This window comes from Pelodiscus sinensis, chromosome 14 (genome assembly GCF_052426305.1).
Source record: "Pelodiscus sinensis isolate ZL-2025 chromosome 14, ASM5242630v1, whole genome shotgun sequence".
Classification (NCBI taxonomy): domain Eukaryota; kingdom Metazoa; phylum Chordata; order Testudines; family Trionychidae; genus Pelodiscus; species Pelodiscus sinensis.
Genome location: NC_143065.1, coordinates 4850846 through 5139203, shown reverse-complemented (window position 1 = coordinate 5139203; position 288358 = coordinate 4850846). Strand labels below are relative to the sequence as shown.

The 288358-nt window shown below is 42.5% G+C and overlaps 1 protein-coding gene, 2 long non-coding RNA genes and 1 pseudogene across 8 annotated transcripts; 2 read left to right on the top strand and 2 right to left on the bottom strand.

Moving 5' to 3' along the window:
* Positions 1–20185: 20185 nt before the first annotated feature.
* On the top strand, positions 20186–43867 carry LOC149523570 (uncharacterized). The gene is made up of 3 exons (XR_016350638.1): positions 20186–20320; positions 22041–22088; positions 43738–43867. It is a non-coding gene; the product is annotated as an uncharacterized LOC149523570 (long non-coding RNA).
* A 9886-nt stretch (positions 43868–53753) lies between these two features.
* LOC112546468 (C2 calcium-dependent domain-containing protein 4C-like) lies at positions 53754–56861 on the bottom strand (annotated as a pseudogene).
* Positions 56862–62743: 5882 nt separating this feature from the next.
* VPS13C (vacuolar protein sorting 13 homolog C) lies at positions 62744–287635 on the top strand. Of its 6 annotated transcripts, XM_089781897.1 has the most exons (85): positions 62744–62945; positions 75528–75571; positions 78544–78586; positions 80751–80846; positions 83013–83114; positions 87732–87794; positions 93248–93313; positions 96016–96125; positions 97110–97169; positions 97913–97972; positions 98594–98674; positions 114191–114248; positions 127698–127825; positions 129629–129735; positions 132160–132331; positions 135326–135388; positions 137697–137832; positions 138563–138657; positions 141259–141401; positions 142944–143136; positions 143357–143471; positions 144240–144376; positions 145415–145541; positions 146178–146295; positions 152351–152480; positions 152895–152973; positions 153954–154087; positions 156142–156295; positions 158601–158677; positions 158847–158906; positions 160726–160885; positions 163648–163767; positions 164815–164918; positions 165651–165818; positions 169186–169490; positions 170299–170446; positions 171090–171198; positions 171389–171522; positions 172872–173028; positions 175606–175685; positions 177977–178036; positions 183347–183509; positions 185151–185267; positions 185864–185967; positions 187180–187347; positions 192649–192953; positions 197246–197390; positions 199490–199643; positions 201449–201579; positions 204462–204631; positions 205173–205408; positions 207072–207301; positions 208665–208757; positions 210056–210421; positions 213207–213296; positions 214872–215027; positions 215581–215845; positions 216725–216885; positions 217528–217649; positions 218094–218388; positions 221508–221897; positions 223184–223288; positions 224542–224706; positions 225631–225759; positions 231011–231144; positions 231353–231479; positions 232660–232895; positions 233920–234070; positions 234329–234469; positions 239215–239296; positions 239402–239471; positions 240796–240907; positions 243463–243576; positions 245405–245544; positions 246650–246731; positions 247236–247349; positions 248171–248246; positions 251000–251163; positions 253841–253886; positions 255574–255697; positions 257625–257739; positions 273680–273771; positions 275279–275399; positions 277030–277119; positions 285625–287635. In XM_089781897.1, the coding sequence occupies exons 1-85, from the start codon at positions 62846–62848 to the stop codon at positions 285724–285726; spliced, it is 11289 nt and encodes a 3762-aa protein (XP_089638023.1). In that variant the 5' UTR covers positions 62744–62845; the 3' UTR covers positions 285727–287635. The 6 variants fall into 6 exon arrangements, with proteins under 6 accessions (XP_089638023.1, XP_075753793.2, XP_089638021.1 ...); XM_075897678.2 differs by lacking the exons at positions 87732–87794; positions 93248–93313 and having other exon boundaries at positions 163651–163767; XM_089781895.1 differs by lacking the exons at positions 87732–87794; positions 93248–93313 and having other exon boundaries at positions 163651–163767; positions 277027–277119.
* Positions 65261–71186, bottom strand: LOC149523569 (uncharacterized). The gene is made up of 2 exons (XR_016350637.1): positions 69246–71186; positions 65261–69057 (listed from the first exon to the last, which is right to left on the bottom strand). It is a non-coding gene; the product is annotated as an uncharacterized LOC149523569 (long non-coding RNA).
* Positions 287636–288358: the final 723 nt, after the last annotated feature.

The window sequence follows — 288358 nt, the reverse complement described above, 5'->3', positions numbered from 1 at the left end:
AAAGAAAGAAAGGACAGCTGTGTGTTCACTCTGTTGCCAGGTGTCGCATGGTGTGTGTGTGTGTGTGTGTGTGTGTGTGCGCAGGGGGCTTTGGCCATCTCCAGAGTTGGCAGAACGTCCATGAGTTTTATAAACTCCCCTCAAGTTCTAAGGCAAGGACATGTGTCCATCCCTGCTCATCACAGAGGAAGAAAATAGTCCTTGTGAAGAGAGCCAGTTGAAAAAGGGAAAAACTCAATGAAAACTTGAAAGGCTTCAGGGTTAGTGAATTAGCTGTTCATTTCATTCCGTGCTGATCAAATCCCATTCTAACATTATGCTGGAGTCCAAAGGCTGACCCCAATACTGAGGAGCCCCTCATCAAGACCTCTGTAACCCTTGTAGGCTGAAATCAGCTGGCTGAATGAGGAGGAATCTTAACAAAGATTATTCTGTTTGGCTGATATAGAATCATAGAATAATAGGACTGGAAGGGACCTCAAGAGGTCATCGAGTCCAGCCCCCCGCCCTCAAGGCAGGACCAAGCTCCACCTACACCATCCCTGACAGATGTCTATCTAACCTATGTGTTTTCTTATACCACCAATGACAGATGTAACACTGCCAAAGGAAGAGGGTCAGTTGAAATATACCAGGGACTTAATGTTCACTGAGTTAGATCAAGTGTAGCATTTGTCTATTAGCTGATTAAGTTTTATATTCCACACAAAGGGAGTCATTAAATTGTCTAAATAAATGGGGAATTGCACAGAGGAGAGCAGTGGATGGAAAAATCTGTAGCACATGCATGAGTGTGTTTGTATATAAATTGTACAGCAGGAAACGAGTCAGATCAACAAACGTAATTCTTTGTCTCCGCTTACTGCAGTGAGGTCATAGAAAGGAGTACCATTGTGGTGCTGATCAGGGGCCAGGCACTAGTTTTTGATAAGGAAGGAGAGTTACGTTGGTGCTAATGTACAACAGGAAGGTCATTAGCTTATTTTAGTGTCATTCATCTGATTTATAATAGAATGAATGATGGCAGCCACAGTGATGTGAGGGAATTGGGGAATAAGAGCCACACAGAGTCACCTGTCCAGGCATTTCATGTAATGTGAACGTGAAGACACTGCAGTGTTATACTTAGTAAAGGACTTCCAGAAGCTGCCTGTAAAAACAATGACATTCTCTGCTTTGAGAAAACATTCCATACTACTATCTCTGTGGAGAAATTGGAAAGGGTACAGAGAAGAGCGACAACAATGATTAAAGGTCTAGAGAACATGACCTATGAAGCCAGGCTTCATGAACTGGGCTTGTTTAGTTTGGAAAAAAGAAGATTAAGGGGGGACATGATAGCGGTTTTCAAATATCTAAAAGGGTGTCACAAGGAGGAAGGAGAAAATTTGTTCCTCTTGGTTTCTGAGGACAGGGCAAGGAGTAATGGGCTTAAAGTGCAGCAGGGGAGGTTTAGATTGGACATTAGGAAAAAATTCCTAACTGTCAGGGTGGTCAAATATTGGAATACATTGCCAAGAGAGGTGGTGGAATCTCCCTCTCTGGAGATATTTAAGAACAGGTTAGATAGACATCTGTCAGGGATGGTGTAGACGGAGCTTGGTCCTGCCTTGAGGGCGGGGGACTGGACTCGATGACCTCTCGAGGTCCCTTCCAGTCCTATTATTCTATGATTCTATGATCTCCGTAAAAGCAAAGGTATGCCTAATGTCTCCAGTTAAAATTTTGCTTTCCTCACTGTTAGATCAGTTGTCCACCAACTGGCTTCTACCCTTCCTTCAGATACTGCTTTTCAATCTTGGTGTGCATGTGACGGTTACAGCAATAGAGTATTGTTTGGAATGAAAGTAGCTGTACTATAAACTACTCAAAAAACAGAGGAAAGTATTATAAAACCAGTAAAGAGGAAAGTAGTGGTTTGAAGAACTTCGGTCCATCCATTTCATTTCTATCCGGTTAATATGCATTAACAGTAAAATCTGGAATGCATTCTCCCCCACGCTTTAGCACTGGCTCAAAAATATTCACTCAGTACTACCTTGCTGCATGTCCTATTCCCCTGCAGATCTGTGCCAGAGATTATTAATCCAGGCAAAGCTGTTCTAAAATACAGGTGACCTCATCCCAGCTGCTAGCAGTTTTAGCTAGCTGCTTGCTTCAGGAACCAAAGAAATTTCAACACAAAAGCTTTCCAGATGAAACACCTTTAGAGTGTCACAAATAAAGCAGTGCAAAGCGTGGCTTTTTTGGGTTTACTGGCAATTATGAACAAGTGTGTGGAAGGGAATTTTTTTCAGATTGAATCAAAAAAGCTTTTTTCCAAAATTTTTGGTGAATCTGCTAATTAAAAAAACTTTGGTTTGGGGTTCAATGAAACACTTAGGCTATGTCTACACTGGCATGATTTTCCAGAAATGCTTTTAACGGAAAAGTTTTCCGTTAAAAGCATTTTCGGAAAAGCACGTCTAGATTGGCAGGATGCTTTTCCTCAAAAGCACTTTTTGCGGAAAAGCGTCCGTGGCCAATCTAGACGCGGTTTTCCACAAAAAAGCCCCGATCGCTATTTTTGCCATCGGGGCTTTTTTGCTGAAAACACTACTGTGCTGTCTACACTGGCCCTTTGCGCAAAAGTCTTTCAGAAAAAGACTTTTGCCCAAACGGGAGCAGCATAGTATTTCCGGAAAAGCACTGACGATCTTACATGAGATCGTCAGTGCTTTTCCGGAAATTCAAGCGGCCAGTGTAGACAGCTGGCAAGTTTTTCTGCAAAATCAGATGATTTTGCGGAAAAACTTGCCAGTCTAGACACAGCCTTAGATTAGCTGGCATTTTTCTTTTTGACCATTTAAAAACTTCGTTTAATAAATTTAAAGGAAACTTTGAAGAGAAAAGTTGTTTTGAACCAAAAAATCAAAACAAAATGTTTCAACAATGTCAAATGACAAGCTTCACATTTTTCAGAATTCTTACAGGGCTTTTTGGTTGAAACAATTCAGGGAAACTTGGACACATTTTATGAAATGCTTTTGTTTTGGTCTTGCTAACTCTTTGTTTCTCACTCTTTGTACATCTCTAGTCATCAAGATTTTCAGTTACAGACAGATAAAATGCTAAAATATTGCACAACTTACATTAATTAGTGTGTCAAACCAAAACCAAGGCTGAGCAGGTGGCTTCTGCACTTGGGACTCTTTGAAGCCCAAACATAGTGAAATTTCCTTAAAAAGCCAACACCCTTTTGCTCCCCCCAAAACAACCCCCGCTTCTGAGTTCTATGTAGCAGCAGCATTGTGCGTTGCTCCTCATATGAGACAAAATGCAACTTTATGAATGCAGCAAGTTTGATTCACTTTCAACATTAGCTAATTGAAAGTAATTGATGCTTGAAAGCTGCTCTGTTAACACTCATTGTTGAAAAAGACTAGCTAAAGCATGATCATTTAATTATAGGATACCTCTGACCCCACTAAAGATTAAAACTTGCTTCACTCAACCAGTTTGAAGGTGATCCAAACTGGCAATTATATTAAGATAGGCATTATTCAGATTGCTTAGTTTGGCGTCAGTGAGCATGAATCAAACCACTGCCAAACACTTTTTTAATCTAAAAATTGGACCCAAGCATATTTGGAATTCTTCAAACATTCTTCAGTTTGGCTAAGGACAAAACATACCCATACAGTCTCATGAGGTACAACACACAGAGCTGCTGCTATTATAGAACTCACAAACAGGTCAATCGGTAAGGCAAAGACCTTTGTTGATAGCACATGTTTCCTTTTTATTGTTTTTTTTTTAAACAAAACGATGATTCAAATAGTTTCAAAAGACTAAGTTACTAAAAGGGGGTTGAATTAAGCCAGGTCAATGACTCTGCCCTTACTTTGAGGTTGTCGTCTTGTTCTCACATCTTGGATTCTTTTAAATGAGTCCCTAGCCCTCAAAGAGAGCAGGGTTACTGAGGCCTGGTCTCCACTAGGAGTTTAGGGCAAACTTAGTTGCATTAGGTTAATTTTCTAAAAGATGAGACCACGCCACCAAGTCCGTTCTGTCAACTTTCTGGGCCATTAAAGTTGATTTTGGTACTCCTGCTTTTCACAAGAAGTAACGCTAAACTCAACCTTGCATGCTTGACTTTAGGGTAGTGCAGATGCAGCACTGTGAAAGTCATTGTTCTTGGCTTCTGGAAGGTTTCCCATAATGCCCTGCCATGACTACTCTGGCCAGGACTTTCAACCCTGCAGCTCTCCAGATGCATAAAGGAAAGCCCCAGGGAAATTTGAATTTATGCTGAGCAAATCTCAGAGCAGCCAGCAGACTTGACTATGAGTTCCCAGGGTCACAGACAAGCATCAGACAAGAATCAGCCGCTTTTCCGGAATAAGCTGTGAGCTGTCTACACTGGCCCTTGAATTTCCGGAAAAGCAACGACGCTCTACTGTACACAATCAGCCTCTATTCTGGAAAAACTATTCTGCTCCCGCTCGGGCATAAGTCCTTATTCCGGAACACTGTTCTGGAAAAGGGCCAGTGTAGACAGCCCAATGGCGATTGGGGATCTTTTTCGGAAAAGCGCGTCTACATTGGCCACAGACGCTTTTCCGGAAAAGCAGCCTGCCAATGTAGACGCGCTTTTCCGGAAAAACTGAAAATGGAATAGTATTCCGTTTTAAGCATTTCTGGAAATTCATGCCAGTGTAGACACAGCCCCGGAGCGTGCAGGAGATCCTGGACCTCATTGCTGAGTGTGGAGAGAGGAATCTGTTCAGGCAGAACTACAAAGCAGCCAAAGAAACGCAGCTATCTGTGCAAGATTACACACATCAGGGAGGAAAAAGGATATGCCAGGGACTCCTAGCAGCGTCACGTAAAAATAAAGGCGCTCAGGCAGTCGTGCTAGAAGACAAAGGAGGCAAAGAGATGCTCGGGGTCATTGCTGCACCCATGCTGCTTCTATGAGCAAGTGCATGGAATTTTAGGGAGGAACCCAAATAGTTTCCCAAGCTAATCCATGGATTCCTCCCAAGTCACTCCTCAGGCAGCAGGGTGGGGGACAGTGTGGATGAGGAAGAGGAGGAGAATGATCAGCAAGCGAGTGGACCATCCAATTGCACCGACAGCCAGAATCTTTTTCTAACTTTGGAGACAATCCTCTCCTCCCGGGACATCTGGCTCAGGGTGGGGTGGGCACTTCTGGTGAGTTCCATAGAGGAACGCCGTCATCCTTCGCACAAGGCGGGGGAGGCCTGCCTTCTTCTGTCCTCAGGACACCTTCCCTGCCAAGCCAGCAGTAAGTGGTCTGGTGCCATTGCAGCATAGAGCATTGCCACACGAAGTCCAGGTTTCTGGCCACATTCAGTCAGCATTGATCTGTGTGATTTGGAGAAGGCGGCTATCTCACATGGCAATCTGGATGAAGCCGGGGAAGCTTTGTAACTGATACCACAGTGGTTCTCCTCCATTTCCTCAACCCCAACAAAACATGGCTTGAGCCCCTGCCATGCCATCACCCCCAATCTTCCTCCCCCGGAGGCTCTGTGTGAACCAAGGGCTGGCTCCCGTCCCCTGCCACCCACAGGCTCCAATGGGAAGGGGAAGTTGCACTCTCTTTGCAAACAGGGATGCCGAATACATGGGCACCACATGAGGCCCTGCTCTGCCCTGCCTCTACCTCCGTGGCCCCCCCTGTGCAAAGGCAGAAGCTTGCCTAGCTGTGGGAGCTGATATTTGCAAGCACCGTGCCACACATGCTTTCAAAGTGGAAGCACAAGACTGAACCCCATCCTCTCTTTTACCAGGCCTGCCAGCAAACCATGTCTGGCCACTCCCAGTTCTCGGTGGTGTACTTGCTGCATAGTGGCTTCTTAAAACCTAACTGTGGCCTTGTACATAACACATCCCTATTGTCGGGAACAGACGTCCCTATCTGCTAAAGAGATTAGGTTCTATGCTTCACAAGGTCTCTTCTGTAAAGTCTTTTTGTGACAGTGGGTGTAGCAGAGAGCCTGCTGCTGCACACTCCCCCGGGCTTGGCTTCTCCAGCTGTGCACAGATCCAAAGGCAAAAACATAGTAGGAATAATGTGTGCAATGAGCAAAAGCAAACCGCCCACTTATACAGGGAGCAACTGAGTAGAGGAAAATGCTGCCTCAGGAGATACGAGTGGCGCATGAGGTCAGAAAAGTGAAGAGGCAAACAAAGTGAAGACGCAGGAGAAAGTCATGATGGCTATGGCAGATCTGATGACACGCATGCGGACTCACGTGACAGCCAGATGCACAAGTATCCTTTCTGGCTCAGGCTAACTCACATTCCCTCCTCACCTAGTTCCTCTTCTCCCAGGGATCCTAGAACATTGGGGTGGGGCAAGTCGAGGGCCGCCTTACACAGAGCCCCCAGAGACCTGTCCCAGAACAAAAGGCCGTATTTCTCACACCTACGAGAGTACGGAACAGGAGGATTGTCATCCACTGCTTTCTCTCCCTCTCCCCAGGCTCCCAGCCTGAACTCCTTTTCTGCCCCTTCTTCCTTGTGTTCACTAATTAAAAACACATGATGTCTCAACAACTGTATCTTTATTACTTGTGTTGCATGCGGGGGAGGGGAGCGTTATATGATTTACAGGCAAGCACACCTCATGCGGGGCACCTTGTTAAAAGCAGCATGCCTGCCTGTCGTCTGGCCGCCTGGGCATTCATAAAGCTGTCTTTCAAGCCTCTCTGATTTGCAGTGCTACTCAATGTGCTCTCCTTATTGCCCTAGTGTCTGGCTGCTCTGCCTTGGCCTTCCACCCTGGCCTAAAACTTTCCCCCTCACTTTCACAGATACCGTGGAGCACAAGCCGGCTGCCACGACAATGGGAATGTTGCTTTTGCTGAGATCTAACCTAGTCAAATAGACCATGAAACCTCCCCTATAGATGACCAAAAGCACATTCTAGCACCCTTCTGCACTTGCTCAGCCTGTCGTTGAACTGCTTCTTACTGCCATCCAGGCTGCTTGTGTACAGCTTCCTGAGCCACAGCACCAAGGGATAGGCTGGTTCTCCAAGGATCGCTATTTGGCATTTTCATGCCTCTGAGGGAATTTTCTGGTATGAGAAGGAAGTTCCATCTTGAAACTCTCTGAAGAGAAGCGACTGTAGTATGAATAGCAGCAGACTTCTGTGAGTGATGGCTTATTTTGGGGCTGCAAATGGATGGCACCCGATTTTTCTTGACTCTAGGGGTTGGGGATTGTGACGGGGTGAGGCAGCCCCACACTGAACCTACAGGGCCCAGCCAGGGTTACCTGGCTGCAGAGGCCCCTCCCCCACAGCCCTACTGAGCATGCCCAGGCTGCAGCGGGGCTATAAAAGCCTGGGGAAGGACTCAGTCTGGAGAGACAGCCGGAGGAGAAGGACCAGGGCAGGGAGCTCCCACTCAGCTGTTGCTGGTGACTCCAGGAGAGGCCAAAAGGGATGCGGAGGCGAGTTGGGGTAACCCCAGGACTACCTACGGAGGGGGTGCTGGCACGGAGGTCGCAGCCAGCTGGGCAGGTACAGGGGAAGGCACCCCCGGGGACTGGGTAGGAAGTGGCCCAGGGCAGGAGCGGGAGCCGCCTCTCCCGCCCAGAGAACCTCGGTGCGTTTCGGCCGGATTGCCCCGCCGAGGGAGTGACCCGTTACCCGGTCACTCACAGGGCCCTGGGCTGGGACCCGGTGGAGTAGGGTGGGCCCGGATCCCCCTACCTGGGGGTGTGCCCCGCTACAACCCCTGAACTACATTGTGGACTTGGGCCAGAGGGCCTAGGCCTTGCTTAAAGGGCCAGCTACAAACCGTGGTGGGGACTCGGGCCAGTGGCCTTGGACTTATGAGGGCAGGCGGGTGGGGCCCGGCCACAGGGATATTGGTAAAACCTCCTCTTACATGGCTTGCCCTACCACGGGGAGAGGAAGGCTCCTTTCTTCCCCAGGGGACTGGAAAATGCAGCATCGGCAGCTAGCCCCACAGGTTTTGGCCCTACAAATTATTTCCGATATAAGACCTGTCTAATTTCTAAGAAAATCAAGGTTAAAGCTAAATATGATCTGCATCTATGGTACCTATACCAGACTGATGAAGTAAGATTGGCTAACGTCTGTGTTTAAAGTAAATATAAAAACGATGCCTTATTGTAACCTTGTAGGAAATAAAGTTTCTTCCGTTTCTGAACACTATCAAATAATGGGGCCAAAATTTGGTTTCTGTGGAGAAAGTTCACTGAGGAGATGTGGAGGAACTATGCAATGGGGCATGGAATTGTAGGTCGTACCTTCTCCAAATTCCTTGGCCACATCCTGTTAAAGCTCTGTAAGGAGGTGCTCCTTAGGGTGCATTAGAAGGAGCATTGCCAGCAGATCTAGAGAAGTGATTATTCCCCTTTATTCAGCTCTGGTGAGGCCACTTCTGGAGTACTGTCTAGTTCTGGGCCCCCCACTTTAGAAAGGATGTGGACATATTGGAGAGGGTCCAGCGGAGGGCGACCAAAATGAGTAGGGGGCTGGAGAGCATGACCTATGAGGAGAGACTGAGGGATTTGAGTTTGTTTAGTCTGCAAAAGAGAAGCGTGAGGGGGGGAGTTGATAGCAGCCTTCAATTTCCTGAAAGGAGGTTCCAAAGAGGATGGAGAGAGGCTGTTCTCAGTAGTGGTGGATGGCAGAACAAGGAGCAATGGTCTCAAGTTACAGTGGGAGAGGTCTAGGTTGGATATTAGGAAAAACTATTTCACTGGAGGGCGGTGAAACACTGGAATGGGTTACCTAGGGAGGTGGTGGAATCTCCATCCCTAGAGGTTTTTAAGTCTCGGCTTGACAAAGCCCTGGCTGGGTTGATTTAGTTGGGATTGGTCCTGCCTTGGGCAGAGGGCTGGACTTGATATCTCCTGAGGTCTCTTCCAGCTCTATGATTCTATGAACTTCCTCATGCTCCCTCCTTACCATGTGGTAACCAGGCTTTGTGTACTTAGGAAAGTAGTGAACCTCCAGTGGGTGATTGATGTTCCTTTCTTCAAATGAAAAAGCAAAATAATTAACTGAACCAAGAAAGGGGGTAGCCCCATTTCTGTTACTTAAGTGCATTCACCCGCAATACTCACCGTTCCTGAAAACAGCACTGCACCTTATGCAACAGTATCTATCAGTTTAATTTGTAATGTGGCAGGCTTGTAGGGTACAGGAATTTTCTGTTCGTGGGATGTGCTTGGGACCATCTTGAATCAGGCTCAGCCTGGTGATTGAGAGATACTTTTATGAAGTTTGGAGAAGTCCTCTCAGGCAGGGCTTTCTTACCAATACTGTGAGAGGGGATGAAATCCATCAGACACAGGGAAATAATTGCACATTTAGTTGGGAGATAAAACTTAACAGGGTCTCCTGTGACTCTTGCTGAGAACTTGAGTCATTGCATTGATCTGCTGAGTTACCTTTCAGGTTCCCAGGATAATCATGTCTTGGACAGAAGACTACCAAATATTAGATGAGTTCTATGGCTAGAATGCTACTTTACTAAGGGTGCGTCTAGAAGGCACCCTTTTGTTGGAATAAGCAATGCAATTTGCGCTATGCAAATTGTGTCACTTATTCTGAGTCTAGGTCAAAATAAGGCACTATTCTAACACATCCCTTAACCTTCATGCAACAAGGGTTACAGGGAGACCATAACAGCGCTCCCACTATTTCGGGAAATAGCGGGAGCATTTAAAGATACTTCCAGTATCCCAAAATAGTGCCACAGTCTAGACATACCCTAAGTGAACACAACCAGCTGGAATCTGGGAGAATACCGTATAATACATGCAATAGAAACGGTTTTTAGTTTTCATCTCCCTCAGTGCCTTGGCCAATACATGAGGCTATCTGAAAAGTTGACTACAAAATGAAGTCAGTGCTGAGAAACAAGAAACATTAAGATTTGTCATAAATATTTTTGTCAAAAAAACCCAAACAAACCCTCACACCAACAATATGAAGGAATGCAGCGCAAAGAAGGTCAAAGCTAAGAAAGGAGAAAACTAATCATGAAGAATTAAGGGCGTCAAAGCTGTGGCTAATCTAAGTTATTTATATTTCCACTCAATGTTCATATTATGAACAAATATTATTTTAAGATGACTACTAATCAACACATGCTTCAGGTAAGTTTAGTTCTCAATGCCCTTGATATGCATATTTGAGCCAAGGGCTATTAGCAGGTTAAACTGTAAGATGTAAAGGAAAATAGCTGCTCTAGTGATTTTGATCTTCTTATCTGGCTTCCTTGTGTTAGTTTTCACCTTCCAAACACAGAAGAGGACTCTGTAGGGTGTGTTTTGCTCACTTCTCCCACAATACTTCTAGGAAGTCTGATGTAATTATGGTAAAACAGTCTTGGATTTCTAAAAATTGCTACAGATCTAGTTAAGGTCTGATCATGTTCGTGTTTAAACGTAATTGTAGCCTGAGAAGAACAAGGTCATAAGTGGTAAGTAGAAATTTAATTGTATATTCAAGCATATGATATATTGCTATTATTACAAAATTGAGAAGGGAAAGCTAAGTGCAAAGACGAGGCAGTTAATACTTGAAAAATATGCATTTCTCACTTAAACCTCAGTCAATATTTCTCCTAGTCTTATTAAGCTGGGAAAATTATTTGATAGCTGTGTAATTGTTGCACCAATATGTCAACTTTTGATTTTCTTTTTACAACTGAAATTGAAGATTAAAAACATGGCTTGTTTAATAGGATTGTAATGTAATTACCTTATCTTCACTAAGAACAAAAAATACCGATGCAAGTGTGCGGTATTCTTACACTACCAAAAAAAGTACATCTGTGTGATATGGTTTACAGACGATGCAGAGTATAAAAATATTAAACTAATTTCATAAGTCACGCACAGAACTGGCTATATGTCATACAGAAGAATTATTACCAAAATGTGGCCTGGTTGAACTGAAAGTAGTTTGTGTGGGGATGAATTTAAATACTATATTGAGTATTTTAAAATATGTCTGTCAAACTCAGGACACGAGAAAATTATGTAAAACTAACTAAAATGCCTATTTGGCACAAAGGTCTCATTAAAGGAAGTTCTGAGACCTAAGCATATCTACAGGGCTGTTCTTGAGCTCTATGCAAATTGCCATAACCTATTAATTTTGCAGTAGGTGTAAGGAAATGATATGCTTCTTCAGAAGGCTTTAACAGCAATTTCTCTCCCCTTCCTCCAAAAAAGGGTTCAGGTACTTGAGGATTGATGGGGAGATGTAGAATCTTAAACGAACAGCAATAATTCAGCTTATGCTTCTAGTCAGTGGTAATTATGAAGTTTAACACAGTGGACAATCATCGACTAGCATTGAAGGAATTGGTCACTGGGACATAATTACTAGTGGGTGCTGAAAAGGTCTTTACCCTCTTCTATGAGGAGAGTAGGTCTAAACTGAGACAGCAAGTTGTTCAAAAATGAGTTCCCTAGATAATCACCAGTACTCACCTCTAACTAATCAACAGGTATGCTATACGCCTGAGGTTTCTGCAGTTAATTTGTCCATTAACTCATTTTTCCAATGGGTTTTTTGATACAACCACAACTTTAAATACAGTTTATGAAGAAATGATAAAGGAACAACATACCTTGCATGTTGCCTAGATATTTATTTATAGCAATTGCCATCATGGATCAAGTAAATTATCCTTCCAGACAAATATCCTGTCATCATTAGTGGCTAGTAGGAGATGAAAAGACTGTAAGAAATCCTATAAGCGATAACAAGGAAATAACCTTCACATGCAGGAAGCTTCTTGTTAACATTTACTTTGGTCTCTAAGGTAGCTGAGGATGCTACTATCATAAATGTCTCTCTTCATCAACATGGCACTGCAGTGTTGGGTATATAGTATAAACTCTTTGCTTTTATCAGTGTTGCTGCTTTATGACTTCTTTCTCTTTGTAAAGGAAAAGCAACTCTTACACCATGCTGGCAGTCTGTGGCAGGAGGGTTAGAGTTAGGGGCACTCTATTCCCGCATAATAAAACTATCAATTATAGCTTTATGTAGAATAAAGAAGGCAACATTTGATTCCCCCCCCCCCCGCCCGCTGGATGACAGAGTGACATCATCATATTTATATTGCTTACACCAGGGCTGGGGAACCTGGGACCCAGATGCGACCCCCTGGCTGGTCTGGATCTGGCCCCCAAAGCTCAAGGCATTTGGGGAGCCCAAGCTGGTGCTCCAGCCTCACTGCTGCCCCACTATGGGGCTGGAGCACACAATCTACTAGCTAGGGCTCCCCCTAGACTCTGCTGTGCAAGGGGAATGTGGGGAGTGTCTATCTCTTCTCAGTAAGTGGCCATGTCACTGAGGGTTTTTTAGTTTTGCATTTTTGTTTTTTGCTTCTCACATGTGTGCAGCCCCCAACTGATTTTTCTGTGGGTCAGCGTCCCCCCGCCCCCATCCAGAAACGGTTCCTCACCCCAGCTTACAGGATTTCTTTCCAGCCTCCATTTTGTTCTCAGCTGCTTGTTGTGGCCAGCCTCAGCACCGCTCCCTCTGGGCATGGGCTGCTCCAGCTCCAGTTCCCACTTCACTTCCTGGGGGGCTGCACTGCTAGGGGGGAGCTGCTGGGGCTGGGTTCCCTCTGCCATTTGAGCCTGACCACCCCCCAGACCATGCCAGGTCCCTTTCACCATCCAAGCCCATCCCCACCCCCAGCCTCTTCACCCCTTCCACTGAGACCCCGCACCTCCAGCTTGCTCTTGCTCCCTCCCTCCTGGCCAGACATGTACCCCTAGCCTGCTCCTAATTAATGCTATTTCAAAATAACAATTTCAGAATAAGCATTATTACCCAAGGAAACCAGGAGTACAGATTTCAAAATAACCAGCCCATTATTTCGAAACAGGCTTGGTAGTGTGGATGCTTCTTATTTTGAAAGAAGGGGGGTTAATTTCACAACAATTCCCTAGTAGAGACCAGGGCTTAGCCCGAGAAGGAAATAAATGTATTGCTTGAGAGGAAGTTTGCTACTTGAGTGGTCTCTCTTGCAGAGAAGAGAATGCAGAATCTAGGCACTAACGAAAATGCTGTCCAATCAGGATCCTAATGTGTGTTTAGCACCGAGAGAAGTACATATAATATAGGTGGCCTATTTTTGCAATGCCTGTAAAATCAGATAAAACTGCCATACAGAGGATTTAAATTTAGGGGAATCATTTGGGCAAATAGCATCTGCGTCGCTTATAATCACCTGATGCAGAAGCACTAGAAGAAATTTATCTGTGTGTTTTGCTCCAGTGATATAACCTGCAGACATTTGTCTCTCTCTTAGCTCCCAGTTAGACACAGACAATCTGGTATAATCTGAATCTGGGTAAACAAATGGTGTCATTGGACAGTAAGTACATGTTAAAATGTGCTCAGGACACAGAGCAGCAGTGTGGCACACTAAACCTCCTGTCTTTTCACGTCCCCAAAAATCAAACAAAGGGCATCCATACAAAATTCTTTATTTAGCAGCAGCTCCAGGAAGCTGTCATATCGAAAGGACTGCATGAAATCGTCCTCATACACTTATCAGTAAAATAGAACATTTCTGAAAAGAGGCCCCACTCAGAATCTTTGTTTTAGTTAAAGAGAAAAGGAGAATTCCCTGACCATTAAAACTGCTGTGGGACCCCTGCAGAGGACTTTCTATTAAAATGCATTTCTGAATATTTTGAAAACATGTTCCGTGTTCCATACAGACAGAAGCATGATGTAGACAAGTGATAAAATCTAGCACCGAGGCTAACTTCAAAACTCTTAGCATGCAAACTATTTTAGTAGTGGAAGTTATGCAAGGCAAGACTCTAGCATCTAATCATTTTGCTCTTCACTTGCTGTGAGATCCTGAGGGCACCTTTGCACATATCTCTACTTATACTAGTTGCTATGAGGTATTACCAACCTCCACTGTCAAGAAAAAGTAAATGAAAAACAAAATTCCTCAACAGATGCAAAGCAGGTGGAAGCAGCTGAAGTGTCCATGCCTGCAGATGCTCAGGTAAACAAAGCGTCTTGTGGCCAGCTAGCTGCCTACCCTTACAAGCTGCGACCCAAAGTCTGAAAACCCCTGATATAGGCTAATATAGCAAAATGTCCTCCTAACAGAGGAGATTATACATTACTTTAGGGGAAGTCCAAATTATTTTCTCTCACAAAGCCAGTGGCATGGGAGTTCATGATAGGGGAAAGACACAAACTGAAGTTGTAGTTTTCCCTGGTAGTGACTCTGGAATTCATACTATATTAGTACTAGAAACGTAGCCATATCCAAACTCACTTCATATTCAACAATGTGAGTAAAACGTGAAGGGACATTCACTGTGAACACTTTGGGGGAATCTATAGGCTGTCATGTGTTCAGACAACAAACTCAAACTCGTATGTTCGAATTTGAACTGTCTGTTCAGAGTAGCTGTAAGCAGAAAACAGGGATAAATTAATAAGTCTCTTGCTAAGAGCTTTCCCAGCTCTTCATGAGATTCACAAAGGGACTGCTAGCCAGGGTGCTGAACCATGGAAGACAGTGAGGTATGGTACCTGAATTTCAATTACATATTTTGGACAATAAGACAGACAGTGACACTTGTATTTCTTCAATGTGTAGCCTGACAAACTCGTCAGTAAAAGTTTATTGAAGTGTCAATGGATGGGCTGGCTTGCATTGAACCAACAAACGCATTCAATTACTTCATTAAAGGCACAAACTATTGAAGCAGAACTGAAAATAATTCAAGGGTAACATCAGTCCTGACTTCCAGGAAAGTGTGCGGCTTGATATTAAATATTATCTTGGGTTTAAAAAAAAATTTTTTCGGGGTGCGCATAAATAAACAGCGGAGGGGAAAAGTGCAGCGAGAACTTCAGTAAGAGGTTCTGGTGGAGCCAGAAGAGGGGCCGTAACCTGGTGCACTCAAGATAGACATGCGCCAGGGTCTCCCTCACGCCACAGAAGGATGGCGCTAACTGATGTCTCCCGTCTAACTGCAGATGCTGGGCACTTCCCTCTTCCTGACAATTCTCTTTATGCCATCTTAATACAGGCGGTCCCACCTGTCGATGCTGGGCTGGCGGCGGCAACGTCAGCCGGTCCCGTCTCTGGGGCAGCAGCGCAAGGGTTGCCCACTGCAGTAGGGCGGGCCGTCCCCCGGAGTCGGCGTTGGGGCCGTGCTCGGCCCAGGTATGGTAGTAGCCGTAGTGGCGGTCCCCCCGGCTCTAAATCGGGCAGCAGGTCCAGCTGCAGGCTTGCAGCTGGGGCCGGAGCCCCTTCCTCCCCGGCGGTCTACCCCAACTGAGCAGCCCGGCAGCCTTTTATAGTGAGGCTGCACTTCGAGCATGCCCGGTAGGGCTGTGGGGGAGGGGCACGCTCTACCCAATAAATGGGCTCCTCTCCCTCCTGCTCAGTGCGGGGCAGGCTAGCCCCGTCACACCCTTCCACAAATGCTTCTTTGGAAAAAGGCTTCTTCCTTGTAGAAAGAGGTTTATCACTCTCAGAAAAACTCCTCCATTCTTCTGACTTTCGGTCAAAAGAACGCAATTGCAGTGTGAATGTAAGTGTAGTTTTTCTGGAAAAATGGCAGTGTAGATATCCCCTCAGTGACCCCTAGCTATCCAAATCTAGCCCCTTCCCACAGGGGCAAATTGTAAGAGTTGGCACCCTCATCATTGGCAAGAGGGGGCGGGACCTACTGCCTATTCTTACCTTTGGTTGCCCCTGTGCATGAGGTGCCAGTTAACTCTAGCTTCTGTTTTATTTTCTTGGATACTGTATACCTCTTACCTAAGTGATGGCTTTGAAAGATGAACGAGGGTTTCTATGATTACTTATTGGATGGATCGCTGCCCACAGAAACAGAAGAGAATGGGTCATAGAAAATGTTCCAATCATCATCAAAGCTAAAATCTTTCCCATCTATTGATGAGAACAGTGCTTGCTTTGATCAACTTGGCTTTCAGATGTGTGAATTACACGGTACTATATTAAAATAAGAGCTGGTCACAATATAAGGGAAAGAGCATGGGTGAGGGAGAAGTTAATTATCAGGTCATGTTCATTTTAAACGAGTTCATGGACAAGATTAATGTAGTCAGGGCATGCAATGCAAGGCAGTATTAAAAGCTATCTGGGAAATTGAAGATTACATTGGAATAAATGTTAAATAACCTCAATCCTGTAACGTCCCCCTGCATGGAATGTGTACAAGTGATGCGTAGCATGACCATATTTCCTTGTGCTGAATATGGGACACCAGGAGCGGTCCGAGGCCGACTGCGACAGCTGGCGCCCCAGGAGGGCAGCTCAATTGGTGCCCCCCCCGCATGGCCGTCAATGGCTGTGATGTCATCACAGGGCGCCCCAGCACCCCATGATGTCATCATCAGGTGTCCAGGCCAGCAGCGCTCTAGGGAACTGCCTAGTTCACCTAGGCTCACGGGCCACCCCTGTGGGACACCTGGTAAAATTACTCGTATTCAAATGAGTTCAATAGCAGTCAATCAGAACTATGCAATACAAATGTCCAAATTAACATCCAGGTGACTGAGCCCCTGTTGAGAAGAAACACTGAGTAGCTGATGTCATTTTATTTATCTTCTTTAGGTTTTGCATGGGGAGAGGTCACACACACACACACGCACACACACCTGACCCTCCTGTCCCTACCTCCAGCCTCTATGCCTGGCTGAACCCCTGGGATGGACCTGCCTCTCCTGATACTTCTCAAGGCGTCATGTGGGGGGGTACACAGTGTCACATGACCCTGTCCCAGATTTGTATTGAGAAAGTAGCAAGCAGCAGCCTTTTGGCATGTGTGGGAGGGAAGGGATGGGAGTTGCTACCAGTGGAACTGAGATGGGGGTGGAGGAAGAGAAGACTGGCCTGTGTTTTTCCAGAGGTCATCTCTTCCCTCCCATCCCCTGCTCTCCTATTGCTAGAAGGTATATCATGTTCACCACCTTCCCCATGTCCACAGAGCCAGTTATCTCATCACAGAAGGCAATCAGGTTGGTCAGGCATGACTTGCCCTTGGTGAACATGTTGATTATTCCTGATCACTTTCCCCTCTGCCATACAGACAGTTACAGAGCTCAAGTTCTGTTGCTCCAGGTTTTCTGTCCACCTGCCCGTCACTGCTGCTCAGATCATCCTTGTACTCTTTAACAAGGCCCTAGCTCTGGCACAGACAGGTGGCAGGTGGACGATGGCTCACAGGAGCTCATGTCGAAGGGAGCTGACCAGTGGGTTCCTCCAAGGATCTGACTGGGTAGGGCCATCCTCCTCTCCACCTTAGACTCTGCTCCCCATCCCACAGTGCCTCTGCTCCACCCTGGTGCACTCCCACATCCCCCTTCCCTCAAATCCTGCCCCTGCTCCATCCCAGTTCATCCGCATGCCACCCTTCCCCCAAGCCTGTGCTGCACCTCTTCCCACCCCTTTGTCCTCTTCTGTCCCCATTGCACCCCTTCTCCAAAGCCCCCTCCCCCAAGTAACATGACCCAGGGAATTACCAGGGGGCCTGACACAGGGCAGTAGCAGAGGTCGGGTCCCTGCACTCACTGTGGTGGGAGCTGGAGTGACCCAGCAGCCCTCTGCGCTCTCCTCCCCAGAGCCTAGGTCACTCAAGGGAGTGGAGCAGCTTGGGGCTGCATTATTCTCCTTCCCGCTGCCACTACAAAGTGGAGCGACCCACCTGGGAGATGGTGGTGGAGTGGAGCAGACTGCTGCATATCACTCCAGTTCCTGCAGCTCCCACCGCTGTGGTGCATGCACAGGGGCCCAATCCCTGCTGCCAGCTCCAGCCCCCCCAGATCACCCTGCCCTCACCTAACCTCCATTTGGGGACCATCCCATCTGGGGTGGCCACTGTGGGGACCCCCAAAGCACGGGGCCCGGAGTGGCCACCCTGAATTGTCCTATGGACAGGACAGCTCTGGTACTGGGACTTGCACGCTTCAACGTACTCACTGACGATCTAGAAAAGGAGGAGAACAGGGAAGTGACAAACGATACAAAGATATTCACGAATGTTAAGTCCAAAGCAGACTGTGAAGAGCACAAAGGGATCTCACAAACCTGGGGGGCCAGGCAACAAAATGGCAGATGAAATTCAAGATTGACAAGTTTATGGGAAAAGCTAATCTGAGCTATACCTATACAAGGCTGGGTTGTAAACTAGCTGTCGCCATGCCAGGAGTCACCAGGGGTAATTCTCCGAAAGCTTCTGCTCCTTGTGCAGCAACAATCACAAAGGCTATTGGTGTGTTAGGGATTATTAGGAAAGGGATAGAAAATAAGACAGAAAATCCCATAGTGCCACTATATAAATCCACGGAACGCCTGCCCCCAGAATACTGTCCAGTTTTGGGTGGCACATCTCAAAAAGCACAGTGGGACTGGAAAGGCAGGTACTTGGTACTAGGAGTTTAAAGTGGCTCTTTAAACTGTTTCAGTAATTATTATCAGTGAACTGGAAGAAAACATGGAATCACTGTTGATTACATGCGCCGGTGACAAAATACGAGCAGAGTGGTAAATAAGGCTGATGCCTAGCAGTGATATGGAGTGATCTAGATCCCTTGGGGAGCTAGATCCTTGTGAACAAAGCAGGTTTTCATAGAGCCAAATGCAAGGTCCTACTCTAGCCCCAAAGCAAGGTAGGCCTCCCCCGCCTGCAATGGGGAACTGCACCCAGGCAAGCAGTGACTTTGAGAAGTATTTAGGAATCATGCTGGGCATGAGATCCCAGGGCAATGCTGTGGTGAATATGGCTACAGTCAGCATTAGACACATGAGCAGAGAAGTGAGTAGGGCAGGGAGGTGCCGTGGCATGAGTGAGAATGAGACTGGACACTGCAGCCTGTTTCAGGGGGCCACATTTTAAAAAGATGTTGAAAAATTGGAGATGGTCCAGCAAAGAGCCCAATGTTTTGAGGGCTGAAGAAAAACGCCTTCCTGTGAATTATTGAAAGGAGCTCAATCTAATTAGCTTCTACAAAGGAAGGCAGAGAGGTGTCTAAGTGCTTTGCAGGAGAGAAAATGTCAGGTATTAAAGGGCTGTTTAATGTTGCAGAAAAAGGTAGAGCAAGACCAATGGCTGGAAGGTGAAAACAGACAAATTCATATAAAAAATAAGGCACAAATATTTTACAGTGAGGATGATTCTTCTTTGAAACAACCTACCAAAGCAATTGACAGATTTTCCATTTCTTGATGTCTTCTAATGAAGAATAGATTCCTTTCTGGTGGGTGGGTGTGTGTGTGTGTGTGTGTGTGTGTGTGTGTGTGGATCAATACTTAGTCACTATGGCTGTGTCTAGACTACATGGCTCCATCGATGGAGCCATGTAGATTAGACAGATAGGCAAAGGCAAATGAAGCTGCGATTTAAATGATCGCGGCTTCATTTAAATTTACATGGCTGCCGCGCTGAGCCGACAAACAGCTGATCAGCTGTTTGCCGGCTCAGCGTGCTAGTCTGGACGCTCCCGCACCGACATCAAAGCCCTTTGTCGGCAGCCCCGTTATTCCTCGTGGGATGAGGTTTACCGGGGCTGCCGACAAAGGGCTTTGATGTCGGCAAGGGAGCATCCAGACTAGCGCGCTGAGCGGACAAACAGCTGATCAGCTGTTTGTCGGCTCAGCGCGGCAGCCATGTAAATTTAAATGAAGCCGCGATCATTTAAATCGCAGCTTCATTTGCCTTTGCCAAAAAAACAAATCTACATGGCTCTGTCGACGGAGCCATGTAGTTTAGATGTACCCTATGATATACAAGAGGCCTGGGATATAGAGGGGTCAGAGTTCATGGACCATTCTGACCTTAAAGTCTAATTAATGAAAAAATAAGTGTTGTATAAGGAGCAACCTGTGGGGTTTTACAGTGCAGCCTGCTTGATCCCAGGAGTCAGCTGTCATTTAGTGGGATGATCCAAAAAAGTCACTCAAACATGCAAAGAGGCTGACCAGGGTCAGGACACCAGCTATGCAGGGGAGCGGTGGGTGTGCAGTGACATCACAAAGGCTTGTTGCAGGACCTCAGGCTATTGGGGGACAGTGGTGGGGAGGTGGTGACCTCATAGAGCGACTCCGACATCAGCCAGGCAGGAGAGATGCAAGGTGGAGCAGCCTCAGAGAGTCCTGTGGCTTTTCAGCGGCAAGGCTCCTTCTCAAGGTCTCTTTCTGGGGACCGAGAGAGAATTAGGATTAATGTACGTGAGCGTGGGAAACCTCCTCAGAGTTTTCCTCCTTCTGATGTTATGGTCCCCGATTAGAAGGTAAGAGCCTCAGAGAGGTTTGGAATCTGTTCAGTCTGATCCACCTGGTATCAGCTGAATTCTGGGCATAGAAATCACTAGGTTAAGCTGGTTTGATTTCCTGCCAAAGTCTTGATGCTGTAGAATCACCGGGGGCCTTGGGGGGCTTCTCTTTTGAGATTTCCCTTTTGCTCCTTCCCTTTCTCTTTCTCCTCTTCTCTTGCTTCTTCTCCCTTCTTCATTTTCTATTCCTCCCTGCTCCACCAAGGAGGGATGTGTGTGCAGCAGGGGGCTGTGAGGGCTGCCACAAAGAAGTGGGGCTGAAAGAGTGCTTGGAGACTGATTCCCTCCAGTGGTGATCTGGGCCATCCTTTTGGACTTCTGCTGAGACCCCTCCACCTCCCAGCTCTCAGAGTCTTCATGCTGATTGGAGAAGCAGATGGCTATTCACAGGGAAAACCTAGGTCAGGGGTGGCCAACTTTTGGCTCCAAAGTCAGACGTGCCTCTTCAGAAGTTAACCTGTGGCTACTTGCACAGGTACCAAAATCTAGGGGTGGAGCTACAGGTGCCAACTTTCCACTGGACCGGAGGGTGCTCACTGTTCAACCCCCAGCTCTGCCCTAGACCCTTTCCCCCTAGGATCCTGCCACTTCCCGCCTGCTCCACTGAGCCTGTCACACCCATACTTCCCCCCTCCAGTGTCTCCCACTGAGAAAGAGCTGATCCTTGTGGGTAGAAGGAAAAGGAGAAGGTGGCACTGACCAGTGGCGCTGCCAGTGTGCGGGATGTGCTGAGAGCGGTGGTTGGGGAGATGATCAGGGCTGGTGACATAGAACTGTTGCTCTTTGGCAATGTGCATTGGTCAATTCTGGCTCCTTCTCAGGTTAGGTTGGCCACTCCTGGCCTAGGTACGTTTATTCTCTTTAAGACCAAACAAATAAGTCACAAGCAATCATGTATTTGATCGATTGTGCTGTTCCTCTGCAATTGTTGTCTCTGCGCTGTTCCTGACTCTCTCTAATGTGCTTGTTCTTTTCAAATACCTGCTAAATAATGACCATCAGCAATTGTTGGTCTATAGAGCATTTTAGAGAACTTTATTCTGAACTGTCAATGGCTGTGTCTAGACTGCATCCCTCTGCCAACAGAGGGATGCAAATCAAGCACTTCGGAAGTGCAAATGAGCCCGGGATTTAAATATCCTGGGCTTCATTTGCATACTCATGTTCCGACGGGGAGCTTTTTCGGCAGATTCTGTACTCCTAAACTTTACTTTCACTTTTGACACTGAGCCTGATCATCTAGATGTAGCCAATGAGTCCCAAGCGACTAGTTAGGGGCAGGACATCAGCTTTGCATGGGAGGGGGTGAATGTGGAAGTGACATCACAAAGGCCTGTTGCAGGACCTCAGCCTACTGGGGAAAGGTAGTGAGGCAGTGGTGACCTCACAGAGACACCCTGACACCAGCTAGGCAGGATGGAGGTGCAAGGCAGGGGCACCCCCCTGATGGCTTTGTGGGAGGCTATTCCAAAGAGGTGGGGCTGGAATTGCTCTGAGACTGCTCCCTGTGGTGGTGACTGGGGGGCTGGGGCCATCCCTCAGGACATCTTGCTGAGACCTCTCAGCCTCCCACTTCTCAGAGTCTCGATGCCGATTGGCCAAGCAGGGGGCTATTGACAGGGAGGAGACGTTTTCCCAGGTTTCCCAATGTCACACATGGCTGTCCTTTCCTTTGCAGGCGCTGCACAAGAGCACGTCTGTCCTCAGCTTCCAATACATCTTGGAGGTGAGCATAGTCAGGAGGAGTAGGGGGCAGTTTTGTATTAGCACCGCGGGGGACTGGAAAGGGGAGACTAGAAATCCATTTTCCAGTCTGTCCTCCTATCCTGCATACCAGTGGGCCATCCTTGGTCAGGGCAGTCAAAAGCTGGAGCCCAGGCTCCTGTGTATCGCCGGGTCTCCAGGCATTTGCCCCTTTTATCTCCTACCTTGGTAATAGCCTTTCAGTCACCTGCACAAAGCATCTAAACTCTTAAATTCCTGCTTCATAATAGGTACCATTTGAATGAGAAATTACCATTTTTATAATCACATTATACATTAGAGAAAGCTTCAGTTTGGCTACGTCTACACTGGCATGATTTTCCGCAAATGCTTTTAACGGAAAAGTTTTCTGTTCAAAGCATTTTCGAAACAGAGCGTCTAGATTGGCACGGATGCTTTTCCACAAAGCATCTGTGGCCAATCTAGATGCGCTTTTCTGCAAAAAAGCCCCGATTGCCATTTTCGCGATCTGGGCTTTTTTGCGGAAAACAAATCTGAGCTGTCTACACTGGCCCTTTTGAAAGGGACTTTTGCCCGAACAGGAGCAGCATAGTATTTCCACAAAAAGCACTGATTTCTTACAGTAGGAAGTCAGTACTTTTGCAGAAATTCAAGCGACCAGTGTAGACAGCTGGCAAGTTTTTCCGGAAAAGCGGCTGATTTTCCGGAAAAACTGGCCAGTCTAGACACAGCCTTTGTGTCTAACTGCAGCTGATTTCACCATCTGTTCTTGAAACTGCATTTTTTTTAGTTTTATTTTTAAATCTTTATTTTGGAAGTTAATTTTAACAGCTTACAAATCCTGCAAATGTGAGAGACAATACAATACGAACCTTATAGCTTTTATTTAGAGAAACATTATGTAGTAATATAATAATTAGAACTGTCTGTTTAACAGACCCAAATAAATAGACAGATCCAAGTATTATATTACTGCATAATATTTCGCATGTGTCCCAAGCTCACCCCACATTGCCCATGAGAAGAAGGCAAGCCTTCTTTATTGGACCTGCTGACCCTTGATTGGTCAGTGTCTTCTCCTGACCTGCCTACATCTCAGATGACCAGAGTCTTGTTGATAACCTGGACCAAGTACTTTGTTTTGAGTATAGGAGTATCAGGGAGCTGACACCTCCAGAAGTGGACAGAGAAGGCCTGATAGTCCCTGTCACATGCCCCAAGTTCCTTAAATGACTGTTCTTTGCATCAGTCCAAAAGCAGACATGAGTTGATGGAGTAGCGTTCATGGAGAGGGAGTAGGCAGCGATGTCAACTGAATCCGTCATTTTTTTGCATTGTCCTTGAGCTTTGTGCAGAGAGGATGAGGAACAATGTCATGGGAATAAAATGTTCGGGAACACACAAGAAAATAGCTTTATATATGATGTAATATGATTTTTATCAAAACTGTGTTTTCTATATAGACTTGCAATCCCTCTCCTAGGATTCACACAGTTGTCTGTTAATAGCTTTTTGCTGTTGCAGAAAGATCTATATGATGTTTGATATTAACTATGCCCTATATTAAGTGTCATAACTATTCAAGCTATAGTAGAGCATGTGCTCTAACATTAAACAAAAATATAATTCTCTGTAAGTAGGAAAATTTTTCCTTGGGGTAAAATGACCTTCTTTGGGGATATGACAGACAATGAATTGTACTTACATATCTAAGCAGTGGAACATTTGTGCTAGTCTTTGTCGTAATTCATAGTTTTACCTTCAAATTTAAATTTACAATTAAAAAAAACTGGGACTTAAGTAAAACAACAACTTCTTGTTTTACAAAGGGATCGACTTAACCCAGCATGACGTAGAAACTTTCAACACAGGATTAAAGACTTCTTTCATAATTGTCATGTTGACACTACTTTTTTGAATACCCCAATCTCTATAGTTTAAGATACGACAAACAAAGTATTTTGGAGGTGAATGAAACTTAAAAAAATAAGCTATTCAAGTAATTTCTTCATATAATGTTTAACTAACTTCTCACAATGTGGGATTTAGCTTCATTGACCAGGTTTAGACCAACAGTAATAGCTCTGTCTGCTTCAGCCTACGGGGCTCAAAGACCAGTAGAAGAGCTACAGTATCTGATAAAAAACATCTGCTTATTAAGGTAGACTGCATCATCAGATAATTCATGTCCTGTCTGCACTTAGTAACCATTACTATCTAAACAGGATAGAATGGATGTCATAACAAAAGAGGATATAAAAATGCTGACGTGTGCATAACAGGAAATATTTTATTTTTTGTAACTGACTGGAACAGCAGTTAAAAAACCTCCACTAAGATTGTACTTCATGTCCTTGTTTTCATTTTCTCTTGTTTACCTTCTTGATTTAGTAGGGTGGCAAGTTTATCTTTGTACCTATGGTTCTGTTTATGCACCTGCCTATCACTTATAATCTGAATTAATGCCTGGAAAAACCGCTTTTCTAAAGAATCTCCTTTTGATCTAGAATTCCTTCTGGATCTGAAATTAGAATTTGTTAAATGGCTACAGTTTCAATGGAGATGGCTGTAATTAAGTTCTTGTAGGACAGAGGAAAAGGGTTGCTTTTTTCAACACTTGACCAGACTCAATTCCTGCCGTCACTACTAAACCAAAAATGATAGCAGCCCACAAGGACATTAAGAAGTTCAAAAACTTGTATACAGGGGAGATTCAGGGAAACCTTAGTTTAAAACAGCTTACTGTGTATACAGCCGTAATACCATGTAGCGCAAGCGAAGACTAGAAAGACTTGCACTCGTTCCCTCTCTCACCGGAAGATGTGAAGCTTTTGCTCATACAGAACAGTAAAATACCCTGGTTTTGATTTCCTCATTAGTGGCATGGTACATTGTTGGAACAAATCATTTACTAACAAGGTTTAGAAAATGAGAGGCAGAGTCCATTCATGGTATAACAACTGCACATAAATACAAGAGATGGCCTCATCACCCCACTCAACTGAGTGAGGAAATGTGACTTCCTTCCTGGATTGGCAATCGGGATTTAATGAAGCATATGGTGTTTTCCACAATTCCTGAACGTTTTGTTTACAAGCACTGGCAAATGTCGTCCTGCATATTAGATCCTGACAAATAGCACAAAAATCTATTTAGCACACACAAGTGGGAAATGTACAGCAGAGCTGTACGCAAACTCCCCCTGGATACTTTCTTATTCATGTTACTGCTCAATAAACATTAGGAGTTCAGACATTGTCAGTTTAATAATATTTAGATTATTTAGAAATTGCACAGGAAAAATTAAAAACGAATAGTCCTGTGGCACCTTAGAGACTAACAAAATCCTATAGAATCATGAGCTTTCATGGGTAAAATCCACTTTGCCAGATACATTGGAGTGGAAATACAGAAACCAAAATATAAACAGCAGAAGAACCTGTCAATTGTAGGAGCCATGTTAACAAGGCTAATTAAGTGGGCAGGATGTGTCACATTCACAGCTTTTGATGTGAAAATGCCGATCCCCCAATCTGAAGCAAACCCTTTCCAGCAGCCGCAGAAACACTCAGGGTATGTCTACACTACAACGTTAATTCGAACGAACAGCCGTTAGTTCGAATTAACTGTCTTAGGGGCTACACATGCAAGTTAAATTCGAACTAGCGGAGCGCTTCATTCAAACTAGGTAAACCTCATTCTACGAGGAGTAACGCCTAGTTCGAATTAAGTAATTTGACTTAAGGGCTGTGTAGCCACTTAATTCGAATTAGTTGGAGGCTAACCCTTCCCAGGTTGTCCTGGTGGCCACTCTGGGCCAAACCAGGGAAACTCTTCTGCCCCGCTCCTGGCCCTGGAGCCCTTAAAGGGTCACGGGCTGGCTACAGTGCTTGGGCCAGTAGCAAGCCAGCCAACACCCAGCCAGCAGACCCTACACCTGGCACGGCATGAGCCAGCCACCCGCTGCCACCCAGCCCTCCGCCTCTTCCTGGGACCAGGCTGGCGGCTCCCAGGAGCCTGCCCGGGGCCACAAAAGGTGGGCACCTCCCTGGTCTACTGCGGAGATCGTGGACCTCATCGAAGTTTGGGGGGAGGCCTCCAACGTCCATGATCTCCGCACTAGCCACAGGAACACGGCCATCTACAGCCATATGGCTGCCAGCCTGGCCACCAGAGGCCACATGCGGACCCGGGAGCAGGTCCGCTGAAAAATAAAGGACCTGTGGCAGGCCCACTCCAGGGCCTCCCAGCCAGGGGCTGACCCGGAGGCATGCCCTCATTACAAGGCCTTGGGCCTCATCCTGGGGGCTCACGCAGTCCATGTCCCCCCGGTGGTGATCGACCCCAGGGCAGAGGGCCCCGTCCCTGACACGGAGGAGGAAGAAGAGGATGCTGAGAGCCAGGAGCTTGCAAGGAGCCTGCCCAGGAGCCAGGACCCCCGAGACATCCCACAGAGCACATCGGCTGTGTCGTCCGAGGCCGGGGAGGGCTCCACATGTGAGTGCCATCATGCTCGCCTTATGTTTATGGGGTGGGGTGGGGTGGGGGAAGAGAGAGCCCAGGGACTGTGCACCTGGGCCTTGCCCACCATGGAGCAGCAGCTGGGTGTCATGCAGGGGCCCTGGCCCGTTCCCCACATGCTGACCTTGCCTTGCAGAGTGGGGCTGGGTTTCATCCAGTGTTCCCAGGGAGAACTGACCACCGCTCTTGTTTCACCACAACCACAGCACCTGGGATTGCAGGGCGCACCACCCCGCCTGCAACAGCCACCCGCACTTATTTAATTCGAAATAAGTTAGTTTGAATTAGCGCTGTAGTGTAGACATACCTTCACACAGGAACCTGCCCCCTGTAACAAAACCCATTGCCAACTCTATCTACAAATGTGACACTGTTACCCAGGGCTTGAATAAAGACATGAAGTGGTTGGTGAATTACAAAGCCAATTTCTCCTGCCTTTAACATCCGCATTTTCACATCAAAAGCTATGAATGCAATGTAACTCATTGTAAAAGCGCTGGTCTATGGCTCAACACCAGACTGATTACTAGCTTTCCTGACCTTGTGGTAAGTCTGTGGTCATTCCTTTGCTTTCTTGGAGCACTGCTGATGATCCCCGTAGTACCACTTGGATTACATGCCCCGTGTAATCTTTTTGGAAATGTCTGTTTCCATGGCAGAAATGGCAGTGGTCAGAGCTGTAGGCCATTTAAAACACTGCTGGTGGCCCAGGCAACACAGGCTAGGCAGAGCTAAGGGACTTGCTGGGGGAGACTAACTCTCAGCCCCACCCCTTCCACCTGAGGCCCCCATCTTACCCAGGAACCCATCAATTCTGTCAGCAGCATTGGCTCTTGTCTACTCCAGGCACAACTGAGTCTAGTGTGACGAGCCAGCATGTTTGGTTGGTGAGCACACCTAGGGTGTGTCTAGACTACAGGGTTTTGTCGACAAAAGTGGACTTTTGTTGACAAAACTATACTTGCGTCCACACTACCTTTGAGTTATGTCGACATAACGTCGACAAAACTCAGCAGTTTTGTCGACGTATGTAAACCTCATTCTACGAGGAATAACGCCTTTTGTCGACAGAGTTCTGTCAATAGAAGGCATTATTGCATCTACACTGTCCTTTGCGTCCACACTGTTATGTCGACAAAGCGGCTTGCTTTGTCGACAGAACTGGATGTAGTCTAGACGCTCTATGTCGACATAAGTTTTGTCAACAGATTCTGTTGACAAAACTTATGTCGACGTAAGCCTGTAGTCTTGACATACCCTCTAGAAACTTTATCTTCTGTCATGTGACTGCTCCATCAGGAAAAAGCATTTCAGGGTCATTGATAAGCAGGAGATAACTAGACCTCTATGACTGCCAGGCAGTGCAGTTAACAATCGTGAGCAGAGTGGTCAGGGTTGTGCATTATAGGTCAACTCTGGTCACACCAAGTCTACCCTCACATTGAGTTGATCTCAGTCATGGCTCCATGCTGTTTAGAGAGGTGGTTTTGCTACACCACCATACAAAGCATTTACCTTGCCCAGAGACAAATTTGAGTGTAGACACAGGCACTAGTAGGTCAATGCAATGAGTCACATTGATCTAATTTAATCGTGTTGACCAGACTTCAATCTGTAATTCAATGTGTTTGTGAGGTGAGCTGCAGAGCTCTCATTTCACAAAAACCCATTTCTGAGTCGTTACAGTGCATGCTGAGCATGTTCATTATATGTGGCAATCCCTTTCAAAATACACGTTTAAACAGATGGCTCATGTTGACTATTTAATACAATCCTACAATTAAGTTAAATCTCAGTGAAGTAGACAATGACTGATATTCTATTGACATCAAAGCTGGTATTTTGCATCTTCATCTTATGAATTTTCATATTCAAAGCTGCCACTCCAACCTTATTGAAATGTCAACGAAGATAAACCGAGGTGTAACTGAAGAGGCTAGATAAGGTGTCTGGCATTTCAATCATTTGTTTTTTACTACGTTTTACTAGCAATCACACATCCATGCGGTTTTAATGGCGAAAGAAAAGGACAGGTGCTAATGTGTTTGAGCTAATTTCTATAAATAAACATAGTGAATGGGTGAAACCTTGCCCTCCCTCTCTCGTAGATGGAGAACTCTAAGCTGGTTTCCATGGCAGAGAGGGCACGTTGTGGCAACATGCTCTGTGCACTGGTAGCAGAGAGGTACCATGTTCTCTGCACTGTATAGGAGTCTCTGCTGCCTTAGCAGGTGTCTTTAGAGGATGGGGGCAGGGCTACTGAATACTTCACCACACAGATGGCCTAATTTATTCATTTGGTTTTAAAAATCAAAGACCTGGGCTCTACAAATTTAACTTTTTACTTGCTATTCCAGCAACTTTACCTTTAATTTCTCAGGCAACTTTTAAATCACTGTAGTGTACAATTGCTTAAGTGAATAGTAATCAGTCTAGTTTTATTTTTTTAATTACTGTACAACTTACTCTGGGAAGGTGTTCAAAGATCATAGGCCACATGAACAGAAAAAAACCGCAACTCTCTAAGGCTATGTCTAGACTGCAGGCCTCTTTCGAAAGATCGCGTCTAGACTGCAGGCGGATCTTTCGAAAGAGAAATCCGCTTTTTCGAAAGAGAGCACCCAGCGAGTCTGCATGCTCTCTTTCAAAGACGGCCTCTTTACATTGAAGAACGCCTTCTTTCGAAAGAGGAGCTTTCGAAAGAAGGCGTTCTTCCTCGTGAAATGAGGTTTACCGCCATCGAAAGAAAAGCCGCGTTCTTTCGAAATAATTTCGAAAGAACGCGGCTTGAGTCTGGACGCAGGGGAAGTTTTTTCGGGAAAAGGCTACTTTTCCCGAAAAAACCCCTGAGTCTGGACACGGCCTAAATCACACTCTAAAACAAGGTGTCTCTCAGGGTACATGTACAGTCCAACATTATTCCAAAATAACTTAGTCCGCATCTACACAGCAGGCAGTTATTTTGAAATAGTGTCAAAATACTGTCAAGCTGGAGGACTTCTTTCTCGGACTCCTGTACCCCTCATTGTATGAGGAATAAGGGAAGTCAGAGGAAGAGTGCTCTATTTCAAAATAAGTGCTGTGTAGACACTCCCTATTTTGAAATAAGCTATGCACGTGATATAGCTCAATTTGCGTAGCTTATTTCGAGTTAATCCCTGAAGTATAGACACACCCTTAGGGCACATCTAGACTACGTTTTTCTTTCGAAAGAAGATATGTGAATTTGGCACAAATTTGCATATCTTCTTCCAATCGCCTTTTTGAAAGAGGTTTTTTCGAAAAAGAAAGCAGTCTAGATGGAGTTCATTCAAAAAAAAAACCCCTTTTTCAAAAGAACGCTGTAAACCTCATTTTTTGAGGAAGAAGGGTTCTTTTGAAAAAGGGTTCTTTTTTTCTCCAAAAGAATCCCATCTAGATTGCTTTCTTTTTTGAAAAAACCTCTTTCAAAAAAGTGATCGGAAGAAGATATGCAAATTCATACCGAATTTGCATATTGTCTTTTGAAAGAAAAATGTAGCCTAGACAGAGTCTAATACCAACAATCCAGGAAATAGTAAAGCCATTTGAATGTGCAAGGCACAGAATTTATGAACATTCATTCAAACACCAAATAGTTATATGATTTTATTATGACTTCTTGTTATTCATGAACATTAATGTAAGTTTTCGTTATTGCGTGAATATTTACAGAATGGTTGTTAATTGTGTTTGCATGTGAATAAAAACTTTCCAGCAAAAAAAAAAAAAAGGCTATTTACTATATAAAATGTGTCATTCTCTCTATCACTTGCTATAATTTATAATTTCATAAATTTGTTATGCAGTTAGGAAGCAGAATCAATTCAACGACTTAGGTAAATAGGTATTTAAATAGATTCCCTCACTTGGAAATTTTAGGCCAGTAATTAGCATATTCAGATGCCCTCTGTAAGACTTCCCCTTTTTAGATCACTGTCTAGATGAGGGAGATAAGGGATTTCCACAAGAATCAGCTACAACATATAAGCTGGTGAAAACCTGGCTAAATGTCTTGGACCCTCTGTGTTTCTCTTGGGGGTTCGGGACCTAGAATGTCTCAGTATTCTGTCCAAGAACCCAGTGTTTTAGGTTGTGGCTTTTTTATTTCTTCCCAGTTTCTCTGAGAACTTACAAAGTGAAAAGGCACTTTCCATCTACAGTTGACATATGTATTTTTCAAATGTGCTTCCTTGTTGAGGACACAATCGCTAACCTAGGTATGTCTACTGGGGTGGGGAATCAGTTTTCTATGTAACAAAGCTTGTGGAATAGTTAGGAGGATTTATGTCCAACGTGGCAGGAAGTGTGACAACAGTTCTTGGATGATTTCCAACCATTATCATATGATGATGTTATCCTGCACCTGAAACAAAAGCAGAAAGAGACTCCTTCTGGTTCTGATCCAGGACTAGAATTAAAAGATCATATGAGGGTGTTTATATTAGAGCTTCCAGTTTGAGTGACAATAGTACAGACGCCCAAATAGCAATGTACAAAAGATGAACAAGGAGAGAAAGCTGATGCATGTGAACTGCAAAACATCTAATTACCGTGTTCTATCTAGTGGCTGCTGGAAGTGACACCTGCAAAAACACAGCATTTCTGGGAAATCCCTTGGCAAACTAGCTCTGGAACGATACATGGTACATACATTTCTTTTGACTGGCCTTTGGCAGTTGTAACTCAGTAACAAAATAACTTTATCCAGACTGATCCAGATTAATGTTATCATTAATTGCAACAAAAGTGCTGGCTATCATTGGGCTATGACATGTTTAAACTTCTTGACTGTGTCTACATTGGCACCCTTTTCCGGAAAAGGGATGCTAATGAGACCAGTCGGAATTGCAAATGCCACGGGGGATTTAAATATCCCGTGTGGCATTTGCATGAACATGGCTGCCGCTTTTTTCCGGCTCGGGGTTTTGCCGGAGAAAAGCGCCAGTCTAGACGGGATCTTGCGGAAAATAAACCCTTTCAAGTAGGAATAAGGGATCTTCTGGAAAAGGGTTTATTTTCTGCAAGATCCCGTCTAGACTGGCGCTTTTCTCCGGCAAAACCCCGAGCCGGAAAAAAGCGGCAGCCATGTTCATGCAAATGCCGCGGGGGATATTTAAGCATTTGCAATTCCGACTGGCCTCATTAGCATCCCTTTTCTGGAAAAGGGTGCCAATGTAGACACAGCCCTCATGTCAAAGCATCCTCATTTGGGGGTTATAAAATAATTTGGTGTCTTTGGCAAAGCCAATAACATAAGTTATAACCAGACTACCTATTTCCTGAAAAAATAAAGATGGCAACTGAAATGAAGTTCTAGGAATCAAGTCTAGTACCAAAAAACAGTAGTGCAGATACTTCTGAGATGAAGCATAATGATAGCAACTTCTCATGTGGCTACTAATTCTATACATGAAGAGGGGCAAACTTAAAATCATGCTGCATGCACAACTGATTAAATACTTGTAAAGCTCACAAATGTTCTTTCACTACATAAAGGTATAATGCCCTAAACAGCTGTAATTATGGTTCTCCAAAATCACATGGCAAAGCTGCTTCTTTTTATGGCTTACTCGGTGTCTGCCATAGGATGAATTTGTTTCAGAAAACTTCAGCCAAATATACAGCCATTACTAATGGCAAGGGCGGAGGAAATGTATTGGTTTGGTCACAGGGTGAAAAGCACTTCAGTTTTTTATACTGTCCTATCACAACCCGGGTCCCTGCCAGGTCTTTAAATAGCTCCTTGCTGGCTCTTGCCACAGCTGCATCCCGAGGTGCACCCGCTTACTTTCACCTCTGTTTGGTCACATTAAAAACAAAACATTGTGAACCTTTTTCTTTAAAAGCTCTCACATACCCATGCTTTGGAGCAGGGACCTGAAGTTTGGCATGGACTTGTTGTCATCTCTGTGGAAATCTCCCCCAAATTTGACCAAGTTATAAATCAGTGCTAAGCCTGTCTGTCCTCTTAGGTATTTCATACAGCACCGCAGCAGAGTGTCCATCCTGACTTAAGCATGACTGATATACAAAATATTTCCTATGTGTGGTTTGTTATCATGAAACCTAATAGCTATTGCTAAAAAGCTTTAAAATTTGGACAACCAGCATTTGTGGTCAGCATGTGATAGTACGAGCTGATGGGTTTTCAGCATAACTGCTAAATTACATGATGAGAAATCAATTGGTTGATGCACTTCTTATCATTATGCAAAGGGAAGGGCAATGTCTTATGGAATTGACTCCTCTCTCTAGAGATCGAAATCTAAGATGACTTCCCGCTGTTTTTTGGAGGTTAGACTCGCTGTTGCAGAGCATTTTAGCATTGCTGTCAAATAGGAATATTTTGGGGGTTAAAAATTCAAGTGTGGGTCTACTTTGACAGGTGACATTGTGAAAATGATGCAGAAAGTCAGGTCCATTTTCTCCATTTTTATTATTATAGGACTTCCACATGGACCACAACTGAGAGTAATCTGAATTCTCATAGTAGGGCCTTTCTACTGTACTGGAAATGGGTAGTAGCCACTTAAATAGTTTTGAAGCCCAGGCTTCTTTGTCTTCTATTGCAATTTGGAAGGACAGAGTGGCTAGATCTAGACTGGCATGATTTTCCAGAAATGCTTTTAACGGAAAAGTTTTCCGTTAAAAGCATTTTCGGAAAAGAGCATCTAGATTGGCACGGACGCTTTTCCGCAAAAGCACTTTTTGCAGAAAAGTGTCCGTGGCCAATCTAGACGCGCTTTTCCGCAAAAAAGCCCCGATCGTTATTTTCGCGATCGGGGCTTTTTTGCACAAAACAAATCTCAGCTGTCTACACTGGCCCTTTTGCGCAAAAGTTTTGTTCAAAAGGGAGTTTTGCCCGAACGGGAACAGCATAGTATTTCCACAAGAAGCACTGATTTCTTACAGTAGGAAGTCAGTGCTTTTGTGGAAATTCAAGCGGCCGATGTAGACAGCAGGCAAGTTTTTCCGGAAAAGCGGCTGATTTTCCGGAAAAACTGGCCAGTCTAGACACAGCCGACAGCTATTGCTAAGCTGAGAGGTACTGATGATTGCTTTGATTCCACACCTCTTTGAGACTGGTGTGAATGTATCATTCTATTAACGTAACTATCAGGATGAGTCCTGTAGATACGTGAGGGGGACAAAAGGAACAATTGCTCTGGGGCCCAGTGATTCAAAAGAACCAGGGCTATTGGCCACTGCTGACGATACCGCAGCAGTGGTAGTGGCAGGAGCCTTGGTCTGTTTAAATGGGCAGCAGAGAGCTGCACAGCGTGTTCTGGGTGACTCTGAGGGGCGTGGGGAGGCCTGTGCCAGATCTGCACCTTCCACCTTAAGGCTCTGTCCCTTTTGGAACTGTGGAATCACCTCCCACACCTTACCCAGTGGCCTGGCTAAAGACTGAAGGGGCTTGTGAACCTACCTAGGAGTGTGAATTGTGCGGTGCAGGGGTTCTGCTGGGGATTATTAGCTATTTTCATGAGTGTATGCATATGAGAAGTCAGAACACATACACACAGAGTTGGAAGCGAAAAGCAAGGATGCCAAGCAGTATGTGAGTGCAGCATGACCCTGGAAAAACCTAAAGCAAGGACTTTCATGTCTGGTGTTGGCTAACAGGGCGTGAGGTGCAAGCTAAGAAACTGCAAGAGGAACCAAGAGTTAAAAGAAGCAAGGAAGTAAAACAATGCAGATTCTTTGTCAATAAACAAGATTGCATTAAATATCAGACTCTATCAATTTGCATTTCCAATGGGAAGATCCCCTGCACTTGAAAATTTGAAAAACCTTTGAAAAGCCATGGATGTCAGTTGATAGTTAAATACTGTTATCTGGAACCAAGCTGTGTCTATTTGGTGTCCTTACTCATTCATAAGGAGAAGTCACCTTTGATCTCTACACTCCATTAACAGAATTTTGTGTAAACAGCAAGTTATACTTGTGAAAACGCAGTGAAGATGACCAGGAGGTTGCTCAAATATAAGCGAGCATGTGAAGGGGGTTGAGGAACCTTAATTGGTGTAGGTGTTGCAGAAGGAGAGATCTTAGCTTAACTCTGATCAGAAATTGAGTTTTACATGGCTAAAAGCAGAAAAGCTACACTGCATTTTGGGGTCTCCTTTAAGAGACAGACAACACAGCCCCACTTTCATTGCTGACAGCCCCAAGGACATATCTAAATTTCTGCTGCTGTTTCAACTTTAGCTTTTAAAACCAACCTTTCCGCATTTTTAATTTCTTCTTAAGATTTGTGGGTCATGGTGGATAATCAGCTGAAGAGGAGCTCCAGCGCAAGGCTGTTGTAGCCAAAAGGATAAATGAGAAAATCTTGAGTAGGAGATAGGGGTTTTAATCAATGTATTTGGCTTTGGTGCAAGAGCTGCTGGAATACTGTTTTCACTTCTGGCGCCCGTAACTGAAGTAAGTTAAAGTTGTGGTGGATTTTCCATCACTGATGATTTATAAATTATGATTGGATGTTTTTCTAAAGGATATACTCTATGGATTATTTTGGGGAAGTTCTGTGGTCTCTGTTACACTGGATATACACGTGGTTTACAGAAAGAGCTCACTCACTGATCTTCCTTTCATTAGTAGCCTTCTCCTCCATAATGGGATAGCAGGCTAAATTCAGCATGCTAAAGGCAAGAATGTTCCCAGGATCCAATAAAGGCTTGTGCCACATCTGTTCCAAGCCTGCAAACTTTCACTTGTATGGAACAATGTGCCAGTATGGATGACCTCTCTCATCCAATACGAGCTGTGACTATCAGACTGGGACATTAATATTTGCATAATGTAAACCATTAAGGTATACAATTAACATTGACCAGGGATCCTTTTATGAATAAATCTCTAAGTCCTGTACGTGAGGCTATGCCCCCTTATTTTTAATGGAAAGACGTTTTTTAATATTAATGCATAACTTGAATATGCTTAATGCAAAACAGAACAAGTAACCTGTCCTTCAAGAACTTGTGATCCCCTGAATGTGTATATTCTATTTGTGTGCATAGAATCATTCTTGTATGTGAAATTAGAAATATGAAGTTTGAATCCTGTTTTGTTAATCTAAGTCTTCCAGGGAAAGCCATTAGTGGTACTTAAGGAACTTAATGGCCCAGTTCCCAAAACAATAATCTGCAAATGATTAACTGATAGAGGAATTGTATCTTAATGCTGAATATGTCCTTCAACTGCTAAATGCTGATCATGTGATGTGCTGAAAAGAGCAAGCAATGTTATTTTGTTGGAATACTAAAAAATAATAGAATTTTGGTAGCATGGAAAGCAGTGATCCAAACCAAGCAGCAACCATTTTGTATATGAAATCAGAGATCTTTGCCAAATGTATAAGTAAAATTTAAATCTGACATCCATTCCAAAACTACCATTGATATCAATGGAAGCAGGCATTGAGCCAACACTGAATGACAGGTAAGCAAGTAAAAACCATTCAAATAGAAAGTAATGGAATAGATACAATTTCAAGTGCAGGTTACTTGTGATGAGATTTGCAAACATATTTAAGAATTAACCAAAAGCAAAACTTAATATATCAAATTACTCATTGACAACACAGAGGAAAGATTGACAGAATTAAGATAGCAATGATTTCCCAAAGCTTAACCCTTACTACAAAGGTTATATGAAATAAATCTGCTGATCCTCTAATATTTACAAGGATATTTTTTTAGACTCCTGTGTCAAAGCTTATTGCTATTGCTCATGACTATGCAAAGGTAAGACCAGTGTACTAATACTTGATATATAATAGTTCATTAATGTTGGGCAATGAGTCAGCAGCTGTCTGACATTAAATGTCATTTTCTACTTCCTTTCTTCACCAGCATAAATATGTCAGGTTTCCCAGCCATACAGGCAAGTAAAGGAAACTCATAGATAAGCCAAATAAATAAGATTGCTAGGACCTAAAAAGCTGAATCATGTATGGACCAAATGCGACTAGGTTAACCTTTTAACTGCTGAACATGAGTTCAAGTCCTATGCTTTAATTCCATTTTCAGACTGTCACAAGAGCTTCTGGCCATTTCATGGGGACCTACCAGATGCAACCTGGACTCCAGTGATTAAGACAAGGCAGGGTTATCTGATACAGGGCACAGTTCTTGGATAGTCCATAGTGGATTGAAATTCAGCACAGACAAGCAGAGACAGCTTCATGTAATTCATGTTCACTGTGAACTATTTTGACATTCTGTATTCAGTTAGCCCTGATAATTTGTCCATAGGAAGCAAATTGCAACAAAATTGACCTTCTCCCTTATTCGGTCTTTGCAGAAATGCTGGTTTTCACTGTTCTGGTGGCATAGCTCTGAGTTCTGCAGGCAGTCCTTCCAAGTTTGGCTGTAGCATGCTGACGGGCTGCTCTGATGAACCATGCATCTCCACTCTGCTGTTCTGAGTATATTGACTGCTCGAATGTGACACATTTACCTAAATGCTAAGTTGACATTATCACTAACAAACAAAACAAAGTGATTATGAATGCAGGCTTGGAGAAACCTAGAGGCCACTACGTCAGGCACAAATTTAACACCGAAATTTAAAAATTAAGAGGATTAAATGTAGTCCCACTTGTCAAAAATTGGAAGTGTTGGAGAGTCTCTATTAAAACAGGCAATATACAGCTACTATAAGTGCATTAAGTGCAGAGGTGGGCAAAAGGGCCTTTCCGGGCCAGATCTGGTCCGCTAAGCAGGTTGATTTGGCCCATGGACACCCTGCTGCTCCCCCGCTCCCCCAGGCCAATCAGAGCCTGGGGACAAGGGAGTGCATGATGTATATGTAATGTGGCCATTAAACAATTGATCTGTGGTGGGATGGTGTTTACATTTAGAATTAGATAGAGAACCATTTATATGCACTCTAGAAGCAATGCCCCTTAATCATAACTCATTGTGCTGTTAAATTAAACCAAGTAGGAAGAGTGTTAGTTGCTGAATCACCATACCTTTTCTAGTAGTTCTGTGGTTTACTTCTAACCTCTCCCATCCAAACAGTGGCTAGTCGGAATCCTACTTTTCTTTTCTTTGGTATGCCTAGATACAATCAGTAGCAACTTCTTAGTTGTTTGTGTGTAAGGAACACAATTTATCGTGCTCCAAGCCATCTATCTGAGGACACGTTAATAACAGGTATAGCTCATTCTTTATATGTACCTAGTATTAACCCAGTGAAAAATAAAGGAAAAAACCTCCGTTTAAAAAGTATATTTTATACTTTATAACTATACATATGATCTTGACCTATATTTTATCTATATATTTTAACATAGACCTTGTGTTTTACTACCAGTAATAAAACAAAGTGAAATTTATTTGAGAAAAGACTATTTTTTTTCATTGATCATCAGACCAAGTCAGTTATGAGCGAGCTGTCTGATGCAGTTATTCATTGCAATAAGCTTTTATCTTTTTCTGGCTACACTAGTTCCCAGAAATGTGGCAATGGTGCTTCTGCATACAATTCAGATCACTAGTAAACATGCCCATCTGTTCAATATTTTCCTTCCTGCATAATTTTGACTCTGTGGGTAAAAGCAGTTGACTGAGGGCAGCACACAAGAGATATATGCTTATACAGACTCCATCCTATTACTGTACAACTTAATTGGAAATCAGCTGTAATTTGTAGTATCAGAATACACGATTAAGAACTATACTGCCCATGATATAGCTTTATAAATTAGAGGTACCTCTTTCAACCCCAAACTCCGATTGCTCAAGTGAGCTAGTCACTAGTTCAGTTGGGTATTTTGGTAAGGAGAGTCCAATTCTTAGAAGGATCTGAAGCCAGGAATTTGTAGCCTCTCAGCTGTTATAACAAACCAAATGCTACTAAAATAATTTCATTAATACATTATTTGTCTGATAAAATTATGTCTAAGATGAAAACACCCTTTGTATATGTTTATAGCTCTAAAACCTGTTGAAATAAGCAATTTTTAGAAATTATATTGTGTAAGCCAATTATAAATTGCACACCTAGACAAAACAAAAATCAGAGAACATATTTGAAGTTAATTTGCCATAATGGAATCAAAAGAGGATGAAATCAATAACTAATTATACACATTGAAAGATTTTGTCTTTTTCAAGAGATCCAAGAAGGCAATTAGACATGATTTACAAAAGCATCCAGAATTCTATGTTACACTGCATAATATCACTCCCCCTAATCATTCCTGGGGGAGATTGGGGGAGGGGCAATCCCTTAATCAAGCTGTTATACCCTTTCTGCAGGGGGCATATAACAGTTTTCAGATTTAGGCAGACTTTTCCATTTAGGCCCCCAGACTATCATTCTTGATTTTCTTTAATATAAAGTAATTCAAAGGGAAGATGTTGTTTGTGTATGTGTGTAATAAGGATTCTGTCCTGTGTGAACACGTAAATCTAATGGGTATAAAAGCTGAATGGCTCTGTTGCCTCAAGAAGTTTAATATGGACTCAAGTAAATTGAATAGACTTTGGTGATCAGACGCAGTACCTGGACCAAATTCTCGGACAGGGGAAATGGATGCAGTTCCATTGACTCATTTACGGAGACAGTCCTGGTCTACACTAGGACCTTATTCTGAAATACCTGTGCCTGAAAGTTTGAATTTTTCAGTTATTTTGAAATAATGGGCCATGGAATTTGATTCTGTACTCCTGCTTTTCATCAGGAGTAATGCTAATTTCAAAATAATTATTTCAAAATAATGTTAGTGTGGATGCGCCGGTGTTGCTATTTCGAAATAATTACTCCCAAGAGTAATACAAACGAACTACTCCCCAGTGATTCCTGGGGCTCTAAGATGAGGCAGTGTGTCCACTTTAACGGAGCCTGCCTCGGACTAATTTCCCTGTAGTGTGGACATGCTAGTTCAAATTTGTTAAATTGCGAGTTATTTAGTCGAATTTAGTAATCATATATATAGTAGCCCAATGTCTGAGAGTCTGTAACGCTGAAACGCTGGCTGTTCCCTCTGGGTGGCGCTGTTGCCTGAAACGCTGGCTGTTCCCTCTTGGCGGCGCTGTTGCCTGAAATGCTGGCTGTTCCCTCTGGGTGGCGCTGTTGCTGAAACGCTGGCTGTTCCCTCTGGGTGGCGCTGTTGCTGAAACGCTGGCTGTTCCCTCTTGGTGGCGCTGTTGCTGAAATGCTGGCTGTTCCCTCTGGGTGGCGCTGTTGCTGAAACGCTGGCTGTTCCCTCTTGGTGGCGCTGTTGCTGAAATGCTGGCTGTTCCCTCTTGGTGGCGCTGTTGCTGAAATGCTGGCTGTTCCCTCTGGGTGGTGCTGTTGCCTGAAATGCTGGCTGTTCCCTCCGGGCAGCCTGTGCTGCATGGGGAGTCCGGGGCCCAAACGGCTGCTGCACTGCTTGCTCCCCCACAGCAGCCCGTCTGAGTGGCACAGAAGTCAGCCGAGCACCACGGCAGGAGGGGAAGGGGGCGGGGCGGTGACACGTGGCATGACAGCAGCTCCAGGCCCTGCCTGTGGCTGTGAACTTCACTGCCCCGCCTCCCTTTACCGCCCGCCGTGACGCTCAGCTGACTTCTGCGCCACTCAGCCGGGCCACTGTGCAGAAGCAAGTGGCGCAAGCGACCGTTTGGGCTCTACGCTCCCCATCCAGCACGGACCATTTGGGCTCTGTGGTCCACCGAGTGAGAGGCAGGAGGGGGAGGAGAAGAGATAGAGAGAGGCAGGAGGTGGAGGAGAGCTGAGAGGGGGGGGGAGGCAGTAGGAAGAGAAGAGAGCGTGAGAGAGAGAGATGGAGCGAGAGACCAGAGGCTCAGGAGAGAAGACCGACATGGAGGAGAGACCTGAAAATCCCATCTTATGACGGGCTAATTGGCAAGTCATATATACAATAGCCCAATGTCTGTGACTCTGTAATGCTGAAATGCTGTCTGTTCACTCTGGGGGGGCTCTGTTGCCTCCCACCGTGGTGCTCAGCTGACTTCTGACTTCTGTTTGGGGTCCGCGCTCCCCATGCAGCACCCTCATGGGGCAAATGGCCACTTGAGCCACTTGCTCCCACGTGGCGGCCGGGCTGAGCGGTGCAGAAGTCAGCCGAGCACCACAGCAGGAGGCGAAGAGGGGGCAGGGCAGTGACATGTGGTGTGACAGTGGTTCCAGGCCCCACCCCCTGGCTGTGAATGTCACCGCCCCGCCCCCTTTCACCTTCCGCCGTAGCACTCAGCTTACTTCTGCGCTGCTCAGCTGGGCCGCGGCAAGGGAGCCCAAACGGCCGCTTGCTTCGCTTGCTCCCCCGCGATGGTCTGGCTGAGCAGCGCAGAAGTCGGCCGAGCGCCACAGCGGGAGGCGAAAGGTGGCAGGGCAGTGACGTGCGGTGTGACAGCGGCTCCAGGCCCTGCCCCCTGGCCATGAACAGACCCTGGTCGGGGGAAGGGCAGGGGAACGAAGGGGGAGGAGGTGGAGGACAATTGGGAGGCTGTAGGATCAGCGCTGGGGTGCAGGGAAATGGTTCAGGGGGGCAGCTGGAGCTCATAGGCAGCCACTCAGCTGGGCTTCCATGCGGGAGCAAGTGGTGCAAGTGGCCGTTTGGGCTCCATGGTCTCCGTGCATGAGGAGGAGGAGAAGAGAAAGAGAGAGACGGAGAGAGAGGCAGGAGGTGGAGGAGAGCTGAAAGAGAGAGGGGGTGAGGCAGTAGGAGGAGGAGAGAGAGAGACAGAACAAGAGACCGGAGGCTCAGGAGAGAAGTGTGCGATAGAAAGGGAATAGGATATGGAGGAGAGACCCGTAAATCCTGTCTTATGATGGGCTATTGGCTAGTTTCACAATACTTTCCTGGTGTAGACATGGCCACAGTGACTCAATTTCATCTGAGGCTTTTTTAGTATAAAAGAGTATGTGGATCTCTCTCTCTGTAGTTTTTTTATTTCGCTAGGGACCAAATACTGGGGAATGCGTTTGATCTACCAAATGTAATGGAGAAAAAACATCTTCCCAAGTTCTGTCAGTTGCTTGAAGGAAGGCCAATCTGTTGTTTCTTGCCAGTTTCAGAAGAAGCATGCCAGTACAGCTGACCTCTCCAAACTGTACACTAAGACCAAGGATGTAAGGAAAAGAGTTGGTTTTAATACCATTGATCCTAAGCATCTTTTTTATATCTTCCCACTTCAAAGGGTAATGTTCCCATTGCTTGATGCGCTGACTATTCTTTAATTTAAATCCACTTCAGATTATTAGTCTGGCAATCTGAAAGAGAGCTTGATTGAAGTTTCAGGATTCCTTAAAATACAAATAAATGTGTGATAGAGTGTTATCACAGAAAACCCTTGGGGGTTGCTTCCCAGTATGCTGATAAAGCCACTAAGACTTGCCTTCTTGCTCTTTGGCTGGGGCTTCTCACCAATCTGTCCTGAAGGGCCAGATCTCCTGGTCTCCCCAGACAAGGAACAGAGCTGAGATCACCCCCTACTGCCCTGAAGAGAAATGCAGATACAGCATCCAGGAAACCAACCCCCAAATGGGATCAAAACCCCAAATTGTTTTTCACTGTGCGAGAGTTTCATATGTTGAAAGCACATTCAAGTAAGCCCACTTTAACAATGAAAGGAGGATATACACACTGCTTGCTCCCCCAGGTAACAATTATTTACACTGGGCTTGATAGAAAATAAAAATGATTTTATTAAGTAGAAACAATATGATTTAAGTGGTTGCAAGTGAAAATGGACGGAGCAAAGTAAATTACAAATTTAAAATAAAAGAAGTGCATAGCTTGTTCTAACACACTAAAGCTTATTGCAAACTCACCTTAAAACTGTTCTTATTTTAGGAAAACCTTCAAGCCAGGGAAGATCTTTTATCTCTGGGATCTCTGGGTGTGTTATGACAGCCAAAGGCAAAAAGACTGATAGTTTTGCAGCTTAAACAGACTTTGTGCTCCATCTCCCGTTCCCTGGAAAATTACCTGGTTAAACTAGTATACAGTAATTACTCGTTTAAAACGTGCCCACTTTACACGTTTTTGCAATAGCACATTTTTTTTTTAGGGAATATTTTTCGAATAACACAACCATCCCCAAAATAACATGAAAATAATCAAGTGGTGGACTACTTTGCACGGCGGTATAAGTTGGTGAAAACAATGGTAATACACGTGAGCAGATGAATACATGTGGTCACAGCGCTCTTCCGCTCACTCATGTGTTTATCTTTGTGTTTTAACAAACCATGGCGACTTGTGTTGCTAGATATCTAATGTTGACGTTGATGATTCAGCACTAACAAAAAATTGACTTTGCCACCACTGCTTGAAATGCAACCCACACCTTTTACATTATTGTAATGGGAAAATTGACCCCGCATAGCACATTTTCGCTTAGCACGAACATTTTCAGAAACATATTTATAGTGTTAAATACAACAAAATAAGATATACAGGTCCAGCAGATTGAGACAGTAAAATTGTTAGGTTACATGAGGTATTTAGTCCAAAGTTATGCATATTGGTATCCCTAAAACAATTTCAAAAAGCATGGGAGTGTGGGTCCTTCACAAAGTCCTCAATGCTTATGCCCCCCCACAGCCTGCTCAAGGCATCCTACTATATTGTCATACTCAAAATCTTGACAGGGACAAATTCTTAAATCTGAAGAGTAAAATACGAAGAGTTTCTGCCTATCCCTGTGGAAAATAGGACACAAGGGCTGTGTCCAGACTCAGGGGTTTTTTCGGGAAAAGTAGCCTTTTTCCGAAAAAACTTCACCTGTGTCTAGACTGCAGCCGCGTTCTTTCGAAATTAAATCGAAAGAACGCGGCTTTTCTTTCTACGGTGGTAAACCTCATTGCACGAGGAAGAACGCCTTCTTTCAAAAGTGCTTCTTTTGAAAGAAGGCGTTCTTGAATGTAAATAGGGCTTCTTCGAAAGAGAGCATCCAGACTCACTGGGTGCTTTCTTTCGAAAAAGCGGCTTGCTCTTTCGAAAGTTCCGCATGCAGTCTAGACGCTCTCTTTCGAAAGAGGCTTGCAGTCTAGACATAGCCAAGGAGAAAAATGGGTGCGGCTCCAAAACAATAGAATATCTAACTGTGCCATAATATTATATTTATTTCTGGTTCTATATGTAGGATCGTCAGCCTTGAAGACTTATGCTTTTTGACTACATGCAAGGACACAATGGGCAAAAGCACCGCACAGATTTTTTCCTATGCTGCCTTGAACCTCAACCTTGTCTCATAGAAGCCTCCTCAAGGGTAAAAAGCAATTCAATTCTATAGAACATAAACAGATGTTTCTGTCATTACTAACCTTGGTAGGGATGTTAAATAGTGGTTAGGAAGCTAATCGAGTAATCGGAATTTCCATTGACTACTTGATTCATCGATAAAGGGGTTTGCTGCAGCTCTGTTTTTTAAATGTACTAAGAGCTACCAGGTAGCAGTGTGTGGGACCCGGTGCAAGCTGGGACTGCTCAGTCCTGGCTCATGCCATATCCCCCTCTAAACCTTTGCCTCTTCTGCCTCCCATGGAGACCGCACTGAGAGGACCGGCTTTTAAGCTGGCTCCCCCCAGCACTGGATCCTGCTCTGCCTCCCCCACCCTCGCCTCTGATACAGAGGCTTATCGGGTAGTCGACTAGTTGACTAGTCACTTAGATCTCTAAACCTAGGGTTGATTTAAACCAGTGACATAGACCATCTGAAAGTCTATGTCCCCCTACCAGTACACTGAATCTTCCAGTTCCTCTTGTTTAGGTAACAAATTATTGAGGGGTGATGAAAGTAGTAGCAAGGTGGTGACTTTCTCATATGATAGTGTCCCATAGCATCATTAAAATTTAGCTAGAGAACAGAATTTCAATGACAAAACTTGTCTTTTAAGCTTGATATAAACCAGAGGTTATAGTTAAAAACAGCACAGTTCTCAAGCATCACAAGACAAACAGTGTGCCCTTGTAGCCAAGAAGGCTAATGGCATATTAGGGTGCATTAAGAGGAGCATTGCCAGCAGATCCAGAGATGTCATTATTTGGCTTTGCTGAAGCCACATCTGGAGTATTGTGTCCAGTTCTGGGCCCCCCACTACTAAAAGGATGTGGACGCATTGGAGAGGGTCCAGCGGAGGGCAACCAAAATGATTAGGGGGCTGGAGCATATGACTGATGAGGAGAGGCTGAGGGAGTTGGGTCTGTTTAGTCTGCAGAAGCGAAGAGTGAGGGGGGATTTGAGAGCAGCCTTCAACTTCCTGAAGGGAGGTTCCAAAGAGGATGGAGAGAGGCTGTTCTCAATAGTGACAGGTGGCAGAACAAGGAGCAATGGTCTCAAGTTGTGGCGGGAGAGGTCCAGGTTGGATATTAGGAAAAACTATTTAACTAGGAGGGTGGTGAAGCACTGGAATGGGTTCCCTAGGGAAGTAGTGGAGTCTCCATCCCTAGAGGTGTTTAAGTCTCGGCTTGACAAAGCCCTGGCCGGGTTGATTTAGTTGGGACTGGTCCTGCCTAGAGCAGGGGGCTGGACTCGATGACCTTCTGAGGTCACTTCCAGCTCTATGGTTCTATGATTCTATGAAACCTTCTTTGGGGTAGACAGCAATAATAAAGACCAACAATTTGAAGTTTTCATTTCCCCTCTGCTACATTAAACAAGATTTTTTATCAGCTCTATCAAGTGTAATGATGTGAACCCGCACTCTACTACCTTAGGTAATAACTATATTAAAAATATTTGGGCCTTGATGATATGGATGAACCCTTGCACTACTGCACAGTCGCACTTCTATGAATAGGCCTCATCATAGCATATAGATATTGCTCAGATGCAGGGGTAGGCAGCCCAGGATCATGGCCTGGAATTATTGGTGAACCTTTAAAAAAAAAACTATAAAAAAACCTGTATTTTAAATGGCCTAGACTATTAAATGTGCTTGCATGGACTCTTGCACTGGACCATGTGTGCCCTTTCTTCATGTGCGGTTTTTAGTTTAATATTTAAGAGAGTACTTTCTTGTCATAGCAACAGCAGCACTATTTGCTTTTGGTACATATGCTTCACTGCTGTCAGTAATAAAGAACTGACTGTACAGGAACCAGAGGCTCTTCATTCGTAGTTTCTCAACTGCCTAATTCAATCCTCTACTGAGTAACCACTTTTATTTAATAGATCTTTTATTTTTTTCTCTGTCATTACTTTTATGCAGTATCATTAAATAGCTTTTCCTTACTTCATTTAAGTGACTGGGCTATACCTGGAGACCCTTTTCTGCCTTTCCAGGCTACCCAGTTTGACTGTGCAATAGGTTGATGGTTTTGAGACAAAGGCAGGCCAATGGCATAAACCAGTCTTTCATTTAGAGAAGGAAATAGCCTTTGAGGCCAAAATGTTAATGAGAACCTGTAGGTGGAGAGAGTGGTAGGGTAGTTTTTGATCCACTATTGCTATAGTAACTTAACGCCTTCAAGTAATTGTAGGTGAGGCTCTGAGTCTAAGCTAGAAAGAATCAAGGATTCTATACTCTCTTGACCTAAAGGCAACAGGGAAGGTGATACCTTTAGTTAAATGGGGATCTCCCAGCTGAGTACTCAGACATACTTGTAACTAGCTTCAAACTCTGGAACAATAAAATGCAGTGAGAACAAGAATATTATTTTCAATAAACGTGCACAGCAAAAGGGTAACCATCAACTTCACGAAAGGTTTCGATCTTGAACATAAGAACGGCCATACTAGGTCAGACCAAGGCCTATCTAGCCCAGCATCCTGTCTGCTGACAGTGGCCAATGCCAGATGTCCCAGAGGGAGTAACTACAACGGGTAATCATCACACGATCCCTCTCCTGTCATCCATTTCCAGAAGAACCGAGGCTAAGGACTACCTATCCTGGCTAATAGCCATTGATGGACCTAACCTCCATGAAACTATCTTTCTCTTTTTTGAACCCTGTTAAAGTCCCGGTCTTCACAACATCCTCTGGCCAGGAGTTCCACAGGTTGACTGTGCGTTGTGTGAAGGAGTACTTCCTTTGGTTTGTTTTAAACATATTACTTATTAATTTCATTTGGTGACCTCTAGTCCTTATATTATGGGAACAAGTAAACTTTTCCTTATTTACTTTTTCCACACCACTCATGATTTTATAGACCTCTAACATATCCCCCCTTAATCTCCTCTTTTCTAAGATAAAAATCCAAGTCTTTTTAATCTCTCTTCATTTGGGACCCATTCCAAACCCCTAATCATTTTTGTTGCCCTCTTCTGAACCACTTTCAATGCCAATATATCTTTTTTGAGATGAAGTGACCACATCTGTACACAGTCACTGTACACAATGGTAGTGGGCATACCATTGTTTATATAATGGCAATAATATAAATGAGAAGTAATGGTAGTTCAAATTAAGAGTGTTAATTCGAACTATCTAGCCCGTGCCACGAGTAGCCGCGGGCAGGTAGTTTGAGCTACTGGGCATTTAAAAATGGTGGCGCCCAAGAACATGCAAATGAAGCCCGGGATCTTTAAATTGCAAGTTCGAATGACTACATTAGCCACCCTAGTTCAAACCAGGGTGGCTAGTGTAGCCATACCCCATCATACTGTATGTTTAGTTGGGATTATTTTTCCAATGTGCATTACTCTACATTTATCAACATTAAATTCCATTTGCCTTTTTGTTGACCTATCACTTAGCTTGGTGAGATCTTTTTGAAGCTCTCCATAGTCTGCTTTGGTCTTAACTATCTTGAGCAGTTTAGTATCATCTGCAAATGTTGCCGCATCACTGAAACAGTTCAGACCACAATGTAGGGCTGTCCCTTTACACATGGAATGTTCACAGTAAAGATTTCTGGCCAAAAAAGCAGCTTTCCTAATCCAGTCACATTGACCAAGGCCATAGTCTGGTCACGTAGCCACAGACCAAGGTAAGATGTTATAAATATAGATTCAAAAGGTCACAGAGTTGAGTTAACATATTTGCAGAGGGATGTGAAATTCCAGATGTTGTAAGGGGAAATAACATGGCTAATGTCTTGCCAATGCGTTCCACGTGTTATCTGGCAACTTCCCATGGGAGCCCTGTAGATAGGGACAAACATGCAATTATGTCTATTTATATAGCATTCCTGTCCTCTGCTGCAATAACATGCTCCAAAGAATAGCGGATTGGCATCTGTCTCCCAGTTTGTAGTATGTAGTGTAATATAGCCATGCCAGTCCTAGACATTAGAGACACAAGCTGGGTAAATTAATATATTTTATGGACCATCTTCTGTTGTTGAGACAAGCTTTTGAGCCACACTGAGGTCTTCTTCAGAGCTGGGACCCAAATTTTTAAAGCAGTTCTGGGTTTCGTGGCTCTGCCTTATTTTCTGCAAGCTTGTTGGACATAATGCTAAAATAGCCAAAGGAGACTGGTGATTCTGGGTGCCTCTCTTTCTGACTGCAGAACATGAGACCTGTAAAAAGGGTCAGACTTGCAGAGGGTCAATCCTTAGCACTTTCTGAAAACCAGACTCCTTTGAAGTATCTAATTTGAGCATCAGAAGCATTTAAAATATTTGAAAATGTAGGTCCAAGAGTCCAGAGGATGAGATGACTATTTCAAATCTGGCATAAAATGCTCTTGAAAGAATTACAGTGATGCTAACTGCCATGTAATACTAAGAGGGAAAAGTTTACCTCAATAATATCTGGGCTACGTCTAGACTGGCCCCTTCTCCAGAAGAGGCATGCAAAGCAGGCAAGTCAGAACAGGGAAATTAAATCCCCCGCGGGATTTAAATAAACATGGCCGCTGCTTTTTTTCCGGCTTGGGGAAAAGCTGGAAAAGAGCGTCTAGACTGGCGCGATCCTCCAGAATAAAGCCCTTTTCCGGAGGATCTCTTATTCCTACTTGCAAGCCGGAATTTTTCACTTGAAGTGCTCAATCCTAGAAACTGCTCTCAGTAGATATAGTAAATGAGTTGAATGCAGATGTTTCAGATCAGCACTGAAGCATTCAGTCAAAGCAAAGGTGATGTTTGATGTCTAGCTCTAATGTTCTCATGCCTTATTGGTGTCATAACTGTTGCTTATGTTCACACATATTAATCTTCCCCCCGCTGAGAATCCTAGTAAGACCTACACCTAGGATCAGCATCACAGCCACAACATGTTCAGTGATAAAACTATTTGTCCCTTGTGGAAACTGAAATAAGTTAAACTTTAAAATATGATAAACTTTGAAGAGAAGTTGGAGACCTATTACTACATGAATGGAAACATTCTTGGCTGATTGTGAACTGGAAAAATAAATAAAACCAGTAGGCTGCTACCATGATAACCTTTTCATTGAGCTCAGGAAGGAACTTCCTGGGCTATTACAAATTATACCTTCAAACTCTTGGAACTTCTGTTCAACAAATGGACGAGGGATTTGCTATGTAAGATCACATGATGTTAAACTCACATTACCCGCACAGTTACAGGCTTATTCCAGGTGTTGATTTAAAGTGTGATCAAAATGAAAGTGAAAACTTAAAAAACAACAAATAGTGGTGAGATCTTTAAATCCATAACTTACTTTGGTTTTTTTTTAAACACATTGGCTAAGTCTAGACTACATCCCTTTTTCGGAAAAAGGGATGTAAATTAGATGTATCGCAATTGCTAATGAAGCAGGGATTTAAATCTCCCGCGCTTCATTAGCATAAAAATGGCTGCCGCTTTTTTTCGGCTCGGAGCTTTGTCGGAGAAAAGCGCCAGTCTAGACGCTGATCTTTCGAAAAATAAAGCCTTTTCTGAAAGATCCCTTATCCCTTATTTCCCTGGTCTGCAGGGAGACAGGGAGCAAAGCCTTGGAGCACGCCCACAGTGGGACAGCCTGGGCGCGCTTGGGCTGTCCCGCTGCGGGCGTGCTCCGTGGCTTTGCTCTCCGTCTCCCTGGTCTGCAGGGAGATGGGGAGCAAAGCCTTGGAGCATGCCCGCAGCGGGCGTGCTCCACGGCTTTGCTCTGGTGTCCCTGGTCTGCTGGGGGGGGGTCCAGCGGCTTTGCTGGACCCCTCCCAGCAGACCAGGGAGACCGGGAGAAGCTTTTCTCGCCCTGGAGGTCACGGGTGGCGACCCGCCGCCCGTGAGCTCCGGGGCAAGAAAAGCCCCATTTGTAAGTGCGGATCCGACGTAAGTCGGATCCGCGAAAGTCGGGGACTGCCTGTACAACTTAACACGGGTGTTTCCTTTTATCTTGAAACGGCAGATGCAGGAACAATTTGAGAGGGAAAGCTTTTGTGGAACAATTTGAGTAAAAATACGTGATATTGCTGAGGACCTGAAATTAGTGAAATGAAGATAAATATTTGCCTTTACTTTTGTGCTGATTCCCCTCCTCCCCCATTCATCTATATAGTTTCATTTATATGAATTTAAGGATTGACTTTCAAATGGAACTCAGTAAGCTTCGTTCTTTGTAGATATTGGCTTATTTTCAAAAGTGTTAGCAGCTTGCTTTCTGATAACTAATATTTTGTGGCATGTAATTAGTATGTCAAAGAGGTAGAGAAACATAATATGTACCCTTAAGCTGTGTACAGTCACCAGTTTATGCCATAATACAGCCAAAAGTAGTGACAGAAAAAGATAGCAAATCTGGGCCGAAGGATAGTACTCCTTTGGCTCATGCATTACACTAGCCACGTTGTTTTGCCTCATTGACACAATGTCTAACTTCAGCCAAAAAAAAAAAAAAAAAAACCCAGCAAGCAAATGGTCTGGTAGCACTTTATAGACTAACAAAACATGTAGATGGTATCATGAGCTTTCATGGGCACAGCCCACTTCTTCAGATGACCCCATCTACATGTTTTGTTAGTCTATAAAGTGCTACCAGACTATTTGCTTGCTGTTTTTTTCTGTAACAGACTAACTCGGCTACCCCTTGTAACTTCAGCCAGTCATCTCTCTCACTATCATGTACATTGAACATGCTAGCTAGGCAGAGTATAACTATGTTATCTTCATAAGTCAGCAGCACACACTGTTTATCCACACATGTTTCTGGGGTTTGAAGATACGATATTAATGTTCTGCCTAGCTGGAATGTTTGAAATGAGTGGTGATAAAAGCTGTGTGCAGAAGGCTACGATAATGCTGAGAATCACTGCTTTTTATTATAATTTATTACAAAATGATTATAATATGAATGGGAGGGAATAAAGAGATTCCAGAACAAAACTAAATCTGCTCTCAGATCTTCTTGACAGAGCATGGATAGGATGTTTCTTTCTCCCCACGGGAGTCTATCACAGAATAAACATTAGAATAAAATTACATACAAGAGCAACATTTTCTTTTTAATGATAGCATGGGGTTCTCTTAGTTATCTGTAGTGAGAAAAGAAACAGAAAGACAAAAAGGTAGCTCAAAACTATTCATCAGTAAAATCATGTGCACTACACCCCCCATACAACAGCGAAAGGACCAGCAGGGGGCTAAGGTGCTGCAGTTTGGAACTGATCAGAGGAGGCCATGCTAGACATCTTCCTCTGTTCTTCCTGGTGCACTTTTGAGGTGTCGACGCGCTTTTGCGTAAGAACTTTTTGTGGAAGATCTCTTCTACAAAAAGCTGCTTGCACAAAAAGCCTGCAGTGTAGACATAGCCGTAGATCCCTTTCTGTCCCTTCGACAGTCACTTCCCATTCTGTGTTCAACTGATTATTCTTTCCTAAGTACTTTGCATTTGTCCTTATTGAAGTTCATACTATTTACCTCAGACCATTTCACCAGTTTGTCTAGATAATTTGAATTACAATCCTATCCTCCAAAGCACTTGCCACCCTCCCAACTAGGTATTATCTGCAAATTTTATAAGAGTACTTTTTATGCCATTATCTAAATCATTAATGAAGATATTGAACAATACTGGACCCAGAACTGATCCCTGCAGGAACTCACTTATTATGCCCTTCCAGAATGACTGTGAACAGTTAATAACTACTCCCTGAGAATGGTTATCTAGCCAGTTATGCACCCACCTTACACTAGTTCCCTCTATGTTGTATTTACCTAGTTTATTAATGAGGTCACACGAGACCGTATCAAATGCCTTACTAAAGTCTAGATACCACATCTATTGCTTTCCCCTCATCCACAAGGCTTGTTACCCTGTTAAAGAAAGCTATCAGGTTGGTTTGACATGATTTGTTCTTGACAAATCCATGCTGCCTGTTACTTATCGTCTTACAATCCTCTAGATCAGGGGTCTCAGACTCATGGCTCATGAGCCATCTATGGGCCGGAGCATATTCATAATCTAGCCAAGGAAACCCAGCAGCTTGGAATGAGGGGTGTTTTGTCTGAACTGGTCCTGCAAGTTGTGCCATTTCCCATCCCTGCCCCATCCTCTCCCCTCCCCCCATGTACCCAGTTTCCCACGGCACCTTACCTCAAGGATTATGGGAGGAGCGAGGGTGGGACTTGGTGTGGGGCAGTAGAAGTAGTCCAGCCCCTCTGTCCTCAACACACGTACTCACTCTTCTTCCCTGTGGCTCCTGCTGCTGTGGCATCCAATGCCAGACCCCCTGGTAATCTCCAAGGCTGTGTTCCTTGGGGGATGGGAGGAAATGGGGGGTACAGAGTGGGGTGGAAGGAAGAAGACAGTCTTGGGGGCTGATTTCAGAAACCCCTTTACACTGAGCTGCCAGGTCTCCTGGGTCAGATTGCAAATATGCTCCTGCCTGTAAAATGGCCCACGGGCCGTGAGTTTGAGACCCATGCTCTACATCAGTGGTCCCCCAACCTTTTGGGGCTGCTGGGCACCCAGAGATGGGGCCACCCACGCGCCTGGAGGCAGAGCCCCTTATATGCTGCATGCCTGGAGCTGGCGCCACCCATGTGCCACACTCCCAGGGCTGCATGCCCAGGGGTGGGGCCACCCATACACCACGTTCCCGGGGCCGGAAGAGCCCATGTCCCATGTGCCCTGGGGCAGGGCCACCACCGCCCATGCACTGCGTGCCCAGAGCCGGCGCTTGTGCCACGTACCCAGGAGCCGGCAGCACCCATGCGCCGTGCACCCGGGGCCAGCACCGCCCATGCGCCGTGCACCCGGGGGCGGGGCCGGCCCCCATCACTCAGCAGGTGCACAGAAACGGGCACTGCATTGGGGACTGCTGCTCTACGGGTTTGCAAATGGATTCCTTAATTATTTTCTTCCTTATCCTGGTACAGAAGCTAATCTGACTGGTCTATAATTCCCTGGATTGTCATTTCCCTTTTGTACAGATGGGTATGATCTGCGCTTTTCCCAGTCTTCTCGAATCTCTCCCTTCTTCCATGATTTGTCAAAGATAATAGCTAATGGCTCATTATCTCCTTAGTCAGCAACAGCCTTCAAGTGCCATCCCTTTTAGTATATTTCTTCTCAGTTCATTTAAATTATTAATAGCTGAAATCCTAGTATAATAACTGCAAGTATTAATTGGTGTGTCTATCTGTGTGTGTATATATGTTATGAAACAGCAAATTATTGTTGTTGTAAGTAATGTTATAGATTAAACAACACGCTTATTCTATAAACTAGCAATTAAAATTTTCCTGAGCCAAGTTAGCATCTTTCAAATATAAGACGTCTCTTGGGCAGATGAAATATAGAGTAAGCTGTCACTGATACGAGTAAGAGAAATTGCCTCTAAAATCACACATGTAAATGGCTATTGCTGCAAATTCCCAAACTATGTCTAAGGTCATGTCAATAATTGGATGTACAGCTATTTAAACAGGCAGTGTCTTCCCTCTTTTGAAATACAGGGTTGGCAAATACACACCAGAGATTTCCATATCAGCAGCATGGGTAACAAATCTATCAATCAGTGGTCTGACGTGCTATCAAAAACTCCAATTTTCTGTTAGTGACTGTAAACTTCATGCACAACAGTGGGGATTTCACAGGGGCCTGCAATTGCTTTAAATTAACAGAAACAGATAACTGAAGTCCTCCTTATTGTAGGATTTAAATACTGATGTGTGGGGAAAAAATTGCTTAATAGCACTCACGTACAAACAATGTACCTGAAAATAAAACTTTGCTTGCCAATTATGATTATAAATAATTGGTGTTATTTTAAAAACTAAAAAGAGATAAGATAAGCAAGGAAAGTAACAGCCACATAAAATACACATTTTATTCCTAAGTAAATTTACTTTGCTGAAAACAGTCTAGACTTAAATTGCTTTCCTGCCCCATCCTATAGGCAGCATACTCCATAAGTAAAGTTGAATTTTAGCTAACATATAATCTCTCTTCATAATAGATGTTTTATTCACAGCTTTTATTTTGATTGTCTGTGAATACCATTTTTAGAAATACCATCAAAGTTCTCATGAAGGACGGGATTTCTGCTTCTCTTTATAACAATGCTGCTTTGTTTTTGAACTTTCCCTGGCAAAAGACAGAAGGTGATGCAACACTTAATCCTTTTAGGTTCCATATTCGTTCCACATCATATAAGCCTTCAGCACTTATCAGATGGCGTCGACACCTTCTGTTTTCAGGACAGTCTCAAGATTCCTCTTCTATCAAGAAATACTATCTGTGCACTTTTAAGTCTCTCTTGGCCATTAGCAAAATTCTGAGGAAAGATGGGTGAATGTGACCCATAAAACCTCTGTGTGCACTTGCTTAAATTTGCCACAGATTGCCTATTGGGATTAGGGTTGTTATCTGTTGAGCTATCTTCATCTGTGGACAAGGAGTTCTCCCTTGCCATGCTGGATTTGCTTTATGCTTTTAAAGCCCTGAAAAGCAGTCCCTTTGGATTCTGAATTGTAAATAAAGAGCAAGATCTAGGCCGGGATCTTTTAATAAGAGGGAAAGTAAACGGGTAAGAGGCAGTGGAGGAATGGGTATTGCAGTCACAAGAACCGTGTCTTGGCAGGTATGGATGCCTGGAAGTGAGTCTGGTAACTGCACAGTTGATGCTACTGGAACCTTTGTAGTAAATTCTGGAACTCAGCTGCAAGAATAGACAGGACACAGAAGAGCTGCATGGGTCACTGTGGAAAATACTCTCATTTCTTCTGGTATGGGGGCTCCCTAGCAAAGTACAGAATCCATAAGATGTTTTCACCTTAAGAAAATGTGTCAGGGAAAGTACTGTCTGTGATTGTGGGTATGTGATGGTGCTTTTTCCTATTGAAATTAAGTTATTAGCAATTTCGGTTGAGAGGATATGTGGCAGCTGTGTGCGGGGGTTGTGAACAGCTTCACAGTGAGGGTAGCGATTGGCCTTTGCATTAGGTTGGATGCTGGAGCTGAGATCCCTGACAGAGTGAAGCTAATCAATCTGGATGGGATACAAATCCTGGAATCCTGTCTGGAGTTAAGATGTTGGGAAAAGTAGCCATTGATCCTTGGGCTTTCTTCCAGCAGCAAACCCCTTCTCTTTCCAACACAACTAGCTCCAAAGCTTTTCTGAGTTTCTCCAGGCAACACATCAATAACAATTTGTGATACACATAGCTGCCATACAGCAGGAGAGTTCTGTCCCAGGGGAAAGGCCAGTGACTGTAACCTGCAACACAGGAAAAGCAAGATGAGGATCACTTTTCATAAAAGTTAGCAGCCAGTAATAGACCAATGGGGACAGAATTAATGAGCGCATCAGAAGGAATCAGCTACAGATTTCATAGTTAGGGATGGAAACTTAAAAAAAAAAAATCAATCAATCCTTTATGCAATTTTTAAACGAATTCAAGCAAAATCACAAATGTAAAGAATTAATGAGGGAGTTTTGGTGAGACATCAGGTATCTTTAGGAGTTTACATCAATTTTCCTGAATCACTAACTTGGTTGAAGGACTTCTCTTTGTGCAAAATGGGCAGCAGTCACTTGGCTGGTCTTAAACGGCATTTAACAAATAACACTTAAAAGCTTTCGGCTTTTTAATTTATAAGGTGGCCAACACCTCACTTGACTTCCAAAGCTGTGCAAATTAAATCTAAAAGGGTACTGGTTTGATGACATTTCTGACATGCTGTTATAACTGGATGTATACTGTACAATGTAAGACCTCTAATTTTTGAAATACAGTGGGACATTCCCTGCTAAGGTCATTTAGATGGGACACTACAGTAGATGTTCAAATTGTAGGTCTCTTATAGTTGTCATTCTGTTCAGTTAGAGAAGTGGTTTACAAAGGTTGACCCAAGTGCTCACAATCAGATACTACAGGCCATCCTCACTATAAGTCTAAGAAATGTTCCAAAAAATTTGGACTTATAGCAAAACAACTTCAAGTGGGGAATTTCTTCCCTATGGCTGACTTCCTTGTGCGCAAACAGTGGCAGCCTGTCAATACAGGTGAACTAGGCGGTCGCCTAGGGCACCAAGATAAACGGCCATTTGAGGGCTTTGCAACATAATGCCATAGCAACATAATGCAAGCCCATCCTCCGACAGGCTTCCGGTGAGTTTACGTGCTGATCAGTTCATCTACTGCTGCAGCCATGCAACATAAAAGCCTCCAACAGAGCCAGTGCACACCACCTCCTTGTAGCTTGTTTAGGTTTGTTACTTGCTCACATTAAAAAAAAAAAAAGACAGCATGACAACGTCTACATCAAATATAAAAGGAAGTATGATAGAAAGGAGTGGATGTAGACGTTTTCATGATGCTTCCTGAAAAGAATGGTAATTAGATTATCTAAGTATTTAGGGAAGGTAGGAGAAGAGAAATGGCAAGATGACCAGTACTGATGGAACTAGTATCAGAGGGAGGGCAAAATTGCAATAGAGCACAGAATTTCATAGCGCAAAAGAATTAAACTATAAACTTCATAAAAACAGAAAAGACACTGATACTCAAAGATCCAGAATTTAGCACAGTAGTTTCTAAATTGTGATCCACAACACCACTTTGCTAATGACACAAGGAAAGAAGGTTGCTTCCATTGTGTTGGATTTTCACTTAATATTCTACTGTATTTTCTATCTAAGCAGCTACTTTCAGCATAGGCCCAGGCGGCAATTGCCAAAAGCAGTGTTGGGATTGCAATGCAAAGAACACATGCAGTGGAACATTTTCACAACTTTGCTCCTGCTTACTCTGAACCACACTCTTCTGTGAAAAGTCCCTCTATTGTCCAAGGCTGCTCAGTGTATCGGGCAGTTGCTACATAAAGTAACATACTTACTTTTCGGTCATGCCAAATGCTGAGTTCAGATGGTCCAAACAGCTCCACCACCTTATCAGTATGCTTCATAGTAAGGATGTTAACAATCATGTAATAACTGTCTAACCACTCAAACTGTCTAACCACTCAAATTCTCAGCGGTTACATGTGCTGGGAGCACTGCAGCATAAAACCTTGCAGCGAAGCCACCTCCCTGGGAGCAGGGCCACCAGTCCCTGCTGGCCTGGCTCCCGGGGAGGTAACTTCGCTGTGGCAATGAAGCCTCTCTGAGAACACAGCAGGCAACTCTTGCACGCCCAGTGCCCAGGGAGGAGGCTTTGCTGCCCTCCCACAGTGAAGCTTTCTCCTCGGGAGGCTGAGCGTAAGCAACACCATTAACTGATAAGCATCTGCTTATTGGTTAAGCGGTTAGTCATGTACTGTACACTGCAACATCCCTATTTCCTAGCACAGTGGTCTAGGCCATGGGAAAGCCCCTGACAGAGAAGGCAGATGTTTCAGGAGTGGCTAAAAACTCCCCAGACAAATCCTAAATAGCAGACATTATTCCAGAGAGCTAAGCCAAGTTTGTGTCAACAAGGCAATCACTCTAACACAGGAGCACATGGGTTGCCAGACCCATTCTGGGCAAAAAGCCAAGATATCAGTAGATCCAGTGTGAAGAGCCGGGGCAAATTTGTTGAAGGGGAAAAAAAGAAAAAAAATGTGTTTAGAGGCTTTTTGGCCCACCAGGCTCCCGCCGGCAGATGCCTTCTTTAACTCTCCTTCTTTAATGGCTGCACCGGACGGCTCCCCTACCCATGTCAGCACAGAGAGCCGGGAGGAGAGGGCTGTTTTGGGGGCGACTTTACGAACAATGGGGAGGGGAGCTTTGCAAGGGGTGGGTGGGTGGAAGAGAGAGCTGCATGCAGCTTGCGAGTTGTGGGTTGGCCATGGCTGCTCTAACATATAGTATATGCCTTAGGAAAAACTGATATCCCCCTGAATTAGGCCATGGGATACTCCCCAAAAGTACTTGTGATTTCACCTGCCATACTTCTACTTGAACTAACAAGTGATAGGCATCAGAATCTGAATGAGAACGGTTAGCTGTGAAAGGTAAGACTACTGAAATGTTAGTTAGTGCTGTTGGAAACCCTGAACATGCTGCACAGATCAGGTGGTGCTGGAGCCTTCAGAAACCCTCAAAATAGGAAGCCAAAAAAGTGAAAGTTGCCCAGTGGTCTGATCTAAAGTTCCCAATCAGCATCAACTTTGGTCCCAGACTTGATGATGAGCTCTGAACATAAAGTGCTGGGAGAGTTGCCAATCTGGGCATGATTCTTCTCTCATATTGATTTTACATACAAAGGAGGATCCTTGATGGAGAGAGACAGAAATCTTTCACCTTTTCACTTTAGGATGGGTGATGCGTGGGACACATGGAATCTTGCCACCCTTTGTTGGACTAATTAGAAGGACTTAGGTTCATCAGGTAATTAATTTTCTTCACTAATCAAGAATGGAGGCTGTAATTGTGCCATATCTTAATTCTTTTATTTAAAAGCTTTTAACTGTCTCTATAGTAAATTTTAGCCCTTGACAAATAAGTGATCCTTCAAGGAAAAAAAAGCACTGCCAGAGCCTGAACGAAACTCACACGCCTGAACCTGCCCTGAAAGTGTCCATGCAGCAGCTTTTCTTATTCAATCAATTGTTGGCCACAAAACACAGTTTTATCAGTCCCTCTCATTTCTAATCTAGAAAACTTCACCCGAGGAACTCTGGTCACATAAGCATTCATGTCCACCATGCAAGTGATTACAAGTGAACATTTTGTGATGAGAGGTAGAGTCTGGACTTAGGCTAACAGATGTAGATGACCATACGTTTCATTGTCTGCTCAAATTAATGCTCATATTCTCGTTCTCTGATGACTGTTTCATTCATTATGGAAACAACGCTTAATACAGTCATCTCTGAAACTATCTTTTTAGAATTTCTCTGTTAATTGTTTCCTTCATATCAGTACCCTTAACAGTAATTATTAATTCTTCACCAGCTTCTGAGGTTTTTCTTTCTGTTTTCACAGGCGATGGTTATCTCTGTACTATCACAATCGCTGTTCCCAAATATTAATTTCTAGTTGACTTCATTATGTTAATTTATACCAGAGCACATGTGCTTTTTCCGATAGGGGTTTCTTGCACAAGAAACCCCTGTTGTCCGTCCACACACGCCTTTTTGCGCAAGAGCTCTTGCACAAAAAGGCTTATTTCTTGTAGAAAAAGGAATAGCTCTTGCGCAAAAAGCCCCACCTTCTGATGATCTACTGTACTTTTTCTTGCGCAAAAATGCGCTTGTGGTGCGGACGCTCTGCGAGTTTTGTGTTTGTGCAAAAACTCTGCAGTGTAGACGTAGCCTTAGATGCTACACAAACATATAAGATCTGGTACAGAAGAAGTGGGTTAGACTGTAGACTTCATGTATTCCTGTCACACAGCAGAATTCAGTATCTGCTTAGTCTAGTAGCAGTAAAAGGAATTTATATAGGTGAAGATGAAATATGGTTATCATTTGTTTTTAAGTATTTGTAAATTAACCAATGAAAATAAAAAGGCAGATGTTTATTTGTCCTGTGCAGAATTTATGAGGGTAAGAGAAAGAGGCATGATGTTTTCCCCATTACCTGTTATATGAAGTAATCGTGGCAGCTCATTTCCCTAGATAAACATTTAGGATAATTGCATATTCTTTCCCAGTGTAGTTTGCTGTGAAACTCAGTCCACTATTACTTTTTTGTGGTTTTCTGATGTTGGCAGCCTGAGGCAGAGAGAGTGGGGCTCCCACTGTCAGCCAGCTGAGGCTGCACATGGCAGCAAGAGCCCCCATGGTCAAAATAATCTCGGGTGAACTGCGTCTGGGCCACTTATTACCCACCCCGAGATAGAGAATGACACCCCACTACAGCTGTTAGTTATTCCATAGCTCAAGAGTCGTTAGTTTGTGTGACAGATCAAAAGCTTCTGGCCGTGTTGATAAATCAGATGGTGTCAATATAAATCCATGTGATGAACTTTGTTTTTTGAGGTTTGCTTTTTAAATCTAGCAAATTACCCACAAAAAACTCCACCTCGAGCAGCTTTGTAATGCTCACATTTATTCATAACTCTCACCTCCAGAAGGCTCATCTCTACCTTAAGTTTACAAGTAAATCAACTAATAATGATATACAAAGATGTAACTGAGATGTATATTTTGTAAAAAAAAAAATCAAATGTAAGTAATACATCCAATCTGCAATCTGACCATTTGCCTAGTGCATTGTATCTTTCTCCCACCCTTTATCTTTTCTCTTATTTTTAAAACCGTTAGTGAGTTGGGGCAGGGCTGGTTTTCTTCTGTATGCCTCAACACACATATTACTTTAACTCCCTGCAAGCGATAGCTAAGGGATAAGAGAGTAATGGGTTTTTGGAGTATCTAACGTGCAGCTCATGGCTGGCCTGCTATATGAACAAGGAGCAGATACACCACCTGCACTCATAAAATCTGCCACTTTGTGTCCCTGTAATATTCAGTTAAAATGGGTGTAGATTTCATGATAGAAGGTGAATTCTCATTATTTCCACAAACACTTTTTCAGTGCTTCTAGATCACTGGTTCTCAAAGTGTGGTCCGTGGCAGGAGTTCACTTCCCCTTTCTTCTCCCATGCAGTTGGGAGCCCTCGCTGCTGCTGCAGCCTTGTGGTTGGTGTGCAGCCATAAGGCTGCACCACCAGCTCTGGCCAGCAGGCAGGGAGGTGAAGAAAACAAACCTCCACCCCCGGCACAGGCCATGGAGCTACATATGGAGGAGTGCCACCACAATGGGAAGACCCTACTTCCAGCCTGCTTCTGCTCCCAATCCCTATCCTACTCACTCTCAACCCTGTCCCACACACAGAACCCCTCATTTTTGTCCCCACCCCAGATTCTAAGGGGGTCCATAAAATCCACTAATTCCAGAACCCCAGAAAAGTAAATCTGGCCAATGGGAAGCCCAGAACCTCAGTCCTCCCTCTCCCTTCTCTTACCCTCGCCCCATGGGGCCGGAATGCCAGAGGACTGAGGTATCTCAGTCAGGGACCACATCCATGAGGGCTGGGGATTTTTGTTTTTTGTTTTGCTTCTCACTTGTGTGAGAAGTCCCCAACTTACTTTTCTGTGGGCCAGTGGCCCCAGACACAAAAAAGTTCCCCACACCTACCATAAGTAAAGAGGTCGGATTGCTGCCTGCGAGCTCCGGGGCGAGAAAGCCCCGTTCGTAAGCTGCTTCCGGTGCCCCTGGTCTGCTGGAGACCGTCTCCAGCAGACCAGGGGCACCAGGACTGAAGCCGCAGCCGTGGCGGGGTCCCGCGCCTCTGAGACTTTGCCAGAGCAAAGCCTCAGAGGCGCGGCACCCCGCTGCCGCTGCGGCTCTGCTCCCCGTGTCCCTGGTCTGCTGGGGGGGGGGGCGCAGCTAGTGTGCCCCCCCCCAGCAGACCAGGCTTTTGTTGTGGACCCTGGGGCAGAGCAGCTGGGGCGCTGCCGATTGGTCCTGCAGCGCCGCTCTGGGCACTACTGGACCAACCCGGCAGCACCCCAGCTGCTCTGCCCCAGGCGTCCTGATTCAGTCGCTGCTGGTCAGTTTCAGCAGTGGCTGAATCAGGACGCCTGGGGCAGAGCAGCTGGGGTGCTGCTGGGTTGGTCCAGTAGCGCCAAGGAGCAAGGAGCGGTGCTACTGGAGCAACCCAGCAGCACCCCAGCTGCTCTGCCCCAGGCGTCCCCAAGTCAGCCGCTGCTGAAACTGACCAGCGCTGACTACAGGAAGCCTGAGGCAGAGTTGCTCTGCCCCAGGCTTCCTGGAATCAGCCGCTGATCAGTTTCAGCAGCAGCTGACTTGGGGAGGCTTGGGGTTCTTAAGTTGAATCTGTATGTAAGTCAGAACTGGCGGTCAGTTTCAGCAGCAGCGGCTGAATCTGGATGCCAGTTCCGACTTACATACAGATTCAACTTAAGAACAAACCTACAGTCCCTATCTTGTACGTAACCCGGGGACTGCGTGTAGTGACCATGTGTCCATTTTAAGGAATGTTGCTTATTTGGTGCCTAATCTGGGCTCACCAGTTAATCAGTTGGTTACAGGCAAGAACCATGCAGGCATGATATGTAACCATATATGAAGATCTGTGACATGGTTTGTCTGAAATACTTTTGTCCTTTTTTCCCCATAAAATATACAATCAAATCTGTTCGATATAGTAGGCATTAGAGGGGACAGCAAGTAAGGTGCCCATCCTTTGTCCCCGCAGAAGGGACTTTGTTTACAGAGTCTGACTCTTGGTTTGACAATGCCACTAAGCCTCACCAGCATTAAGCTGCTGGAACTAACACAGGCTGCCTTAAAACATGTACACTAGGGATGTAATAGTGTAACCGATTAACTGGTTAACCGATAGGAAAAACACTTATAGGTTAATGCTATAGACGACTCCCATTTCTCCCTCCCTCTCCCTGACCAAGAAATTTGTTAGCAGCCTGGCTCAGTCCTGGCTTGTACCAGGTCCCGGCCCTGCTCCTGCTGTGGCTCTTTATGTCAAGTGTATTCACAGCCAGATGGGCAGCAGCCGGCTCGGTCCCGCCTTGCGCTGGACCCAGGGACTCAGCCCTGCCTCAGACAAGGGCTTCTGCCCCCCCCCCCCCCCCGCTGCTGCCTCTGCACCAGGGGGTGACAAGCAGCCGGATCATGACGGGGCTGGTTTTTAAACTGGATCCTCTTGCAAAGCGACTCCAGGCAGAGGCTCCTCGGAGCGGGGTGGGAGCGCACTGGCTGCCAGCTGCCCAGGGTGGGCGGGGCTACACCCTGCCCTCCGGCGCGTGGAGGGGGAGGGGCCTTGCCGTGCTCCCACCAACCAGGCAGGCGCGACGCGGTGAGTGACAGGGCCGCCGGTTCCGCGGCGCCGTCGCGCTGCGGGGGCTGGGGCGAGGACCCGCCCCCTCCGGCGCCAGGCACGTGACATCAAGGCGCTGCCGGGCGCGCGCCTGGCGTTGGCAGGCTCCCAGCGCCCGCCGCCATGGTGCTGGAGTCGGTGGTGGCGGACCTGCTCAACCGCTTCCTCGGCGACTACGTGGAGAACCTCGACAAGTCTCAGCTCAAGCTGGGCATCTGGGGGGGTAAGCGCGGGGCGGCGCCCGCGAGCCCCCCGCCCCCCCCGCGGGCGTGGCCTGCCGTTAGCCCCCCGCCCCCCCGCGGGCGTGGCCTGCCGTTAGCCCCCTGCCGTTAGCCCCCCGCGCCGGCCGTTAGCCCCCTGCCGTTAGCCCCCCGCGCCGGCCGTTAGCCCCCCTCCCCCTTGGCAGCACGGGCTGGGCCTGTGGCCGCGCTGCCTGCTCCAGCGTTGGACAGCGCCCGAGGCGGGCTCTGCCCTGTCGCCTGGCTCGTGGCAGGGGGCAGCCAGCGACTGCCTGGGCGCCTCGGGGCAGCGAGCGCCTGGCTCGGGCTTTGCCAGGGGCAGGACTGATAGAGACGGGCGGGACTTGGGGTGCCTGGTTCTGCCTGCCCCTCGGGTGGGGGCTCGGTGCGGGGTCCACAATGACCTCCCCCCCCCCCCCCCGTTGCGAGAGGGACTTGATATTGCAAGTCAGTCACAAGCGGCCAGATACCGGAAGCCTCCCAAAAAGCAGCTTCTGGCTTTGGTGGCTTTCCCAGTGAGTTGTTTGATCTGTGGGGCTGGGCTGAAGCAAGGCGCTGAGTGAGAGGAGGGGCAGTGAGATCAGCTCTAAGGGGAGCATTAGCAGAGCTGTGCATGTGTGGAAATGGCCTGGGAGATGGCGGAAGTCTCCGTTGCTGGCTGGTGCAGTTGAAGAATTTGGTGGTTAGAAGAACTGAACACAAACGTTACTGTAATAACGCCTGAAATGACTTACCGCAGTGTCTGGAGTGGCTTAGGACAGTGCAGACTTTGGTAGATGAATGATATGTTCCCTCATTAGAGTTCACCAATCTAATACAATCTAAGTACTACTGTAGTGTTATATAGTAATGGCGTTACAGAGGAAGACACTCCTGTCTGTCTTACTGCCCAGGTCAATTACACCAGAAATCACAAAAATTTCAAGTGACCCTGCCTCCCACCGCCCTTTCCCACCAAAAGAGCACTCCCTTGTCCAGGCTGACTTGCATCCTAGGTCTCTCTCAGTATTGTGTAGCCAATATTCTAGGAATTTCCTAAATTAATTTAGGAAATACAGGCTGAACCTCTGTAATCTGGATTTCCCTCGTCTGGCAACAACCCTGGTCTGGCATCTTTGGTGCCCCAGGGGGACTCCAATGCTGGAGAAGTCAATTGGTGGGTTAGGGCCAGGAGCGTTGCTGGACTAGGAAAGAGTGGCTCCCAGGAGCCAGTAGTGGGGGACTGGCACCCTGGGATACTGGAGGGGCTAGCATTGATTTTTGTCTGGTCTGGCAAATTCCCTGGCTCAGGGCTGGTCAGGTCCTGAGAGTCCAGGACAAGGGAGATTTAACCTCTAGTACATAATACTTGTTACCTGTGTCACACTACAGATGCATTGGAAGTGGTAAGAACTAAATCTCACATGCAAACACAATAGCTCTTATATTTTATTAAATTAAATCTTAAATGTTACATAAGTTTCATATTTTCAGTTGCAGACAGCTGAGTCAGCTGATGGCTGTCCTTAAACTTTTTTAAATATTCAAATTTTATTATTTTTAGCAGACAAATCAGCAAAACACTAAATGTACGTTGCCCTCAAAAGGTATACAACTAGCTCTCATCTTATACGACTAGTTCTCATCTTCCTTCCACCTACTGCCAAATGGACTGAAACATTTAAATTTCCTTGCTTTTTCAACTCCCAGTTGATTTCTTAGCTGTGAGTGAATAATATCATACAATGAAAATATTCTCTCTCTGCCTGCAGAGTAGGGATGTCAACGTGTATACTACACAATTAACTGATAAGTTTGGGCTTATCAGTTAAGCTTGTGGATTACTTGCAGTCCCCCCTTAAAGCTCCCCTCAAGCACTGGATCTGACTTCTCCCTGCCCCCTGCACTGCTCTGATAGAGAGGCAGCAGCACAGAGGGTGAGGAGAGCAGGCGGGAGCTGATACGTGCATGTCAGCCGACGGTCAGGGCAGTGTGTGTGTGTATGTTTCCGAGAAAAGGTTTAACGTCCGTGCCTTTACTGCTAGGACCAGGGTCCCATCGCAGAGGGTGGCCAGCAGGCCAACAGACGCCCCATTATATAGGAAGAGCTTATTACATCTTAGATTTCAGCTGCTAGAATTTCATAATTCCTTCGCAGCGGGCAGCCTTGAGGAAAGACTGAAAGATGCCCCAGTGGGTCTTGTCACCTGGGAGTGACACAGATCCAAACGCCCAAGCTCTTCCTATAACTGTCCCTTTAGACCGGCTGAAGTTCTTTTAAATTGTGCTTGGTTCTGTTACAGCAACTGAAGGAGTCAGGTTAAAGCTTAAACAGTTACAGGTTTATTGAGGAAGCTTATAAATCATATGGTTACAATGGCTATTGCTCTATTTCTTAACTATTAGCAAAATATAGGTCTTAAAAATGGTTACAAAGAAGATAAAGATAGAAAAATAGAAATAATGGTACCAAGTAACAGCTTACTCTTTCTATGTGTACACTTAAGACAGAGGACCACATCCAGGTACCATTTTTACCCCCTTCTGTGCCTCTCGACTCCAGCATGTCAGGCCAGGGCCGGTCCCTCAATTCCTAGGAAAGACGAAAATACGAGGTGGGCGTCCCCATAGAACCTCGGGAGGTCAAACACCTAACCCGACCAGCAGGTAGAGGGTAGAATGACACTCAAAGTGAGTGTGTGCTGGGCCCATCTTTATAATCATGGGGTCACGTATTTCTCTTTCTTATCTTAATTGCCAATTGATGCTGGTCTGTCTGCTGTGAGACCAGTTCTTACAAGGGAGTTGTGAACTTAATTTACACTTGTAAGAGAGATTTGAGATGATTAAATTTTGAAGTACTGGACATTGTTTTCTCAGTGGGAAATTCCTCTTCCTGGGACTGTGTGTTCGAATCAACATAGGTGCCAGCCGGTGGCAGTCTCACATATCCTGATCTCTCCTCATATCTATGTTTCAGCTTCTCAGGATCAGATGAGCCAGCATAGACTATGCTGATATTATTGCTCCTTCTCTGTCCTGTATGCTTCAGAGAGGCAAATAAGATGGATAATATGGAGGCAGGCTGTCTGGCCACATTCCACCCCCTGATACGACACACCACATCCCAGGAATGCAAGATGGTGGCTTGCCAGTGCCTCTTGCCCACCTTGGAGGAATTTCAAAGTACCCAATGGCCTGATTAGAGGGTTTAGGATCTAGGAATTGACTAGGGATCTTTCCTGGTGCTGTGTATCAAATGTGCACACAAGAGATAGCTACATTATCTAGGCATTGCACAATACATAGGGTTATGCAGAAAAGGAGTACAACAGTCAAAATAATTAAAACAGTGGTCATAATAGAGTGTAGGAAAGAAGTTTAAGGAAAGTTCTAGCTGTTCGGCTAACCAATTTAGCCATGAGTCATTTACATTCTTAGTTACAGCATGTCTTATCCCATACCATTCGTTGCCACTTCCCTTGTCTCCCCCCAAAGTTATTTTGAGGACTGCGGTAGTTGCTGTCATCGAACCATACCGGTCCCCATCTGAAGATGTCACTCTTGTTTCACCAGTCATTTGGGCTGAGAGGGACAAACTCGATTCCCAGTCCAGTGGAGGAGTCAAGTAAGGTGTTCTGGTACAGCAGTAGCAGTTCGGATGAGAAAGAAGACCATGGCGAGTTGGAGTGCCATGTCTCATTTCAAATAGTCTGTAACTAACAACAGTGGTTGCAAGCGCTACAACAGCAAGCGATATATATATATATACAAAAGTTCATGGTGGTTTCCCGGATCCACACCAGCATTGGGAGGGATCCATCCCACTGGAGCGCTGTTCAGGGATATTGCCTCAGTTTCCTGTGATAAAACATAAGGTTCGCCGGTCTTGGATACAATCCAAGCCTCAGTAATGGTTATTGGTGTTCCAGACTCCTTTTCCCTTGTAGGAGTGCAGTGAATGGATTTGTGTTCCCAAACTGGGGTGTTGGGACAGGGCTATTAAGCGGTTTAGTCCCATGACTGTAAACAACCCTGTTGCCACTGGGGTTGAGTAAGTAAAACCAATTCCTGAAACAATTTCCACTCCAGTTAAAACATACTTCCACCCTTGCTTACTGGTGGGTAGTGTACCAATATAATCTACTTGCCAGGTTGCCCATAGTGCTTTTCCATCTCTTAGTCTGGCAAACCATTGCCCTTCTGTTATATGTTTCCTTGAGTTCAGCACATAGGGTGCAAGCTTGTACCAGATCTTTGGCTTGTTTGTGGGTGATAGGCCACCCCCTGGCATGTGCCTACCGCACTGGCTCATCGCTTTCTGTGTGTCCCAAGATTTCATGTAGCCAAATGTACAGGCGTTCCCAATCCACCTGGGCAGCAAAAATTTGTATTGCTGCATCTGCTAGGTTATTTAACTGTGCAGCTAGAGTATTATTCTTTTGGACACATGACTTATGCTTAAGGCATGTGGGGTTGCATGCTGGTATATCCATTTCCAATATTCCAATCTATGGTACTGGCCCTTGCCTCACAAGCTAATTGATTGCTGCCAGCTCTGCAAGCTGAGCTGTTCCTTCTATGTTTGTGGTCAGGGGTGCAATGGATGTGTCTGCTGAAACAGCAACAGCCTTCCCTGTCCACTTTCCTTTGAAATAGCCAGGCAGCCTGTATTCACATATAATGTTGAATTTAAAAGCAAGCCAAAAGTGTTATCAACTCAGCCTTGAAAGAGACAGTTAAGTTTCAAAGCTTGAGTTTCTAAACTAATAATTTGGTTTCTAGAAAGTTAAATGTCCTTTGAGTGCCCAACACAAGTACTAACCAATTTGTGCCTTGTCTATTTGCAATTTTAAGCAAGAGGACATTATCCAAAACAAAATAAAACTAGTCAATTTGAAATCCACAAAATAGTTACAATATATAGAGCTCATTCTTTATGCAGTTAACCAATTAAGTTTTAGTAGAATCCTTAATTTTCCTTTTCAGATTTAACAAAGGTGTCCATAGACAAAATGTTTACATTTGATTGTTTCTTTGCATAGATCGTTTGCACAGTGCTTAAGGAAGAGGCTGCAAAGAAACAAGGTGTCATTTTTAAAACAAGATTTCCCTTTACATATTACAACCATCACTTAATTCCTTCCATTCTCCCATGGAGTCCACCTTTTATCTTCACATTCCCTCAAATCACTTGCTTTGTCCTTTCAAAGAAAATGTTTCTCATTCCTAGTAACTTTCCAATGTCTGCTCTACTTTCCTTATTCCTGCTAAATGACTTTTCCCAATGAGACAGGTTTGTCTACTATTAATTTGGTAAGGAGGGTGAGCTTGTTCACTAAACCTCATACCTCCTGGTCCTTTTCTTAAGCATATTCCTGAGGGAAGAAAAACAAAAAAAGTAAATCTGAGAGTTGCTTTAACTCTCAGCACCAATCCTTAAGGGAATCTAGCTTTGTCTGAGTACTGAGGGACATGCATTTCTACCTCTCTATGTCTGCAGCAGATGTATCAGCCAATTTTGAAGAACACCTCTTTACAGGTTTTCCACAGAAGACAAAAGTTGCAGCTGTTTCCCTCTCCTTTGAAGTTGAGGGTTTACATATACACAAGTAAGTTAGTCAATTTGTCTTGTAGGTCTGAAATTGTATGGACAGCAATTAACACTTGATCAGACCAAGGGCTATGCCCCAACCTTTGCAAGATTGTGTTCAAAAGGGGTAACATCTTTTACAACTGCCAATTGTCTCAGTCTTCTCTCTGCCTTCTTAAAAGACTGCCTACATTAAACTTTTCCTAGTATACCCAACCTCTTATTGGGACTAAAATAGCAATACCAGTACCTCCTTTTTCTTTCCTTTCTGGAGGGTTACAATTTGAACTTTCTGATCTCAGCTAGTTTGCTAATCAAACTTAGCTATTACCTGCAAAGCTTCTTTGTGCTGCCAGCTAGGGCATTTACATCACAAAGGAAATCACAACCTGTTGTGGCTCTTGGAGCTTTCACAGCATGTTAGTTTGTTTGCAGATTTTACTCATTCTATAGTTTACAGGAAAATGTGCAATCTTTGTTTACAACACTACTTAGCCACATTAAACTTTGCATATAGTGTAACTCTTTCTTTATGCTTACAGTTTTCCTGTACCTTCATTAAACAACTTGGACTAAAATGGTCTTACCAAACCAATCTGTTTTAAACCTACAAACAAACAAGATTACTGGACCTTGAAAACTTCATACTTACTTAAACTCACTTTCTATATATATATATCTACACACAGATACACATACATTCTCTCTGAACCTTTCTTACACTATTTCTACATAGCTGTACAACAATTACATTCCCTTTTTATTCATTGGGGTAGTTCAGTTCCAATAGAACCCCCTCTCTTTAGAGTTCTTTTAGCAGTCTCTCTAATCAAATGTACAGATTTGAGTCAAATTTGCCTGGATTATTTACAGACATTCCTTTGGAAAAAGGGCCCATTTTTCCTTCAGAATGGCTGCAAAGAAACCACAGTTTTCTATCTACACCATTTTAGCATTTGCACAACTGCATTTGCTCTCCATTCTCTGCAGAGTTTAAATTCTCTGATTCTCTTTTCTTAAAACACTTTCTTATCTCTGAAATAAAACTGGCTTTGTTTCAGATATTACTCTTGTAAGTATGTTTTAAGGGTTTAGATTTCCAGTACTTACAGCCTTTTTCTCAGTTCTACCACAAGGCTTTCAATCTTATCTGTTACCTGCCTGCTTGTCTGGGCCTGATCCTTTTTTCCTTTCTGCCTGCTTGTCTGGGCCTGATCCTGTTTTTCTTTCTGCCTGCTTGTCTGGGCCTGATCCTGTTTTCCTTGCTAAATGGAAAGTGGCTCCTTTCCACAGACTCAGGCTTTGTCCCATTCTTTAGCTTGCAGGCAGTTCTATACTTACAGAACTGCACCCACAAATCCTCAGGATTTCCCCAATCCTTTCCTAACATTTCTCTATCCAATTTTGGGTTGCCCCAACCTTCCTGGGCAAACCCTTTCTCTATACCACTAAAATCCATGTCTATCATGACAGGCTTCATGTTGCTGTATGTGAACCAATAGCACAATCCTGCCGACTACGCCAATTCTGTCAGCCGACGGTCAGGGCAGTGTGTGTGTGTATGTTTCCGAGAAAAGGTTTAACGTCCGTGCCTTTACTGCTAGGACCAGGGTCCCATCGCAGAGGGTGGCCAGCAGGCCAACAGACGCCCCATTATATAGGAAGAGCTTATTACATCTTAGATTTCAGCTGCTAGAATTTCATAATTCCTTCGCAGCGGGCAGCCTTGAGGAAAGACTGAAAGATGCCCCAGTGGGTCTTGTCACCTGGGAGTGACACAGATCCAAACGCCCAAGCTCTTCCTATAACTGTCCCTTTAGACCGGCTGAAGTTCTTTTAAATTGTGCTTGGTTCTGTTACAGCAACTGAAGGAGTCAGGTTAAAGCTTAAACAGTTACAGGTTTATTGAGGAAGCTTATAAATCATATGGTTACAATGGCTATTGCTCTATTTCTTAACTATTAGCAAAATATAGGTCTTAAAAATGGTTACAAAGAAGATAAAGATAGAAAAATAGAAATAATGGTACCAAGTAACAGCTTACTCTTTCTATGTGTACACTTAAGACAGAGGACCACATCCAGGTACCATTTTTACCCCCTTCTGTGCCTCTCGACTCCAGCATGTCAGGCCAGGGCCGGTCCCTCAATTCCTAGGAAAGACGAAAATACGAGGTGGGCGTCCCCATAGAACCTCGGGAGGTCAAACACCTAACCCGACCAGCAGGTAGAGGGTAGAATGACACTCAAAGTGAGTGTGTGCTGGGCCCATCTTTATAATCATGGGGTCACGTATTTCTCTTTCTTATCTTAATTGCCAATTGATGCTGGTCTGTCTGCTGTGAGACCAGTTCTTACAAGGGAGTTGTGAACTTAATTTACACTTGTAAGAGAGATTTGAGATGATTAAATTTTGAAGTACTGGACATTGTTTTCTCAGTGGGAAATTCCTCTTCCTGGGACTGTGTGTTCGAATCAACATAGGTGCCAGCCGGTGGCAGTCTCACATATCCTGATCTCTCCTCATATCTATGTTTCAGCTTCTCAGGATCAGATGAGCCAGCATAGACTATGCTGATATTATTGCTCCTTCTCTGTCCTGTATGCTTCAGAGAGGCAAATAAGATGGATAATATGGAGGCAGGCTGTCTGGCCACAGTGCAGGAATCCAGCTTTCAAGTATGTTCTGTGGACCCACCTGCCCTCCCCTTGCTGCCTCCTGCAGAGGCAGTGGGTAGGGAGAGACAGGCAAGAGCTGGTACTGTGGGGAGCTGGCTTAAAAGTCAGTTCCCCCCAAGACCAGCTCTGCAATGCCTCCTGCCTCGGAGTGCTGATGCCTTGATCAGAGGTAGCAATGTGGGTGGGGGTGGAGGAGAGGCTGCCACAATGCAGCCTCTGTCCTCAACAGCTCGGGCTTGCATTGCAAGCAAGCACCCCTTGTCCATGGGGTGGTGGTGTCTGAGTTCCCTTTGGGCAAAGGCTGCTCTGTGGCAGCAGAGCTTGGACCGCCTCCCCCATCACCACTGACGGGCTGCTGCTATCCGTACTGCTGCCTCTGCATGGAGTGGCAATGGGCTCCTCAGGAGTGGGGCTGAGAGCACACTGGCTGCTGCCTCTGCTGACTATTGAATAGTTGTGTAACTGCTAAAATTCCTGCAGTTAAGTACTATCTAACCTCCCCACTGAAGAGGAAATTATTGATGTGAAAAGTTGGTTTAGCAACTGAAGGAAGGTGCCTGGCTAATGACTTCCACCAATTCAGGGGAGTGACTTTGTTCACAACATCGTCGGTAAACATATACTGATTAAATGATTTCACTCCAGCACTGAAATTTTATTATGACCCTCATAATTGAGAAGTGATTTTTGAGATGTCCATGCCATGGCAACATTACCATTTTCAAAAGTTAGGCATCTACCTTTCTATCTGGGGTTAACAATGTTTGCAAGAAAATGAGGCAAAATTAGTGTTTGATCCATTCACTTCTTTATTGCCTTGCATCAATGTCTCTTGAAATGCCTTGTAAATTTCGACGGTATCAGCAATGCAGTAGTAGTTTCTTTGAAGTTTGTTTAAGGCTATGAATAATAGGTTTCAGTATACTGAACTTAAGGATATTAAATATCAGTTAATGAATAGTCAGGTAACCTCATGAATTCTTATTGCTTAGTCGACTGTTCTGTAGTCCCTGGAGGCGGGGCCGGCAGCAGCATAGGGTGCCAGGTGGGAGCTAGACTGCGAGGAGAGCCAGTTTAAAAACCAGCTTCTCTTACGGACCAACTGCTTGTCACCCTGTGCTGTTGCCTGTGATCAAGAGGCAGCAGTGCAGGGTGGCAGCAGCCTCTGTTTGGAGGGAGGAGCTGAGCTTCCAGACCCCGTGCAAACCAAAACTGAAACAGGCTGCCTGCCTGCCCACCCATTTCCTAATATGCCAGATGCAGGACCTACCTCCGCCTCCCCGCAACTCTGTATTTAAAGCATAAGTCAGAACTGAGCTGGGCTGCTGGTCAGTCTGCTAAAAAATTTACTAGTGTGGGGGGAGGGGAATACATGTAGTCTGTAGCATTAATCTATATGCTTTTGCATATTGGTTAATTGATTACACTATTACATTCCTATACTGAACATATCCTCTGCATTCCTCTTTAATTCAGTGTTAGATATTTTGAATGGGATACTTCTGTCTGTTTAATCATGGCTTTCTTCAGAAAGTTTTATGAGAACAAGCCAATTATTAATAAATTGTTCAAAACTATCAACTAATAGAATTCCATCAAACATTCTGAGGGAGAATAGTTTGGATCCTCCTGCTCTCTTCAGCAAAGCTGAAGCAATACGATTGTAACAAAAGTGTCCAGTATCAGCAGGGTAGCCGTGTTAGTCTGAATCTGCAAAAGCGGCGAGGAGTCCTGTGGCACCTTATAGACTAACTGAAGTGTAGGAGCATAACGAAAGTGGTGACTTAAACACTTTCTTTGATTCCTGGAGAAGCTGTACTTAAGGCTTTGGCTAAAAGATGTATTAAATAGGCCCTGCAGCATATGTTATTAAGGAGCATCCTTCTGTTTCTTCTAAGTTTCTTCCCAGTTGAATTTTTGTTTGCAGTTTATTGCAGCTTTCACTGTCACTTTTAAATATTCTATTGTGTGGGCATTTCCTGATGTATCTGTTCCTGGAAGATATGCAATCCCATTTTCTGTTGTCACACTGGAACATATTATTGGATCATTGTTTACATTGCTCCACCTATCAGTGTTTACTGGCAATTTCTCCATAGTATTTCTTGAACACTTAAGTTCCTTCTTGGACACAGTATCTGGCAACTTTCCATGAATGTCTGATTTACAAGGATTATATAGCCTGGTCTTAAAGACTCATGACAATGAAATACTTTTTATTAACTATGCGAAAAGGAAGATTTGTGGCATAAATGAACCAATCAGTCTTTTCGTCTACAGTGTCTTTTGTTATTTGCTGTTAGCGGTTATTGACTTCAAGTCTTTGGTCCTTGATTTTATGCAGTAGCTCATTTGTGTTTAATGACCAGGATTTAACGTCATCTTGACCATCCGTTGAATTACGTAAGGCTTATTTCTGGTTTAATGGGTTACTTAGTTAAAGACATATGTACAACGTAAATGTTGGCTATTGCATTCTAATAGAATACAAATACAGGCAGTCCCCGACTTAGGCGGATCTGACTTATGTCGGATCCGCAGTTACGAACGGGCCTCGCCCCGGAGGACACGGACTGTGGGACCTCGCGGTCCTGCCGCCCGTGTACTCTGGGGCTTTCTCCGCGTCTCCCTGGTCTGCAGACCAGGAAGATGTGGAGCAAAGCCGCGGAGGGGCTCGGGTAGCGGGGCAGCCCAGGTGCGCCTGGGCTGCCCGAGCCCCTCCGCGGCTTTGCAAAGCCTCGGGGAAGCCGGCAGCGGGACAGCCCAGATGCCCCGTGGTTGTCCCGCTGCTGGCGTCCTCAGAGGCTTTGCTCCCCATCTCCCTGGTCTGCTGGTCTCCAGCAGACCAGGGAGACTGGGAGCAAAGCCGCGGAGGACCCAGGCGGCGGGACCGTGGTGCGTCTCGGTCCGCCGCCCTGCGTCTTCCTGGTCTGCTGGGATGGGGGGAGGGGGCGCAGCTAGTACCCGCCCCCCCCCCCATCAGACTAGGCTTTTCTCCGGACCCCTGTGGCAGAGCAGCTGGGGCGCTGCCGGTTGGTCCCGCAGCGCCGCTCTGGGCGCTACTGGACCAACCCGGCAGCACCCCAGCTGCTCTGCCCCAGGCGTCCTGATTCAGCCGCTGCTGGTCAGTTTCAGCAGCGGCTGAATCAGGACGCCTGGGGCAGAGCAGATGGGGTGCTGCTGGGTTGGTCCAGTAGCGCCGAGGAGCGGCGCTACTGGAGCAACCCAGCAGCACCCTGCTGCTCTGCCCCAGGCGTCCCCAAGTCAGCTGCTGGTGAAACTGACCAGTGCTGACTAGAGGAAGCCCGAGGCAGAGTTGCTCTGCCCCGGGCTTCCTGTAGTCAGCCTCTGGTCAGTTTCAGCAGCGGCTGAATCTGGACGCCAGTTCCGACTTACATACAGATTCAACTTACGAACAAACCTACAGTCCCTATCTTGTATGTAACCCGGGGACTGCCTGTAGGTGAAAACCATGCAGTATCCAATTAATTTTCATGAAGTTAAACACCAAATACATTCCTATACATTTAACAGACACTTTGTTCTATACTAATAAGTAAATTGAACTGGCTTCCACTTAGACTTTGTCAGTTCTCATCTGATCCCTATGCCTCGGTAAAATTGGTTTACCAGCATTATGAAACTCATCCTTTCTGTTTATTTCCTTACTTATACTGTGTGTGGTAGGGTAATAAAATGGATGGAACACCTGCTGTAAGGCTTTTAATAGGTTTTGAAAAATGTCTTGGAAACTTAAAAAGGATATTTCCCCTATCCCTTAAAAATGATATTCCTCCCTACCTTTCTTTCTTTAAGACACATTTACCTCCCACCCCCCATTACAGTGGTAAGTTCTGTGTGCCTGCAAACTTACTGATTATTCAAGGCATATTTGTTGTAAGCCATACATATAAATACAGCACAGGGAAGCTAATTATGTTTGTTTCCATCATTACGATGTAATCCTTTGAGCCTCCAAGTCTTTCATTTGGAGCAATACTTTAATTCTGATGCCTAAGGCAAGTGGAGTATGAATAGCAACAAGTGTTTGAAATCCAGTAATTTAAAAACGGTTACAGGTACAAATCTGCCTCAGGATCTCCATGCAAATTTGTATGATTTTTGTAATTCATATTTTTTTGTTAAACTTGTTTCTTTTCCTATTGTTATGACCCAATAAAATGAAGGGCATTGACAGTGTTTTTGATGCTCCCACCCTTATTTTAGAAAAAAATGCCTCTTCCTATTTTAATTAATAATACTGTAGTCTTACTTATTTACAGGACTATTGATCATTTTAATTTTTTGTTTTGTAGGTAATGTGGCACTAGATAACTTGCGGATAAAAGAGAATGCACTAGTAAGTATCTTAATATGATCATTTGCTTTTAGGATTCTTTTTTCATGGGTTGCAATGACCAAGCCATATGGTGTCAAACTAATGACTTAGGAATTTTATTTTTATAATCCTGATTATTCAGATTTGAATTCTGGTGCAACACTAGTACAGGCAGTCCCCGACTTACGCGGATCCGACTTGTGTCGGATCCGCACTTACCAACGGGGCTTTCTCACCCCGGAGCTCGCAGGCAGCGGTATGCTACCTGGACCTCCGGGGCAAGAAAAGCTGCTCCTGGTGCCCCTGGTCTGCTGGGGACCGTCTCCAGCAGACCAGGGACACCGGGAGCAAAGCCGCAGTGGCGGCAGGTCCCGTGCCAGAGCAAAGCCTCAGAGGTGCGGCACCCCGCCGCTGCGGCTTTGCTCCCCGTGTCCCTGGTCTGCTGAGTGGGGGGGGGGCAGCTAGTGTGCCCCCCCCCAGCAGACCAGGCTTTTGTTGTGGACCCTGGGAAAGAGCAGCTGGGGCGCTGCTGGTTAGTCCCGCAGCGCCGCTCTGGGCACTACTGGACCAACCCAGCAGCACCCCAGCTGCTCTGCTCCAGGCGTCCCCAAGTCAGCCGCTGCTGAAACTGACCAGCGCTGACTACAGGAAGCCCGAGGCACGGTTGCTCTGCCCCGGGCTTCCTGGAATCAGCCGCTGATCAGTTTCAGCAGCAGCTGACTTGGGTACTTGGGGTTCTTAAGTTGAATCTGTATGTAAGTCAGAACTGGCGGTCAGTTTCAGCAGTGTCTGAATCTGGACGCCAGTTCCGACTTACATATAGATTCAACTTAAGAACAAACCTACAGTCCCTATCTAGTATGTAACCCGTGGACTGCCTGTACATAGAAGCTTGAAAGTATAAGGAGGGGGGAAAAAAGGCTCCAGTCTTACTGTGCAGCGTTTTGAATGGTACTGACGTCCTTTTTTTGAAGATGATGTAAAACAAATTGCACTTGTAGACTACTCTTTTCACCTTGTTCTAAATATTTATTCCTCCCAATCCATAACAAATTAATATAATGAGCTACTTAATTTTGACTGGTACAATCTTTAAATTTTGAATGAATAAAATCCAATCTTTTATCCTGCATGTAGATCTGCAAGGGTGGTCCTTCTGCCTGTGTTGACACCAAACAGCTTCTATAACTGGGCAAATACTTGGACCAGCTTTATATGGTAGTGTTCTGACAGATATTTAAGTAACACTAAGTGAATCCTACCGCAGGATATACAATATGCCTCTGGTGAAGTTCCACAAAAGTTAACCTACCAAGTATTAAAGAAACCATTCTGATGCCCTTAGGATCACCCCGACAGAGTGCCTAGCTTTTCTTTTATTATATGAATGGGGACTGGCCATTTCATTAGATGCTGCTGAAGTAGCTGGGCTGGAATAATAATTCTCCAGTATTTAATCTGTGTGGAACAGCACTATGATAGATTTAATACTTGAAATTAGAGTTGACACATTTGTTTCAGCATTTGTTTTGTCATATTTAGGTTAGTCATTTCATGTAATAAAATCATCAGTACTATAAAATGTTATTTAACCTTGATTCACTAGAAATCAGATACTCCATTCTACTTGTTTTCAAGAGTTTCAACAGATCCTGCTTGTAATAAAGCTGTTAAGCTATCTGTTGAGGGTTCTTTTTTAGAGTACTTGAAGTACATGATCAAAGTTAGACAGAACTTTAGTTTTACGTTTGAATTATTGATACAAGGGTTTCTAAGGCAAGATATGCCGTTATGTAATTAGTACAGATCTGGCATGATTTTAGTTAGCCAGGTGTTCACTTATCATGGGTATAGCCAAGTTTCCTATGGTCCAATAAAGTTTGTTTACAGTCACCAGTCCTGACTCTCCATGTGTGCTGTTGTTTAGCTTTAATTTACCCCTAACTGTCTTCTAAGAGCCCAGTAAGTGGTGGAAGTGTATGTAATGCTGCTAGACAATATAGACCTCCTGAGATCTGGCAGATTCTTTGGTTTGGCACTGGTCAGGTCCAGTGGCTTTATTGAATAAATACATTTATTTAGAACTGAAATTACTTCTTTATATGATCGTGATCTTGTTAGGTAATCCAAATGGGTACAGGGATCTGCCCTCATAATCAGTTGACAAGATTAGGGCTTTAGTACTTGGAGGTTCTTTGAGTTTCTAACATTTCAGAAAGACTAAATGTTGGTTCTTGTCAACTCTGATTTTAGTAAACTAAAATTTTTGCCACTTTTCAACTCGTGCATCATATGTCTGTAGGGATCTTTCCCTTCACTTGGGCTCGAGATCAAGAAAGCAAATCTATTCATGAAAAAGAATTCTAAGACTCATAGAAGTCAGTGGGATTTAGGGAAATTCTTAACTTAAAGCATGTTTTAGATGTTTTCTTATGTATGTTTTGTCTAACTTATTTAGAGTACATTAAGTTCAAATTCCCCCTCCCCCCAAAAAAAATTTACTACTTGCATTTGATGGCTATTCTTAACCTTTGTACAGAAAAGTAATTTTTTTTAGAGTGACTTGAAAATTAGTTCTGATATATATGTAACAAAGTAATTTATATTCTACCTTTTTAGTGGGATAATGATATATTTATTGGGGGGAAAATCTGATTTTTAAATCTTTATGTGACTGCCATAAAGATGTGTTCTTAGTTGTAACCTCATTTTAACTATTATAATATATAATACTTGATGGAAGCTTCTTTTAAGTTTGTCACACTAATTTTCTAGTTTGTAATTTCACAGTTATTACTGTTACTACATTGTCTCAGTCTGAATAGTAAGGAAAACTTTTGTGTAAGGCCAAATTTCCTTGTCAAATTAAAATAACTGAGACTCCGTTCTGAGATTGCTAGGATAACCTGGTTTCTACGGCAGGATGAGTTGATTTTAAAAGTAGATGATAGCTCTGAAATATAATATGTACACTATTACTTATCTCACTACAGAGTGAACTGGATGTGCCTTTTAGAGTAAAGGTTGGGCAAATAGGTAAGTAAATACTGCTTACTACACAAGTTAGGATAAAATAAATTTCCTCTTCAGATTGAAAATTTAGTGTAAGTCTTAATGCTGAACTATCTTGCTCTGAAGTTTCCTTAAACGGATGTTTCTGTGCTTGATTCCTATGACTGACTTGCTGTGTAGATGTTTTTACATTGTTTCCATATCAAGTTTTGAATAGTTTGCTGAATGACACTAAGATCCTCTTCTAGCACACCGGAGCATGTCGATCCTGAAAAAAACTCTCAATAGGAATCTTCCTAGCAGATATGTTGGGTCAAACCTAGGGATGTAAATTCCCAATTAACCTAATGTTTAACCAGTTAACTGGTTAACCTGAAAGCTAACCAGTTAACCGAGTAAGCAGGATCCCGACTGTGGAACCACCCCTGCCTGGCTGGAGCAGTCCACAGCCTGCAGAGCTTCTGGCCCCGGGGCCAGGGCTGTTGTCACTGGCTGGCTCCTGGCACTGGGCCTGGGGCTGCCTACAGCAGGCTGTGGGCAGGGAGGTGCTCCTGGGCACTAGTTAATTGGTACGCAATAAGCATCACTCTCTTAGAGTGATGCTTACTGGGTAACTGGTTACCTATTCAGTCCCTAGTTGAACCTGAGAACTGGTGTGGATAAGCCAAATTTGAAAATGTTTTCTTTGCATGTACATGAGATATGTTATGCTTGTATTAACACTATACTCAGTGCTTTTTTGGTAAGAAAAAAGGTGCCGGTACTCCAGGGGAAAGTTGTTGTACAAAAAAAAAAAGAAAAAAAAGCCGCACTGAAATGCAGTCACAGCCCCTTTAATACCCATGTAACCCGAGTGGGCTTCCATCAGAAGCCAAGGTGCTGCAGGAAAATAAATGCCAATAGGTGCCAGTACGCCCAAGGGGAATACCATTCATTTACGGTATGCTGGGTTGTACCGTCACAAAAAAAGCACTGCCAGGGCCAAAACCGACCCCTCCCTCAGAGCCAGCCATCCTCACTCCTCTCCCCACCCCCACCACCATTCCAATGCAACCACCACTTCCCTGAGCCTGGCACCCCAGCCCCCCTGTCCCAATGCTCCCAGCCCTTCCCCAGAGCCAGGCACCCCCAGTGCCCCCTGCCTCCCCAACCAAATTCTCCTCCCGCAGAGCCAGGCACTGGAGGGATGGGTAAGGTAACCCGACCTTTAAAGTGGCCGCTCCTGCTGCTAGCCCGGCTGCCTCGGCTCACTGTGTGTACAGGGAGGCAGCACGTTGCCTACTCTCAGCTCACTGCTCTGTGTCATGTGGGCCTGTGTGGCATGCGCTCCGGTCTCACCCCAACTAGCATTGGGCCCAGGGGCAACTACCTCCTCCTCACTACGCATCTAGTGTTGGTTCACTGAGTCGTCCCCCCCCCCCAGCCCAGCTGAGCCGCCTGCTGCTTTTCTGCCCATCCCCAGCCCAGCTGAGCTGTGAACCACTTTTCTACCCCCACAGCCTGCTACTTTTCCGCCCCAACAGTGGAGCTGCATGCTGCTTTTCAGCCCCCTCTGCTGGCCCAGCTAAGCCATGCACCATGGCGCGAGTGCTCCCAGAGCCAGGGGCTGTGCCGGGGAAAACAGCACGTCAAGAGTGCTCACAAGAAAAGGTGCCAGTACGCCATACCGGTGCGTACCGTCACAAAAAAGCCACTGACTATACCACAATATAGAAAGATCACATTCCTATAATATATGTGTTGGTTCTTCTGCTCTCTGATGTGGAGATGTCTGAACTGGAACACAGTTCTTTACTGTTAAATTTAATCTTTTCCATATGCTTTTTTCATTTGAATAGATTTCAAAAGTTGATCCCAGGCTGAAGGTATTACAGTATTGATTATTTCTGAGTAACTTCCTCCCACAAGTCCTTTTTAGTGGTAGCCACTGCTTATGTACTTGAGGCATTTGGGTCTCTGGAAAAGTGAAGGATGGTACTTCGGAGAAGCTGTCAAAACTAGAAATTTTTATGTGCCACTGAGAAAACCAAAAGTGCACATCTGCTAAATGCCTGCTTTACTTACAGTATCAGTAACATTTTTCAGTGTTTGAAATTTAATGCAGACTAAACTAAGCTCTAGAGACTTCTTTAGTTTTTTGTTATGTAGCATAAGATGCTGAATGTGTATTGTATTTTGGTCTATTTAGATAAGCTTACTCTGAAGATTCCTTGGAAAAATCTGTATGGTGAGGCTGTGGTTGCAACTCTCGAAGGCTTGTATCTGCTCATTGTTCCTGGAACGAGTAAGTAACGTCATTAAATTATAGTGAAATGGGATAATTCCTATTACCTATAAATGGTGTGACAGAAGTAAAACTACTGCTATCTGATGTTGCTATGTGGATAAGTAGAAAGTGGAACTGTTAGCTAACTAATGTAAAGCTGTGTCTAGACTACAGAGTTTTTTTCAAAAAAACTTCACTTGCATCTAGACTGCCGTCGTGTTCTTTTGAAATTAATTGAAAGAACGCGGCAGTTTTTTTTGACAGTGGTAAACCTTTTATGAGGAAGAATGCCTTTTATCAAAAGAGCTCTTTCGAAAAAAGGCTTTTTTGAAAGAGAGCATCCAGATTGCTTTTTCGAAAGTCTTGTGGCTGTCTAGATGGTCTCTTTCGAAACAGGCTTGTAGTCTAGATGTATCCTAAGTTGCTTACTTACACAATGTACCCAGAGTGAAACATGATTACAATACTTTATTTCTAGCCAAATATTGGCAAGTGAAGACATGTGTTGCTTTTACAGACTGCCTTGTCCCTACATTTATTTCCTCATCCATTGTCAACTTGTGAGCCAAAACCCTCTTAAGCTTACTTATCCTGTGTTCGATAAGTGTTTTTTCCCCGTCAGAATGGGATAGTTTATCAGGTTGTAGACTTAGGCTACATCTATACTAGAAATATTGCAGAGGTGCAGCTGTCCCTGGCAAATGGAAGCTGTAGGAAGCACTGTCCTGATTTAGGGATGTAAAATCCCATTTAGTTAGGTAACCAGTTAAACATTAAGTTTAACTGATGAACTGACTAAACAAGAGTGGACACCCCTTCTCTGGGTGTGCCCACTGAAACTGCAGCAGATTGCTTCTCATAAAACCAAGCAGAAAAGAGCCAATCCCCAAATCAACTACAGTCCTCAAAAGTTGACATAACTGAGCGAATGTTGGAAGAGGGCTCAGGGCAGACTCAGGGAGTACAGAGTGCCACCTCTGCCCACCGACCCTCACACAGAGCTACTGCAACAACCGTGTTCTGGGCTGGTCAGAGGTTGTGCCTCCCCCCACCCCAGCTGTGGCAACCCTAAACTTCCCCCCCGCCCCGCAGCAATGTCTGCTCTGTGCTGGGGCCAGAGGAGGCGGTGCCTTCCCTCAGCCATGGCACCAAAACTGAAACAGTCCCAGAGCTTCTGCTGGGGGACAGATGGTCCTTCCTGGCCCCTATCCAGCCTAGCTTGGACCCCTCCCGCCAGGTTGTGCCTGCTGGATGTGCAGCATCACCAAACTGCAGCAGTGTGAGAGGGCTGGATTCTCCCCAGGGTAGGCAGCAGGCAGCATGCATCCTTAGCCATACCTCAAAGCACTTATTCTAATGAAGCATGTGCATTTTCATTTTATTTTCCAAAAAACAAAAGTTAATTGAGTTACGGACCCAAGAAAGGCCAGTAAATCTTACAGTAGTAATAGTTAGAAATCTAAAAATAAAGAAAATGTATATACATCAAAGTTATTTAAAAAATGTGTATTCCATCAAGCTTCCTGCTAAGGCCTGAAATGAATTACTTGGTGGTGATGTTAATTCTTGTCTTCTTTGAAGATTTTGCAAAACCGATAAATAAGGTCATGAAAGATTTCTGCTATTATAACACTTGTGCAAGATGCCAAGAGGTCTGCAGCTCAAGACAGGGCGAAATGGGTCTAAAGACCCAACATTGTAAGAGTTCTAAAGGGAGTCTGTCATGTGGCCATCTTACTTTAACATCTAGCTTATGGCTTGTCTACACACACACATCTAGTCCTATTTCAGAGAGGACAGGGTTGGAGTGCATTAACATGTAGCCCATGGCAGACTAGTGTAGAGTGATGACCCAGCTTGCTAAGCCCTAAACATTTGGGTAGTCAAGCCCTTAGGTATCTTGTAAGCTTGATAGTAGTGAGTAATAGATTTTATAAGGTCTGCTGCCTTGATCTGCTGAGATTGTATGAGATGATGGGAACTTATGGTGGTGTTCTTGTCAGCTACTGGTGTGTCTGGTTTAGGAGTCCATAATTAGGCTTAAAACCTATACATTGTATAGTGCTGTAATATCCTTTTGGGTAAAACGTGAGAAACATAATGTCTTAATTTATATTAGTATGCTTTTATTTAATGTGTAGTTGTGCCTTGAACATGAAATCTCTTCTAATTTTTGTCTTCTAGGCATTAAGTATGATGCGGAGAAGGAAGAAAAGTACTTGCAGGATAATAAGCAAAAAGAACTGTCAAGAATTGAAGAAGCTCTGCAAAAAGCAGCAGAGAAAGGTACTGCATATGTACAGAATTAATTAAAAGTTTTGGGGATTTAGACAATACTATAGAAGAGAAATCTTATTTTTCAAAAGTGGCACAACCCAATATTTTTATTAACTGATGAAAATATTTTAAAGCATGAAAATTTCTATAAAACTTAAAATGAGAGATTTAAACCTGCATGTTTGCTCTCCAGTTGCTTATTTAGTAACTTCCATTAGAAATGTGAAGTTGAGTATCTCATATACAATACATGAATTACCATAAACACTGACAAAAATGTTGTCCAAGCTGATTCCCCACTTTGGCACGATGAATGCCGAAGTAGGGGCCCGCAAAAGTACCCTAAAACCTTACCTTTCCAGGCTTTGGTATAAAACTTCCCCCCAAAATCCTAAAAAACCTAGATTTTGGTGATAAAAATCCTCGGCCACCATCAAGCGGTCTTGAACCCACAAACGGGGTGGACATTTGAAACCAATTCTTTTCCCCTAAGAGCTTGAAAAAGAAAAGAGAAAATATAAACTGCTGTCTGTGGCTGATTTCCCCTAGTAAGAGGCATGCAGATCCCACAGACAGATTTTCCAGGAAGTAGAAGTGAACCAATACCAGGTTAATAAAAAAGCGAGAACTTTTATCACAATAATACTCCTGTTACAAGCATAGTTGGATTTGCTAGATGGTAAGAGCCACCAATTAATAAACTCATGGGGAATTTTCCCATGGGAACAGAACTTACTTACAAAAGAGAGGAAAACCCATTTCTAAATACACAGACATCAGATTGCCATTCCCAAACCATAAAGCAATAAAGCCTAACGGATTTATCTAGACTTTGCCCTACTTACAAATGGTGAAGAGTCTTTTCTTGGAGAAGGACATGTTGTCTGTCCCCCTCAGAATCTGGAGAGCCAACTGCTTAGACACAAAGGAGGGAAAACCCCAAAATTCCTTTGTATCAGTTTGAAATCCCTATTTGCATTTCTATTGGCTGACTATTACTTGGCTGGGCACAGTTAACCCCTTAGTCCCCAGGCTACTGCCTAACCCTCATGACCATGACACATGTTGATGCTGATGCAGCTCTAGAATGACAGCTTGTTAGTTATCAGATACATTTATTAGCTGTGGATGTTGGTATATGAATATATATTTTGGAAAATACAGCAAGCTGAATATTTTTAAGGATAAGGAAATATTAACCCTATAGAACACTGGTAACTGAAAAATGCAGTACTTTTGATAATTATAATTATAACTTTGATATTATAATATAATCCATTGTAATAAGTAAACTTGTATACAGGCAGTCCCCGGGTTACGTACAAGATAGGGACTGTAGGTTTGTTCTTAAGTTGAATTTGTATGTAAGTCGGACCTTGTACATATTGTAGGGGAAACTCTAGCCAAACATTTCTCGAGAGCTCAGTTTTATTCTCCCACACCTCACTTCCCTCAGTCCTTTATTCTCAAGCTGAGGTGTCTGCTGAGAAAAGCCGCTCCGCGTCTCCCTGGTCTGCTGGGGGGAAGCAGCTAGTGCGGGGTTGCCTCAACCCATTTGTAAGTAGGGATCTGACGTAAGTCGGATCCATGTAACCCGGGGATTGCCTGTATGGTGTTTTAATATTAAACATGCCTTCAGTTTGTTTTTCGTTTGTGATGTCACATCTGAATGTTCTAGTCAACATTAGAATAATGGTTAATCAATAAAAGGGCAGGTAAATAATTGCAAAGAACTGGAAAAATGAAAGTTAATTTTAATAATTAAAAATAAAAAGTCAGCATTTAATTTTTGGCCCAAATCAATAGGGGCTGTTTTATAGGTAACTATTGGGCTTCATTAATGGATGTTGGTTGCAAAAATCACTAGCTAAATTGGCATTTGTGCCCCCCGGTCCACTGAACAACATGTCGAGGAACAAATTTGGAGTGCTGTCTCTTTGCAAATTAAACACACAATCTTCTTGCTTTGTTTTCTAGATCCTATTTTTTGTGTTACTTTGAAATGTAAGCTAATGCTTTTCTTAAACTGCTCCTGTTTCTCTTTCATTTATAGAGGAGAGAAAAAGACCTTATTCATTGCATGTGTTTAACATTCTAGGAAGTAGAGATTTCTTGGTGAATTCATTGTAATACTGATTGATAATCTTATTGCTTAAGTCCATTTGGCCCAAAGTATAATACGTATGAATAGAAGTGATCAGAGTTGTATCCTTGACAACTACACACATTACAATTGCTGCTCACAGAATCAGCAAAACTATGGTAGAATGGAGAAATATAGCCAGAAAAATGAATAACCAATTTGCTTGCTTTCTGTGTTACCTACTTACTTTGTTGTCATCTCTGTACAAGCATTTATATATGGAACTGTTAATGGGTAGCTTTCTGAGGGAGGCATAGAATCATAGGGCTGGAAGAAACCTCAGAAGATGAAATCTAGCCCCAGGCCTAAAGCAGGACCAATCCCAACTAAATCAACCCAGCCAGGACTTGGTCAAGCTGAGACTTAAAAACCTCTAGGGATGGAGATGCCATCACCTCCATAGGTAACCTATTCCAGTACTTTACCACCCTCATAGTGAAATAGTTTTTTCTAATATCCAACCTACACCTCCCCCAGGCATATACTATTAGAATTGTTGTCTAAGAACTTAGGAAAGATGACACTTTTAAAATGGCTATGGCCTTCAATAAATCTTTTGTACTATTAGAAGAATTTGCTTGGACTACTGAAATAAAAGTGAAGTCTTAAATATTTATTTAGTAGCTTCATTGTCTCATGAAAAGACACTAGCTCTGAGATTTTTATCCTGTGTCTCAGAGGGGCAGTCCTGAATTTGCAGTCTGGAAGGAAAGGCCAATGGGACTTTAAGATGCCATTGTGCCCTTTTTCTTTTCCTGGGCTGTTCTGAGAATTGGAGCAGCTCCAGGAATAACTTAGACAGCACAGGGGCCTGTGTAAGATACTGTGTATCCCAGGAATGGACAATAAACAGCCCAGAGCAGATGCTGAGTACTTTGTTTATCTGTGAATGGCGATCCATGGTTAACAAGAGCTCCGAGAGGCCATACCTGCAGATGTGCAAGTAAATGACACATTTGATAGCCCCTAGTGAACTGCATCCAGCCCTGCAACCTGCTTATTGCCCACCTGGGTGTATCCTATAGAGCCCTGTGAGCAGCATTGGTGTCGGAAATTTCTCCAGTGTTGTGGCCTTGCTGAATTAATGTCCTTAACCCCATCCTGTGTACAAGGCTTTAGGGCTTTATGCCACTCTGGGACCTTTTTACACAGCATGAAAGACTAGAGTGGTGTTGTGAATCTCACAATAATGATCCTTCAGTGCTATACAGTGCACTGCAGATCCAGTGAACATGTAAATAAGAGCCAGTGGGAGTATATCAGGGAGAGAAGTGACTGTTCTGAGAGATGTATGTGGACTCTTGGCTCTAAACATGCTTTTCTTCATTCTTAATTAAGGCATTTTTCTATTGGCCAGTGTATTTAGACTCATACTAGTGACGTAAAATCCCATTTAAAAAGTTAATGAATTAAATGTTAAGGTGAACTCTGATCCTATGGGTGGGAGAGCCACTCTATCCCAGCTGGGCTGGGGCAGGCTTGTGGTGCGGTGTGCCCGAGCTGGGCCAGGCTGCCGGTTAACTGCTTACTGGGTAACTGGTGAACCCTAACCCCTATGGCAAAAGTAATCTGAAGTGGGAAGTCAATATATTAAGAGAAGCTCTTCATTGGCTTAAAAAACACTCTGGTGTTTTTTAGAAGCAGTACTTCAACTACATGGAAACTGGGCATGAGTTTAATAGCTAGAAAACTTTTGCCCAGTTATAACACTTTTGCATGTGGAAATGCCATAATCCTCCCAGTACACTTCAAATGGACATGTGTTCACACGAGTGTATATATATTGGACAAGCTTTACAGGCTGGCTGTCTAAGCCTGACACTTGTGGTTTGTAATCGGAGCTTTCCTTTTCCAAAGGGAGCTGCCTGCCAGGGCTGATGTATCCTACCTGCCATACTTACTTTAAAATGGTCTTTATTTGCCTTGATAACCTTGTTTTAGGGTCTAAGTGGTATTTGACAGAAGCAGCCAACCCACAAGCTTGTCTCACCATGCCCTGTTGAGGTGTTGACTTCAGCTGCTTATTACATATTTGTAGGTGTCTTTCTTACATAGAGAATCTTCCACTATCTGCCACAAAAGGGCATGCCTGATGGAAGCCGGTTGCTCCATCGCAGAGAGTGCCACTTTTCTAGCTAGATAGTGTTTTTTGGTGTTGGGAAGGAGATAGACCATCATTGTAAATAGGTATATTAGGTATTAGATCAAGTACTAAGGAGAATAAGACTTTTGTATATCATGGGCAATGCAAAAAACTGCCACAGTCTTTGACCATTGTATTATCAGTGTGTTAGCTTAAAATTGCATACAAGATAAAAAGTTACGCTTAAACCAGTAATATACATACATAAAAAGTATATCCTTATGTTTAAATGGTATGTAAATATGTTTTTGAAGATTAAAGATTTCATTTGCTATGAAATGTGAAGGTAGATTTCCTTTAAAAATTGTGTTTTTTGGTTATTGCTGCCATGTGGATCAAGGCACTCATTCAGGAAACACCATATATGGCTTGGAGAACTTGGTTTGCAAGGATAACAAGCCTGGTGCGTATGCATGGTTCATTACCATTTTTCCTTTAGAAAAAATAGAAAACAGTGAAGCCTGGTTCTACTCTCAAGTGTTGCTTTTTTGCTCAAGGAATGTTCAAAAACACAGATGGCAGTTGGGCATCCAAATCCCATTGGCTTATAGTGGGAATGTCTCACCTGCTATTGATGCCTTTAAAAGCTTTCCTGTCAGTTATCATTGTACTGTATTCTAACTGTGTTGGTTAAGGTCTGTCTGAGCTGCTATTTCAATGCCAAGTTGCACTACTGCTTTACTGTTGCAGCTGATTTTGTTTAATAGGCCAGGTCCTGAGGTGCTGGAACTATGCCTGTTTACACTGAAGCCAATGAAACTAAATGGATTTGCTAGAACCAAGCAAGGTGTTACAATATTTGCAGATAATTCATGTAGCAAGAATTGCTATATTGGCTCTCATTTGTGATGCCCCTTAGATAGGGATGTAAGGGAGTAGTTAACTACTTGCTTCCCTCCAGACTTGCTGCTTCTGTGTAAAAGGGGGAAGCGGCAACCCTCTTTGCGGGGTGGGGCAGAGCTGCAGCATCCTGGGGCCGGCGCGTGCTGGGACTGTTTAGTCCCAGCTCACACTGCCCTGGGCAGCTAACCCTGCTGTGGTTCTGCAGTTGAAATGTAGTAAGAGCTAGGCTGCTGTGCGCCTGGATCCTTCTACATTAAACTGCAGAGCTGCAGCAGGGGTAGCAGGTGCCCCCCCCAATCAGCTAATCAAGTAGTAGATGGAAATTCCATCCACTACTGGGTTAGCTGATTAACTGCAATTTAACATCCTTGCTCTTAACAACAGTCAGACAGGAGACTGGACAGTAATAGATAACTTTGATGGTATCTTCATTAGCCGCTAATGGCATAGCTTTTGCATTGGTGGAGTTTTTGTAATCTTGTCCAGCAACTGATGTATAATGCACTTGATGTATGACTTAAACCCTAATTTTTCAGGCAATTAATCCCTGTTTTTTTTAATTCCATCTACTTTAATTGTATGCGTGGCATATGTATCTAATATTAATTTAACATTCTGTGTTATCAGATAACACATGGCTATGGCCACAGGCAAACTTGATTTTGTGTTTAAAAAATAAAAGTTGTATGAGAGGGTACCATTAATTAATTTGTACACTTAATGTCTTTTTATTGGCCTCTCTCTTGAAACTAAACAGTCCTTTCATAGAAATCTTTCTGTACCTCTAACCATGATTTCAAGAAATTTCTTTCTTTCTATATTTAGCAATAGGGTGATCAAATCAAAATAGGGTGATCAAATCAAATCAATCCTGTCTTTTTTAATGTAGCCTAGCAATTGTATTTTTTTCCCCACTGTGTATTAAGCAGATAGCTCAATTTATATCTATGCTGTCCATAGCGATGTCCAAATTCTTTCCCCTGTACATGGCTAAAGTTGATGTAGAACCAAGCAAGGTGTTACAATATTTGCAGATAATTGATGTAGCAAGAATTATCTAACTTTAGTCAATACTGAATTTTTCTGTCCTTATGCTATTCTTTCACCTAGCAACTTTGTAAAAGCTGACTGAATTTCCTTATTTTGTAGCCTTGATTAACTTAGATAATTTTTAGTTGCAAAATTGGTAACCACGCTGTTTATCCTTTCCTGGATCATTGATAAATATATCAAGCACCAATCCTAGTACAAAAACATTTGTTTTATTGTGGTTAGTTGAAGTTGTCCATTATTACAGTTGTCTTACCTATTGGCTACTTAGATCATGTTTAGCACTGTTTCCTTGAAATATTTTTCCCCAAAAACATGTACTTCTACATCAAGTTGGAGTTAAGGTTGAGAGAATGCATTCATAATTTAAAGGTGAAAGAATTACAAGAATATACTATCCCCAAAATAATAATAAACTTGGGAAATTTAGAATTGAGGTTAATATTAAAAGCAAATAATTGCAGAAGTCAAGCAGACAGACTTAATTTTGCTGCGTTTTGGTGTCATCAGGCTGATGGAAGGGCAAATTATTTTTTTGAAAAACTAGTTTAATCTGGGACAATAAATAAAGCTGTGTAGGAAAGAATAATATTTATTTTGGATCAGTTCCTTCATTACTTGACCTGGAAAATGGACACATGCACTTTTTGTCTGGAAGTTTGAGGGGGCAAAAATGTCAAGGAATGAATGGAGAATAGTTTGTATAATATATTTGAATTTGCTTTGAGTTGTAAAAACTAGACAGGCTAACCATGACAATTTATTTTTTCTTCATTGAGACTGTTTCTAGTTTTTAGTAAATGACAATTTCCTCTCATGCTTTACTGTTATAACACTTGAAAACTGATTCTTTTACAAGTCAATACCAAATTTGTCATGTCAATTTGAAGGGCACATTTGTGTTGTCAATAGAAGGATATTTGACAGGGTGAGTTTGAAGGGATTTTTACAATAAGGAGGCAATCATGATCCCCTGAGTGCAGATACCATCTTGTCACTTATAGCAGAACAACATACCCTCACCAAACCAGGTCCAAGGAATGGGTTCTGTATGCTCAAAAACATGATTGTAGTGTTCATTAAAAGAGGATCTCCACTAGCTATCAGGTACAGAAGGACCTTTAAGTTCTTTATAGGAGATCTAAGATTGCCCATAGACACAATCATGTTCACACCCAAAGAGCATAGTCTTTCTGCTTCTTAGATGCTATTGGATGGAAAGAGGAAAGAGTAGAAATCCCCAAAATATTTGAAACAAATTAACTAAAAGTTGTGAATCTTTTTTCATATGTGAGCTTACAAAGAAATGTAACTACAGGCAGTCCCCGAGTTACGCGGATCCGACTTAGGTCGGATCCGCACTTACGAACGGGGCTTTCTCGCCCCGGAGCTCGCAGGCAGCGGGACCGCCCAGAGCGCAGCGGTCCCGCCACCTCGACCTCCGGGGCGAGAAAAGCTGCTCCGGGTGCCCCTGGTCTGCTGGGGACCGTCTCCAGCAGACCAGGGACACCTGGAGCAAAGCCGGGGAGGCGCGGGACTCCGCCGCCACTGCAGCTTTGCTCCCGGTGTCCCTGGTCTGCTGGAGACGGTCCCCAGCAGACCAGAGGCACCGGGAGCAAAGCCGCGGAGCACGCGGGCAGCGGACAGCCCAGACGCGCCGCCGCTGTCCTGCTGCCGGCGTGTTCCGCGCCTTTGCTCCCCGTCTCCCTGGTCTGCTGGAGACCAACAGACCAGGGAGACGGGGAGCAAAGCCGGGGAGCACATGGGCAGCGGACAGCCCAGACGCGCTGCAGCTGTCCCGCTGCCGGTGTGCTCTGGGGCTTTGCTCTGCGTCTCCCTGGTCTGCTGGTCTCCAGCAGACCAGGGAGACGCAGAGCAAAGCCGCGGGGGACCCGGGTGGTGGGACCGCGGTGCGTCTCAGTCCCCCGCCTGCGTCTCCCTGGTCTGCTGTGGGGGCGGGGTGCAGCTAGTACGCCCCCCCCCCCAGCAGTCCAGGCTTTTCTCTGGACGCCTGTGGTAGAGCAGCTGGGGCGCTGCCGATTGGCCCCGCAACGCCGCTCTGGACACTACTGGACTAACCTGGCAGCACCCCAGCTGCTCTGCCCCAGGCGTCCCCAAGTCAGCCGCTGCTGAAACTGACCAGCGCTGACTACAGGAAGCCTGAGGCAGAGTTGCTCTGCCCCGGGCTTCCTGTAGTCAGCCGCTGGTCAGTTTCAGCAGCGGCTGAATCTGGATGCCAGTTCCAACTTAAATACAGATTCAACTTAAGAACAAACCTACAGTCCCTATCTTGTACGTAACCTGGGGACTGCCTGTATATGGAAGGTTTTTACAGGTAGTAATAGGGCAGTGTTGAGAAGAAGTGATGGACAAATGGTTAAACTCAATTTAAAATATTGAAATCTTTTAATGATCTGCTACTCCAACAGTTACATTTTACAAAGGATGTGAATATCCTTGATATATATTTAAGGTTGCAACCAGTTTCCGCTATAGCATCCTATGATGCAGTCTTCACTATGAAGATGATGCAACATCCATGTGATGGAGAGAAGTAAACGTAACTAAGAAATACAGTTTTCAAGAGGTGATACTTTTCAGAAGAAATGCAGTATATTAAGTTCTGGTGGTAGAATTTAGAATATACTTATTGACTAATTCATTAGTTTTGAAAAGAGGCTAATGTAAGTCTTTCAAGTCACAAAAATATGGCACCACAAATTATTGTAGAGCTCAAGCAAACTCCTGGGAAATAATCATCTATTGTCATGCACATTGTAGTAATCTAATTCAATGACTTGTGTGGCAAAACTTCTAATTTCAGAAATGTGAGATGATTTATATAGCAGCCATTGCTGTGCACTGCAATAGCATGTTTAAATTTGAATCTAATGATTAATATGTATTCATGGTACCCTGGGTTTGTGCTTATTCTTGCCATTCTTAAAATGATGCTACAAAAACAATTTTTCATGTTTTTGTTCTTCATTTGAGCAGTATAAGAGGAGCAGGGATAAATGCACACAGGTCATATAATAAGTCTCACTGAAACCAACTTAACCTGTGTTTTGAAACCTTGTGAAGCAGGAGTGGACTTGATGGCCTGTCTATTGGTATATGTTGATGTTCTCTACTCAGTGCATTTAATTGCTTGAAGTATTGTATTGTTTCAGCTTTTTGTGTCTTTGTTGATTGGACCAAAAAGCAACTGTCAGAGGCAAGATAAAGGATGACTGTTTTGTGTGCTAACAGGTATACCTTTCACATACAGAATTCTATTACCTTTTTTCAGGGCAAAATCATGGCTTCTTTACTTGTGAACTTTTTGTCTCACAATTTTAATAGCTTCTACAATAAATTAATCACATATGGTGGTAGTGAATGTAGGAGTCACATATGGACCTATATATATTTTTTAAGCATTAAGTTCCTTCTCCCACTCTCCTAGTATAATATTCAAAAAGCTTGAAAACTGATACTAAAGAACAAATAAAGAAAATTCAAACTTGCATTGCCTTGACTACAACTGACATTACTATGTTCGACATGTAACTCATGACTTTTATAAAATGTATAGGTTTGGGGATGATGTAAAGTAGCAGCGAAGAGATGTTAGTTTGAAGTTAAAAGCTAACCATGGTGTAAAAGAGAAGCAAAAATTCTTTCTTGAATAATTCATATAAAAACAATTTTTGTATGTACTGGGCTGCCTGCATATAGAACTTAAAAATGAGAGAGGATAGGAAACAGATGTTAATGAATACAGAATAGCATGTTGCTTCACTGAGTGAATTTGAAATATTTTAAAGGTTTTGAAGAAAGGCAGCTGTTTAAGATGAGCCAGTTTTCTTTTTAGAAAGCCAGTTACCTGCTTTGCTCATTTTCCTCCTTATCTTTATTTGCTTTGTAATGTTACTAACTTGAATTTTATCCTTTTCTCACAAAATTGCCTGCAATGAGAAGGACGTAAACGTAAAAAGCATAAAAAGCATTTTAAGAAACCTTTTAAAAGTCATGGTCACTCAAAAGGTGGGTACAATGTAGCCTTCTACATTGCATATTTTATTTGCTATTTGTTTTTTAATAGCAAAGGGGAAAGACAGACTTCCAGGGCCAAATTCTTCTCCTCTGTTGTACAGCTGGAGTAATGCTATTGATTTCAGTGTTGTGAAAATTTAGATTAGCAGGCTTTATAGCAGAATTTGGTCAATCCTCTGGATATAACTTCATCAAGCATGGAATTTTATTGTTTTAACATTTTGTGCCTTCTTTTTCAAAGTGTTTTTTTTTTACTTTGTGTAAAATTCTTTCATAACATGAAAATAGTTGAAGTCCTAAATCAAGAAGCTTATGATGCCTGCATGATACAACAGGGGGCATTATTTTTTTCAGCTTCACTTTTGTTAGCATTTGTTATAAATAAATTATATGTTAAAATCCAAACAGAGTTATGTCATTAGATAAGCTATTACCAAGCATATAGACGGGTAAAATTCACATCCTGTGAAGTGAATATTAGTGTTGAGGGTTTTTTTTCCTCTTTTCTTTATTGATTGTACATAAAGCAATAAGTATGAAAATTTTCAAAGGCATGGAGGGCAGATAGTTTCCTTGACTCCTTGTTAAAATCAGTGGAAGTTGGGATCTGTTCCAGATGGATTAAGTGGGCAGGGTAGGGAAAATGGAAAGTAAGTTCTTGAATATTTTGGGATGACTGCATATATAGGAGGATTTAGATGCAAATGTGCAAAACATTTTACTGACGATTGGTTTCTTTTTTTTGATTGCTTGCTTTCCGTTGTGTGAACAGTGCCCTCGTGCACATGTGTTTTGCTACTGAAAGTGAATCTTTCCATTTTTAAACAAAACAATTCTGAACTTTGATGTGTGAAGTATTTTGTGGGATACAGGTATCTTCACTTTTCTCTTGAAGTGAGCCATACTTGGCATTTGTATATGTTCAATTATCATATACTTGGCATTTGTATATGTACAATTATCAGTCAATGTATACTCTCTATATAAGGACAAATTATTCATGAAATAGTTGTCTTGAAGATTAAGCATTCAAATATCAGATAGGATTATATGTGCAACCTTAATCGTTACCTTAACCACGTCACTTGTATATGCATTTGGCAGAATTTGATTTAAAAAAAATAATGTATATAGATAATGTCCATATTTCTTCTTAAGCATTTTCCCCTTTTTTGTCTGTTTACATTTTGCACAGTTGTGGGAAATTATAGGGGAATCAGATGGTGGGTGACACACTATTATTTAATGATAGTAGGTATTTAGATTCTGAAAATTAAAGCTTTATTTTCAACATCACGTGTGAAAATACACAAAGTAAATGTCCTTAAATCCAACTTTTAGCCATGCATAGCATTTTCTTTTATAGTGTTAGTCTTTATGCCAGTTAATTGAATTCCAGTTACTTGTAAGGTGTATACGGAATGAGCATGGCTTCAAGAATCCATGTCTAATAGAGTAGGAAAATATAATGATTGTGTAAATGAATCAGTCTAACTCAGCGGTTCCCAACCTTTTCCAGATGGGGACCCATTTTGACAATTCAGTAAGACTTGGTGACCCAAGGCAATTCAAAAATGGGGGGAAGAAAGGAGGCAGAGCCGCCTGGGGAGACACTTGGCGACCCTTTTGAAATGTAATGGCGACCCATATTTGGGTCCCGACCCATAGGTTGGGAAACCCTGGTCTAACTAAAGTCCATGGGTTAGAATCATCTGGCTTGAAGTAGAAATATAAATGTAGCTCACATCATGTTGCTAGTTGTTTTTTGTTATACTCAATGAACTAAAAACATACATTCTGAACATCAGTATAGGCAGAATTATTATGATCCACAGAAAATATAAAAAGAATCCTATGATTGACAAAGGATTAGTGAATTTATCTACTTGAGAGGGATAACTATAGCTGCTGCTTTTGCCTCTTGAAGGTTTGCTGCAATTCTTAATACAGTATATAGTTTAACAACTAACTGTTGTGGAAGAAAACATTGTCCTCACTCTGAGTTCGTAAGCAACAAGTAGCCAGAGGCAGTTTTATTACGAGCTGCAGCAAGGGAAAAACTGGTTCGGACAGGGGGGGAGTCCCCCCCTCACCGAGGCAGATCTTCGAATACAAGCAATTATGAAGCAGTTTATATACTGTCTATTAAATATAATAACAATAACAATTAGTCTCCTTCCCATTACAAACACCAATGGCTAACAGTTATTTAGTTCCACCCAGATGCTCCTTATCTCAAGGTCCCTGCCAGCGTCAGCATTCTATCCTTATCTCCGTATGGAGGCGAGAGGCGAAGGCAGCGTCTAATTACAGATCTCGCGTTGTCAGGCCACAGACTTAGCCTGACTCTTGCTCTCTTGTTAACAAGACCAAGATGGCTGCACACAAATTCCCTTATTCCCTTTTCCTGCCTCCACACTGTCTTCATTCATACCATATTCAAGATGTGTAATTCAAGTCATTTTATAATTCTGTTTTTTGTTGCGATTTTTCTCTTTAAGCTTTAATATTTTAGGGGTTTTTTTGAGCACCAAAGGACTCTAAGTTAGACCAAAACTTAAATGCCAATACCTAACATGAATAAGTGTGTGAAGTTGTTGAAATATGGTGAGTGAAACTTTGTATGTCTTGTTTGGCAAAATGCAATGAACACAATGAAGGCTGACTTTTTTTTTTTTAATCCACCTTTTTAGATAAGCAGAAAGAAGAGAAAAAAGATACATTCTTGGAAAAGCTGGCAACTCAAGTTATAAAAAATGTGCAAGTCAAAATCACAGGCATTCATCTTAAATATGAGGATGATGTGAGTGTCCTAAACTACTTCTGCTTTCTTTTAAACCAAACTGCAACTGTGGGACATGTCATTTTGACAAAAGGCACATTCTGTCTGCACTGTGTACTCAGTAAATTTGAAGTACATTTGAGTTTTCAACCATATTGAAAACGGTTGTGTCTGTAATTCAGAAAGCTCTCCAGCATTCTTGAAATTTAATATATAGTGATATATAGTTAGACTTGACACTCTAATTTGGACAATCAGCTGCATTTCATGCATGAAAATGAAGCTGCTGATGGTTCGGTATATTATGTCAGGAAAATAATAGTAGACATCCAATCTGGAAAAGAGAACATTTTACCATTTTAAAAGGAGTCTTAATACCATTTTGATGAAAAGTGAAGAATTTTCATGTTAAAAACTTGATTTTCTTAGATATTTCCTTTTGGTAAAGAGAGAGGCTAGTAATTAGTTATGAAAGTTATATACCTGAAAAGCAGAAGTTTGTATTGACGCTAAGAAAGGTGTCGTTTTATTTCAAACTGGCCTAACCTCAGGACCTTTTTGAAAGTGAAACTTTAGAGAGAACTTTATAAATCAGAATGATGTAGCCAGGACAACTGTTATTTGGCGACAGTTTCCATATAGCTTGTATAGAAAAGGGGTGCTGGGATAAAGGTTATGGTGAGATTCAACCTATCATCTTCCACCCCATTTAAAAAAGACTTCTCAGTTCAATACTGAAGGCAAGAAAAAGCTAAAAATGATGCTGCTAAACTGAATGAATGGACAGATTAATGGAAGCTTTCTTAGAAGTTTTTTCATGGGCATAGCTAGTGAAATCTTCAGTATAATATACACAGTGAAGTGTATGTTAGGTTGAAGATTTAAATTCCAAAGCTACAAAATGGAGTCACTGTTTTAAGATGTCTTGTGAGAAGATAGATGTTTGCCGCATAAAATAATACAATATTTAAATAAAATTTGCTTTTTATCCTCTTATGTTTGTAGATCACAGATCCCCTTCGGCCACTTTCTTTGGGAGTGACATTGGGTGAACTCAGTTTACTGGTAATGTTTGGATTTTTTTTCAGCTTTTTCATTTAATTTAGTTTGATACATAACACAATTGCAGTATTTAGAATATAATAGTCTGCTGAACAGATTTGGAAACAGAGTAAAAACAATCTCTACAAATATCAAGATGTTTTTGTGGTCAGACGTTGGCCAAGAGTTTGGAAGGGAAAGTCAGTCTGTGACCAGTGCTAGACCAGGGGCTAGAGAGACCTTGTTCTAAGAGCTGGTAATTGTGTGTCAGATTCCATCACTGAATCCTTAATTTTACATATTTAACTCAGTTGTCTAAATGTCATGAACGTTGTAGCTTGACACGAACAAGTTTAGCTTTTCATGAACGTAACACCATTGAATTATTAAAAATGTATTAGTCCTAGAGTGATTCATATTTAAACATACATAATTATATATTACAGTGAAACTGATTTTAAACCTTTTAATTTGTATAAGTGTTAAAATCTGTTTATAGTATCAACACTTTTTTTAAAAAGGAAAGTTATGTCTGAGAGGCTGTTGAGCTTTGTAAATGGGACAAAGCGTTGAAACATGAAATACATATGTGCACATACATGTATATACACACACACGAGCTATTTTTCTTTCATTGTTTAAATACATGTTAGTGTTGTAAATTATCTACACATCCTAGGTTAAAAATACCCTTGAAATAAATGTTGCATAATGAATTGAAGGTGGCTTTATGGAGAATAATTTCGAATATTTTTTTCAACTTCTAGACAGCCAATGAAAACTGGACACCTTCCATTTTAAATGAAGCTGCAAAAATCATATATAAGGTAACATGCCAAAATTCATTATTACTTTCAGGAGTGAAAATTGGACCAAAATGAACTGAATTTAGTAGTAAATAAAGTCTGGGTGGGGGGAACATTCTGGTTTAATGAACCAAAATGCGGAAACAATGGTGCTGTACCTTGTGGGTTTTTTAATGATTTTGTAGCACTACATTCCTTTAGTTGTCTTTTCCTTTTTATAACTAGTGAGAAGTAGAAGCATGGTCACTTCTTAAATACAATGGATTTATTTCAACTCTGGGTAAATGGGGTCCTTATATTAAGTAGAAACAGCAAGCTGTTCATTAAATGGTATCTGAAATATTGCTAACGTCATGCTGCTTCTAGCTTTTTTTCTTCAAGGAATCAAATATTGACGTCAAAAAGCAATTTTAACCAGACACACCTTGCATTCATTCATTTACCCTAACAAATAGACTTCACGTACAGAAACAGGAAAAGAAGGCCAGATTTTTGAGCAATGCATTTAAATCACACTTGGCAAACAAATTCCCATCAACATGAGGCTGTTCACTTATATTGAAAGCTTATTTCATTAATATGCAAGTGGTATTGTCTGCTTTTCTAAATCGTAGAATCAGTTGAGTTTTCTTTACTTTTCAGCTCCTGCGTCTTGATTGTCTCAGTGCCTATTGGAATGTGGATAGTGAGATGTATTATCATGGCTCCCGCGAACAAATTCTGGTAATTTAGAAGGCTACATGCATGCTTTATAGATATATAAGGTTATATAATATAAACATGTTACTAGGATAAGCTCAGAGGGAGATTTCAAATGCAGAATAGAAATTAGATGCCTAACTCCCATTTCTGGCATAAAAATCTCCTTGCTACTATATGTTGTGCTTTGATCATTAAGACAGTTTTAAGTAAAGAAAGTAGAGCTGGGTGACTTCTAGTTTTTATTCCTTCTACTCCCTTCAATCAGCAGTACTATAATGAACTCAGGAACAGATCCTGTTTATACAGTAAAACTCCATTAGTCCGGCATCCAATGCTCCGGGACTCCTGATGATCCGGCACCATCAGGAACCCAGAAGTGCTGGGGCAGCTGGACAGGCTTCCCCCGTTCAGCTGCTACTGAAACTGATCAGCAGCTGAATCGGGGAAGCCAGGAGCAGAGCAGCTGGGGTGCTGCCGGGTTGGTCACATAGCACTGCCCCTCGGGGCTGCGGGACCAACCCGGCAGCACCCCAACTGCTGTTGGGGACGCCTGGGGCAGAGCAGCTGGAGTGCTGCCGGGTTGGTCCCGCAGCCCCGAGGGGCGGTGCTATGTGACCAACCCGGCAGGGCCCCAGCTGCTCTGCCCCAGGGGTCCCCGATTCAGCCGCTGCTGAAACAGATCAGCGGCTGATTCCAGGAAGCCCTGGGCAGAGCAGCTCTGCCCGGGGCTTCCTGGAATCAGCCGCTGATCTGTTAAAGCAGCGGCTGACTCGGGGACCTCTGGGGCAGAGCAGCTGGGGTCCTGCTGGGTGGGTCCCACAGCGCCGAGGGGCGGCGTTACGGGACCAGCCCGGCAGCACCCCAGCTGCTTTGCCCCAGTCGTCGGGATTCAGCTGCTGCTGAAACTGACCAGCAGCGTCAGTTTCACCAGCAGGCTGAATCGGGATGTCTGGGGCAGAGCAGCTGGGGTGCTGTGGGGTTGGTCGTAGGGGCAGCACTACGGCACCAACCCAGCAGCAATCCAGCTGCTCTTGGGGATGCCTGGGACAGAGCAGCTGGGGTACTGCCCAGTTGGTCCCGTAGCGCTGCCCCTCGGCGCTGCGGGACCAACCTGGCAGCACTCCAGCTGCTTTGCCCCAGGCGTCCCCAAGAGCAGCTGGGGTGCTGCCGTGTTGGTCCCGCAGCCCAGAGGGTCAGCGCTACGGGACCAACCGGGCAGTACCCCAGCTGCTCGGTCCCAGGCGTCCCCAAGAGCAGCTGGAGTGCTGCTGGGTTGGTGTTGTAGCGCTGCCCCTAGGCGCTGCGGGACCAACCCGGCAGCACCCCAGCTGCTCTATTGCCGGCATCCCCGATTCAGCTGCTGCTGAAACGGACCAGCAGCGGCTGAATCAGGGATGCCTGGGGCAGAGCTGGACTATTGTAAGGGGGGGCCAGGAGGGGCCTGGGGTGGCATCCCCTCCCACCCCACTCCAGACCCCTCATAGCCCCCCCTTCTGATAGTCCGGCATATCTGATAATCCGGCACTCCGTGGGTCCTAAAGGTGCCGGATTATTGGAAGTTTACTGTATTTGTAAGTTGTTCTTTTAACTGTTGGGGATCACAAGCACTTAAGTATCATGACTGTAGAGTTCACAATGTTGGAGCATTCCTTTTTTCTCATACGGTCAAAAATTGATTGTGGCCTACCTATTTTTTTTTGAGTATCTTAACCTGGGCTTTGTGTTGGTTTCTCCACCCATAGTATTTTTAATTTTATTGTGGTAGCAACTAAATCTCAATCAGGGATCAGTACTACACTACCCTCACAGGGTAAGCTAATCTGTAAAAAGTGTGGGAAAGGGGTTGTGTCCTGAAATCATATGTCAAAGGCATTGTAGAAAGAGACATTTGGAGGAAGCAAGACAGATCAAGGTTACAGAAGCAAACAATCTGGTTGTTTAGGGTTATAATAGCAAAAGGTCTGTGTGTATTCCCTTGTACTGTTACATTGGAAGGGATGTGTGGGATTGTTCATTAAACAATAAAGAGACTTACGCTGCCACCTAGTGAAGTGATATGGTAACACCTGTGAAAAATAGGAATATGAAGACAAAAACTGGCTAAAGCCCTATGGGAAAGGGGCTGCCAAGAATGTACTGTGAAAGACAGGACAGACTCTTGAGGAAAAAAGACTGTGCCCAGCGAGTTTGGGACAGAATATTACTTTGTTCGAACTTCAGATTTCCTTTGGAAGGAGTGGGCTTTTTGGGAGACATCTCAGCCATCTGACCATTTTGAAAGCCAGGGGAATGTTTGGGGGAAACTGAGGCAGTGGATGGAACCAAAGCCAAACTAGAAAGGTTCAGTTACACTGGTGTTGGTAGTCCATCACTGACTATCTTGTACCAGTTCTTATCTGTGGTTACAAATAACAAAGATACTCCCTGGCCCACAGATCTTACTGTTGAGGTGTGGGACAGGATGTGATATAACAACAAAACCTAATAAGGGAGGGTGAATGTGTGACCTGACAAAACTAACTTGACATTGAAATAGAAGCCTGTGTTTGCAGCTTGACTAACAACTGTTAGATGGAAGTGACTTGTAGCCATCACAATAGAAGTAATTTTTGAGGAGAAATTTGAAGGATAAGGTGGTGATTTATGGAATTTGTTGCCTCCGCCTTCTGCATACTCATAGGGATCAACATTAATAAGAAGATGGAGAGACTTGCAGGAAAAATAGAAAACTGTATGAACAAAGCTGCCATTGTTGGCAGAGGAAAGATAAAGGTCAAAAGCTTAATAAATTGGTGTGTGTATATATATGAAAGATCAGGAGGTTTTAAAGACAAACAAAGAGCTTGTGGTGGATGAGAGAGATCCAGTGAAATGATGTGAGGGGAATTTTTATGAGTCAGGAAGACTATTACAGAAACAGTAATTTGTGTGCATTTGGGGAAAATAATGTAGCTGACATGTAAGTCAGGGCAAGACTTGCCAACAGCTAGAACTGTTGGGCGAAGAGAATATCAAATCGAAGTTAGGTGGTCTGTCGAATTCTGTCAAGTTGCTATTTAACAGTAAATCATAGAATTAAGCAATTTTTATATACACAATTTTATCTATATTAACTGGTAAAGAAGACTTACTGTAGCTTGTAACAAAGTTTCTTCGAGTGCTTGCTCATGTCCATTGAATGTGTGCTTGTCACATGCACCAGTGCTGGATGATTTCCCCCCGCAGTATCTGTAGAGGACCAAGTTCAGAGCCCCCTAGAGTGGTGTCCACGTGCCACGCTATATAAGGTGACCCCCAAGATCCTTCCTTCCTCAGTTTCTTCTTGCTGCCAGTGATGGTGCTTGGAACAGTGTGCTCCAACCTTAGCTGTAACTTTAGTTAATCCCTTTATCTAGTTGTAAATAGTCTCTCTCTAGATCAGTATAGATAGTTAAAATTAGCAGTTTGTAAGTACTCTGTAGGGACTTAGCCAGGGGATGAGGCATGCCCCTTACTCATGGAAGTCCAGTATAATAGGTGGGAGAAGGCACTCTGCCCGTGGTCATTTTTCACTTGCCCTGGATATTCAAGTCCCTTGAACACTAGAAGTATTTCAGGAAGTGCAGGAAATGCCCCATTTTGACATTCTCAGAATATATTTCATTTTTTCCTTTTGAAATGACTTCTTGTTTCAAAATTTATTTCTTAAAGGGTTAAAATTGAACCAGAATATTTTAGATTGATCAAGAGGGAATATTTTGATTGTCCCAACAAACATTTTTTAGAAGTTCTTTGTTTGGGGAAAATTTCTAAGTTGTGGCATTTTGTCTTGATAAAGTGACTTTATTTCATCATTGTTTGAGATGCAAAATCCATTTTCCTGCCAGCACTCGTGTTTACAAGTATCCACTTAACCAGCTGTTCTTTGCATTTAAACATATGTTCTTCATCCCATTGCCTCCTTTTGTGTCTAAGCATACACTGCTTATGTGCTTTTCTGCCAGTAATTAATACTATTCAGGTATAGAATCCATAAAGTATATTATCAGGAAATATTTGATGCCTACATGGATTTATAGTGGGATGTCTTGTGCATGGATTTTATAGAAGAGAAGTTGGAAGGTGGCTTATAAAAATAACTGAGGTGATCTATCTGTGTGGAAGTTGATTGTGATGAGGTTCACATATTGACAAGATGGATTTAATTCTCACTCATGAGAATTGTTTAGTGAATACAGAAAAGCATGATAAAATTGATTGAATGACGAAAGCTGACTTGAGGAAACACAAAAGGAGACAAAGGAAGTGTAGAAAAGAGGAAGATAATGAACAGTGGAGAAATTGAAGAACTTAAAAAAAAAAAAAAAAAGTCAGGGGAGAGGACCAAGTAGGATGTCATCTTCCTTACATATAGCAACTCCAGTGATGATTAGAGAACACAAAACTGAACTGCTACAATGTAAATAAACTTTCAAGGTTGGGATGTTAAATTTAGATTAACTAATTGAGTAGTCAATGGGTTTTCCACTGACTATTCAATGTCAGCAAGGGCAAGTCTGTTTTTGAACTGTAACAAGAGCCCTGCTGGGCTCTTGCTACAGTTCAAAAGCGCAAGCCGCGGAGGGAGCGCAGGGCCAGCGGGGGACTGGCCCCGTGTTCCCTGAAATGTTCAAGGCTCTTGTGAGGCTTTGATACGTACAGGGAGTGTGAGTCCAGTCCCTTGCTGGCCCTGCACTCCCTGCGGGGCTTCTGCTTTTGAAATGTACAAGAGTCCTGAAGGAGAGAGAGTCTGAAGCATGGGCCTGGTGCTTGAACCAAAGTAATCAAGAGTTGTACTATGAGATACAGACAGGCTGTGTCAAAAGCAAATGTTTGCCTGCAAGTCAGTGTCTCTCGGCACTAGAACTGCTAGCACTGATAAAGGCACATGAAGTATGTGAATGCATTCCATTGGGACCGTACAGGGACACCCAGCTGAGTACACGATAAAATAATTAGACACAACAAAAGTGTAAGCATAACAATGGGCAGTGATTGCTTTTGAGGAAAGTACAAGGGGAGGTATCAAATGTGTCATTAGTGTGTAAGATGATATGTATGGTGTATATCATAGATTGTTCATTTCTGTTTCTAAATATTGGGGTACCTTTACTAAATTCTTTGGCCGGCTGAGGGGATGATAGTGAAATCCATAGTATCCATTGAGCCGTGTCCATTATTATGGGTAGGGGCTCACAGGCCATTGGGCTACCGACCCCTATTAATGTACTTTTGTTCAACAATAAACCTGACTTGGGTGCCTTTGTATTTATTTGAGTCTGTGGTCTTTTGGGGGCTCTCATGAAATCTTTTATGCTACCTAACTGCGCAGAGAAGCATGATATCCCAAGGAAGAATACGAAAGTGCGTGCAGCCGAAGACCTGTCAGAATGCCACGCCAGTGAATCACGAATTTACTGTATCGCTGTCCTGAACTACTACAAGCCCTGCTGTGGCCCTTGTATATTTCAAAAGCAAAGTCGCAGCAGAACCAGCGGGAGCAGAGACTGCTTTAGTCCCTGCTCGCGTCTTTTTCTGCTGTATGTCTACTTCTCCTGGCCTCTGCAGAGACCGTGCTGGAGGGGAACTGACTTTTAAAGTGGCTCCTCCCTTCACCCCCCACACGGGCTTCTGCACCCCCACTTGCTGCCTCTCACTGATAGAGGCAGCAAGGTGGGAGGAAGCACCTAGTCGCCTCACTAGTCAAGTATCTGATAAACTTATGCTTATTGGATAGTCGACAAGTCGCTTACATCCCTATTTGAAGGTTGGATTCCAGCATGAAATCTGATCTTTGCCAAGACAGAGACTACTTATATAGACTACTTATATATTTATCATAGTCACAAATTCCCCACATAATGACAGTTTCTCTACTTTGTGATACTGGAACTAGGGTGCAAGTGTCTAGTTGAGTCACTACTCAACTACTCGCTTTGCCACTTGCTGCCTCTGTATCAGCAAAGGGCTAGAAGCAGGAGCCGGTGTTGGCGGGAGCTGGCTCAAAAGCTAGTTTCCCCAAGCACCGTCTTCATGGCGGGGGAATAGAGGAGGTAGAGCCCCCTCTGTGACTCTGCTTTTTAAATGTATTAAGAGCCTGGTGGCTCTTAAGACATTTAAAGAGCAGAGCTGCAGTGGTTCCGCAGCTGGCGCAAGCTGGAACTGCTCAATCCCACCTCATGCTGCCCCTGGGAGCTAACCCTCTTAACAGCTAATCAAGTGGTGAACAGAAATTCCATCAACTACTCAATTAGCTTATATAGCTACTTAACGTCCCATGGCAGAACTTTCAACCCTGCTCTCACCACTTTCCATTGTTGGCTTGCTTGCTTGTTTTGGAAACAGGAATCCAGTCCATGAAGAGAGATGGTTTATCATAATGTGGTCAAGACCTTGATTTTGTAACATGATTTCCTACCTCACTGTCAGTATCTTGCTGCACTTAAGGTTTGTCTACACATGTCTCCCGCATCTTTTGAACGCGTCCGCTATTTTGAAATATAGCAGATGTGCTATTTCGCCATCCCTGTAAAGCTCATTGTACAAGGAGTAAGGGATGGCTCGAAATAGTGCTGTATTTCCAAATTTGGCACTGTTGAGATAATGTCAAATGGCGAAATGAGCTATTTCGAAATAGACTTGAAATAAGTTATGCAATTTGCATAGCGTAATTTGCGTATCTTTCTTTGAGTTGCAGGTGCTGTGTAGGCTGTCCAGGTCACTGATCCAGTAAGAACTTACTCTTCACTGGAATGTGTCCACAGTCTACTGACAAGCAGTTAGTAATTTAATGCCCGTCCCCCACACTTTTTGATGACGCGGTGGAAGAATATACTGCCTACGAATTGGTTTTAAGCTTTAAACACTGACAAAGTTTGTTCTTCTACTCTAAACAGGTTTGGAACAAAATAGTTAATTCTGTAATTATGGCAGTTAAATATTTGGCTTCTGCCTATCGTATAATTTTGTTCCCATTTTTGTGTGACTGATTTGGTTATTCATCTTTGCTCCCATTTGTTTGTGCATCCCAAAATATCTTGCTCATATGCTGGTGATGCTAACTGTCTGAGATATTTTTAATCTGTCACAAACTGTGTGGAACTGAATTAAACTAAATCATATTGAAATTGGTTTAATATCTGTGGGGGTCACTATATTAAAATACAGTTGTTTATTGTGATGGCGTGCAGTCGCAGCGGTCCCCTTAAGGCTGTTTCCCTGTGTGCTCATAAAGCCACTGACACTCGCCACCTTGCTCTCTGGGGATCCTCAACCAGCCTGTTCTGTTGAGCCTGATCTCCTTGTCTCCCCAAGACAAGGCATAGAGCTGAGATAACTGCCCCTCCCCCAAAGAGCAGTGTAGACAAAATCATTTTGCCTCTGGGAGAATGCAGTTCAGAGGCACAGCAGCCAAGAAACCAACCCACAAATGGGATCCAATCCCCAATAAATCCATTTTTCACCGTGTGAGAGTATGTTGAAAGCACATTCAGGTAAGCCCCTTCAACAATATGCATGCGGATTGTTCCCTCTAATTATTTCCACTGGGTTTGATAGATAATAAAGTAATTTTACTAAATATAAACTGTAGGATTTAAGTAGGATGCAAGTGAAGACAGAGCAAAATAAATTACATATTTAAACTAAAAAAACACATAGCTAGTTCTAGTACACTACAGCTTACTGCAAACTTACCCTAAAAGGCTAAATATTTCGGGCAACCCTTTAAGTCAGAGAAGATCTTTTATTCATACCTGGGTCCCTGGCTCTCTTATAGTGTGTGTCAAGCCAGCCAAAGACCAAGACAGTAGTAGCTTTACAGCTTAAACGGACTTTCTTTTGGGCAGGAACCCTTTGTTTCTACACCCAGCCTCTCCTTCTATGGAAAATTACTTGATTAAACTGTAAAAACTTAACAAAACATGTAGATGGTATGACACCATCTGTATGTTTCGTTAGTCTTTAAAGTGCTACCAGACTACTTGTTGTGTTCTAAGTTTTTCCTGTTAGACTAACTCAGCTACCCCTCTGATTCTATTGATTAAACTGGTATACTACTATAAGTTTGTTTGGTCACATGTCTTTTTCAGGACTAACCATTGCTGAAACTTAAGAGTCGAAACCAGGCTGTTATCAAGTCATTAAGTTGATCACACCGTTATTGCGGCTCTTGGGAGCACCATTGAGGGCTTTTATTTTGTACATTTAAAACCATAAACAATTTCCTACCTCATATTTCTAACTTTACATACACTAAAATAAGAGATACAGATCTAGCAGTTTGTGACACGAAAATAGATAGGTTACACGAGATATTTTGCCCAAAGCATCTCCAAGTTAGGCATACTTGTATGAAACTGTTTTATGTATACAGCATGGGGAGGGAAGATCCTTCACAATTGTGTTAGAAGATTGTATTCAACTTCTAGGGACAGGATTAATGTAAATATTAGGAACTCCAAAGAAGTGTTTGAGAAAACGTGAAGTGGGTTTCCTGGGAGGTACTTACAGATGCCTGTTGACATTACACCCTGGTAGAGACCCATTACTACTATATATCTATGCCTAGATAAGACAGGGAACTGTTAGTCATGGAGGTACTCTGGTTGTGGAGGGAGGGAGACTTCCACCCATAAAGACAACTAAGAGGGTTGGAAGATTAATAGTGAGTTTCTTTGATAAACCTTTAAGGGATCAAGATGTAGCCGTGTTAGTCTGGTGTAGCTGAAACAAAATACAGGACTATGTAGCACTTTAAAGACTATCAAGATGGTTTATTAGATGATGAGCTTTCGTGGGCCAGACCCACTTCCTCAGATCAAATAATGGAAGAAAATAGTCACAACCATATATACCAAAGGGTACAATTTAAAAAAAATGAACACACATGAAAAGGACAAATCACATTACCCACATCCCCCTTCCGTTCTGTAATGTGATTTGTCCTTTTCATGTGTGTTCATTTTTTTTAAATTGTATCCTTTGGTATATATGGTTGTGACTATTTTCTTCCATTATTTGATCTGAGGAAGTGGGTCTGGCCCACGAAAGCTCATCATCTAATAAACCATCTTGTTAGTCTTTAAAGTGCTACATAGTCCTGCATTTTCTTTAAGGGATCAGTTTCTCGTAACTATGACAACTCTTTGAACATGTCCTCCATGTGCACTCCCACTGAAACAGTGAGGTGTCCAGACCTCCAGAATGGACTGATAGAAAAAAGATTAGGAAACTTTCAGTGTGGATGTAAAAACCACAGCTGTGTGTAAAAATGGAATCATGTTACTTGCAATCGGTAATGTTAACAGTCTCTTTAGTTACATATCCAAGGAGAAGTTTGGGCAGGATTCCCTGGCCTGTGTTAGGGACCCCATGGTTCTTTAGTAGTTGAATTGTGTGGTGGGAATGTGGAATGCCATCTAAGCTTTCCATTTTAGAGTAGAATTTTCTAGCTTTAAGGGGAATAAATGATAGAAATACTTTAAAATGTGAATTAATGCGGAAATGTATTCCCAAACTTGCAGATGAGTTGAACCTATAATTGAGATGTGAACTATCAAATTAATCTTGGTCTCTTAATTATATTATGACAGTGATTCTACATGTTAAAATACTTTTTCTGGGTTATTTTAGCAGAAGCACCCAGTTAGCAGTCTTACTTAGCTACCATTATTGGGTGGAATGGGGGAAAAATACTAAAGGGGACTTGTTTCTGTCAAGGGCTGCTGTGGTGGGAACTGGCCACCTAGAGAACTCTTCAGCTATTCTCCTTCCTCCCTCCCCCCACTGCTCCTAGTTATTCTCATCTCAGACTCTTCCCATAAAGGAAAAGTAAAGACTAATACTACTTAAGCAAATGTAGTTCTCAGTGCCCAAAGCTTCATTGGTTTTCTTTGTGCAAAATAATGTGGCTGCCCTTCTTTTACCCCTCTGACTTCTTGAGAATAAAGCTTAAAATGAATATCAAAACATCCTGTTTAGAAGGAAGAACTAGTCCTCTGAGAAACAGGATTTATTGAAAGTTATATACATTAGATGTCTTTCTCTAAACAACAAAGGAGCACAATTACATGGAGCACTTTTTTTTTGTTTTAGCTGAGCAGCAGCGGCAAACCAGTCTCCATTACAAGTTTGCTATTACAGGTGACGGGGAAGGGAGAGAAGCACTTAGATGCAAAGAGCTCTTTCAGCAGATGAAAATGTAAAGCTAAATTGCTAATCAATGGGCTTTGTTTTTCTGTCCAACTGACTTCAAACCAGTATTAATATAGTTTGTCCCCCCCTCCCAAATCAAGATTTTTAAACATTAACTGATTAAAATACAAACTAAACAGGAATATCAGATTATTAAGCTTATAAATTCAGTTTCCAATGAATGTGCTGGGTTATGTTTTTGGCAACCCTTTTATTCAGTAAAACACATCAATTTTTATGAGCTGTGTTGCTTCTAAATTGGTCTTGTTGTCCAGAAGCAGATTCAGCAATGTCTGACTAAACTTCTTCCATGTGTATCATGATCCGTGGATATGTTCAGTAGGTTTATCTTTGGGCTAAGAGGAGAATTGTGCTCCATGTTGTTCAGAGAAATGTTAATGTACACAACTTTCAGTAAATCCAGTTTCTCAGAGGACTAGTTCTTCCTTCTAAGCAGGATGTCTTTATCTTAATTTTAAGCTTTATTCTCAAGAAGTCAGTTTGATAAATGGCTGATTAGTTTGCTTTACGTTAGTGATAATAAATTGTGTAAGCCTTAGCAATCTGTCACTTTTAGAGCAGTAGGCTTCGTGTTTCTAAGTAACAAAAGTATAAGGTTGTTTGTGAGATTGGTTATTGCATATTAAATATACCTATTTGAATGTTAGCTTTCATCAATATAGTTCAGTGGACAGGATCTATGATGAAATACAAATATTATGAATAGAAAGCTACTTCATATTAAATTACAAATTAGATTTACAGAGGAAGCTGGGGAAGAAAACACTTTGAAGAAATTTGTTGTGTAAAATCCCCTTCTGGTAAAAACATTATTTTTTTAATATCTGGTTATCTTTCCAATAAAGGAACACAAATGCAAGCTATTCATTGTATTCTAGTAACATCTGGTAGGCAAACATTGTTTCATTTCAGCCTGAATTGAAGTTCATTCTTAAACAAGGATATTTGAGATAAAATAGGATGTGTAGTCTGTTACTTACTATATGTAAATGTGCTTTCTATTAGGGATGATAAATATTAGTTATTGAATAGTTGAGTAAACTCATGAATTCTTATTGGTTGGTTTGACTAATCTATAGTCCCTGGGGGCGAGGCCACAGCTAGTGCACTCCAGCTTCACACCTGAGGAGCCCTCTTCCACTCTGGGCTGCTGCTTCTGATACAGAGGCAGCAGTGTGGGGTGCCAGGCAGGAGCTGGTCTGTGAGGGGAGCCAGTTTAAAAACCAGCTCCTCTTGCAGACAGGCTGCCTGTGGTCCAGTGCTGCTACCTTTGATAAAGAAGCCGCAGCATGAGGTGGCAGCAGTTCCTATCTAGGGGACAGCTGAGCTCCCGGACCTGGCATGAGCTGGAACTGAGCTTGGCTGCCTGCTCATGCTGCTCCTAATACACTTCAGATGCAGAGCCACAGCAGGGTAGGTCCTAGACCCGTCACAAGCCAGAAGTGAGCCAAGCTCTGACCAGCCTGGTGGTAAATTTATGGGGAGGGAGGGGAAATGCATATAGTGTATATAGCATTAACCTATAAGCTTTTGCTTATTGGTTAATCAGCTACACCAGTGTTTCCTAAATTATGGGCCACGGCCTGATACCGGGCCGCGGGAAAAGAATACCAGGCTTCAGCATGCCTGGTGGCTGCCGGCAGGGCCGGCCTTAGGCCGATTCAGGCCCCGCGCCCCTGAACCCGGAAGTGCCGGCGAGTTAGAGCCGTGGGCCCTGCTCCACCGATATGTGGTGCTGGGTCTCTCCCCTGGCTCTGCCTGGAGCAGGCCTGGGCCCAGGCCCCGGCCCCCCCGTGCGTCCTCCCACCTCGCCCCCAGAGCATCCCCGCCGTGCGCGGCTCCTCCTCACTGCCTGTTGCTGCCCATGTGCGGTGTTGCACGTGGGCAGGGAGGACGCCCGGGCATGACATGATGTCATGGCCCGGGATTTTAAAAGTCTTCGGAGGCACATGGCGGGGCCTCGCTGGCTCCGGCGGCCTCCGGCCCTGCAACGTAGAAGGCAGAAGTTAGGGAACGGGCTTGGGCGGAGGCGAGGAGGCGGCAGCGGCGGCGGGCTTGCGCAGAGGGGGAGGAGTGGAAGGAGAAGGGGCTTGGGAGGGGAAGGCACCAAGGGACACAGGTGCAGGAGAGACAAATGCCAGGGGGCCAAGTGCAGACAATGAGGGAAAGGGTAGGAGGGGAGGTGTCAGTGGGAGGGGGACAGGGTGATGCTGGGGGAGGAGAGGAGAGAGGAAGGGCATTGGGGGCTGGAGGAGGAGGTGCACGGGAGAAGGCTTGAAAGAAGGGGTGGGCATGAGAGAGGTGGGGATGGAGCAAGTCGTGTGAAGGCACAGAGGGGCTGGAGGGGATGGGGCAGAGAGTGCTGAGGGGGTGGGTATTAGGGAAAAAGAGGGCAAAGGGTGCAGGGGCAGTAAGGGAAGGGGGAGGCACCAGGAGGGTGCAGGGCTAAGGGAAGGTGCAGGTGCCAGGGGATTCTGGGGTGAGGAGGAGGGGAGAGCTGGCCACCGGAAGCAGCACTGGACGTGGGAAACGGGGCAGGTTGGAGAGATTGGGGGGTCGGTGGAAGCAGGGCTGCCGGGGGGTGTGAGGTTGGGGGCAGGGTGCTGGCCGGGGAAGATTGGGGCGGGGAGAAGTGGCCGCCAGAAGGAGGGCTGGATGCGGGCAGCGGGGCTGGCCAAGGGAGATTGGGAGGAGAAGCGGGGGAGAACTGGCTGCCCGGGAGGGGTTTGGGGGAAGTGGGCCTGGCCAGAGGCGCAGCGGGAGGAGCAGGGGGAAGGAATGAATCGGCCTGCGGGGAGTGGGACTGACCCGGCCATATGTAGACCTTGGGACGCTGCCCATTTTCCCCCCCCCCCCCCCCACCGCAAAGTACAAAGCATGAGTTAGTCTGGCCCGGGGACTCTATTGTCCCCCCCACACCAGCCCCCCTCGAGTAGTTGCAAACTGTCTGGCTGGTAGACACACTCATGCAGCCTGAGCACATTTACCAGCCAGGCAATTCGAAACTACAAACTGATACATCTAGTAAGAATACAACTTACCTAATGAGAAAATACCAGACATGTTATATGTCTGGTATTTTCTCAGATTGTTTTTTGTGTGTTTATATTTTTGGGCTGCAAAAAGCAGTATTGGAGGGGAAAAAGGGTTCCAACTAAAGTAAAACGTTTGGGGAACCCTGGTATAACCAGTTGTCTGTCTGTCTCTTACAGTCCATTTATCCAATCCATATTCCTTAACTTGCTGGCAAGAACATTGTGGGTGACCATATCAAAAGCTTTGCTAAAGCTGTCACCGGTGGTTTTGGGAGGACCAGAAACAACTTATTTGAATATTCATCATTTGATTAATGAATATGCAAATGAACATTACCAGTCCTCCAAAAGTTCGTGAATGGATTTACTGGTCCCTGTGTCAAAAAGTTTGGGATCCCCTGAGCTACACTATTACATCCCTACTTCACATGACTATTCTTGAGTAATATAAATGCATGTTTCTTTTTCCAGAATAAAATTGCTGTAACTGTACTTATGCCATGCACCTAATATTGCTTTCCTGTGCTTTTTTTAATGTAAAAGCTGTAATAAAAACAATATGTATTAGTTTTCATGTGTACAGTAATTACATAGGGTATTTGAAGTATAAAGAACATGACCAGGGTAGATACGAAAAGTTTATAGTCTCAGAACATACAGGGAAATTAGTACAGTAAAACTCCAATTGTCCGGCATCCAGTGGTCTGGGACTCCTGATAGTCCAGCACCAACTGGAACCCGGAATTGCTCCAGCTAGCCGGACAATTGGAGCAGCTGTGAGCCCCATGGGCACTCGCGGCTGGGAAGGGGAAGGGGATTATACCCCTGTGACGGGTGTGCTGGGACCCGCACTGCGTCTGGCTGAGGGGTGGGGAGGGGGGGAGGAAATGTCACGGTGAGGGGCAAACCTTCCGCCGTTCTGCAGGAAGGCGGGGGAAGCCCCGCATAGCCGCTGGCAACAGGCCAGCTGGGGAAACCTAGCTGCCGGCCTGCAAGCGGCAGTGGAGGAAAGGGGGCGAGAGCTAAGTCCCCGAACTTGCCCCATGCCGGCTGTGCTCAGCCCTGCGCCGTCGCCGAAAGTTTCCGGGAGAGGAGCGAGCTCCCCACCCCCCAGACTGCAGTAGTTATCGCTGAGCAGGGGGGTGAGGGGTGGCGCTGCAGGACCAACCCGGCAGCACCCCCGCTGCTCTGCTCCGGCATTTCCCTAAGTCCGCCGTTGCTGAGACTGATGAGCAGTGGGTCCCGGCAGACCCGTCACAGCCCGCCGCCCGAGTACCTGCTGTTACTCTGGCATCTCCGATAATCCGGCACCTTTGGGACCTAGGTGGTGCCAGATTATATCGGAAGTCTACTGTATTAGAGTTCTCGGTAGCTACTGAAATGTTCATGTGGGGGGGTCTGTGTAACTCTCAAGGATGACAATTATACTCAGTATAAGGGCCAAAAGCATTTGACCCATCCACTGAAAAGCTTGTCTCCTTCATCTCCTAGTTTTGGAACCTACTCACAACCATACTGCTGCAAAGAAGATAGCAAGTCAGGATTTTGCTGTTTCCTTTAACCTACTGTGGTTTAAGAGTGTATGTTTAGGCTTTCTGTCTGTGTAGTTTTGGTGCTAAATGGATGAGCTGTTTTGCTCACAAGAAAGCAGTTGTAGTGGAGGAGCATTTCACTGTGTAAATAAGATTATTCATAATGCTTGCTGTTTTTTTGTTTTTACTCTCTGATTCTCTGAGGTTAACCATTGACTAGTTACTCACAAGTTATAGGTGGGGGAATTGGTTAATTGTTTCTATGCTGAATATTGTATATGCTTTTTTGGGACCCTGCTGCATCTATGTATGTATAGGTGCATGTTGGATTCTGCAAAAAACTCATGAATATGAAGTCTTATATGCACTGCTTTGGCATAAGAAGTATTACGCTCAAGTTGCGTTTCAGATGGTGCCCAATTTGAGCTTTTTAAACAAGACTCTAAAAGTTTTAGTGTGTCTTATCTCTAGTGTTTGCCTTAGATAGTTTTGGAATTAAGAGAAGCTCAATTGAAATAAGTTCAGTGGTGGAGGAAAAACATAAACAGTAAGGTTGGTTGGAGAACAGCAGTGTAAGAAGTAAGGTGTTCTAAATAAATTGCTGCATTAATCATCTTCCCATCCGATCTGCAAAATATAAGTGGGTGTAATGGTTGGACTGAAGAGCTCACTAAACTTTTTACACAATGGTAATCTACACAACCAAAGCCTCAAACTTAAATTGTTTCCAACTGCAGGATCAGCTAAAGAGAGGAGTTCCTTCTAGCAGCAATCAACCTCAAGACTGCCAGTATAGTAAGTATAGTGAAGAATGTAAACTCATGCAGCACTTGTGAGTACTTTGCCATGCTTAAGCATTTTAAAATGAAAAGTCGGGAGTCTGTTTTGCCAGAAAAATTATCTGTGACTTCTATGAAATGCCTGTGATAGTGGAGGGAAAGGAAGATATGTTGTGCCATATTAATATACGTGCCATATAAAGAAGAAATTACAAATTTTATCAAAAGTGTCCTCTCATTCTCTTCACTTCCCCCTACTTTATTGACATTAGAGGTTACAGGTACTAGTTACCCTGTGTTCATAAATGACTCAGAACTTTTGCAGAGGCAGCATGTTGTAACATCATGGATGCAAGGGGTAACATGAAAACTTTGGACAATTGAAAGCATATCTTTCTTCCACAAACAAACAAACCAGAAGAAATGGTTCTTGTTAACTGTTGGTGTACAAAGGTAAAATATTTAAGTCTTGAAATAGCTGGAGCAAAATTACTTGCTCCATCAAAGACCAACAAAAACAACAAAGTTAGGATTTGCTATTTCTGAAATTTAAACAAAACATAAGCTTTGTAAATAAGTACATGCCTTGTCTATACATCATGCCAATTTTTCTCCTTGAAGAGTAAGCTTTATTAAAGCCAATCTTCGGTTAAATGAACCTTTTTTTAGATTTAAAAGGAAAATGTACATGGTTTTATTTAAATCAGTGGTCACCAGCCAATAGATCGGGATCTACTGGTAGATCTTGGATCCTCTGACAGTCGATCCTGATTGGTTTGGCCAAGAGGCTATCAAGTGTTGGCACTTCCGCTGCCTCTCCCCCCACTGCTGCTCATCTCTTGCCTTTTGCCTTGGAGCTGTCCCTTCCCATGGGGAGCCTCCTACTTTCTGTGCAGGGGAAGGAGAGGAGGGGCGCTGATGTCAAGGTGCCCCCTCCCAAAGGCCCCTCTGTCCTTTCTCCACAGAGCAGAGAGGGGGCACAGGAGGACTTGGGATGCTCCAGTACCAGGGCAGGGGTGAGCCTGCTGTAGCCCCGCTGCACCACCAACCAGGAGCCACCAGTAGTGCCCAGCTGGAGCCCACATCCCAAACTCCTACTCCAGTCATGAACCCCCTCCTGCATCCTGAGCACCCCTGCATCCAAACGCTGTCCCAGAGCCTGCACCTGGAATCTCTCTTACATCCCAACTGCCTGCCCCAAGAGCAGTTAATCCAGGACCTGAGCCAGCACCCCAACCCTCTGCCCCAGCCTGATGAAAGTCATTGAGGATGGAGTGAGGAGAGGTGGGAGGGAAGTGGGGCAAGGGTATTTATATTTGAGGTAGATCTTGGATTGCACTTAAATTCAGAAAGCGATCTTGTGCTTAAAAAGGTTGGAGACCCCTGATTTAAATGATGGGGCTCAGGGCAGGCAGTTGGATGCATGGGGAACTCAGGGCAAGGGGTGGAGGTGTCAGGGCAGGGGGATCTATGGGGGACTCACAGTAGGGGATTAGGGTATAGAGTAAGACCAGGGGTTGGGAGTCTCAGGGCACAGTGTTGGGTGTACAAGCAGGAGCTCAGGGCAGGAGGAAGGGGGTGGGGAGCTAGAGTAAGGGCATGGTGTAGGAGGTGCAAGAATCATGGCGGGGGGTCTGGCTGGGAGAGGGGGAGCTTACCAAGGTGGCAAGGGTGGTGCTGCTGTGGTGACAGTTACTTCTGGGGGGCTGGGACTGTGCTCTCCACTTCTCTTGTGGAGCCAGGGATACAATCTCCAGGTGGTGGCTTCTTCCAGGGGGCTGGGCTGCGTGCGCTGGCCTTAGCCTGCAAGCTGTGGGGGAGGGGGCAAGGCTCTGGGGGCTGGTAATAGCCTTTAGTGGCACCCCCTGAGGCCTGCAATCTGTCCGGGGGAGGGTGTGTGCACGAGGCTCCAGGGGCCAGCCCTAACTTCCAGCGTGTTCCCTACCCCGCCCCCCCCCCCCGGGTCTGCCAGCTCAGCATGGGGCAACAAGCTCCAGGGCTGCCCAACGTACATAGCGTGCCCCCCGTGGCCTTCAGACTTTGCAGGTGCGGGGTAGGTCTGAGGACTGCTCCTGGCCTGAAGTGGCTCCCTTTCTCTTGTGAGCTGCAGGCTCTCTGGGGGGCTAGTGTCAGGCTCTGGGAGCTGCCTGTGGTCTGCAGTGGCTGGTCTCTGAGGGTATGTCTACACTACAAAGTTAGTTCGAACTAACAGACGTTAGTTCGAACTAACTTTCATAGGCGCTACACTAGTGCTCCATTAGTTCGAATTTAATTCGAACTAACGGAGCGCTTAGTTCGAACTAGGAAAACCTCATTTTGCGAGGATTAAGCCTAGTTCGAACTAGCTAGTTCAAATTAAGGGCTGTGTAGCCCCTTAATTCGAACTAGTGGGAGGCTAGCCCTCCCCAGGTTTCCCTGGTGGCCACTCTGGCCAACACCAGGGAAACTCGTCTGCCCTCCTCCTGGCCCCGGACCAATTAAAGGGGCACGGGCTGGCTACGGTGCCCATGCCACGTGCAAGCCTGCCAGCACCCAGCCAGCAGACCCTGCACCTGGCACGGATCGAGCCACCCACCCAATGCCCCCCAGCCCTCCCCCTGTTCCCGGGACCAGGCTGGCGGCTCCCGGGAGCTTGCCCGGGACCGCAAGAGGCGGGCACCCGCCTGGGCTAGTGCAGACATCGTGGACCTTGTCCACGATCTCCGCACTAGGCACAGGAAAGTGGCCGGCTAGGGCAGGAGAGCTGCCAGCCTGGCCACCCAGGAGCAGGTGTGCAAGAGAATCAAGGGGGTCCAGTGAGCTTACAATGGCCGTCCTGGGTCAGACCAAAGGTCCATCTAGCCCAGTAGCCTGTCTGCCGACAGCGGCCAACCCTAGGTACCCTGGAGGGGATGGACCGAAGACAGTGACCAAGCCATTTGTCTCGTGCCATCCCTCTCCAGCCTTCCACAAACCTTGCGCAGGGACACCACTCCTACCCCCTGGCTAACACCACTCCATGGACCCAGCCTCCATCACTTTATCTCACTTCCCTTTAAACTCTGTTCCAGTTCTAGCCTTCACAGCCTCCTGCAGCAAGGAGTTCCACAGGTTGACCCTTTGCTTTGTGAAGAACAACTTTCTATTACTAGTTTGAACCCTGCTACCCATTCCTTTCCTTTGGTGTCCTCTAGTCCTTCTTTATGGGAACTAATGAAGAACTTTTCTCTATGCACCCTCTCCACCCCACTCATGCTTTGAGACCTCTATCCTGTCCCTCCTCCGTCTCCTCTTTTCTAAGCTGAAAAGTCCCAGTCTCTTTAGCCTCTCTTCATATGGGACCTGTTCCCAACCCCTAACCATTTTAGTTGCCCTCCCCTCTCCCAGCCTCTCTCTTCCCCTCTCCCACCTACTTTTCCCAGTCTCCCCCAGTTTTGTTCAATAAAGACAGATTCCGTTTTGGAAGACACGTTATCTTTATTTTGTACATCAGGAAGGGGGGCTAGGGAAGGGTAAGTGGAAGGAGGTGAGGGAGGAATGGGGCACGAGCCTCCGATGGGGAGGACTGGGCTGGCTCTGCGGGCTTCTGGGGGTGGAAGCTCTCCTGCAGCCCCCCAATTTCCCCCTCTCCCCAGATGGCAGCCTGCGGCAAGTGCAGCCGGGCTGATGGCCGAGTGGTGTGATGTGCCCAGTGTGGGTAGTCCGGGCACTCCAAGCCAGGACTGCTTTGCAAGCGGGGCACCCCTTAGAACTGTCTGTCCGGGGTGGGGGTCGGGTCCCTTTAAGCACAGCCCTCGGCTAGCCTGAGAAAGCATCTCCACGCTCTAAGTTCTTCTCTGATGCCCTGCCGGCACTGCTTCCGGCCATCCTTAAGCCCGGTTCAGGGTCCACTTAATGTGGACATGCTAGTTCAAATTAGCAAAACGCTAATTCGAACTAGTTTTTTAGTCTGGATCCGTTAGTTCGAATTAGCTTAGTTCGAATTAACTAATTCAAACTAAGTTAGTTCGGATTAACGTTGTAGTGTAGACGTACCCTGTGGGGCTAGGCTCTGAGGACTCTGTCTGCAGCGTACAGGCTTTCTGTGGGTGAAGAGAGGCCAATGGAGACAGTCTGGGGGTTGTCCTGAGCCTGCACAGATTTCCCCACCCACCCTGCAGAACTGCATGATCTGAGGGGCTAAGCTCTGGGGTTGCCCCTGGCCTACCGAGCCCTCCCTCCCCACCCCTGTGGCCTGCATGCTGTTCAGGGCTGGGTCATGGTTCCTATCTCTGGCCTCTCTTGGGGGTGGTGAGCTCCTGGGCGGGGCTAGGGAGTCCTAGGTGGGGACATCTTGGGATGGCTGTGGCTGGGGAGACTGGGGTCTGGGATGGGTTGGGGTCTTCCCCACTGTCATTGTTTTGAGGCGAGGGACTTCCCTGCTCAGTTGCAGAGCCCTGTCCTCAGCTGGGCAGTTTGTTCCTGGTGTCCCCAGTGGTCCCTCAGCAGTATAGCTGAACTCTGCAGGCTCTCTTTCCCCAGTAGCCATTCTGAGTATCATGTCTCCTCTCTGCCCTTCCCTTTTCAAATTCTGGAAAACAGTGCCATTCCCGGCACTTCCTGTTTTCCTGGCACAACCAAACCCTGGGTTTGTTGCTTTAAATCAGGGTAAGAGGAAGCTGCATACCAAATTTGGTGGCCCTAGCTCTTTAGGACTAGTTCTTGAACAAACTGACTCGCAAACAGACACACACACTCAAAGTGTGTGCGTGTGTTTTATATGTATATAAAATATACACATAGTGTGTAATTGGACATTGATTTTAGAAACTCCATTTAAGCGTGGACTCCTGCTTAGTATAAAATGTCAGTACTGAGATAATAAGGTAATAGGTGCCTTAACATATTAGAAAAATGGATAAGAATTAGGTCAGGTTGAGAACTTGCTGATGGAATATTTAGTTGAAGAGATTCTGAGATAAATTAGCTGTTCTGATTGTTAATCACAATACTATTCAGTTTTAAGGAATAACTGAAATGATAGAAAATCCATTGAAATGTGTGTAGCAAGCTTTCTTAGTCGGATGTCCTCAGAGTGACACTATACAAAGGCTCTAGAAATTGACCAAATATTTTAAGGTTTCTTGATTTAACATAGTAAATGGTGTATGGTATCCTTCAAGGATGTTAGCACATAGTAGTTTAAACAATTAACTGATAAGTTGGGGCTTATCAGTTAATCCAGATGCATGCATCCCCTTTCCCTAGCTGCCTCTTAAGCCCCCTGCGGAAGGGGCTGCAGACAGGAGCTGATCAGTGCAGGGAGCAGATTTTTAAACCTGCTTCCCTCATGGACTGGCTCCACCTGCCCCCCCCCCCACACACACTGCTGCCTCTGATACTGAGGGAGAAGTGCAGGGTGGCAGAGTGTTCCCCGGGAGTGGAGCCAGGAGCATTCTGCCTGCCAGTTCTGCCCTGCACCAAGGAGAGCATTTTAGTAACTGTATGTTCTTTGAGCAGTGTCCTGTGGGTGCTCCACTGTAGATGTCGGGCTTGTCCTGGCGCCGCAGATCCGAGATCTTTTCCAGCAGTAGTCTGCCAGACCGCGTATGCGCGAAATGCAGCTCGTGGCTTTTTGTATCGTTTGAGTCCGCGTGGTCCGGCCCCCGCCAGTTCCTCCTCACTGTCCTCATCTGTGGACAGACTGAACGCTCTCTCCACAACTCCTGTTAGATTGAGAGAGAGAGAGTGAGGCTGTGTCCAGACTCAGGGGTTTTTTCGAAAAAAGTAGCCTTTTTTCGAAAAAACTTAACCTGCGTCTAGACTGCAGCCGCGTTCTTTCGAAATTAAATCGAAAGAATGCGGCTTTTCTTTCGACGGCGGTAAACCTAATTCCACGAGGAAGAACGCCTTCTTTCGAAAGTGCTCTTTCGAAAGAAGGCGTTCTTGACAGCAAACAGGCTTTTTAGAAAGAGAGCATCCAGACTCACTGGGTGCTTTCTTTCGAAAAAGCAGCTTGCTTTTTTGAAATTCCGCGTGCAGTCTAGATGCGCTCTTTCGAAAGAGGCTTGCAGTCTAGACATAGCCTGAGTGAGTTTACTGGTAGTCGTAGTATATAGTTATAGTCAGGGCTTGCCAAGCGGCGGCGAGCCCCACTCGCCAGCTGCGCAGTTCTGTGAGCTGTGCATGAGCAGATTGTGTGGCGCCAGGTGTGCCGACTTGTAATCTACTCGTCACAGGCGACTAGTGACGTGATTATAGTTATAGTTGTTACTCAGTTATAGTTCCAGTCATTTAAAAAAATTTTTTTACTTCTATAGTTACTATAAATAGTTTCAATGCCTGGTTTTAAGAAATGCAACGAATGCCGCAAGGCAATGCCTGCCTCCGATGGCCATTCCCTGTGTATCAGGGGTCTCAGAGAAGGCCACATAACTTCAAAATGTCCCCATTGCTCAAAGCTCACGGCCAGAGCAAGAAGAGATAGGGGCACGCGTTTAAAAATCCTGCTGTTCGACAAAGCCTTGCAGCCCCAAACTCAACAACTTAAGGGGCACGCAGAACAACCCAAGAAAATGGAGAAGAGACTGTCTCCATCACGCTCCCTTCTGCCTTCACGTGTGAGCGTTGGCAATGAGCCAGGGACCTCGGGCACCTGCCGCATGAGGTGCTGGAGAACCAAAAATCAGCCGGAGTAAGTCAGCTCCAAGCCCCTCCATATCGGTCTTGACGGTCTCAGCTGTTCCCTCGGTCTCCAGACCACTCCCAGGGACTTCCACGGCTCCGAGACCCTCTGTCAATGCTAAACGCTCCCGGGCGCTGAGCCGCTCCCCAGCACGGGCTCCGGCAACGAGCCGCTCCTCAGCACAGGAGCACTTGTCGGCACTGACTCATACTCTGGCACGATCACGATCACCAGTTAAGAGTCGCTCTTCACCCTGGGCACATGCGGCACCAAGGCGCCCCTTGCTTTTTAGATGCTCTCCGGTGTCTCAATGCTCACTGGCACTGAGATCACCATTGCAGAAGTGCTCTGCAACACCTGAGCGCCCTGTGTCTCCCATAAGCTTCCTGGCACAGAGTCAATCGCCGACACCGAGGAGTCTTTCGCCTCCTTCATATTCCCCGGCGCCGAGGTACCATTCACCGGCAAGGCGTTCGCCGGCACAGAGGCATTTCTCCCCGTCGAGACGCTTGCCGGCACCAAGCCGCCCTTCTGCATCAGGCCGCTCGCCCGCACACAGGTGCTCCTGTCCATCAAGACGCTCCCGAGGCATCCCTCGCCTTTGAGACGATCCTCTCCCTCTAACCGCCTGCCTGCCCTGACACGATTGCTGGTACTGACACGTTCTCCAGTAACAGTTGTCCCTTCAGCACACCCCTCGGTGCCGGAGGGCACCGCGGCACCGACTTCCTCAGTGCCAGTGCAGCTCTTTCCCCGTACAGCAATCTCCACTCCAACTTCTTCTCCACCGGAGCAGCTGTTGGCATTACCTACCCAACATAAGGCCAAGAAACTGCCATCTCTGTCACCAAGCCCAGAATTCTCACCTGAGCTACCATCTCCCAGATCACCAACTCTTTCAACCCACTCTATTATAGATACCGGTATTCTGCATTGCCGTACCATCGCCATAGGTCACTGTCACGTCGTTGGTCGCCTCATACACTCTCCCACTCCTTTCTCACAAGGGAGCATCCTATTCCTTTCCCATCTTCAAGACCTCTAACTCAGGGTCATACAGCAGCCTCTTTCCACTCGGGAGCCTGAACCCGATAGGTCGCCTACGGACCAATCCTCCTCGTCCCCAGGCGATGCAGTTTTTCAAGGGGACACCTCACTCTCGGACGATCTCCACCAATTTCAGGAGCTTTTTAAGGAGTGGCAGAGAGACAAAAGGTGCAGGTGCGGGAAGTACAACAGAAACATCACCTCCTCCATAACATCAGTGTCACCAGGCCAAAATCTCCCTGCCATTGGATGAAGCTATTCTAGAGATAGCTGATCATATTTGGCAGCTGCCCGCATCCGCCCCACCCACAAATAAAAAGGCAGATAAAAAGTACTTCGTTCCCACCAAAGGGATGGAGTTTTTTTTACTCATCCACAGCCCAATTCATTGGTTTTGGATGCAGTACAGCAAAAAGCGAAGATGCCCCAACATAAGCCTACTATTGCAGACAAGGACAGTAAACACTTTGACTTATTTGGCCGCAAAGTATTTTCCTTGGCGACACTCACTCTACGTATAGCCAACTACTCAGCATTGTTGGCAAACCACAATTTTGACAGTTATGCCAAACTAGTGCTACTACTTGAACACCTACCAGACACCAAACGGGACATCTTAAAGGCAGTGCTACAGAAAGGATACACAGCTTCCAGAATGGCTTTACATATTGCACTGGATACACCCGACATTGCAGCATGCACAACAGCTACATCAGTCATTATGCGCAGGGCGTCCTGGCTGCAGCAGTCGTCTGCCCCGAAGGATATTTTAACAAAAGTCGAAGATCTACCGTTCGATGGGCAGAATCTTTTTCGATACGATGGATCAACTCCTCCACTCGAGAGAAGATTCCAGGACTACTGTAAAAACATTGGGCATGTACACACCACTGTACCGCCGGAAGTGATACACTCCTTACCAAAAGCAAAGACCCTTTCTCGTGCAGCCTCCTCCATATAGAGCACACGAACAGCAAAGGGGCAGACAACACCAACAACGAAGATGCCCACCACCTAAACCATCTACCCAACAGGGTAATAGACAGCAGGTTGATGCCCCCATTGAGGGATTGAGACTCATTCCCACTGTTATCGGTCAGAGTGCTACAAAGGCGATCTTCCACCACTGCTTGAGACCATATCTACATCGATGGGCCTACGTCACCAAAGACAAATGGGTCCTTAAAACAATTCGGCTCAGTTATACCATTCCATTCACATCGTTGCCTCCCCCTCCCCTTCTGCCCTGTCCCTTTTCAGGGACCCATCTCACGAGTCGTTGCTCAGGCAAGAGGTTACTCGTGTACTCACCGTTGGTGCGATAGAGCCTATTCCAAATGAATTCAAGGGCAGAGGGTTTTACTCCCGATATTTCAGAATGGAAAAGAAATGGGGGAGATGGAGACCAATATTGGATCTTCGCGGTCTCAACAGTTACCTGAGAAAATAATGATTTCAAATGGTTACCCTGGCTACAATCATCCCAGCACTTCAGAACGGGGAGTGGTTCATGTCCCTCAATCTCCAGGTGCATATTTTCACATTGCTATTCATCTGGAATACAGAAGATTCTTATGCTTTCAAATCGGCATAGACCATTTCCAGTACAAGGTCCTTCCGTACGGTCTCTCGTCGGCTCCATGGGTTTTCTCCAAGACCCTTGCTGTAGTGACTGCGTATCTTCGTCATCTACACATGATGATTTTTCCGTACCTCAATGACTGCCTAATCAGAGCTCAATCGTTGGAGGAAGCATGCCGCACCACGGGCACCACACTCATAGTCTTCAAAGCGCTGGGTCTCATTCTCAATATCCCCAAGTCATCCTTGGAACTGCACCAATCAGTACAATTCATCGGAGCTCATTTCGACTCTACACGCGAGTGAGCTTTCTTGCTGACAGCAAGGTTCCAGACAATACAGGATTGGATTCAGATTTTACTGATCAGCCCAATGGTTCCCATACTGCGGAGTCTACAACTTATGGGACACATGGCTTCCACAACGTACATCATCAAACACGCAAGGTTACGTTTTTGCTCCCTTCAACATTGGATGGCAACAGTATGCCCCCCAAATGTCCATGGCGTATTACACAGCAGTAACGATTCCCACTCATGTCAAAGCATCACTAGCTTGGTGGACCGTTCCAGACGATCGAATGTCGGGCGTACCCTTTCATCACCCACAGCCGTCAGTGCAGCATACAACCCATGTGTCGCTCATCGGATGGGGTGCTCACCTCGGGGACGAGCAGGTACAAGGCCTATGGACTTCTGATGAATCGTTGATGCACATCAACTTCCTGGAACTCAGGGCAGTGTACGTCGCCTGCCAACATTTCCTTCCCATTATTTGAGGACAAGTCACACGAATCCTCACCGACAATATGACTGTTTATTATATAAACAAACAGGGTGGAGCCAGATCCCACTCCTTGTGTGCAGAGGCGGTACGTCTATGGAATCTGTGCAACCATCACAATGTTTCTGTAATAGCAGAATATCTCCTGGGCCAGCACAACGACACAGCCGATGCCCTGAGCAGACATTTTTCTCTCAACCACGAGTGGGAGTTATATCCCAAAGTGCTTTCTGCGATATTTCAACATTGGGGATTTCTGTCAGTAGACCTATTTGCTACTCACCGCAACGCAAAGTGTCCTCAGTATTGTTCGGGAGCGGCAATTGGACGAGATTTGAAAGGGGACGCTTTCCTCTACAGCTGGGGTCATCACCTATTATACGTGTTTCCCCCCACACCTCTAATACCTAGGGTTGTGGAGAAAATTATCCGGGACGGAGCCACAGTGATCCTAATAGCCCCCTCTTGGCTGCAGCAGATGTGGTATCCTTACCTCCATCGTATGTCGATACATCCTCCATATCCTTTACTGGTACGACATGATCTGCTTTCGCAGGATCACCGCTCCCTACTCCATCCGCAGGTAGACAATCTCGCACTGACAGCACGGTACCTAGTTGGTTCCAACAGTCAGAAATAGCATGTTCATAATCTGTCAAATACATATTACTAAACAGTAGAAAGTCATCTACACGAACTACTTACCTCTGAAAGTGGTCTTGCTTCTCATCACGGGGCTTTCAAATATGCCTGGATCCGACTTGTGCACCCATACAGAGCATCCTAGACTACCTGGTGCATCTCAAAAATTCCGGCCTTACCTGCGTCTCCATTAAAGTACATGTTGCCGCAATAACTGCCTTTCATCAACCTGTCGAGGGATACTCAATATTCTCCCATCCAGTAATGAAAAGGTTCCTGAAAGGAATGACCAACTTGTATCCACACCATATTCAACCTGCAGACCCTTGGGATCTTGAAATGGTCCTCAATGCTTTGATGGGTAAACCTTTCGAACCCATAGCAACGTGTGACCTTAATAATCTATCTATGAAGGTTGTTTTCTTGCTAGAAATTACCTCTGTGAGGAGAGTTGGCGAACTAGCTGCTCTATCAGCCTCACCTCCCTATACGGTATTCACCCACGAAGGGGTGAAATTGCGAATGCAACCGCGTTTTCTACCCAAGGTGAACTCGCGTTTTCACATCAATTAGCCTATAGTTTTGCTTATCTTCCACCCCAAGCCTCACCCTTCGCCCAAGCACGTGCGCCTACACCCTTTGGATGTGAGACAAGCCCTGGCCTTTTATATTGAAAGAACTAGACTCTTCCGAAAGGCGGACTCACTACTAGTATCAATAGTGGAACGTTCTAAGGGCCATCCATTATCCACACAACGCATCTTCTCCATTATTGTGCAATGTATAAGGAGTCGCTATAACCTGTGAAATAAACCACTGCCGTCGACATTGAGAGTCCACTCGACTCGGGCTGTTGCAACATCCATTGCTTTCCTCAAGGGAGTTCCATTAAGAGAGATTTGTAGGGCTGCTTTGTGGTCTTCGAACTTAACCTTCGCTACACATTACGCCATCCCCAATCTCCTAATACCAGATTCAGCGGTGGAGTCAGCAGTGTTATCCATGGTTACGGCACATTAGCTCCGAACACTCCTCCATTTATGAGCTACTGCTGTACATACACCTACAGCGGAGCATCCACGGGACACTGCTCGAAGAAGAAGTTACTCACCTTGTGCAGTAACGATGGTTCTTTGAGATGCGTGTCCCGTGGATGCTCCACGACCCGCCCTTCTCCCCTCTTCGGAGTTTCTCTATTTTTATGTCTTTCAGATCAAGAGGCAGGAGGAACTTGTGGGAGCCGGACCGTGCGCACTCAAAAGGCGTGAAAAGCCATGAGCTGCATTTTGTGCATGCGCGGTCCAGCAGACTACAGCTGGAAAAGATCTCAGATCTGCGGCGCCAGGACAAGCCTGACACCTACAGTGGAGCACCCACGGGACACGCATCTCAAAGAACCATTGTTACTGCACAAGGTGAGTAACTCCTTCGCAGGGCTGTTCCCCACTTTGACACTCCGAATGCAGAAGGTGAGGGCCTGCAAAGCTCAAAAAGAAGACCCCCACCCCAAATCTTTGCCTCTACAGACGCTGGTTGCAAAAAGCTCCCCCCCAGAATCACAATACACAGATTTCTGGGAATCACTGCCACCACCAAGTGATTCTATTCCTAAAACCATGGGTGAACACTTGAACCCACCACCAGGGGTATCCCAAAAGAGCTTGAAAAAATAAAAGAAAAACATGCTGAAGGTTTTTTGTCTGTCAAGATAGACAGACCTTCCAGGACACAAGAATCAGATCGTCACCATAAAAGTTTTTTTTATTACAAAATAAAAGATAAACTTGATAAAGTGTACTTTGTTGCTAGATGTTATAAAGCAACTAAGAAAACAAAACATGGAGAAAAGTCTCTGGGCACAGTGTTAGATGGTAAATGGGGAGGAGAGGCATAAATTCACACAGAGCATTTCAAACCAAACCACAAAATAAAGAAAAATTACCTTCATGTGACTAAACCCACTTTTCCTTTACTTATTTGCAATTTTTTCTTTATTAAGTCCACTTCCATGCCCCAGATTCCTTGGAGGCAGGGTGGTCCTTCCTGGGTTTAAATCATTCTGTGTGTCTCAACTCCTGTTTTTTCTCTCCCTCCACAAAAAAAGCAAGTAAGGAATCTATATTTAATTCAAATTTCAACACTCTATCTCGATTTGTTCTCCCGACCGCCTGGCCAACATCTTTGCAAGCTACCTGAGTTTAACCCCTTAGTTACTGGGTGTTGGTCAGCATTCCTCTTGTCCATTACACGGTGTAACTGCTAAAAATTGTTGAGGCTACATGATTACTAAAATAATCAATATTGAACATCCCTAATATCCGTTGTCTTTGTACTGAATCTCGTCAGTGTTCTTTAAGGAGCTCACAAAGAGCATTGTTGGCTTCAGGTAACTTTTACTTGATTTAAACAGAAAATACCGAGAAATGAGTCCATCTTTGTTTTCTCCTCTTGAACCTCAAGTTTGCTTAGTTGGATTTAAAAACACTAGTTCATCTGCTACTTGCTATTTTGTTGTGTTCTTGCCATTTTGGCATAAATATTCAATTAATGTTTTTCTGTAAATATAAGACTTAATTGATTTAAGTGCTAACTGTGATTCTACATCAGATTTATTACATCATGTTATTTCCTGCTGATTACATGTTATCACAAGATCCTTCAGAATGTATGTAGTAGTAATTTTACCAATTAAAAAAAAATTAAAAAGTAGGTTTTACAAATGTAGTGCCACTCAGAACTATGGTATTATACATATTTTGTATATTGAAGTTTTTAGGCCAATATCAGCCTCTGCAAAAATCTACATCAACCCACATGCAGAAATGGAATTAAAAACTCCAAAGTTTGATTGGAATATAGAAGTACAGAATATTGCTGTTGAACTCACGAAGCCGCAGGTAAATTATCTGGTTATTTTTACTTTCTGTTGAAGGATTATGACCTTGTCTGTAGATATTTAATTAGCTAGGTTTGTTAGTTACATTTGCACTTTAATATCCATTGGCAAGTGTGGTGACTTATTTTAGTCTGTGTTGTGACAGGCATTCACTGGTGCTGGTTCGTGATTAGGGCCCAATCAAATACACTTTCCTTTTTGGTCAATTTCAAGGTCACAGGATTTAAAAAGTCATAAATATCATTTTTCAAGTATTTAAATCTGATATTTTATGGCAATTAGAGAGTAGTGGTTTCTGGCTGAGAGCCCAGCTATGAAGGCAGAGTCACTGCGAGCAGCAGTACAGAAGTAAGTCTGCCATGCTATTGTATGACCCCTGCCCCTTACTTCTGTGCTACTGCTGACAGCACTTTTCCTTCAGAGCTGGGTCACTAACTTATTGATAATGGCCACCCAAATCTGAAGGCAAAGCAGAAGTAAGGTTGGAAATACTGTGCCCCTCTTTCAACTTCATTTTGGGTCAGGAACTCCAATTTAAGGAACCTTAAATTTTCCATGATGTTAAGCAATATTCATTTCTGCCAGATAATCTGTGCTATGATGACATATATAAAGATGTGATGGTGCTCAGTGTTCACATAGGACATAGTTTCTGTATCGGTGATCATGCAAATAGTAGTGTGGTATTAGTGTGACCTTGCGTAATGCTACATAAACAAGAAGAAAGGTGGGGATCATGTACTGGAAGTACTGAATGTGTTTATTTTGCTCAGGAGAGAGCCATGGAGAAGAGCCATACACAGGCTATTTAAAGCTAAATAGCATGTGATTTTTTTTTTTTATTCCTCACTTTGAATGTTATGTGGCTATATGAGTGTCTCATTTGGAAGAAGCTAATTACAATATAAAATAGACTCTAGGACAATTGTGTTCTTCAAGTTGGAGAAGTCTGTGTAATAGAACTTGAAAAACCTTACAAAGCTTAAGGAAATAGAATGGACATCTGAATAAAAATACAAAAATGTAAAATTTGAGAGGTGGGTAATTTATTTTAAATGGCCCATGGTGTATTGTTTGAAATTATCCATGTAAATTAAAGCGAAGAACAGGTAAAAATGAATAACACTGAAATTGTAAATGCTGTTCACAGAAACAGTTATATATGAGGCTTTTGAAGCATCTCCATGAAACATTAAACCAGAGATGAGTAATGTAGAGAATAGCTAGTATCAGGGCTAAGGAGATGGGCTTGATAACATGGGATACTTCACAGCCATGGCTTTGGGGCTGTTGTATGACTGCACTGCAACAAATTGAAATCTGTATATGATTTTCAGTTGCATAGTCCTTTTCAGCTGCTTAGAACTTGGTTAAGGTTGCTGTTTAGACTGAGGTTTTTCTAGGTCTGGTCTAGTCCAAGAGTGTAATCTTGTGGTATCCATGCTATATTACACAGAGCATGAGGAATTCTAATAAATTTGTGTGTGGATTCCTGTAATACAGCTGAGACATATGGATAGTACATTGTCGATCATATGCAAAGTGGAAGTGAGGGGGAGAAACCAATTTGAGAAGCTCTACTGCAGGGAGACAAGCACACTAACCAAAAATACAAATTTATGCCTTTTAACTGTGATATATATACATGCAATTTGATACTTTATTACCCTTAAACCATGCATTTCTATATACTTCAGGAACGCTAGAAGACCATTATATATCTCTAAGTATAACTTGATAATTGCATGTAATTAAACTATGTAAATATGTGGTGGTAAGAAATAATTATGTTTCGTGTATTTAGTACCTCAGTATGATTGACCTTCTGGAGTCCGTAGATTACATGGTTCGAAATGTACCCTACAGAAAATACAGACCAGAAGTACCTTTGCATAAAAATGCTAAACAATGGTAAGATGTATTGCTTTGCAGAAGTGCATTAAATTATCAGCTTCATATTGAATATCCTGCAATTGTTGGGTGACTGAGTAATAAATGCCAGAAGCTTTCATATGAGCCATGATCATTTTTTCTTTTCAGGGTAGAACGGTTTGTTAGCCTCTTGATTTTTCTTTTGTGTTAATATGCCTTAAAAGTAGATGAGATGGCTTAGGTACTACTTGTTCAGTTTTAAGTTCTCTCTTTTAAAGTAATGCCAACAAGGAAAACTGTAGTTAAACAATTGGAGAGACAAGGTGGTGAAGCTAATATCTTTCACTGGGCCAACTTCTGTTGGGGTGAGAGATGAATTTTTGAGCCAGATAGAGCGCCTCTTCAGGATTGTGAAAAGTACTCTGAGCATGTCAGTAAAGTTCTAAGTGAAACAAATAGTTGAGCATAAGGAATCAGTACATATTCTGAAAGAACATTCAAGGTCACAAAAGCTCTTCCCTCCCCCCAAAACTCTCCCACCTTAAAAATGCAAAATTTGAACTAACTGTGTTCAGAACAATTAAACTCCTTCCTTCTGAACATTATTTACTATTAGTTTAAAAATGACACATGGGTTCCTAAGTCATATTTCAGTGCACCTTGAAGATTTGCACGTGAATAAACTTCCCCACTTTCTTCTGTATAACTTCCTTTGAGCTGCTGCCAAAATATTGATATTCTGATCTCCAAATGCTTGCTCTACAGGAGAAATAGTTAAGCCATTGCCATGATCTCACTGGAAGCTAAACAGAAAAATATGGGAATTTGCAAAAGCAACTTGTGAAGTCTTCCTTAGAATGTTTAATAGATGAGCTCTTTTAAGTTGAAGTAAGAGAGAGAAGCAATTCATATAGAATGTAACAGCTAGTCGCTTTCTGCAAGTTGTTCTAAATGAGTATGCTAGTGTATTTCGGCCAAAACATGCAAATGTAGTTCCAGATGACTTTGTTTTGAGCAGTGTGTCTATTGTGCTAAGTTTGGGTGGTGTTAAGTCAAATGGGTTAATTTGCAGTTGGTCCTTGAATGAGACCATGGTTCATGAAAAATTAGTGGTATGATTTGCTGCTGGAACATAAGTCAAGGACAATTAGGTGTTCTGTTTTTTGTCATCCAACTCCATTATACTATCACCAGCATCACCCTATTCACAGTGGAAATGCATTTAAAGTCTATAGGCTAGCTCGGGGTGGGCAATAATTTTTTTAAGGGCAGCCACTTCATAAATTTCGAAAGTGGCAGGTTTGAGAGCTACCCTACTGGAAGTTTTGTTTGGCCTGGGTTCCTATCTCCTGACTTTTGGCCAATGGGAGGGACCTGGAGTAGAGGGGTGGGTGTCGGGGGCTAGCCTCTTGCCAGAGTTGTCTGGGGTGGGAGCTTACATTTCATATAACAGGGCTTGCATCTCATGGCCCCCTCACTGCTAACCTGTTGTCTGGCAGCTGCCTAGCAGGCACAAACCATTTGAGTAGAAGCAGTTGAAAGGGTTTGTGCCTCCGGGCAGCTCCCAGGCAACAGGCCAGTGGGGCAGAGCTGTGAGCTCTTTTTAATTGCTTCTGTTTAAAGGACTTGTGGGTGCCAGGCAATGCAGCCACAGAGCAGATGAGCTCTTTAAATAGAAGCAGTTGAAAGGGCTTGCGTCTCTGGCTCACTAGCAATGTGCTAGAGGTGCCCAGAGCTGCAAGCACTTAGTGTTCCTGTTGAAAGGGCTGGTGCCTTCCTTGTGCCTGTCAGAGAACATGAAAGCCGTTTCAACAGAAACAGCTGAAAGGGCATGCAGCTTCCCATGCCTCTAGCATATTGCTGGAGACACATGACCCCTTTCAGCTGTTTTCATTTAAAGGGCTCTTGTGTTCCCCGGTGCTATTAGGCTATGTTGCCTGTGAGGTGTGGGGAAGGCGCCAGCCCTTTAAATAGAAGCACTTGAAAGGGCTTGCAGCTCGCCACGTCTCTAGCACATTGCTAGGGAGCCAAAGATGCAAACCCTTTCAACTGTTTCTATTTAAAGGGCTTGCGCCTTCCACGCGGCTGCTAGGACGTAAACCCTTTAAACAGAAACTGGTAGAAGGGCTCGCACCCCTCTCCTGCTCCAAGGCAACTTGCTAGGGGGTAGGGTCTGGAACTGCCTCATGGGCTGGATCAAAGCTACAGTGGCAGGCTCCAGCCTGCTGAGAGGCTTTTGCCCTCCCCTTGGCTAGCTGCTAAAGATGAGGTGAATTGGGATGCTGATGTGCAATGTTGTGAAAATTAATCCCAAAACTGGAACTCATAGTGGAAGGTGTTAGGGTTACAATTAATTCAGATACTATGAACAAAATGTTGATTTACTGTTGTTTTTCTTCACAATTTAAGTTGTACATCATAAAATGCAACCAAAAATAATTAATACAAATGAAATGCTTACAGGTGGAAATATGCAACTAACAGTATTCTTGAAGTTCACATTAGAAGATGCACTCGCATGTGGTCATGGGGTAACATGAAACATCATAGACAGCTTTTGAAGAGTTACAAAAATGCGTACAAGAACAAATTAACACAGAGCAAACTATCAGAAGAAGCACAGCGACAAATTAAGGTACTTGCTGTTAATATGATAGCGTATTTGACAGTGGAGTATTGTTCTATATTTTAGTCTACTTTTTGTAACAGCCCTCTGGGCAGCCAGCATATTCAATTAATTCTTCTCTTACAGAAGAACCTTGCTTAATATTCACACTTGATTAAAACTAAGGGACAATCTGGAGTAGGTATTGTTTTATTTATGCAATGTTTTTAAAACAAATATTTTAAAATAACAATCAACCTTTTAGAATAAGAGCCAGACGAATACCTAGAAACGATCTACTACAAGACAGACCCAAGAAAACCAACAATAGAACACCACTGGTCATCACCTACAGCCCCCAACTTAAACCTGTCCAACACATTATCAATAAACTACAGCCTATACTGGAACAGGATACTAAACTCCAAGAAGCTTTGGGAGACAGACCCATAGTCTCCTTTAGACAACCACCTAACCTCAAGATGATTCTTACTGTAAGCGGGGGAATGGTCCCGCTCTTGTGGGGAACTTTCCTGGCTTCTATACACCCCGGTGAAATGAACCAGCGAAAGGATCTGAGTCCCCGCTCCCACTTCCTTTACCCCACGGCTCCCTGATCCTGAGGGCTCCCCCTCCACTCTCCTGAGTAGCAGAGCCCTTGAAACCCCAACAAGGCTGGGCCCAGGTTTCCTGGGGCTTAATCCCTGACCTTGTAGTCACTAGGGGCAGGAGTTAGGGTGTCCCCACTCCGAGGTGCTCTCTTTACACTGCAGCCTTCTTGGCCCAGTGATCACTTCATAATGTTCAAAGCAAATATAATTTATTAAACATCAACTGATTAAAGAGAATAGAATAAGAAACAATGAGAATGGTTAAATGAGAACACACAGCCCTGCTCTGTAGCACAGGGACATCAACACAGCAGTCTGCAGAGTGTAAGGACAGTTCACAGTCTCTTCCTTAGAAGCCCTGGATGTGCTGCAAGGGGCTGCAGGCTGGACACGCTTGCACTGGCAGTGACCACACAGCCTCAGTCTCTAAGTGGCCAGACCCCTCTCCCAGTCCAGAGCCTTTCCCCACACTTTGCAGGTCCCAGTAGCTCACCACATCCAGCTGCAGGCTGTGCTGCTTGGCCAGTTCCAGCTCTTTGTGTTGCTTCTCTGTTCCTTTTGGCTTTCTGAGCACTGCCAGTCTGCTGCTCAACACAGGGTCTGCACTGCTTGGCCTGTCTGTGTCTGGTTCTGTCGCTGCAGGACTTCTTCTTGTACTCCTCTTTCAGCTCTCTGTCTTTGCAGGACCTCTCCTGCACACAGCTCGCTCTGCTCTTTCAGCTCCCTGTTTGCTCAGAGACAGAGCCAGAACAATCCCCACTTACAACCTGTCAGTCAGGCTGAGCTGGAGTGTTGACTGCTTTCCATTGTCTCTGGGGTCTGTCAGTCTCATGAACCCTTCCCCTTCTGAAGCTGGTAAACCAAAAAACTCCCACAGAGTTTTAGTAAGGGGTAACAGTCCCCTTACATTACCAACAACCACAGGACATAACACACTAATACCAACCCTGGTACCTTCCCTTGCAACAAACCCTGTTGCCAGCTTTGTCCACATATTCACTCTGCTGACACCATTATTGGGCCTAACCAAGTGAGTTATAAGATCAAGAATACATATTCCTGCGCATCCAGAAATATAATTTATGCTATCATGTGCCAAAAGTGTCTGTCTGCTATGTACATTGGACAAACGTCTCAGACGCTTCGCCGAAGGATTAATGCCCACAAAACAGATATGAGACAGGATCACAAAGAAAAAACAGTTTCTTGCCATTTCAACCAGAAAGGACGCTGTCTCAATGACTTAATTACCTGCATCCTACTCCAGAAGCCTTTCAAATCTGCACTTGAAAGGGAATTCTCTGAACTGTCATTCATGCTAAGATTCGACACTCTACGTGTGGGGCTCAACAAAGACACCAACTACCTTACCCATTACAAAGATAGCTTCCCCAATTATCACCTCTAATACCATTAGCTCACAGACATTTACCTTTCCCCACCTCTAATATCATTAGCTCACAGAAATTTACCTTCCTTCCTCCCCCCCCCCCCCCGCAACCCCCTTCTGTTCTGAAATGTGATTTGTCCTTTTCATATGTGTTCACTTTTTTTTAATGGTATCCTTTGGTATATATGGTTGTGACTACTCCACTATTTGATCTGAGGAAGTGGGTTTGGCCCACGAAAGCTCATCTAATAAACCATCTTGTTAGTCTTTAAAGTGCTACATAGTCCTGTATTTTTTGTTTAATCAACCTTTTATTGAGAGAGAGTGCCTGATTCTTGCATGCAAAATGTGTATAATGAAGTATAAGGTCAGGAATTGTAAATGTGGTGTTTATTAAAACAGCATGTGTCAGTTTCACAGTTTGGTGTTGAATAACATTTTAGCCATTTCAATAGTGTCATTTTTAAATATTTCAGAAATAGAGCTTTAAATGTGGGGTAGATTTGAAATTTTAGGTTTTTTTAATCCTTAGAATTCTTGACCTCTTGTACAAATAAGAAGATGTAGTTTAAACACACATGGGAAAAGAAAGCCAAGATAATCCTTAAACTTAAGATAAAATTGATGGCTGGTGGCTTTCTATACTACAATTCAGAGCTCCTGTGTATGAGAATACTTCAATTTTCAGCTCCAAAGTATCACAAAAGCTACATTTTATTGTTAACATGTGGGCACTATTAAAAGGATTTGTGATCTTCAGTTATGTTCAATTTCCTGAATTGTAGATGAAATGTACTCCCAACATTTATTGAACTGGAAAACTAGTTTATTAAATATTCTGCGTTAAGACAACTTTCACCTTCCAGTGACCTGTTGTAAAGGGATCAATTCTAAAAGGCAGAGGCTAGAAAGAAGGATTTGTGGAAATGGATGTGTGGAGTAGGTTAATGCAACAATTTTTTTAAGAATCCTTAAATTAATTCATCTTGCTTTAAACAGGGTATTTATTTTTTCCTTTAACAGGATCTAGAAAGATCATTGGATGTTTTCAACATCATTTTAGCAAGACAGCAAGCACAAGTCGAGGTAATAGAATAAATAGAAAAAGTTTCTAATGTCAGTAACAATTATTTATGTACTTGAAGTTAAGGTATGGCTTGTAGAGAATTTCTAGCCCTATATGAAAGAATTTACAGTGTTTTGTTGTCTTGCCTACATTATAGACGTAGATGAGAGGAGCTTCTTGCTGGACTGTTTGCTATACTACATTTTCTCAGTTTGATGTTGAGTCTTAAGTTTGTATCCGTCATTGAGACTTCTAATACTTCTGCTGGCCCAGTATTCCATAGCATGTTATACCTTTGTCATTTTTTCTTGATAATATAGCAAAATACTCCCTTTCTTTTATTCCATTGCAGAACTACTTATATGCCTGCATAGCCTCCTAAATACTTGATCTCCACCCTTAATGATACACTCCCTAAATATGTGGCTGTTTGATATTTCTTTTTATCACCCAGCCAAGCATAATGCCTATTGAGGCAGAGACAGAAACAATGAGATACACACCAGGGTATGGTTAAATGCAGAGCTCACAATTTATTAAGCAATTAATAAATAAGGAAGCACTGCCTGGAAAGTCTGTTACAGTGCAGTAGCCCTGAGTTTTGCAAACCTGAGTGTATGTATATGTAAGCAGTGCCTTTTTAATATCCCCTGGCCTGCTTGGAAATCTTGGCAAGAAGCCAGAGTCTAAATCTTTTCTCTCCAACCAAGAAACACTGAACAGGAATAATTCCTACTTACTCCTTCTACCTGAGAAGCTGTAAGACCATACATGGAATAGCAGCAGAAGTGGGTGGAATGACCTCAAATACTATTGGACACAGCTCTCCTGGGAAGAAAGGGAGGGAAATTAAACATAAACCAGAGTTTACTCTTGCTTTCCTTCTGCTCAAAATGGTGGAAGGTGATTGTTGATGCATGTGTCCTCATGGTTCCCAGTCATATTTTAGGTAGCAAGATGAGCTCTTCAGTAAACTATGAATATAGATGATGCAGCTTTCTCTAGTTTTTGCTCATTTGTAATTGCTCCAGTTTTAAATATATGTTTTAACTTGGTGCCCAGAAAGATGCTGACAAGTCTGACAAAGTAGTGTTCTTTTTGCTGACTATCCTATTGCAAAGTCTTTTGAACTTTGTCTGCTGTGGCACCTCAGATTAAACTGAACAGAGTTTGTGTTTCTAGTGCCAGGAGAGGCAACTATTGTTTTAGTTTAAATTTCTCAAGCATTTATGCTAAAGGTAGCTGAAGAAATAATGTAAGACACATCTTTCAATTGCAAATTCTTTGAGGGTAGAACTGTCACTTAGAATTTGGAGTAGTTTCCATAGGGTAAAGCCTGTGCTTAATACCTAAAGTGGAAGGTCTAAATATAAATGAACAAAAGTAAAATGGTGGAATTATCAAGATGGATTTCTGGCAAACCTGAAAAAGTATCTAACCTTATAGATCCTTCCCTCCCTTTCTCCCCTTGGGTTTTTTGTTGTTGTAGCTTCCACTTGATTTTTTTTTTTTTGTTAGTTAGATTGAAGCCTCTTCGGGGCAAGGGATTATAAGTAGATAGAAGGGCCCAACTCAGAATAAAAGTCATGTTACACAATGAAGCATTTTTGCCCCTTTAAAATACGGAGCCTCATATAATAAATGCTTCCATTTATGTTAGTTCTGTCTTTGGTTAGTCTCATTATAGTAATTCCTCATTTAACACGTGCCCGCTTAACACCTTTTCGTGATGGCATGATTTTTTTTTTTTCCTGGAACGTTTTTTGAATTACACGACCATCCCCGGAATAACACGATTTCCTCAGATGGCCCGTTGCCGGGGGCTGCGCAGGGCTTCCCCCACCTCCCTACAAAGCGGCGGAGAGTTCGCCACTTGCTGTGCCATTCCCCAGCGATCCCCCCCCATTCCCACCCCCTTCGCCAGATGCAGTGCGGGTCCTGGCAGACCCGTCACAGGGGCATACTCCCAACCCAATCACCTTCCCTCTTCTCGCCTTCCCTTCCCCAGAGCCAAACACCTACCCTCCCTGCGGTAACTCAGTCCCCTTTTTCCCCCGACCTTATGTCCTGGGCCCAATAGACACCACAGCTTGAAATGCAACCCCCACCTTTTCCATTATTTTCAATGGGGAAAATTGACCCAGCATAACCTGTTTTTACTTAACACGATCATTTTCTGAAACATATCTATAGTGTTAAATGAGGAATTACTGTACTGAAAATTCCTGTGCACTGTTCGATGTCCATTGCTTAACTTCTGGGAAAACACAAGTTAATATGCAATGGCTCTAACATTTATGTTTTGTTTAACTAATCTTTGGTTTGTAGGTAATAAGGTCAGGACAAAAATTGTTGAGGAAGAAATCTGCTGATGGAGAGAAGAAAGGTGGAGGATGGTTTAGTGGGTTCTGGGGTAAGAAGGAATGTAGAAAGAAGGAAGAGGAAGAATCAACAGTTCCTGAAAGTATGTTTGAATTTAAATAGGTTATTTTCACATGAAGCTTAACAAATTGTACTAATAATTAATTCACTTGTGGATAAGTTGCTGTATGGCGAGAAGAAGGTAGAAGTATGGTGTGTACTGTATTCTTGTGTTTTAATTTTGGATCGCTGCTGTTGTATCACTGAATAGATAGTAATTCAGTGAAAACACAGTAATAAAATAAGTCAGAAAAGCTATGGCCTGTTGCAAATAATGTGTGAAAATTTCAGGATTGCATTGTAAAGAAAAATATTGAATTACTTATGATAGTTGTAAAAGGAAAGTACTAACTAGCAAGTTCATCTAGGGATAGTTGGCTGTTCTGGCCAGAAATCCTTAGGGTATTCATAAAATCATAGGGTTGGAAGAGACCTCAGGAGGCCAGAGTCCAACCCCATGCTAAAATGAGGACCATTCCCAACTATTGCTTGGTGCCTCGCACAAAGGGGTATACTGATGCTACTTGGGGTTTCTCTGAGCTGCTGTAATTTTGGTGACGTTATACTATGTAATTATGTGTGTATATATAACTTACTAACCTGTGTAGGGGGAATATGAATTACATTGCATAATTTAAGATAATTTTAAATACTTGAGTTTCTGCTATGAAGTAAATGCCCTAGTAACATATGGTGCCAAGATACATGAATTAAATTCTTTTCCTTGCACCAGTAATGGTTACTGATGTAAATCTGAATATTTCTTTTTTTAGCCATTGATGACCTCATGACCCCAGAAGAAAAGGCTAAACTCTTTACGGCTATTGGATATAGTGACAGCTCTCATGACTTGACTTTACCTAAGAAGGTAAACTGACCATTTTTAATGAAGGAAGAGCAAAAACTTTGTTGTCCTGATATACATCAATAATACAAGTGATATTAGCAATAACTATATTTTGAGTTCCAATTAGTCACTGATATTGATCTGCCAAAGAATACACACACTGTAAGTTCTTATTTACAGTGTATAGAGACAATTATAAATATCATGTCATGTTGAGATTTTGGTGTCCAGCAGTCAAATGCATCTAGACAGTTTGATCTTTTCAGTGTTATTTCTTGCTGAGTGTTGGAAGGGAAGAACTTAAATTGGTGTTTAAACTTAGGTATTTATTTGTTAGAATTCTATTTAAATCAAATGTTAGTAAAGTATTGGTGATTCCTTGGCTCAGTGAAGAGTCAATGTTCAGGCCTTGCAGGATTGTTTGTCTGAGGATGAGAAGTTGATGATTGAGACAGGTATATTCACAGTGTAGTTGTGTTAGGTTAAAAAATGCACAGTGCTATTTCCTGAAGGCAAAAGAAATAGCAAGAGGCAGTTGAATTGCTCAGAAATTCCGAAGTCTTCCCCTACAGCAAGTTATGTGCACCCAAAGTTCATAAATCTTAGGAAGATCCTTAAGATTTTATTGGGTGGCCAAAAAGTCACAATTGCGCTAGGAAAGGAAAAGGGCAGTTTAGGTGGAAACTGGTTGATTCACTGGTGAAATGCAGGAAACAATTAGAAAGTAATACACAAAAAAGTGAAAATAGTAATAAGATTAAAATAGAAGTTAGCAATTGTAGAACATTGATAAGGGAACAAAGATCTCAGAGAGAAATCCATGGCTTGCAAGGCTAAGGACAGCGATGAGCTCTTTAAATATATTAGGAACAAGAAAAATTCTGACAGTAGTATGGACCTCCATTATTAGATAGACATGTTCCAAAGGGATAGCTCTGCTTGCTGTCAATAAATCCCTTAACTGAATTAAGAACTGGTTAACTGACAGATTTAAAAAACGCAGTTGTCAGTGAGTAGCGTCATTTGTAGTAGAAAATCACTGGAGCACAGCTTTGGTCTTGGGCTAAGGGACTTGGAGTGTGAGAAGTGCTGAGTTGAGCCTGGGGCAAGAAGTTAGGGTGCAGGAGGGGTTCAGAGTATAGGCTCTGTAAGGGAGGCTCAGGGCTAGGACAGAGGCTTGTGATGTAGGAGGGGGTTCATGACTGGGGTAGGGGTTGGGAGCTGGCTCCAACTGGACACTGCTTACCTCAGGTGGTTCCTGGCTGGTGATGCAGAGGGGCTAAGATAGGCTAATCCCTGCCCTGGCCCTGCACCACTTGAAAGCAGCCAGCAAACACCCTCCATCCCAAGCCCTGTTGTGCCCGCCCCCACTGTTCTGTGGTGATAGAATATAGGGTGGGAGATGGGAGCACTGATGTCAGGGTGCCCCCTCCTCTCCCTTCTCTGCTCTGGACAGCAAGCAGGAGGCCCCTAGCGGAGGCAGCTCCAAGGCAAAGGGCAGAAGGTGCGTAGCTGTGGGGGGAGGGGCATCTGAAGTGCTGTGCTTGATAGCCTCTTGGCCAAACCAGTCAGGATCACTTGTCAGAGGCTCCAAGATCTAACAGTAGTTCCTTACCTACTGGCTGGTGACCACTGTTCTAGGACCATGGAGTGTGCACCTCCGCAGAACACAGCTAGTGAGGAAAAAAACATACATTACTTAAGGAGGGCATCTTTGGTGGTAGCAGTACTCTTACCAGTATACTCCTATTTGGTGTACATTGCTACCCTTTTAATTTTTGCTCTATACACTGGTAGTCATGTTCCTTATAGGGATGTGAAAGAGTAACTGTGTACACAGTTAACCGATGAGCCTGGCATCACTGGTTAATCTGCACAGTTACACGCAGGCTTCTGATATGTGCAGGGAGTTGGCTCCCAGGGAGCCACGTGCCCTTCACCCCCACATGTAATCATGCAACTGCTGAAAGTTTCAGTGGTTATATGTTTACTTAAATGCTTAGCTTAGGACTGGTAATCATGTACTCAGAAGAATTTATGGGTTACATAACTTTTTTCCAAGTTCTTATGGGAAGGAAAGTTCCAATCCTCTTTTTTGTTTAAGATAAAAAGAACTCATTTCCTAGTCTCAGAAAGGAAAAGTATGCTCTGCTTTTGTGTGAATGAAAATGTAGGTTCCAGGACAATAATCGAAAAAAGTTTATTTACATAATCTTTCTTGCTGCTGAGACTAATGTATATGTTGTTCAAATCATGAATCAAGGTTAATGACCACACCTAGTAATGGTGCCTTTTGAGTTGTTAGCCATGAGATTAGGAGTTGACTGGATTTCCATCAAAGTAGCATTTGTCTTGAGTAAAAATAATTGCAGTGAGATGGAGTTGATTTCTCCTCTTTCAGAGAAAGGAAATACCTCAGTAATTTTTTTAACTTGATGAGAGGGAATGATTGATGTCAGGGGACTCTACAACAAGTTTCTTGCCTGGGTAACCAGGCCAGTGGATTGACTGTACTAAAACTGTCTAAAACAGTGAAATATGTGGTAAAAATAAAAAACAGGAATTATCATGAAGCATTTGTGCAAAGACTCTTAATAACAATTTCTTTATTTCCCTGACTAGTATGTTGCTCATGTAATGACTCTGAAGCTGCTAAGCACTTCTCTTACAATTAAAGAAGACAAGGATGTGCCGGAGACTCTTAAAGTACAGATAATTGATCTAAGCACGAAAATATCACAGAGACCAGGAGCACAAGCACTTAAGTAATTACATGTTTGCTTTTTCATATTTCTATGAACAGAGATAAGATTTCCAGGGTGCTAATATCCACTCTGCTTATTCCTTACTTAATTATTGATTCTTGAACAATGCAATTTGTTTTGTCTGACTCTCCCGATTACATTATTTCAGGGGTTTTTTTACATTTTAAAATGTTTTTGTAGGTAAACGAAATTATAAATATTGATTTTTAAAATATTTAAGGTAGCCATTCATACATATGTTGCTTGTCTTCAAACCTTATTTTGTTAAAAGTAATACCAAAACAAGCTCTATAGTAAATACCAAATGGTCTGGCAAAAGTGCCCCCTTCTACTGTGCAAGTTGAATAAGTGATTGATAATACTTTGCATATAGTCCTATTGCACTTGAAAATCTCAAAGCACATTTCAAAGGATTAATTCTGCTTAACGGGTAATATAATATGGTACAGAGATTTGAAACAATAAATATGGTGTCCTTTGTCCAATATATGGATCTGTCCTCAAAGCAGAGTTAATTTTCCAGCTCTTAAACAAACAAACGTCACATTGAATCTTCACAAAGGAACTAATACACTCTCTTCCTTAGTTTCTGCATTTGGAAAATGAACTTGTGCACATTTTCTCTAATTCACGATACCATATTGGTGGTGCGAGTAGAAATGACTTCAAAAAAGAAGAAATTTAAAAATATAGTTGGCTATTCCCAAAAATGTGGAAGGAGATATTAGTAAAATCATCATCTCTGTAATATACCATGATTACATCCTTGGTGGTGGTTGTTGTTTTTTTGTTTTTTTTTAAGAGTAACTAACACCCCACATCTCTATGAACCTGCTCTAAGATGACTTCCCTATTCTAAATTCTTAAGTTTTTTATCACTAAAACTGAATGAAGATCTTAATAGTTGTGGAAAAATGATGTATTGTTTTCCCTAAGGTGCAACCAACCAACAAGCTCACATTATTCAGAAACTTGGTTCCTGCTTGCACTGAAGTAAATAAAGACCCCTCCCCCCATTGATATCAAAGGGAGCAAACTGAGTTATAACTTGCATTGAAATCTGCAGGATTAGGCTCCTAATTGGCCTTCCTAAATCATTAATAACTTTTAAAAAGTATAGCGCAGTTTGACTATCTCTGCATAATAGATTCAGTTACAAGAGAAATGCAAATCTGAATGTAAAATGAAATTATGTTGAATGTAGATGGTAAGGATATTAAAATTGCAGTGCTTAATTTAGTCTCCTATTCTTTTTTTTGTGTAGCCAGTGTTGTCAACTTAAACTGTTCAGCTTCATTTAACCTACGAAATTTTGTGATGCCTTTTTATATTTAAGAAACTCCTAAAATCCTTTGGCATGTAGTTATTCCTATGAATTTGGGATATTTCTTGAGTGTTCTGGCTAATGTCTTGTGTTGACTTACATTGTGTTTAAGGCACTGTTGTTTCATGTAGGAGCAAAGTGAAATTGCAGTGCCTATTCCATTGCTATGTTCATATATACTTGTGAATATTTAAAACAATTCTTGTCTTCATTTATAGACTGGAGGCAAAGCTTGAGCACTGGTATGTAACAGGACTGAAACAACAAAGTATTGTACCTTCTCTTGTGGCTTCTATTGGGGATACCAAATCATCTTTGCTTAAGATAGTGTTTGAGATAAATCCAGAGGATAGTACTGCTGACCAGAGCCTGATAGTTGACTCTCAGCCTGTGGAAATCATATATGATGCTGTGAGTAATAGTCACATTTGAAACATATGGGAATAGCTTTCACTCTTTCAACCTCATTGCCTTTCCATCTCCTTTCAAATACTGTTCCAAAATAAGAAAAAATATTTGCCTCAGTTTTTTTTGCCATCCCAGTTTACTAAATATTTAATTTTATATTTTGGAATTGATTCAGTTTGTATTGAATGATTGTATATAAACTTGATTATATTTATTTTTAAAGAGAACAATAAATGCCATGGTGGAATTCTTCCAGACAAGTAAGGGAATGGATCTAGAACGGCTAACGTCAGCCACATTGATGAAGCTGGAAGAAATAAAAGAAAGAACTGCTACAGGTAAATATATAAAAGTATTGATAAGTGAACTGTTAGATATTAGCAAAGAGTGTGGGGACCTTAGCTGCGAGGCAGAATTAGTTTCAATATTGCTGCTTGAAAATCTTTGAATCAGAATTGAGTTCTGCTTCTCTTTGGGCAACCTAAGCTAAGCTGCATGAGCGGCCCTCCTTCTCAGAGGGCTGCAAGATTGTCGTAATCAAGATGGTTTCCTGGAATAGGGTAGTTTTGCTAACTGCACTTCCACATGTAGAATTTGCATGGTGTGCCATTGAATCATAGCAGTGCTTTGACTGGATGCAGAGGGAGGACTCAGTTCCCACAATCAATGTTGTCTGCAATCAGCATGCACTTCGCTTCATGTGTCCTTACTTTACATGCATGTCAATTCAGTAATACCTGTGTGGATGGAAGCCGGTGGAATCTGGCAACCTTGCACTTGAGTAACAGTAAATAAAACGTCTTGTTCACACAGAGAAAACCCCAATGGCCTGGCCACAGGTTGCCCATCATTGCCCTTGAGTCAATACAGATAATTGATTAACCTCCAAAAAGAACACTTCTAACAATCAGTTGAAAAGTTGAATAAAAACTTGATAAGATGTTAACCAAAAGGTGTCTGCATTAATGGCTGATCACATTTTATTTCAACTTACTACAGTGAAAATATGACTTTTTACCTTGGTATAGTATTGTTTGTTCAATGTCCCATACCTGTTGGTTATAAATGTGAATATATTTTCATCTTTTAATCTGTTCTTATTTAAGGACTAGCTCATATTATTGAAACACGGAAAGTCCTTGACTTGAGGGTTAATTTGAAGCCATCCTATCTTGTGGTTCCACAGACTGGTTTCCACCATGATAAGTCAGACCTACTTATTTTGGACTTTGGTACATTTCAGGTATGCAGTTGTTTCTCTAGTTTCTTTTGAGCTCAAGAAAGAGGGTAAAAGTACAATTTCTTTATTCCCAGAAGATGAATTTCTGTTGTGTAATGCTGCCAGTCCTGTTAGCATCATTCACTTTTATTACTAGTAGAGTCTCAATTTAAGACTGACAACAGTGTTGATCTGTGGTCAGAAAGACATCTGTTTGTAAGCCTATTAGTACCATTCGTTGCATGATAATCTTCATCCAGAAAAAAAAAACTATTTCATTTTGTGAAAATTGGTTCTATATATTGGACAAGTTAAATTGTAAGAGCTTTTTTTATTTTTTAAGGCACACACACAACCTTCATTGTGTACCTATGTTTTTCAGTTCAGTAGTCTTTCTTTTATTTAACAAATAAGACTTGAGCAAAGTTGTTGTGCTACTCTGGAGCTGTGAAAGTTGATGCTATAGTGTTACTGTAAATCTGAATCTTGAGATGACTGATGTATTGTCATAGACATTACATGATTTGATTTACAAAAATGAAAGTTTGTGAACTTGCTCTATTTTCAGTTATATCTTTAGAGCCCTATGCAGATACAAAATTTGTATCCACCTCTGCAAATGTGAGCCACGGATGTCTGCATTCACAATTGTGGGTGTAAAGCTGATAGCCACGAATCTGAAGTGGTCCAGATACAAAATTTGTATCCATATTTTCAGCCACAAAAATTAACTGGATATCTGCATCCACATCTACAGATGTGAATACGCACATGGATATAAAGTAGATATCCAGATTTGTAAGGCTCTAGAAGTTTTACCAGCTCCAGGTATACAATAGAAGATAAGTGCCTCTTGAGAAGTTTTTCATGAAGGATAATGATGTTGATGTGATTTTTTTTTTTTTTTTTTTTTTAAATACCTCTTCTGAGGTAGCCAAATAAAAAACTACAGGCTTTAAAAATCTAATAGTTTTGTCTGTATTGAAATTAATATAATGGCATGTGCATAAATACTGTGCTCTTAGTAGACATGCTTTTATTCCTTTTAATTTCTTCAACTAGGTGACCAGTATAAATCAAGGCGGTCATCAAGCTTCCAGTTTTTCATCCTTGGAAGAGATTATGGACAAAGCTTATGACATGTTCGATGTGGAAATAAAAAATGTACAACTTCTCTTTGGCAGAAGAGGTATTAAAACAAAATTTCTACCTCATCAAAGAACAATACAATTTTTTTACATGATATATTAGCCGATAGTGTATAATAATGTAAAGAAAACAAATGGAAATATAAAACTCCTTTTTAAAAAATTTCTAATATTGTGAGTAAAATTATTCTCTGGACATCTGTATTATTGCTATACTCATTCAAGTGTTAGCGAGTAGGTTAGGGTTAGGTAATTTAGTATCACATGCCTATTGATAGGCTCATGGGTTTTTTGCTTCATTTGGATTAATAGACTAGCTTAAAAGTATATGTGAAATTTTATGATGATTTACTGTGGACTTTGGTATGTTCTGGAAAACAAAATATCTGACTTACATAATAGATTTCATAACTCTTCTGGCTTTCAAGGTTGTAAGTGAAAATACTGCTTCTTGGTTTTGGTTCATTCTAGATGTTGTTAAAGGATTGGGTTAGGGTGGTGGTGGTTTTTTGATAGGTTCATGCACTATCTTGCTAATATGAATGCTGCAGCTCATTAGACAGGTTGGCTTTTTCAAAATAATTCTTAATGATTTTTTGATTCTTTTTATACTGTTTCTTAATTGTAAAATAAAGCTCGCGAAGTTTAATTTTTAAGCTAGATAAACACTCTTTCAGGTGAAGATTGGAAGAAAGCTCGATTTCAGCACCCATCAGCTTTGCACATATTACAACCTATGGATATGAACGTGCAATTAGCCAAATCGATGGTGGACAAAGACATCAGAATGGCTAAGTAATGTATCAGTGATATCAGACAGTATTTGCTTGGTTATTTGTTCTTACTGAAAAATAGCATCATAGATGGGACAAGATGGAGTTTGAAGACTTATGTGCCTGGTCTTAATTTTCTTTCTTATAGGCAAAGCTAGCAGATAGACTTACTGTTAAGGCTGTCTAGCAGTTAATGTATTGCTTGTAACTTTGTCAAACTTTAATATTTTTTATCAAAACTTTTTCCTTATTGAGTGTTTGCTGCAGACTAAGATTTTTGTAAAGTTTTAGCTAAAACAACGCAGCCTTTTGTGAGACTCAGATAAAGAAAAAACGCCTTATTTTGCTCATTTTAAATTTCTAAAGTGTCTCCATGCTTTAGAGCAGAAACTTAAGAGAATTCACTCATATCAAGTTGGGCTTTTTATCATTTCTGTGAAAATCTGTCCAAATTTGTAAAGCCATGTGCAGATACAAAATGGGTATCTGTATCCACAAAAATGAGGAACCAATATTTGCATTCACATCTGCGAATGCACACACCCACAGATACAAAGCGGATATCCATAGATTTGCAGGACTCTACAAATTGGCCAGATTTAAGAACCTCTTGAAAAATAACATGGATATGTTTTAGCATTTAGCAGCTAAATTCTGAGAAGATTCCATCTGCACTGACTATGCTTAACACTCACACACTTCTTAGTTGCCAAAGGGCCTGTAATACTCTAGTCTTCTCTGAATACTTGCACATGCACATGATGAGAATGGATCCCAAGCACAGTTATCAGATTTTTTTTCCTCTCAGAAGTTCCCTTCATAGTAATTGAACCACCCTTCACTGTTGCACACTGTTCTGTGTAGTCATAGTGTTCCCTCTGCCCCTCAGTTCTTTCTTACTTCCCAAAACAGTAGTTGGAGTCTATTGGTCTTGCTCTCAGTGCTCTCTCAGCTTATTTTTTCTTGTATGTAGTTAAATATGTATATACTTATTAGGGTTAGTTAATGTTGATTTTACTTTAATGTCTTTTAGTTTTTTCCTAGTTACTCCAATTTAGGGTTACATTATTGATACTGAGGAATATCTTGATTGCCAGGCTACAATCCTTGCTTTTTTACAATGATATGCTTCTGAGGTTAGGTATGAAGCTTCTGGGACATATGATCTGTTGTACTTAACTAGTGTGGTGTGCCAGATTGCATCTCAGAATTCTACATGGTTGGCTGGCCTCAGTAGTTTTACCAACCTATCATTATCTGAACACAGCGCTCAGGCACCAAACCACATTTTAGATTCTCTAGGCTGGACGGGCACAAATGTTGCTAACATTTGCAGAGGAGTTGTCGTCCTCAGCTATCACTCATGCTAGTAACAGATGCATCTGCCTTAGGGTGGGAAACTCATCTGGATTCTCTTGAGTTTAGGGGTTATAAGTCTACAAAAGATGAGACTTATGAGGTGTTGAGAACTATCTGGATGGTGTGTCCAGTTTTGTATTTTTCAGGGAAAATGCTTTCTCACTCTGACAGCACAGTGACAGTATTCTATGTCAGCAGACAAGGAGGTGCCAGCTCATTGCTGCTCTGCCAAGAAGTGCTTCTTATGGAAGTACAGAATGAGCTGGCAGGTGAGCTGAGCAAGTCATTGAGGACTTACCAAAAGTTGACTAGTCAACCTGACAGTGCTTGGTTGATTTGCTAGACCTGTGAGACTTTGTCGATAGATCCATTTACAATGAGATAAAACAGTAAATACCAGTAGTTTAGTTACCTATGAGGTCATTATCTCTGGGCACTTTCAGATAGGCTAGAAGAGCAATCTTTTGTATGCTTTCCCACCAATTCCACTTCTTTACAGTATAATACTAAAATATCAGATTGAACTGTGCCCAAATCATTCTTATCATACCGTTCCATTATGGCCAAGACAACAATGACTCTCCGCTATCCTATACTTTTCAACGAAAAAGCTGATATCCTAGAATCAGAATTGTAAGACTGGAAGGGATCTTGAGGGTTCAGCTACTGGAGTCCCCTACACTCATGGCAAGACCATGGTTATCCGCTCCACCCAAATCTACAGGCAGTCCATTGAACAGCATACGTGCTCCACGGTTCAACTTTGGGGAGCAGTTGTTCAAGATGTGCTCCTGAACAGTAGAAAACAATCTAATACACCCACTTGCTTCTCTGGGTACATCTAAATAGCAAAGACAAACCAGATGGCTTGTGCTTGCAGGGCTTGGGCTGCAAGGCTGTTTGGTCATCATGTAGGCTTCCAGAAATGGACTGGAGTCTGAGCTCTTGGACCTTCCCACCTCACAAAGTGCTGGAGCCTAGACTTCTGCCCATGCCAAGAAGTAAGTACAGCAATTAAACAGTGCCTCGCTTTGAACCCTATGAGCCTAAACTGGCTGACAAGGGTTTATTGCCGGTGTCTAATTGCTGTGTAGACCAACTATCTAAGCTGAAGTATTTTTCTGTCTGGTCTGTTCTGTACTATCTTCTGTACCTAAAACATGAATTGATTGTTCATTCCATCTCCTTAGCTATTACCTCCGCCATCGACTCTTAGGTTGGTAACTGCTTTGTCTTTTCTAGTGGAATAATGTAGTCCTGGGGCAATTCTGCAATTGTTGCATTTTGGCAGCATAATAAAATATCAGGACTGATATCAGTAAGATTTTTGTAAGGCTTGGAAAGATTGTATTCTTAGGTAAAATATGCTGTTGCCCATGGATGTAAACTTGATACTGTCAAAGTTTATATTCTTCCATTTAAGCTTTTAGCTACTTGCTTTTGACTGCCTCTTTCAATAAAAGCAACACTTATTCTTCGAGTGATTGCTCATGTGCATTCCAATATAGACGTGTGCGCACAGCGTGCATGCGCCATCGGAGAGGTTTCTCTAAGCAGTATTCCTGGGGTTAGCAGGGAGCCCCCGGAGTGGTGCCAATATATCGGCCCATATATACCCGTGCTGGCCCCCTCAGTTCCTTCTTACTGCCATGACGGTTGTTGAAACAACCCTCAGCTCATCTTCGAGTTGTTTCTACACTGTTCTTCCCCTTTGTTTCCAATCTTCAGTTAAGTACCTGTTAATTCAGTTCAAGTCTTTCATTTGTTGTTTTCTCCTATCTTGCCGCCGTGTGCCCACGGCAGGGCATGCCCGGCCCACAAGGCTTTAAGCCCTATAAGAAGTGCAACAAGTCTATGCCATGTGGAGATCCACACTCCTCGTGTTAGAAGTGCCTGGGAGAATTGCACATGCAAGATTTGTAAGGTGTTCAAGCCCAGGACTAAACGAGAGCGTGAGTCATGACTCAAGGTGCTCCTGATGGAGGCGGTACTTCGTTGGGCACAGGCACTGGCTCTGGCACTGGCACCGGACTTGGCACCAAGCTCCAACAGCACACCGGCCTCGGTGCATGACAGCTCCATGCAGCATGCTTCCCCGGTACTGCGTAGGGCCAGACGTGGCTCCCAGTCGCCAGTACCAAATCCAGAAGAGGAAGCCTAACGGGTTGGTCCCTGCCCAGGCACACGCCCTCTGTGCGCTCTACAGTGAGGCATGCGGCACCAGCCAGTCCACAGCCCGGGCCTTCTAGTTTGGGTGACTAGTCTTCCCATCGGAGGGATGTGAATCCTTCAGAGGATCTCCCGGACCCATCCACCCCAGGAGCTTTGGAGGCAGCAAGGATCCTTAGACTCTTCTCCCCCACCCCCGCCCACTCCTGCACCCTTAAGACGGCACGGGGATGCCGGGTACTGCTCCCCTCGTAGGGTGCCTGGTGATATGGGACACGAGGTGCGGCAGAGCCATGTGGCACACGTAGCACCTCCCCGGCTACAGGTGCCATTGACACCGGCAATGGATCAGGCACTGGACGTGAGGTGGATTACCCGCTCAGCACCACCATCGGACCACGGCACCTACCATCAGGGATCCTGTCTCATCCATGTGTCGTCCTCCGTCTTGGCACTTTGGCAAGTTGGAAGCCATTTCTCGGTACGTTGCAGGGCAATTAACATTGGTATTGGCACTGCCATGGCCCACCTTGGAGTACTCATCTGACTCGGAGGTGGACTTTGCATGTCTTTATGGGGCTCTCGGCCCCATTCACATCACTGCTCCTGGTACCAGCACTGTACCTCCCCGCACTGGTACCAACAACAGTGGGCTCAGCCAATCTCTGTGCCGATGGTCCAGCAGATGTGGCTGCTCCAGCCACCTGGGCAGGGGCCTGTTTGGACCCCATGGACCTACCATCAGGGCTAGGGTGTGAACCCTAATAGACTGACTTCTGTCATGTCAGGTCCACGCGTCCCTCCATCGGTGACTCCCTTGGTCCGGTCCCCCATGTTGACCCACTCACTATCTCCAGGCCAGTCATCCCCAAGCCCAGGAGAGAGCATGGTTCTGGTGAGCCAACCTCTCCCCCCTCCTTCTGTGGCCACTTCGAATGACCCAGGCTAGAGAGACGCCCCTGTGGGCGATATGGCAAAGAGGTCATCAGACTCCTCCTCGGATGAGGCACTGGCCGACTCTATGCCATCCATGCTCTCCATGGATGACGGGGCCCACCAAGACTTCCTCCGCCTCCTGGCCCAAAATCTGGGAGTCCAGGCAGACAAGGTATTTGAGGACTCGGACCCAACGGTCATCACCCTGCACGCAGATACCCGCTCCAGAGTGGTGGTATTTCCTATTCTTCTTCATCCCATTTGCCATCATCATGGGGCTCCCAATTTATTCTCAGAGAATATCATGTTAGGTAACCTCATGTATCTGCCTGTGTGATGCTTCAGCTAATGTTATCCTGCCAAGTGGAGTGACATCATATAAATAAGATTAGAAAGGGCTTCTCCAGCCTTCATGGCTAAAATTCCTATCTCAGACATTAGTAGGATAGCAAGTTGGTCTTTGGTGCTCATGCTTGCATCCCATCATTCTATCAATCAGCGAGCTCAGGCTGATGCTAGATTGCAGCAAGTTGTCCTTAAGTTCCTGTGCAGATAAGCCTCTGATGCTTTCCCTTGTTTCTATGGCTTGTTAATTAATCGAGAGGCATGCTCATGTGCAATTACTTGAAGGAAAAAAGTTATTAACTTTTTCCATAAGGGTTGTTCTTTGACACATGTTGTACATGTCTTTTCCTGCTGTCCTGTCTTTCTGCGTTAGAATTTTTCCAGCAAAAAGAAACCAAGTGCGATTGGTAGTGATTCTGTCCTTTTATATGTATATGAATGGCATACAAGAGCAGAGGGTTCTTGAGCTGCCGAAATGGGCACTGATAAGGGGAAAGTTCCTGACCACTGTATTCAAAGCATGCAGACACCAACAGTGTCACATGCAATATGCCTCAAACATAGTTGAGGAATGAATTAGTATATATTTTTTCATGATACCTATTGACATTTTAAAGTGTCTGAAGTATTTCTGGTCACAGTCTCATGCTGCAAATAATTTCCTCACATTTTTATCTAAAAGCACAAAATATTCTGCTGTTCGTTGACCAAAAACTTTTGGACATTATAATAGTTGACTGAGGTTTTTAATAAAGCTTGTCCCCATGTCTTAGCTTTTCTTGCCTTTTTTTTTTAAAAGTCAAAGTTAAGAGCAAAACCAGTGGTCTGAATATTGAAGATGTGTATATAAGGCAGTATTTCTGGCGTTTGGGGGAAGTGTGCTAGCCATACTGATGGCTGGAGAACAATAAAGAAGGAGCTAAAAGGAGGACATCAAGACTAATCCCCCTGTGCTTCAATAAGAAGGGGAAATAGGAAGGGAAAGGATCCCTAAAATTCAGTAGGGGAAAAAAGTCTCCCTTCAGATTGGGTGTTCAATATAGTTCCACTGATGGAATTTCTTGTGATGACTGTGTTAACTGCAGGTATACATACTAACAAGCCCGGAATGCAGATGTCTGCTGCATCAGCTTACTGCTACAATAGTTTCACACATTAAAATTAAAATGTAGTGAACATCTTACTGTCGGCTGAAATGCTGGCTCATAAGTAATGTCCTTCCAATATTACACTGTTTGCAATGCTATTTTTTAATTTCCTTCCCCCAGGTTTAAAGTTTCAGGAGGCCTTCCCTTGGTGCATGTGAGACTTTCTGATCAAAAGATCAAGGGGATTTTTGATCTGATTGATAGCATTCCATTTCCTCAGAAATCCACAATGTCAGTTCAAAGAACAAAGGTAAACTGGCTAGAATAATGTTGAACTAAAACATAATAGTATAACTGCATTAACCCTTTTAGTGAACACTATAATGATAGTGCATTCCTTCATTTAGTATTTATAGAAAGCCAGTATTGGCAGATAAAGAGAAGGCTACATGATATCTGAAGAAAAATACAGTAGTATGTTCATGTGTTGCTGTAAATGATGATCATCTTCAAGTCCACCGGAACACAAACAACTAACCTTATTTGACTAGATGGTGTATTATCATATGTTGAGTTCCAAGTTCAAATTAAAATTTGGGTCTTGTTCACAAATGTTATTTCAGAAGCAGGGTGAATTTTCTTGAGACTATAAATAAGCATTCATTCTGAAGTCATAAAAAGTTAAAATAATAGATCAGTTTCTATAATTGGCAATTTATTTTAGGAACCTGCTATCCCCACAATTTCTGATGCAAGAAAAAGACTACTTGACACATCAATATTGCTAGAAGGAGTAGAATCAGGTAAGAAAAAAATACATTTCTAAAACTTAAAAAAAACAAAAACAAAAAAACCCCCAACCCTATAGTCTCTTTGGCAACAAAACTTTACTAGGTGTTGATCATGAAATAAGTCTTCTGTGGAGAATAGATATCTATGCCTATCTATGAATTGCAAGACTTAATGAAGTCTCGCAGATCTTGCTGATAGAATCATAAAACACTAAGATTGCTTTCTAAAAAATGACCAGGGGGCCTGTGTCCCCTGCTCACTGTGCTCACCAACCTCTCCCTCTCTCTCTCTCTGTAAGTACGTGGCTGGGGGGAGGGGGACGGAGTGGGCTAGGAGCAGGGCGTCTGGCCAAGGGGGAGAGTGCAAGAGAAGAGGAGGGTCCAGGAATGGGCTGGGGGTAGGTGTCTGACCTGGGGGGGGGGAGGGTGCAGGAACAGGTTGGGGGTTGTCTGGCCAAGAGGGAGGGGATAGGAACAGACTGGAGGTGTGGGGTCTTGGTGGAAGGTGTGAGTGAGGGGGGATGGCACCGGGGGGAGGCTGCATAGCTCTGGCTCCGTCAGAGTACTAGGGAGGGAAGAGGCAGGGCAGCTAAGGGTGGAGGGAGGGGCTGTAGGACACAGAGTGATGTTATGATGTCACTCTGTTGTCCCACAGGAAAATGTTTTTATTGATAGATATAGATTAGCTTTTTGTTCAGAAGATAGCTTTCATAGTATAAATTAATGTATGCAAGACTTTTCTAATCTGAGGTCAGTCATTCTGTCAAATGTTATCTTGTGATGTCTGGACCCTGGTGTCACAACTACCTTGCATTTGTAATGACTAATTTAGAAAATTCTTATAGGAAGAGGTCTTACACGGTACAGAATAGATAATGACAAACAAATCAGTATATCAAAGGATTAGCCATTACAAATAGGAAAATGTTTTTTTTATATTTGCTTGTCAGTTCCACAGATAGCAAAAAAATTATCATGTCTTTATTTCCTAGAGTCTGATGAATATTTTGATGCTGAAAATGATCTAACTGAAAAGACTCTACCTGAAAGACGTGAACTAAAAAACCAAGCAGATGCTATTAATGAGGAGTACATAGATCTTCATTTGAAGTTTGAAATTAAAGAGGTAGGTGTTTTACTTTTTTTAACTGCAGTAGTCTCGCTTAATGTGAAGGACCATGGTCAAGTTACCATCTGTTCATTACATGTCAAAGTGTACTCCCACTAGTTGTTTGAATAGTGCAATATTGAAAAAGTGTAACCTCAGAAAATAATAGGTTTACTGTAGCAATATAGTTCAGCAGATTTCCCTATGTAGTACAGGCTGTCCCTGGGTTACGTACAAGATAGGGACTGTAGGATTGTTCTTAAGTTGAATCTGTATGTAAGTCGGAACTGGCATCCAGATTCAGCCGCTGCTGAAACTGATCAGCAGCTGACTACAGGAAGCCCAAGGCAGAGTTGCTCTGCCCCGGGCTTCCTGGAATCAGCCGCTGATCAGTTACAACAGGCTGAATCTGGAGGCCAGTTCTTACATACAGATTCAACTTAAGAACCCCAGGCGACCCCAAGTCAGCTGCTGCTGAAACTGACCAGCGGCTGATTCCAGGAAGCCCGGGGCAGAGCAACTCTGCCTTGGGCTTCCTGTAGTCAGCTGCTGATCAGTTTCAGCAGCGGCTGACTTGGGGACCCCTGGAGCAGAGCAGCTTGGGTGCTGCTGGGTTGCTCCAGTAGCTCCGCTCCTCGGCGCTACTGGAGCAACCCAGCAGCACCCAAGCTGCTCTGCCCCAGGCGTCCTGATTCAGCCGCTGCTGAAACTGACCAGCAGTGGCTGAATCAGGACGCCTGGGGCAGAGCAGCTGGGGTGCTGCCGGGTTGGTCCAGTAGCGCCCAGAGCGGCGCTACCGGACCAACCGGCAGCGCCCCAGCTGCTGTACCACAGGCGTCCGGAGCAAAGCCGCGGAGCACAGGGGCAGCAGGACAGCCCAGACGCGCCGTGGCTGTCCTGCTGCCCGCGTGCTCCGCGGCTTTGCTCCAGCAGACGAAGGAGACGGGGAGCAAAGCGGAGCAAAGCCGCGGAGCACGCCGGCAGCGGGACAGCCATGGCGCGTCTGGGCTTGTCCGCTGCCCGCGTGCTCCGCGGCTTTGCTCTGCTTTGCTCCCCGTCTCCCTGGTCTGTTGGTCTCCAGCAGACCAGGGAAACGGGGAGCAAAGCTGCAGAACACGCCGGCAGCGGGACAGCTGCGGCGCGTCTGGGCTGTCCGCTGCCCACATGCTCCCCGGCTTTGCTCCCCGTTTCCCTGGTCTGGGGAGACGTGGAGCAAAGCCGCGGAGCACGCGGGCAGCGGACAGCCCAGACATGCCGCGGCTGTCCCGCTGCCTGCGTCCTCAGAGGCTTTGCTTCCCGTCTCCCTGGTCTGCTTGTCTTCAGCAGACCAGGGAGACGGGCAGCAAACCCTGTTCGTAACTGCGGATCCGACATAAGTCGGATCCGCGTAACTCGGGGACTGCTGGTAGAGGTTGAATCTGTCTAGTCCAGCACTCTCTTGTCTGGCGACATCCATGGTCTGGCATTGTTTTGGTTAGATAGATGTCCAATTATCATGGGTGTAACCAAGTTTACCATGGTCCTGGCTTTCTGTTCTGTGCTTTTATTTAGTTCTAGTTTACCCCTAAATGTCTCCTAAAGAGCCCAGGAAGCCATTGAAGTGCTTTTAAAGCTGCTAGAAAATATTGACCTCCCATGGTCCAGCAAATTATTTTGTTGGGTACCCTGACTCATTGTTGGAGTCTTCATTACCACGTTCCTTTGGACTGGAGGCTTCTCTGGTGGTTCCTCGCTGATTGGCTTCTTTCATTCAGTCCATCTGCAGCTCTTCCTCTGGAGGCCCGATAGCACTTCCTTCCCCAGTGACAGTCAGCCCTGATTGAGCTGCTCCACTGGCCTTTATAGCTGGCTTCCAGCTGGAGCTTGTCCACACTGTGTAGGTGGGGCTTTGTCAGCCAGGTAACCGTTTTCAACTCTTGCTGGCCCAGTGTAGGGTTTGTACATCCCTTCACACAGTAAAGGTAGCAGCAATTTGATTTTCCTCTTTGCTAATAAAAATGGAACATCTGATATGAAAAGAGATGATTTGATGCTGGTCTGTTACTGACATTTTGTAATTTTTATTCATGTAGGTGGTTTTAGAACTCACAAAGAAACAGAAAATAGAGGAAACAATACTTGTATTTAATGTAACTCAGCTTGGAACAGAAGCTACAATGAGAACATACGACTTAACAGCTGTGTCTTATTTAAAGAAAATCAGCTTGGATTACTACAAAATTCAAGGTAATAAAAATAATAAAATAGAGGATATCAGTAATAGTATCTCTGATTAATAGACTTAATAATTAAACCTTTTTGTACCAAGGTTTGACTGCCTACCCTTGCCTTTTAGAGAAGTGCTACAGTATTTTAGTAACATTTAGAATGAGCCCTTTCTTTCTTGAGGCTGCAGTTGTGTGTGCTGAAATAATGATTTGCAGTTTTCCACATGGTACTTATATCCAGGCACAGTCGATGGCACTTAGATCTCAAGCACAAAAATCAGCTAATCTAGTAAATAAGTAATTTAAATATCTCAGGTGTAGCTAGAAAATGGTGAAGTTCAAGTTTTAAAACTGTGCCACTTACGCTTTGACACACATACATTTTTAGGAAAATAATTAGTGTCTAGAAAATCAAAACACTTTCCTTAGTAATAAGAGGCAATGTATATGTTGTACGGTGGGAAGGGACCAATTTAAATCTGGTCCAGAGAAACAAGAAGTGGTGGCCTCGCTCTTACTAAATCAAGGAAAATCAAATAAAAAGTTACAGGTTAATTCATAAATAAACTTAAACAACAAATTGTCTGGTAGCACTTTAAAGACTAACAAAACATATAGATGGTATCATGAGATTGTGTGGGCACTGCCCACTTCTTCAGATGACCAAGAAAGCTCATGATACCATCTACATGTTTTGTTAGCCTTTAAAGTGCTACCAGACTATTAGTCGTTTAAGTTTATCCTGTACAGACTAACTCGGCTACCACCCCTGAAGCAGGTTAATTCATGACACTCTCCTCAGGCATTATGATTCCTACTGTTCACTTTCCAGCTTTTACATACCTTAGGAGACACCACGATTGTAGACAAGTAAAATAGTTAGTTATTAACCATGGCTGTTTTATTAAAGGAAAGAAAACATTAAACACAACAGACAAATGACAGAGCACACTGATAAAGTAGCTGTTTTGCTTGGTTTAGGTGCACACATGCATGCTAGCTCAATTCAGGCTCTATAAGAAGAACTTACTGATACAGGTTGAACCTCTGTAAACTGGGACTCTTGTCTGGCAGGACCACGGATATTCTAAGACCAGAGAGGTAGTGAAGGGCTGGCAGAACAGTGCACTGACAACGGGGCTGGGAGACTGGCTCCCAGCAGCTGAACTGCCGGGCATGATCAAGCTGGCATGACCCAGCAGGGCTAGAAGCCTGGTGCACAGCAGTGGGGCTGCCTGTGGGGGCAGTAGGCCTGCGGGGCTTGTGGTAGTGGGGGAGCTGGCTGGGAGGTCTGGTAGCTGGTCCAAGGCTGGGGGTGGCCAGTAGCAGGGGTGGGCAGGTTGTGACGTAGTGGGGGTATTGGGCTGCTTTCTATGCTGGCTCTGTGGTAACCCCCACTGGCTGCTGCCAGTGCCACAGCCCAGAAGGACAGGGAGTGAGTCGTCATGCAAAGAGGGTCTCTCAACCTGTCTGACTAGCTACCCCCCAAGGAGAGAAACAAAGGAAGGTGGAATGCTGCCCTGGCCCGGGGGGGCAGGGAGAGGGGCAGGGCTGGAGGAGAGTGAGCTAGTTTCTGTCTGGGAGCATGGAGGAAGCAGCCTCAGCAACAGGCTGGAGGGTTTAGAAGCCAAGACCCTTCCCCCCATATCAAGGGGGGCTGAGGCATCCTAGGCCTGCCCTGTAACCTGATGACATCTGTGCTGTGCTGTATCCTGGAGAAACAATAAACTCCCTCTATTCTACTGGCTGGCGGACTCTGTCCGTGCCATTTCGGGGGTGCAGGAGGCGGGAGAACCACAACGCGAACCTCCCATGGTCTGGTCTGGCAAAATCCCTGATCCAGGACTGATGAGGTCCTGAGGGTGCCAGACCACGGAGATCTAACCTGTACTTGTTCATTAATGATGTAGGTGTACGTATAGTTTTTCTCCATGTTGCTATCTTTACAACTTTATAGAGAATTTAGTATTGACATATTTAAGGAGAGGCTATTTCATTTGTCACTTATCTCCTCTCTGCCTTTTTAACAGAATGCTTTTTGTAAAAGATTTTTCAGGGGCACATATGAACATGAGTCACCCAGCACACAGTTTTAATGTGGTACCAAGCTCCAATGTTGACTTAACATTGCCTGCCTAAATGTTCAACTCAAGATGGAAACATGGATTCTAGCTTATTGGTGCAATAATTCAGGCAACATCACATTTTGAAACATTAAATAAAAATGACATTAGAGGAGAAGCGTTTCATAAAATCACTTCTCTACCTGTTTTATTATTGCGGAAGCTAACTTTTTAATAATACTCTCATTTGGTATGTTATAGATAAAAAACGACCTCTTCACTTAATTACCTCTTCAGATAGACCTGGATTAGACCTTTTGAAAGTGGAATATATCAAGGTACATGATTATTACTTCAGTATTTATTTATTAAAATGATCTGTGAAGTGTTTGGTAACAAGTTAAATATGTAACACCTACACAAGGTATAAATGAGTGCAGTCTGTACACTGTAATGGCTCATTTAATTTGTCTGTTTTTAACTTTTTATAATATGTTTCCAATTCAGGCTGACAAAAATGGTCCACAATTTCAGTCGAACTTTGACAACACCGAACAAACACTTAAGGCAAGTAAATTTTTTCAGGTGTTTAGTATTAGCCTGTTTATTTAATAAATACCTGCAAGTCAAAGCTGACACTCACTGAAGAGTGGAATATTAGCCTGATTTGATAAATAGATTGGCATACTCTTATCTCAAGTTAGGCAAGTTAAGGTAAAATGTTGTTAATGACAAGGCAACTTGGAATTTCAGCAGGTCAACTTAAAGCCTCGGCTTTTCTATATCTTATCTTGACTTGCAAACTGTTGTGAAAACTACGATAGTTGAGTTTTTTACTTGACACTAGCTAATTTGAGTTGACAAACTAAAAACAACCTTCGTTCCCTCCCATCCCCATCTTCAGTGGGACAGGACTTTGAAGTCCAGATGGCCACCAGACCACTCCAGCCCTGCCCCCGTTACATTCTTACGCCTTGAGATTCTTAGGAGACTGCTATACCAGCTTCCCATTTATGCAGTTTTAGTGTCCCTGTGTGCCATTCAGGCAGTGCAAAGAAAGCCTAATATTCGCAGTAGCTGTTACATTGGGTATAGTCAGAAGTCTCCATTCATTCCCTACCAAAAACTGAATATGTGCTTGCTTCAGGCACCAAATATTTTCAGATAACTAGATAGCTGTAACAATCTGCAGAGTGAGTGAGCTCTTTATTGATGCTTTTTTCCTCCATAGTACAAGAACAATGAGGTATTACAGTTGTAAAGGTATAAATTTAAGTTTGTGAAAAGGAAATACATAGCTAGCTTGTGGCATTCTCAATATCTGATGTTGGGTGAAACATAAGAAGTGATTTTAAATAACCTTGAAGACTGAGGGGGCTTTAAAAAACCCAGCAACTGTGCTGGAGATGGAAAAACAACAGTGGTAGTCACTTTTCTTACCTCTGGGTATATCACTAATTGGTGTCAGGAAGAAGCTTTTTCCTCTTGTGTAAACTATGACTGGTGTAAGGAGTGCCTTGAGAATGGCGCTTCCTTTAGAATCATCTGTCAGTAACAATCAAACTGAAAATTTGGCTTAGATGGTCAGCTAGAGTGTTCTACGTTGGGTCTATGAATTCTGCTTGTTTCCAGTACAGCTATTTTAAATATTTCTGTGAATTTATATATATTTAATTGAATTCATTGGTATGTTTTAATGTTAATTCTTTACATTCCTTAATATGAAACTGTCAAGATTAGTAGAAAGTGATGATCTAACTAGACTGAGGTTGCATCAGCATAATTTTCATGAGTGAAGTTATTGTTGATTGGTTACCAGATGAATTAATCAAGTTATTATGGCCTAATTGAAGTACATCTGTTGAATCTTGTCTGTTTTTGTGTGTGCCTGGGTCAACTACAATGTAACATAAGCATGATAGCTCTGGTATAGCACAGGAATGTTGGTAACATTCAACCGCAGCATGTTTGAAAGGTTTATTTTGTCTAGCTTAGAATTTAATAATGCAAAGGTTCTTCTGAAGAACTTTCTGGGAAGGTGTTCTCTGCATCTTCTAATAATTAGTATTATGCCTTTTCTCTAACAGGGAAGTTCTTGAGGCAGCAAAGGTGAACCAGAAAACATACTTAAACAGATCAGGAAAAACTACTCAAAGAATATGCTTGAGTCCACTAAAAGAAAAAAAATTAAATTTGATATGTTTTTAGTTGAATTGCATGTCACCCCATTCTTATATTATGGAAAGATGAAACCAAATACTTACTGATGATTACATATCTGTGTCCTGTTCCTGTATAATTGTCACCCTAGAATCCTAAATCAAATTGATCATCTTTGTATCTGTAGCTTTACTTTTTGTAATTTGAATTCCTTTGTTTTAAACAGGTGGCCTTTTCATCATTAAATCTTCTGCTACATACCCAGGCCCTTCTCTCAACTATCAATTTTCTAACATCCGCTGTTCCATCAAGCAGTCCAAGTGCTGGTGATACAGGACGATCCCAAACACAAGAAAAGCAGAAAAAAGATACAAGTGTGAAGAAAGGTATAGTTAATATTTTTGGCAAGCCTAATATTATTCAGTGTGTTTTGTTAATTGAAAGGGTAGATTTAAATTGTTAGATACTAAGTAATTTAGCTCTAAAAATTATTAAAGTATTTACTTGGCAGAAACAAGAAATGGTAGTTCAGTTCTTAGGAATTTTCCCTGCCTGCTAACTCAGAGGCATCCACTGGTTTAATCATGGGAGTTCTTTTGCATAGTTCACAGGACATTATCAAGGCTAAGCAGAATAATGTCCCTTATTAACTATGGCTATTTTTGTTGAAGTAAGGAAAAGAAGACATGAAACCACCCATGTGGTTGAATACAAATAGTAAACTGGTTATTTACATTACAGTCTCTGTTGCATGTCTCTGTGGAGAGCTTTTAACAGAGATTACACACTGACAGTGAGCACCTGTGAGGATTTTTTTTTTCCTCTTGGTAAGTTAAAATCCAAGTGTATTTTCCTCCAAATTATTGTGATTCCTTTTTTATTAGATTCTTAGATAAGCAAGAAGGTTCATAGATGGAGGGAAGAATTCAGTGTAAGAGAAGAGTTTTCCTTTTCTTAATATATAACTAGAGTTCTACCCAGTTCACAAGCCATTTTGGTCAATTTCATGGTCAGAGGCTTTTAAAAATAATAAATTTCATGATGTTAGTTATTTAAATTTGAAATGTCATGGTGGTGTAGTTTTAGGGGTCCTGCCTTAGAAAGGAGTTATGGGAGGATCAGAAGATTGTTTAGGGTGGTTACGGTACTGTTACCCTTAGTTCTGCCCTGCTGCTAGCTGTGGCACTGCTTTCTGAATGGGCTTCCAACTAGCAGTCACCAGTCTCCATCTGCCTATCTCTGACAGCAGAGGTGCTGCCAACAGCAGTGCAGAAGAAGGATGTCATGTTATGGTATTGCGACCCTTGTGTGCTGCTACTTCTGTATTGTCCTGGTATTTTTTAATGTAGGTTGCTTATATAGATGGCCAAGGTAAATTGTGAAGTACTTGCTGTATTCGCAGCAAGATGTGCATGTGGGGAGGTTTTTTTATCCTCTTTATGTTAATGAAATGATAGAAATAGTGATAGCAGTACCTGGGGAATGCCCCCTGCCCACCTCATTTGAATTAGTTAACTGGTTAAATAAGTTTAAATGGTTAACTAATTAAACAGGATTTTATTTCCCCAGATAGAACATACTTTTTCATGTTTGGTTAGCTTGTTTCATGTTTGTTGTTGCTTTCACTTTTTCATTGGTTACATGTGTTTGGGGTTGGCTTAGGTGGAACTTCTAGCTGCTGAAGGAAAAAAGGGCTAATGAGTTTACTAAAGTGAATTTCAAAAAGGATGCTTCAAGTTTTATCTGTGAGCATTTAAATTCAGGTTTTTCTTTGAAAAGAAAAATGGAGGTTTAAGCCCCCTCACTTATTTATGAACTTGTTTATGCTATCATGGGCTGTTGTCCTAAGTTAAAAGCACTTGAGCTGCGTCAACAGGAGAGCAGTTAGTGATCGACTTTATCACGTTTATACTAGATTGCTGCCCATTGAACAAGCCTTTAGTGAAGATATGCCCATATTCCTGCATTCCTTTCACAACTAGGTTGCTTCCAAACAGTGTTTATTTACATGATTTATCTGGTTGTTGCTGTCCTTGGAGAGAGAAGCAGGAATCTTGTATATTGTTTTGGATGAACTTTACAACATTTTCTAACATAATCAGCTAAACATGTGTGTTGGTAAAGTTCCAAGCCTCTTGTCTATTCAGCTTCAATTGGGGTTTTTATTTCTGTATATTTTTGCTTAAAAGTTGCTTCAAATATTGCTCACTCAAACTTTGAGATATGCCAATGGTTTTCTTTCTCTGTGTGTGGAATAAAATGTAAGACAGAATCTTAATCCTCATTTCAGGGTAATACACAGAGAGATGAGTTGCCTATTGCTTTATCCAGGTAGTTATTGGGAGCTTGGTGCTGAGCTAGAGAAGGCAAGAATAAACCTTTTTTGACAAGAGATGTCCTTTTTTTTCCAGCCTAGTGAAAATTCTCCAAGTGCTTCTGGGCACAGGAGCAAAAGATGGAGAAATCTCAGGATTGAGGCAGCAATCTGTACCATGTTTCCAAGAGCTATAAAATGTACCTGGCAAGTGTCACATGAGCCAAGAAATGGACTACTCTGGTAGAAGAGCAGTCTAAAGCAGTTTATCAAGCTAAATGGTTTGTTAATGGGTTATAGGGCTTTCTCCTTTTGCAACCAAGTAACAGTGTCAAACTGTGAACAATGTCAGCACAATGAACACAAATACTTAATCTCAAATGTTAAGAAAATTATTTTCTATCCAAGCAATAAAGTTAATCATGAAAATACATAGATGTACATTGATACTCATGGGTTTTTGTAACTGGAAAATATTTTTTTGTAATGTTTATATACAAATTTGTTTAACACTGCACTTGCACCTAATGTTGCCATACTTGATTACTCTAAAACTGTTGATCTTACAGAGGTAGCAAAAGTTGGTGTGCTATTTTCAGCAGCGCTTCTGCTGGGATTTAAAACATTTCCTGTAGACTAGATCTGAGCATTTTAAAATGCTATTTGTTGTCTGGAACCCTGTCAAGATTAGTGCTGATGGTATGTGCAATTCTTAATGGAAAAGAAAGTAGCCTTGATGCTCTATTTGTGTAGTTGACAAAGGCAGAAGGGCTTTGAAGTATATTTAAAAAACAAACAAACAGCATCATGGTATATATTTTGTTTTTTACTTAGTAGTGACCAAAACTGCCAAGGATAAGGATGTTATTGACTTCAAGCTGTCTGCCAGGTTGGATGCCTTGTGTTTAAATGTGTGTGATGAAAAGAAAAATATTGCTGAAATCAAAATACAAGGTAATGGCTTCTTTTTTTTTTTTTTTTTTTTTAAAGTAATTATTGGACTAGTTAGTAAATTAGTGGTAGTTGCTTCCATTACTTTTTACTACTTTATAAGGTATGTCTTACTATTAAGGTTCTTGAGTTGTTTCACTTTTTTGGGATTTCTTTCTGGTTTACCAAATATGTACGCTGAAGCCATCTGGTGCCTCAGTTTTCTTTTTTTAAATATTCACACATGATGTAAAATATTCCCACTTTATAATATGTAAATGAAGAGCTGGTTATTACTTTAAGTAATCATCTTTAAAACCATTTTGCATCCATAACATTTAAAGGACTTTAGAACGCAGGCCAACATCATTATTCCAATTTAAAGATGAGGAAGTTGGGGTACAGAGCGGGGTTGTGACTTTCTTGAGGTGACCCAGTAACATTAGAACAAAGGCCTCCTGAATCCCAGTCTGTCCTCTAGACCTCACTACACCCAACACTTAACCATGATAGAGATGAGCAAAGGGACACGGGAAAGAAGTTGTGTTAAACTCAGGTGCAAGTGGGTTGTGGTGGTGGTAAATCACAATGGAGTTGATACCTTCTCTTGGCAGACAGGACTGTTGTCCATAGACATTCAGTGGGGGATTGAGCATGAATCTAGAAACTTTGTATCTAGCCTTGAGACTTGTAGTTAACCTATGTGGAATTGCATTTGCCTGGCTATACCTAAAAGCAAGCAGCATGGGATCTAATTTTGAAGTGCAGAGAATACACATCTGTCTTCTCCTGAACCTCTTAACTGGACAAAATGTTGTTGTTAGTGTCAGTAGCAAGACAAAAAATAAGATGCTCTTTTTACTTCTGTGCCTGTAGTCAACATAGGAACAAAAATGGCTAATGTGTTACGTTTTAAGTATAAATGCATTATGTTATAAATATAACTTCTTCAGAGCTTTCAGTGGAATTCATGTACTGTCTATCCTACATAAAACTACTCGGCATATATTGCTGAAACAAATAATGCTATTGGGTAATTTGGAATAGTATTTACCTCTCATTGCCTTGCAGGTATCGATTCATCGCTCTTCCTCCAGCCAAGTCACACTCTGCTCTTTGCCCGTCTTAAAGACATAATTGTCACAGATGTTGATTCAAGGACTATTCATAAAAAGGTATAATTCATAGTAATTCCTGAACAAGGGATTACTGTTTTACTTGATCTCTGATTACTTTATGTATATAAATTATGTGACAGAACAGTTCAGCCCAATATCTTTACATGTTAGATTTGCTAAATTATAACAAATTACAATGTTAGAGACCCAGGGTGGGTAAGGTAATACCTATTATGGGACCAAATTTTACAAGATATTACTTCTGTTTATCGTGCAACCAGCATGGTTACAGAAATGCTGCTTACAGGCTGAATCTCTCTAGTTTTTTTGCCCCAAATCCCTATATGGCCTCCGCAAGGATTGAACTCACAACCCTGGGTTTAGCAGGCCAACGCTCAAACCACTGAGCTATCCCTCCCCTAACTTTGGTTGACTTCAATACTAAATGAGTTGCACTATTTCATGCATATACCGCATTAGAAAAGTTGACTGAAAAAGCTAAAATGCACCCAGGTGAGTGTAAAACAACAATTGTGATTATGAAGATAAATTAGTACTAAAATTTGACACTTGAAAATTGGATGTACAAATTATTTTTAACTTTAAGTAGAATCTTTTGAGTACCATTTGACTAATGTATATGCTTTGTCTGCTGTTCACATATTTAGTTTACTTCATCTATTCAGAAACCTCCAGAAGGTCTCTGATATGAAAAGTTGATTAAATTTTTGTTTTGCTGACTTAACTGGGAATAGTGGTATGAAGATCCTGTTCCTATGTCTTCTCCAGGCTGTCTCTATAGTAGGAGATGAAGTCTTCAGTTTTAACCTGACACTGTATCCAGATGCTACTGAGGGAGATGCCTACACTGATATGTCCAAAGTGGATGGTATTGTGTCTCTAAAAGTGGGCTGCATTCAGATAGTTTATCTTCATAAATTCCTCATATCACTTCTGGTAAGATTGCTGATTGTACTGAGTTACCAGTTCAGTGTTCCTGTGGCACTTTCAGAGACTAACAAACGTATTAGGTCATCTACAAGTGCTTGAAACTCCTTTCACAAAGAGCCAGACATGGTGTTAATCAGAATTCAAACAATATGTTTTTTATCTCTCAGCATCACACGTGGTGACTTTATTCCTCTGATGCTCAGGGAGTGAGGGGGAACTGTGCAACTTCTGGGAAGTCTCCTCTGCTTGTCCCCTAGGCAGCCAGGAGAGACAAGAAGGCACACAATCTGCACACCTTGCCCCTCACTCCGATAGTCAGGGTGTGTGTGGGGGTTGGGTTTGGGACAGCCCCAGATTGGGTGAGGGGGTTGCACTGACTTGCACCTCTGGGTTTGAGCTGCATTGTGGCCATGGGCCCGCATGTGTGAAATGTCCTGTATGCCCCTCATTGAGCTCCTGCCCAGCATTATTAGAAGCGGTCTCCTCTTGCTGTTAATTATCTATGCAGTACCCTACAGCTCATGAGATGTATTTCTATTTGCTTTTCTGCTCTTCATAAAATCAATGAGTGTTAAATGTTTTTGTCTAGTTGACAGTCATTTCATTCCCATAGATCTCTTAAACTTGATCTAAACTGTACCAAATAGAGGAGGAAGTCCCGCTTGCTCCTTATGCAGCTCCAGATATCAAGGAAGAAAAAGACCCTTCTCTCTCAGCTTCTGAATTTTGCATACATGTAGCTTATTACATGAGAGACTTATAAGATAATTCCACCACAAGAGTTGCCACAATGTGGGAAGAAAGAAGATTGGAAGGACTAATTTTTGTGAATTGATATGTGCCTTTGGCACAGGAACTTGGGTGGTAGGTATGAGGCAAGAGGAAGTGATGCCTTCCCTGGGGGTATATCTACACTACAGAGATTTTTTTTTTTTTTTTTTGAAAAATGGAAATTTTTCCAAAAATACTTCAGTTACGTCCACTCTGCAATCATGTTCTTCTGAAAGAAAATTGAAAGAACAGAGGGGTTTTCCGACATTGGTAATCTTCATTCTACAAGGAAGAAGCCTTTTTTTGTAAGAGTTCTTTTGGAACAAGGCGGGTGTGGATGGGGAAGAGGGAGTTCCTTCAAAAGAAGAGGAAAGAGAAAAAAGCGCATAGGTGCCTAGGTGGCCATTCTGTCCATAGTAATCACAGCTGAAATGCGAGATAGTGTCCATTCAGTGTGGACGATATCTTTCCAAAAAGCAGATTGCTCTTTGGATGCGCTTTTGTAGTGTGGACACTCTCTTTTGGAAGAAGTTTTTCCAGAAGATCTCTTTGGGCAAAGCTTCTTCTGAGAGAAGCCTGCAGTCTAGACATAGCCTGGATCTTTGTGTTCAATCTCTTCCTAGTTATATTTTGACCATTCCTGCATGTCCCACAAGAGGCATTTGCGGCTTAGTGACTCTCCACCCCCCGCCCCAGTGGCTCTAGTAACTTAAAAGTGAAAAGATTTTCAGCTTGCAAGGCTTAATAGCATTGAAACTGTGAAAGAGCCATTAAATGGTAATGAAGCTATTTAAAAGTTATATTTCAGTCTCTCAACTTATTGTCAAAAATAGCTGTGCATTACTATAAGAAGTCTACAGAACCTTAGTTGAAATACTTAAAGGAAATTTTCATTAGTTTGTTGTTTAAAATTATAAAATCACATCTCTAAAAATCCTTGCATACATTTGTAGACTGAGTATTCACCTTTTGCATTAAATGATTGGGTCTTCAGACATAGTTTTTTAAATAAATTGTTCAAAAGACCACCCTCATCTAAAATGCACATTTTAATTATTATAGTACAAAAACTTGCTTCCAGAGTCTTCCTCTCCTTTGTCTATCCCTACTCTCCTGTCACTTCTGAGAACCCTCAAAGGGACCATGTCCCATTTCTTCCAGATAGCTGGACAAATGAGTTTCCCTTTTTTTTTTTTTAACTTCTGACTCTTTGAACTAGTTGTAAAAGAACCTCCACCAAAATCAGTTCTTTAGTAAGATATAAAATCTTTAGTTACGCCTAAAATCTTTGGAAACATTTTTAACATTAATATAGGGTGAAATTTAAATAAACATGTCTATTATGGAGATTGCACTATTCCCCTTTTCTTAATGCAATGGACTTTATGAACTCACTAAAAGACTGAGATTAACGTATAAGAACGTCTTTGTTTTAGCGCATTAAATACATAGTAATCAGGGGTGATTACTTTGACAGTTTAGGAGTACACTTGAAATATAGATTAACAAAATGTAAAGCAGGAAGAGCTGCATCATGTATTCCATAATATTTAATGTTGTATTCAACAGGATAGCAAATAAGTCTCTGACAGGGGAGGGGGAGAGGGAAAGAGAAAGGAGGAGAGAGAGAGTTAAAATCCTGTGAGTAACTTTTTTCCTCCATATTTAGTTTTTTAATTAGGTTTCTGCTTGGCCAGTCTTCACAATCTGGCATGCTGTGGAAAACATGGTCCATTTTCTGTAGAAGGAAATTTTAGTAGACCTTGGTTTTCTTCATATGTTACTTGCTATGTTAAGGTTCAGGGATTTGACTGGAAGGGGTGAGCAGAGGGGAGGAGGGAAGGGAAGAGAAGAGCAAGGCAGAGGGAAGGTGATGGGATCTGGGATGAGTTGGCGTATGGGTGGGGCCAAAAGCTGGAGAGCTTGCCTCCCCAAGCCAAGCAGCAGTTGCACCCACCATCCATGTATAGGGGAAACCAGTATCTTACCTGTTATATTGTTCCATGTTGAGGTAACATTGATGTAGTTACCCACTATATAGGTACTGGCTTGAATAGAGAGAATGGTTCCAGGGAGGAGAAGAACCAAATGAAAATACAGCCTCCTCTTCCCTGGTCCCTCGTGGGGGGCAGGTGGCACTGCAGAGCCGGTGCTGGGGGGAGTTTGCTTTCAAGCCAGCTCCTCCTAGCACTAGTACCTGCCTGCCCCCCCATGCTGCCTTATAACGTGGGGCAGGGGGGAGGAGAGAGGAGCCAGCCTAAAGTTGGCTCCCACAGACACCTCCTCCCCTTGCTGTAAGCCCAGGCTTACTGGTTAATCATGTAGTCATCTACATGTTGACATCCTTAGGCAATACATGGCACCAAACTGAAAAGCCTTGTTCTAGGGAATTGATGATGGGTGTGTAGATAAATGCAAGAGTACTTAAATTCTTATTGTACCTTCCTTCCTGATTGACAAATAATGGAACATACCTCATCTTTCATCCCATGTTACCTTTCCATGGAAAAAGATAAGAAACTTGCTTCTACTATTTACAAGATAGGAGAGTTGTTAAGCTGCATGTTGATATTTTCTTTCCATCCTCTTATATTTGATACAGAACTTTCTGAATAACTTTCAAACAGCAGAAGAGGCTCTAAGTGCTGCTACAGTTCAAGCTGCAGAAAAGGCGGCTACCAGTGTGAAGGATCTGGCTCAGAGGAGTTTTCGCCTTTCCATGGATATTCACCTAAAAGCGCCAGTTATAATCATACCTCAGTCTTCAGTGTCCCATAATGCTGTTTTAATAGATCTTGGTTTGATTATGGTACAAAACAAGTTTAGCTTGGTATCTGCTGAAGGCTGCTTACTTCCGCCAGTCATTGATAAAATGGATGTGCAGCTCACAAAGCTAAAGCTGTCGAGGTATAATAGTTTACTTTACCAATTGAATGGAAAATTAAACAGTTAATTTATTAGTAATTTACCTAGTATGAAGTTAATGTAACTCCTCCATAATTTCTAACTGTTAGAATAAAATATCATGTTGTAAATATTGCTTACATTACTTGATGAATTTAGGTTAAAATGGAATTCATATTTCCTCTGTAAGGCTACGTCTACATTGGCCCCTTTTCCGGAAGGGGCATGTTAATTTCACGAGTCGTAATAGGGAAATCCGCGGGGGATTTAAATATCCCCCGCGGCATTTAAATAAAAATGTTCGCCGCTTTTTTCCGGCTTTTAGAAAAGTCGGAAAAGAGCGTCTACACTGGCCCCGATCCTCCGGAAAAAGCACCCTTTTCCGGAGGATCTTATTCCTACTTTGAAGTTTGCTTTGAAGTAGGAATAAGATCCTCCGGAAAAGGGCGCTTTTTCCGGAGGATCGGGGCCAGTGTAGACGCTCTTTTCCGGCTTTTCTAAAAGCCGGAAAAAAGCGGCGGACATTTTTATTTAAATGCCGCGGGGGATATTTAAATCCCCCGCGGATTTCCCTATTACGACTCGTGAAATTAACATGCCCCTTCCGGAAAAGGGGCCAATGTAGACGTAGCCTAAAGGTGTAACTCATTAGATAGTGAGCTGAATGATTATAACAGATAGCATCACCTTAAATAGTGTTCTTGTTATGAAAATGTAAATACAAACATTCTTGAAGTATGTGTGAACTTGTTTTTTGAAATGTCAGACCATATGCTTTGTTTCATTATTTTATTGGTTGTTTCTTTCCTAGGATAGTTGTACAGTCTAGTATTTCACAGCGTGACATTCAGATACTTCATCCTATTAATCTGAATCTGTCTGTGAATCGAAATCTAGCTGCAACTTGGTATAATAAAATTCCTGTGTTGGAAATCAAAGGTTATCTTGACACAATGAATGTAAGTATTAGTTTTTAAATAAAACACTGCTTTCAGATTGTGTTTTGTTGATAGTGACCCTTGACATTGTTAACAATTCTGTAAATATTTGTTTAAAAAAACCCAACAACTAAAATCTCTCTCAGATTGATTGAATCTGTTCAGGTTTATTAGGATCAAGAAGACGACCCATCATTTTGTTAGGTTTCGTAGAAATTTTTTTTAAAAAAGCTCTTTAGAAATATTTAACTGAACAAGAATATTTAACAAAATGGTGGTATTAAACTGTTAAAGAAAACCCCATAATCAAGAATATATATGAATTTGCACAAGGAAAATCAGATCAGTTTAAATCCCATAGTCCTCTTTTAGAAAGAATGTCTTGTAAATAAGACTGCATTAAAGTTTAGACTGTTAGGTTTCTTTTCATAGTCCTAACATGCATTTCCCATTAACGTGTGTGTTTTTTGTTTTATTTTTATTTTTCTTGAATAGTCACATCTAGAGATGCTTTTATGAAAGCCATATTATTGTGCTGGTTGATTGTTTTAATGGTACTGCTAAATGAAACATGATAAAGAAAGAATAATATAATGCTGCCACAGAGAGCTGTTTGCTTATGTATTCAATTCATTCTTAAAATCATTAAGCTGTTATGTCATAGGTTATTCTAACTCAAGAGGATTTGGATGTTCTGCTTAAAGTACTGACAGAAAACCTCAGTGAAGCAGATGAAATGTTAAGTAAAGTGAAACCCATAGTGCAAGAGGAAGGTAAGAGTTACTCTTCTGCAGTCTTAAAATTGAAATGCGTGTCAGTCTTTATTAAAAGCTCAGTTGAAAGAAATTTTGTACGTTGTCACAAACAATTTTTTAATATATAAAATACATAGAATGTGTTTCTTGTGTGAAATGAATTGTAACACATCTTTCAATGACATTAACAAATCATTGAAAATGACAGGAAAAATTAGAGGAATTGAAATACCTCCGTCAACACAAAATGAGAGTACATCAGGAGACAGCTTACCTGGTTCAAGAAAAGTCGCATTATGTGAAGATGTAACCAACTTGCTCCTTAATTTTGAGATCAAAGAGGTATGTATTTAACTACAATATCTTGCTTGTGGCTGACTTGATGGATTGATCTTAATACCCCTCTATGGCTGCTTTGTATGAACCAGGACAAAGTAACCATAAAGCCAATTCAGCAAGGTCAGATTGACCTTGGTTAAGGATATCACTGGTGGGCAGAGCTCACATTAACTCAGTGCCAACTTCCTGGTCCACAGTGTAGCACCCTTTTTTGTCCAGTGATTCTCAGCTACCCATCTGTTACATGCTCAGCCAATGAAGATGTTTTGATAAGAGATGGATGCTGCTATAAAAAATTTCCCTAGGTTGTTTAAAATGTACCCAAATCCAATGTAATTACTAAAAACTTGTGTTTTTGAAGTTTTTCAGTATCAGAATGTTGTCACTTCCCAATAAAATAAAACAACAAAAACTTAAATTGCTTCAAAGAAAGCTTGTGGTATCCAAAATAGCCCCTGGAATCACTGGTTTTTAAGAGGTACAAAATGGAAAATAAAAATTCTCATTATCAAAGTAAAAAGAGCCTCTAAGTTTCTAAGTCAGCCAGACTTAATTATATGCTTTGATTTGTATAGTAGATACTTGCCCAAATACTTGCCTTTTCTGAGAGGGTGAGAACAATTCAGGAGCTGCCTGATCTGTATTATGAATCCAGTTTCTTTCCAGAATAGCTAATAAAGACTGTCTGAATATTAATGTTCTGCCTCTGTCTCCTGTTCTCCTGTAAACCAGATCATGCTAATAATGACTGTATTAACTTGCTCCCTGTGGGTATGTCTACACAGCAGTGTTATTTCGGAATCACTGATGTAATTCCAAAATAAGTTATTTCGACATAATGTTGAAATAATGGTGAGCTGGAGGACATCTTACTCTGACTCCTGTAACCCTTATTGTATGAGGAGTAAGGAAAGTCGGAAGAAGAGTGCTCTAACTCAGACTTCCTGTTGTGTAGACAGTGCCAAAAGCTGAATTCAGCTATTTTGACTTTAGCTATACAATTGACATAATTCAACATTTTTATCAAATTCAATTGAACTAGATAACACAAGGATGTACTGATAAGACCAGAGAACTATTTTCTCTTTTCATGCTGTTGGAATAGACTGAAAGTGAAGGTTTTTCTGGAGGGATTTTACAGATATAGTGGCTTGGGTAAATGGAACAGGGAGAACACTACATGCATGTAGAGAAGTTTGGAAAAAGCACAGATATGGGCGTATGAGGTAAAAACACAAGGTGTCAAGGCTGACAATGCTGATGGAGTAGAACTGAGGATGATATAATTACCTGCTATTACTAGTGAACTATTTTTATTGTAATATTCCTTTAATTTATCTGTCTTCCCACAGGTTGTGGTAACCTTGATGAGACAGGTGGAGAAGGAGTGCTATCCCTTACATACACTAACTGTGCTGCATCTTGGAACTGAAACCAGAATTGGAAACCATGATATGACTGCAATAGCATATCTAAATAAAATTACTTTGAAGTGCCTTGAATTTACGGGTAGGTGCATTGTAAACTTGACAGTTCGTATGTGTTACTCAAACATTATAGCAGTAAGATTGCACGTTTAAAAAATGAAATTGCATCAGAATTCATTTTTGTAGCGCACTTTGTGACATTGTCCTTATGTAATGTTGCTGCAATAAGTCAATCTTCAATGATCTAATCTAAGGGCTGTTGTTGGTGTAAAAGTTAGTTTGAGTTAATATATTTAAGTTCGTTCAGGTGGAGTTTCTCAGCTCCAGTGAGAACTACCAGACTGCAAAACATCACTGGAGATACAGAGTGATTAGATTAGCAGATGATGAGTTTTAACTCACTCTGCTATATATCCCCACTGCATTACTAGCTTGAATGTCAGTAGTGTTGAAGCTTCAACCCTTTCTTTTGGGCCAGCTAGCACAAGCTTAAAGCACCACTTAATTTGAGATGGATTGTTTTTTTTTCTTAACCAAATTATTATTCACAAAACTCAGGTAATCTCTTGAGCTAACAACAAAGTCTAGAGAAACTGTCAATTTAATTGTGAAGTCTCAATATTACATAGTACATCTATCAAATAATTATTACACTGTTCTTCAGTGAAAGTTTAATTTTTTAGCATTTGCTTTTGGAAACAATGTCAGTTGCATGACTTATTACCCAGCTACAACACCATTCATTGATAGATATATGTTAAGATGAAAATACCGGCATTTTTTGTTGTCTTAAAGGAAAAATACATAAGTAAACTTGAGCCCAGAAGGAAGGGCTTTTTGAAGGGTTTGTCTACACTGAAGGGGTTAGGTGGAAAACCCAAGAAACCAGCCAACCAATAAAACATGTGGCAACATATCTTGGACCCTGAGTCGGCTGACTGGGGCTAAACACAGCAGTGTAGATGTTCAAGGTTGGGTTGGACCCTCGTCTCTGGGACCTTCCTCTTACATGAGATTTTTCAGAGACTGGGCACCAGCCAAAGCCTGAAGATCCTCACTGCTGATTTTCGTCCCAGTGCAAGAACTTAAGGCCTAGTCTACACCAGGGATGTAAATGACTAGTCAAATCAATACTCAACTAGCCACTGTCTCTATTAGCAGGACTACAGAGTTTGAGTTCCACAGCCTCTTATTCTGGAATAATGGTTTTGCTAGTGTGGATGCATTGCTTGGAAATTCACCCTTTGCTAACAAGACGGGAGCTAGTTTAAAAGCCGGTTCCCCCCAGCACCATCTTGGCAGGTAGGCAGGGGAGGCAGAGGCACAGTGGGGGACTGGGCATAAGCCGGGAATCAGCTGTCTCAGCTTGCATTGGGTCCCAGATGCTGTGCCTCTGCTTTTTAAATATAGTAAGAGCCACCTGTTACTACATGTAAAAGGCAGTGCTGAAGTGGGGTTAGCTCCCGGGGCAGCGTGAGTGGAGACTGCTTAGTTGTGGCTCACACTGTCCCAGGGAGGTAACGCTGCTGTGGTTCTGCAGTTTAAATGTAGTTGGGGCTGGGCGGTTGAAATTCCATCAACTACTTGATTAGCTGATTATCCGTATTTTAACATCCTTAGTCTACCCTAGAACTTTAGTCTGAAACTAGCCAAGGTCAAATTTCTAAGCAATGCATCCACACTAGCAAGCCCGTTATTCCAGAATATGGGGCCATGGAATTCAAACTCTGTAGTCCTGCTTTTCATGAGAATAACACTATTCGTGAACTTGCAAATCCAAAATAACGTTAGTGTGAACACTCTGGTGCTGCTAATTCAAAAGAATAGGCCTCCCACAGCTTCCTAGAGTGCTTTCTGGGGCTCTGAGTCTGAGGTAGCATGTGCACGTTAACGGAGCCTATCTTGGACTACATTCAATTCTTTCCCGTAGCGAGGGCACAGAACTTCAAATTGGTTAAATCACATGCCCAGAAATCAAATTTAGTAAATTCAAAATAATCTCCTAGCCTGTGTATAGACTACATGGCTCCATTGACGGAGCCATGTAGATGAGGGTTGTAGGGAAATGAAGCGGCGATTTAAATAATCGCCGCTTCATTTACATTTACATGGCTGTTTGTCAGCTGTTTGTCGGCTCAGCGTGGCAGCTATGTAAATTTAAATGAAGCGACAATTATTTAAATCGACACTTCATTTCCCTTTGCCCAATAAACAAATCTACATAGCTCCGTCAACGGAGCCATGTAGTGTAGAGGTACCCCTAGTGTTGACTTGGCCTCTAAAATGCGTTGCTAATGTACTTTTTTTTTGGGGCAGTGTTAGGTGAATATTTGAAATAACTGAGTAGTGATTCTGACCTTTGCTACAAAGAACAGTATACGATGACATAGTGATGATGATGTAAAAATAGCAATGGGGAGATGCACATTTTTGGTAGGTTCAATATAGTATAAAAACAACAAAGGCTTCTAATTAGATAAAATTACATATTTGTTGTCATGAGAGAGCTCTTGATCTTTGGGTTTTGAACTGAAAATGATGCATTCACTTTTACTAGCTGAGTTATTGTTAAAGCATTTGCATAGGGACTTCCTTATAAAATATGTATGAGACAGTGATTTGAAGTAATATAAATGCATATGTGCTCTTTTGTCCACAGACTCAAAAGGAGGTCCTCTCCATATTATTAATTCTTCAAATGAGACTGGTGAACACCTTCTGAAAATGGAATGCATAAAGGTTTTTGTATTGTCTTTATTTAACCCTCCTGATTATCTTAACCAGTTTTAAAGGTCTGATCCTGCAAACAAAATCTGCATTAAACTTCAGTCGTAGGCAGAAATATTTGTAGGATTGGGGTCTAAAGACCAAAGTCCTGTGCCAGTTGTCAATTTTCAGTAATAAAATCAGCATTTTGTTCTAATACTAACCAACGTACTCATTCATGTGAAGAAACACTGTAAAGTAATTCAAAGTAATATCTTCCAAATAACTGTGCCCTCTCCAACAAAATGGCACCTATTGTGATGAGCACCCTTTCCTGGGCCACCCACTAGCATTGGGTCAATCTGAGGGGAATTCAAGCCTCAAGTGCTCTAGTGTCCAGATGTCTAGCCCTCGGGATGTAGAATACTGACCCTTCAGATTCCTTAGGGGTTGAAGATACCCTCTCTCCTAGACTTAACTCCAAAGCTATGAAACTTCTGTCTTACAATTGAACTCTCTTAGGGGTGTGCTGCTGTTATGAAACAGTTAACACACACGTAATATGGTCCGACATCTTGATGCTCTTTATATTTAATCCTGAAGAGCAACAGGAAAGTACAGATCATTCTAAACACGAAGTTCCTCTTGAGGTGGGGATTGTCCGTGTTCTGTCAGGGAGAGTCTTCAGCAACTTCACATACTCTGCAGCAGCCTCTCTCCTTAATCTGATGCAGAATGACTCTCCTTCCCAGTGTCTGCCCATAAGTCCTTTTATAGTTTCCTGCTTGAGGGTGTCTGTCTGTCTGTCTTTTGCTTCTTTTATTTTCCTCGTGGTAACTTTGCACATGCAAACTCAGTTTCCTTTTGCCAAGGGCAGGAAGTGTCTTCTGCCAACTAGAGCAAACCCATTGTCCTAAGGTATTTTACTTGAAATAGATTTTCCTTGAGTGCAGATGACTTACCATAGTCTTTAACTTGACAGAGACATGCTTAGAACCCTGTTAACTAAAGGGGGAGCTATATACAAGTAAATTTTTCACAATACAATAATTTAATAAACATTTCAGATGGGTAGCCAGCCATGTTAGTCTGTACCTACAAAAAGATATGTATCCCTACCTCTGATTTCCACTCCATGCATCTGACAAAGTGGTTTTTACCCACAAAATCTTATGCCAAATGAATCTGTTAGTCTTTAAGGTGCCACAGGACTGCTCATTTTTTTTATAAACATTTCATAAGTTCATAAAATCTCTCACAATTCAAAAGTGGTAGAAACCAAGCCACCAGTTCACCACACACGGAACAATCTTCTTTTCAAGAAAGCTGTGTTAAATTGAATTGAACATTTGCTCTTATCTGTTTGTGTGGCAAGTGCCCCTATTAATAGTGGCATTGACTCAGTAGGGTTCGCTAATTGTGGGGAATGGATTCTGAACAAGACAGCGTCTGAGGAGTAAGCTATGAAATTAGATTAAGTTACGACAAGAGAACCTTCAGCAGGTACTTGGTTATTAGGGAAAGTCCAGGACACCTCTCAGTCCAGTGGTTCTTAATACTAGTGCATTATTTTTTCTTAATCAAATTCTTTGTCTTTTTAATGTGGAAGCACACAATTTTACCTAAGGGGATTGAAGAGAACAAGCTTATTAAGGTATTTTCTGAATGGCTGACAGATGGTTTATAGATGTAGATTTGAATTAATTACTTTAACACACTAATAAGACAGCTATAGAATTTCACCCATTAAATGTGTACATAAATCCTACTACAGTAGACTTCGGATAATCCGGAACCTATGGGTCCTAGGTGGTGCCAGATTATCAAATATGCCGGACTATCAGGAGGTACTATAAAATGGTTATATATATATATATATATACTGTATACATTATATACTGTATATAAAGTGTTCCTAGCCCTTTTTATTGTACATACTGTATACAGTATACTGTAATGTTTTAGTTTTTTAAAGCCTTTTTTACCCTTTTTGCTCAGTTCAGCTGCTGCTGCTGTTACCTTGTGACTCATTTTTTGCCAAAGCTCACTCACTAGGCTCTTGTCATTTTGATGCTGGACTATCAGGAGTCCCGGACTATTGGAGTTTTACTGTAATTTGTTGGCAAAGGAGGTATTGTTTAGTAATGCCTTCTGTCTTCATTTTCAGGCCTGAGTTATGGAGAATTGATTACATCGTTTCATATTCCTTTCCCTTGATTAATTGTTCTCATGGTTAAAAATTGGCATCTTGTTTAACTTTGTACATCATCTATTAAAATACAGATGTAGTTTACTGTGTGCTTTAGTCTTCACTCTTTTTATAGGCTGATGCAGATGGACCAGAGTTCGCCACGATTTACAAAAGTACCAAACAAGTTGTTAAAGTAAGTATAAAAACAGTCTTCAGCAAGCTTTTTAGATCAGCTCCTATTTTAATATGTAAATATTTTGTTAGGTTAACTAAAAATGCACTTGGTTTTAAGGTTCTTTTTTCCTAGATGATTCATTTTTAGATTAGAACTGACAAGTTTTTGATGTTTTTAGGTAAGTGACAATGCCTGTTTCTTGCAGTACTTCTTGTGGGATGTGATTTGCTGAAAGTGAAAAGATCTAGAGTAGTAAACTTGTTAATATACCAAATATGAAGAACTTTGTGGTAGAAAATCAAAAGTTCTTTGAGTGATTGCTCATGTGCATTCCAATGGTGAGTGCATTCCACGTGTATGCGAGTTAGAAAGCTTTTACCCTAGAATCAGCTGTGGAGCCCCTGGAGTGGTGCCTCTGTGGTGGCTCATTTTAGACACTACTGGCCCCATGACTTCTTACTGCCCATGACTACTTGTTGGAACAGCTCCAGTCTCTTGCTTTGCAAATGCCTTGGTTCTCCTCATTGAAGTTCTTGTTATTTGGTCTCTGTTGCTATAGTTTTGTTGGATTAGTTAGTAGTTTAGTTGTTCCTGCTTCAGGGGCTCTCCCCCATTAGCTTCCCATATGTTGTGCTCACAAGGGCTTAAAACCTGCGAGAACTGTGGCAAACATACCCAAGGGCAATCCTCACATTGATTGCCTCAAGTGACTCTGAGGGCCATCAGACTGACAGATGCTCCATTTGTCACAGCTTCCGTTCCTAAATGAAGAACGAGTGGAATCACTGACTCAAGCTGCTCTCGATGGAGATACTACTCTGACCTCAACCACCTCCAAAGTTGTTCTTGGCAAAGATGGTACATAGTGCTCCAGCTTTGATATGGAACACCTCAGTGCCCAAGAAGCACTCCACTCCCAGGCACTGCTCCCCTTCTCACCATACGGAATCAAACACATGGTACCGCTCTCAATCTCTGGTGCTGCACAAGAGGAAGAAACCTGAGAGGAGCAAGTTGCCTACTAAGACACCATGTAAGGACCCAAATGGAGCGTGCCTGGCAGATGGACCCTGTTGGCTCTACTGTTGAGCCCCATCATCCTGGTTTCCCCAGCTAAGGTTTAATTGGAATGCTTCCTCATCTTCATCCCCAGATTAGGCAGTGGTGGACAACTCCACTGCTTCGTTGCTCACCATGGTTAGTGAGGCTCACAGAAATCTCTGATGTCTGGCGCAAAACTTTACACCTTCAAGTGGTGGAGGAATTTGACCCCATGGTGGATATGCCAAACCCAGAGGATATATCTAGAGATGCTTCCCCTCATAAAAGCAATAGATGTAAACGCAAAGGTGCTTTGGCAGACACCAGCCTCCATACCTCCCACAGCAAAAGGGATGGAAAGGAGATATTTCGTATCCCAAAAGGACTATAAGCACCTTTTTACAAACTCCCAACCGGGAGCATTAGGATTGTCCAGGACAGCCAGGGCCTACAACTAAAGCTAAAAAGGGCCAAAAAATGGAGCTTTTGGGCAATAACAATTAGCCATGGGGGTTCAGCTTGTCTGCTGTTGGGAGATGTGACCCAGCTTTCAATGGTGTGTTTGAGGACATTGTACCAGAACCCAGTCTGGATCCTTTCCCTCCTTTCGGGACTCCTCTATCACACTTCCATCGTGCTTCCATTGTAAATTATATCAGACACGGGGTCCTAAGCATGCTGGGTGTGTGATACTCTATATAATTCTGTTCCCTATCACCTACTCACCCCCCTACCTTGTCCCTCTCCAGGAACCACTCTCACTCCCATGTAGGAGGTGCTTCTAGTTCTTGGTGCAATAGAGGAGGTGCCTTGGGAATTCAGGGCAGGGGATTACACTCCCAATACTTACTAATCCGCAGAGGAAAAGGGGAACTCAGGCCTATTCTGAACCTCAGTATGTTTGTCAAGAAAAAGCAATTTCACATGGGCCCACTAGCCATCATCATTCCCTCCCTGGATCGGAGGGGACTGGTATGCTGCTTTTCATATGCAGAACATTTATTTTCTTTATCCCCACAGGCAATTTCTGCGCTTCAGTTAGGAGTACACAAAACGGACAATTTTGTCCCCGATGTCTCACATAGTGTATGTCAAATGTGGCAAGCCTTCCTCTGCAAGTGTCAGGTTCAGGTGTTCCCATATCTGGATGATTAGATCATGAAGGCCAACTCCAGTAACTTTGCCTCCTAATCAAGAAACTCATTCAGTTCTCCACTGTGATGGTGAGGAATATAGGAGCTGAGAGTGATTTGCCTGGATGCCACACGTCAAGGACCACCTCGCAGGCACTTGTCTATGCTCATAGACAACACCACAGCGACGATTTAAATAAACAAATAGGGTGGTGCCCACTCTTTTCCCCCGTGCCACAAAGGCCTAGAACTATGGCAGTTCTGCATCCATAACTCCATAGTTCTACAAACTTCATACCTGCCAAGTGTACAGAATAGGCTAGGGGACGGACTCAGTCGCTTCTTCTCAAGCCATGAACTGTATCTCAGGCTGGATGTTGCACTTTCTATCTTCCAGAGGTAGGCCTTTCCCCACCTAGACCTATTTGCAACAAGAGCTAACCAGAAGTGCCCAAAATTCTGTTCCCTCTTACATGTTCCACCTGATATGGACAGGCCACACACGCTGTATGCCTTTCCACCCTTTCCCTTCACACACAGGGTCCTCAAGATCAGGCAAGACAGATCTTGTATCATAGGCAACATGTGAGGGTGCACATGGGGCCACAAGCACCTCCCCAGAGTGCACCCCTCAAGGCAAGAGGGGCTGGCCAGCAGCCAGAAGGAGGGCTAGCAGCCAGAGGGCTGGCACAGGAAGCCAACTAGAGCAAACCCGTGCCCCCTCCTCCACTCATTGCAGCAGCGGTGAGGGGAGGTGCAAGCCAGGTGGCTCCAACCTGCAGAGCATCACTCCCCAGCTGTACTGCTCCAGGGGAGGGTCAGGACCGCCCCAGCATTCCCTGAAAATAGCACTGCTTCTACTTCTGAGGAGCGCCAGGGAGGCCCCACTCTTCTGGAGTGGTGTGGACGGAGCTGCCGAGCCCATGCGCTCCCTACTGCTGCCGGTGAGGGCAGTGGTCTGGGCACTGTACAGAGACTCACAGGGGGACCAGTGAGGTTGGAGGGCCATGTCGGCACCAGAGTTCCTCCCCCCACTACCTCCTGCAGTGGGCGGCAGGGAACATGTAGGCCAGGTGGCTTCAGCTGGTGCAGCACTGCTCTGTGGTCCCACCCGTACCCTGGAGCAGCGCAGCCAGAGCCACCCTCCCTGGACCCTCTCTGCTGCTGCTGGTGAGTGCAAGGGCAGGAGGTGTAGCACATATTGCCGGTGCCAGTTCCATGGTCCCACCAATCCCCTGGGGGTGGAGCAAGGGGGAAAGACAGGCAGGGACTGTGGTAGAAGGGACTTATCCCCGCCCTTCCCCCTGCTACCAGTTGCCACTGGCTTGCATCATCCTGATAGTGCCAGTGGGGCCTACACAACATTGATTCACCTCACTGTTGAGTCGATCCATTGCCACCCCGCCATAGCTATACACTTGTGGAAGGACCTCATCACGCAAGAGCAGGGAAGACTATACTACCCCAACCTGGAGTCCCTTCACTTCACCTTGTGGATACTCCATCGCTGAATCCCGTAGAGTTACTCTGTTCAGGTTTAGTATGTGAAGCCCTCACGGGCAGCAGAAAACTGTTGTACATGACCACATATTTGGCAATATGGTAACTGTTTCTCCTTCGAGTGGTGTCTCTGTTGGTGCTCTACTCTTGGTGTCGGTGCGCCCCTGCGCTGGGAATCAGAGGTGTGTTCTTCAGCAGTGTCTCCCAAGTATTCCAGCAAGAAGGAACTGAGAGGGCAAGGGCTTAGCAGCAGTGTTCCCTCTAATCACACTTCACAAGTGATTAATCAACCCCACCCAGTCAGTCAGCTCCATGCATGGAGCCTAAGCCTCTGACTGGGTGGGCTTATTAATCACCTGTGAAACTGTGCTGCCATGCAGCTTAGAGGGCATGCTGGTTGGCAGTATCTTATGTGCCGCTGTAGAGCCAAAGGGCTCAACAGCCGATGAGATGGATACCAGTAGGGCCAAGCTTTCTGATGAATATGCACACGGCATGCGCACACACCTTTTGGAATGCACATGAGCAGCACATTTTGAGGAACACAAGTTACCAGAGGTAGATAACTGTGGTGTGTGGGTGTTTTTTTGTTTTTTTGTTGTTTTTTTTTCCAAATCAGAGTGGGATGGAACAGTTCTGAGTGCAAATGTCTGGACTGGATGGCCTTTAAATCTTGGCTTGAGTCAAGCAGGTTCTAACACTATACTATCTCATGTGGAACATGGGATACAGTGTTCTAAGGAGGCCACTCCTTGCTCAGATGAAGAATTCTTGACAATGTTTCTTTGGGGAAAGATTGGTCCGCAAGTGAACTAGGTGTGCTCTATTTTCCTTCTCCCCATGCAAGCAAGCACAACTCAGATGACATGGAATATAGTGAGCTGCTTCAATGTAGCTGTAGTGAAGGAGACTACTTGCTTCTTTTTGGGGGGCAATTCACCTATTGTACCTTAAGTGAAGATGTATGTGCTTCGGAGGTGGATGGGGGAAGGCCAGAGAGACCCTGATATTTAATAAAATAAATATTTGCCGAAAGTTACTATAGTACCAGGTGATACTGTGCTAGCTTACATTGTCATATTTTATCAGTATAGATTTTAGTAAACAACCACTATAGCTCGCTCTCCATTGTATATGTAGAGTTTGAAGCCCTTCATTGTCCCAGAATGTCCTCTGGATGTAATAGGTGTTAGACAGAAACAGCTGTGTCCTAGATTGATTTTTGTTGGCCCCAATTAAACATGCATCACTTTTTTATCTTGAGCAGTGACCTGGAGAATGATTAAGCAGTATGAAATAATATTAATACTGTACTTTATATTCATATAGGTAGTGCTAGTTAAAATGCAGATTGATATTAAATATCAGATTTGATGTTTGGCATGGAATATGGCATAATATTGTCTGTAGGGTAGTCTTGTATCAGTCTAAGCTTTCACATAATAGCATTTGGTTCCTTTCTTTTGTATGTCAGGGCTACATTGATAAAAAATGTAGAGTTACGTGAATAGGGAGTAAGTAATTTTTTTCTATTTTTCAGTAGTAATACACTTGAATTAATCATACAAACATGTAAAATACCAGTATATGTTTTAGGTAATATTACCATTTTTCTCTCTCTCTCTCTCTCTCCCCTCCCCACATATCACGTTAGGTGTCCTTTTCATCTTTGGATCTTGTACTTCACACAGAAGCCTTACTTTCCATCATGAACTTTGTTACATTCAGTGTTCCATCAGGAGGCCTTACCAGCTCTGATAAGGGATTTGACCCAAAATCTCAACGAGAGGAACAAAAAAGTGCTGTTAGCAAAGCAGGTATTGTGATATTGGAAATTCCACGTCTTTTATTTGTGGTTCAGTAGCATGCTCCCTGCTGTAAATCGGCATTGTTTGCAAGCAACACAGAACTCTTGATGCAGTTCATCTGGCAACTCGTTAGTCACACGTCCGTTTGTACATGGAAAAAGAAAATAGCAAATTACAATACTTAACTGTTTTAACACTCACATTAAATGAGTTTCTAAGGATATTCAATTTTTCTTTTGTTATTGTTAAATACTGTGTTCCACAAATACTACTAGCATTAGGTATTTTCCCAATTTGTAAATTCATTTGTATAGACCGTTATCTTAATTGATTAATTTGCCTAACATTCACGAGAAGTCTAAAATAAACAAACCTTGCTTTCTTAGTGCTTAAGGTATTTCATTAGCATTAATGAGTGACATTATGTATGATCGTTTCACACACCCATATTTCCCCAGTTAGCCTCTTGGATAACTTTAATCATCTGACTTAATTAAAGTTGGTTATATGACAAATACATTTCTTTGCTCTTCCTTGTAGGTAAAGTAATATCCTAATGTAATACTATCCTAATGTAATGCTAACAGTGGTTGTGTAATACAGATAGTGGTGATTTTAGATGACAGATGGAGGTAATGACAATTCAGCTGCCACAGTATGTATATCCCTTCATTGCATTTTTCAAACGTGCCCAAGATATTGTTAGTAGCTTTAACACCTCACTGAAGGAAATAGTATGACAAATTGAAAAGGCAAGAGTAACGTCCTGTAAAACTTACTGGAGCTGCAGAGGATGAGGCATTATTGTCAGATTTCTGCACTGAACTACAGCTCATCAAAACTCACTACTCATGACAGTAGCCAGTAATGAAAAATGCCTGAAGTGCAGTGTTTTGTAAATATATATGCTACGCAATCTTCTTGAAGCCTAATATGATACTTCCATATGAATGCTTGCATCTTGTGAAATGGCCAGATTTCACCATGTATCTGCCAACTTTGTGTTTATAGTGTAAAACAGCTTATAAGAGGACTCCTAAACAACATTTCCTATTTGTATTATGATCACATTGGAAATGGCAGCCTGTAACTTTGTGATGAGGGCAGTAAAGAGAGTTTAGTTAGTAACTATTTAAGGAATGGTTAGTTTGGGTTTTTTAGGACTATTTTTAAGTCTGATAGGCTTCAGCTTGAAATTGGCTGTGTCCCCTAATTGGCTTTGACCTGTGTCTTAGGAGCTGCTTTTCTGCCCACTCTTGAAGGTTTCCCTTCCTGTTCAGGATAGACAGTGCTGAGAGTGATTTCTTTCCACATTGTGAAGTGTAGCTTTCTTTCCTGAATGCATAAAGAATACATTACTAACTGTTTGGATTTATATTATCAGATAAAGTTTCAAATGAGGCATAAACATGTAAAAAATAACAAGTTTCTTTTTTTAAAGTGATTGATTGTGCCTGTATTTCAATTGACTATTCTTGACCCAGAACAATTCAGTCTGCAACACAATGTAATCAAATTTCCTAAGTGTTGCAAAAGATAAGTTTTAAGCCCTGTCTCTATATAAACCTTAATTACTGCAGATGATTTGCACCTGTTATGTACAGGGATGAGCGGCACCCTCTTCTGATCATGTTTTTTTCTGCTATATAGTATCGAGTGGTGCCGCCCTTGATGATGTATATGACTTGAAACTCACTGTGAAGCTGAATGCATTCAATGTTTTTGTTTGTGATCAGAAATGTAATATTGCAGACATTAGAATACAAGGTAAGTAAAGTATTTTGACTAGAATTTAAAGGGATGCAGCCCTACTTTGCCCCCTAAGTTTTAAAAAGCTAATATAGAAGTTGTACATCAGTATTTCTACAGAATTTATATACATTTTTAACGGGATGAGACCGCAACTGAGCATTAATTGGAGATTTTAAATAACCAAGATACATGTATAATGGAAGAAAATATATTTGGCAAAGATACATACATGTTTCGTTTCTAATAGGGCGAATTAAAAAACACTTGAGTCACTAACTTACTAGAAAAACTGTACTTGAAATTCTCTTAAGCATTTAGAGAACTCACAAGTGCTAGTAACTGGTACTCAACTCTGTATTTTCAGAGAAATAGAAGTACTTTTGTGTCTTCACCACTAATCTAAGAATATAGTGGTATAGGGCATAAAGAAAATATAGATCAGAAACTCCTGTGGTTGAATAGCTTGTACCATTTTTGCTAAAATTTAAAAAAAGGATGTATAACTTGATTAATGGATTCACGTGAAGGTACTTTTGTATCAAAATCCCTTAGTCGTGTTCTGTACCTGTTGTTGTTAAAACTAAAATTGGGTGCTTTTTTTCCCCCAACAGGAATGGATGCTTCTGTTTCTATGAAAACCAAAAAGATAAAGATTTTTTCCAGACTCGAGGACATCATAATCACAAATGTTGATCCAAAGACCATTCATGAGAAGGTGACATTGCAATGTAGATAAGATTATAAAAAGGTTTTTAAAAGATACTAATCAGTTGCTTAATTGTATTGAGATATGTATGTGGAAGACAAATGTATTGCTTCAGACACTGCAAATTTAAACTCAGGATAGGTAGTTATAAACTACATTTAAACCAGGGAAGCAAAATATCATCTTTTGAATATTTCATTATTTCTTAGTATAGTGTTCTGATATTAACTTTGGCAAAATGACTAAAATCCCCAGTAGGCCACAAATAACTAACTGAGATGACAGAGTTGACTTAATTCACTCAAATTTGTGTCCAATGTATGCTGTATTAAACATGGAATCCTAAAAATGTTTAGTACTTTGCGTTTGTTCTTTTTTAATTGTATGCTATTTATTTCAGACCATTTCTCCTGTTTAAGATAATTTTCAATTCTAATCCTGCTTCCACAGTGTTTTCAGGCACTCCTACCTTGTGTCATGAAACTTTAAGTGTTTTCTCTCGGCCATTTTCCAAATCTTTGAGGGTATTGAATAGAACCAGACTCAGGACAGGACCCCACATGATATGCGTTTCCAGCGTGACTATCTATCAAACTAGCTTTTGATAGATAGCTACTGCTTGCTAGTTCTCAAACATAATCACTGATGGGCTACAGATGTCTTTAGTAAAGTCCTCATGTATTCTAAAACGTACTTTGTCAGGCTCTGCTGAAAGATTTTGCTAAAAAGAGCTTCTGGCTTTCAATGGATATTAACTTGAAAGTTGCAGTTTTTGTCATTCCTGAGTCTTCAGTTTAGATGTGTCCCACAGGATCTTACTTTCCAATTCTCCGAGTTGGCTAAAGTATGCTTTGTTAAAGTAAATTATCTTAATTCTACTGTTTGCTTTCCTACCATTCCTTATAATTGTGAACTGTATCATTTCATGGTCACTTTTACCCAAGCTGCCTTTCATTTTCAAATTCTTAACTAGTTCATACATGTTTATCAGAATCAAACCTAGAAGAGTCTCTCTCTTTGTTATTTTCCCAGTACATATCTGGATAATTGAAGTCCCCCATCACCACCAAGTCACATATGTTGCTTGTTAATCCACTTGTGGTTACATCCTATTTGTTTTAGATAGCTTGTGTTACTTTCTTGGGTTGTGAAAGAATTTACAAACTGTTACTCCAGGATATTAAATACATATATGTAATTAACTGAATTCAATTCTTCCAGGCTGTCTCCATAGTAGGGGATGAAGTGTTTAGATTTGAAATGATCCTTTATCCAAATGCTACTGAAGGAGAAGACTACACCGATATGTCCAAGGTGGATGGTAAAATGTGTCTAAAAGTAGGCTGCATTCAGATTGTTTATGTCCATAAATTCTTCATGGCACTTCTGGTAAGATATTGTTACTAGCATGTGTAATTTGGTACATTTAGTTTCAGTTAATGATTTCTCTGCTGTCCAAAAATGCAAGACAAATCTTGTTCTGTGCAGTGGTGTTGTAGCTGTGGTGGTTCCAGGATATTAGAGATGTAAGGTAATACCTCTTGTTGGATCAACTTCTCTTGCCAACAGAAGTTCATTTAATAAAAGATTTTACCTCACTCACATGTTTCTGTTTTAGAAAAACAAGGTAAGACTAGGTTCTCCTTCAAGGAGTGTCCTATGGGTGATCTACCTTTTGGTGTTTTTCGCATCTTGCACCTCTAGATGGAGACTTGTGGTAGCAGTACCCTGGTTTGGCCATGTACACACAGCAGCTGTCTCGTGCCTGTCTGAGATGTGGGTACGCAGCTAACCCTCACTCAATTACTTCAGTGCCCTTGGTTTCAGTTGGAACAACAAGCAATGCCCTTACCTGCATTCACTTTCCCTTACGCTCTCCCTTTATCTTAGTTTAAACTCCTTCCTGGTTAAATTCTACATTTCTTTTCTCTGTTTTTGGATTCCTTCCCCCCCTCCCCCCAAAAAAGCCTCTCCCTGTCTTAGGTGGGCAGATGCTGAAGAAGCAGTTTAGACAGGGCATTCTCGACAGAAATGCCCCATTTCGAAAGATTCTGTACTCCCAATGAGGATCTTTCGAAATGTGGCATTTCTATCAAAAATGCCCTGTCTAAACTGCCATTTTTTCGAAAAGCCCCATTTCGAAAAAAAGCGACGGTCACCATTATGCAAATGAAGCATGGGATATTTAAATCCTGGCTTCATTTGCACTTCCAATACATCTAATTTACATCCCTCTGCAGACAGAGGATTGTAGGTTAGACGTAGCCTTGGAGAAGCCTTCCTCATCAGAGTCGAGTCCTATATAAAATCACACAAGACAAATCCAGCGTCATTTGGATTACTTAAACAGGCCTCAGATAAACCTGATTCCTATATCTGACATAGATGTCTGTCACATCACAAACCCTCCCCCCTCACCTACTGACACAGGATGCAGGATGCCTCAGTCGCTCCAACATTCCAACCCTTTGCCTCAAGGCATGGCTAATTCGGGGCTGACAAAACTCGAAACATACTGCTCCAAAGAGGTCCAAGACATTCTAATTAGCCGACAACTCGCCACATGAATAACACATACACACACAAGTGGAAAAGATTTTCAATTTGGTGTTGAGATAAGCAAGTCACTACATACTGATGTTAAAAAAAAAAAAAAAATCTGGACTCTCATCTAGCTCAGAATGCATTTAGCAGCCATCACCACTTTTCATGCTAAGGCGGACAGACTCACAGCTTAACCCATCCATCAGTTTAGTGCTTTCTCAAGGCTATTGAGAACACTTATCCCACATTAAGGGATCCATCCCCTATGCAGGACTTTAACATTATTCTCCATGTCCTTGTTACTGCATTTATCCATAAAGATCCCCTTTTTAGTAGCTGTCATATCATCAGGAAGTGTGGGATAACTGGGTACTCTAATGGCACACTCACTTTGTACCACATTTGGTCACAGACAGAATAATACTATTTTCACACCAGTGTTCCCTCTAAACTGCGCGGCAGCACAGGTTCACAGGGGATTAATCAGCCCTGCCCAGACAGAGGCTCAGGGCTCCATGCACAGAGCTCACTGACAGGGCGGGGCTGATTGATAACTTGTGAAGCTGTGCTGCAGTGCAGGTTAGAGGGAACACTGGTTCACACCCTAAATTCATACACAATCCCTCTTCTGTCTCAGTGAACCCTCTTACTTACCTGTATTCTTTCCTAACCATCTGCTGACAAGAGGGAGGCTTCCCTTCACACACTAGACATCTGCAGTGCTAGTATTCTGTGTAGTGAGAACAGAAATATTCAGAATATCAACCAGGATATTTGTATCTACAGCAGAATGATCAAGAGGCCAAATCATTTCCAAACAGATACTTTTTCTAAATGGATATCTAATTGCATCAAGCTATGTTACCAAAACTACAATTTGCAAGCTCCATCTGGACTTTGCGCACACTCGACTAAAGCTGTACCCCCATCCATAGCTTTTCTCAAACATGTATCCATTATTGATGTTTGTAAAGCAGTTTCCTGGGCATCGGCCCATGTTTTTACCAAACAGTGAGCTGCAGATGCTCACTTCAAACTATTGGTATTCTCCTGTGTACAAACATCAACTTTGAAGCCCTCCATCTCCACTGAGGAGTACTCCTCTTCAGTTACCTAAAGTGGACTGATTATTGGAACACTCCTTGAAGAAGAGAAGGTTACTCACTTTGTGCATTGAGATGGTTGTCCCTGTGCATGCTTCACTACCCATCCTCCTCCCCTCTGGTTTAGATTTTGACTTGATTGTCAGGGGTAGAGAAGAAGGTTGGCTGCACCCCAGAGTAGCCTCTCAGAGAGGCATGAGATGGCTGCCCCATTTGCCTGGCCAACCGGGGTACTGCTACCAAGTCTCCGACTAAAGTGCAGGTCACCAAAACACCTATAGTGGAGCACCCACAGGGACAATCATTTGAAGAACCTGAGTTACTGGACAAGGTGAAAAACTTCAAAAACAAATAGTCTAGCAGCACCTTAAAGACTAACAAAACATGTAGATGGTATCATGAGCTTTTGTGGGTACAACTCACTTCTTCAGATGAGTCACCTTCATTTCTTTACCTTGAAGACATGGTGTTTAGGAGTTGTGCTAGCCAAAGAGAGTTAGATAAATAAGGGGAATGATGAAGAATAAGAGGGATATGGTAACTTAGTTTTGCCATGATATGAGTGATATGGTGACTTATCAGCCAAAAGTACAACTACTAAAAATAAATGTACTTAGTGCATTCTACTTTAGATGGATGTTCCAAGTGGGTTGAAGTCAACAGTGAGTATCCATGAGTTAGAATCTTAGCTAGGAGATGATCATGTAGGTGAGGTAGATCGACTGAAGTATTATGAACTCCAGCTCAACAGGGCAAAGGGGCTAGGCAGCTGCCATAGACATCTCCTAGTGCAGTGGTCTCCAACCTTTTTAACCACCAGATCAGTTTTTCAATTTAAGTGCAAACCCAAATACCTTTGCCCAGCTTCCTTCCCCCTTCTCTAAGGCACTGCCCCTGCTCCACCCCTTCCCTGAGGCCTCATCCTGCTCACTCCATCCTCCTTCCTCCCCGAATTTCATTCACTTTCACCAGCCTGGGGTAAGGGGTTGGGGTGCAGGCTCTGGTCTTGGGTTAAGGGGTTTCGAGTGTGAGAGGGGACATCGTGAAGGTAAGCAGATGGGGTGAGTTCTGGAGTGGCCTAGGGGATAGGGCATTTGTCTGAAGAGCACAAGATCGTGGGTTTGTTCTGCTCTTCCCCTCCCGCTCCCCGGCAGCTTAAGTCCCACACACCCTGGGAGTGACCAGACAGCCAACACAGGATAAGGGACTCCCTAATGGTAGGGAGGTGGTGTGGATTCTTCAGTGAACTAAGGGATTCAGCATTTGCCTGGGGAGTGCAGGGTGGCGGGCTTGAGTCCTGAACCCACCTTGGGAGCAGCCAGACAACCAACACAGGCTGCCCCAAGGATAGCGCTTGCTCCCACATTAGGAGGCATGAGAAGGGACCAGCTAACAATAGGGAAGGTGGGGTGGTTTCTAGACTGCACTAGGGGATAGGACATTCACCTGAGGAGCACAGAGTGGTGGGTTCAAGTCCTGCCAATCCTCGAAGCAGCTGGACAGCCAACACAGGCTGCCCCAGGGCTGGAGCTGGCTCCTGCACTTGGAAAGCAGGAAACCGGGGCCCCTTGAAGGTAGGGAGGTAGAGTGGGATCTCCAGTGAACTCAGGCATAGGGCATTTACCTGGAGAGTACAGGGTTGTGGGTTTGAGTCCCACCCACCCTCGGAGTGGCCAGAGAGCTGCTCCAGGGATGGAGCATTGGAGTTAAGGTAGGCCTACTCCCACCCTGGCCCTACACCACTCCTGAAAGCAGCTGCTATGTACAGCAGTGGCTGCATGGCTCCATGTGCTGCCCCTCATCTACAGGCACCATCCCCATAGCCTCCACTGGTCACTGTTCTCCATTACTGATCAATCTGAGCTACAGGAGTGGTGCCTGCAGGCAAGGACAGCATGTGGAGACCCCCTGCCCTGCTCTCACTTTCACAGAGGCTGCAGGGACATGCCAGCTATCTTCAGGAGCACAGTTACCACAGGGATAATTATTCCAGACATGACAGGTTGAGCATTTAGAACTCACTATTCAAAGAATTAAATTTGTGAGAGAGAGTAATGAAAGTTATGAAATGCACAGAGCAGTCACAAACCAAAACTAACCCACTTGGCAAGCAGTAAAAGTACCCCCCATGTATGTGTTGGGTCAGGAGATGAGAGGGAAGTAAAAGTGTGTGTGTGTGAGACACACACACAATGTGAGAGATTTGCATTGCCAAGCTCCCTCCATCCCCTTCTCTCTGTGCTGAGACAGGGTACAGAATGAGGGACACCCTGACATCAGCGCCCCCCTCCCCTCTCTCCCACACCCTGCACAGCAAGCAGGAGGCTCCCAAGAGGCAGCTCCAAGGCAGAGGACAGGAGCATCATGACAGTAGGTGGAGGGGCAACTGAAGTGCCAGCCCTTGAGAGCTTCCTGGCCAAACCAGTCAGGATCACCTTGCAGAGGCTCCCAGATCTACTGGTAGATCCCGATCTACTAGTTGGTGACCACTGCCCTAATGGCAACCACTGCCTCAGCAGTTGTCTGAGTGTCTTGAGCCTGTGACCTGGCAGCTCTGCTCCAGTCAGCATGCTGGCATGACTCACAGGCACCCTCTGCCAAGTAATGAGGGGGAAGGGCTGCTAGTGTAGGGCAGAGATGGGTGCTCGGGCCAGGCCTGGCCATTAACTATGACAATTCCAATCATAGCCTTGTCCAGGAAGAAATAGTAGTACCACTGAGCCCCAGTCCCTGAGATTTCTGTGAGTCTGATGCCCCTGTATCTCATAGTGTGGCAGCTCATAGTGGGAATGACTGTGAGTCCTCCAGCCACTGCCTGTCAGGACTGGCCACTTCCCCTCGCCCTCTACTCAGTGGCTCCCCTTTGCTTCACCAGCTGCCACTTTTTCACTATTAGCTTTGCAAAGCCTTCCCCTGGTCTTCCCTAATTCAACTAATTGCTCTCCTGGCGGACCACCAAGGACTTTGTTGCTGCCCATGGTTTGGGAACCCCAAAAGTATTTATTTTTGTGCTAGCCATGATGATGTTTTTTCCCCCCAACAGAACTTCCTGAACAATTTCCAAGAAGCAAAGGAAGCCTTGAGTGCAGCTACAGTCCAGGCTGCAGAAATGGCTGCTTCCAGTATGAAAGATTTTGCTCAGAAGAGCTTCCGTCTTTCAATGGATATCAACTTGAAAGCTCCAGTTGTAGTCATCCCCGAGTCTTCGATCTCCCATAATGCTTTGGTAGCAGATCTTGGTTTAATCAGAGTTCAGAATGAATTTAAATTGAACTTCACCGATAAATCTTCTGTTCCTCCAGTCATTGACAACATGGATGTGCAATTAACTCATCTGAAGCTATCAAGGTATAAACTGCTGCATTTCCCTCGATATTGAACATTTATAGTTGGAATAGGAAAATAGTTAACATGCCAGCAGTACATAGAGTAGCAAGATAAGGCTTGTGTCTGAAATATATAATACCTAAGCAGGTTGTACAGATGTCATGGGGGAGAGCGTTTACACAACGAAAAAGCCAAGTAGCTCTATGCTGCTTGCTCAATCTGCTCTTTTTTAAAAATAAATTCTTTTAGTTCACTTTTTCTACTTAACATAGCATTTTTAGAGGATTGAAGTATGATTCAAGTCATCCCTTATCCTTCGTGAAACTGGGATGGTGAAATAGCGCACCCATTATTTTGAAAAATATTTTGAAATAATGGGCAGCTTGTGCAGATGCAGGGTAGCTATTTTGGGATGCCTCTGGTATCCCGAAATAGCCGTGCAGTGTAGACGTACCCTTGCTTTCCTTGTTGGGCCTGTCTTGGAGTAGGTGACTACTGGGTATCTGTCTGGCTCTCCACTTCCCCAAGTGAAGAAGTTAGAAGAATGTTTGATAGAGAGAGAACCTGTAGGTGTTTGTCTCTGTCTGAGGGATGGGCACAAATGGTGTAGTATCTTAGGGCTTAGCTGTAGATAATGGTTTTTGTGATGTGCTTTAGATGAAAACTGGAGGCATGTAGCTATGTGGCAAACTCTGACCTCATATTTATCATAGTGACAACCATCATAGGACCTAATCACATCAGCCGTACAACGAGCAGCTCATTCACCTGCACATTTGCTAATGTGCTCTATGCCACCATGTGCCAGCAGTACCCTTTTGCCATGTACATTGGCCATACTGGACTGGGTCTATGCAAAAGAATAAATGGACACAAATCAGACCTCATGAATTGTAACATTCAAAAACCAATAGGAGAGCACTTGAATCTCTCTGGACATTCAATAACAAATTTCAAAGTTGCCGTATTTGACCAAAAAACTCCAGAACAGATTTAGGTGTGAAACTGCAGCGCTGGAATTTGTATTGCAAACTTTACACTATCAGACTTTTCCCTCTTTTGGTATTCACACCTTTTAATCTGCTATTTGGAATGGGCCACATCTACACTGATTGAAATGACTTCATTAGCTCTGGTCCTCAGCATAATAACATAGTAACATATTGGGTATTTTGTGTGCATGCGTGTGTACCTGCCAAAGTGAAGTTTCCACTTCATGCATCTGACAAAGTAGGTTCCAGTGCAAATAAATTTATTAGACTTAAAGGTGCCCCAGGACTCCTTGGTTTTGCTGAAACAGCCTAACGTATTCTAAAGTTTCTGAGGGGTAGCCGAGTTAGTCTGTAACAGGAAAAACTTAAAATATAACTAATAGTCTAGTTGCACCTTAAAAACTAAGAAAACATGTAGATGGTGGTATGAGCTTTCGTGGACACAACTCACTTTTTCAGGTGACCCCTATCTGCATCTTTATCTAGCCCTTTGAAAAGTGGTAAGGAGAGGTCTGGTGGCACCCTGTTCTCATTACCCCTGTTTTTGTGGAAAATTGATTCAGCAGTGGGAGGAGTTATCCTGTAAAGTCCCAAATTGAAATCCTTCTGTAATCCAGGAGGAGGGCCTACTGCATGAATAAAGGGGAGAGGTTTTGAAATTGTAAACATTTTTTTTTTTTTTGCAAAATTGCTCTTTTAAGCACTTTCCATTTGATGATCACAAAGCACCTAATCAAAACCAATGAATTTACATACACTCCTGTGATGCAGGCAAGTATTATTATCCTTTTTTCTTCAGATGGAGAAATGGAGGCACAGGGTAATTGAGGTTTTTTTTAAAAAAAGTATGCTGTTGTGGTGGTGTTTAAAAAAAAAAAAATCAGTGGAAAAACACCACTTGAGATCAAGCCTTAAATGATGGGTTCAATGTCATACTGAAAGTCTGACAAGGTGGATATTGAGAAACTCCCAGATCTTCCCACTGCTAGAAATGTGAAGCATAGACCACTGCTTGCATTGAGGTGGGAACATGACCAGAAATCCCCACCTACCTCAGTACAGGAACTCCGCAGTGAGATTGCACCTGACCCTGACACAGTGTAAAGGCTGGCTCTGCTCCTCTGTACCAGGTGTGGTTGGACAAGCTCAGCCCAGAATGTGGAGGGGCTTACTGTGGGGGGATCCAGGTGTGGGACAATGTGAGTGTGAGCAGCTCAGTGGGAGATCTGGATGTACAGGGGGTAGTTGTGGTGTTCTGGGTGTAAGGACAATGGGTCTCTTGTTGAGCTCAATGGCGGGATTGGAGGGTGGGGCTTAGTGGGGGATCTAGGTGCTGGGGAAGAGGGGCTTGATGGGGTGGAGGTCCAGGAGAAGCTTGCTGGGGCACAATGGATGGGAGTCTGGGTGTGGAGGGCTTGTCAGATGGGTCCAGGTGTAGGAGAGCAGGGCTTGTCAGGGTGAGGGTTTGATGGTCCTGTTTAACCAGGAACCTGCGGCTGAGAGGGCTGGACTTCTGCTTCCCCCTATGTTTCCAAACCTCTTTTCTTCTCCATCCCCTTCCCCTCATTCCCCTGCATCTGCCCTATTGCACTCCACTGCCTCTTTCCCCCACTTCCTCACTCCCCTTCCCAGATTTTCCCCATGCCCACCCCCCTACCCAGCTGTACTGCTGGCACAGAACGCAGGAAGTGTCTCTTCCTAGCACACAGAAGGAGAGACTGACAGGCAATAGGATCCAGCTAACAAGCTGCATTTGGCTGCAGGTGCAGTGGAACCCCTGAGGCAGCATTCAAGCCAGGCAGCCCTTCCTTTGAAATTTGAGCGTGTATCATGCTGTTTCTGGGGCTGAAGAGGCTCCCTGCTACTCAGCCTTTCCTGCTACTCAAGAACCTGCATGTACCATAATAAAAACATCAGCACATGGAACTAGACAGGGGTTTTGATAGCACTGCTGCAGCAGTGTGGGAAGGTAGCGCCTTCCTTTGCCTTATAGATACACCGTCCATGGTTTTGGAGTCTGCTGTTCAGGTTAGATCTTAGCAAAAGCAACTTTTCTATTGTTATGGCAACCTGCTGTGCGCGCCATAATATCTGAGAGTAAGGGAGATAGTTATATGGCAGGGTGGGTGGGCTGAGGTGTGTGGCACCTAGTCAGTGATTATAAGTAGCCAGACACCAGGTCAATGAAGAGAGCAGAGCAAGGGGGACTGCAAATCAGAGAGGCTTTGAAAGATTGCTTCATGAATGGCTAGACTTCAGAGTCATTCATGTTGCTCCTAATGAAGTGCCCCTGCATTTAGTGTCCTTGCCTGTAAACCCTGTAACCCTCCCCACTTTTGACACAAACAATAAAGAGACTGTTCTTCAGAAATCATGCATTTTAGGGAACGTAGAAGGGACAGAAAAGGAGTCCCGGGCAGGAACTTGGAGTGGGGGTGATTACAAATGTGAGAAGGACAGCATTTTGCTACATGATGCATCTCTGCAGGGATATGTGAGAGGCTGCCTTGAACTGCTTCTCCCCACCACCCTTCTAGGGCAGCTAGGGGGAGGAGGCCTTGGAACTTGCTGAGGAAGGAGTGTTGGTCCTCAAGAGCTGGAGGTAGTGTCTGTGCATGTAGGCATCCATTTGCCTCCTTTGTTTTTTGGTATGATTGCCTCAGCTCCTTTATTTTCATTTGACACTGATGGGTCTCTCTGGCATATCCTTTCTCTTCCAGGCCCTTTGCATTCTTGGCATAGATGTGTGCATTTTTTTTGCTGGTTTGTACTAGTTCAAGAACAGATTTCTCTCCCCACAGCAATCAATCAGATCCAGCATCTCCTGCATGCTCCATGCTCGTACTTATCTGTGACCCTGGGAACTCATGGAACCCATGGTCAAGTGTGCCTCCTACTGTGAGATTTGCTCACCTTGCTGGCCCTACAGGAAATGAAATTCAAATATTCCCAAGCTTTTTCTGTTCACTGGGGAGAGCAGTAGAGTTGAAAGTCCTGGCTAGAGCAGTCAGAGGGGCACTGTGGGATACCTCCCAGAGGTCAAGAACATCATCTTACATACCTCTGTGTCACCACTGCTGTAAAGTCAATCATGCAAGATCGAATTTAGTGTTATACCTCATGAAAGTAGGAGTACCAAAATACACTTTAACGGCCGTTAAAGTCAACAGAACAGGCTTGGTTGTGTGGACTTGTCATTTAGATGATCATCCTAATGTGGCTAAGTTCAGCCTAAAATCCCACTGTAAATCAGGCCAGAGATTCAGTAGATGTTGCTTTAATTAATTAATTAATTAATTAATTAATATATTTTTTTTTCAGGAGTATCATACCTAGTGCTTCTCAACCAGATGTTGAAATTCTGCAGCCAGTAAATCTGGTTTTGTCAGTCCAGAGAAATTTAGCAGCAGCTTGGTATCACGATATACCAGCAATTGGGATCAAAGGAGACCTAAAACCTATGCAGGTAATGCCACAGCAAATTAAGTTTTGTATTTTATGTAGTAATATATTTCTGTAATGTTTACAATTGTGCCTGTTTTGTAGCATTTTACATTCTTAATACGTCATTTAGTACTAGGGTGTTCCTTGTCTGTCTGTCAGGTTCAGTTCCACCCTGACTGTGATCAGATGTGGTTGTGGGATCAGGTGTGGTATGGCTCCATTGTAGGCAGATGATGAATATTTAGTGATTTTTTTTTTGGGCGGGGGGGGGGAGGGTGTGCATGATAAGGTATACAATATAAAATTAAGCCTGAATTTCAGCTGATCCTGGCAGATACTATACAGGCAGTCCCCGAGATACGCGGATCCGATTTATGTCGGATCCGCAGTTACGAACGGGGTCCTCCCTCTCCCTGGTCTCCAGCAGACCAGGGAGAGGAAGCAAAGCGGTGGAACACGCGAGCAGCGGACAGCCCAGACACGTCTGGGCTGTCCGCTCCCTGTGTGTTCCGCTGCTTTGCTCCCCGTCCCCCTGGTCTGCAGACCAGGGAGACGGGGAGCAAAGGAGAGCAAAGCCGCGGAGCCAGAGGGCAGCAGGACAGCCACGGCGCGTCTGGGCTGTCCCGCTGCCCCCGTGCTCTGCGGCTTTGCTCCGGACGCCTGTGGTACAGCAGCTGGGGCGCTGCCGGTTGGTCCCGTAGCGCCGCTCTGGGCGCTACGGGACCAACCCGGCAGCACCCCAGCTGCTCTGCCCCAGGCGTCCCCAAGTCAGCCGCTGCTGAAACTGACCAGTGGCTGACTACAGGAAGCCCCTACCCCGGGCTTCCTGGAATCATCCGCTGATCAGTTTCAGCAGCGGCTGAATCTGGATGCCAGTTCCGACTTACATACAGATTCAACTTAAGAACAAACCTACAGTCCCTATCTTGTACGTAACCCGGGGACTGCCTGTAGTTCTGAAAGTTAATAGCTAGCAGTATCTGGCCACGTGACTTTTCCTTTATTAAGCTGTCACAAGACAAGCAGACCAAACCTGGCGGCTTTATCATAGCAGGAAAGAAGAGTGTTTTGTTAGACTGCAGAAGTTTAGCTGAAGGCTCTGAAGCTCAGCTTAGTTTGAATTACACATTTATTTGAGTGAATGTTAAGTCTGTATCAGTTTTTATTGTAAATGGAAATAGTCAGACCTCAGCTTTATCATCTTTCTTTCTCTTGTCTTCATTTCATAGGATAATATGAGTCTTACTGTAATAGCCCCAGGAATCTTAAATTTTAGCCAGGAATCAGAGTAGGGATTGTTTGGCCCCTGTACCGGTAAGGAGGAAGAAATTTATATATTGGCTTGTACCACAATGGGAATGATCCTTCTGGGATTGGAGATGTCTGTCCCTTGTTCAGAATTGACCAGTGGCATTGTACAAGCGGGTGCATATCTCACCAAAGGAGTCCTAATGTAGCTATTCATATTTTGTAAAACCTAAATATGTGAAAACATTAATTTCTAGAAACATTAAGGATTGGCCCATAAATATTTATTTCTGTTCCTTACTTATAAGTTGTATGAATAATTATATATTTGTAACTTTCTATTTTGCATTCTTTAACTTTGAATTATTTATTTACTCTCATAAAAATTTGCTTCATGGTTTTAACACTTCCCGTGCTTAATGTTGCCTGCTTTTCTTTTTATTGGCAAAGCAATTCTGTTCCATAGGGTGTTAACGTGCTCTTTTATTAAATAGTTATTAAGCTATGTGGGGCCAGCAAGCACTTGAAAGTGATGAATTACTTTTTAATTAAATTATTTAAACAAAAACTAAGTGGTATCTTTGAAAGAGAAAAAATATTCATCTTAGAATTTTTAGACTTTTTCAGACAGTCTTGTTGTTTTTCAATCAAATTACAAACTCGTTTGCAAAGGAAACCACTCTTAATTAGAATGTGAGTGGGAATTGCTGGAAAGGAAAGACCTTGGTTAACATAAAATCTATTGCACTGCAGAGTCTAGGTGGGATAATTTTGATGTGACGTGGCAATGGATTTAGTAATAAACACGCTTGTTCTCAATATGTGTTGGTGAATGTCTTCACTGGGAATAGTCATGTGTTTAACAATTTACAGATAGCTCTCAGTGAAGATGACCTAACTGTCCTCATGAAAATTTTGCTGGATAATCTTGGAGAAGCTCCTTCCCAGGCAAGTGCTACACAACAGACCATTCAAGAAACTCAAACAAAAAAGGAAAAAGTTCAAAGTGATGCTCAGTTACATGCAGGTACAACTTTATTCCAGAATTTCAGAAAAAGACGAGCTGTTCTTAATTAATAATTTTATGTAGTTTGAAAGTATAGCGTTGGTAAACTAATACATTGTTTTTCCTGCTGACATGAGCATACATAGAGCTCATCTGGCATTGCGGTTAAATGCTGTATATTTTTTCTTTCTTTTGCTTATTCTTTAGAACTTTAATATTGGTATTTGCTTTTGGCTTGTGGAATTCACTTAATGGATCATGGGGAAGTTGGAGAACACAACAAAATCTATAGCTAAAGGAATACTAGTTCTTTTACTATGAAGCTGGATTGAAAACAGAAGAATATTTAAAATGTTTATACTTACTGCTTTTTTACAACAAGTTTCATTTCTAAGTTCAACATCACAAATTGCTTTCATAGATGTAATTTCTTGAGGTAGAGTGACAACCCGGGTAAACCACAAATCCAATCAGATTCAAAGGCGTACTTTGTGCCTGCTGTTTTTATTTAGATGGAAAATATGCACCCAGCAAGTCAAAGGTCTTAACAAGATCCTGCCACTGTCCATAATTAAACAGGGACTTGGTATGCAGATATCTCAACTTGCTCAGTACCATTGCAAACACACCTTTAAAAAGTGCTTTTAATAATTAGAATAATAGAATCATAGGGCTGGAAGAGACCTCAGGAGGTCATCGAGTCCCAAAGCAAGACCAACCCCAACTAACTTTATTATGAATGTAGAAAAGAAAGAAAATCAGTTAAAACATCTGAAATGTAAAGTATTATCTAAGGATTTCATTATAGCACCATCCATTGTTTCCCTTTAATGGAAAGAGTTTTTAGAAGGAAAAACCTCTTTCTATAGTCATCTTAGATAATACTCAAGACAGTAGCAGCTATCCTTTTGGAGGACAGAGATGTTGATATGGATTAGAACTGTTTGCTGCTGTTAAAACCTTACCCTGTTTCTTATAAAACACAAGACAGATTTGTACAAGATGGAAGAGAAAATAACAGTAAAGCTAGAAAATGCAGCTTCTGGCTCTGATGTTGACTTTCTTGCAGTCTTGCTGCTGGTGAATCATTGGTGCAGCGCACGGTTTTATCAACCTCTCAAGAACTGGAAAATTTGTACCAGCATCAGGCTGTTATAGATCATTGTTTTTAATTTCCTTTTTCTGGTGACAGAGTAGTAATAGTGTTGCAGACAGTTACACAGTCATTTAAACAGTCTTAATTGCCTGTGAGAGACTAATTTCATAGTTGGAGAAAGGAGAGGAATAGGAAAGGGAAGAGAAAAAGTGGGGTGGGAAAAGGAGATTTGGTAGGCAGACACACAAAGTCTCTCATCCTGGTAGGTGTATGGGATTCAGCTATAGTAAGTTGAGGAGGCAGTGCCAAATGGCTCTGTCTTTGGCCTCATCTGGTTTGGATGCTTCTCATATTGGGATGACAAAGACTCAGTGTTGGAGAAGATGGTGGCAGGGGCAACCACAATGGTTAATCCAGCTCTGGTATTCCGTATCTTCCCCTAGATTTCTTAAAGGACTCAGTAAGAAATGAGTGGAATAGGCCATCTTCTCATTTTGTCTAACAATTAAACCTCATTTCTGATCAACTAATTTTGGTTCACAGATTTTTATTTTGCACTGTGATGTTTACCAGACATAATTTTAACATCATACTTGAATTGTATCAGGTGGCTTTTTGTTTGGGATAATTCAGAATTAACCTTCTGAACTTTTTGGACAAATAGACTTCTAGGGTTTTTAAAAGCGGTATTAAATTGCTGTGAGTGTATGAAATTTTCTTCAACTTGCAGACCCTGTTGGCAGTTCAGGACATACAGATATTTCTGCATTGCAACATCCTGTGGAATATTATGCAAATCTTAAATTTGACTTCAACTTTGAGTCACTTTCAATAGTTCTTTTCAGCAATGACCGTGATCAGGTATGTGGTGAAATCTTGTAAAAATTGGAGGAAGGGGAAGGGAATAACTTTTTGTTTATATTCCCTTACCGTGAGTTTTACTGACACAATTCCCTCCATTCCTGTTCACTTGGTATCACTCCTTTGTTGCAGTACAGCTTATGCACACTCAGTTACTTATCAGCTACTTGGGAAAAAGTTACATGTTTTTCCATTTTAATAAATACTGTTAGGAAAATATTAAACCAGTTAACATGAAAAATATTGAAACATCATTGCAGTTCACATTGGACATGATTGTGTAAAATGGAAACTGCATTAGTTAGATGAAAAGGACAGTTGATTTAAAAAAAATTGAAGTGTTTTGACAATTGAGATGTACAAGTGAGGCTGATCTTGGAAAATGTTAAGGAAAATGCTAAATATGCAGTTGCCCTTGGGAATGGCAACAATTGATACATTGAGAGGTTTATTTAAAATAAAAATCCTACACATATGTATCCATCTTAAAGATAAGGAATAATAAGAAAGTGTTCGTTCTGATTTATCTTTAATTAATGTATTTTTCTGCATTTGTAAACATTGATAAAGAACACAATACAGTTAAATGCAGAGGTCTCAACTTGATTTACAACTTAAATCCAACTGGACTTACCACCCACATTGCCTGGTTGTTCTGATATCAAGGAACACCAATAGCCTGGTTGGACTGTAAATCGGAGGGTAATTGTGAAGCTACCCCCCTTTTTGCACCTCCAAGAATGCCCAACAACTCTGACTGGAATCCAGAGTGCTAACTTGTTCCTCTTTTTTACATTAAAAGTTGGGGAGAAGATCTGAGAGGAACCACAAGCTCAGAGACATATGTTCATGGTCCCTCAGTAGGTATGTGGTGCCTAATACCAATGCCTAAGCAGGCCACTGGGTTACAGAAACCTCTGTCAGACCCTTTCTAATCCACAATCTTCACTGGAACCTGCCAATGGTTGTGATTGAAACCCTCAAAACCAGATCAACTAAATGGTGGCTGGCTGAAAGGTGAAAAAATTCAGAATAGTTTGCTAATTTGATTTGTGGATAAATCCATTTCAGATCCCAATACTGACTGTCAGCTTTAGCTCCCCGCATCATCACTAGATATCCAGCAACTACTTTACCACAGAGGAAAGACATGTACTCTACCCTACCAAGCAGGAGGCAGTTGTCCACCCTCACCACCTGATGCCAGCGGTAATGTGTTGGACAGGCTCAGGAGCTGAGGGAAGAAGCAGCCTCCTTGATTGGAGGTGGGAGAGCAAGTGAAATAGAAATGGACAGCTGTTCCCACCTGAGAGCTTTGTCCTCTCCCCTAGCTAAATCTATCCTCTGGCTAGGAAACTCAGCATTTGGTGTGACTAATGTGACAAAAATCACACATGTTATAGTTAGATCACATACCTGAATCATTCATTAATTATGCAGAATGAATTCCTTTCTTTCTCAGATTTACCTTGCAATATCCCAGTTTTTTCAAAGAGAATATAGATTTCTCTTTTTTTGCCCTCATGGCTGTTTGTATGGAAATAAACTTAATAGGCTATTACCTTATCAGTTATAATATACAATTCATTCCAAATGTATAGTTTACTCTGTCTCAGATGAAAGTAGACTTTTCCTCGCTCATTTTTAAATGAAATCATAATATATTAATTGATTTCTGAACATTTGTAATGGTACCAAAATCAGAAGCTTATGAAACAGAAGTAGCAGAATTAGAATTGCCAGAAAAAAAGGAGTTAAAAATAACCTTAATCTTAACCTTATTTATGCTTCTTTCCCATTCTTTTTCAGTTTCTGTCAGTGATCTAGTACAAATATCATATCCTAAAGGCAACAGTGATGCACAAACATTATCACTTTATCCTTGAATCATAAGTTTGATAAAAGGTGCGAAGAAAAGTTACTTGAGATAGGGATCAACTTAACTCTTAAATATTTAGTGAGTTCTGAATTATACTATAATAATCAGGGCCTTGGCAAGTCTGAATTTGATGTGGGTTGTCAGGGTAGTTGTAAATACGGCCAAAATAACAGTTTTTGTTGCTCAAAACCTTTAGTTAATAGTGCATGATAGATCATACAAAACTTTTTTTTCTTCCTTGCTCTTATCCTTCCCATGTCTACTTGGTCCAGTTTGGAGATTGCTCAGTTGCATTCTTACCCATTTGCCAATGTCAAATACAACAGTTGAGAAATCTATGGCATAGGTTTTCAGAGGATGGGATTAATTGTTTTCCAAGTCATTATTGTTCTTCTTTGAGTAGTTCAAGGAAACACTAAGAAAGGCCCATAGCATATGAAGCAAATATTAAATCTAGTATGAGAATAATATATAATGGACTTTCTATATTGTAACAGGTGGGCTTGGTGACAGACAAATTTGGTTCCATTTCTTAGTGATCTCTCATAGTAGTGGCTGTAGATCAGATGGTTTTAGATCAGGCAGATGCTTTTGATATTATTGATCATGAGATGGTGTTAATTCATTTATGCACCTCAGTAGTGAAGGGGGCTACGGTTAAATTGGTTTCTTCCCTCAGCAGTTGTGGGAAACTGCTTTTCTTGACAAAGAGATCTTCTGTAGGATGTCTTTAAGTCACACCGGTTGAAGTGTGTGTGCACACACATGTACTCAGCTAAAAAACTCAGTCAAGAAGCTTGATTTCTGACTCTAATGCAGTTCAGCATCTCAGCCTTAGTTGCTGTCATCCATGCTTAAGTCTCATCTAAATTAAGTATAACTTTTCATAGCCAAATCATAAGGTACATTCAGTCTCTAACATTAACAGAAACACACTTACATTTAATCTTCCATTCCCTGGTTTTCCGTTCCCCATAATTACTGTTTCCTACTGTTTTTGTAGCAGTCCCTGCTTTCACTGCATAGTGACAATTTACGCCTTGGTGAACTCAGACTACATCTCATGGCATCATCAGGGAAGATGTTTTCAGATGGTTCAGTGGATGTTAATATTAAACTCAAGACGTGTACCCTGGATGATCTCAGAGAAGGGATTCAGAAAGTAACAGCGAGGTTAGTTGAATGCATAACAAAGAAGAGTTGCAGTGAAAGTGTTACCACTTGTAAATTACTTTTGAGAGGAATGTTGGGGTTAGAAACTTTACTGAAATTCTATAAATAAATGTTGGGTATAACTTGTAATTTGTATTTGTCAAAATAGAGCTACTTGCACACAGACAGACATAAGTAATTAGGGGATCTAGATGTCTGAAATTTCATTAAGCTTGGAATTGCTGAGTTGAGTTGAATCCAATTTAGAGTTAGGCTCTTTTGTGTCCTAAAATACTTGATTCACATATTTCCTGTCACACTATCTCAGTTCATGGAAGGTAGAATAGAATACACTAGATTTCATTTCTGTGAATGTAAAACAATTCATACTTGTACCTAGTTTGCTTGCTTATAGAACATGAAAGAATTCAGTTGGGATTTATTAGAATAAGTGATTTTTGAAGAAAAAGAATGCATTCTATTACAACTCCTCTTCCCTATCCAAATTCTTCTAATGTTATAGAAGTTTATTACAATAATATTTTTTGCACTTATTTTCCAGAATGATTGACAAGAAATATGATAAGACAGATAATGTTATGATTGATATAAACTACAAGCAAAATACAAATGGGATTGAAGTAGTTGCTATTCTTGACAAGCTGTATGTGTGTGCCAGTATGGAGTTCCTGCTAACAGTGGCAGACTTCTTCATTAAATCCATGCCAACAGCTTCAACAGAAAGGTCTACTCAGGTTCAATTAAAGCATGTCCCTGGAAAGCCCAAACATGAAAAAGGTTGGCAAAAATGTGTCTGGTTTTTTAAAGATTCTGTGAGAGAAAGAAAACATAAATTGCTGCTGATAATTTTCTAAGTTGATTGGGACAGTATATCAAAGGGCACTATTGTCCCCAAAATGAATGTCAATATTGTCTATTGTCTATTAACAAAGTGGGTCTTTGCCCACAAAAGCTTATGCTCCTACACTTCAGTTAGTCTCACCGCTTTTGCAGATTCAGACTAACACAGCTACCCCTCTAATATTGTCTATTAAGGTGCCAGGGATCATGCTGAACTGAACAGTATACATATCCACCTAACTCTGGATATCTTACATTACCAAGTTATGCTTACTAGATACCTTAACAGGGCTGGGATCTGTTTCTACAGTGACTAGAGATTTTTTTCCCTATTATAGTAAATTCTGTAAACAATAATTTGCATATCTATTTTTTTTTAAAAACAGCAGTTGCCATATGTCTGTAGGCACTTGAAAAAGCACTTTAAGATTCAACAGAAACACACTAAAATTACCATGCGGCTGTATGGCCCAGTAGTCTAAGCATGGATCTCTGCTTTTAAGAAATTAAGAAGGTGAAGAAAGAAAGTGTACACTTGAAATGCAGGTTACAAAAAGCATTTGACTCTTGGTGTGTAAAATTAGTCTTTAGCTAAAGGACACTTGATAACATGAAGTCCCTAGATGGATTTTAGTTAAGAATCCAAAACCTATCTTCCTTCCTTCCTTCCCCTCCCGAGTGGAATTTTAAGGCTTCAACACTGAAATATGATTAAAAAAGAAAAACAGGCGGTTGTTTTTTTTCAGAACAGTTGTGGCTATGCCAGCTTCAAATTACTCATGAATGGGGTAAGCAGGCATGATTCGATTTTTTGCTTTTTATTTATTTTTTTTACTACTACTGGAATAACATCTTGAATAATTTCTTCCTGTTCATATAGACTGTATCTTGACTGGTCCTGTTGTAAAAATCCAGTGTTGAAGCTTTTCATCTGTAGCAATTATTTGTTTTCCTTTTAGTTATGATATTACAAGGGATCTGTTTCACGCGTGTTTGGATTGTCCAGCTACAACATATGGAACTGTCTAACTTCAGTGTAACCCCTTGTAGGGGGGCATAGTGGAGAACTTCATGTTATGTAGGCACCTCTTTCTGAGAAATTTACTCGTAAGGACTTGGAAATAGGAGTTTGAGTAGTTTTTAAGGTTAGGAAGTACAAGTAGATGTTTACAGTAGGTTTTCTTTATCTGGTGGGCAGAGATTGGTGTGGGTGGTTTTTTGGTTTTTTTTTTTGGTCTAAGTGATTACTTGATAGCTGTGGTATACCCTGGTTCCATTGTTTTGGAACAAGTTTTTTCATTTATAGCTTTACTGGCTCATGGATTATGCAAGGCATTTTTCTAGGAGAAACATGGGTTCTAATAAATGACTGTGAAAGAACAAAGTCACAGCGTAATATATCATAATTTGAGGAAAACCTTTATGGGGTCTGACTTCAGATTGGAAGCTAGGAACAGATAATTTTGGATTATTTCTGCTATATAAAATTATGATGCTTCTTAATCTACCATACATTAATTGTTGGGTATAATTTCTGGTGATATAATTTTAAGATGCAATCTAAGTATGTGTCTCAGTACTTATTTCTTTTTTTTCCTAGAGGGTTCCTTACGGCCAAACATGTCAGTAAAAGCAGTGATCATGGATCCAGAAATTGTATTTGTTGCCAACTTGACCAAGGCTGATGCTCCCGCCTTAAAAGTTTCATTCCAGTGTGATTTCTCTTCATCATCTGACAAGATTGTACAAAGGATGACAGCTCAAGTAAAGGATTTAAAAGTGCTGGCCTGTGCTTTCCTAAGAGAAAAGCAGGACAATAATATCACCACAGTAAGAAAAACTAGACATAAAACTGTTGATACATATACATTTCAGTTGCTCACCCTCCCCTCTCAGTCTCTCCCCACCATCCAGCTCAATGCCAGGGTAACATGAAGAGATGTGTAAGGATGAGGAGGGGCAGAGCCAATTATATTGTGCATTTTGGGCTATTTTGGTCAGAGGGAAGGGAGGTAGTTTGGAAAGTGATGGGATCACCTAGAGAATGCCATGATATTCCCGTCATCTGAAAACAGAGGAGCTGCAGCTTATGCACCTCTGCTGGGTAGCAATTGTCCAATAATGCATGTGGAGAGAGGCCGTATGTAATTAAAACATTAAGTTGGTATGAGTGGTGTGTTTCTTATTTTTACAAATATACTGCTAACTCCCATTTCCTCAGCTCCGTTTCATTCCATTTATCTACAAGTCAACATGGCTGAGTTCCATAAGAAGCTTCTCCAATTGTTTCTTCCTTGTCTTCCCTCCCCCTAAGAGAAAAAGGAAAGTTTTACTTCAGCAGAACTCAGCTTTCAAATAGAAATATTAGAAAAAAATTTTTTTTTCAAATATGGAGCATAAGCACATTAGGTGAAAGATCTTTTAGAGAAGACCCTGATTATGTAGTCAATAATTTATTTGAAAATCTAAATGAAAGCTTCTGAGCTGAGGCTTGGGTACAAAGCAGAAATTAATAGCAAGAACATTTTGTAGATAGAAAACTCAAGGTAACATTCTAATGATGAGTTAATAATAGTTGTTAGAACATTTTCACTTGATATTACGGGTTAGTTTTAAGTCTGTAATGTCAGCTTCAATATGGGCAACTCAAACTTAATTACTCCAAGAGTAGCACTGTGAAAGTCACTGGGTTTCCCTTTTCTGCTGAGAATATGGGGAGTAACTTGTTTAACCTTTTTTCAGGAAGCTGCTTACTTCAGCCCATGAATTTGGCTAGCTTTTTCTACTCTGGCTTTTAGTCCTCTTACTAAATGGGAGGGCGAGTATTTGGTGCATGGCTTCTGGAGCTCGTGCCTCCATGCCAGCATCTCATGTTTGGGTGGCTTATATTTATTTAGTGTGTGCATGGTCATCCAAGCAAACAATGGCATCTTCAGGGATATGATTCGGTTCTTCTAGGCCACCGCTGAACATAGTCAGCAGGTATTCATTGACAATGTGCATCAGTCTGGCTTCTATGTGACCATATAAGACCAATATGGGAGGACTGTATTCCCTTGAAACAACTGCATAGCTCTGTGCTTTTTGCTAAGTGTTAGGTCTCTTTGGCCATTTATTAGAAAGATGTCAAAAACATTTTTAAAGGTGGAAGCTTGGAATTATTTATAAGCATGTATTAAAATTATTCTTTCAGGTATTACAGCCATGTTCTTTAGTTATGGAAAATATGACACATTTTTCAGGAGTACAAAATGTGCTAGTGACAATACAAGAACTTATTATAAAGGTTAGTAATACTGTTAAAAAGTTGACTTAGGAAAAGCAGTTATGCTTCACAGAGAGATTGAAATTGTAATGTCTTTTTTTTTCTTGCATTGCTGTCAAGATTGTCTAATTTAGACCACTAGAATTCTGTGTAATTTTGCTGTAGGCATCAAAACATTTTTGGCAATATCCCTGTATACAAGCACTGATAGTTCAGAGATATTTTAAAATATAGTGTGCTACATTATTAATTTGGATTGGTATATATTCATTTATGTAGTAAAATATACACAGTGAGTATAAAATCTTATTAATAGATCTACACTTGTGTAGTTTGAAATCTAGTCTATTAAAAAAAGCTAGGGGGTGGTATCCCCTACTTGCTACGCTTGTCAACGCCTCTCTCCGGGAGTAGCCTGGGAATGGGTTGGACCACCTGGGAATGGGTTGGACCAGAGAAGAGCGGCAGCTGTCCTGGATGTTCCCTTCCAGCTGCCAGGGGGTTGGGCCATGGCTGGCTCAGCCCTCAACCTCTGGCAAGGAGGGCTAGGTGGTGTAGCTCCTGCATGGCCTCCTAGACTACCGGGGCTAATTTGTGTGTACTATATGCTCTGAGCCCCTGCAGCTCTTGCTCGCCACCCTCCCCCACCTGAGCCTCCATGGCCCCTGCGCCCCCACACAAGCTCCTACAGCTGCTGTGCACCCCCTGTCCTCCACCCAGAATCAGCTGGCCCAGCTCACACTGGGTTCCCCCATGCTGTGCTTCAGCCTTTTAAATGTATCTAGCCAAGAAACTAGTCAACCAACTATCCATAGTATGTACTTAGTTGCCAGAACAAGGAGCTAGCCCTGCTGTGGTTCCCTTGCTTATCAACTAATTGACTAGTCTATGGAAAAGCCATCAACTGGTTGATCAGTTGATTAAACTATATCCCTAGTATGTATCCATACTAACACAACAAATACAGTATTTTAGCAGAGATGGTGTTCCCATTTAACATTTTATTATTTTTTAGCATGTAAAAATATGTGCTCTCTGTGTACAACAATAAAAAGTTTAGGACTTTGTGTGTTAGAACACCTAAGAATGTGTGTAGAAAACTAGTGAGGTTTTAAGTAGTACAAATAATTGGGAGACCTTTGTTCATGATGGCTGGGTTTTTTTCTGAATTTAAGTTACTTGCTAGTGTAGTCAGATACATGCCTTATTTATGTGTTGATGAATAACCTAAAATAGGTGCCACGGTTTGAGGGTATTTGTTCCATGTTCAATTATTATAAAACAAATTAAGCTACAAATGAAACTCTTTATTCTTAAAGATTTCCCCAATCATTTTGAATACTGTGATGACTATAATGGCTGCCATAAAACCAAAGGCCAAGGAAGAAGATTCCAAAGGGACAACAAGTGGTTCTGAAAACTTATGGGATGTGAAACCCATTAACCAGTGCAATGCATGGTTTCTTGGTGTTGATGTAGCTACAGAAGCAACTGAAACTTACACAGATAGTGAAAATGCTCTGAAGAATGAGAATTTTGATGTAGGTGTGAAGTCGGTTCAGATTACTTTGGAATGTGGTCTGGGACATCGTACTATTCCTTTATTATTAATCGAATCAGCATTTTCAGGAACACTTACAAATTGGTCTTCCCTGATGGGTGCCACTGCCGACATGACACTGGAGGTAAGTAGGGTCAAGTCATGCTTCCAAATTCAAACTATTACAGGCAGAAAAAATATTTAGAAATATTAACACAATTGTTGGATTTATTTGTAGTAGTGCTTAAAGTCCTCAATAATTATTGGGCTGGCATTGTACTAGTGCTGTAAAAAGGTATACGTAGTTATAATCAATACTACGAATTGAACTAGAGACAATATCATTGTAAGAACTGATATGAGAGGGACAGTCAGGAGAAACCATTATAACATAATATGGTTTCATAGTCTATCAGTAGCTTGATGGTTCAAAAAATGTAAACAGTTATTACAAAAACGCTATCAAACGATGACACTTTTTTCCTCGCAACTTCTTTAACATCTTCCCATATTTCTTGATGTCATGTTGCAAGTACCCCTTGTCCCGAGGCAGTGCGGCCCCATGGCACAGTCTATAACATAGCCCTAGGATCCAGGGCAGTAAATCCTAATGGTTAGTCAGTAGCCCAGCCCTCAGTTCCGGGTAGTACATCCTATTGGCTAGAGTCAGTAATCACAGCCTTGGCTTCAAGGCAACACAGTCAATGTCTAGAATCGGCAGCAGAGCCTAATGGCTATAGTCAGTAATTTTGAGCAGTAGTCCCAGTAGGAACGCCTGGGCCCATCCTACTCAACCAGGCCCTGATAGTGGCTGAGTGCTCTGCCACTTGCTTAGCAGGAAATCTGACTGCAACACACTGAGCTCGCTCGGGTGCAAGGTACCACTCGCGCACCCTCCTTGGGTTACTTCCCAACAAATTTGGCATGGGAATACTCCATATGGTCTCCAGTTCCTGTGATTCTGCAGCAACAGCTTCTCCTTGGGGCTCCTTTGGCACTCGTAGCTAGATATGGTATCCCGGGTCTCTGGCCGAGGTACCTCTGAAACTCCAGCAGCAGATTCTTCTCTGGCCTCCAGCCCAGGCTGAACTGTGTTGCTCCCTTTTATACTGCTCCAGCCCTTGGAGTATGCCCAGTGTGGCTGTGGGTCTGGGGCTTCCTCCGCCCATAGGATGTTAAGCCCTCCTGGCCCTATGTGGGGTATACAAACCCCATCACACCTGGGGTCTTGGTGACCAACCCATCCTTCTTAATCTCTATGGAGAAGGTGATCTTGGGTGTCATGATGTTCATGCTTCATGTATTTCTTAGGAAAGTGTTTGTCTTTTCCATACGGTCTCTGTCTACACCGTGTGCTACAGGTGTGATTCTCAGCTCCTGTAAACATTGTAGTTCTAGCTCTCATAGAAATAGTGCATTGAAACTAGGTGCACATCTAGACTACATTCCTCTTTCGAAAGAGGAATTTAAATGAGGCAAATTGAAAGCGCAAATGAAGCGTGGATTTAAATATCCTGCCCTTCATTTGCATATTTGCGTCCGAGCACTTTTTAAAAGCGTTTTTCGAAAGTGAAAGCTCACTTTCAAAAAAAGGTGTAGGTATGTTTTTTTTAAAGAACCTGTACTTATTTTTTTTCAGGAGTATGGGTTCCTTTAAAAAATTTTTTTTTAAAGAACCCCGTCTAGACTGAGCTTTCACTTTCGAAAAACGCTTTTTCAAAAAAGCGCTCGGATGTGAATATGCAAATGAAGTGTGGGATATTTAAATCTATGCTTCATTTGCGTTGTCCGTTTGCCTCATTTACATTCCTCTTTCGAAAGAGGAATGTAGTCTAGACCTAGCCTAGTACTGTAGGGGTGGCAGCAGCATCACAAGCTAGCCAGCCTGAGTACCAACCTCCTTGAAACTATAAATACATACTCTAGACATCTAGTTCATACTGATGCTGCTTGTGCCACTGTGGCTTCATTGATCTTTTTAATCACACTTATTCATTTGAGAACTAGTGCGAGTGTGTCTACACTAGCTGGGAATTGCATCCTGAGCTTGTAGTGTACATGAAGCCACAGACAAACAGCAGCTAGTCTGGTGTTTAAACTATCATCTATATCCACAGCTCCTTCTGATGAATTCTTCCTAGAGGGGGTTTCAAATCTCATTTGGGGTTGGAAGGTTAACAAGACCCCCAAGGTTATCCCATCCTCTCTGGCATTGTCCAAGTAGAAGGAATGGATCTCTACAAATGGGCAAAAGAGAATATCCATTAATCTGGTAATGGATACATGTTGATGAGCCGTACACTAGATATCCTTGTAGTTCAGGATTGTGAATATGACGGTAGGGTCTATTACCTAATCCTCTAATCCAGGGGTTCTCAAACTTTGTAATACCATGACCCCCCTCTAAGTTGCTCGCAACCCCCCCCAGAGGGTTGGGACCCACAGTTTGAGAAATGCGGCTCTAATCCCTTTTCATTCACATCCCTCCAGTATGGTCGGTTCCCAACCCTCACAGAATTAGGACTTCTGGATCTCCAGATGCTGACCACTGATGCTGTGGAAGGGGACAGTAAATTAATGAATGAATGAATTAGGAGTGATAATTTAATTAGGAATTCACTAGTAGAGTAAATTCAGTTACTAGAATGTCTGGGCAAAGTCCAATTTAGAGATAATTTCAATTTCTAAGTACTAAATTGAAAGTGTCTCTCACTGTGAAAGGTAAGGAAACCAAATTTAGTTAGCAATATGTTAGGCCTGTTCATTAAATTCATTAAAAGGTCTGTGTTTTATAATATTGAACCCAATGAAAGAACCATTACATCAAATTTTGAGTTGGAAGAAATGCCTGTGTTTTTATAACATGGTTGCTATAAGGAATAATCCACAATATGCTTTGCTTCAGACTCAATTTTAATTTTCTTTTTCAGGTTCATTATTACAATGAAACTTACGCAGTGTGGGAGCCTCTTATTGAACGAATTGATGGAGGAAGGAAACAATGGAATTTAAAACTTGAAGTATGAAAACATAGAAAATATATGAAATATTCATTATGAACATAGAGCTTAACGTGTTGATGCATTAAGATACTGACCTTCTAAATGCTGTCTTCTTTGACTGAAGGCATGTGTATACTGCAAATAAAAGCTCATGGTTGTCCTGTGGAGCTGTTTCATTGCATTGTAGCTTTTTGGGCTCTGTCTGGAGCTCAAACTCTAGGGTGCTGCAAAGTAGGAGACTCCTTGAGCTTGGGCTGTAGCCTGAGCCTGGAAGACTACACTACAATGCAAGTGCTCCAGCCCTGAAGGCCTGAGCTAACTAGAGGTATCTATACGTGTTAAAAATTCTGTTAGAGTTCTGTGGAATTTTCGAGAAGGGTACCTTCAAAATAAGCAGAAGACTTTTTTCCTTGTATGAGATACTAAATGTGTCTTACTGACAAGACGGGGCAACACAAGCTTTCAGGAGAACTTTCCAAGGTGTAATAGATGGGGAATTATAATTATCCACACTTTTTAGACATGCTATACTAGGCCTATATGGAAAAAACCTGGTTCTGTGGATACTGCCGTTAGGCTAAGTCTCAGAGGTGCTACTGCACTTTTAGGTAACAGCTCTGTATTTTAAAGAGCACTCACCTGGAATTGATTTTGGAGTCCAATAAATCTTTGTCCCACATAAGCAGATTATATCCTACTTCTGAAATAAGAGTTGCACTCTAAGAAAACTGATGCTTTACTTCTTAAACCAGATTTTTAAAAACAATTTGACACATTATGTGAATATGAGGAATTATACAGCCTCTTTTAGTTTCAGATGGGTTTGGGGACCCAGAGTAGTCAAGTTAAAAAATTAAGAGCATAACAAAAAACTTGGTCAAGGCTAAAAGAAATAGTAAAAACTGAAGGAGGACAAAGTAATAAAAAATGGAATATCACCCAATTGTGAAGATACTAAAAACATTAGGACAAAAAGGTACTGCTAACAAGACTGTGGCATGAAGGAAGCATTTTGAAAGGCCTGGCTGATAATGATATGTCAAAGGTGTGGAGAAGAACTAAGTGCTAATTTAGACATCTTGGAAATTCATGCAGTTACCACTTGAGATGTGAAAGCCTGAATATTGGTAGCAATGGGAAAAACTCAGCCTCACTATATTAATAGCTAAATGGCATTCTACTATTATCCAGAATGAAATCAACAGAATCCAGCAAATGTCCATGTCTTGATAAGAAAAAAGTAAAGTGGGAAATTCTATTGGTTCACATTGTCACCTTGCACTGTTATCTTCCAGATGGCTCATTAATTCATAACAACCAGTTAGTGATCCTGTGGCACATGAATTAACGTGCAGCTGGATATGTGTTAAGAAAATGCAGAAAACAATGCTGTGTTTGACTTTTAATATAGGTGGCTATGGGATAAAAAGATCATATGAAAGGAATTTGGTAATGATATGTCACGTTTGTGAAATAGGGTTTTAAGAGAAAATTGCAAACCTTCATAAAGCTACTTAAATCTGGAGAAATGATTGTGTTCATAGTTACTAAATTAAGCAATGAGAAAGTTTGATGCTATTTTTTTCCCTTTAGATAAAGACTAACCCTGTACAAGACAAAAGCCTGATACCTGGGGATGATTTTATTGTTCTTCCAGAAGCTCAAACAGCAGTTAACATCTCTTCTGAGAATACAATGAATATAACAATATCCAAATCTTGTCTTGCTGTTTTCAATAATTTAGCCAAGGTAATTTTAATAATTACAGGACTTGTAGTAAATTTTGTTTGTGGTCAGTCCTGAATTCTTATTGGTAGTATTCTAATACTCCTAATCATACTCACTCATTATCTGTCTCTGGTGGGAAGGTGAATTGTTCCTTTTGGTACACAATTGATCCTCTAGGTATTAAAGAGTGTGTTTAACTTGTTCAGAAAGAAGGCAGATGCTCCTTTGACTATGAAAATGGAGGTGCTGATACAGGAGTTCAGGAGGAGGAAAACATGGAGGGAATTGATCAAATGGAAGTCTTGTAATTTAATGTGAATTGGTACAAGACATAGTTTGTACCATATTTGTACAAAGAAGCAGCCCTTTCCCATAGTTTGTGGTCAGTCTGGCCTGTGCCATCTGTATTACAGGGTTACGATCATGCCAAAAGCACGTACTTTGTAATATACTGTATATACCTTGCCTTCTATAAAGATTGTGATATTGTGAGTGGATGTTTGAGTTAACTGTGTAAAGTAATTTATACTGTCATGACTACTATTCTTTACAATTTTTATTTATACTTTTACAGGCATTTTCAGAAGGAACTGCTTCCACATTTGACTATTCTTTAAAAGATAAGGCTCCTTTCACAGTGAAAAATGCACTAGGTGTTCTTCTCAAAGTGCATCCTAGCTCCAATCTTCGAGTGGTTGGTTCAACCGTAAAAGAAGATATTTGTGATGTTGAAATTGGTCAGAAATTGGAACTGGAATATTCCATTTTGGAACCCCTACATCGAGGAAAGCTGTCTGCATTACACCGTCAAGAGAGCTGCATGTTCACTTTGAGCTTAGGTAATGTACAAAGAATGACTGGTGGTAGTAATTGTGCTTGAAGAAATGCAGGGGAGAGGTAGTAGGGTAATCCATGGACCAAGTACCATGTGATCAAATTTAACCACCTCGTGCAATCTGGAGACAACTGGCAGCCACCAGTTGGTAATGTTTTTACTTTTGATCTTGCTGGAGCCAGGGTTGCTGTTCCATAGTCAATTTCTCATAAAACAGACTTGGATGCTGGGAAAAGAGGAGTGGGGAAAATTCAAGTTCCTTTACCTTTCCTTCCCTAATAATAGAACTAAAGGCTAGTAAGAAGCAGAGGCAGGTAGATCATCTTGCCATTCCTCTGAAGGTCTAGCAGAGCTTGAGAACTGATGTGAGTGCACTTCAGCTATCCTACCAACCTCCCCAGTGGTGCTCCTCCCCCTGCTAATGCTTGCTTTACATAACCAGATTCAATCTCTTTGGCATAGTCAGGGGTTCCCACATGGCCAGCTGTGCCAGTCAATTCTTTGGCAGGAGTAGGTAGTGCAATGCCTACTATACTGAGGTTCCCCTATCTCTTCCTTACTAAGAATCCTGAGTTTCTTCTGTGTGAAGGACTTCAATTCTTCCACTGAACAAATAGTTGAGGGTGAGCTATGTAATAAGGGTCTGTTGTAGAGGCTGGTACAATATACTTGGTTTTCGCAGACACTTTTGATTTAAAATTTACTTTCAATTTTCCCTTCTGGTTAACTATTTTCTACTTATTATGGGCCAGAAACCAACCCGTGAAATTTCTTATGTTGGATATTGTGGGGTAATTTATTTAGTGGCTGGCATTGCATGCTTGCTTTAAAATGAATGGTTTGTAAGTTTGCAAAATAACGTATCAGTATGGATTTAAAACAGCGCCTCAAGGATATACAGAAGTGACAAACATCCCCATAGCAAAACCAGGCCGACGATTGCACATTGTACGAACTCCTCTTGTCGACCATTCAGACTCTATTCTGGTACAGATAGATGCAACGGAAGGGAATAAAATAATTACCGTACGGTCTCCTCTGCAGGTAAAAACTATAATAAAATGCTTAAAGTAATATGACTCTAAGGCCATTGTTTGTTTCTGGACAGTGACTTTTGCTTCCTTTCTTTTTATACATTTTGAGATTCTTCTTCTGCAAAAGGCAAACACAAACGTATAAAGTAAAAGCAGTAATTTCATAAACTTAATATTGTTTTAAATTTGTATTAGATGGCAATTTTAAACATGTAACAGGATTGAACGAAGCAGTGATATGCATGTGTTGGTATAAAATCTGTTTTATGCTAAATAGGTTAGAATGGGTAGAAGTGATATCTTGGTTAGATTCCTTCTTAAAGTTGGAAGTTATTCAATTGTAGCTTAAGCTGACTCTAAAGCAGCTCTAAAATATATCTTTATATTATGTGATTTCTACGGTAAAATTCATTGTTCTCTTCCAAGCAAATAACATTGTTAATTGAGTATTAGCATGATTGTGTTTTGATGTTTCAATTTGCTTTTTTGTTCATTTACACATTAGTAATTTTATGATGACAGATCTTTGTACATTTTAGTTTGCAAGGGATTATTATAATTGGATTTACTAATTTGAAAATATGCATAGTTCATTATTTCATTTCTAAACTTGTGAAATATATTTAATGAAACATACACATTTTTATCATAGATTAAGAATCATTTCTCTGTTCCATTTACAATCTACAAATTGGTCAGAGATGTTAGACTGCTGGAGCCAATAGGAGTATCTAAGCCTGAAGAGGAATTCCATGTTCCTTTAGATTCATACAGGTACACTTCTTTTGTTATACAGAGTCTTATTGTGTGGTTTGAAATTACCGTTATTTGAATCATCTTCCTTCTAATTCAGTTCATTAATCTCACTAGGTACAACTCATACTCCTCTTGTGTCATGGTTGAATTGGCAAAAGCCAAATAATTTATTTTTAAACAATTGTATCACGTAACTGGGTTCATTAGAAAATCCCCCAAAATAAGAGTACTGAGCAAATGGTCCTTCAAAATTGTTGCAGTTATCAGAGTTGTGCAGTTGCTTCCATTACATGAACACAACCGTGGTTGTTGTATTTTGTGAACAATTTCAGAATGCTTTGGTTATCCAGTGTGATTAGGTTTTTCTATTTAAGTTTACACTGAAATTCAAACCATTGTCCATATTTTGTGAGTGTGAAGGCTCTATTGGTTGTTTTTGTTTTTGTTTTCCCCTCCACCTAGGTGTCATCTATTTATTCAACCAACAGGGATCTTAGAAGGTCAGTTTAAAGAATCCACAACTTATATCACCTGGAGAGAAGAGCTTCATAGGAGCAGTGAAGTGAGATGTATGTTACAGTGCCCTTCTACGGAAGAAAACTTCTTGCCTCTAATAGTCATGACAACTGCTGTATCTGATCAACTAAACTTCATTGCAACACATGGGGAGGACTGGGATCCAGCCTACATTATCCATCTTCATCCAACACTCACTTTGAGGAATCTTTTGCCATACTCTTTGAGATATTTATTGGAGGTATGGAAATTAAGTAATCATGACTTCTTAAAATCAAATTATGGAAAGCATTCAATGATTTCCATCTCTAAACAGAAGTTATTAAGTTATTCTATTTGATAGAGCTCAGGACCTCTCTATGCAAGAAAACTCAGGGAAGTTATTTCTATTTAATTAAAGGTATGACTTCAAAGTGGATTAGTTAAACCAGATTAAATCACTGTGATATGGGAAGGCCATCGCTTATTGGCAGCACAGAAGAATCCACCTTTGCAAATAGTACAGCTAGTAAATGAATTAGAAACCATGGGGAGTGAACAGTTTGTTGCCAAAATACAGGTTTGGACCTCTCTCGTCTGGCGTCCTTGGGATCTGACTGGTCTTAGATGATGGATTTTGCACAGCTGATGGAGGTTATTTCTGGCTCCCCTGCTGCTTGCCCTATGCCCTGCCCTGCTTTCCTACCAGGCTTCACTGCTCCCTCAGAAGCCTAGCTGGGTCACATGCCAGCATTCCTGGCTCCCTGCCCTCCAGCCAAGCTGAGCCGCATACCAGACTTCCCAGCTTTTTCCTCCCTTTGCCCCCTCCTAGCTGGGCTGCACGCTGGGCTCTGAGTCCTTTCCCCCTCCCCCATCCCTGAAGCATGCCAGGCCTTCGATCCAGTTTCAAGTTATAGAGGTGCAACCTATACTACAAAATTAAGTCAAAAGCAGACATGATGGATCTAATGGTCTTAAATTGGCTTTACAGTGTCTGGAATTTGAAAAAGTGTTTCTTGTCTTGACGAGAATATCTTTTTCCTTCTTTGTACCCTGATCTGTTGTCTCAGAAATTCATACTGTACTTCCTGGTCTTGATCTGCCTGAAGTGAACTTGCACTAAAAAGATTGAAACTAAGAGATAAGGAATTTATAGCTGAACATGTTTAACGCCCCTCCCTACAGCCCACTATTATCCTATTAATTAAGAAAATTTAGGAAGCCTTGTACCTCAGAGGACATGAGATGGACTACTTTGGTCCTTGGATTATAGGGCAAGGGATATGAACTTCTTGAATGGTGAGGCTTGTATGGTGAGGCTTAGTACCCAGAGACAGTGGAAGCTGAGTTAACCATTGTTACCCCAGGTGAATGGTAAGTGACCCAGGTTTTAATTCGTAGAGGATCAAAAATTGTTCATACAAAGAAGTGGTTCCCCATTCTGACCTTAGTTTAGTACAACAGAGGACCTTATTGCTAAATGTCAAAACTGATGGACATCAGATTTTTTTTCTGATTGTTAGTCCAAGTCTTCAAGATGGCTTTCTATAGCATTTAACTTAGCTAGAATGTGAGGAAGTTGGTGGCTTCCTTAATAATTGCACCTTCTCACTTTCTTGGTGAATTAACATGGAGAACATTCTGAGTGCCACACAGAAGAGGGACAGACTTTCATAAATACAGTAGTAGGAAAATAACCTCCCATCCTTTTCTCCAATCCATTGTATATCTGCACACTCTCTCTCCCACCCATCCCCCCAAAACAAACAAAACCTCACCCAAACACTTAATTCTGTAGCTAAAATACTAAAATATTGCAGAAGGGAGGACATTTGGTTTTGGATTTATTTTCTTTTTATTTTATAAGAAAAAGAACCCCTAAAAGGATGAAATCCTCATAAGCTTTCATACAGAGATAGTCTAAAATGACCGTTGTGAGGTGTTTTGGCCTCGTGGCCTAATGGAAATTGATATCCTTTGATTAGCTGAGAAGTAGCCTGGTATTGGTTCTGCACATTTCTAAGGTGTTGAAGAGCACCTATTGGTGTTTATTCCTGATAAAGCCAGCTGATTGTGTGTCTTGGCTTCACCAATAAGAGGTAAAATACATTACTTGCATATGATCACTCTGGGACCACCTTAGGGCTTCAGAATGCTATGACAGCGAGCATATTAGTTCCAAACTAGGAGAGTCTTTGGATGCACAAGTAATCATCAAACAACAAATGGAGTTTCTGAGAGAGGCTCATGGATCATAGACATGCCACTAATTAGCCCATTTCAGTTAATCAGAGTAGTTACTAAAAAAGAAACAAACAGACCACCTTTGTAGGTAGAGCTGATTGCTACAGTCATTTCTCTCAGAAAGGTTAGGACAGGCTTAAGTGGGTAGGTCATGTGCAGATCCAAAATTGCAATAGGAGTGTAATCCTGTATGGAGAGAAGTGTAACAAACAGTTGTCCTTGGGCAAATGATCCCCTCATAGAAACAAATAGCTCCCAATTTGCTAAACTAAATGTTTATGCTCTAGTAGCTGGAGAAAAAGGCCAAGTTAGTGTGCATGTCTGCCATGGGTTTTATGTGTAACTTGGGGCAAATTGGTTTAGTTACTCTGCTACCAGTAAAATATCTCTTTACCTGTGAAATAGTTGAATGAAAGGGGTTAAGACACCTCTCCTGCCCCCGGTTGATGATTCCATTTGTTTAGGTTTTGAAACCAGATTAAATTTGTAAGCCACCTTCCGTCCAATCATACTGAATACTGAAACAACATTTGCACTTCAGAAAAATGTAGTTCAGAGAATAGTTGAAATAATGACTAATCACTATGCTATAATATATTGGTTTGTTCTGAGTTGTTGAGGCTGCCTGTGCACAGTGGGTAGTCACGATGACTCGCAAGGGTGTTTTTGTAGTCTGACGTATCCCTTAAGCTATGTCTAGACTATGCTGAAGTTTTGAAAGGTGATATGCAAATTACATGGGAATTTGCATATCTTCGTCCGATTTCACTTTTGAAAGCGGCGCTATTGAAAGTGAAAGTAGTCTGGATGCTTTTTTGGGGGGATGCCTCTCCCCCTTTTCGAAAAGCTACTTTTCCTCCAAAAATGAGGTTTACGTGGATTTTCGAAAAGCGGGGGGGGTTGCAGGCAAAAAAACGCATCTGGACTACTTTCACTTTCGAAAGCTTTGCGGGAATTTGCATATCCTTTTTCGACACTTTAGCGTAGTCTAGATGAGCCCTTAGTGGAAACTCTGGAGTCAAGTGAACAAGACTTAACAAATAGAATTTAAGCTATTGCACCCTTTTTGTACTAGCCATTCTTCAATACTATAGGTTTAGCAGTAAGCTTCTTTAAAATTGTTTGTTTTTATTTTAGGGAACAGCAGAAGCTTATGAATTACTAGAAGGGAGTGCTGCTGATGTTCTTCACTCAAGAATCAGCGGGGAAATAATGGAGTTAGTTCTGATGAAATATCAGGGTAAAAACTGGAATGGACATTTTAGAATCCATGATGGGCTGCCAGAGTTTTTTCCTGTGTGTTTTACCTCCAACTCCACAGAGTTGATGACAATAGATGTCTATGTACATGTTAAGCGAATTAGTAGCCGTATAATCCTGTCTGTGTTCAGTCCTTATTGGATTATCAATAAGACTTCCCGGGTTCTCCAGTATCGTGCTGAAGACATACACGTGAAACACCCGGCAGATTACAGAGATACTATCTTGTTTTCCTTTAAGAAAAAGAACATTTTTAGTAAAAACAAGGTATGCTACCTAACTTCTTTTAAAATATCCTGAAGTACGGAGTTATTTATTTTTTGACATTTATTCATGCTTGCCTTTGAAATACTTACCCTGCTTTTCAGTAGCAATACTTTGGTAAAAAAAAAAAAAAAAATCTATCCGTATGGTGTCAGTATTTGGTGTTTCGTTTATCTCTTCTGGTTTATGAAGAATAATTAGCCCTGGTTTTTATCTCTCTTGTCTCCTCCTCTTCCTAAAATCTTGCAAGTTTAGGGGGAAGGGAGAAATGCGTGAAAGCGGTACAGCATTAGTTCATTCCACACTGATAGAATCTGGAGGGCAGCTTTTAAGAAAAGGAAATAAAGAATGGTGGTAAACTTCAAGCATTGCTAACTTTGCATCTGCAAAAATTACGATGAATAGTGTTGTAATTTTGAAGGGAATTAGGAATTTTATTGGCAGGAGGAGGGGGTGTTAGATGTTTTTATTGCTTTGTGGCCACTCAATTTCAATTCTTATCAATTAGATTTGGGGAGAGGTATGTTAGTGGGAGGGGTAGGCAAATAAGATATTTGCTTGCTTCTGATTTTTAAGGCTTTCATTGTTTCTGTTATAGCTCTTTAGAGTTATAGTCTGTTTTAACAGAAGTTCACTAGGCAAAGGGGACTAACCCATTAGTTCCTTGTCTGAGGGTACCTTGTGTTGAATACCTTGATTATGATTTTTAAAAAGAGGTGTTTGTGACAAACAAAATGAAACAATTTTTGCTCTTTTCATATTTTGGCATTATGTAGGCTTTTGGTCCTAGACTATCCTTCTTGAAGTCATCAGTATAACTAAAGAAGGGTCTTTATATTATCTTTTGGTTGTTACCCTGATCTTTAAATAGACGCCACAATCATTTTTACATTTTCCTTTCTCACTTCAGTTCTGTTTTATGAGACCTTTGCCACATGCCATGGTCACTAAGAACCACCTGGGCAGATCACATACTTGGTTTTGTGTGCTTTCCTATTGATCATTTATCTTCTGCTGCAGTGCACCTATTTGCCAGAGAACGAGTACTGCTTGATTCTAGTAAAGCAGTGAGCTGGAATTGAAGTGATTAAACTGGGTGACTTTGCTAATAATATATCACAGGTGGGATTTTCAGAAACATACGACCTATACGCTAGTGCAGTTACACAGTTCGGCTAGATATTTAATATAATGCAGTATGAATAGTCTTACTATCTATCAGCATATAAACTTTAAAGTTTAAAAAAATTATTTTAAAATTCTTTACCATGGTTTTTTTTCTTCTATAGATCCAGTTATGCATTTCAACTAGTACGTGGTCCCCTAGTTTCTCCCTTGACACTGTAGGAAGTTACGGATGTGTAAAATGCCCTGCCAATGACAGGGACTACCTGGTAAGGCTGATTTTCTATATGTTTTTGCTAACTTTTCTGAAACCTAATAATAGTAATGAAATATATTGGATACAAATACATGTAGCAAATGCCAACTTAATATTTCATCTGCATTTTTAGGGTGTGTTGGTTTATTAACATAATCACACTAGTATGCATATCATGTATTTTGTCATTTGGTAGTCAGCAGTTACAGCACTGGGTTTTCAGGCCTAGCTGATAAAAATACATGTTTAAATATTTAGATGTGGTGAGGCTTACCACATCCTATATCCGGTATGTTAGTGACACAGATGATCAAATTGCAAATATTGTACAGTGCCTTCCTCAGGGGATCCTGGTTCATGACTGGGACTTCTAGGTGCTATCAATCTGCTATATATTTGAGAGTTTGTCCATCTGTCGGTCTGTTCAAGAACTCCTAAACAGTAGGATCTAGGACCACCAAGTTTGGTATACAGCTTCCTGTTATCATAACTTAAAACAAAGTAAGGGTTTGGTTCTGCCAGGAAAATGGGATGTGCTTGAAATGGGATTGCTTCTCATAAAACCATATAGAGAAGAGACAATCATGAAGTAGGTGAAAGGGGCTGGCTGGGGGCGGGGGCATGCCCTAGCCTCAAGCCTCCCCCCCAGACACCCTTTAGGGACAGCAATGGGGTCTGAAGCTCCTCTCCCACCTTCAATTCTTACCGGAACATTGCTGACTGTTACCCTTCCTCAAGAAGCAAGAGGGAAGTAACAGTTTGCTACATTCCTCACTCTGGCTGGGGAGCGTAGAGGGTAGACAAACCCTCTACCTGTCTCAGCCAAGAGACATGCACCCATTTTCTGGCTATGTCTGCTGGAACTGCAGAGGCCATGGAGAGGCATTTCTCACCTGGTCTCAAACTGCTGCAATGAGAGCAGGCTGGGGTAGTCTACTCACCCTGGGGCAGCCTGTATACTGAACCTCTCATCCAAAGCCATACTCAAGAGCAGCGATTTAACTGAAGCATGTACATTTTCATGTTTTCCTAAAAACAAAAATGAATTTAAGGACCCAAGCAATGCTGGGTAAATCTTCTAGTAATAAATTCACAAATAATAATACATACTCATTTAATTTTGTGTCAGTTCTTGAAAAATCAGATTCAGATTATATTTAGTGCACAGATGTACAGTCTCCTCTTCACTTTTTTATTAATGTCAAGCAGATGAAAATACCATTGCGAAATAAGCTGAATTTAACCAAGTTACTTTTCTTTCAACAGGTTGGAGTTAGCATAAAAATGAGTAGTTTTAATCTCACCAGGATAGTTACCTTAACTCCATTCTACACCATAGCAAACAATTCTTCTTTGGAGCTGGAAGTTGGAGAAATCATGTCTGATGGCTCTTTGCCAACTCATAACTGGAATTATTTCTCATCTTCAGAGGTATCCTTTGTTTCGTGCTTTAGATGTTTCTAAAATTTCGGTGTAAGGTAAAATTTAGAAACAAATACTCAGTTTTGTTGATCATGCTGAGGTGTTTGTCAAATTAATGTAGAAAATCCAGTAGGCAATCTGATAAGATTCTTAGCTCATCACAGATTGAGTAACTTAGTGCAAGTGTAACTGTGTAGTGTGGATAACAGGGATATGGAGAGAGAGTACAGGCAGTCCCCGAGTTACGCGGATCCAACTTATGTCGGATCCACACTTACGAACGGGTCTTTTTTGCCCCGGAGCTCGCAGGCAGCGGGACTGCCCAGAGCGCAGCGGTCCCGCCACCTCGACCTCTGGGGCGAGAAAAGCTGCTCTGGGTGCCCCTGGTCTGCTGGGGACCGTCTCCAGCAGACCAGGGACACCCGGAGCAAAGCCGCAGCGGCGGCGGCTTTGCTCCCCGTGTCCTTGGTCTGCTGGGGGGGGAGGGGCGGCGCAGCTAGTGCGCCCCCCCATCTCCCCCCCAGCAGACCAGGCTTTTGTTGTGGACCCTGGGGTAGAGCAGCTGGGCTGCTGGCAGGTTGGTCCTGCAGGGACCTACCTGGCAGCCCAGCTGTTCTGTCCCAGGCTCGAGATTCAGCTGCTGTTGAAACTGATCAGTGTCTGATTCCAGGAAGCTGGGGGCAGAGCAATTCTGCCTCCGGCTTCCTGTAGTCAGCCCTGGTCAGTTTCAGCAGCAGCGGCTGAATCTGGAGCCAGTTCCGACTTACATACAAATTCAACTTAAGAACAAACCTACAGTCCCTATCTTGTACGTAACCCGGGGACTTCCTGTATCTAAAAGACTAGTCCATATTTGTCATTAACTAATTTGTATGACAATATTGCTGAATTATGAACATATCACGTGTCTTTTGTGTGACTTTTTTTCCCCAGTGTCTTCCATTTTGGCCTGAGAATTTGTCTGGTAAATTATGTGTCAGAGTGGTGGGCTTTGAAAGTGCTTCCAAACCATTCTTCTGTAACAAACAGGACAATGGTACTTTGTTAAGTCTGGAACAGTTGGTAAGTCTTTGTCTTTTACTCTTGAAATAATAACAAAAATAATAACAATTTTTTTTACACGACATTGCTTAACACCAAAAATGTAATTCCCCAGTTCCCTGCATTGAGGGCTGATAGATTTAAAGCACCTATTGAAAAGTCAGGGTGAATGTAGCAGAGTATGCAAATAAGGTTGTACTTTCATACAGCTAACAAACTGAATTTTAAAAACTAGGTGAAATTGATTTCTTCACAAGCTTATAAGGAGCTGCACAGCTGTACTGATCTAGAAATAGATTGGTATAGAATCATAGAAGACTAGAATTGGAAGGGGCCTCAAGAGGTCATCGAGTCCAGTCTACTGCCCCCATGGCAGGACTCAGTACCATCTAGACTAAGGGTGGGCAAAAGGGCCTCCGCGAGCCAAATTCGGCCCACCAAACGGGTGGATCCAGCCTGCGGAGGCCCTGCCTCTCCCCCACACCCAGACCAATTAAGGCCTGGGGGCGGGAGAGCGCTCAAAGCCACTTTGAAGCGCCGCACACTGCTTGCAGGGTGGGGGCAGAGCGGAGAAGGCTTTGTGTGCTCCCCTGGCCCTATTTGGCCTAGGGGCAGGGGTGTGTGGGAAGTCTTCTCCCACACCAGGAGCATGGGCACCTAGTGGGAGCATGGGGGAGCAAAGGCACTCCCTCAACCCCAGACCAAGTGTGGAACCTGGAAATATCTTGGCCCCATCCCGTCTGCTTGATGTCCCGCCCCTTCCTGTGCGGCCCAGGGCCACTTTGGAAATTTTTGAAGTGGCCCTGGCAAAAAATTATTGCCCACCCTTAATTTAAACCATCCCTGATAGATGTCTGTCTAATCCTCTTCTAAATATCTCCAGAGATGGAGATTCTACAAACTCCCTAGGCAATTTATTCCAGTGTTTAACCACCCTGACAGTTAGAACGTTTTTCCTAATGTCCATCCTAAACCTTCCTTGCAGCAATTTAAACCCATTGCTGCTTGTCTTATTCTCAGAGGTCAAGGAGAACCATTTTTCTCCCTGATCCTTCTGACACTCTTTTAGATTCTTGAAAACTGCTATCATGTCTCCTCTATCTCTGTTCGAAACTAAAAAAGCCCAATTCTTTAAGTCTTCCTTCATAGGTCATGTTCTCTAGACCTTTAATCGTTCTGGTTGCTCTTCTCTGGACCCCCTCCAATTTCTCCACATCTTTCTTGAAATGTGATGCCCAGAACTGGACACACTACTCCAATTGAGGCCTAATCAGTGCAGAGTAGAGCAGAACAGTGACCTTTCATGTCTTGCTCACTGCACTCCTTTAATACATCCCAGAATCATGTTTGCTTTTTTTCCTACAGTGTCACGCTGTTGACTCGTATTTAGCTTGTGGTCCACGATGACCTCTAGGTCCCTTTCTGCCATACTCCTTCCTAGATAGTCCCTTTCCATTCTGTATGAGAGAGACTGATTGTTCCTTCCTAAGGCTATGTCTAGACTGCAAGCCTCTTTCGAAAGAGAGCGTCTAGACTGCACGCGGAATTTCGAAAAAGCAAGCCGCTTTTTCGAAAGAAAGCACCCAGTGAGTCTGGATGCTCTCTTTCTAAAAAGCCTGTTTGCTTTCAAGAACGCCTTCTTTCGAAAGAGCACTTTCGAAAGAAGGCGTTCTTCCTCGTGGAATTAGGTTTACCACCGTCGAAAGAAAAGCCGCATTCTTTCGATTTAATTTTGAAAGAACGCGGCTGCAGTCTAGACGCAGGTGAAGTTTTTTCGAAAAAAGGCTACTTTTTTCGAAAAAAACCCTGAGTCTGGACATAGCCTAACTGGAGTACTTTGCATTTGTCCTTACTAATCTTCATCCTATTTGCCTCAGACTGTTTCTCCAATTTGCCCAGATCATTTTGAATTTTGACCCTATCCTCCAAAGAAGTTGCAACCTCTCCCAGCTTGGTAGCATTTGCATACTTAATAAGCGTACCCTTTATGCCAGTATCTAAATAGTTGATGAGGATATTGAACAGATATTGGTGCCAAAACAGACCCCTCTGGAACCCCACTTGTTATGCCCTTCCCAGCCTGATTGTGAACCGTTAATAACTGCTCTCTGAGAGCAGTTATTGGGTGGCTATTCCACATGCACAGCCAACAGTTGCTTCAGTTCCTCCTCTGTCACCTCCGGCTTCAGTCGCAGTTCAGCAATCGCCCTCATCTCTGAGTTAGAATTAGATAGTTTGTTGTTTTTAATGGTAGTGCATATTAACAGTCAAGTTTTAGTTACTGTTCTTACTCAGTACTAGTTTAAAAAAAACTTTTTTCCTTCATTGTTTGTAGTATGGTTAAGTTAGATAGCATACTTCTACAGGGCCGTTGTCCAGCGGCTGATTGAAGTCCTGGTTTTAAGAGGCGTGTGAGCTGCAGGCTGTCCATTCCTATATCAGACGGACATTCGCAGTGCTGTTTAGGTGAGGAGCACTCCACTGTTCATTGCCCCCACCGTAAAAGACTGACATCCAGGATGAGAAAAAACAGGGAACGCCAGCTAAAAATGACGCACCTGGAGAAAACTGCTCATCCAGTTTCTGACCAGAGCACACCATGCTGCCTAGGCAACCATCCCTTGGTGTGGCATTGGAGAGTGGGGCTCCTGTCAGTTTGATCCCACAGCACAATGATAGAGCACAGGTGCCAAAAAAGAGGTCCCACTCTTCCACAGGCACTGATTGCCCTTAGAGGAAATGCATTTTCCAGAAAAAGACTGGCTCAGCACCAACGGTAGCTAAGGCACTAGAAAAACAGAGAGCTAGTGGGTGTGGCACCAACAAGAGCTGAGGCCTAAGGAGAAGGTGCACTCCTGCAAAGTGCTGATGAAGGCCAAACAGAAAATTTCGTCAGCACTGGTCAAGGTGCCTACCAGGCCACACCCTGCCTCAGCACCAAGCGCCACCATGCCACCTCCGACATTAATGTCAGTATCGACCAAGCATCCCACACCAGCGGTGCACACAAAACAGTCAGCATCGCCTCAAGCCAAACAGCCAACACTGGTGCTGCAAGTTCCACTGGTACCGCAACTATTTACTACTGCAGCAGAACTTATGGTTTCTTTGGTGCTGGGAACACCCTTATTTGTCACTGACAGTCCCCTGAATTCATCCAGATTCAACCTCTCATCCACCCCAGCTACCTCAGTGCCACCTCTGTCCAGTGACGATGAGTATGACAAGACCATTCAGGCACATACGCCTAGGCACTCTTCACCTATGCCCACCCAGCAAATATAGCAGTGGCAACCACCCCAGTGTCTCCCACAACCCATCCTGCCCAACTGTCCCTTCTGAGATCATCAGGCAGCCTACAAAACGCAGCAGCCACAACAACCACAGCAGAGCTCAGGCTCCTATGGCTCAGTCACCTGCTCGCTCCAGTTCATGTGGGGAATGAGGAGGGATGTGTCTGTAATAGGTGAGGACCAGACACCCAGCTCACCCTCAGCCATGCATATATTTTCATAATCTCTGGACAACACAATCATGCCCCTGCCTCCAGCTTTGGGGGATGATTTTAAGTGGTTTCAAGAACTTTTTAAGGGAGTTGCAGATATATTAGAGATCTCCCTTTCAGCCATGCCAAGTTCCAACACAAGCTGACAAACATTCTGCATGCCATAGCGATGAATGAAGCTTTCATGGACCTAGCAAAACCATCTGGCAGACACCTACCACAAAACCTGCTAATAGTCAGACTGGAAATACTAGGTTGCTCTCAAAGGAGCAGACGTTTTATTCTCCCACACCACCCTGGTATGGTGGATGCTGTAAATCAGAGGGGGAGATAGCAGGCCACATGTACAGTTCCTTATGACAGGGACTGGAAGAGACAAGACTTGATGGGCAGGAAGGCATACTCTAGCCAGCCTCCAGCTCAGAATTTCCAATTATACAGCACTTCTCGCAAAATACATACACAGTATATTTGATCAGCTTCCATCTTTTGTTGAATTTCTTCCTGATAATAAAAGAGAACAATTTAAATCAAACACTAATGAGGTTGCACTAATTTCTAGAATAGCATTTCAGGCTGCACTAGACTCTGCAGATACTTAAGCAAGATCCATCACCTCTACGGTCATGATGAGACGGGTATTACGGCTCCAACTCTTCAGATTCCCCAGAGAAGTCCAGGCCACAGTCAAAGTCTTTCCTTTTGAGGGAACCAAGCTCTTTGTTGAATCCACCAATGCCTCATTCCACACATTAAAGGACTCACGGGCTGCACTAAAAACACTCGAGTACACATACCTGTCACAAAAAGAAAACAGGGAAGGTCATTTGTGCAAAGGTCCAGACCCACAACTTTCAGTCAGCAATCTAGACAATATGACAACAAGCACTGACCATGCCAAAGTAGGTGCAGATAGGCCCCTGAGCAGACAACAGCTCAGCAGCCATCCACTTCACGACCGGTGTTTTGAAGTGCTGGTCAAGGGTCTGACAGCCCCAGTTTCTCCACAGCAGCAATTCAAATCCTCCACAACATGTGGCAGCAGGCTAGCTGCATTTTATCCAGTGTGGCATACCACACTGCGGCTGCCCTTCGGACTCTCCACCACTCTCCCTTCCTCTTTTCTGCTTCAGACACATATATATCCAGGTCCGAGAAGGAACTGATGGAATGATTGGCTGCACATGTGGAATAGCTATTTCAAATGTTGTGGGCCTCTGGTTCTGTGTGTGCAGCCAACTGTGGGCACTGCTACCTAAAATCTCCCATTACGTTCACTTTGAATTAACAATTAGTTTTTATTAGAATTTAGCTTAAGACTGGCATGCCCCATATTAAAAATGACAACTTAAAAAGCAATAAATATGAAGGTTTGAATATTTTTAAAATACTAAAGGTGTTTGAGGTGAATGGTTTAGTTAATATACTGAAACAAATAATGATAAAAGCTATTTTAAAGATTTAACTAAAAATCTGTTACAACCTACATTATTATGGTTATATTTGTAAATAGTGTGCAAAGGTTTAATGTACAGCTTAATTGGTTAATCATTTTCACAGTTCATTAACGCTCAGCAGCTCATTAGGGTGCCTATTACTAACAATTATACATATTATGTGCATCTGTAATAAACTTACAACTTATTCACTTATAAATGGTTAATAAAGTGTGCATCATAATGCAAAGTGACTGTTAATTTTCAGTTACTACAGTTCATATTTTATATTAAATCAACTATGTACAGTGCAAGTCTTTATCTTCAACAGAATGGAGGTATACTGGTAAACGTGAACATTTCTGAACATTCGACAGTCATAAACTTCTCAGATTATCATGAGGGAGCTGCTCCAGCTCTTATCATTAACCAGACTCCATGGGACTCCCTTAAATATAAACAGAGGTATGTAAAAGAATTCTGCCATTTATTTTTCTTTTATTGAGTTTTTATTGTTAAAGGTAAGGAACCTAAATTTTCATGGACTTTTCTTGAACGCAGTATAATGAAGATGAAGAAATGGATATTTTGTGGTGATGTTCTAGCGGTGCCTATTAAAATTGGCTTATTCTGTGAGTCTGTGGCTTATTCACCTGCTTATTTTTTACTGCAGTGAGTTACAGGAGGAGATGGAGTTAAAACCAAAGGAGGTGCGACTCTTTGCCTGGGCAGATCCCACTGGAATTAGAAAACTAACTTGGACATATGCACAAAATGTTGGTGAACATGATCTGCTTAAGGTATATTTCAAGGGGAAAAAAAAAATTGGGGAGTGAAGTTGTGATGCAAACTAGAATCATGAGTTCACAGACACTGGGGATTGTTTTGTCTTTGGATATGTTCCTTAAAAAATGCTCTTTCATTTTAAAGTCACCAATTTTGTTTCTCTACAAAGATAACCTTTTGTTTCACGACTGTTTCTATTTGAGCATGCTGAAGAACTTTGTAAGCCTTTGTATGTAGGGCAAAACACAGTTCTCCAAATTTCCTTTACTTGAAATAAATGTGAATCATCCTACTGAGCAGGTTGTGTATAAAAGAGGACTAAGAAGGGCAGACTGTTATTGCTGCCAGACCTAAAAAAACAGCTTACTGATACGCCTCTAAAGAAAGGCGGCAATGAAATGGGAAGTGGTGCAGAAAGTGAAGATGGTCATCGTACCAGTATCACTTGTGAATAAAGTCCTGTTCAGACAGCTGCAAGTGAAAGTAGCACTTCCTGCAGTTATTTTTCAGTATATAAGATGTGTTTTTCTGAGTTGGGGAAAATCACAACCCTGAACTTTTCTCCTCATTAAGAAGATGCACTTTGAGTAGAATATAAACAGCATTGCTTCCTGTGAGCTTCTTCAGTGTAAGCCATTGACGTAGGAGAGAAAATTGATTTGGGTTAAGGGTAGAAATACAGTGACGTGACTTAAAAAGATAAGAAAGGAAAACAAAACCAAGGTGAATACAAACTAAGAGAAAGATCAAGCAAATCCATCCTGCCACAAATAGTGCTCATATAGGAAAAAAAAATGATGGGCAGTTTTGCATGGACAAAGGATTAGATCACATAGTCTAGGACAGGAAAATTAGAAAATATCTGAAAATGTACAGGCAAAGGAACATTTTTTATTATATGGCTTACAAGTGGAATTTTTTTCCCCCAGTTACTTTTGTGAATGGTGCTGCTGGTTGTCTGGTTTTTTTATACTGAGGTACCTCACCAGCATAAACACCTTTACATACTGGAACATTGATTGCTACTTCTACAGCTTCTGAGATATTGAAATATGTTTTAATGTCTGTTTAGATGCATCTCACCATGGTAAGATGCTAATTTTTCTGCTTAATTTGGGTTGTTGACATATTTTGCTTGCTACTTGCTTTGGTTTCTTTGTGAACCAATTAAAATACCTTTCTTTTTTAACTCAGGATGACTGTGGTCAATTTCCTTATAATTCAAATACCCAGATACATTGGGTATCCTTTCTGGATGGACGCCAGAGAGTACTGCTTTTTACGGATGACGTTGCTTTGGTTTCTAAAGCACGGCAAGCAGAGGAGATGGAGCAACCTGATCAAGAAATAAACTTGTCACTTCATAGTCTTGGGCTTTCTCTGGTCAACAATGAGAATAAACAAGAAATCTCTTACATCGGGATTACTAGGTACAGCAGATTGAAAGCAAGTTTTCCTGGACGTGGACCTGGGAGTAGTTTTATAGACACATACTCCAATACAATTGAAAATTGTCATTTTGAGATGGATTATACTTCTAAAATGACAATGCTTTTAATATTATATGCTGAATTTTTAAATTGCATGTCTGCTGTACTAGAGCTAGCAAGGGAATATTTTTAAATGCCTATCTTATCAGGGTTCCCTAATTAATTTTACGGTTGTTTCTTGATTTCAAATCCTATTGTCATAGAAGTACAATGGAGATATTATCTGACTAGTTAAAGTACTGTACCTTGTGATACAATACAGGTAAAATTGGGATTGATTTGTCATAGTGCACTTCAGTAACCCTTACATTCACAGTAGCAAATTAAATTTGAAAACACTCATATGATCACTTCAGAGGGGTAGCCTAGTTAGTCTGTAACAGGAAAAACTTAAAAAACAACATATAGACTATTAGCACCTTAAAGACTAACAAAACAGGTAGATGGTATCTTGAGCTTTTGTGGGCACAACCCACTTCTTTAGATGACAGGAGTATTAGAAATCCAGATTCAAGAATAATTAAAGGAAAGGGGGTGGGAGAGAAAAAAGGGAGGTGGGGAGAGAGACAGTGAGTAGATGGTTCAAATAGTTACAAGAAGCTGATAACCAAACAACCCAACAATGGAGGTGCTAATTGTTCTCGAGTCATTAGGATGTGGAAGGTAGTGTGTGAGCCAGCTGATATCCCTGTTCCTACCATTTGCTTAAGAATTGAACTTTTAAATGAAGTTAAGTTCCAATCCTTTTCTGTGTATTTGGCTTGTGGAATCGGTCTGAAACAACATGATAACTTGGAGATCCATTAATGAGAGTCCAGGTAGATTAAAGTGTTCTCCAGTAGGTTTTTGTATATTGCCTTTCCAGATATCTGATTTTGGTTCCTAAATATGAGAATTTTTGGTGTGCTATTTCAATGCATTTTTATTCAGGAGTGTTCATTACATTAATGTACTTATCTTGTAGTTCTGGTGTTGTCTGGGAATTGAAACCAAAGCAGAGATGGAAACCTTTTAATCATAAGCATATACATCTGTTGGAGAAAGCCTATCAAAAATACCTTTCCACAAGTGCCATGAAGAATCTGGGCTGGGTTAAAATAGACAACAACTTTGAGGTACATCTTTGCTTGTTTAGTGCTTAATCAATAAGTTTAATAGCAAAATTTCTATAACTGTTTTCACTATGTCTATCTCTATATATAGTATTTTATTATGCAATAGTGAAAGAGCTCTGGAAATTCAATTTTTTTAATACTAATATGCATTTCTCTTAACTGATGAATGTCTATTCATGTCTAATGAAAGCCACTGTGATGAAATCTAGGAGCAGTGGTAGTAGCCAAATGGAACTAAAATGTATAACATGTTTCTAGGTGAATTTTTGTAAGATGCCAATGAAAATGCGCCTTCCAATAAAATGCAGTATCCGACGAAACTTCCTATCGGGCATTCATGTTGAGTTAAAGCAGTCTCCTCACCAAAGAAGCTTGCGGGCACAGTTGAATTGGCTTCAGGTAACATTTTTCATTATTCACTGAAGGCTGAACTAGTAAGCATTGAGATCAACTCCACAGCAGGTGAAATCATCTGAAGTTGAGAATCCTCTTGCGGTAAAATAAGAAGGGGTAGCAGCAAGGTATTTGTAGTGAGTAATCCTTTGATTTGGAACTCATAATTTGCTTTGCTTCACCAGGGTATAGATTAAATTACCTTAAAGATGTGCTATGTGACTTTACTGTATTGAAGAATTTCGTAAGTGATATTAGTGAGGAATCTATAGGGCAGAATAAAGAAGAGTGGGCAATACTATAATTGAAGTAATCATGGAAATCTTGTGACAGAATTTTTAAGCATTGCTTCAGCATTTAAGTTGATGTATTTTGCACCTGACACGGCTACTATGAACAATCAAAATAGAAATGACTATTCTTGATAGTAATGTTTGGAAGGTTTGGACTTTTCAGTGTATTGGACATCTGAAGTGATACTTGTACAGTCAGAACTTTTCTATTGTAATATTTGAGCGCTTGGGCCTCCTCTTTGCCGCTCCCCATAATTGCATCCCCGTTCATTCACTGTCAGGAATTCAGCAGCAAAGGTAAATCTTCTGAAGTGCTCTTCAATTGGAAATACTGCTATTAAATTCCAGCTTGTAGATTCTGATTATATGCAAGCTTAGCAGATTTTAGTGTTTTTTAATTGAAAGAAGAGTAGTTCTCTGAAAGTAAATAATACTTTGTTAAAGAATAAAAATTGGGAATTTGTGGGGAAAGAAAACTTGTGGTATTCTGGTATTAATATTTCTGCAAAGAGCCTCTCTTTAAATAACCAGCTGTTTTCCTCATAGCTTGATGCATTATCCAAATCCTGGGACTGTAGCTACTACTTGACTCAACGCCACAACTGAAAGTATTTTTATATTCCATTTCTTTTTATTTTCCTAACTCTTTAAAAATCTTACAAACCTAAAAAGTTCAGTCCATTTAGGTATGAAATTTTAAGAAAGCAATTAAACAATCTTTAATGGCCTGCCAGTCTGTTAGCTTCTCATTTGTTAGGTCACTTCAGTCATTTGTCATAGGCCATGTCTACGCTATGAGATGAAGTCGAATTTATTAAAGCCTATTACCTGCCACCCGATTTTGCAAAGTCTAAGGGCCATGTCCCCACTGTGTGTGCAAGAATTTACCATAGTTTGAAGTAGTGCATCCCCAGTAGGGAGACTGCCATCGACTGACAGAAATTCACTCTAAATAGCTTATCCCACATTGCCTGCACCATTTTACATTCTGGGTCATGCTCCTTGTGCATGTGGGGACCAAAACTGTGGAGCAGTGGTTCTGGATTCATGTCATCAGCACCTCAGAAAATTAGAATCGGAGAGGTGGAAATGCCAGTAGTGATCCTTGGCGACCCAGCCTCCCCCCTGTTCCCATGGCTCATGAAGCCGTACGTGGGCAGGCTGGACTATGAAGAGCAGTTCAACTGAAGGAAGAGCAAGTTTAAATGTGCTTTTGGGTGTTTAAAGGGAATGTTTGTTAGTCTCCTGATGAGGTTAGACCTCAGCAAATGCAACATTCCCATTGTGGTGTCAGCCTGCTGTCTGCTCCATAATATTTGAGAGAGCAAGGGAAATTTATCCGGTATGGTGGCAGCGGGGGGCGGGGTAGAGCATGCAGACACTGGGGCAAGAAGGAGAGTTCAGTGCAGGGCAGTGCAAATCAGAGAGCCTTTGAAAGAAAATGTCATGAATGGTAAGGTTTGAGAGTCAATCAAATTGTACTCAGTGAGGTGCTCCTACATTCTATGTGTTTGCCTATAATACCCCGTTGACCCCTGCAACACAAGCAATAAAGAGACTGTTGTTCAGGGATCATGTGTTTTTATTTAGGGAAGGCAGCAGGGACTGAAAAGAAGTCCATGGTAGCACCCAAAATGGGGATCAGAAACCCAAAGTGTTTCCTCCCTAGACCCTGGAGGTTGAATGTGAGGCTGCTGTTCAATCCCACACCCCCATGTCCTGGGGCTCCTAGGGGCGGAGGCTATGGAACTGGGTGATAAGGAAAACTTATTGTGCATGTGATGGGAGGAGAATCTGGGGAGGTGCTCTTCTCAAGGCATGCCACCAGGTGCTCCATCACAGGTGCAGGGAGGAAAAGACATTCTCCTGTTGCTTGGCTTGCACTTCCCTGCACACTCTCCTCTCCTGCCGCTCTGCTTCCATCTCCTCTTCCAGGAGCATGTTCTTCCACTCCATTTGCTCCTTGAACATGTACATTTTCACCTATGGATTTGTATGAGCCAGACAGCTGCTGGAGCCGGGGGAGTGTGCTGCAAGCTTCTACTGTTCCCACTGTAATGAAGTTACAAGGGCACACATTACAGGAGGTACACTATGTAGCCTAAAACCTAATCTGTTAACATAAAGCAAAAGTCTCTCTCAAACAATGGAGATGTATTCTGTGCAAGGTCAAAGTTATGCTTTAAAGTGGCCACTGTACAGCAGGTACACAGCAGAGTTCTCTAGGAAACATCTGGACTCATGCAGTCTGAAGGCAGGCAGGATAAGAGGCCTGCCAGGGCACAATCTGGAGGACAGGGAAGCAGGAGGGGAGTGAAGGGTGCTGTCGTACCTCGGTACCTTCGGTGTTTTGAACTCAGTGTCAGCGTCGTCTGGTCAGGGTCGTCCTGGCGCGCTCCTGACAGGACCTCTACTCCGTCGGTGGTGATAAACTTTCAGCTGCGTGTGTAACAATCGGTACTGCCTTTATCTAAAGTGTTAGACCTCGTGCACTTGGGTTAACACAGAGATCTCTGAGAGGCCCCGGAAACGACAGATGCAGGCAAGGTTTGAAATCAGTTGAGCAGGTTTATTGTCAAATGCGAAGCTCTACCAGTTGGTTACACCACTGGGCACTATGGCCCGCGTTGACAAGGTACCAACACCGGGCAAACCTATTGCCATATATCAGATATTAACAGCAGTTAGTCAAAGTTAAGCTACTGTGCATTCTGTAAGTTTAGGCAATGACACCTGCCGTTCAGGCGCCTAGTGCGCGCCCTCCCCCCAAGGTTGGCCAGAGAGCACCTTTTGCGGTGTCCTTTTATAGACCAGTACAAATAACTTACATCATTTCTTTACGTACCAGGTTGCCACCCTCTGTTGCCTAGGTACCACCCCTCACTTTACGGAAGAGGGGCTTGCTTACTATCCTTAATGCTGTCAATCTCGACCCGGTCCTGAACCTAGGTCGGTATGTACATTAGTTTTTAGGGAGTCTTTGTCCCAAGACGTTTCTTATTATGATGTTCCGTTACTTTCCTTTGGCTTACCGTCTGTACCCAGTGCCTCTCTGTGTCCTTCCATGCTCGACCTAACTTACACAATTATCAATAGGGCCTCTTTTCTTGGCTCCTGTGTTACTGAACCAAAGTCTTGCTCACTAGATTGCGGGGCTGTTGCTATTTTCATGTTACAGGCCTCTTTTCAGGCCTGCTGACACCATGTTACTGACCCTCAACATACTACAGGTGCTAGATGCTGAAGCCATGCTAGCAGCAGAGTCAGCTAGTTAACAGCTTCCCCTCCTTATTCATCCAGGTTGCCATGTGAGGTATCAGACTTCTCCAAATCACAGAGTGAAATTTGCACTACTTCTCATAAAAATCAACCTGAAATCAACTTCAGTGGCTCTTACATTTGATGGAACCGTCTTGGTAGTGTAGACTCATTGTTTAGAAAATCTAACTTACACAACTAAATTTGACCTAAACTCCTAGGCTGTCTCTCATCTGCATCCCTTTTCCGGAAAAGGGGTGCAGATGAGACAAGTCGGAATTGCAAATGAAGCGGGGGATTTAAATATCCCCCGCTTCATTTGTATAAACATGGCTGCTGCTTTTTTCCGGCTCGGGGCTTTGCCGGAGAAAAGCGCCATTCTAGATGGGATCTTTTGGAAAATGAAGCCTTTTCCCGAAAGATCCCCTTTTCCTGATTTTAAGAGGAATAAGGGACCTTTCGGAAAAGGCTTTATTTTCCGAAAGATCCTGTCTAGACTGGCGCTTTTCTCCGGCAAAGCCCCGAGCCGGAAAAAAGCAGCAGCCATGTTTATACAAATGAAGCGGGGGATATTTAAATCCCCCGCTTCATTTGCAATTCCGACTTGTCTCATCTGCACCCCTTTTCCGGAAAAGGGGTGCAGTGTAGACACAGCCCTAGTGTAGAACAGGCCTCAGTGTTCACATCAGCACTTTGTAATTGGAAGACAATAGGGTAACAAGTATTCATTTCAAGCCACATTAGTTGTAATCTCAAATCATAAGATAAGGTACATGTACTGGAATGGGGCACGTGACTCAGCTGTTTAAAGTGGAGTTTGTGGAGACCACCATATTTGATTTTAGGATGGACCCTATAAAACTTTTTTTTTTAATTCTTTTGAAATAAAGAGGAGTTTGATTTTAACGGTAATCTTCTTTGTAGGTAAGGACTGCAGGGATGTGGTCCATCACTATTTAAAATATAAAACAGCAACAAGCAGCTGTGTGTTTTTAATAGTATATAATCCCTAACTGTGCTGAAATTTGAAAGCTTATTTGCACGCTTCTAAATACAACTGTTATTCTGATGGTCCTAACTTTCCTTGATAAATTGGTGCTGGCAAACGTTCTAAGCTGCTAAAGCCACGTGAAGCCAAGGAATCCTTTACAAATCTTACTCTCACTAAATAGTTGCTCATCGGGTCTGACTTTGTTTCAGGTTGATAACCAGTTACCTGGTCCAATGTTCCCAGTTGTATTTCATCCTGTAGCCCCTCCCAAGTCAGTAGCTTTGGATTCAGGTAAGTAAATTCAAGAATTATCTAAAGTTAGCTGTGATATTAAAATATTTTTATTTAACTGCACAATGGAATCTATTATAAAACTAATTTATACATTCTTATTAGAGCCAAAACCATTCATAGATATCAGCATCATCACTAGATTCAACGAGTACAGTAAAGTACTGCAGATCAAGTAAGTAAAAGCATATTATATCTTGCTTTAGAAATGCAGGCTTGTACCACACCATGCTGTCAGGCTTGTACCACACCATGCTAAGATTAGCGTACCAAGTCTTTCACCCCAAGTACCAAAACAAGTCTCCTGATCATTGGTATACTTGAACATGAGCCTTTTTGGTTAAATATTTAAACGTTTTCAGAGAATATTAAGTGCAGTTTTTGCCCAAGAAGCTGACAAATCTCTGTGACCACCTAGGTAAATGGGCAGCTTGCATGGGAGTTCTATCAGAATGAGTGTTGGGGAGCTCTGAAGCAGTCATCTCATGACTTGTACTACTACTCAGAATTTTGCATAACTTATTTGTACTATACTTAGTTGTTAGGATGAATCCTAAAGAGATTATGAATGTACTAGCAGACTTATCTAGGGCCTTGGGTGTATGTGGGGGGGGGGGGGGAGGGAAGGGAGGAGGGTTCGGAAGGCTTCAGGCCAGGGATGTGTTCTTTCCATGCCCAGCACCCCCCAGCCCAAACGGGGCCTGTTCTCCTATCTTCCCCCCTTCTCTCCCCCAACCCTCTCCAGGCCTCTCAGGGCCTATTCTCTCTGCATCCCAGGCCATTCCTCCCAGCCTGCCTATTCTCTCTCCCTTCTGCCCCCCATTCCCCAGTGATGCAGCTAAGGACTGGGAGGGGGGAAGGGTTTGAGGTAAGGGGGCTACGTACCAGGGTCCTGGCAGGTAAGATGGTGGAGCGCCACCCCCTTAGTGGTACATCTACCTCCAGTGGATGCTCTGTAGGATAACTCTCCCCTGCAGGCTCGCTACCCCCAGTGGGCATTCTTATATTTCAGCCTTCCGAAAGCAGCCCCTCCCTTTGCATATTATGGAAAACTGTCCTTTTCCTGGGGCTCCTGGTTGTCCTGGCACAACCAAACCCTGATGTTACTTCAAGTAAGGAGAAGAGCAAGATGGATACCAAACTTGGTGGCCTTAGCTAGTATTGTTTAGGAGGAGTTCTTGAACAAACGGACTCAGGCAGACGTAGACATACGGACACATCTAAAATATATATAAACCAACACACAGAGAGAGAAAGAGAGAGTGTGCCTTTATGATGTTGAATTGCAACCCAGTATTAATAGCATATCTCTTCAGATGTCTATTAGCCTCTAACTATAAACCGATACTTTTTAATCCAAGCATTACATTATTATGGTATGAACTTGAATGCTTAGTATCCAGAATGTTTTGGTTAATGTAAATCTGTTAATTGCAATATGTGATTGTAAGTATGAAAAAAATCAGTCACCATATTTTTCCTGTTATTTTTTTTCTTAGATATTTTATGGTTCTTATCCAGGAAATGGCATTGAAATTGGATCAGGGGTTTCTAGGAGAACTTATTGGGTTTTTCACGCCATCAACAGATCCAGAAGCCGAAAGGCAAAGGGTACTATGTTAAAGAAAAAGTGCTTATTTTGCTAAAATGTTTGATTTATTACCATGTGAATTTTTAGGTGTACGTTTAAGGGGATACGTATCTTCTCAAACGGAGGTACAAAGCTCAGGCCCTCTCTTAGTGTGGGATTGGTAGTGGTGGTGTGGGTCTAGTGGTGGTGGGTTGCAGTAGTGGTCTAGTATTAATAGTTTGCCAGTGTTTGGGTAAATAGTACTCATAAGAAATGTTAAAATGTTTGTTTGCACAATTCATATTGAGCTTTTGATTCACAGGTCTACAAGATGTTGGGGGCCAAGATTGCAACAGGATACATACAATTATTTTAAAGGGCTAATGAAAATTGCACTGTTAAATTACATATAGAATGTCTTGTTAATAGTTCCCATTTTAATTGACTGTCAGTCTGGACATAGGAATGGCCACACTGGGTCAGATTAAAGGTCCATCTAACCCAGTATCCTATCTTCCAGCAGTAGTGAATGCCAGGTGCCCCAGAGGGAATGAACAGAGCAGGTAATCATGAAGTAATCCATTCCCACCTTCTGACAAACAGGCTAGGGACACCATTCATGTCCATGCTGACTAATAGCCATCGATGGCTCTATTCTCCCTTTAATTCATCTACTTCTTTTTTTTAACCCTGTTAGTCTTGGACCTCACAACATCCTTTATCAGAGTTCCACAGGCTGTCTGTGTGTTGTATGAAGAAATACTTCTTCCTTGAGAGGTGTCCCTGTGGGTGCGTCACTCAAAGCGTTGGAATGTCACTGTGCCCTCGCATGGAGACTTTTACAGTAGTGTTCCTTCGGGCTGTGCACGACACATGCAATTTGTCTTGTGGCTCTTCCCTTCCCTTTAAAGAGCCGCTTGTCGGACCCGGAACCCTCAGTTCTTTTTTCTACCATCCCTGGCTGGAGACAAATGCATCAGTGACACTGTCAGCACTCTCCTCAGACCTTTTGTAGTTAGCATAGTTTATCTTAGCTAATTTAGCTAGGTAATGTTGATTCGAGAGAAGAAAAAAACACTCTGCTTCGTCAGTGTTAACAGCCCCAGTTGCCCAATATGCCTGGTTCCTCAGGCTTCAAGAGATGTGCCTCTGGAAGGGAAGCTATGCCTATCTCTGACTGGCACAACCAGTGTGTCCCCTGAAATGTGCCCACTGTGCCAAAATGAAGTCTAGGGTATACAGGGACATGAATCTGAAGCTCCCCCTAATGGAGAAGCTCTTTCAACCACTCTCTGACCTGGGGTAAGGGGAATACTCAGTAAAGTGCTGCCCAACAAGGTCCTCAAAGCCACTCAAAGTTGCAGAAAAGTAGCAGGCACCTTCATTGCAGAGTACACACACAAAAAAAAGCTTTCCAACAAGACCTCTTCCATTGCCACAGACTGCTCATAGAGTGAACACTGTCAATGCTTCAGGCACCCAACCCAGGCAGTGCTGGTGCCAAAGTTAATGCTGCCACCCTTCCTGTCACTTTCCTGGCACTGTCGGCACTTCAGACAGACTCAGCACTGATAGGCAACCTGCTCTCAGTGTAGCAGCTCACTGCTGAGACAGGGACGCATAACTCCTCCCTGGCAAAGGACACTGCAGCTGTGTCAGCTCAGGCTGCAGTACCAAAACTGGCCGTACCACAGGTTGTGTTCACCACAGAGCCTTGCAAGTTTCCCCAGTTCCAGCCTCCTTACTATTTATGGCACTCCTCTCATCTACTGAGAGGCATCGCATCACAGGCACTCACGGGCAGCTTCCCCATTTCCCACAGATAAGAATGCGGGCTTTTCTCCTCACCATTCATCTCCCTTGAGATCACAGCTCGACACACACAGCCAAAACACCAGCCCTATTACAAATACCCACTGCAGTGGTATGGGCGTGAATTCGGGCCACCAGCCCCACAGTTCTCAGGTCCTTGGTCATACCGATGTGTCTGGGGCGTGAGGAAACTGCGATTACCATTCCCCATCAATCAATGACCTATGTCAGTCCATCACCACAGGGCAGCCCCCCATCATTTGGGCACAGGTTGGACCTCCCAAAACCTGGACACACTTGTCTGGTGACATCTGTAGTCCAGCAGGACCATGGATGTTCTGAACCAGGGAGTCCAGTGACAGGAGGGCTGGGAGCTCTGCAGGACTGGGAAAGCAGTGGGACTGTCAGCAGTGGGGCTGGGGCTAGAGCCCTGGTAGCGTAGCTGTGGCTGCGGCAGCCACAGCATGTCCATAATAAGTGGGTATCTGGCTAAAATCATTCCAGACCCTGGATGTTCCCAGACTAGAGAGTGCTGGACTAGAGAGGTTCAACCAGTCATTTCCCTTCCTTTGAATAAGGAAGAGATGAGCATAGTTATCACAGATTAGTGATCCATCATATGCTAAAATACTGTGCTTGTGTATTTGAGGGACATCTATCATTGATACAGTTATCCAGGCAATTACGTAATTATTTTGCTTTTACCTTTCTTTGATTCCATATGTGTCTCTTTCCATTTTGAATTCAGAGTTTTGATTTTAAAATTTTCTTTTTATACAAACAGACAAAGTTGATTCAGCAAGATATAGATGCTCTTAATGCTGAATTGATGGAATCTTCTTTAACTGATATGTCAACTCTCAGTTTCTTTGAGCACTTCCATATTTCTCCAATTAAGGTATGTTGTAGTGGAAAACATTTTGGAGAAACAAAAACCTTAAATAGTATTCTCTTAATTCTTTATAATGTTTAGCTATTCACATTGGTTGGATTAAATAACTGTTTTCTAGCCTCTCATTTATGGTGGATGATATGATGCTGCAGGAATATGTGGTTTGTCAGATTTTCAATACTTGGTGGAAATTTCTCAGTTGATCTGGGAATCATCTACAAATATTTGTCCTATCTTCCATCTGCATTTAATATCATGACAATAGAAACAGAAGGCTATAATGGAGGTCAAAACTATAAATTATAAAAATACTAACATATATTATGGTGACAAGTTCACATAAAGTAAAAAGTGAACATTTTCAATCTGAATAAAAAGTATTAATATTTTGTTGTTTTTCATGTCCTCTCTCATTTCTCTTATATACTTTATTATTCGTCACACTAAGTGAAGAAAGCTCACTGATGGTTGTAGTGTAATTCTGCATATTGCAGTATTTTTTCTGTGCAGTAATGAGTAAATTGTTGTTGTAAAGAATTGCACTTTTGATCTTCATAGTATTATAGCCACAAGTATTCAAAAATCATGAATCAGCTCCCCATCCCTATATATAAATGACTTTAATTGTTATATTGAAAATATAATTAAAGATCTTGGTTTCTTCTTATTAGGCCTTGTTTCTGATTCTACAGGGTATATTTGGGTCACATTTTAAGCATTTCTCTGCAACAATGATGGCTAGAAACTCGACTTGTGCCTCCTTTTTCTCTCAGATTAAACTGCTGATTCTAACAAGCACATAACTGCAGGGCAAAGTTAAAAAAACATTAAATATTATAGGGCCCGCAGTAAAGTGGTATACTTTCATGAATGCTTTAGAGTCACTTGTGGAATTGGGTCATATACCTGTTGAATTTCACTGAAGATGACTGTGCTTTTTGGTCTTTTGGAGAGCCATCTTAAGGATTTAGAGCTGCTATTTTGGGAAAGAGGGGCTGGTTTCCTCCCCCCGCCCCCAAAGTAGCTTGTCAGGTCTCAGTATTTAAAAAAAACCTGGATGGTAGTGAGACTTAAATTGAGTAAAGTGAGCAGTTGGAGGGAGGGGGGAAGACAAAAACAGGGGAACACCACAATAAGGTTGATGCAGTAAGCAGTTTATCCACATATCTGGGGGATGAATATGTATAATGGAGACTCTGTTATGCTGCGCCCTGCTAAAGAAGAGAATTTTTGAAGAGTCCTAATATGTAGTACCAATATCAAGGAATGTATAGTTCCAGAGAAGAACGTTTGGGGGATGGGTGGCGGGGGGGAGAGAAAGATGAACTTATTTGCTAGCTAAATTCAGGATAGTTAAAATACAAGCCTTTTTTTGCCCATACTAATTTTCATCAGGACCCAAATGAGTTACTTTTATTCCACATTATTTTCTGTCAGGGAATGTGATTGATGAAATCCTGATTTATGAATAAACTTTGGTGCTATTCTGTGATTTTTGTGAAGAGAGGATTTTGTTTGCATTTTGCTGTGCTTTGAGCTCATTGGTAGAGCCCTGCAAATCTGTGGATATCCACAGATATCTGTGAACCACATTTACAAAACGTCAGAGGGATGCAGACCCAGATTTTGTTTCTGCAGAGAGCCATCCACATGGGTGAATAAAAGAGCTATTAAGGGAACTTGATCACTATTTCTTTAAATGCATTGCAGGCATAGCTGTTCCAGTAATGGAATTTTTAAAAAGAATGTCAACTATAAATAACTTACAGGCATGATAGTTGTATTTCATACATTCCTGTTGATCTTACTCTTTATAAATATTTTTGTCTTGTAGTTGCATTTGAGTCTGTCTTTGGGCTCAAGTGGAGAAGAAGCAGATAAGGACAAAAAAGAAATGATCGCTATTCATTCCGTCAACCTGCTGTTGAAAAGTATTGGTGCTACTCTGACTGATGTGGATGATCTTATATTTAAGTAAGATAATTCTGGCTAATAGCTTTTGCCTATGAAAATTTAAATGAAGGTAGTGAATTCTTGTAGGTATTTCAGTTCTTCAGTAGTAATCAGTAAATGATTAGTGTGATTTAACTATAGTAAAAGCTTTATCCTGCATGTGGGGGGAATGGAGCATTGCTAGCTAATCAAATATCCAGGTTCACTGAGTTGCACTTCCCTGTGGAATACCAATTTTAAAATAATTACAATACCATGAATGAAGTATAAAATAGTATTCAGGTACTCACCAAGCCAGTAATAGTACTGTACTGAAGAGCAGTTGTTTTCTTGAAGCACTTAGGTGTGTACAGGTAAAATTTTCTATACAGGATACTTCGTATCACTATGGGGCAGTGTATGGCGTACACCCAGGTCACTAAAAATACATTTAAGACTAAAACTATATTGACCGTAATTTAATCTTTTATTCAGAAGGCACTTCAGGAACTGCAGTGTCTCAGGAACATCATTATTAACATCAATTTTCATTGTAAATGTAGAAGATGTAGGAGATTGGGCTGAATCTGTAATTGACCCTATGTACACCCTGCAAACTGCTTTTTTGAATAAATCTCTCATATCAGCTTGTTTACATGTCTTCTGCCTCTTTTGCATAAAAGCAGTGTGCAGAATGTGAAATTGCATAACTCTCCCTGGTTACTAGATTGAAAATTTGCATTGGGAGGTACCTGAAATGCCAGTTAAAAGCTGTCTGCTTGGTGAAATGCCAAATACATTCATTCAATATACAGTAAATGCTAGGTAGTTAAGAAAGATGACATTCTTGTAAAGTTTGTATGTTTGTGTTATGTTTAAAAGTGGAATGAGCGCCTCAAAGGAAAGGAAATGAATGGGATAGGAAGGGGTATCTAATTGTTCTTATCCTGGCACTGCATCCTTTGGTAGCCTTTCCTCCCTACAAATGTATAAAATAATGCTCTAAATGTATTACTGAATAAGGCACAACATAAGGTGGAGGTTAATTTAAATTATTTTCCAAACTTAAATTCTCTTATGCTAATTTCTATCTAAGAAGTCCATAAAAGATATTTTTCAGCTATTAATCTTGCTATTTGTCTTTCAGACTTGCTTTCTTTGAAATTAAGTATCAGTTTTACAGGAGAGATGAGCTAATAAGGAGAGTTGTTACACATTATAGTGAACAAGTAAGTTAATCCAGCGAGTTCTACTTTATTAATATATTTTTAGGATAAATCTATCAGTCTGGAGTGTGACGCTTTTCTGAAATAGTTTTTGGGGGTATAAACTACTGGTTTTAGAAATCCATTTTTCATAGTCATTTTTATGGCAAAGCATCTAACTTGAATACCTAGATTTCAAATGGGTTTCAATTTTGACAATCATCTGCCATGACATTCTAATAGTTACTTGTATACTTGCAGCATCTTTTGCCATAGCCAGACTTTCTCACAGTCACTCAGGCAGAGCATACTTACTCCTGTGCCTATGTAGTTCTTTAATCTGGTCTATAGCATTACAGAGTACTTCTGCTTAAGCCACTGTTTTAACACCAGCTTACTTGTGCTTGAAAAATTTAAAAAGCTATGTTATATAGATTTTAATTCTAACTTGGGTTCTACATTAAACAACAACTGATGAATATTTCTACTGTGTGTCTACTAATATGTCTACTTCTGTTCATTATTTAGTTCTTGAAGCAGATGTATGTTCTTGTGCTGGGTTTAGATGTCCTGGGAAATCCATTTGGTTTAATCAGAGGTTTGTCTGAGGGTGTTGAAGCTTTCTTCTATGAGCCTTTCCAGGTAGGATTTCTTCTTTCAGGTCACTGCATTAGTAAATGAGCTATTGGTTGATAAAAATATATTTGTAAACCTTGTGAAGAATTGGGAGATCGTGACACTTATACCCAAAGAAATCTCTTGTTAAATCTGTACTGCAATAGATGATTCATGGCATGGCTTCAATTGGGCTGAGTTAGCTGACTGCCTCACTGGGCATGAGGCTATATGAAACTCAGGTTCTGAGACCTTGAGGGGTTTAGGGATGTTAAAGACTTAGTTGACTATCGGATAAACAAATGCTTATTGAATAGTCGACAGGATAGTCAACTAGTCACTCCCCCTTTTTGCTGTCTCTATCAGATAGGGGCAGCAAGGGCAGGGTGGGGGGAAAAGAGGGAATACTTCAAAGCAGCAGCACCCAGCTGACTCCGCAGCTGTCCCTGGGCTCTGTGCAGCACTGCAGCTTTGAAACACAGCAGAGGCGTTTCAAAGGGGCAGCGCCACCCTGTCGACTAATCAAATAGTCAATGCAAAAATGCATCAACTATTCAATTAGTCAGTTTCACGATACTTAACATTTTTTGAAGGGGTAGGGGAACTGGGTCTCAGAATTTGGGCTCCAGCCCTTACTCAAATGTCTGCACTGTTATTTTTAGTCAAAGCCCTGTGAGCCTGCATCAGCTGACCTGGGCTCTGAGACTCGTGCCAGAGTTTTATCTCAGTATAGGCATATTCTTTCCTAATGTACAGCAGTTGCCATTTGATTTTTAAAGAGTTGCAGGAGGAATAGTGGGGTTTGTGTGTATGTGTGTGTTTTAATTTATAATAAATTTCACCTTTAGGGAGCTGTTCAGGGACCTGAAGAATTTGCTGAAGGCTTTGTGATCGGTGTAAAGAGTCTTCTTGGTCACACAGTGGGTACGTCTCATACATATTTCATTACTGTTTTGACAAAAGTACTTGATAACCTAGTTCTTGTACTATGTGACCCAATGTCTATTTTAGTTTCATTGAGAAGTACTTTCAAAACACTAATATAGGAAGCATGGCAGAAGTTGTGATGCAAAACACTGGCTGAAGAGCTCTGAGCTATTAGCAATTATTTTTGAGAACTCTTGAAGGATGGAGACATCACAGTGGACTAGAAAAGGGTAAATATACAGGCAGTCCCCGGGTTACGTACAAGATAGGTTTGTTCTTAAGTTGAATTTGTATGTAAGTCGGAACTGGTACATATTGTAGGGGAAAGTCTAGCCAAACATTTCTCCAGAGCTCAGTTTTATTCTCCCACACCTCACTTCCCTCAGTCCTTTATTCTCAAGCTGAGGTGTCTGCTGAGAAAAGCCGCTCCGCGTCTCCCTGGTCTGCTGGGGGGGGGGGGGGGGCGCTAGCTTCGCGTCTCCCTGGTCTGCTGGGGGGAAGCAGCTAGTGCGGGGTTGCCTCACCCCGTTTGTAAGTAGGGATCCGATGTAAGTCGGATCCATGTAACCCGGGGACTGCCTGTAGTAACCATCTGTTTTTTAAGGCATAATAGCAACCCAGGGAATTATAAACCAATCAGCTTAACTTGGGTACATGAAAAGATAATAGGGCATTTGTTCTGTTTGTCAAGCACACAGTTCATAATCTCCTAGAAAATAATATAATATTAATCAGTTAATATGATTTTTGTCAAGAACAAATCCTGTCAAACCAACCAGGGTTCTTCGTTGGCAGGGTAACAAGTTTGTTGAATGGGAGAAAGCTGTAGATTTGTATAGAAGACTTTATTCCAGAGTAGTTATCAGTGGTTCACAGTCAAAATGGAAAGACACATCAAGTGGGCTCCCTTAGGGATCTGTTTTGGTTCTATTCTATATCTTCATGAATTATTTAGATAGTGGAATGGAGAGTACTTTTGTATTAAGTTTGCTTATGAAACTAAGCTCAGAGCAGTTGCAAGTGCTTTGGAGTACAAGTTTATAATTCAAAATCAGCTTGACAAGCTGGAGACAACTGGAAAGTATTACGGTTAGGAAGGAAAAATCAGCAGCACAAATACAGAATTGGAAATGACGGTCTAGAAAGGAGTGTTGTAGGAAAGGATCTGGGGCAATGATTAGCAACCTAGGTTAGAGAGTACGCCACATGAGTGGCCCTCTTTCAGCTCACTTGGCTGCAAGATTGTCACAACCAAGACAGTCTCCAGGGTTCAGGTAGTTTTGCTAATTGGGCTCGCATACCTAGAATTTGTAGAATGTGCCGACTGAACCATAGCAGTACTTTGACTGTGGAGAGAGTGCCTGGCTCTCACAGTCAATGTTGTGTGCAATTAGCATGCCCATAAGATGATGTGCATACCATTTTAGTAATACCAGTAAAAAAAAAAAAATCCTGTGTGGAAGGAAAACCAGTGGAATTTGGCAACCTTGCATGTGGGCAACAGTAAACAAAATGCCACATGGGCCACACATAGAACCCCTATGGACCACATGTGGCTCTTGGGCTGTAGGTTGCTCATCACTGGTCTGGGGGGTATTAAAATGGATCAGAAACTAAATATGAGCTATCAACGTAAGACAGTTTCAAAAAAAGTGAACTTCATTATGAAATGTATTAGCAGGACTGTTGTAAGACACAAGAAGTAATTCTTCCACTTTATACAGCACTGATAAGACCTCAACTGGAGTATTGTATTTCATTCTGGGCACCAAACTGGGACAAGACACAGTGAACCACAGCCAGTGGGAGCTGCGAGGCTCCATGCCTATGGACACTTAGATAAACAGAGTGTATCATGGCCCGCCAGCAGCTTACCTGGAAGGCCCACGACCCAACTTTGAAATTCCCTGTTATAGAAAGCATGACCCTGAGAAAGATTGGAAAAAAATGGATATGTTTAGTCTGAAGAAGGGACATAAGTCTTCAAGTACCTTCAGGAGAGAAGATTCCCCACTGAAACCTCAGAAGAGACAGAAGGTTGTTATAGCTTTGTAAAAGGTTGCTATAGAAAGGAGGGTGAAAAATTGTTCTACTTAACCACTACGGATAAAGCATGAAGTAAAGGGGTTTAAACTGCAGCTAGGAAGCTTTAGACTAGACATTATGGAAAATTCCTAACTGTAAAGATGGTTAAATACTGATACAAATTACCTAGGGAGGCTGTGGAATCTCTGTCATTGGCGGTTTTTAAGAACAAGTTAGACCTGTCAACTGTCATTATCTCAGTAATATTTAGTCCTGCCTCTATGCAGTGGACTGGGCTAGATGACCTATCAAAGTCTCCTCCAGTTCTGCAAGTCTATGCTATGTGTTGTAAAGTCTGTCAATCATTCTTCAAGAGCTTTGTTCGTTTCCAGATTAACAGCATATGCAATAAACTGAGAATTACTAGTTTTCAGCATATTAACGAAAAAGGCAGCTAATTTATGGAAATATAGAATGCGTCGTGTCAGTGCTGGGATGATAAACCAGTGATTTTTTTGAAGCCTTTTTTGAGACCATGAATAATATATTCAAAAGTGATCTGGTATTTCACACTTCTAATAGGATTATTTAACAGCATGGTCATATTGGTAACTTTAGCACAGAAAGATGGCTCTGAATTGCATGCTATTTAAAATTTACACTATGATTTGCCTTATTAAATATTATGAAGGTACAGTGTGACTTAATCTTTCTTTGGCTGACAGGAGGAGCAGCTGGGGTAGTATCTCGGATCACTGGTTCAGTTGGAAAAGGCTTGGCTGCTATAACTATGGACAAAGAATACCAGCAAAAACGGAGAGAGGAGATGGGCCGTCAGCCTAAGGATTTTGGTGACAGTTTGGCCAAAGGAGGAAAAGGCTTTTTAAGGGTATGAAATTAAAACTAAATCTATGGGAGCTGACAGTTGGGTCTGTGCTAGGAAATCATTAATTACATGTATGAAATAATTTGACATCCTCCATATTCAGTTAATAAAAGAAGCACTAAAGAAGCAGAATAGAAGCACTAATAAAAGAAGCAGAAACTGAAGGGAAAAATTAAAGTCAATTTATATAGATAGCATGGAATATTACTATTATTGTAGGGCGATTCATTTTCTGTTTATTTTAGAGTATACCTGGGAGTGTCATAAAAATATTTTAAATGTATTTAAAATCTCTGAAGAGGAAACATGTAAATAAATTGCTTAGATTCTGAAATGTGTTTCCCTTCATGACAATGTGCAAGTATTTTGAAAACTAAGACACCTAATACTGTGTATATACGTGATGTGGGACAGAATGGGGGAGTGTTGAGAGTTAAAATCTAAGCGGTAAGGTCTGATTATAAGTGAAATTCTAGTTAGTAATAGTATTGCCCTGTAAGACGTAAATATTGCCAACATATACCATCAGTAAAGGGCTCATTCCTTTGAATACTGAGCAACAACAACTAACGTTCCCCAAGGTGTGTCAGTGTTGGCAAATCACTTCTGCTCATAAGTATTCACTTACTTAGAGGATTGACTTCTAGAGGGACAATCTTATTGCAAAATGTAGACACAGCTACCACACTTCTAGATCTAGAAAGACTGGATTCAGAGCAAACCTGAAGAAGTCCACCCTATAAGCCACAGTTGTGGATGAGATTGAACACAGTGACTGCCAAGATATATTTACCAGAGGACCAGTTCCTCTGAGTCAGTCTCATACAGGGAACTCTGATGAGCCTCAGGAGGTCCATGCAGTCCTGGCACTGTTGGATCATACAGTTGCCAATATCTATGTGGTCCTATTAGTTGGGCTTCATGTCAGATGTAGTAAGGCTTGGTTACAGACTCTGTATATTCTAGTTGAGGCATAGACTCAACCTGCTAGAAAGATTCTTATATTCTCTTACTTGGTGGGAAGACAGATGAGAAGTGTGTGCAGATCTGAATGCATACTTTTCAACCCACTGCTCCCAACAAAGATCTTTGACCATGGATGCATCCCTCAGAGATTGGGAAGCACACATGGAGGGACAGGTATATAATATCCCTAGAAATATTATTATTCCTATATTTACCTATCCCTTTGTCTGTATCTCTTTGAGTCTCTCTTCTCTCAGTTCCGGTGCCACACAATAGGGACTCGTAGCAGTTGGGAGGAGCAGTTCTGGTGGTGGTTTTTCTCAGCCTTGGCACCTGTGGATTAGAACATAAGTATTGACTCCATAACAGAAAATACTGGACATTTTAAGTGTATGGTATTTACCAGACAGGAGCCAAAAATACTGGACTGTTCAGTTCAATACTGGACACCTGGCAACCCTATTGAGCAAGCCCAGGCCTAAAGGTCTAATGGAAGCAGCTGTGGGCCTCATCAGCCAAAGGGCTATATAAGGCAGCTAGAGGAGAGGAGCCAGGGTGTAGCTGAGTATGCTCCCCAGTCAGGAGAAGCTGGCTGAGTTTTCTATGAGCAAAAGCTCTGTAAATAGAAGGTGGCGGGAAATTAGCACTGACAGTAAAAGGCACTGGTGACTGCACCAGAAAGGGTCTCTAATTGATTTTGACCCAAGGAGGGGGTCCCGAAGCAAGGGGCTTGAGCAAGGACCGTGCCACTATACCTTAAGAGCATAGTTTTCAGTAAAGACACACAACTCCTTAACTATCATTCTACATTAATGGATTGTACTCATTAATGGATTTTAAAAGTAGCCATTCTTCTACAAAGACATTTCACAGGCCAATTACAGAGAGAGTGTGCAGAATTGACCTTCATATGCAAATTTGACACTTTCCCTGGGCTTGAACAATGACATGAACTGGATGTCATACTGTAAAACAAGCCTTCCCTGTATTTAACACCTCATTTACATTAAAAGCTAAGTATGTGACACTTCCAGCCCACTGAGTTAACCTCATTATCACCCATACTGCATTTGACAGGTTCTTCCTTTTTTTTTCTTTCTTTTTCTGTCCCAGGAGAATGGCATGGCCCAGAGCAGGAGGGTTAAATATTGGCAAGCCAATTCAGAAAAGGTTGCCTACCCCTGTTCGTCTCTAAGGTGCCACTGGACTACTCATTGTACATACATTTCACAATTATTAGGATGACAGCTAAACTCTCGGCTCTTGGTAGAAACCTCAAACCCTCCACTCTTTGGTGAATGGCTACATAGGGGATCTCTGTAAACCCCTTTATATGTTCTCTGTCAGTTGACCCCAATGGTCTGAGAGTCTAATCCTGTGATGTAGAGCCCACAGAACAGCCATGAAATAGTAACTTTGCTGCTGTTTTGCACTACCAGTCAAGATGGTAGCATATTGCTTTTCAGGAATGGTCTCGGAATCTAGTTTACCAGTTCCCTGAGTCTTTTAATTATTCAAAAAATGTTTTTCTTTAATTTTGATCATGTCAACATGAATTCATAATAAACAAAAATAACCTTAGGAAAAATCCTAAATGCACATTTTATCCATGTGTTAATTTAAAAATACACCAGAAAAGACACCTACTGGCTGAATCAGGCTTTAACATTTTCAGTTTTCAAATGTTGACTTGAATTAATCATTTTTCTTTCAGGGTATTGTTGGTGGTGTGACTGGAATAATCACTAAACCTGTAGAAGGTATGCAAAATGATTGGCAAAACTTAAGACCGTTTTTCAGAACACTAACATATTGTACTGCTTATAACTTAATTTCTATTGAGAAATATTGTTTTAAACATTATAATAATTAGGTATAAGCTAATTATTTTTGTGTTTCTGAACAAAAGTAACTAGGGCCAGGCTGGAGCAGCTCCCTGGTAAGCATGCTGGTAAGGCGAATTACCCTGGTAAGCATGCTGATAAGGCGAATACTTACCGGGTAACCAGTTACCCCTTTACATTCCTAAAGTAACACTTTTTTAAATAAAATAAAATTAAAAAAAAACTTTCATACGTTTTACTATTGCTATTAAAGATTCTTGTGCAAATTCACATGCAGACTTTGACAAACCAATTTGCATATCATGTGCATCTGCTTATGAATAAGTTTCAAATGAAAACTTTGAATTGTCATATATCCAGCTTACAAATCAATTTAAGATATTTTTGCCATTGTATGCTCTTTCCATAGACTTTCCTCTGCATCAGCAAATTAACTGTAAAAAGTCAGGGATTGAGTAACTATCTCTCCCAGCAAAGAAGTAGAGAAATAGACCTTTATGTATTAAGGTATTTCAACCCTAGGTGAATGCATATGTGTATGTGCACATGTATAATTAGAGTGATAGGGTAAAAATAATTAGAATGTCAGCCATACTAGATATACTATCTACTTGGTTTGCTTCTGCTTTTTTTTTTCCTTTGGGAAGTTTAACTGGCTTAAACCTCACAGGTAGTTTTTTAAGCCTGCTTCATTCTGTCAATATGATGCATGGTAAAAATCTTTAGCTAAAGAATCAGGACACTCTCACAAACAGTTTCATTTCTTTAAGGGTTGGTAGAAGAACCTTCAAAATATTAAAAACAATGACCAGTCTGTGACACCATAGAAATCAACAAATATAGCATGAGCTTTCATGACGCATGATAGAATATTAGTCTCTAAGGTGCTACAGGACTGTTCATTGTTTTTAAAGTTAGAGACATGCACAGCTAGCTCTGAGACTTTTTACCATCAAAATATTAGTTAAATACATTACATTTCACTTGATTTTTGCAGATTGGTGATTAATTGAATAGCTTTTCTGTTCTTAGCAATAATTCTGTAAATATGGTATTAAAAAAAACTACACCCCATGTGATCTGAACACAGACTTGGTTCTTTTTTATTTGCACATTATATTATTTAGCTTCCCAACCCATTCACCAACATGAATGGGTTAAGAAGCTAAATTCTGATCTTAATTAGATCTGTGTAAATACACAATCTTCAAATTTAGTTCTTAATCAGACCTATGAGAAATGCCATTGTCTTCAGAGGAAGTGCACTGGTGTAACGGGCTAAGATCATTATAACTTTAGTAAATAATTCTTATAATTTACAAGAGAATCCAGTTCACCTCCCTTATCTGTTTTGGTTCTGAAGGGGTTCTGAGATTTAAGGTGAACAGCTGTATCATCAAACACAGGCTGGGTAGGGTTCCTACAACAAAAGGATGTCATTAATAGTAATTTTTCTGAGCTGATTGACAAAACCAAGTCTTTTGGAATGTTTCAGAATTCTTCTAATTAAAGTTAAATTTTCATAAAGCAGGAGGTGGATTCACTTTGGGATTTGGATAATCTGCAAGGGTATGTAACTAACACTGTATCTTCTTTTCTGAAGGAGCTAAAAAGGAAGGTGCAGCTGGATTCTTCAAAGGGGTTGGAAAAGGGCTTGTAGGTGTTGTGGCCCGCCCAACAGGTGGCATCATAGATATGGCAAGCAGTACCTTCCAGGGAATTCAGAGGTAAAATGATGGAATGGAAGTTGATTGTTTACCAAATGGTCTCAGGTATTTGGAGTATGTGATTAAAGATACACTGGGAACATGTTTGCTTACCCTTTGATGTGATTAAAGTATGCATCCAGAGAACTGAGATGTGTCAGGAGGACAAAGTGCATGGTAGTGATTCTCTGTTAAGTGCTAGGTGAAGGAAGAGTGTCATCAACCTGAGACTGATGCAATTATGGGATACCTTCGTGTATTTTAGTGTCATAGGAGGTTATAAATCCGCACCAACTGAAAGTCCATACAATAATCTAAAAATGAAATAAAAACAGAACTATTAGTAATTAAAAATGTATTTTTTGCTTATGAATGTTCACAGCCATCTCACTTCACCCAGCTGTAGTATCTAGACCACTATAATCACTGTCAGGAGGACTTGGGATCGTAAGTGGTGGAATGAGGAAAATCTGTGGGACACAATCATAGCGGGATATAAAATATATCGAAAGGATAGAGCAGGCCGGGTGGGTGGCGGAGTGGCACTGTATGTGAAAGATAATGTAGAATCAAATGAAATAAAAATAGTAAGTGAATCAACATGTTCAATAGAATCGCTATGGATAGTAATTCCATGCTCCAATAATAAGAAATTAGCAGTAGGGATATATTACCGACCACCTGACCAGGACAGCGATACTGACATTGAAATGCTGAGGGAGATTAGAGAGGCTACCAAAATAAAGAACTCTATAATAATGGGGGATTTTAATTACCCCCATATTGACTGGATACATGTCACCTCAGGAAGAGAAGCGGAGATAAAATTTCTCAATTGCTTAAATGACTGCTTCTTGGAGCAGCTGGTGCAGGAACCCACAAGGGGAGAGGCAATTCTCGATTTAGTCCTGAGTGGAGTGCAGGATCAGGTCCAGGATATAACCGTTACCGGACCGCTTGGGAATAGTGACCATAATATAATAACATTCAACATTCCTGTGGTGGGAAGAGCACCTCAGCAGTCCAGCACCCTGGCATTTAATTTCAGAAAGGGGAATTACACAAAAATGAGGAGGTTAGTTAAACAGAAATTAAAAGGCACAGTGACTAGAGCCAAATCCCTGCAAGCTGCATGGAAACTTTTTAAAGACACCATAATAGAGGCCCAACTTAAATGTATACCCCAAATTAAAAAGCATAGCAAGAGACCTAAAAAAGAGTCACCGTGGCTTAACCACCATGTAAAAGAAGCAGTGAGGGACAAAAAGGTATCTTTTAAGAATTGGAAGTCCAATCTTAGTGAGATAAATAGAAAGGAACATAAACACTGTCAAATCAAGTGTAAAAATGTCATAAGAAAAGCAAAAAAAGATGTTGAGGAACAGCTAGCCAAAAACTCAAAAAGAAATAACAAAATGTTTAAGTACATTAGAAGCAGGAAGCCTGCTAAAAAACCTGTGGGTCAGAGGCTGGAGAGGGATGGCAGGAGACAAATTGCTTGATCATTGTCTTCCGTCCACCCTCTCTGGGGCACCTGGTGGTGGCCACTGTCGGTAGACAGGATACTGGGCTAGATGGACCTTTGGTCTGACCCAGTACGGCCATTCTTATGTTCTTAAGTCATTTATGTGCTTTTGAAAGTGCAACTGAAAAACTCTCATTTGGCAACTTAGGAAGATTCAATTAGAGTTGAGCAGAAACGTCTCGTGTAGGCATGTAGTTTTATAATTGTCTGGTTAGGCAGTATGGTAATATAGGTTGCCATGAGACACAAAGTCATACACAGGTATGAGCAGGATCTTTCAAGGTTTGAGGGGATCATTTCTAAATAATTGATTTAAAATTTTCTGTGGACTAAACTAGTAATAGAAATGAAATATTAAAAACAGTGTGGTGCTAACTGGTCTGTAGTAGTTCTGAACATATTGAGATTATTGATCTTTCACAGGGTGGCAGAATCAACTGAAGAAGTATCTAATCTTCGTGCTCCACGTCTCATTCATGAAGATGGCATTATCCGGCCATATGACAGCAGTGAAGCTGAGGGTTATGATTTATTTCAGGTGGGAACTACACTGTTTAACAACCTAAATTTTCTAACTATTGAAGAGTTGAATGCATATATTATAAAAATGCTACTTTGGAGAAGGGACCTTGATATAGATCTCTGTTTATTAAATATGTCTACTTATTACCATCCAGTGCAAGCTTGAGTCATAGTGAAGAACTAATATGTGCTATGCAGAGTAAATCAGATTACACAGTCTTTCAGTATTATGGTGCATATTTTGTTTACCAATTGCTCATCTCCTCATTTTGTATTATATGAATCACTACAACTCTCGCTTAAAGGGGGAATATGTGACGATAGTTGAGCACTTGTGGGACCATATATTGTGGGACAATATTTACATTAATCCTTTTACTTACTTTTTCCTATGTTTTCAGTCTGTGTTTTTAATGGTAACATGCTAAAAGCTACACAACACACATGGGGCACATCTACACAGCAGCATTATTCCGGAATAACAGACATTATTCCGAAATCACTTTGCGAGCATCTATACAGCAAGCCCGTTATTTCAAAATAATATTGCAATAACAGGCGTCTTACTCTGGATTTTGTAGCCTGCATTGTGTGAGGAATAACACCTATTCCAAAATAGCTATTTCAGAATAGAGCATGTGTAGACAGGACAGCTGCAGTTATTTCAAAAGAAGAGGCCTCCAGGAAATCCCACAGGTGCCCTGCTGGCTACACTCAGCAGAACTCTATAGCTTCCCTTTCCCTGCAGCCCTTAAAGCTGTTGCCTCAGGGGAAACTGTGTGGGGCACGTGGCAGGCCCTGACAGACCTGAGCCACACAGCACTTGGCAGGCCAGCACTTTCTGCCACCATGAGTGTCCTCGTTGCTTCCATTGAGCCTTCCACAGCTGCAAGAGAGCCAGCTCCCAGGACCCTGCCCAGGGAAAGAAGAGGCGTGCACCTTCCTGCTCTGGTACGGAGATCCTGGACCTCATTGAGGTTGGGGGAGAGGAGGCAAACCTCCAGGATCTCTGCACCAGACACAGGAATGTGGATGTCTATGTTCAGATGGTCAATAGCCTACATGTGCACCCAGGAGCAGGTGAGCATGAAAGTAAAAGAACTAAGGCAGGCCTATGTCAAGGTCAGGGAGCATAGCTCCCCCTCCAAAGAGGCACCGCAGGCCTGCCCTTACTACACCCAGTTCCACCACATAATGCGAGGCCTGTCAGTCCCTTCACCTATCCCTCATCATGGACTCAGGGCTAGAGATGCCCGTCGTCACCCTCCCGGGAGGCAGAGCCAATGAGGAGAAGGCCTGCACCAGCTCGATACCTGCCAGCCAGGAGGTCATGCATACCCTGGAGCCAGTACCCACGTCTTATGATGTCTCCCGGGTATCATCCAAAGCCGGGGAAGGCCCCTCAGGTGAGTGCCATTACTTTCCCTAGATTGCCATTACTTTCACAAATGAGTAGAGGCGGCGGGTGGTGAGGGGCTCCTACGCACTCTTCACTCAGCCTTTTCGGCCTGGGGATTGTGTGACAGGCTGTGCATGTGGAACACCAGTCCAGGGCTGTCCCTCAGTGATGTAGGCAGAGGAGAAGAGCCTGAGACATGGCTGTACATTGGGGGCCCTTTAAGTTCGAGCCTCAGCAGCTCCAAGAAGAGTGTTGTCCTGATGCCCTGCCAGAAGTGCTTCCAGGAGGCCTTAAATGTGATTCAGCGTCCAGTGAGTATGGACGCTCTATTTAAAAATAGCTCAGAGCTATTTCAGTGAACATTTGCTGTTTAGACACTCCAAAATGGCTTATTTTAAAATAGTGTATTTCTTCTGAAATAGCTTATTCTGAAATAAATATGCAGTGTAGATGTGCCCATGATGATCAAATCTAATTGACCATCTACTTGGTGTTAGACATGGGTGGTGGCATGTTGATAATGAATACTGTTTCTCACATACAGGGGAATTTTAATTCAATTAATTTTGGGTAAATGCAACAAGATAGGAAACAGGAGGAGTACTTTAAGAACACACTAGCTGCGATTTTAAATATAATTTAGCTAAATATTGATTACAGTAAAATACTGGAACAAAAATAACTGATTTTAAAATGTTTATTTTTAAGTTAAGGCCGAAACATGGCTCTTAATTACTGATTGCATTTATTTCCTGTAGCTGTCAACTATTATTTATGGTCCCTTTGTGTGAGTTTCTAATGTTGTCCCATCTGTCTTTCTCTCTCTCTTTCTCTCTCCTTGCATACGCAGCAAGAACTGGAATGATGGAGTAAATATTTTCCATACTTTTTCATTATTTCCTTCATGGTCTTTTGTCTGCCTTTAAGGACATGATTCCATTACCAAAACTCAAAATATTCATTGACTTCTACTCGCTTCTATTATTTATGTATGTAGCAGTCGAATGGCACATTAAATGACCCAAGTCACAGTAGTAACAAATTAATTTGCCTGTTACTCTTTGGACTGTTAACTCAAATTAAGACTGGACAAGTTAGGAATATAGTAGACACTAACATGAAATCATTTCCTTTTGCTTTTTTTAATGATATTGCACCTTACTTCTGAGCTCTGAATGGTAAGTGTTGAATAAAGTGGTCACCAAAGAAATACCCGTAGTAGTGTAGATGATAAAATGCTCATTGACTAGTCAGCAAAGAAATGGGAAGAAAAAGAGAGTAAGCATAGTTAATAAAAACAAACACAAATTTGCTCTTGTCTACGAAAATCTTTTGCAATTTCATAAGTCAGTTACGTAAGATTTGAAAATGTCAGTTAAAATGCTTCCATTCATATTTTAAATAAGCTGCTATAGGCCTGCACTTGTCACTTCTGACTAGTCACATGACTCCATGTTTACATTTGAAAGTGAATAAGCTTCTATATAATTGGTTGTTCCATTCCTGGAACAGACAACTTGGTTAACTCAGCCCTTTGCCCCAAATAAACCTTTGGATTTTATTTTATGTGATGCACACATACTATTATGCACCATTTAAAACTGTAATCCCTAGAATGTAAATCCAACTTTTTCAAGTGAATGAAGCCAAGTCTCCCCTTGATGTGTGAAATTTTTTATATTAGGGAAACCAGTAAATAATCCTACTACCAACAAAATGTTCTGTTATGTGCATATACACTGTTGACAGATAATTTTACTGGCTTCAGCCATTTGTCTAAAATAGTATAAGATTGTGATCAGTACTCCGTATTTCTTTTGGGATTGTTGTGGTGCTTGAGTGCATTTCTGTGCACTAGTGTAAACTTTTTTCAGTTCCCGTCACAAAAATTTCGGACAGTGGTGATTTACAAAACTGTCTTAAACTTAGTACAAAAGCAACAATTTTTTAAACTCAGACATTTGTCATATCATATTAAATAAAAATAGAAATACAGTAGTTCTAGTTTGTTGTGTGCTTGTCACTCTATTGCTTAAAAATACTTTTCAGTGCAGTGTTAGACTTCCTGGTCTGTTATGTGGGGAAAATGCTTTTGGTACATGAAAAAGAAAGATGTATAATAATTAACATTGGAAAATTGGCCATTGTACATATTCAGAATCTCTAAGATTTGTATGTTTAACCTAATTTTGGTGGCGCAGAGTTTGATATTATTAAAAATAAATATTACTGTACATAGTTTTCCATGCTGAATTTTTTTTCTGTTGGAAGCTAGGAAATGCTCAGGTGATTGTGAAATGGCTGCTTCCCCTCCCCAACACTATTACTGTAACTGTATACTTGAGATGATAAAAATTTAGGGTTGTGGCAAAAACATATGGCGCCTTCAGGGAAAATAGGATATTTAATGAATAAGTCTTAGCCTGTAAACTAAATCGTCCTTTTTTCATAAAAAGTTTGCAGTTATCAAAATACTGCATAATAACTAAGTCTTGAGTCCTTCCTAATTTTGAAATTTATTGAAACTAACCTTACAGTTAGTGAAACACCGATATTTCATACTCTTGAGAAATTCTGTAGCACTGTGCATGTGCAGAATTCATGTCCCCTTGCTTCTGCTGGGGAGACACTGCAGTTACGTCTTTTGCCCACCAAGGGCTGCTGTGGTGCCAGAAGAGAGGGCAGCCAGCAGCAGAAAATAAGAGGCAGCCCCTGCCCCCCTCATAGTGCCCTCCCTTTGGGCCAGTTGAGACAAGGGATATAGAAGGAAAGGACAGTGTGGGGCTTACTGGGCTACCTGGGGCTGTTCCCTGTAAGCTAAGTGCTTGGCCGTGAAGCTGATTAGCAGTGCTCCACAGCCAGCAGCATGTGTTTCTATTGCTAGTGCACATCTATACATGCCTTGGTGCGCATAACAATATTTATTCTGCACATGAATGAAAAAATTCAAGGGAACATTTCTGCGGGGAGGAGAGTCACATAGACAAGGATTCAGTAGAGCCAGTGGGGGGAACAGACTGGAGTGTGGGCACAGGAACCAGTGGGGTGACAACATTAAACCAGAGGCTGAATGGGAAAGGAGGTGCAGGGACATTGATGTGCAATGAGGGGGGATACAGGGTCACGTGGGAACGAGACACAGATGGGTGGCTGAGTGGGGTGCAGCAACACAAGAGGATGAGAGGGCAGAAAAGTGCAGACACACACCAGGACAGGGCAGATGTGACTGAGGCTGTCCCTGACTTCAGGGAAGATTCAAAGGAGGATATGCAAATTCCATGTAAACCTCATTTTTTGAGGAAAAGCAGCTTTTCATCCGGGTGAGACTTGCCGAAAAAGCCGCATCTAAATTGGAAGAAGATATGCAAATTCCCATAGAACTTGCATATCCTCTTTCGAATATTCTCTGTAGTGTAGACCAGCCCTGCGTGACTTGAAAAAGCTAGACATCACCCAGGGTTTGCGTGGAGGAGACTTCTCAACTCTCTAACCATCCCTCTTTCAATCCCTGCTCCATACTTCTCACACCCAACAACTTTCCAGATTCAATCCCAGGCTCCTGCCCAGGAATTACTTGCCTCACCCTGAGCTCCTCTCCCAAGCCTTTACACTACTGCTGGGGGTACATGAATTACATTTGTCTTGTAGTTTGAATTATTATTCAGAGTTCTGTATTCATATGTTTAGTAAGGAATCTATTTGTCAAAAAATGTATTGAATCTCTTTTGCTTTCTGTTTTGTTAATACATATTTGCTGACTGGTATTTTGAAATAAATTACCAAAATAATTGAAACTGGCATGATTATATTGTGGTAAAATTTTACAGTATTGTGCACAGCATTAATTTTTGGTGCAGTATTCCCCCTAGAGTAATTTCAATCCTCATACTTTTTCCTTCTTAATTGGCCAGAGTACAAACCTAATAAAAGGACTATTTTTTGCTGCCGATGAGCTATTTTGTAATGTAATTTTGTCTTTGTTTTTTCATTCTGTTGCATTTAGTAGCTCTACAACACTCACTGTCTTAGTCTTGCAACACTGGCATGTTTAGCTTTCCTCTTGTCTGTAATTAGTCATTGATGCTGCCATGAAATCAGTCCACCACCACACCAATTCCAGGCTGCTTTCTGTTTCAGAAGTCCTTTTTCTGGTCTTGAACATATACGTCTGAAGCCAAGGCAGTCCCTACCAATGCTGGTGCCATACACAGCCCTGCGCCGGGACCTTGCTTGCTATAGTGGGAGCAGATGCAATGGTGTCCATTCTGCCTGGTTCAGGAGAGTTGACAACCGTGGAGCTGGGCAGATAGGGAGTGTCACCTGCAGCCACAGGGAAGTGCAAGGGAGGCATGGGGGTGCAAGAACTGGCAAGAGCACTCAGGAGGAGCAGAGGGTGGCCATCTCTGCACAGCTGCCCCCTGCTCCTGGGTCCTCCAGCCTGTGCTACTCACCATTGCCTAGTGAGCAAGAGGGAGGCACAGCCCATGGCGAGGGGTGGGACAGCAGCATTTGGGGGATGAGGTTAGTGACTGCTGAGCCAGCACTGAGCCCTCGAGCTGAGGGGGACAGCGAGAGTATGGGGCTGCCTGCTGGAGCCATCCTGTCCCCAGCTCCATGGGGCACCATGACATTTAGGGCAGTTGGGTGTCCCAAATTTTGCAGTGCAGCACGTGGCTGTGTGTTTTGCATATGGGATGGGACAGCTGTTTCTGAAGCACTAACTGACCTCATCTTGTGTAATTCACCTAAAGTTCTTTGATGAATATATAGTTTACCCTCTGGACCATGTAGATGCTTCAGTAGGCTTCATTTGCTGTCTGCAACAAATGTAGCCTTCTCATTTTGATTTGACTGGCCCTTCTCAAATTTTCTCTCCTTCACCCCCTAATCCTGTGTATTCACTGCCTTTGTCACACTCTTTCAAATGTGAATATCCATTTCTTTGTCCCTATATTACGAAATCACCTCCTTACCATGTTTCACCCTGGTTAAAATTCACGTTTTCAACAAGGTAGTGGCGAAATAGCTCCATATACTGAACCACAAGGCTTGGGATCGCTTGTGCCATTAATTCACTTGGCTCTCTCTAATCTAGAATGTGAAAACTGCTGTTGTGACTGACTGCTGCATTGTTACACAAGTGGGGAATTGTTTTGTTGTATTCCCGCAATTTCTGCAAATTCATACATAAGTCAGTTGCAGTTTAATCCACACATAGCGAGGACAGTGACTGTTTCTCCTTTGCTTACTAGCGGATTTACCCAGTGTTGCTCAGGTCATTGGGGGGGGGGGGGTTCAGTGCAGGGAGCTGTGGGTGTGGAGAATGCAAAAGTCAGGGCAGAGGTTTGGGCCCTGCAGTTGGTCCAGGGAGGAGGAGGTTTGATGGTCCATGGACTGGCCCCAGCCTCCAGCCAGCTCCCTGCCCTACAGCTTGGGGGGACAGCCTCTGGGGCCCAGCATCGACCTGCTCTCCTCTGCTTTGCAGCCTGTCTGGGGGGGGGAAGGGGGTGTCACTTCTTGGAGGAATGTGAAGAATTTTCTTGGACCAATATTTGCATGTGAAGCTTCTGTTCTCAAATTACTTTGATTTGGCATTGCCTATGGTAACATGTCAGAAATGTGGTTTGAAAGAGTGTCATGACGTGAACCTACAATAGATTAGAAACACGTTTGTAATGATTTATGGTGATAGGACGAAACAGATACTGGATTAAAAAGATTTTGAAGCGCTTTGTTGAAACCCACTCCAGAGTAGCACAGAGTCCATATCACTTTCAACTCTGGAATTCAGTCTCTTTTAACCAAGTTTAAAGATTGTATATACAGTAATTCCTCATTTAACACGGTAGATACGTTTCAGAAAATGATCGTGCTAAGTGAAAACGTGTTATGTGGGGTCAGTTTTCCCACTGAAAATAATGGAAAAGGTGGGGGTTGCATTTCAAGCGCATGTGTGCTCGCAGCTCCAGCCTGCACTTGTTAGCAGCTGGGACGGGAACATAAGGTTGGGGGAGAAAGGGGACTGGGTTATAGCAGGGAGGGCAGGTATTTGGCTGTGGAGAAGGGAAGGGAAGGAAAGGGGAGAGGGCTTGCAGCCAGCAGCAGGGTTTCCCCAGCTGGCCAGTCACTGGCAGCTCTGCGGGGCTTCCTCTGCTTTCTCACAAAGTGATGGAGGTTTGCCGCTCACCGCGCAGTTCCCGGTGACCCCTTCTAGCCGGACGCAAGGCATCTGGCCAGAGGGGATCACCGGGGAACTGTGCGGCGAGCGGCAAACCTCCGCCGCTTTGTAAGGAGGCAGAGGAAGCCCCAGGCAGCTGCGCGAGGCTTCCCCTGTCTCCCTGCAAAGCGGCAGAGGTTTGCCGCTCACCGTGCAGTTCGCTGGTGACCCCCTCTGGCCGGGTGCCTTGCAATCGGCCAGAAGGGGTCACCAGGGAATGACGCTGCGAGTGGCAAACTTCTGCTGCTTTTCAGGGAGGCAGGGGAAGCCTTTCACAGCTGCAGGCCACCAGCCTGCCCTAGGGGAAATCGTTATTGCGGGGACGGGGTAGTGTTGTTTGAAAAATGTTCCCTAAAAAAAAAATCGTGCTATTGCGAAAATGTGTTAAGCGGGCACGAGTTAAGTGAGGAATTACTTTATTGCAATGATATTTTAAGTTATTTAGAGTTTTTAAATCTGTAAGAATGATGTTCTTCTTCGAGCAGTGTCCCTTGGGTGCTCCACTATAGGTGTTGGGCTTGTCCCGGCACCGCAGATCGGAGAACTTTTGTAGCCGTAGTCTGCCGGACCGCGCATGCACGACGCGGATCGTTCTCTTTCGCGCCATTTGTGTTTGTGTGGTCCAGCTCCCGCCAGTTCCTCCTGACCGTCCTCAGCTGCGGATGGAATATATGTTTCTCCTCAGCCCTGTCAGACTGAGACAGGAAGAACTCGTTACGTATGGTTTATTTAATAGTTAGTTCTCCCCAGTTAATTAGTTAGTTATTAGTCGTAGTCATTCTAGTTTAAAAAAAAAAATTTTTTTTCCTCAAGTTATCTGTAAATAGTTTCTCTCCCTGACTCAGTCAGAGGAAGACAGGGGCCATCATGCCGGGTTTGCCTGGATTTAAGAAGTGCGGTTCATGCCAGGAAGCAATGCCTGCCTCCGACGGTCACGCTCTCTGCATCAGGTGTCTGGATGAGGGACACATACCCCAGAAGTGTCCTCACTGCTCTAAACTCACCACAAGAGCGAGGAAGGACAGGGACATGAGGCTTAAAATGCTCCTGTTCGACAGGGCGTTAGAGCCACAAGATGGAGCAACTCCCGGATCCCTCCCTGCTCCTTCACCCAAGCCGTCCCCACAGAGAGCCAAGAAAAGACCTTCGCCTTCTCGCTGTCTACCTCCGCGGGTTAGCGTGGGGGACAAACCGGGCACCTCGGGTGTGCATGGCCCTTTTAAGGTAAAGCATGGCCGCAGCACTTCGGCTCCACAGCCCGCAACTATTCCTGCACCTAAGTTGCCATCGGCACCGAAGCCTTCCCCGGCGCCGTCAGTACATGCGGCACCGAAAACACCCGCTGCTCCGGCACCGGAAGTGACCTTGGCATGGGCTACTCTAACGGCACCGGCTCCCACCTTGATGCCGAGCGCGCTGCCGGCACCGAGTCGCCACTTGGCACCATGCCCTTCAGCGGCACCGAGCAACTCGCCGGCACCAAGTGACTCTTCGGTGCGGGAACTCACCCCAGCTCGGGAGTCTCCTCTCCCACAAGGCTCTCCGCTTCCCAGCGCGGCACCGCCGGCACGGACCCAATCTCATGCACAGCCCTCGCGACTCTCTGCAGGGCAAACTGCCACAACCACCCATCGAAGGTCCAGGAGAATCATTACACCGTCTCGCACACATGACATCCAGTTTTCACCGGAACCGCCTTCTCCTTCATCACGGCTCGCAGCCCAATCCATTGGACACGTGCAGAGGGTCTTTCGCTCTCCTCGTATTTCATCAAGACGCCATTATCGCAGGTCACCTTCACCAGCTCCGAGATCCAGGGAACAGTCCCGATCCCCTAGGTCTCCATCAGTCTCCGGTCGCTACGGGTACTATACCTCCCACAGGACCCGCTACTATAGCAGATCACCTCATCGCTCACGATATTACCATAGGTCTCCGGAACACCACCGGTATTACAGGCATTATTCTCACTCCTCCACACGTCGTTCCTCAATATCGTTCAGGACCAACCTCAGGATGAATCTCCCACAGATCAATCCCCTTCCTCGCCGGATGATGCAGTGTTCCAGGAAGATACATCGCCATCGGACGATCTCCGACAATTTCAGGATCTTTTCAGGAGAGTGGCGGCGTCACAGAACGTGCAAATTGCAGAAGTCCAACAGAAGTCCCATCACCTCCTCAGGAACCTTCACCCTTCACATCAGGCTAAGGTGGCTCTTCCACTCGATAACGCCATTCTTGAGATTGTCGACGACATATGGCAGTTACCAGCTTCTACACCGGCCACTAACTAAAAAGCAGACAAAAAATATTATGTCCCGGCTAAAGGGATGGAGTTTCTTTTCTCTCATCCCCAACCAAATTCTCTAGTTGCCGATGCAGCCCAGCAAAGAACGAGGGGCCCGCAACAAAGATCAAATATGCCGGACAGGGATATGAAACAGCTAGACCTCTTCGGTCGAAAGGTCTACTCGTCTGCTACCCTTACGCGCCGTATGACAAATTATTCCGCACTATTAGCTAATCATAACTTCGATAATTACGCTAAATTAGTGCCCCTTCTGGAACATCTACCCGAGAGCAAGAGGAAGGTCCTCAAATCAGTGGTCCAAGAAGGCTATGCGGCTTCCAGAACAGCTCTCCACATAGCTTTGGACACGGCAGACACTGCAGCCTGTACCACAGCCACATCCGTGGTCATGCGCAGAGCTTCTCTGCTGCACCAGGCAGCAGTCCCTAAAGACCTTCTCACCAAGGTCCAGGACTTAACCTTTGATAGACAGAGTCTCTTTGACAAAACCGACCAGGTTCTTCATTCGGGTAAAGATTCAAGAACCACACTCAAGACCCTAAGCATGTATACTCCTCCCTTTCATCGGAAGAGGTACACTCCCTATCAGAGACAGAGACCGTTCACCTTCCAACCATCTCAATATAGACAGCAGGACCAGCAAAGCAGCCGGCAGCACCAGGAGAAAAGAAGACCTCAGCCAAAAACATCTGGCCGTCTAAATGCCAAGCAACAAGTTTGACATCCCAGTCCAGGGACTGTGCACCATTCCGCTAAACACCCATCCCAACCCTCCACAGGCATTATTCCACCATCGCTTGAGACCCTTCGAATACCGATGGTCTCACATCACCACCGACAGATGGCTATTGCAGACAATCACGCTAGGGCATACCATTCCATTCACCGCTCTACCCCCATCCAACCCCCCCACCCCGTCCCTTTTTCAGGGACCCATCTCATGAACCTCTCTTACAACAAGAGGTCTATCACCGCCTCCACCATTGGAGCAATAGAAATAGTATCAAAAGAGTTCCGGGGACGGGGGTTCTATTCCCGATATTTCCTAACAGAGAAAAAATCAAGGGGATGGAGACCGATTCTCGACCTCAGAGGATTAAATCGGTTACCCTAGCCACTATCATTCCAGCCCTTCACAGCAGAGATTGGTTCACGTCCCTCGATTTACAGGACGCTTATTTCCATGTAACAATACACCCGGCTCACAGACGCTTTCTACGCTTTCAATTAGGCGCAGGCCATTTCCAATACAGGGTCCTGCCCTTCGGTCTCTCGTTGGCTCCCAGGGTTTTCTCCAATACGCTGGCAGTAGTAACGGCGTACCTAGGACGTCTCGGCGTAATAATATTCCCGTACCTAGACGACTGCCTAATCAGGGCGCCTTCAGCGGCAGAGGCTTTACGTATGACACACCTCACAAAAACAGTTTTCGAAACCTTGGGCCTGATCATCAACATCCCAAAGTCGGCCATGACGCCGCACCAATTGATACAATTCATAGGAGCACAACTCAACTCAACCACTGCTCGTGCTCTTTTAACCAATAACCAGATTTCATGCAATCCAAGATCTTATACAGGCCATCATCACCAGTCCCAAGCCCTCGGTCCTACAATGTCTCAGGCTTATGGGGCACATGGCAGCCATGACATACGTCGTCGAGCACGCAAGACTGCGCTTCCGTTGTCTCCAGCACTGGATAGCAACTGTTTACACTCAAAATGTTCGAGACGTCCACAAACGAGTTCCATTTCCCGCACACATCAGAAATTCTTCTCTCAGCTGCGCCTCTATTAATGTGCACGTTGCTGCAATCACTGTGTTACACCACGCTGTAGATGGTTATTCAGTTTTCTCCCACCCGATGATGCGGCGCTTCATGAAAGGCTTGATTAATCTCTTCCCACACCGAACACGGCCAGCGCAGCCATGGGATCTAGAGCTAGTTCTTAACACGTTAACTCAAAAACCCTTTGAGCCCTTAGCCACATGCGACTTGTGCACTCTCGCAATGAAAGTTACCTTTCTCATTGCGATAACTTCTGCAAGACGGGTTGGGGTGAGAGCTGCCTTATCCGCTGTACCCCCATCCACAGTGTTTACCAATCAAGGAGTCATTTTACGTCCTCAACCCACTTTCCTTCCGAAAGTGAATTCACAATTTCACATCAATGAACCAATAGTACTTCCCACTTTCTATCCAAAGCCCCATGTCTCGTCAGAGCAAACTCGGTTACACTCTCTGGATGCCAGACGTGCCCTGGCTTTCTACATAGACAGGACTAGGTCCATCAGGAAGACACACACGCTATTCGTGTCTACAGCCGACCGCTTTAAGGGTCACCCGTTGTCAGCTCAACGCATTTCGTCAATCATTGTGAACTGCATAAAGGAATGCTATGCTCTCAATAGTAGACCTCTGTTGCAGAATCCGACAGCTCATTCAACACGTGCAGTTGCTACATCAACTGCATTCTTAAAGGGCGTCCCTTTAAAAGACATTTGCAGGGCTGCCACATGGTCGTCAAACTTCACCTTTGCCAAGCACTATGCCATTCCCAACCTTCACCTTCCAGAGGGAGCAGTGGCAACAGCGGTGCTGTCCATAGCTGCGGCACAATAGCTCCGAACCCCCCTCCTTTCAGGGGCTACTGCTGCATATTCACCTATAGTGGAGCACCCACGGGACACTGCTCGAAGAAGAAAAAAGTTACTCACCCTGTGCAGTAACGATGATTCTTCGAGATGCGTGTCCCGTGGGTGCTCCACGACCCGCCCTCCTCCCCTCTTTGGAAGTATGATTTTGTCTTTCAGACCAAGAGGATCAGGAGGAACTGGCGGAAGCTGGACTGCGCGAACACAAATGGCACGAAAGAGCATGAGCCGCGCTTCGAGTATGCGCGGTCCAGCAGATTACGGCTACAAAAGTTCTCCGATCTGCAGCGCTCGGACAAGCCCGACACCTATAGTGGAGCACCCATGGGACACGCATCTCGAAGAATCATCGTTACTGCACAGGGGGTGAGTAACTTCCTTTTCTAACTGAAATAAGTTTTGAAGCTCTTGTAATGGACTTTGTATTGATGTGAGTCATAGTCACACTGATACTTTCTCATTCATTTACTTGAACTATACAAATGTAGTCTGCACAGTTGACTATAGAAAGAAAAAAGTTGTTAAACTTAATTGTTGTTAAGCTTCAGGGTATAGCCGAGTTAGTCTGTACAGGAAAAAACAACAAATGGTTTGGTAGCACTTTATAGACTAACAAAACATGTAATAAAAACTCCGGTCATCTGAAGAAGTGGGCTGTGCCCATGAAAGCTCATGATACCATCTACATGTTTTGTTAGTCTATAAAGTGCTGCCAGACCATTTATTGTTTTAATTGTTATTGTTCTTGATAGATGCACATTAATACATTGAGTATTTGTTTATGAAGTATAGGGAATTATTTCACCCTTTCTTTCATTGAATGCCATTCAGTCCACTGGCTTAAGTGTGACAACTCACAAAATATGCTCCTACTCAGCATGAGTAAGAGATTCGAGCCTGACTCAAAGAAAATGTAAATAACATAATTAGCAATGAGGAGTTAAGGGTTTAATTAGTTACATAACATAAGGAAGATGTGGATTACCTTGATAACTGGATGTGCAGAAATACTCCTGCTATCAGCACTAGCTATACTCTTATCCAAGGAAAATTCATTTTGCACCCGCGAAGCAGAGGACGTATGGTTTTCATCACTCCTCTCATTCCCCCACATAGTTGCACCAGTTTCCTGTATGGTAGCAGTGCATGCTCCATTCTACGAGGCAGTGTAAGGAGTTGGCAGTTGGGTTAGAAGGAAGTACAAAACTGGAATGTTTTATCTTGCTCATTTTATTAATTAAAATATTCTATACAAGTGGTGTATTCATTCTAAAAAGACTTCAGACGGTTTCAGTTCCAGATAATCAAACACAGATGCATAATTATAGTAATGTTTAACAGTGCTTTGATGTTCTATATTTTGAGTAAATGTTTAAAATTTCAAATATGTTTGTGTATTGAACATCTCTTGGGCTTAGCAATAAATGGTGAAGTTGTTTTGTGAACTTGGAAAGCAGTGATTTGTTTTGTTACAGTTGCTGTCACTTGCCAAAACTTAATGCAAACCTTTCCAAATATTAATCTTATAAATCATAAAACAATGCATTGTTTTTGCTACATGTTTTGTAACGGATATGGTTTACATTTGAATATTAGTGACTGAATCTCTCAAATACTACATATTTGAAGTGTACATGAACACAAAGCAATCTGCAGCCCGCATCCTCAGCTGCCATATTTATATTCTTCCCCTGACCTTAGTAAGCTGCCTTTATAGTTGATTAGGGATGTAAATAGTTAACTGGTAAACCCTCACCCTTAACAGCAGAGGCTTACCAGTTCCAGTTAACTGGTAGGGGCTGGAGCAGCTCTTCACCCTCCTCAGGCAAGAGGCTTCTCCAACCCTGTGGGCCTCACTGGAGCAGCCCCTGTCCATGGTGGGCCTGCCGTCCTCCAACCTCCTGCCACAGGTTACATGCCTGCTCCCATGGAGGTGTCACTGTGGGCTCTGCAGCATAAAGCTTATTTAAGCTTGCTTTATTTTTATGTTTTTAAATTACTCAACTGTAGTGATGTAAAATTAATCTTAAGAGTGTTTCTTCACACCATACAAACTCTAAACAGGAAACAAGTTAATATATGGGAAGGACTTGGATTCTAAATCACTGTTTACCTCATAAGGCAAGAAGTAAGTTCCCTAATGTGTAAAAGTTTGTCTGCATATAATTGTGGAGTTAACATTGTGTGTTCGTTATGATTTTATTTCTTGAAATTGTATTATTTGTTTCACAGTTTTACCTTCATATCTTACTGTCATTTGGTCTCTTTGTTTTCTCTAGACCCTACTTTTGTTGGCATGATTCCTCAACAGTCTTATTTCATCAGTGTTAGTGTGTTCTGTGTGTGTAAATGAACGAAGGGGAACCAAAACACTTTTTTTTTGGTGTTTGTAATGTACCTGACATTTCAGTAGATGAATTTTTTCTGTGATGTATCAGAAAAATAGAGGTTGAATATTAATGACTGAATCTCTCAAATACTACTAATTTGAAATGTACATTACTATAAACCAGTCTGCACATAGCCCTCATATTTATATTCTTGAATTGTCATGTTTCAGTTAAACAGCAGATAAAAATGCTGCTAATTCTAAGAACTTGGTTTTACACATTTAAGTCCATAAAACTAGATGTGAATAAAACAATTGTTAAACTTCACTCTTTAATTCATTATGTTTCATAGATATAAATGGTAACTGATGTGGGGGGTTTAATATGCATTTTCCTTAAGCTTCTTTCTCCACCTATAAATTCCATAAAAAACTTTTGTCTAACATTTCACTTGCTAACATTTTTTGTATTACAAGGCCTGATCCTGAGAGGTGCTGAGTATCTACAACCTGATAATTTCCTTTGCAGAACATCTTTCTCTCTGGATCATGCTTTGAGTCGTGTGTTTAAAACTAGGCATATTCATTAAACATATCATCTGCATCTCACTCTTTTTTTTTATGTGTGTTTTTTTGTTCAAGTGTCCAGTTTTAGGCTTGGCAGAAGGAGAGAGCTAGTGGCATCAGTGGCAGAAAAAGAATAATTGAAAGGATCAGTAGGAATGCTTGTCTAGATTGTTCTTAATAAACTCCAATAATGGGGATTCTAGAGTCTACTTTAGAAAATTGTTCTAGTGATTAAACACTTTTTATAGTTGGAAAGGGTGGGGTGTGTGTGAGCATGTGCGTGCGCGCAATATCTAACCTAAATCTCCTTTGCTGTAGATTGAGCCCATTATTTCTCATCCTATGTTTAGTGCACACAAAAAAGAATTGATCTCTTTATAACAGAGCTTTACTAATTTGAAGATAAGGTCCTGCCTCAGTCATCTATTCTGAAGACTAAACATGACCAGTTAACATCTTTGTTTTCCTTTTTCAGAATTCTCATATCAGAAAGCTGGAAGAAGAAAATTATCGATATCACTGTTTACTTCCAGGAGGCAAGAAGACAAACCTTGTTGTTACCAATAGGTATTATCAGCATAACTTAATGTTTGTTCCAAAGCTACTTTTGGGAGCATTTATTATTTTCAGACCTTTACCTCTTTCTTAGTGTGATAAATAAAAATCAAGTATAGTTTGGCCTACAAAACTTATGTCAATCTTTTGTAAATTTTCCTGTCCTCTGTTTCCAGATATTCTACATCTTCCTTTATTTTGTTCCTATAATAATTAAAAGGGAACTAAATCTCAAGTTCTATTTATGAACCTGCTTGGTAATACATCTTAATCAACATCACTGTGGTCTGTGACATTTTCCATGCAACTGTCCGTAACAATGACTACAAATAAACAACCACGAGGAGCAATTAATCTCTTTCATGTATTTAGATGAACAGACTTCAGCACCCTGGGTTTGTTTTCCCAAATGAATTTTGCCACTGAGTTATAAGTCCTATACTCAGTAAGTAAATTAGGTTATAGTGAAACTAGAATTCCTAATTTTTTATAACAATCTAACTCTAATTGTGAAAATACAGAAGGTGCTTCTACCTTGTTACTCGCTGTATACATCTACTTTATCCTACATGATCCAACAACCCTGCCAACATGTGTGTGCCAATTAAGACACTATTGCTACTTAGGAATAAGGAGAATATCACTTAGTCTGTCACTGCCTCATGGTCTTTGACACAAACAGTTGAGGCATTTGAAGGTTTTTGAAGTGCTTAAATAAAATCAAAGATCACATGAAATGTGGTGTAACCCACCTAAGAAACAGAGTAAATTATAGGTTCACCCAATACACCCACCTAAGGCCCACATGAATATCCCTCTTAGTTAACTTTGACAGCGAGTCAACCTTGAAATTCACAATGCAATGTCTGTTAAATTACTATTGAAGTCTTAATGATGGGAGAAATTCAGACTTGTTTTCACTGCAACATTAGCAAGAGATATAACTCAAATTTAGGTCCTAAGCTGAATCCTGTTGATTTCCCCATCCCCACCCGCGCCCAATTTTAGAATTAAATGTTTAAATTCAATGTAAATTAGTTAAGTTCAAACTCAAGCTAGCTGGCCAGTTGGCGATATGGGTTGAAGTGTGAGTGCTGCTGATGCTCCAGCTAATAATGAAGCAGGGTTGCAGATACAGGTTAAATTAGTATAAATCATCAAATAGCTCTATGTAGCTCAAGTGTATTTGCTCTTTAGTGGAGTAACTTGCGCTAGTTGTTATAATGAAGATAAGCCCTACATTTTCAACCCTGATGAAAAAGTGGTTTTAATAGCTGTTTGGCTTTGTCCTCCAAACATGTTTGTTTATGCAGATTTAGCTAAAACATAATCTGTTGTTAAGTTTTCTGAAGATAGTCACAACATCACAACCCTTTAAATAACAGCTCAAGAACCATGAGGTGCATATCACTGGAATATCATAAATGTAAGGACAAGGCAAAATTAACTTTATAAGGAAACAAAGTTGTCGTCCAAAGAGGAGGTTAAGTATTTCAAAATGCTTTTGTCTTTTGTATAGGAGGCTGATGTGTGTAAAAGAAGTGGACATCCTAGGCCACGTAACAGACTGGGATTATTTATTTGAAGATTTTACACATCCTCCTTCTGTTGAAACAAATATGCTAAAAATCACTGTTAAGGTAAAAAATGTTTATGCCTTTAGAATGCAGATCTAATTTGAGAAGTTACTTAGATTAAAAACTATAAAAATAGCACAGTGAAATTCTGTGTCAGTGATTTCAATGTGTGTGTGTTTTCCTAACAAGCTGAAAAGTCAAATTGAGTCTTTTCCCACCCACTTACATCTTCCTTAATAAAGGTATTACAGACAAAATTATTCCCTGGGCAAACATTTGTAACCCCATGAAACCTCTCCAGACTCTCTGCCTTTAACAGACATGCACAGTGGAAAATTACTGAAACTTTTTAATCTTAAAATGTTTGGTACAGAAAAAGTATCTCATATATAATGGCCCAGCGTCTGAGTGTCTGTAATGCCGAAATGCTGGCTGTTCCCTCTGGGGGGCTCTGTTGCCTGAAATGCTGGCTGTTCCCTCTGAGTGGCCCGTGTTGCCTGGGGAGTGCGGGGCCCAAATGGCCTCTTGCACCGCTTGCTCCCCCGCGGCGGCCCGGATGAGCGGTGCAGAAGTCAGCTGAGTGCCACAGTGGGAGGGGAAGGAGGGCTGGGGGGTGATGTGCAGTGTGAAAGTGGCTCCAGGCCCCGCCCCCTTGCTGTGAATGTCACTGCCCCGCCCCCCCTTCACCTCCGGCTATGGCGGTCAACTGACTTCTGTGCCGCTCAGCCAGGCCTCCACGTGGGAGCAAGTGGCACAAGCGACTGTTTGGGCTCCACACTCCCCATGCAGCACGCGGAGTGCGGAGCCCAAACAGCTGTTTGGGCTCCGTGGTCCCCTGAGTGAGAGGCAGGAGGCAGAGGAAAGCTGAGAACGAGGGGCGGGAGGCAGTAGGAGGAGGAGAGAGAGAGAGAGCGCGAGAGACCGGAGGCTCAGGAGAGAAGACGGACGTGGAGGAGAGACCTGAAAATCCTGTCTTATGACGGACTAATTGGCTAGTGTTTTAATAAGGGTCAAACCTATGTTTTTAAAACATTGCCCCAAAGCTGGAATTTTTACTGAGATGGTATACTGAAAATTTGAGTATAGCACTGCTGTTTTCAGTATTTTGTCGTAAGACCTATGTTGTTATATCAACTTCCAATGAAGATTATGCATCCATTTCTTTGGAAAACTCAAGAATTTACAGGAAAGTAGGAATCCTAGATTAAAAGGAGAATTCTTATCAGATTGATTATATTACCATTTGTTCTGGTATTGTTACTGTTATGTCAGCCAGCTTCAAAATGTCTACATTTTCAGGGTACTAGCTACATCAAAAACTATGATAATTTAGCCAATGTAAGTTGCGTGTGGAATATTGATTATTTTTTTTGCATTTTGTTATATGCCTTAAAATTCCCTAACTACATAAAAAGCACAATTGTCAAGAACTTTTATTATGACAACATTGTACTTGAATTGCATCTTTTTATAGTTTAGCACTTTGTTGTCATTTCTGAGTGGAGCTCAAAATATAACTATTTGATAAATTAAGTTGATTGTGAGGTAAAATCATTTATTCAAAATATGGCCTGGATCTATACAGAAAGAAAAAGTAGATATAACTTAAAACATGACATTAAAGCACCCAATAGCAAGGAAACAATTCACAACCCAAATCTTTTAGATTTATTTTTATTCTTCTTTGTAACAGGATCAGGGGCTGCTAATGTTCCAGAAAAAGGACCATGCAGCTCATGAATGTGTGAAGAAAATTCAATTGAAGGATGAAACTACTGCAAGGGTAACTTGCTCTTTTTTTAAAAAACTTCTTGTGCCATTCTAGCTAAATCAAACCCCACTATAAGTCAGCCAAAGGAGAGGGCTTGCTTAAAAGAATTAAAGCAGACCTGTCCTGACTACTGGTTATTTGGTACAAAGATATTTTAATACTATATTGCATCCAGATACATGTACCTTTTTAAGATATACACCTTTGTGTACGATATCAATCCTAATAGAGACCAAGAGAAAGTCTTTGGAAACATCTCCTTAGGTGATAGTCTGTTGAACATTGGGAATCTTGTGAAAGATAAGGCAGTGCCTGAGGAGACCTCAAAAGTGCCTTTTGTAACTTCTGTAAGGTAGCGGGAATGGTTCGAAGCAGACAGTGGCTCCAGCTGTGTCAGTTCTGTCTTTCTCAATGAAAGTGTGCATGCAAGAACCTCTCTAGGCCCAGAGGTTCCTCTCAGACTTTAAACACAAGTTTGCTTAAGTCCTTGTATCTAGCTGTGATAATACAACAAAATACAAGTGTTAAGTAATTTACCTTTCTGTTTTGGATGCTTCAAGAACTCAGACGATAATGGCAGATTTAAGCATTCACTCATTCTCCAGGTCAATGCACATGCCTACTGACTCTTCTGCTTAGGATTGCTGTCTCCTCTTAATTGGCTATATTGATTTATTGAAGTTAGGTCCATGTTAGTCCCAGAATCAGATATAGTAGTATTAGAAATAGTGTTTGGTTAGGAACCCTGCCCTCAGAGGTGAAAACAAGCCAATATAGCCTGGTATGCTGTACCAGCAAGTAAGTGGCCAGCAAAGTCTGGAACACTGCACCAGCCCCCCACAAAGCTGCCTCTCCTCCCACTCTCTCCATGCAGCAGTAGCGGCTGGGGCAAGGGGAGCTGGGAGTGGTATGGCAGCTGGAGGAGCTGCTAGTGTGTTCTGTTCCTTTCCTCACTGTTCCTCCTGATAGGGAAAGGAGCAGAATTCCTAGCCTTGTCCTCCAGCAGGGCTGCTGCTGCACAGATGGAACCAGGGGAGAGGTAGCTTTGTGGAGGGGCACGGGTAGGACTGGGGCTTCTGGTCCTTTCCCTGCTGGCAGGGGCAGAGCGAGAAAGCAGCAGAACTGCCAGCCTCTCCTCCAGTTGCCATGCCACACCAACCCTCTTTTGCCCAGATAACATGGGATGGGGGAGAGAAAGCAAGAGTGAGAGTGTGGGGCAGAGCTGTGTGGGGAGGTCACATGGCTTCCCTTCGCTAGTGTGCTCCCCACATATAGGGAAAAATACTTTCACCCCAGCCTGTCATGCACAAGTGCAACACTTTCAAATAGGAAAAAGCTTTTGAAATTTTCAATAATTTTATTAACACTAGGAAACACAAACATTTCTATCTAAACAAAAAACTGACAGTAGCACAAAATTAATTTGACTTGCTGCTTCATATATATTTTCACACAATTGTAGAGGTGGGAAGAGACCATGAGGGTCTTATCCTGCCTGTAGCATGCCAAGAAGGTCCCGTGTTTGAGATCTTTTACGCTCAACACCATCTAAGCCAATCACAGGACTGTTTTGAATATTCAAAAACATTACACGACTGCTTTGAATATTCAGAAATGTATTCTACCTCTTTTGCCTGTAACTTCCTCACCTTAATAAAATTTGGAGTATCCTTATCCTATAAGTGACATAATTCATATACTAAATCTCATTAGCATATAGGTACGTTGGTTACTACGGCAATCTTATGGTTGCACATCTACTGATGTAACCACAACAAATATGTTGATACCACTTTTTAGGTTAGGAACATGTCAGCGTCTTATGCAAGACTTAAGAAGAACTGTTTATTGTTAAATAGGGATGTTAGATACTGTGTAGTTGAATAGTCATGTAATCATGTAAAATCTTAGCAGTTGTACGACTATTTGATAGCCCTAGGGTTGGGGCCAGCAGCCAGTGTGCTCCCAGCCCCACTCCCAGGGAGCCCCCTGCCACCCTGTGCTGCTGCCTCTATCAGGTGGGAGCCGTTCCATGATGGGCTCCCCACACAGACTGGCTGCCTGCCTGCCTCCATGCACTGCTGCCTCTGATACTCCTTGAGCTCCTTGTAGACAGGGGCTCTTGCCGTGGGCTGCTGGATGCCGGAGCACCCTCTGTCCACAGGGAGCTCCTCCCAGCTTTTAAGCTGGCTCCTCCTAGCACAGGCTCCTTTCTGTTCCCCCCCCCCCCCCCCCCGCCTCTCGCTGCCTTGGTAGGAGGCAGCAAAGAGGGGTGCAGCTGGGTCTGCGGAGCTGACGTGTGGGGAGCCTGCTTGAAAGCTGGCTTCCCACACATATTGGCTCCAGCCTGCTTCCTCTCACCCTCTGCGCCGCTGCCTCTATATTAGAGGCAGTAGTGTGGGAGTTGGAGGGTCAGGCGGATCGGGTGCTCATGAGGAGCCTGCTTTAACCCACCTCCTCATGGCTCTTCATGCCTACAGATGCAGCAAGGGGCAGAATGCATGTGGTCGACAAGATTAACCGATAAGCTAGGACTTTTCGGTTAATTGTTTAGTCGACTACATGTTGACATCCTTATGTAAAACAATCAAAATAATATATTTTGTGACTCATTGTAACTGCTTGTCAACTTAATTATGCTAAGGCTTATAGGCCTGATTTTCCTTATGCTAACTGTGTAAACTAATATTTTACAGTCTTGGGTCTGCAGCTTCTTTGCATTACTGCTGGATACTGCACCGATATTCTATTACTTAAAATATTGTGTGTTCAATAGGTTACAGTGTTAGCCTATTCCCTATACTGGTCCATAGAGCCTGCAGCTCGAGCCCATACTGATAAACAATGGAAGTTTTTTGCTGTCCTCTCCATCCTATTTTACAGGCTGAAAAAAATTCACTTGCCTAATTACAGGTTTTAGGTTGTCTTCAAATTTTGGGGACCCTAAATCTTTGTAAGCTTCAGAGGGGTAGCCAAGTTAGTCTGTATAAGATAAACTTAAACAACAAATAGTCTGGTAGCACTTTAAAGACTTACAAAACATGTAGATGGTATCATGACCTTTCGTGCGCACAGCCCACTTCTTCAGATGACTGGCCGAGAGTGTGGCATAATCTCTGGCTGTAGTCTGTGGGATATGTAGATGGTGGTGGGTTTTTCCACTGTTAGACCATCTATTTGCACTTGGAAAGGAAGATTGTCTGTTTGGATCTGTGCGAGTTTCTTTGTGTAGTTGATGGCTTTCCACTCCATACGGCTGAATGCAGTGCTTTGTAGTTGGTATTAGTTCACAATCAAAGTTTGCATTGAGGTGCTGAGAGGTATAGAAAGGGAGGTAACATACACAGGCTAGTTTGACTGTCATACTACAGGTTGGACATCCCTGGTTTAGCACTCTTGAAACCTGACCAGTGCTGAACCCCAGGGACTTTGCCAGAGCAAGAAAGGTCCCAGCCCTGGCCGTCAGGCTCCAACATCTGCCCCTCAGCCACTGGGCTCTGACTCCCTCGACTCCAAGATTCTATTCCCAGCTACCAGACTGGCTCTCTGATCTAGCAATATCTCTTGTCCTGCTACTCCAGTTTTTCCCAGTGAGTGTTGGACCATGCATGTTGCTGGACCAGAGTCCTGAATTACAGAGATTCAACCTATATATCTACTAAATGAGTACAGAAGCTTCATGGGGTAGCCAAGTTAGTCTGTACAGGATAAACTTAAACAAATAATGGTCTGGTAGCACTTTATAGATTAACAAAAGGTATGAAAAATGTGATGGCATTGATCAAATTACTAGATGTATGCCAGCAATGCCCCACTGCTATATATATTGGACAAACTGGACAGTCCCTACGAGAGAGGATCAATGGACACAAATCAAATATAGGCAGAGGGAACATAGAGAAACCTGTTGGAGAGCACTTCAATCTACCTAATCACTCTTTAAAAGATCTCCAGGTGGCCATCTTGTCACAAACCAATTCTACTAGTCAAATACACAGAGAGGTGCTGGAATTACTATTCATCCACGAGTTCAATTCTCATGCTGATGGCCTCAATGGAGATGAGGGATGGCTGGGACATTATCAACCTAACATTCAATGAAGGTGCAAACAGCTCGTTGTCTGTGTAGATTCTTGCATTAATACCCTAACTATCTATAGCTATCCTTTGATCCTTATCTGCTTCTTCAGGTGCTCACAGATTGCCTGTTCTGCCTACTTGCTTTTCCCTTTGATTTTTTTCATACCCTCTGTTCCATGTTTCCTGCCCCCACTCCTTTTTTCCTCCCTCCCTTCTCCCCTATTTCTTTTGGGTCTGCACATCCTAAACTCAAAACTGCAGACATCTGAAGAAGTGGGCTGTGGCCACAAAAGTTCATGATACCATCTATATGTTTTGTTAGTCTATAAAGTGTTACCAGACCATTTATTGTTTTTTAAGTTTAAATGAGTACAGTTTCTAAAAAGAAAAGCATTGTCAGTTTGAGTTCACAATAATGATGATTAGTGAATCCTCTTAGCTTAAAAACTCTTTGGTCTATTTTTTCGTTAAATATGATACTTTCCTCTGGCATATTGGTGTTTTGTTTTATTTATTTATTGGCCAAAACTTTTCAACGTGGGTGACTAAATCTAGCTATACATCTAAGCTGACTTGACATTCAGATCTTCAGAGTACTGACATAAATAGACATTTTACATGTGAATAGTCTTATTGAGGGGTCATGTATGTATTTTAAGAATATGAATATTCTCAATTACTAATGTTCCCTCTAATTTTTCCCATTCATGTCCATATTGAATATTGTTATGTGAAGCATCACTATCGAGGTACTGTAGATATGTGCCACCACTACAAACAAATATATAGATATAATTTTTAATATTTTTTAAAAATCCAGAGGTATGGAAGGAGAGAATATTAAAACAAGGGATAATTAACAAGGTACGTTGCTTAAGATGTTTATTTCATATGAAATAAAATAAAAAGAAAATTAACAATGTCCTTGGAGTACATCTATTTTATCATTGTAATAATTCAAGCCAGTAAAACACATCAAAATAGGGCATACTGAAAACAGCTATATAAATAAAACAAAGATATAGCCATTACTTGAAAGAATATGCACCAGAAGTCCAATTTAATTACTTACTTCTACCATAGACCACTAAATCTTCAAGGAAAGATGCTCAAAAAAAAATGGAGCATCTGCCAAAATACAAGCATGCTACGGACATTAGCAGTCCACAAAACTATCTGCGCACACAGCTCAGGTTTAAAATGCAAAACAAATCTGAGTCAACTAGAAATATTCATGCTATCATCACAAATATTAATAAAATATTTTCAGATCCTGAAAAAGAGAGTAAAATGCATTTACTGAGTCTTATACAGTTGCTTGGGATGCCAACTCTTAAATTAATACTTCACACACAGAACAGTAAAAATAAGTAATAAAGCAACACAGAGAGTGAACAAAATCACAAAGAAAAAAAGTGATGTAAAAACAGCCAAAGTTCTTTTGACTTCACACTGTGTACGTCACCAACTCAAAAACTTAAGAGTAGGCTCAATAAGTTTTTACAAGTCCCTTGAGTCAGCGGTTCCCAAACGCTGGGACACGACCCGGGACCTCTGGCTGCCAGGTCACAGCGGCTCTGGGGGCTAGGATACACGGCTCTTGCCGTGACTGTTGGGAGAGGCTTATCCTGCCATGCCTCTTAGCCAGAACTATAACAGATGATAAAGATCTCGCCTTAAGGGTTTCCAGTACCTCTCCCGAAAGAAACTTTAAAACTTAATGAAAATCGCTTGTCTGAAATTGAAGTGATTTCCATTGAGAGGCATCTCTCCTGGCCGCTGCAACCCCTGGGCCTGGGATATGAAAGGTTAGAAAATGTGTTCCCAAATAAAGCCTAAATCCAACTTTTTAAGCATCTGGTGAAGGTAGCATTCATTGTAGGAAATAGATTAATTAACATGTATGCCAGTTACACAATTCTGAAATACCAGAGTATACCAGGTATACTCTGTCACTTTCTGTTTATAAAAAAGCTTTGTGATTTTTTTTTTTTAATGGCAATTTTGGGGAAGAGACAAGATGACTTAATGGGATTCTTTCTAAAAAATAAACCACAGTTTGTTATTCTCCAACAGAAGTCTTTTCTAGCCCCTACAGCCCAGCTAGGCCTGGGAGAGACTGAGTTGGACTTTCCACCCAGCCACCTTAGTAATCTTTCACTCACTCTTTCACATACTCAGAGCTTTCCCTGATTTGCATAAATGTGTCCCTCCCATTCTTAAGTTACTCGGATTGACTCTTCCCGAGTGCTTTGACATATTCAGCAATAGGGCCATCCCTGGGGGGGCATGTACCCAAAGCAATCCTCCCTGCCACAGGCTCCACGTCTGCCCTGCCCCACCCCACCCCGTGCAACACGACCCAGGGAATTACTAGGGGCTCAAGCGCACAGAAGCAGTAGGTGTTGGCTTCCCTCCTACACTCACGGCAATAGGAGCTGGAGCGGCCCAGCATCCAGCTCCACTCCTGCTTGCCACCCTCTCCCAGCCTGCTGCACTCCATTTCTCCATGAGCGGAGCTGGCTGCCAGGTTGCTCCAGTTCCCGCTGCCATGGTGAGTGCGGGGTGGCACAACCCTTGTTGCTGTCCCTCACTGGTAATCCCCCAGATCATCCTGGGACGGTTGTGGCCACCGGTAAGCCCCCCAAAGTACGGTGTAACCTGGACTGACACATGCTTTTTCCTAGGCACCGTTCAGTCAAGTGGTATGCATTTAGCTTTTCCAGTCATTGACACACCTGGATCATTTCTGTCGCTCTGGTGCAAGTGCCCTCTGGTGCCTAGAACTGAGTGCACAGCCTCATTACAGCACAAGGAGACAGGGACTGGAGCATCCCCAGATAGAAATATGCACTTAAATCCAAAGTAAGCCCCACACCCCAGGCACAGGAAAGAAGCTACAACTGGCCTCTAACTAGGCTCCTGCTCCCAGTTCCTTCCAAGTCAGCTCATTCCTCAGCAAGTGTTGTGTGGGTGATGCTCAGGTTCAGCTCTATTTCTTGCTGACATAAGGAAGTCGTAGCGAGCCCAGCCACTCTCAGCTACATTCTGCACTGCAGGAATTGGATTTGATTCTGCTCCCCTCACACCTGTCCCCAGCTGCAGCAACAGGAGCCTGAATGACTGGCAGTGCTGCTCAGGCTAACAAAGTACCGTTGAGTGATCTAGAAACCATGAGCTACTAACTGAGCTCATCTGCCAGCCACTTTCAGCAGCACAGGAGCGAGTGTTGGCAGGAATTATGGGTGCTCCCAGCCCCCACAGCACAGCCAGGAGTGACTGAGGGTCGGTCTCCACCTCTCTCCCTGTCACTGCAGCACAGCTAGGGCTGCGGAGAGACTGCTACTGGGGTGAGTAGCACCTCTCCCTGGCTGCAGCATGCAGGCCAGATGGGGAAAGACACCCCAAACTTAATCTTCCCACCCCACCTGTGTGGCTCCCTAATTAGGTACAGTATATGGCCCTTTATTTCCTCGTGTGGGGACACCAGGGGTGGGTAATAACTTTTACCAGGATGGGGGAGCACTCCAAGAATTTTAGTAAGTGGTCACAGGCTGCACTTTTATATTATATTCGGGGGGGGGGGGTCTGAGACAGAGTTTTGGGTGCAGAGGGGAGCTCCAGGCAGGGATTGGGGGACAGGGTCTGGGAGGGAGTTTGGGTGCCAGAAAGGGTTGTGACCTGGGGTGCAAGCTGTGGCTGGGAGACTCTCTTACCAGAGTAGGTGGCTCCTGATCAGTGGTGTAGCAAGGTCCTCAGGCAGGCCACCTGCATGTGCCCAAACCTGCTGGGTACTGCTAGCAAGCTTCTCTGCACAGCCCTTGGGGTGAAAGGCACAGCCAGTCGGAGTTATGAGGATGGTGCTGTGGTCATGCATACCCCTCCTCCCCCAAGGGGCTTGCGGAGACGCACTTTCCAGCAGCCTTCAGCTGTGGTGCTTCCGAGCAGCAGTGTAACTGGGGGTCACAGCAGCCAGGGAGACTGCCTGAATGTCCCACTGGGTACTGGATGTTTTCCTTTGGCCCCAGGCTAGACGGTCATGGCAGGTCAGAGGAAAATATTTGATGGGCCAGATCTGGCCCGTGGGTTGTATTTTGTTCCCTCCTGCCTTACAGGGACCTATGTCTGTGACCTCAGTGGGGCTATTCCCTTGTTGAAGTTGAGGCACATTCTTAAGCATCTCAATGAATAGGGCCTATGTACCTAACTTTATGAAGACAAGTTAAAAGATTTGGCCCAGTGTAAAGGCCTTTATGTTGGTACGGATTGCTTTGAGTGAGTGCCATTTGAATCAATCACTGTTATGTTGGTTGCAGAACTTAAAAAAAAAAACTTACATGTGTTTGAAAAATAGCCAAAATTAGTAAGTTGCAGCTGTTTTTTTGGTGGAGATAGCTACATAAACATTGCCTCTTACTTTTTTGTATTGCTTTACAGAGAATTTGCCATGCTGTTAATGAAGCTCAAGCAGCAAGACAGCAGCAAAAGCTGGTGAAAAAAGCTTCGCTGAAATTAATGAAACCACAATCACTATCTTAATGACAATAGGGTTTGCGTTTGGTTGAACCTGTGGTATGTGATCTTATTCCTGAAGATTTACCAGAAGCAATTTATGTACAATGTAGAGGAAAAAATGAAATACCTGTAAGGTGTAGTTCCTATATTATCTAGACCACTTTTCATTTTTAATTTTTTTGGCAATTGTTGTAAAAAGTGAGCTGATGCACTGTGACAGTCTCCTTAGCATATATATGTACCTTGACTATTCTGCAAGAAACAAACTCAGTGAGCTGAAAACTTCCTTTGGGGAGAGCGACCTCTACTGATTGTCCTCTCACCTTTTCCCCAATATTATGAAAAATATCCAACAATTAGTTTTTTAAGAGACTTGACTTGTTACTTGCATTGAACTGTACCTAATTTGCACTATAATGTAATGCTTTTCATATGAATTAGCAATAAATAATCATTCTAACTTTTGAAAACTAAAATCCATATTATCTAATTGAAGCTTATTAGAAATATGTCTTGTTTATTAGGAAACCTTTCTAATGTTTAAATATGTTCTTGTGGTGTTGGCCTTTATATACTTGAAAGAAATCAGGGAGGTGTATATTCTGTGGTACAAGAAAATATTGCACTGTAGACTAATGTAAAGAAGAATGTGAATACATAAAAACATCATTACTTCTCAATAGAGAGGTTCACTTTAGAAATAGTCAATTTGCATAATATTAGAAATAATAGCCAATTTTTGTATTAGAAATAAAGTGGCTTTAATTCACTTTAAAAATTGATATCTTTGGTTCTCCTAAAATGACAAACAATGTAATATCTTGCTATGTATTAATAGGAAGGATTTAGTAGTAGACTACACGTTAATACGGGCTCCGGTTGAAATCTTAAATAATTAGGAGATTTCCCTGTGAAGAAAGTAAAACTTGTTTTTATACAAAAAAATGTATATAGTTGGTCAAAAACTTCAATTTGTTGTCCATAGTTGAGTGTACAGTTAGTTTTTGCCTGATATTTGCCATTGATGTATATTAATCAGTAGCTGACAGTGGTATTTTTTATTGTACTACTGCTTATCTTAAATACTACTTCTAGGCCTCAGTTCCGTAATATTACCTATGTTCATAACTAATCTTTAAGTATGTGTTGTCTCATTGATTTTATTGAGACAACTCGCTATGTAAAAGTTAGGCACATGCTTAAGTACCTTTCTGAATCAGGCCTGTTTGAGCAAATATTGTTTAGTTGATCCATCAATAAATTGAAACTGATACTATCAAATGTCTGGCTTACTAATGAAAGTATATATGCCCTAAAACACCACTTGAGCATTTTTGCATTTTTACTTCATACCTCAAGTAAGCAAAGACTAGCTATTGACCTTATTTTTTTATATATGCAAGCTTAAAGATTTCCAGTATGGTAAAAAATGGTAACAGTGTTGAATAGATACTTGCTCTGTCAGTGTTTGTACTTTATTTCCACTGAAGCAATCATCAAAGATAAAGGAGGATCCAAATGTCAGATAAGTACCAGTCCAGAATCTAAAATTCCCTGGATATCAGTGGTAAGGAATTCTGGTCTGCGTCCATTTCTTATTTAGTATACTTTGTCTTACCAAAGGAGAGAAATTAAAGATAATGAAAATATGATGTTGAATATGAAGCATCTAGGGAAAACTTGCATCTGTGCTTCATTTACTGCTTGTATGTATGTCTGTAGTTTTGAACATCACATAGTTCAGTAGGAAGAAAATACCGTAATTCATTAACTATGAGGCCTTAGACACCACTTTGGCTAGAGAAGTCCTTAATGTTTCATTCTAATGTTTAAATCGTACAGTGAATTGATGGAATGACTTGTCTGGTATTTTCTGTACATTTCAACTATTGTATTTAAAACATGGACAAAATAAAATCTTTATATGCATTTACTTATGGTTTGAATCTCAAACAATGAATGGGGTTTATTTTCCAAGAGAAAAGATGTGGGAAAAGAGTACAATTTGAGTGTACGTGAGCAAACTTACAAAATGCACAAGCATCCTCACTGCTTCACTGTTTTCTCTACTGTCCTTTGTGAGCCCAGTTTGTGACCTCTGAGAAGCAAACTGACAAATCTTTAATGAAATTTCTGATTTCTATCCTTTTTCCAGAAGTTGTTTTGGATTTTTAGAAGTTGCCATGTTGTCTGAGGGGAGAAATTTGGAATCAGTTTTCTGCCATCTTGAATTAGGTGACTCTCTTCACAATGACTATTATATCAGTAATAGTATTTTAGTCTTCTTCAAATGTTGTAGGTAATATTTAATTATTTAAATAAATACGATGAAATTAGTTTTTTATATGGACTAAATACAGATGGAAAATTGAAAAAAAAAAAAGTGACTTTATACTAACATTTTTACAACGTGGGCCAGTTAGATCTCTGCTACTTAAGTCAACACACTAACTGGAAGTTACCACCCATGTAAGCCAGCCACCAAAGGGGACTTGAGATGTACACTTTCCCAGTGGGTATCAGAGCTGTTTGCTAACAGAAGAGGAACATAGAGGGTGTGTTTAGACTACACTTTTTTTTTTAAAGTGGCCTTTTTCGAAAAAACTTCCCTTGCGCCTAGACTGTTGTCGCGTTCTTTCTAAATTAAATTGAAAGA

Excerpts from the sequence above, each read along its gene's own strand:
- VPS13C (XM_089781897.1), top strand. The coding sequence starts at position 62,846 with ATGGTGCTGGAGTCGGTGGTGGCGGACCTGCTCAACCGCTTCCTCGGC. Across the intron at positions 129,736-132,159 it reads CATAAAAATGCTAAACAATG|GTGGAAATATGCAACTAACA; the intron begins GTAAGATGTATT and ends AAATGCTTACAG. Across the intron at positions 210,422-213,206 it reads CTGCCGACATGACACTGGAG|GTTCATTATTACAATGAAAC; the intron begins GTAAGTAGGGTC and ends TTTCTTTTTCAG.